This window comes from Panicum virgatum, chromosome 5N, assembly GCF_016808335.1.
Source record: "Panicum virgatum strain AP13 chromosome 5N, P.virgatum_v5, whole genome shotgun sequence".
Lineage (NCBI taxonomy): Eukaryota > Viridiplantae > Streptophyta > Magnoliopsida > Poales > Poaceae > Panicum > Panicum virgatum.
Window position 1 is genome coordinate 35,780,342 of NC_053149.1, and position 288,358 is coordinate 36,068,699.

The 288,358-nt window shown below is 45.7% G+C and overlaps 10 protein-coding genes, 1 long non-coding RNA gene and 3 pseudogenes across 18 annotated transcripts; 9 read left to right on the forward strand and 5 right to left on the reverse strand.

The window, feature by feature from the left end:
- The first annotated feature begins 3,205 nt into the window (after window positions 1-3,205).
- On the forward strand, window positions 3,206-8,470 carry LOC120676445 (DNA (cytosine-5)-methyltransferase DRM2-like). Its single transcript, XM_039957705.1, has 8 exons — window positions 3,206-3,377; window positions 3,664-3,810; window positions 3,898-4,009; window positions 4,103-4,149; window positions 4,250-4,405; window positions 6,466-6,565; window positions 6,660-6,751; window positions 6,836-8,470. Exons 1-8 carry the CDS (start codon window positions 3,372-3,374, stop codon window positions 8,015-8,017), a joined length of 1,842 nt encoding a protein of 613 aa, XP_039813639.1. The 5' UTR covers window positions 3,206-3,371; the 3' UTR covers window positions 8,018-8,470.
- An 18,406-nt stretch (window positions 8,471-26,876) lies between these two features.
- Window positions 26,877-35,693, forward strand: LOC120673463 (condensin complex subunit 2-like). Of its 4 annotated transcripts, none has more exons than XM_039954303.1 (13): window positions 26,877-27,345; window positions 27,436-27,537; window positions 27,661-27,778; window positions 28,733-28,803; window positions 28,881-28,941; window positions 29,022-29,222; window positions 29,307-29,593; window positions 30,320-30,470; window positions 30,546-30,802; window positions 30,908-30,935; window positions 31,334-31,473; window positions 31,725-31,835; window positions 35,312-35,662. In XM_039954303.1, the coding sequence occupies exons 1-13, from the start codon at window positions 27,049-27,051 to the stop codon at window positions 35,522-35,524; spliced, it is 2,037 nt and encodes a 678-aa protein (XP_039810237.1). In that variant the 5' UTR covers window positions 26,877-27,048; the 3' UTR covers window positions 35,525-35,662. The 4 variants fall into 4 exon arrangements, with proteins under 4 accessions (XP_039810237.1, XP_039810234.1, XP_039810235.1 ...); XM_039954300.1 differs by having other exon boundaries at window positions 26,904-27,345; window positions 30,908-30,953; window positions 35,309-35,693; XM_039954301.1 differs by having other exon boundaries at window positions 26,907-27,345; window positions 30,908-30,953; window positions 35,312-35,693.
- A 469-nt stretch (window positions 35,694-36,162) lies between these two features.
- On the reverse strand, window positions 36,163-58,405 carry LOC120673462 (callose synthase 7-like). 2 transcript variants are annotated; one of them, XM_039954299.1, is made up of 42 exons: window positions 57,883-58,405; window positions 57,556-57,656; window positions 57,045-57,157; window positions 56,872-56,956; window positions 56,667-56,777; window positions 56,428-56,586; window positions 55,207-55,311; window positions 55,025-55,116; window positions 54,822-54,945; window positions 53,904-54,035; window positions 53,491-53,567; window positions 47,816-47,906; window positions 45,960-46,082; window positions 45,760-45,877; window positions 45,311-45,642; window positions 45,166-45,218; window positions 45,025-45,085; window positions 44,675-44,756; window positions 44,534-44,583; window positions 44,374-44,460; window positions 44,185-44,286; window positions 44,002-44,087; window positions 43,840-43,921; window positions 43,595-43,755; window positions 43,375-43,498; window positions 43,158-43,264; window positions 42,961-43,048; window positions 42,710-42,861; window positions 42,376-42,485; window positions 42,168-42,290; window positions 42,033-42,098; window positions 41,765-41,951; window positions 41,579-41,693; window positions 41,147-41,269; window positions 40,959-41,077; window positions 40,779-40,862; window positions 39,214-39,326; window positions 38,910-39,139; window positions 37,631-38,437; window positions 37,490-37,540; window positions 37,225-37,410; window positions 36,174-36,797 (listed from the first exon to the last, which is right to left on the reverse strand). In XM_039954299.1, the coding sequence occupies exons 1-42, from the start codon at window positions 58,112-58,114 to the stop codon at window positions 36,558-36,560; spliced, it is 5,784 nt and encodes a 1,927-aa protein (XP_039810233.1). In that variant the 5' UTR covers window positions 58,115-58,405; the 3' UTR covers window positions 36,174-36,557. The 2 variants fall into 2 exon arrangements, with proteins under 2 accessions (XP_039810232.1, XP_039810233.1); XM_039954298.1 differs by having other exon boundaries at window positions 36,163-36,797; window positions 41,765-42,098; window positions 57,883-58,223.
- A 5,982-nt stretch (window positions 58,406-64,387) lies between these two features.
- LOC120674767 (protein FAR1-RELATED SEQUENCE 5-like) lies at window positions 64,388-65,930 on the forward strand. Its single transcript, XM_039955895.1, has 2 exons — window positions 64,388-65,668; window positions 65,760-65,930. The coding sequence occupies exons 1-2, from the start codon at window positions 64,388-64,390 to the stop codon at window positions 65,928-65,930; spliced, it is 1,452 nt and encodes a 483-aa protein (XP_039811829.1).
- Window positions 65,931-70,032: 4,102 nt separating this feature from the next.
- LOC120674768 (nuA4 complex subunit EAF3 homolog) lies at window positions 70,033-70,952 on the reverse strand. The gene is made up of 5 exons (XM_039955896.1): window positions 70,926-70,952; window positions 70,701-70,785; window positions 70,532-70,624; window positions 70,295-70,435; window positions 70,033-70,193 (listed from the first exon to the last, which is right to left on the reverse strand). Exons 1-5 carry the CDS (start codon window positions 70,950-70,952, stop codon window positions 70,033-70,035), a joined length of 507 nt encoding a protein of 168 aa, XP_039811830.1.
- Window positions 70,707-72,388, reverse strand: LOC120672315. Its single transcript, XM_039952647.1, has 4 exons — window positions 71,769-72,388; window positions 71,507-71,647; window positions 71,194-71,275; window positions 70,707-71,061 (listed from the first exon to the last, which is right to left on the reverse strand). Coding segments are annotated over exons 1-4 (423 nt in total). The 5' UTR covers window positions 71,967-72,388; the 3' UTR covers window positions 70,707-71,059.
- A 2,134-nt stretch (window positions 72,389-74,522) lies between these two features.
- Window positions 74,523-106,859, reverse strand: LOC120672477 (annotated as a pseudogene).
- An 8,564-nt stretch (window positions 106,860-115,423) lies between these two features.
- LOC120675184 lies at window positions 115,424-133,362 on the forward strand. 3 transcript variants are annotated; one of them, XM_039956289.1, is made up of 8 exons: window positions 115,424-116,099; window positions 129,266-129,724; window positions 130,273-131,103; window positions 131,211-131,283; window positions 131,351-131,473; window positions 131,557-131,748; window positions 131,911-133,048; window positions 133,160-133,362. In XM_039956289.1, the coding sequence occupies exons 1-8, from the start codon at window positions 115,437-115,439 to the stop codon at window positions 133,254-133,256; spliced, it is 3,576 nt and encodes a 1,191-aa protein (XP_039812223.1). In that variant the 5' UTR covers window positions 115,424-115,436; the 3' UTR covers window positions 133,257-133,362. The 3 variants fall into 3 exon arrangements, with proteins under 3 accessions (XP_039812223.1, XP_039812224.1, XP_039812222.1); XM_039956290.1 differs by having other exon boundaries at window positions 131,914-133,048; XM_039956288.1 differs by having other exon boundaries at window positions 115,425-116,099; window positions 131,557-133,048.
- A 5,217-nt stretch (window positions 133,363-138,579) lies between these two features.
- LOC120674769 lies at window positions 138,580-177,827 on the forward strand (annotated as a pseudogene).
- LOC120674244 (ABC transporter B family member 11-like) lies at window positions 177,742-181,020 on the forward strand. Its single transcript, XM_039955389.1, has 3 exons — window positions 177,742-178,071; window positions 178,159-178,427; window positions 180,714-181,020. The coding sequence occupies exons 1-3, from the start codon at window positions 177,898-177,900 to the stop codon at window positions 180,883-180,885; spliced, it is 615 nt and encodes a 204-aa protein (XP_039811323.1). The 5' UTR covers window positions 177,742-177,897; the 3' UTR covers window positions 180,886-181,020.
- Window positions 181,021-186,898: 5,878 nt separating this feature from the next.
- On the forward strand, window positions 186,899-188,403 carry LOC120674346. The gene is made up of 2 exons (XR_005675058.1): window positions 186,899-187,146; window positions 187,712-188,403. It is a non-coding gene; the product is annotated as an uncharacterized LOC120674346 (long non-coding RNA).
- A 7,973-nt stretch (window positions 188,404-196,376) lies between these two features.
- Window positions 196,377-198,405, forward strand: LOC120672296. 2 transcript variants are annotated; one of them, XR_005674050.1, is made up of 5 exons: window positions 196,377-196,929; window positions 197,007-197,137; window positions 197,209-197,626; window positions 197,703-197,946; window positions 198,019-198,405. XR_005674050.1 is itself a non-coding variant. In XM_039952619.1 (4 exons), the coding sequence occupies exons 1-3, from the start codon at window positions 196,819-196,821 to the stop codon at window positions 197,516-197,518; spliced, it is 552 nt and encodes a 183-aa protein (XP_039808553.1). In that variant the 5' UTR covers window positions 196,377-196,818; the 3' UTR covers window positions 197,519-197,946; window positions 198,019-198,405. The 2 variants fall into 2 exon arrangements, 1 of the variants encoding a protein (XP_039808553.1); XM_039952619.1 differs by having other exon boundaries at window positions 197,209-197,946.
- A 1,357-nt stretch (window positions 198,406-199,762) lies between these two features.
- Window positions 199,763-200,629, reverse strand: LOC120674770. Its single transcript, XM_039955897.1, has 2 exons — window positions 200,159-200,629; window positions 199,763-199,798 (listed from the first exon to the last, which is right to left on the reverse strand). The coding sequence occupies exons 1-2, from the start codon at window positions 200,627-200,629 to the stop codon at window positions 199,763-199,765; spliced, it is 507 nt and encodes a 168-aa protein (XP_039811831.1).
- Window positions 200,630-267,702: 67,073 nt separating this feature from the next.
- On the forward strand, window positions 267,703-273,059 carry LOC120674771 (annotated as a pseudogene).
- The last annotated feature ends 15,299 nt before the right edge of the window (window positions 273,060-288,358 follow it).

Genomic DNA, 288,358 nt, shown 5'->3' on the forward strand with positions numbered 1-288,358 from the left:
GGTAACAACTCTAGATAATTTAGCAAGATCAAGACATGTTATTTTTAGTATGAAATGGATTATACACATGGATAGCATACCAGGGGGTAGGGGATAACCAGCGCCCCTCCCGAAACAGGATGCGGGTAGTACTACAAGGCATATGTGGTGAATACTAGCACGGTGGTGACTGGTAGCAAAGCGTGCAGGGGCATATAGAGCAGAGAGCCCAGAGGAGTACCTGAAGGTTTTGCCCAGGTCGGAGGCCATGGCTAAGTAGTTGAGCGCTTCCTGAAGATCACTATGGATGACTTAGAGCAAGGGGGTAGACTGAGGTCGAAGTTTGTCTTCTCCCTCTACCAAAAAAACCAGGAAAATAAGCAACTAAAGTCAAATTGATTCCAAGCGCGAAAACAACAACTCTTGTACAAACAATTTATTGGCCGGAGATGGTGCAGTTTATCTGCGCGTTGAAAAAATCTCTCGCTTGTCTCATGTCCAAAGCATAGTTGGGGTCCGACTTTTCTCACGGGTAACAGACCAGTATGTACGGACCGGCGGGTGGGGCAGGAATTTTCTAGACTTGCGTGAGAAGATCTTCTTCTTAGTGTAAGTGTAATGATGTGGGGGCGGTCTCCCCGCAGGTCTAGTTCTTTTACAAACAATTTCTCACGTAGGTTAACTCCTAAAGAAGCGTTTTACAAAGCTTCTCGTAATTTGATTGATTTATTTCTTTGTTTTCTGCACGTGGAGGAAGAAGCCATTAGTAGCCTTATCACGTCAAGTAGCTTGCTATCCGAACAACTACGATATATACCACTTCACACTACAACTACTACACACGTCTATGTGCAAAAATCACTTGAAGATAGACTCATGGGCATCTATCAAGTACTGGAGGTAAGCTCGTCAACATAGCCATAGCATAGCTACGATGAGTTCAAGGTTTACGCATCCTATTTTCGCCAGCATATCTCAATCAGCTTCCGAACAAGACGATCGACCCAGCGCAACACTACGAGTATGCTCTAGTGGGTCTAGGATGGTGGTTCGCTTGGGCGGTGAGTGCAAAACTATTTACTTCCGTGCTTGCTGGGTGGTGGATGGACAGATTCCAGTAGCCGTGCAGATGCTTGTATGAAGTCATTACCTTAAATTAATAACCAATTTTTGCAAACCAATCTTCCCACGGACTTGACATGTCGATCCATCATTGGCAAGCCAAATTTTGGCTCACCAATGCCTTGGTTAGAATTTGGTAATTTCTTCATGAAAAATTCGGATAAACTAAATTGAGCCACAATATCTACCCATGGCCTTGGAGCCACAATATATATATCGTACTCCCTCTGTCTTGAAATGTAAGTGTCGGGTACCACGATTAGGGACACCCCAATCAGAGTACTAAGATCACTCTGGAAAACGCAAAACACATGTTGAACAACTGAGCCCACTAAGGCCCACGGCCTGCCTCCCATCCGGAAGAAAGGAAAGGACTCAAAGAAGCCCAGCGTGCGGCCCATTCACATCCCCCTTGAACCCGCGGAACGATCTCCGCCTCGCTCGAGGGTCTCCCTCGAGCCCGCTGGACAATCTCCGCCTCGCTCGAGGGTAGCGGATCTACCCTCGAGCGGGTGACTCATCTCCGCCTCGCTCGAGGGTCCCCGTCGAGACCCCTCGACTGCGCTCCGCATCTCCGCCTCGCTCGAGGGTAGCGAATCTACCCTCGAACGGGTAAGCCATCTCCGCCTCGCTCGAGGCCACCCCTCGGCACAAAGGACAAACAGCCCCGCCGCCCAACCGCTCGTCGTACGAAGGCATTAAAGGCCAGCCATTCCGCCACGGCGCCCAGGGCAGGCGGCGTCAGGCCGCCACTCCCACAGTGGATGTGACCGGGGTCCCATCCGCCGACTTCGGTCACCGCTCCGCCATCCCGGAGGCTGTAGCAGCACTGTGGGACATGCGGCGCGGGACAAGACAGGCTCGGCACTGCTCCTGTTACTATTCTGCCGACATCGACCCTCCGGACTCGCCTCCCACTGGGGAAGGGGTCCGGCGACGTCACGTGTCCTTCCGAGAGGGGCGCTCAGCACGCACGGACGGAGCCCCGGACCTCCCCCCTTTAGGAGTCCAGGACCTCCTAGTGTGCACGCCCGCACTCCGACCAGGGGGTCCGGGGCCGCCGTGCGCCCCACTGCCGCTGGTGCATGCAGGACCCTAGTCCGCAGGGCCCACCGAACGCCACCGCGCCGTATATAGAAGACCATACATCAGCGACGACCACGCCGTCTGCAGGGACACTGCAGGACGACCGGCGCGATCTTCGCAGGACCAAGGACGATATCCGGGACGACTGCGACGCACGCCGCCTTCCCACAGTGTACTTCCTACAGTGTCCGACCACTGTACCCCCGCGATTCAGGGAAAAACGACGACTTCCACGCCCTCATTCATGTGCACCGCCTCTCCTTGTAACTATAAAAGGAGGAGGCGGGCTTCCTTTACTGGGTTCTGGTTTTTCTCTCGCTCTAAGGACGCTTAGACTCTCTCTCTCTCGGAGGACGCTCAGAGGTTCCTAGACGAGATCCACCATCACCCACGCTCCGGCATCCCTTTTCGCCACGTTCAACCCCGCTTCTAGCAGAGATCTGGGAGTTTCTCTCCCTCTCTCGCCTCGCTTGTACCCCTACTACAAGCACATCGGGTGCAAGATAATACAGTGCCCTCGCACACCCCCTTTGCTGGACGTACGGCCCCGCGGCCGGAACCAGGATAAACCGTGCGTTACTGTGTTGCCTCTTGCATCATCATCTGGGACGAGAAAACACGCAGTATTTACTAGTTGGAATCCAGGCCCCCGGGTCGGGACACCGACAGTAAGTCATTCTGGTATTTTACTAAATTCATTGAATATTCTCTGAATCTAGACAAACTATATGTCCAAATTCATTGAACATTTTATGAATCTAGACACTGTAAAACACTCACATGATGACTTATATTTCAGGACGGAGAGATAATCTTGCAATCTGCAAATCATTCCCCACACTATTGACCACGGATCCATCATCCCGCATAATATCCTTGTTGGCTACACCCACGGCCACAGAGTCTCACTGAGACACTTACATTTGTGCCCGAGCACAGGCCGGACCCACAGGTCAGCGAAGTCTTCCGGGCGACGTCTCCACAACGCCTCTACTTCGGCGTTTCGGCCAGACGACGCACCACTCACTCCAGCAGCCTCTTCGTCTGCCCAGCGCCGTCGCGGGCGGCGCCTCTTTCTCCGTCCGTCCGTCCGCCCGCCGCGTCCCCGCCCCGGTGAGCCCAACGACGACGAGGGGGATCGGCGAGGAAAGATCGCCCGAGCACCTCGCAACGAAGGCTCCAGAATGGTGGTGAGCGCTGTACTGCTGTTCCCCTCCCGTCCCCTGGTCTCCTCCCTCTACCCTGCAAGATGATCTTTCATTTTCTTTCCCCTCTTCTATTTGATGAACCCTGTATCCGGAATTTGGCCTTCAACTGCTGTGATTTCGAGCCTTCGCACTCCGCGTTGCGGGGTTTCTGTGCGGGAATTGAGTTAGGGTTTTTATTACATTCTGAGTGCGACGCTGGCATTGCGGGTGGTTTGGTTCCGCTGTTAATTTAGGGTATCTGAGGAGTGGTACCTCACTCGTGTCACAGGACTTGATCAGCGACAGCGACGACGGAGATGAGTTTGATTGGGACAGCGACGGCGATAGGGAGGCAATGAGCTTAAATGCTGCTGGTTCATCAGCTCAGGCATCGAGGAACCTCGATGCTCCTGGTCCGTCCACGCTGGTGAGGCTGGTAAGTGAGGGAAGGTGCGTGGATTGAGCTCGTCATCTACTTAATTATATGTCTTAATGTGGTGTTTTCTTGTGGAACTGTGAAAAGGATTCTGATGGGAAGGAAGACAGCGGGGCAGGGCCGTCTGCCTATATGCTTGATTACTTTGTGGGGATGGGTTTCTCCAAAGATCTGGTCATGAAGGCCATGGTGGAAGCTGGTACGGCTATAATACTAATTGATTTCTTCAGGTTTATGGAGTTGCATATTTTTCCCTTTGCATATTTTGTTTGCCTGCTGCTTTTGCTTTCAGGTGATCGTGGGGAGGATTCAATACTTGATCTGCTTCTGAAATATAAGGTGTTTGCCAGTGCACGTTCTTTTGCTAAATTTTCACTGAAGCTCTTGTTTTCCGGTAGGAAAAGGATTTGCATTTCACAAGTGATGTTGCGAAATGCAGGAGGGAGGCTGCGCCCCATTGGTGGATGATCACTCTTCTGGGTATCTTCCTCATATTGTTGATGACGATGATGATATTCTTGAAAACTGGGATGATGATGATGATGCTGGTAATAACCTCAACAAGGACCCTGACGCTGATGACTCTGTTGTTGAGGTATTTCGATTTGTTTCCCTTTGGTCCTCGTTACACAATGTAGTTGTCGTGCTTTATCAATTCGACTGATCATTTGTAAACATTTTTTCCCCCTGATCTGTCTAAAGCTAGCTGTTTCCTTCATTCATGCTACGAACTTGAACCTGCCCTACCGTAGTTAAACAGATGTTAGCTACATGGCTTTATTGGAAACAGGAATGATGTTTGTATTTTTTTTCATTTGTTTCATTTCCTCGAGTTTCTTATGGGTTTCATATCCATTAGAGTGGCTGTTTTTTACGCTGGTTTGCCAAACCTAACACAATCCTCCTTTACCCGGGCTTGGGACCGGCTATGTTGAGGTGACTCAAGAAAGTCTTCCTGTCAACATAGGCTATGTTGGGACCGGCTATGTTGTTGTTGTTTTCATTTCCTCGAGCTCGAGGGAAGTTTGTTTTCAGCAAAACCGCCTATAACCTATTGGACATGATTGTTAAAAGAGGTTGCTAATTCAAGTGTTAGTTTCATCTTTCTTAGCTGTGTGTCCTTTTCCATGACTCTAGTCTTGTTGACCTTATCTCTATAGAGTTTTCCTTTTTAACTTTATATTATCTATTAGCATCCTCTGCTATGGTTTTGATTCAAAAAATGGTTCTGTAAATACTAGGGTATTAGCATATATATGTGTTTAGTATGCCTTTTCCATTGTAAGTGTAAACTGACTATATATCCAGAAAATTTGTGGGTTTTATATTCGCATGCTAGTCCCCTTTTGATTTAATAGGGATGTGGCTTCAGGTTTTTCTTTTCTTTGTCTGCTGTTGGGAGATTGCTTTTGGAACAATTGCATTCCTATAATCCTATATGCCTGTTAGAGGAGCTGGTCAATACAATTATTTGGTTCTATGTCCTCCCCTCGTGATCTTTAGTTAGCTTCTTTTTCTATGGTGACTGAATAGTGCAACATCATTCATGTTTTAATCTAACAGTGAATTAGCCTTGTAATTTAAGTGTTGCTGAGAATTGGTTGAATTAGATTTCACTAGGCTTCCTAATTTGTTTGTTGAACCTACCTATGAACTGCAAAAGAATAGCAAGCCAGTATGTTTTGACCAGTGCATTTTTTTCTAATTGGGCCTCTGGCCCAAGCTCCCAAGTGAGGGAGGCAGCCAGTGGGGGTTTGAACCCCCACACCTCACCTGGCCTCCATGAAGGCCGCACCAAGGGTGGCGCCGTTAACAAAAATGTGTTAGTAATCGTGGCCATACATGTCAGCATTCTAGTTTGAGCTCCCTATGAGGTTTCAACATATGGCAGCATTCTAGTGTGAACATAAGATAGCAGCAGTCATAGTGTAAATATACAAGTGTCAATGGCCTTGTAGGCCATTGTGTTATACAATTCTGCCTTCTAGTTTTAGCATATGTTTAGCAGCATCCTCTCATGCTGGGTTGATTCCATTAAAGTTATGGTTCCATTCTTATGAATGAACCGTCAATGTACTTGCTAGGTGATCCTCACAATTAGGGGTGGAAACGATATTGTCCGTCTGTCCGACCGACAGAAGGGGTTCAGAGACTAAATGGAATAAGTCCATATCTGTAACCGGGTATTCAATATCCGCTGTATCCGTATCCAAATACTCAAGTGGGATGTATGATATGCGAATAAGATGGGTATCAATATTCGGTGCATTGCTTGCTTACTATTTTTGTCCGAATCCTATCCTATTTGAAATAAATATATGTATTCATATTTGTATATATCCGTTGTATCTGATCTGCTTTCATCCCTACTCTCTATGTTGAGACGACTCAAGACAGAGATGCAGTTAACTTTAGCAACTTTGCATGACATTCTTGCAATAAGAAGTTTAAAACTGAAGGATAATTATACATTTGACTTGCTTCAAGTTATTAGTTTTTCAAATGTTATAGGTCTTTATACTCAGTAAATTTGGTACCAAGGTATGATTTTTGCGACACTAGTTGATTGTTTCTTTAGGAGGTTGTTGCAGACTGCTAGAAATGTATATGGCACTTTTTATAATGTATAAGCATTTTCTATATGCTTTCATGCAGGAATTTATGCAAGAGATGTCACAGATGGACGAAAAGGTCAAGTCCTTAGTGAGCTTTGGTTTTCCAGAAAGTAAAGCCAAAATGGCTATTACTAGATGTGGTATGTGCCAGCATTGATGTTGCTGCAAATGTAGACGGTGTTTGATGTTCATGCAACTAACTTATTCTTTCTGTTTTATTTTGATATTACTCAGGGCAGGATGCAGATATATTTGTTTTACTTGATGCGATCTGCGCTTCAGAGGTTGCTGGAGCTGGTCACTATGAGAGTTATGCAAACAATGAGGTACATTGTGGTTAAACTGTTCGACTAACTCGAAAAATTGGTCTTTTGACCTAATGGAATGACACTTTCTTTGTAACTCTGCAGGACACAGGTTTGAATTCCTACAGTTCCTTTGGAAGAAGAAAGCGGATCAAGTTCATGGAAGAGAAGAAGAGAAAGGGGCAGCGATTTGGGGGTGGGGCACAAGGAAGTGGAGGGCCCATAGATGATAGAAATGATGAGGTGATGCCTCTCCCAAACCCAATGATTGGATTTAACTTGCCAGGTGACAGGTCACGGTCAGTGGACAGACCCCTTCCCAAACAAGCTATTGGACCACCTTTTTTCTATTATGAAAATGTGGCCCTTGCTCCAAAAGGTGTCTGGCAAACTATCTCAACTTTCTTGTATGACATCCAGCCTGAGTTTGTGGATTCAAAATTCTTTTGTGCTGCTGCAAGGAAAAGGGGTTACATACATAACCTGCCAATTGAGAACAGGTCGCCTCTCATTCCCTTACCCCCAAAGATAATACATGATGCCTTTCCTCGTACCAAGCAGTGGTGGCCCTCATGGGACACAAGGAGGCAATTTAACTGCCTCCAGACGGTTGTATCTAGTGCAAAACTGACAGAACGGATTCGTTGTGAACTTGCAAACAGTGAAGATCCTCCATGCCCAAGAGTTCAGAAAAATGTCCTGGAACAGTGTAGGAAGTGGAACCTCGTTTGGGTTGGTCGGAACAAGGTCGCTCCTCTTGAGCCTGATGAGGTAGAATTCCTACTTGGTTTTCCCAAGGACCACACCAGGGGAATCAGCAGGACCGATAGATATAGATCCCTAGGTAATTCATTTCAAGTGGACACGGTTGCTTACCATCTCTCAGTACTAAAGCCCATATTTCCAAATGGCATGAACGTGCTCTCATTGTTCTCTGGCATTGGAGGAGCAGAGGTAGCTCTGCACAGGCTTGGGATCCGCATGAAGACGGTGGTCTCTGTTGAGAAATCTGAAGTAAACAGGACTGTCTTGAAGACCTGGTGGGAGCAAACCCAATCAGGAACTTTGATTGAGGTTACTGATGTCCAGAATCTAACTTCTGATTGGCTTGAGTCAACTATGAGAAGAATAGGTGGGTTTGACTTGGTAATTGGTGGTAGCCCATGCAACAATCTTGCTGGGAGCAATCGCCACCACCGCAATGGCTTAGAGGGTGAGCACTCTTGCTTGTTCTACCATTATGTCAGAATCTTGGATTGTGTGAAGTCAGTCATGAAGAGGATGTAGTTCAAAAAAAAAAAGTCATGAAGAGGATGTGGTCTTAAGTTACTGTTGTACAGAAACAGAAGTGCATGCAGCAGCACAGCACCATTTTGGATATGGGAGACTAAATTTGCTCAACCCGAGAAAGTTGAGTTCTATATATTGTAGAATACTGCATTGCTGTGGATCAAGTTTCCTCCCAGCAACAGGTTACGTTGTAGTGCATTTCTGGGAGTACTCAAGGCCATGGAAGATTTTACTTTTTTGTCTTTTGCTTTCTATTGGTACATGGCCGCTTGTTAGCAACCAGAGTCCATAATGCTTTGTAGTGGCTTTAAAGCTCTATTTACCTGCTACATGTACAAAGGCGACCTGCATTGCTGTGGTTTCAGGAAACAGAATAGTTTTCTGTGCAGATCGCTGACAAAGATTCAGATTTTCTGACAGCTACTCCAATATGCATGCATGTGGAGGTGAGCTTTCCGGCAGCTGACTGTTTGCTTCATGAGCAGACTGCCTTATGATCTCGAGGTGAAGTTTGTGTCGTTCTCATGATACTTGAAAAAGGGTGCTTTGTTAGCCCTTTCAAAGTAAAACAAATGTGAACTTTAACTAGGAACGGATAAGAAAATGCAGGAACGCAGTGCTCTTAAATTCTTGATCTGCTTTCCGCTAACCTTCAATATACTAAGATGTTCAGTAAAAGTTGAATTTCATACCTGTATATATTTGTGTGTCTGCCTGAACTGTTCTGCGTTTCTCACATATTCCCGTAGAGCTATTTGGAGCCCAGTGTTGCTGCTGCGTTTCTTTTTCGGTGCTAGTGGCATAAGCTTGAACATTGATCATCCATTGTGTCTCCCAGATGGGCTTGAAGAGGTCGGAACGTATGACAAATAAGGTTCCCCTAAGAAAGACAATGCGACTGACATGATTTGCCCAGCCACAGGTGACCTCCCATCCCGGCCGGAAGAGTCTAGAAAGTCCTAGAAAAGACTTTGTCGTCTAGATCAAACTAAGCAAATAGAGTTTCTGTAAACGCGATACCTATTCTCGATCTCCTACTAAGATCTGAGTATTTGCTTTCCAAGCCATATTAAGTATGGCGTGCGTATATATAATTATGAGTAAAATGCGCCACTGGCTCTTAAACTTTCTTGGGTGTGTCATCCCGGTCCACAAACTTTTATGGGTGTGTCATCCCGGTCCACGAACTCCTAACGGGTTTCTAATCAGTCCATAACGGATCCAGGTGGTCTAATCTTTACTCAAAAACCACCCTACAACTTTGTTTCTTGATAGAAATGTCCCTCCACCGAAAATCAATCTAATCTACCGATCGTTCCTTCTGTTCGCTCGCCGCCGCCGCCGCCGCTTCTTCTGCCGCCCGTGACTGTTCGCGTGCGGGCACGCGACGCGCGCGAGAGGCGAGCGCGCCTGGCGGGAAGGAGAGTGCGGCGAGCGCGGCGGGCAAGAAGGCGAGGTGGGTAGTGTGGCGGTTGACCATGGCGGCGCGATTGCGCGGCAAAAGGCATCCTGCGCCGGTGTACAGTAAGTACCTTCATCCCTACGTTGGTGATTGTGATCTGAGTTCAAGTTGAAAGCAAAGGATCGGAGAAGACAGCATGCATGCGAGTAAACTAGAGAGGAGCGGCGCCAAGGCGCGAGGCCTCTGTCCCCGGGCGTGGTGTCAGTGCACCTTCAGCGCCGCTGCTCCCGATGGCTGCGTGCGTGCATGGTCTAGTCGATCGTCTAGTCGATCGCAGGAGAATGGATTCTTGCCTCCGTTCTCTGTTAATTTTCCTAACTCTGCAACCGCATCGGCACATGATTCCCTGCCGGACCCTCCGTTTTGCATTTACAAGTTATAGTGATTACTTGCGCCGCCATGCTCGGACCGCAGGGATCACCTGCCTCGCCGCCTTGGGGTCGCTGCCTGAAGACACAATCTTCACCACCTCCGTGTTCGACAGCACGTCCCAAATCTGCACCACATTTATTTTCGCAAGCATTTTTTTCATCACTCTGTTCTACTAGTATAGTCTAATATTTTCTGTACTATTCTGTAGACGAATCAGATCTATAGAATAATGCATGGTTAAATAGGTGACAGTGATGGATGTATCGGTTTCAAAAGTTCAGTTAGCAGTCGTTTTTCTTTTATCATAAAGGCTTTATCCTACTGAAAATGAGAAACAATAAAGATTTTCCAGCTAGCGTAAAAGCACAAATCCTTATCAGCTAAACCTTCTGATAGGTTGCATTTGTAATCACTTAAATTTTTGCTTTATATGTAACTGCATGCCATCCAATTTTTTTCATTATATGTAATCACTTAAATTTGTGTTGGTCAGGTAGGTGACATCGGGGATCAGTCACTGAAAATGAGATTCCAGATCCACTTAACATTTCATCCACTCAACCACCACCATTTGAAGACTTGACACAAGCTAGTACCACAGTGCTTTCTCAAATGCTTGGAGAGGTCAGTTATTTAACTCATACATTCATTGTTGTCTTATTTCTAACATGAAATCTTCATTGGCTCTATTTTCTATCACAGGAAACTTTAGAGAGTTCACTGTCACAACCTCAAGGGCCTCTACCAGATCCAACCTTTATCCTATCTAACCAGCTAGTCGAACGACCAATTCCGCTTACTACAAGCACAGTTGCAGGCCGGGTTGCATTAGCCAAAAAGAGGAAAGCATCCACAAGTGCGAAGACAGCTGCCAAGAAGACAAGTGGAAGAGGAAGAGGAAGGCCATCATGATAATATATGTATTTAATGAAATGCTAGAACGTATCAGTATCTATGCACTATGTTAAGATTTTACCTCTATGAACTATGTTAAGATCATCAGCATGTTTATTATATTGGTTGGTTGAACAAAGATGGTTAAAAGTGAGATCCAATTCTGTTAACTTAACTTACCTGAATGTGAAAGAATCAAGCATTACCTCATCGGTGTTTCTTTAAACTGGTTTTTAAATTCCTTTTTAGATGTTGACAGCCTTGCAAGTATGGCAAAAAGGTGCGTGGCCAAGTGCAGTACTCCACTCCTGTGAGTTTTAATTTGTAGCTGTCTCGGTGTCTGCATGCACAACAAATATTCCACGTACGTTCCTTAGCAGCTGGGATGGCCTTCGGTATGGCCTTGACCAACGACAGCAGCACGGACGTGATGGCCAATGAATGGAGAGACATACCTGATTTGCATGCTCTGAGTTGTGACTGCAGCGAGCGAACGTGCGCAGAGGGAAGCAAAACGCAAGCGAGCGTGCGAGCGAACGTACGCAGAGGGAGACAAACCTGCACGCGATGGGAGAGGAAACGATCGGTAGATTAGATTGATTTTTGGTGGAGGGACATTTCTATCGAGAAACAAAGTTGTAGGGGGTTTTTGAGTAAAGATTAGACCACCTAGATCCGTTATAGACTGATTAGAGACCCGTTAGGAGTTCGTGGACCGGGATGACATACTTTAAAAGTCTATGGACCGGGACGACACACCCAAAAAAAGTTTAAGGGCCGGTGGCGCATTTTACTCTATAATTATATATTGCGCTTTGTTAATTGTGTGTACGGGCTCTCCTGCTCATGGTTCTTCCATTTGTTGGAAACGCCAGACGATGGCATAGTTTGCTCCGTCATGGCCCCAAATTGCTTTCAGTTGTTGGATTTATTTCCACGTCAGCTAGTCAAAATCCCACTAAGCGTTGGTATTCACGTCTACTTATTTTGACGCCTTCTACTGCTCCTACTCATCATAGAGTTTAGATAGCCTTTCCAGCCTCTTAACGATAATTGTATCTTGTTTCCTCAGTACTTTTTTTATGAATCTTTGTTTACTGATGAAAGGAACTACTGAGGCTAACAGTGACAACAAAACATTTTTGTAATCGAAGTGCCGTCGAGTAGTATATATGAATACCGATGCCCGGCGCTCTTCTTGTGTGAAGGTGTAGCCACAATAAGAAGCCCTGCCGTCGTCACTAGCTGCACGATGGAAGGCATGGAGGATGTCGACTTGGAGGAGCAGCCGCTGCCACATTCACCGCCGCCGCCGCCCCGCAAACCGCCTAGGAAGCCCGGCGACGGCACCGGCCGCGCGCTCGCCACGCCCGCGCGCGCGCTCTCGCTGGTGATAATCGTGGTCGGCGTCCTGTTCTCCGTGCACCTGCTCGTCCACGACCTGAGGACGCTCGTCCTCCTGGCGGCCGAGTGGCTCTGCATCTTCTTCGTCATGTCGTGCGTGGCGGCCTGCGAGAGAGGGGCGCCGGACCCGGACGGCGCCGCCGCCGGTGGCTCGCGCGGGCTGGGCGCCGTCGCGGAGGTGGCGCTGTGGTCATTCGCTATGGCGCTCACGGTGACCATGACGTTCTGGGTCGCGGCCGGCCTGCCTCTGCCGGCAGTGGCGGTTCTCTACCTCCTGTCGCTCCTAGCTGTATCGGCATGTTTTGCAGTTCTTCTTGATGCTTGATTAGATCATTAGAAAGAAAACCGACAGATAGAGTTCATGGTCAGTAAGCGATTTCTCGTGTCCTCGATCATGATGTACATTTTTAATATAACAGTATTTTGGGAGAGTTCTTTTGTTTAGAAAGACACAAACGGAAACATGGTCTTGTATCTCATATTTATATTAATATCAAGGAAAACAAAATTAGTATAAAAGGAGGACAACTTTAACACAAAACAACCTTAAAAATTTTAATTTATAGGTCTTCATGGTCACCTTCTTGCCTTCGAATGTTTGCAACCTACTATCGGAACTTGACAAATACAATGAACAAGCAGTAAAGCTTTAAAGACAGCAAAACCCCTCGTTGCTAGCAACAAGATCTAGAATCCACCGGAAAAACATCGGCTATGGCATTGGTATCACCTCAAGTAACCCAGGCATACAATCTTTCACTATCATATATAACAAATGGTTAAAGAAGCAAACTATGTTGTAGAACAAAACCCAAAGTAGAGATCGAACTCACCAAGTCAATTAATTGTATCCCTTGATTGACACATCAATTACTAGGATCTTAAAGAAATCTACAAATTCGGCAAGAGTTATAACGAAGAATGCCTGATCCGATGTCCTCGAGGTAAAGGATGAGGGACCGGACATCCTTGTGCATTATTACAATTATTTACTTGAGTGATAATTGGGAACATGGTTCATAAAATTATCGATTAATCTAAAAAATTTTATTTACTATATTTTTTCTAAAAAACATCGTGCGTGAAGCACGCACATATATCTCCACTAGTCATAGGTAATAAGAATGCCTGACAATACAAATAAAGTAAAACCAAAACCGTGTCACAAGCTAATTTGAAAGACCCACTCGCTGCTAGCAACAAAATCTAAAATCCATTGAAAAAACATCAGCTATGGTATTGGTATCACCTCAAGTAACGCATGCATGCATCTTTCACCATCGTAACAGAGCAAACTGTGTTGTAGAACAAAACCAAAAGAAGAGATCGAAGCCGCATCAAATGTCAATTAACTATATCCCTTCACATCAATTACTAGGATCTCAAAGAAACCTACAAATCTGGCAAAAGTTATCCTCACTGGACCAAGGATGCGGATCCGATGTCCTCGAGGTAAGGACGAGGGAGAGAGCATTCTTGTGCATTATTACAATTATTTCCTTGAGTGATAATTGGAAACATGGTGACCGCAACACATGATTCTTGTTTACTATATTTTCTTAAAAATCGTGCATGAGGCACATATATCTCCACTATAAGAATGCCTGACAAGTAGCAACAGATCATGGTATGATGCGATTTCAGCTTGAATCAGACTCCAAGATTTTGGTTAAGGGCCTCAATTCAACCGATTATGACCAATCTCCGGGAGGTGTTTTTTTAGAGAAGCAAAATTTCTTATCTCCACACAATTTGCCTGTGTCGATGTGAATTTTATGTTCCGTGTTCTTGTAATGGTTGTGCGCATGTTTTAGCTCGCTTGGATATGTCTTGGGACCCGGATCAATCCTGCATATGGGTAGATCCCCTCCCAGAGTTTGTAACAACTTTGTTGGTTCATGATTTCGGAGAATCATTCATGATATAATACAGATGCCAGTTTGTTTCGAAAAAAAAAGAATGCTTGACAATACAAATCTTTTTTTAGATAAAGCATAGTATTCTATCCGGCTTCATCTACCCAGGATAGAATCAGACCAGAGGATTACAAAATTCTCGAGAGTAATTCCCGGCACACAATCAGCAATCCAAACAAAGCACACCAAGATTCAATTTAACTAATGAAAACATAAACGACTTGACGATGACCATCCAAAGGAAGCGAAGAATTGGAGAGCTGCCCCTTCAAGTAATTGGCAAATTTGCCGCAGCTCCTCCTGGTCTTCCTCAAAGCGATGTAGTGACGCCCACTGCCGGAGCCAGAACCTTCCCCTGAAAAGTACCTGCAAGAAAGTTTTTGGTTTGCATTTGTCAAACACCACTTCGTTTCGAGATAGCCAAATAGTCCAACAAAGGGTTGCAGCTGCTGTTAACAAAAATGTCTTGTATTTAGATCCCCCACCCGGCACCATTGGTCAAATAACTCGGCAATGGTAGTAGGCTTAGTAAGATTAAAAAAAAAACACACTGAACAAGTCGCCACCAAAATTTGGCATAAGCGCAATCTAAAAAAAAAATGTTGTATATACTCATTGACATGACAAAGAGAACATGCTCTATCCACATGCCAATTTCTTTTGGCTAAGTTATCTAGTAAAATCAAAACCGTGTCACAAGGATTAATGGAGTGATAGTTTGTCAAAGACAACCCTAACGAAACATTTCTTTTAATTTCATATACGGAGGCAGTAGATCACAATGATTTTTTTAGGTGGATCTTTTCAAACCTTTTGGGTGCAATTAATCTTGAGAGGCTTAATAGAAAAGAAAAAACAGAAAAAGGCACGTGTCACCTAAGAAGGGCCGGCGCCTATATATTTGCCGTCTTGCGCTGCGCCATTCCATTCGACGACCCAAAGGTAGCGTAAGCCCAGCTCACAGGACGCCTCAGAAATCCGTCCGTTACCACCACCCCGTCCCCTCACCCAAAAATGAAAAGAAAAAAAACAGAAAAAGGCACGTGTCACCCTAAGAAGGGCCGGCGCCTATATATTTGCCGTCTTGGGCTATGCTATTCCATTCCATTCGACGACCCAAAGGTAGCGTAAGCCCAGCTCATAGGACGCCTCAGAAATCTGTCCGTTACCACCACCCCGTCCCCCCCCCACCCCCCCCCCCCAAAAATGAAAAGAAAAAAATAGAAAAAGCACGTGTCACCTAAAAAGGCCCGGCGCCTATATATTTGGAAAAAGCTATATGACGACCGGTCGCGCTGCTGTGCGAGCGCGCGACCGTCCAGCCCAGCAGACTGCGCCCAAACTGGCCCACTACGCGCACCCCCACCCCCCCTCATCCGGACACACCTCCCCCTCCCCTCCCCTCCCCTCCCGCACCTTCCAAAAGTGAATCTCGGTGGTTTCCGTTTCCAAAACCTTCCACGGCAGTTCTACTCAGTGGTGGGTGGGTGCAGGCCGGCGGCGAGGTGAGGCTGCCCTGCTGGAACATCGGCGAGGCGTGGGCGGTGTGGTTGGATCGGAGCTGTGGCGGAGGCGCCATGGCAGGAACATCCGCTAGCGGCGCTGGAGAGGAGCCCCCCCCCTGGTTGGTGCTGGCCGCGGCGGCATCGGCGGCTTGCGTCGAGGGATGAAGGCATTAGCGATGCGGGGCCCCAGGCCGACTACTTCCTCTACCTCCGCGGGCGCAGGTTCCGACGACAACGACGCCAAGGATGAAGTTGTGGGTCCCCGGCAAACGAGGGCATAGAGCCGCGGGGGAGGCGCCGCCTCCCCTATGAGGGCAGCATCAGCGAGCACTGCTGCTACTTTCGGCAAGGCACCACTCCCTCCCGTCGGCAAATCATGGTGGCGCTCTATTCCCTTCCTCCCCCCCACCCATCCTCTCTCCTTCCCCTATTTTGCGTTATGTTAGGCAGTTTTGTGGTGCGTTTGATAGGGTGCCTCCAATTGCTAAAGCTGCATACTATTTTCCAATGCCTTGTTAGGTAGTTTTTGTGGTGCCTTGTTTATGATTTCAATATTAAGAGCAATGAGTAGTTTTGTGATTTCAATATTTTGTCAGTGATGATTGATCAACCATTGGATTTGGGGAGAGGCAAATCGAACCGTCGCTGAATGAGGTCTCCGTGTTTCGCTGAAGTGTCGCTGAATTGATTTGTTCCATTTGAGCATTACTGAAATGAACATACAACCCCTGGTTAGAGTTGCTGGCGACGTTTCCATGATGGGCTCTTTGTAGTTTTGTGGAATTGATGTGAGAATTTGGGATTATGGGTTGATATGTTCATTTGATAACCATTTTATATTTCCTTTATCTGTTTTTTTGAGTATGAGATTATGATGGGTTTGCTATATCTTGATCATTTTGGCAGTCTTTTCATTTACACTGAGTCTGATACATTTTTTGCTTGCTTGTATTAACATTTTATTCTCGTTGAAAATTAGTCCAGGCTTATCAGATTTACTAATTGCCTTGTATCAGTTTACTGCACTTTTTTTCTCGAATCAGCTTACGTCCATCTGAAAATGCCAGTGTGCTACCTCTATGAGACTTCCAGTAAATATCTGATATCTAATAATCTGAACCTCTCTGTGTCCATTTAGCATGTCAGTGCACATTTGCTCATTGACACCATTTGTTTCAGCTATCTGTCGTGTTTGAATTGATATATCCATTATATAATTTTTTGTAAGACCAATCTGATACATTTTCAAGAGCATTCCTATTTTTGTACACACACCCCCGCCTCCATGTAGCAACTTGATTTCTGTTTTTTCCAGCAACTTATTCATCCCCTTTGTAGTAACTTATTCTGTTATCATGGGGGTTATTTTTTGTCTTACACATTTTCCTTTCGTACTTTTTTTATAGCATGCCCCGGAAGCGTAAAACCAAAGCTACTAACACAGCCCCGTCTCCAAAGAGAACAACTAGGGCTACTTCTTGAGCAGACAAAGGTACTTCTAGAGGCAGTGTTGATAATGATGAAACGATCGAAGCTGATGGAAAAAAGCACGCAGAGCAGGTATCATTGAGAGGAAAAAAACTATGCTGCATGAATCCTTTTTTTATGCGTAATTTGTATTTATGCCACTCTAGCAGTGTTTTAGTCAGAAAAAATATATTTCAGTTGAGCATTCTTTTAGAGTCATTTTAGTTTGCTTATTGCCCTTTTTCTATATCTCAATAAAGGATAGCAAGGAACTGGTTTTTGCATGGAACCTGAACTAATATAATTCAGTTCAGATCGACATGTCATTTATGATATTTTTGATATGATAGTAGTTATTTTAGAGGCTTGTCTGTTCCATTTCCCTCCACCGATATACAGCAATTGCATAGATGTTTTTTTTATGATTTTTCCTTTTTTCAACAACTTGATTTTCCTTTCCAGCAACTTTTTCTTTTCCTTAGTAGCAACTTATTCTGTTATCATGGGGGAACTTGATTGTCTGAATTCATAAATTGTGCGGGAACTCATTGAATGCATCTTTTTTTCTTTTAGGATATAAGGAAAAAAGGATCAGCAAAAAAACTGAGCAAGATCAATGGGGATCTCGAGGATAATCAGAAGGGGCGAATTGCAAGTGTTGGGTTTGAGGGACTCCTTGAAATCAAGTGCAACACTATACCCGAGAAGCTGTCAACTTGGCTAGTTAACATTTTCAACATCAACACGTCCGAGTTGGTGATTCCGTACAGGGGGAGAATAAAGGTTGATGATCAAGCCGTTAAACGAGTACTTGGGTTACCAATGGGCTCTAACCCGGTTGTTTACGAGAAGAAGAGTTATGCTGATACATTCAGCGAGTTCTACCAAGTGTTTGGCCACGATAATGATCATAAGGCACCAACATTTGTAGAAGTTGACAAATGGTTGTCTGGCGAGGGAAAGAAGTCAACAGATGACAAATGGTTGAAGGTCTGGTTAATGTTCGCAATCAGCACCTTCCTGTGCCCAACATCAAGCCCAAAGTTGTGTGTGTGCGGGCTTTCCATTCTATTGCAATCACAAAAGATATCAAAGGATATAACTGGTGCAAACTTGTAGTGGACAGGCTAATCAAAGGAATTGCAAAATTTAAGACTGGGAAGCGAAAGTTTGTGTCCGGATGCCTCTTCTTCCTCACTGTATGGACACTAGACTTGTAGTGCCCTAATTTTTTTTCCACATTTTCAGCACCTTTCTTTGTGATTAATATGCTCTTTTTTTGTGCTGCAGATACTGTACCTAGATTCATTTGATGTCGGTGATATTGTCAACAAAGATTTGGAAGTAAGAGCCACTGCGTGGACGAGGCAGCTTGTCTCCAAAGTCTGTGTCATGGATAGGTTATCAGAGACTCAGTTCGGCAAACTGCAAGTAAGACTGATCTAGGAATTCAGCGACTTGTTAATATCTCATATTTTTCAACTTATACATGCAAAGTAGCAAGTTATACATGTGAAGTAGCAAGTTATACACGCGAAGTAGCAAGTTATACAACTATTTTCTTTCACACATACATTGCCTATGCAAAACCAGTAACCCCTTTTTTTCACTCATGCATAGTTTTCTCCTTTTTTGTACAGCTAAAGCCAGAACACTTAAGCGCAACGATGATCCCACCAGAAAGGATTCATCAATTCAAACATGCCGGAACTTGTATTGAATGCCTGCAACAACTTGTATTGGTTCGGTAGCATATTCTCTTTTGGAGACTGTAGCAACTTATGTTTTATGTTTTTTTTAAGTATCTGCTGAACCATCATCATACAAAGATCAGTCTGGTGATAAATCTAAAGGTGCGCCATCCAAGGATGATGATAAAGGTGCAAAGGACGACGATAAAGCAGCAAAGGATGACAACAAAACATCAAAGGATGATGGCAGCATCAGTGATGATGGAAAGCAAGGTAAACATACATTTTTATCAGTCCAACAACAATTTTTGTATCAGCAATTTTTTGGTTGAACCAGCAACTTGAATTGAGTTATTTAGCAACTTATGATTTTGCTTAGCAGCAACTTATGTTTCGATCAGTAGCAACTTATATTTGACCACATCATCTTTTTTTTGGCAGATTTTGATGAAGCACCATCACCTAAAGATGAGGCTGGTCACAATTATCGAGGCACACCACGCAGTACGCAATCGGGCACACAATCCAGCTCTGAGTTTAGCGGATTGTCACCGATTACACCAGCAAATCGGTACGGACTTCCGGGAGGTATGACACTACTGGACTTAATGGCTACACCGCCCGATAGGAAGTCTTTGATCTTTGAACCACCTGAGTTCCTCGATGTGCCGCTCGTGCCCAATGAGAAGGAAATCTTCAATGATATTGTCGAAAAAGAATTTAAAGGGGCGAAGGACACGGTCACAATGTCCGATGAGATGGATTCTGAACCGAAAGAGCAAGCAAAAAGTTTGAGGCCAAGCTTCTGGAAGATTTGTTGCAACCCCTGCCTGTGGGCAATCTTCTGGAAGAAGTGCCCAAACCCAAGAGAACAAAGAGAAAGACGAAGCGGTCAGATGTAGTGTCAAGGAAAAAGCTTGCTAGCACAAGAGGGAGAGGCTTACCACCGGTGGTGCCCAAATCCAATACTGCAAAGGAGCAAGATGAGGGAAAGGTAGAGCCGCTTCCTGGTGCAGCAGCGACCAAAGTGTATGCGAGGAAGTTTCCAGAAAAATCAGATACCATCCCAAAACAAGCTGAGGTAGCAACTCACGCATGCAAATGTGCCCCCATCACATTTTTTTTTGCAAACCAGCAACTTATGCTAATCCTTTTTTTTTGTCTTCATTACATAGACTGTAACCCAAACACTTGGTGATAGGCGCACGGAAGCTATGCATAAAGCAGCAGTAGAAAAGGTAATAGCAACCCATGTTTCTTTTCTTCTCGTTTTTTTCCATCTGTTATACAGCATGCAAGTGTTAATTTTTTGTGCACGTGTATGTGTTCCGATAGCAGCGTGTCGACAACTTGAAGGACAGCAAAGGTTTCAAGGATGCACCCGATGCTCCAAGCTTCTCACTGGGATTTACAGACGATGAGGATTCTCAAGAAATGAACAAGGGACAACTTGCAACAGAAGATGAACTGTACAACATCATATGCAGACACACCAGGCATGAAGGGGGGTATGACAATATACCTTGATCTTATCCCCCCCCCATCTTTTTTTTTCCTCCCATCAGTCATGGAGAAAACCTTTTCTTGTTTGGCAGCACAATATTCTTTGAATCCAAAGAGATAACACTTACAGCACATGAGGTAGCAGCGGGCATGGTTATGGGGAGATCGCTAGGCACCAACGCCATGCATTTCGGGACTTACGTGCTGTCACAGGACCCTAAAAAGAAGAGGACAAAGATAATGTCCCCATGGGTGTCGGTAATATTATTTTTCCCCCTTTGACCCCTCTGACATCTTTGTGTATCTTATTGTTTTGAAAGTATGCCCCCATGTGCATATCTGAGCATTTTTTGCCATATACTTTTTTTTTCTACAGATCCAAATGATGACAGGGCCCATGAACAGCAACATTGTCAAGAACGCTTTTGAGTTTCGCGATTCAAACTATGAAATGGTAAAACCACATTTTTCTTTTTCTTGAAAACTTTGTGCTGTCTACCTATTAACCTAGTTTGCAAATTTGTGTTGTATGATTCTAGCAAATTTTAGCCCACAGAACCCATTGGTGATTGCAATTTTACTAAGGAGTAGTTTTCCAATGCCTTTGTTTTCTGATTGCAAATATTAAGAGTAATGAGTAGTTTGTGATTTGCAACATTCAGAGTTAGGTAGCTTTCTGATAGCAATATTCAAAGTTAGATATTTGTCGAGGTCACAGACTCACAGCATACTGCTTCAATTGCTGAACATTGCATATCACTTCCCATTCACAGCGCCATTTTTGTTTCCCATTATGTTTTTAACCGAATGCAGAACAGAAATTGAATTGGATTAGCATGTTTGCGCAGTTCAGTAGTATTTTTTCTTTTTTATCAGCAACTTGATTTTCTTTTCCAGCAACTTATTCATCCCCTTAGCAGCAACTTATTTTCTGTTATCATGTGAGTTATTCAACTGATTTTTCTATGGATACTCTTTCCCGTGCACCAAGAGAATACAGCGCAGCCGGGCGGCAATGGCCACTGGTTCGCATTTGCTGTAAATATTCCAGATAAGAAGTTTCAAATCATAGACTCTATAAGGAACAACGACAATGCTGAATTGAGATGGAAAGCCAATCAGGTGCGTGCAAAAGTGATTACCTTATGGAACAAGTACACATCTAAGGTTCAGGGGTGCAAGATTCCTACCATTTACAACTTCTAGACGCAGTTCATTGAGGGGTACAAGCAATTCGGGATGTAAGCACAAGTCGTTCTTATCTTTTTATCCTAAACTGAATTCCAAACTATAGATATTGTAATATTTTGTAAGTTCTACATTATCTAACATTTGTCTCTCTTTTTTGTGTCCTCAATCTCAGTCATGACTGCGGTCTGTTCACCCTCAAGGCTATAGAACACTGGGATGGACACAACCTCCCAAATATGATGGAGTTTGATGAAATGAAGCTGAGGAAGCGAGTTCTTCATGAGTGGCTTCATAGCCCTGCCAACAAGCTAGAGAACAAGACTGAACTATTCTCAAAGGGAAAGGGAAAAATGGCAAATCAGTAGGCTAGGAGCGGAGTGGGGAAGGAGAGGAGATATGTGTGTATTTTTCACATGATGCATATACTCTGTATATAGATGCTCCCATTTTATTTTAATTGATGCTCAGATATGCTCAGATATTCTGTAATATACTGGCAACTTGTGACCAATTCAACGGACAACTTATATGCAATTTGTGGCTAGGAGTGGAGTGGGGAAGGGGAGGAGAGATGTGTGTATTTTTCACATGATGCATATACTCTGTATATAGATGCTTCCATTTTATTTTAATTGATGCTCAGATATGCTCAGATATTCTTAATATACTTGCGACCAGTTCAACGGACAACTTGTATGCAATTTGTGGCTAGTCCAACAGCAACTTGTGATTTTTTTCATGATGCATGCACTCTGTATATAGATGTTCTCTGTTGTTTTAAATAATGCTCGGATATGCTGATCATTTTTTTACCCCCCCACTTTCCTGTGTGAGAAGCAACTTATGTAATATATGGATGTATCCTTTGTGATCAGCAACTTATGTAATATATGGAGGTATTTACACTGGCAACTTGTGACCAGCCCAACAGACAACTTGTCTGAAGTCAAAACAACAAATTGTGCACCGATCTTTTTTTTTGAAATATCAGCTTCTGTACATTAGATCTGCACTTTTTTGTGTTTCTATTAACTTAATTCAACATACATGCTGCAATTTTCCAATCTTTTTTTCATACGCCACCATACATAAAGCTTTATTAAAAATATATTTATCCATATATATAGTAAGTTTGAAATATACAAAAGCATCAACTATTCATTATTACATCACCACACACCATGCTTTAATAAAATCATAAATCACTAATTGCAGTTTAATAGATTACAAGGAAGTGGAAAAAATGTTAGATACATCCCCCTGCAACACATCTTATTTTTTCACACAGCAGCAACCTCATTTAGTGATTTATCCGAGAGTTCTTTTGTTTGCTTCCTTGCCGGCTTGGCGGGGCAAGTTGATGTAGTATGTTTTGTTGAACCACAATAGCCACACTGTGGTTTTTTTGGGGGGAAGCAACCCAACCCTGTATTGTATCTCTTTAACCTTGGACGCCCTTATTTCTTTGTTATTGGTGGGTCCCCAATCTCAGCACCAGCAACATACGAGCCTGAAAAGTCAAAACAATTTCAAGTTGCTAGGAGTAATACACACAAGTTGCTAGAACAAGGAGTACAAGTTGCTAAGCTGAATGAGTAGAAGTTGCTAGAGGCAAGGAAGTATAAGTTGCTACGTTCAGTTAAGACAATACGCACCATTAGCCTGTTGTGACAGATTTGGATCCCCACCTCCTCCGGTTGATGAGCATGTTTTTTTGCGCAATTTATTCTGCGGACTTGGCGCAGCGGGTTGTTCAATATCAACTTGTTCACACTCCACCCCCGGAAGAACACTTGACACTCTCCTTTTCCTCAAAGCAACAAACTTAGATTGTAGGGCACTCACTTGTTTTGAGACTATGCCATACCCCTCGTCATCAGCCATAAAAGGTCTCACAATCTTATTAAAGTTTGTGCACATCCTGCTATAACGTATAACATACTTCCCGTGGTCTATAATCTGGGTTTCTTGAAGAGGCTCGTTAGCGGCAACTTCCACCCCACTATCAACCACTGGCTCAACTGACCATCGAGGGAGAATGTACCGATCAGGCACCTCGCGGACTGCAAGGGCGTCAAAAGCCTTCAATATGTGGCAGCAAAGCACTCCATCTCTCTCAAACTTGCAACAAATGCAGCTATACAAGCCCTCCACCCTGGACGACGTGACCCTGAATGTCCGTGTCCCATACAACAGATCGGGGCAACGCCTGTACAGAACAACATCTATCAAGTCATCCCCTTCAACACGAACAACATAGTAGCTCGAACTTAGCCGCAGCTCGTGTTGAAACACATTGAACAACCTCCTTGTATACGCTTTCTTCATCTGATGCTCCATAGGGTGCCCCGTCAAGTAGCGTGGGACCTTCGTGGCTGTGGCCGCCTCTTGCAAATCTTGCTTGCTGAAAATCATTTGTTGTATCTTCTTATATTGCTGCACAAAGTTGAGTATCGAGTTCTTTGGGTTGACATAGCGCTTCAGGACAGCATTGAAGCCTTCACTCCGTGCTGTTGTTTGGAGGAAGGGGAAGAAACAATGCATGAAATACGTAGGGATCCAACAATGTCTCATGTCATACAAATGTTGGAACCTCTCATCATTGTTTAGCTCATATTTATCTAGAAAAGCCTGCCACTTCTGCTCAAACTCTGCCGGCGTGAAGCTATTGTCAATACAATCCTTGAAGTCATCCGCCAACTCTTGCTTATCACCCCCCTTGCCATCCAAGAAAGCACCCGTGGTCTTTCTAGCATTTTCCATAATGTGCCAACGGCAATTCCTATGAATTGAACTGACAAATACCTCTGCGACAGCAGCCTTCATCGCAATATATTGATCAGTTATTATATTTGCAGGATCCTTGCCGCCTATTGCTTTCTTGAATTCAGTAAACAGCTAGACAAAACCCTCAGTCTTCTCATTCCTCAAAAAGCCGCAACCCAGCTGGATTGTTACGCCATTCATGTCAATCCCTGTTAACACAATATAAATCATTAGTATTTTTTTCATAGCTGAAGACTATCAACTGGTGCAGAATAAAGATGGCAACTTATGTGCAACTAGTGTGTCAACTTGTGCTTTCTCAAAGTAGCAAATTATTCAAAGAGTATACAGCATTATAGTCAGTGTGATAATCAGTATTTTTTCTGGACTCCAATAAATAACAATCAATGAAAACCATCAATGGGCAAACTAGCATTTTTTTTGCTGGACATACATACCTATGAAAAGGAGCACATGGCATATTGTAGGCATTGGTCAAATAAGTAGTGTCAAAGGACAAACAATCACTATACAGCTCATAAGTTCTCCTTGCTGCACCATCCACCCAAAACAGATTCTCAACCCTGTCAAACTCATCAAGAGTGTAACTATAATAGAATTCCGGATCTTCCTTCTTCAATTCCTCAAAGTACTCAAGTGTCGCCTTCACATCTTTACCTCTATATTCAGCGCGGTACTCAACACGCAAATTTTTAGCATCACCTTCTGTGTATGGACAGTTTTCAATACCTCCATACAACTCAGTCATTATCTGGTAAGCACGAGTTATCGTGATGCAGCATCCATGGAGCAACTTGATGATCTCTTTCTCTTCAGCTGGTATGTCTCTGCAAGTATTTTGTGAGCGAGAATTTTCTTAAACGCTCATGGTTGTGCTCCCTTTCAAAGTTCACAACCTCCCAGTGTCCAGGGGATGTCTTCCTCACAATCATACGAGCTGGGCAGTGCGTCCTATCTACATAATCTCTGCGCCTTTGCCTCACAATCTTTTTCTCAGTTATTGGCCCATCATCAGCAACCTTCTCTTTTTTGTTGACCCCAGCCTTCTGGCAAACATAGATATACTTTGTCTTTTCATTGGCCTTCTTCGACTCACGGGATATGTCGATCCTTATAGAGAAACTTGTATGACGGGCATATGAATTGTAATAGTCTTTAGCAGCATCAAAAGTATTGAAAGACATGCCTACAAAAGATTCCTGCAGAGTGGATAAAACCTCAACACCATCCTCAACATCAACTCCATCTGCGGTTGTCTCAGTCGTGCGAACTATCACACCACCAGATTCAGCCGGGAGAACCTTTGATGCTGAGTTGCTAAATTGCTGAGTTGCCAGTTCAGAAGGAGCTGAGTTGCTTGGCAGATGAAGAGCTTCATTGGATATTACCGGGAGAGTCAAGTTGCTGCTGGACACATGTGCACCTGCACCACCTGCAACACACATCGGTGGGAAAACTGCACCAGAAACTTGCTACAACTCAAGATCCGAAGGGGCTGCAAGGAAATCATGCTCTTGCACTGGTGCAGAATTCAGATAAAAAATCCCACTAAAAGACATATTGAACCTACAAAACACAAATATTAAGTATAAATTGTCATGCAAGAAAACCCATAATGTATATATGTTACAATAAAATATTGCTTCAATAATGAACACAACTAAATAGCACAATACAAGTTGTCATCCAAGAAAACTTAAATTGAGGATAAGTTGCAGTCCTGAGGAAACCTATAACGTATATAAGTTGCCACAATAATGAACACAAGACGCCACAATAATAAACACAAGATGCTACAATAATGAACATAAGTTGCCACCTCAGAGCAACAATCTATACACAGATGCAAATTTTTCTTAGAACTTCATACAAGGTTTATAGTAGATTTTTTTAATGCAAATTCACCAGCGAATTCAAATCCCCAACACCCACGAGTCATCATGCAACATCAATAACACACAAATCTCTTTTGCAATCCACAAGTTGCTAGCAGTTTTTTAGGGATGAAGAAGATAAATTACATCCAATTCGAATAGCATAGAGAAGGTTTTGCGCAGAATTGGGGAGATTAGATCGAGCATATGGGAAGGGAAGAGAACTAAAAGGAGTTACAAACCCGCAACGAAGGAGTTGCAGATCGGTGGAAGGAGGAGGTTGCAGGTCTCGGCCAGTTCAGGGGGATGTGGCGGTCAGGGGGGGCTCCGCCAGGTCTCGGCTAGGTCTACGCGCGCCTCCGCGCCTCCCGTGCACGACGGCGGGGCCTGGTAGGATGCGGTGGTCAGGGGGGCTCCGCCCTCTCGTGCGCTTGTCTTGGAGGGCCTGGAGCGCGCGTCCCCTCTTCCAGCACGCGGGGCCAGGGGCTGCGGCGGCGCTGCGGGGGTAGGTCCCTCCCGTGCGCGCCGGCGGGGCCTGGTGGGATGCGGCGGTCAGGGGGGCTCCGCCCTATCGTGCGCCTGTCGTGGAGGGCCTGGAGCGCGCCTCCCCTCCTCCAGCACGCGGGGCCCGGGGCTGCGGCAGCGCCGCGGGTAGGTCGGGTTGAAAACCAGAAAAGGAAATGTCACTATCACATCCTAATAGAAAAGGGTGTCGCGCAATCTCCCAGCGCGCGATAGGTCGCGCAATAACACGCTCCTATATATTTGCCGCCTTGGCCTGTTGGGCTGTGCGCCATTCACACCTCCGAAATCCGTCCGTTACCAACACCCGCCGCCGCCGCCCCCCCGCAACCCAAAAATTTGAAAATCACAACCGGGAGTGAGGAAGCCCGACCGACGCCCAAACATTTTCCCCACCCAAACCCCCGCTCCGCTCCGCCGCCGCCGTGGACCGCCCGACGATGCCGCCCTCCGAGGACGCCCCCGCGCCAGCGCCGGCGAGGACCCCTCCTCCCTCGCGCGGGGCGGCGGCCGGCTCGCGGGTGCTGCTGCAGTCGCCGCCGCCGGCGTTCCCGCTCGGCTCCAACGACGACCAGCTCGAGCGCGCCCGCGCCCGCGCCGCGGCGCGGGCCGCCTCCGTCCGCCGCCGCTCCCTCGCCGCCAGCATCGCGCCCTCCAAGGACCCGCGCCAGGACCTCCTCGACCGCGAGCAGGTCATGGACCTCTTCCACAACTGCATCAAGCTCGCATCCGAGAACGTACGCGACGTACCCACCTCCCAACCCTAGGCCGCTATTTTCCCCTCGCTAAGGCTGTTCGTTTTGTTCATTCCCGGGAGAATCTGGCAGAAAATTAACCAGAAGAACACGTGGGAGCTGGGGCTCATCGACCATCTCCACGAGCTCATCCACGTGGGGGAGGAGGACGATGACGAGACCAACTTCCAGAAGGTACAGACCTGCAAAGATCTTCCGTTTCCAACTTTTATTCTTCTTACCAATCTTTTCTGGAGAGGAAATTCGTCGGCTGCGAATTGAGTTTGATTGGGAATATGTGGTGCTTTTACGGACCAGGCAAGCTGCACTCTGGAGGCTGGGGTCAAGATCTACTCAACCCGTGTTGATTCGGTTCACTCTGAGGCATACAAGGTGCTGGGCGGGATCAACCGCGCCGGAAGGGGTGAAGAGGCTGGTGAGGATCCACAGGAGTTTGGAATGGACTCTGATCTCATACCAGTTTGAGCCCAATTTTACTTCTTTATTGGAGTCCCATCATATCTGTTGCAAATTACTAGCTTTTATGCTGAGTATCACTGAATTTCTTGAGTTAACAATTCTAAAGGAAGGTTGCATACATGATGGATTCATTGGTTTACTGAAACTACCATCTTCTCGATAATGTTTCATCTTAAAAAGATATGCTGCTTCATTACCATCATCTTCTAATTTCGTAATTGTTGAAAAAAGATTTTAACACAGGAAAAAAAATACAGAACCTGCATATTTTTGCTTCTTTAATTTAGTCTGTATCCAGTGCAAATTAGTCGCATTATGGTGAGTATCTGAAGTTGGCATGCACAGGGTTGATGAGTTACTCAAAAGGTCATTGCTCTAAATTGATTGGAGAATGTACAGATTTTAAAGACCTCTATACTGTTGTCCTTATTGGAACAGTTCTGCTTGTCTATTTTTCCTTGGGAGAAATTGCTCAACATCACAATAATATGCTACATAGCTTTACACAACTTGAGCCACTCATGGATGAGTTTGAGACCTCTACAGAAGGCCATTAGTGGAATTGGGAACATTTGCTCTGTTCTTACAGTTTTGTGCTTAAAACTTCAGAGCATTGTATGTTTATAAGATTTTTTTTTATATATATTGATCCTGTTTGAAGGGCGGGCCTGGTGCAGCGGTAGAGCCTACCGTCTGTAACCGGAAGGTCCCGGGTTCGAGCCCCAGCCTCTGCACATTTGTGTGAGTAAGGTTTGGGGCTTAAAAACAACCCTTCCCCAGACCCCGCACAGTGCGGGAAGCCTACGGCACTGGGTACGCCCTTTTTATATTGATCCTGTTTACTGTGTTATCCTTGGATAACATACTGCTGCTTCACTATGATTTTCTGATTTGGTTGTTGCTGTTAAAGATGTGGAAGATGGAAGCAATGTTGAATCTGCACAAGATGAGGGCATCAGCAAAAAGGATGCGGATAGGAGGGTACATCTTTTTGAGCAGTACTGATTTCTTCACTTCAATTTTGCTTCATTATTGCTAATGCCTTTTCGTTCAAGCAGATTTCACCAGCTTCAACATTGGAGTCCTCATTTGAGGCTCTTAATGTAAAGAAGTTTGATGGTAAGTTTAAAGCTTATTCTCACTATGCTTCTGTTGAAAATTATTCTGCCATGGGGCTAAAATGCCATGCTTACTACTAGTTGCTTTCACGGTGGATCCTCTGTACCATCAAACTACTGCTCAGTTTGATGAAGGTGGGTCGAAGGGTCTTTTGTTGTATAACCTTGGAGTCTATGGCAGCTGTCGTGTGTTGTTTGATTCATTTGAAGCTCCAGACAAATGCATCCTAAGTGATATGCAAACTGACAGTGCTGAGATGATTGACCTTTCATTTGCTAAAGGTAATATCAGTTTATGCTTGCTTCTCTTTATGTTCGTTGCATCTTTTTCCAATGGAGTATCAATACATTTCTAATTTTGGACAGAGGAAATTGAGGAAATGGTTGCTCAAATGCCTCTATGTAATGATATTTCTCCAACCCTGAGGGACATTATTGCTCTGTTTGATGAAGAAAACCAAAGGCCATCACACGGGTTATCTTCTGGGCAAGTGCCAGTAATGGAAGATGGGATTGTTGACGGTAATGAAGCAGACAATAATGATAGCATGTTACCTGATTCTGAATCATGGGATTTTGGTGGTTGTGGTGACCATGAAGACGCATATGATGAAAACAACCCATTGGGTTCCAACACAACAAACTATCAAGAGGTATTTTCCTGCAGACTTGGCAAAATTGAGAAATGGTCCTTGGCAAAAATAATGGCAGAAACACAACTTAATTTTTTCTCGAATGCGCAGGAGAGCTGCAAATCAATATATTAAGAAGAAAGAAAAGGGGGATAAAGATCCCCCTAAACAATATGTTACAGGGTTGAAGAGTCTATAACACACCCTAAGGACTCATCCTAGTCTGTCTCTCTTAAGAAACTAAGTAGGACCAGACCACCTGACCAGAGCAGCTAGGAAGTAGGAGCCAGGGCAAGGTGATAGGAAACTCCTTGAGCCCCAGCTACAGACCACTGTTGATCTTCTTCTCTAAAAACCGAGAGGACCCGGGATAAGTCAGAGGTCCCTCCATCAAAGACAGAGTAGTTGCGATGTTTTCAAGCTAGCCATGCTCCTAGGATAATGATGGAGTTAAATCCCTTGTTTACTTGACCACAAACCTGCTGCTTGCCCTGGCCCACCAATCTACAAAAACCTGGTCGTCCAACTGCGGAGCAACAGCTTATAAACGAAACAGTTGCAGAATGCTGAACCATATTTAACAGATTCATATATTTTTGAAGATACATATGTGGCCACTAAATCTGTTGCTACAGTTTGAGGCTAACTACAGATTATTTCAGTTTGCCTGTCATCTAAATTTCTTGAGAGTGAGTTGTTTAAACTTTAAAGATCAAAATCTTATTGCACAATTACATTGGTATGCAGGAATTTGGTGAATACACTGTTGAAATTCCTCAGCATACTGTTGCGGATGAAAAGCTTGACAAAATTGCAGATCTCTTGTTGCTCAGCATGGGCACCTCAAAGACAAATGCTTGGGCAGGACCTGAGCACTGGAAATATCAGAAAGCTAAAGGTACTTTATGATACAAACTTCTCCTGGGTTCCATCAAGATAGCATTCTATAATGTTTGAGCTCACATTTGTTTAGATTTGGAGGCTGCCCCAACTTCATCTGGTGAATCAGAAGTCCCAGTTAAGATGAAGAAGAAAAGAGCCAAGGATGATCCTGACATTGACTTCACAAAAGCGTTGGACAATGAGTCTCTAACCATCTTCGCACCTCCTAAAAATCCAAAGTCATTGCTGCTACCTGCAAATAGGGCTGTATGCAGCAATAAACTTCCAGAAGATTGCCATTACCGGCCTGAAAGCCTTATTAAATTATCTCATCTTCCAGATGTTTTGGTAATGTTTACTTCTCTTGAAATTTTTTCTAAAAAGTGACCTGTAATTAAATTCTGAGACAATGACCTATTATTTGTAATGACTGTGGAACCTTTTTCTTTGTAGTGTTGTGCCAAGAGAAGAAAATCACATGGTAAGTTTGCCAAATTAGGTAAAGTGAAGAAATTTGCTTGTTAGTTTTGTCAGTATACATGCTTTTCAAAAACTTTGCCCACATAATCAAGAAGTTGTGAAGTAATCTTGAAATATCAAAATCATTGTACAAAGGATACTAATGAAGTATTGTTCTACTCAGCCACTTTTTTGTTTGCCTTTTTATTTGTATGGGGTGGTGGTAGGTTGTATCGGTGGATTGGGGGGGGGGGGGGGTTACATATTAGGTGGCATCCTGTTGAGCTGTTACTTTAAAAGTCAGTGTATTCTTATAAGACTTTTCTTTAATGTACTGTAAAATCTTCTTTAGCAATTTCAGCATTACCCGATTTTCCTGATAAATATGGTTTGCATGGATATATATATTTTTCTTTGTAGACACTGAAGTGGAGAACAATCATGACTTCATCCCATCTGAACCTTGGGATGATGATAATTTTTGCACTGATCACATTGATGAAGGACATGCCTGTAGCGATGTGGAGGAGTCAGTAAATCTTGTCGATAAACCGAGACAGGTATGTTCCTTGTTCTTCTTTTTTCCTTTAAGCTATCCATTTCCCTTAAGGAACTTGTTTATTCAACTTTCAACAGTTATGTGGTGTCTAGTTGTCCATTTTTTTCCTAACGTGTTCAAAACATTAACTTAATGTAGCGTTTTTGTGGTAGACCTATAAATTTTGGTATTACTATGACTCCAAGATTGAGCTGATGTCCCTCTCTCTCTAAAAAAAGGTTGAGCTGATGTCTACTTTTTTTTGAATGAAAGGTCAACAAGATTGATATACAATATGACAAGGTATCAAAACAAGTGGACGTTCATGCTTTAAAAGAAGTTCTCTGGAAACACATCCATACATCTGCTGAGACTGATGATAAGGTAAGGCAAATGCTCTTGTAGTCTTGCGTTGAACACTGTCATCAAATGATTTGCCCCATCCAAGTCAACTCTGTACTGTTGGTAGTGGTAGGCTGGGAGAACAGAAAACTTATTTTTTGAAAAAACCCTGCAGAACTATGCTGAAAGCAGTATGTTGCAAATATATAAGCTTTCCGAGTGCTGATTCTTGCCCTATATCATTATCATTTTTGACCTAGTTCGCAAATCTGTTGAAACTAGAATTAGTGTATGTGTACCGTGAAGATGGCGGCATGCTAGCTTGGAACAAAAGCAAGCGGATAATATTATTAGTGGAACGAATTATGCGCTCAGCTTTACTGTTCTAGGAAGAGGTGTAGGGGCACGACATCCTGAGATGAGTGCCATGGGTGAGGAAGAACGTGCGGGCGCTGGAGTTATCAAACTCGCGGCCATTGTCGCACTGAATTGCCTTTATGGTGGCGCCATATTGGGTGGTCACATGAGCAAAGAAGTTAGCAAGAGTGGAAAACGTGTCAGACTTCAACCGTAAAGGAAAAGTCCACAAGTGGTGCGAACAATCATCAAGAATGACCAAATAATATTTGTAACCCAAGACACTAACGACTGGCGATGTCCATAGATCACAATGAATAAGGTCGAAATTGTTTGACGCACGAGAAGTGGAAGAAGTAAACGGTGACCGAATGTGGCGACCGAGCTGACATGCATGACACAAAGAGTTGCTAGTTTCTTTAGTACATGAAGGTATGACAGAAGCTAACTTGGTCATGACTTCATGACCGGAGTGACCAAGACGGCGGTGCCAGGGCGGAGAGGCTCCAACGACGAGGGCGGCAGCAGGAGGAAGGCGCAGTGGGTATAGGGGGCCAGCACTATTGCACCTGACGAGAACTCTCCGAGACTCCAGATCCTTCACAGAACAACCAGCGGGGTCAAACTCGACAGAACAATTGTTGTCAGAGGTAAACTAGCGAACAGAGATCAAATTCTTAATAAGGCTAGGTGAAACTAGAACATTATTAAGAGAAAAAGGACCTGGTAGGGAGACTGTGCCAGTGGAGGTGACGGGGAGTAAAGAACTGTTACCGACAACAATGGACGAGGGATACCGCGAGGTAAAATTATGAGTAAGAGTGGAGGAATCAGAGGTCATATGAGAGGTAGCACCTGAGTCGAAGAACCAGTCAATTGTAGCAGGCTGGTTTAGGGAGACGGTGCTGAGGGTAGAGGCCAGGGACTGTTGATCCTAGCCTGCCAGTGAGACGACCTGCTGCTGCTGGATGCCAGGTGCCCACGGGGAGTAGGCCATCTGCCCCCATGCCGCCTGGGCCTGGGCGGCCTGCGCTTGCTGGGCCAGCAAGGCTTGCGCCTGGGCCTGCTGAGCCAGCAGTGCCTGCTGCTGCTGCGTCGGGGCTGGCGGGAGGGGCATCGAAGGCTGCGGGCCGGGCCACATTTGAATGGCCCCAGCCCACGGGTGCATGAAGGAGGGCTAGGGGGCTCCGCCAGCGCCGCCTGCGCTGGGTGTGGAGGCGCCCCCGGGCTGGCCGCTGTTGGAGGGAGATGGCCCCCCTCCGGAGCGAGGCTTGCCGCCCCGCTTGCTACGGCGGTCCCTGGACTTGCCGCTGGGAGTCCCGCCCTCGGAGTTGGAGCCGCCAGTGCGTGAGGGCTGCTGGGGAGGGCGGGATCCTGTCGCCAGTGGTGCCCTGGAAGGAGCAGACTTGGCGGTGGCGAGGAGGGCTGTCGAGGAGGCCGAGGGTTGGTGCCACCATGGTGAGCTCTTCCAGGATCAGCTCGTTGACGGCGTTCTTGAACTTGGGGAAGGGGTTGCCGCGACGGATGTGGCGGCCGGCATCACGGAAGCGCTTGTTGAGCCCTCGGATGAGGTTGAGGGTCAGCGTGTGGTCGGTGACGGGTTCCCCAAGATCCGCAAGCTGTTGCGCCATGCTCGTTAGGCGCCTGCAGAAATCGGTGATGGTGAGATCAGCTTGGACGAGGTTGCGGAACTGGACGTCGAGGTGGAGGGTGCGCATCTCCTTGTTGCCGAGGAACTGGTCCTCGAGGGCGCACCAGACGACGCGTGCTGTGGCGGCGCGATCGATGACCGTCTCAGCGAGGTCGGTGGAGATGGTCCCTGTGATCCAGGACTTGACCACGTAGTCCATGTGGGTCCAGTCCGGGAATCCGGGCGCAGGGAGGTCGGCAAGGACGTGGGACTCCAGGGAGTACTTGCCGATGACGAGGAGGATCTGATCGCGCCAATGGGTGTAGTTCCCGGCGGTGAGGTTGAGGACGACGTGGACGAGGCTTCGGATATTCTGCACGCCGATGGCCTGGGCGTGCAGATTGACGAGGGCAGCAGCTTCATGTGCCAGAATGGCATGATGAAGGTCGTGGTCGTCGGTGTTGACGGAGACGGTGTCCTCGCGCTGGGCGTCGGGATCACCCTCGGCGGCGATGGCGCGCTCGTGCGCGGCCTTGGCGTGAGCGTCGCAGACGCGCTGGGCGGCAGCGGTGGCCTCCTGCTCTGCAGCGGCGGCCCTAGCGAGGGCAGCGTCGCGCTTTGCCTGGAGGGCTTTGGCGCGCTCCTCGCGCTAGGCGTCGGTGAGGGCAGAGGCGTCGGCGGTCTTGGGATCGCCGTGCTTTGGGGGAGGCGGGTGGGGTGCCGACCATGGCGGCCAGCAGGGGGTGCGCAGCCTGATGGGGCGCGCGGCGCAGCCTAGGGATGGCGCGCGATGGCAACGGAAGGAGCAAGGATCGAAACCCTAACTCGTGATACCATGTAAGCAACAGAGATTGCTGGGAAATAATAGATTGATTGATAGAGGTGCACAATGGGTGTACATATAAAGGCAGGGAACCCTAGATTGGCTTATGGAAACAGCACCAACAGAGGGATCCCTGCCGCCATCTACCAATACAGGAGGGGGCGGCGCACAGAGCCGAGGAGGCTGGGCGCCGGCCACCCAAGGCCGATTGGGCCTGCTAATAATCTCCCTAATCACCTTGCTAACAGTGTACTTGGTGGTGAAGCTAGATGCAAGAGCACTCTGATGCACCTCTTTATCATGTCTCTACCAATCCAAAGCTCTTAAGTAATTGCTCCACTACATAGCTTTAGATTTTTGTTTGCACCCTTGTGCACGTGCACCGGGAAAAGTGAATGTGGCTTCGCCCCTGAGTGTACTTGGTTGCTTGACAGAAAATAAATCAAAGATATTCAGGAAAAGGAACTTGTAAATCTTTTGGGGTAGCAAGTTAGCAACATGAGGCCATGATGGAAAAGTACCATTCTAAGTGACCAAGATAATCATAACTTTGCATCAATAGATGTGTATTACTGATTCTTGACTCAGTTTTTTGTTTGAGGTAATGGGCCAGAAACAGACTAAACAGGTGTCATCGTTGATTCTTCTTTGTGATAATACTATTTACGCTGTAACAATATAATATTTAATTTACGCTTTGCCCAGCAGGAAAATAAGGAAGCTGAAACAACGCTGCACCTATCACAGGTGCTGCATGATCTTCCAAGCAGAAACCCGGATGCTGCAGCAGCTGATATTTCACCGCATCTGTATTTCATCTGCCTCTTGCATTTGGCAAACGAGCATGGCTTGATGCTGCGTGACCGCCCCACGATGGATGAAATTGACATATACATGCCAACTTCACCTTGTCATGGTTGAAAGCTGCTGTAAATTATTTGATACCTTTGCATTGTATCATGTAATATATATCCTCTGACGATTGTATTTTATTTGATGCCAGAACTATTGTACCAGTGATGCCAACTAATATTTAACCCCTTTTATTAATTTTGCTCATTGAAGTGAATGCAATTGGGCTGCGACAGGATATCTGAGAGCCTAAATGAACAGATGATGAGAAATTTCTGCTGGCAGGATAATTTCTGGCTGTTGGGTAGCACCGTGATTTGAATATATTGACTTTGACATGATTGCACCATATCTTCACAGGTGCCGCTAACTTGACTTGATCTTACCACCGCCAACATGGTCCTGATGAAAGCCTCTAAAGTCCGAACACAACAAACTATCTGCTTTTCCAAACAATAATGTTCTGGCACATTCTCAATGAATTTGAATAGATTGGTTTGAATTTTGCAATATTCCCTTGTATGGTAATTTCACCTTGTATGGTAATTAGAAAAATTTGAGATGTGCCATTCCTACTAGCTGTGGTAACTTCACCAGTCAAAACTCACGCATATGTAGGTGTGGCTTTCAACAAACAGCAAATGTCAACCATGCCAAATATTGCATAGTAGAACAAGCCAAAACATGTTTGACCTTACAATAATCAATTTTGAAAAGGTGATCAATGATCTAGGGCATGATGTCGATAAAAATTTAAAAGTTATCAAATGTAAATATTCTACAAGAATCCTGAGTAGCTTTGATCCGACTATTTCATTAGTGTGTTCAGAAGTCCTCGTGCCCATTTACCACTAGGTGTTCCATTCCTATTTTCAATTCTAATTACAACTATATGTCACTATACAAAGGCAAAATATATAGTGATAATTCTAATATATAAACTAGTAGCTCCAAGTATTTCTAATGTAGTAATGTAGTAAACCTGATGAAAGTACACTAAACACGTCGAAAATTGATCACTGCAAGGAAATCCATGGAAACGAACTTGGAACAGGTGCCTTGCTTTGCTGTCCAAGCTAGTTCGTGAGAGGAACGGAACTGATCATTCGAACTCGCCGATATCCTTCTGACCGGCAAGGATCCTTGATATCTGGAGGCCCCGGCTGAAGGCCTGGTTGAACAGCAGCCGCGTCTGGAACTCAGATACGAAGGGAAACCACGACAGGAAGCCTATGGGTAGAAAGAGGATGAGACCCATTATGTTTTCGTATGACCTCCCGAGCTCCATGATGGAGTCCCACAGCACGGTCCTCCTAAGCAATGGTGAACATGCTTGCCCAATCTGCGAGTGAGAAATCATAAAAATAATTTGGTGAGAGTGAGAAAGATGACATGAGCCTATCAGGGCGAAATTTGCTGTTACAAGAAATCTTGGTACTTTTAGAATGACACAACTGCCTAACTTGTTGCGGATCAATGTGCATTCTGATAAGCTGCATCTTTTATGATTCTCTCAACTCATTGTGCCATCAATTTATTTTGCATAGCCTTGCCTGTATCCTCAATGCACTCATCACGTTTGGGAATAGTTTTATTCTAATTATAATTCCCTAACAGATAGTTCAAGCATGGCCAGTTTGTTTTTTTCTTTTTCTTTTATTTTGATCCATTCGTGCGCAGGTCAGAATGTTAGATTAAGCTTTTGAATAGTTTCATACATGAAAAGCTTGAAGTATCAATCTATTTGATAAATGAAGGGTTTCACTCACCAGAAGAATGCACCATCCAGTAGGCAAGAACCCAAGGATACTAGCAAAGACATCAGAAATAGTAAGGCTTAAGACAACAAACAGGACCGCCATCACAGATACAAAGCCAAGGAAGAGAAGACCCTTGAGAATTCGGAACATAAGCTGCAAATCTGTTCCAAATTTCTGCCGTCCAATTGAAACCATCTATGAAAGGAAGAACATATGGTCAGTAAAACTGTTAAGCGTAGAAGGTAGCTAGGAAAATGAAGGGCCACGGTCTTACCTTCAGGACTACTAGAACAAGGAGCATAACCACCCATGACACTGCATATACCTATAAAGGAAAAATGACATGATGTTAGAATACCTGGGGAATCTACAGATTATAAAAAAGAAAGAAAGCAGATTGTGTTAGACAAGTTACCATAATGCTTCTGTTGTGACGTGCTACTGCTATGTTCAGATGGTAGACAATGCCATACTGGTAGATCAAAAAGCGAAGTGAAAGGATAATTTCCAACAAAAGGGCTCGGATGCTAGTCTTCCTGAGGTGATCCTGCTCACTTATCCACCAAGCTTCCCAGCTTTGTTCCACAGACATGCCGATACCCCCTCGGTTGCCCATCCACTTCCTCCAATCAGTCCAGTCATCAACCGTCTTCTGCCACTCAAAGCATGATGGATTGAAGATAAACGGCGCAAAGAGCCATGAAGCAACGAGGAACCATATTGAGCAAGTAACAAATAGATATAGGTTCGAGCTGCGATAGGATGTTCCATAGACTAGATATACAACCAAAAGTATCAACAGTTCCAATCCTTTAACAAAGTGGCTACGGGAGTACATGCGGTAATTTTCAGCAAACTTAGCATGATACACAACAAATCCACGGCCTGTAGGTATGTATTTTGCACCACCATGGAGTATTGTTCTCCCATAGTAGTGGGTTTTGGTGCCAAGCTGGAATGTGAAGAACACAGAGGCCAGTTGAAGCTGCATGATTACAAACTCTCCTAATGCTGTGCGGAACCCTTTCTCCAAGCCAACTTCCATGACCATAGGGAGGACAAGCAGCAAACCTAGCTGGAAAATAGACTGTGAAGCCAGTGCATTTTCAAGAGCCTTGACATTCTGCTGATTTCGTGGATCCATTAGGATGGATTTTTCCAGACCACTCATAACAAGATAGAGCCTCCCATACAAAAATATATAGACAGTAAGAACAGTAACCTGAAACAAGGAACAATGGATCAGTTTCATAAAACATGCAGGGTGGAACACAACATTTAGATACCAAGCTTACACTATCTCAGTCACAGAACTTCGATTTTGAGTATAAGGACACCAAAACACACTCTACGTTTGTTGGTAATAGAAGAAATACTCAAAGGAACCAATTTGAACAATTGTTAGAATGAAAGACTATCCAAATAGGTCTGCTTGACAAATTGAGCATACTAGTGATGAGGAAACAAATGATATAAGGTCAGATTATCTCCACTTGTAACTCTGGATACATATTCAAGTGGCTAAAGTAACTCAAAATAATATTTCCTTTTCTCCATTAAGTTTTGCAAAGAAATTCTGTAGTTTAAAGATCCAGTAAAGCTCTTGCTACCTTTTGCGCACGAGGAAGATATTTATAGTGTAATCATTGACCATAAGTTTCTAGAGATCTTCAGTTATTGTTGTAGTTTCTTACCATGCTACTGAAATAAAACCCAACTGTAGTGAAATAGAAAGACAGCATTCTGTAGAAGTCAAATCTGCGTCCCAGCCGATAGATGTCACGGCTCAATGTTTGTTCACCATTGCCATTGGCCACCTTAGCTTCGAAGCTAGAAATCTGATTCATCCCCACATCACGCCCCTTACCAACTTGCATGTATTCATGATGTGTAACATTTCCTCCTCTCATTGTTGAATTAAAACCTAAAAATATCAAGTTATGTTAGTGCTGACAAGTTAAGGGACAAGTGCAAGTTGTTTATGGAGGATGCAGGTACCTGAAAAGATATCTTCACTCAGATTTATAGTCTTTGAAGCTTTACTTATCCCTCCTCTGGTGATATGGAAGAGTCTATCAAAAATATCTGGGTGGCCATAATGAAACCGAACCCTATTTTCAAGCAACAATGAACAACAAAGACACAAAGCCTTGTAACATAAGAGAGCAATAACATGACGGGAAGAAAACACGCACTTTGCACACACATCGGCAAACATCAAAAATATCAAACCAGTTATTATACAAAAGCACAGAAAGAAATATTAACTCTTAGTGATTTCCAGTTTCATCTTGAAACTCTGTCAATTATGTTTGTACTATCATCTTCCAGCAAGTTTCTCCACTGCTGCAAACACACAATCCCCTCTTCTTATCTCTAGAAACTAGATCCAACTCTCTCTGCAATTTTAGTAGACTGGAACCCCAAAACAGTTCCATGCTATCCTGTACCCTCCTTTGTTTCGCACCCACCAAATCAACAGATTGAAAGAACGATCCTAAATTTTTTTTAAAAAAAAACAGGTTGAAATAGCAAGACAACGGTTCTAAGTAGGGATGCAAGTTTGATAATTTTTGGGTCAATGGGTCGACCCAAAAAACTTGATAACATGAAATAGAATGGCATTATACGTAAATAATTTGGGAGAAGAAATGAACTAGAGTGGCATGCCATCGTAATTAATTAGCTGACCCAAATAACACCATTGGGTACCCACTTGCATCCTTAGTTCTAAGGGCTGAGCTGACATCAGTACAGCAGCTTACTTCTATCCAACTTCCTCCCTCCAGACTGGACTGGCAATAGCCTTTTAGGCCAATGGCTATTGGCCACATTGACAAATGTTAAAGACAGTATGGGAATTCAGGATGTGTTGCAGCTTAAATTTTGAGCAAATATTTTTATTAAATTGGACCCTACACCATTATTTATAGTGCTACAGTCATATCTGATCCGAATTTGGGACTCTTAACTCTTAAGACTTCATCTTTATTTACTCCCATCTCCAACTTGTAATAAAACTAGTATCCTATCTCCAACAACAGTACCTATTCTTGGGCCTCTTTTAAATTGTATTTAGGCGTTTAATTTATCCTTCCAAATGTCAAACCTCATGAGATACAAATGGTCTAATCAACATCTAAATGTGAGTTCTCACTTAAGGGAAAAATGGGACAGGTCTTCATAAATTTGTGGTATACCTCATACAAAACCGGAAATACAAATAATGGCTCCTCATCAACATGGTTTGGCCAAGATACAAATTGACCATGGGAAAAATGACCATGGTCAATTTGAATAAATTTTCATTCAAAGAAAACAATTATGCAATATATATTGTTAATGATATTTGTGTACTGCTATGGCTATCTGGCCCATTTGACCCATATGACCTATACCGCTTGCATATCCTCTGAAACACAAGAGGCATGGGCCATATGGGTCAAATAGGTCAGATTTGTGTGTCCTGTATACTCCAGATAGTTATAGCTATACAGTTCACACATACCCATACCCATACACTTAACATATATCAACATGAAATTAGAGATAGATTTTCATACTTGAGAGGATTTGCCAGAACTCTTTGCCCAATAGTGACAAAACTGGTCTCTTGATTGGACATAAACCAAGCCAATGATGAAACACTATTACAGAAACACATCAATGTTATTAGCAATACATAATTTGGGTACATATGGCATGAACAAGGCATAATTAAGCAAATATTTAGGTAAGCATACCTTCCAGTAAATATGTGCTCACGTAAGCCTAATATGGTGGGTTTCCTCTTCCCATACTTTCTACTCTCAAACTCCGCCAGCACATTTCTGATTTTAAATGCCTCTTCAATATAATTATCCTATGAGTAAAGTAAAATGAGTAATGCACACTTCAAAACAATGTGTAGAATTGGAGTTCAAAACTAAACCTGATTCATATCAATGGCCTGTAGTGCTTCTCCCCTAGTGAAGATTATGGCGTGATTTTGGTTTTCAGGTTTACCCTCTCCAATATCTGTTGGTTTACCGGGAAGCTTTATGCGGTAAATTTCCTAAAGCAAAATTTACAGCACCAGCATGAGAACGGAATAAGATTTAATCATATGTACACAAAAAATAACAGGATGTTGCTAAACCTGAGCATTTAGTTGCATAAATCAGTGCACAATAAATTACTTATTACAAATATGACACAATATAAACTTCAGATAGAAGTGCAGATTTAGTAAAAGATGCTTTTGTAGGAGTGTAACCTTAAGAAAGCATTATTGATATGACAGAGTCAACTTTTCTATATCACTGTATAACTTCATGTGCTATGCAGAGGTAAGTGAAATCTCCCAATTCTACTCGACAAGTACCTCATCATACTTTTCACCACCTTTGACAAGAACAGAATAATATGTCTTCTCAGTTGTCCCATTTCCAGTTGGAGCTTCTACCTCATCAATGTAAGCAACACGTAGTGATGGGTTCCTGTGTAATTTACAAGTCAGATCGGTTGGAGCACGCTTACTATGTAATTATAGGGCATTTAACTTCTGTACGTTATCATGAGATCGAGGATATTCAGATAGCAGCTTTTGTCCTTTTGATCCTTGGACGTCTTTTGCATGCCATAGACTTGACATGAGACAACATAGGTGAATTTGATATCAGCAATAGCTTGTGCCATTTTACTATCAGACTGCAACTCTTGATAGGATTCTATTGATCTGTCTCGGCCAAATTTAGCTGCAAAAACCAACGTGGAATGAAAACATATAAAGGTAGACAAAGATTGGAAAAAAATAAAGATAGACACATTAGTTTTACCAGGATCTTTTGTATCTTGAAGGCATTGAATTTCAAGTGCCTTCCTGTAGTACATCATTCCTCTAACTAGCAAAGGCAAACAGTTAGAGAAAATGTTATAAGTTGAGAAGCCACAGGATCGCACAATGATTTTACCTGTTCTGGTGAGCGTTTGACCCCTATAAGATGCCCAATGACAGATGTCCTCCATCCTTTCTTTAAGTTCTTCTTCATCCTTCGGTTTAAAATCTATCCGCTGAAGGAAGTTCCTAAATTCATCTATGGAGATACAAGAGTCATAGTGAGTCATTTTCTGACAGCAGAAATAGTTATATCAGTTTCAGGTCTAGAATCTGCAAAATACCTGGATATATTTTCCGTAGATAGAACAGTATTGATATACCATCCTCATTCTTTTTATGAAGATCTTCCGGGGAAAAGAGCACCTCCTCTTTGAAGTATGGAGTTAAAACACTGATGCAAAATCAGAAAGTCAACTAAAAACTATCATAAATAAAAACTTATAATCAAATGCTCATGTCAAGGCATTGTTTGACAAAAATATGCTAATGTGAAAGCCATTCTTGACTTCAGAAAACAGTTTCAAACTGAGTGCCAAGAAGGTGAAGAGCCGTGAAATGGTGCCAACACAAATTGATGCAGCAAAAGAGATAGGGTGAGCGAGCTAGGTTGACCACCTGAAGGACATCATGCTACGAACAGGTGGTGCCCTTGGCATTTTCATAAAAAGTGAGTTTGCAAAAAAGGTGATCCTACGCCGAGCTTCCAAGTTTGTTGGTACATATATAGCAGATTCCTTTGTTGTCAACAACAATTGAAGCCTAATACACTGTTAACACAAAATGTCACCACATAATATACTGCTCCAAAATATGTAAACAATATTGCTAAAAAGTGTAACAACAGAAACAGATTTCTTGAAAGGAACCTTCTCTCTCCAAGCAACATGCTTCAATGAGTCCAGATTTAAATTTGCAAATAGTTGTTTCTCTTTCTGGCCTTCATCCTTCAAGATACTGCAAGATTCACGAGAGAGAGAGAGAGAGAGAGAGAGAGAGAGAGAGAGAGAGAAAGCAATCAGATATTATCTATGAATGAATCTGCCCATTTCAACATACATCTTACCCTTGTCCATTTTTCATAATATCCTGCGTGATAATTTCCATTATATCTTGCAACAGATTGGCAATCTGCGTATTTTTCTTTACAGGATCATTCTCATCATAATCCTTCTGCAAATGGAACAAACCAATTTTTTGGAAATGTAAAAAGAGCATGTGGTGCAGAAAAGATATTTATTTTTAAAAAAAGAAAAAGGTAGGGGTTACTAGTATAGTGGTACCATTAGATTTAGCAGCTTATCAAACTTAGCACTTAGCTGAGGAAGCTCATCCAATCGGAATTCTCTCACGAGTGATTTATGTTCCATACTATCTTTAATGCTTTCACGTATTCTATCAACAACTCTGTAGCCACAGTGCAATGCAATATCAACTAAACTAGTTGGCCACAAATTATACAGCAAAACATCAGCTCAGGGGAACAAAGAAAAGATGGCTTACTTCTTATCACTTGGTTCTACTATAATGCTGTAAAGGATATCCAATAATGTCTCATAGCATTCTATTACAGCATATTCAGTATAAGGATCCTGCTTTATCCTCTTCATCAATTCTTCATCCTTTTTCTTGACACTCTTTGCCATGTCAAGTGCAATTGGAATCTAAATAAAAAAATACCTTAGTAATGAGCAGAATAGGATTGCCACACGGTTATATAGCATTTCAGTAGTGCATAATATGTTTACCTTACTTGCGAGAAGGAAAGGAGGCCACTGGAAAACACTTGTATCACCACCAGATGATGGAACAATCAATAGATTTTTCTCCCTGTGAAACAAAGGAGACATCATTTTATGGTGTGGCACAAGTCTATATAAAATAAAGAAAAGTTTAACACCAATCATGACCTATTGCTTAGTAAGTCCTCTTCCCGCAAAGAATTAATAAATGCATTCCATATGTCAGCAAATTTATCAGGTGGGGTCTTGTCCTCCTGGTGGAAAAAGTTCATTAAATCCACTATTAAATTATTAAAAGTTTAAAACAATGGTGTAAAAAAGATGGGTACAAAAAATTTAGCACAACCAGACCTCTTCTCGTTTGAAGTGACTGCCATGATAGGGTACAAGTTTTTTGCCAAATGCTCGTGGAATCGCCTCGAATCTTGATCTTAACATCCCAAGGGTTCGGATCTTAATGGTAAATAATTTGCAAATACTAAAATCAGTAATTATAGAATGCCAGCACTCAAAGGGTACACGTAATCTCCAGCTACCAACCTCACCCAAGCGGCTGAAGGCACCATTTACTCCACCACATATTGTGGAGAAAATGGCATACCATATTTGTGTGTCCATGAAGTATACCTGTATGAAAATTTAATGTAGGGCGATTTTTTTTTAAAAAAAAAGCTACCACAAAACCTCATAATGTACATACCATGACAATTGGAGCCCATACAGTAGTCACAACTCCTAAATTATGCTGCACTGTGAAAATTAAGCATCTTGTCAATGTTATAAACATTATGCATAGGAATTACATATAATTATACTACAATATCAAAAACGAATATCTTACAATTTGGGAAGAACTCATGCCATTCATAAGGCGGCCTTTCCAGTGACATGATTATCCTGGTAGGCTCAACTAGAGGAGAAATCTGCCAATGGTGAATGGGCATTGAAATTTTCAGTAATACTTGCATGCTCTAGGGTAAACATAATTAATAAGTCTCTTAAGTAAAAAAGAGAATAAAGAATTAAGATTTTGTAGAAAACTGTCGAAGTGTAGCAAACTAGCAATGTAGTCTAATGGCAAAGGACATTTAATACGACAAAGTTAAAGTTACTATCTTTGTGATTTTAATGCCAAGATATTGTAAGCAACATGCTACCAAGAGTACTAAAAGATAACATTTTCATACCAACCTCAACATAAAAACTGAAGGCGAGCTTGCATATAAGCAATAGAATCCAGAAGGTCGTGTACCTGGTTTTATACACAATAATTAGTATCTGATAGAGATGATAAGATGGAAAGAATAAGTGACAAGAAAATGCAACTCTTACTTAAGAAGTGAGCAAGTGTCTTCATACATGCCGCGGGCAACATATAACTTTGGCTGATTAGAAAAGAAAATATGTGAGAAGTTATTTACAAACAATTCTGCTAATAACTTAATGTACATAAATCTAGTTAAATATAAAACCTTACCTGAGTCCACCACAAAAGAAACCTAATTACACGAGAATTTGAGCGCTCTAAGATTCCTCGAATTGGTAGAAATATGAAAAACAGAGCACTGAAGATGTTTGGTAGCATGTAAAGGGCAACAGCATAATTATAAATGGATTCACTCTGCACATTTCGGATCCAGCTGCTGAAGAACTTCACAAGGCCTGTGGGATTTTGAACGGAGCTTGTGTATGTTATTGGAAGAATTATCAACCAGGCAATGGCTACAACAAATTTCAGGAGACATCGTATCCTTTGCGAGCACTCCAGGCTCTTCCAAGCCTTCCAGTTGAGAATTATCTCTAGCATGGCTGAAAAGGTTTAGAAGACCAAATTCAGAAATTTTGTTGTTTTTGAAACAAGGGCTGGAGCAGCACCAGAAGTAATGCAAATGTAGAACGCCGATGAGTCCCAAAGTAATTTTTTACCCTGAAGGAAGTTCAGGAACGCTGCCGTTATGAAGATTGTTGATACATTTCTGAAAACATCTGCTTCAAATATAGAAGAAAGTAATCCAGAAGGGCTCCAGGCAATAATTACCATTGCCTGAAACAAAAGAAACACATTATGTGGCACACACTAGAAAATGTACAATCTTTTGTGCTGGGACAAAGGCCACCATTTATACCTGGAAAGACAATATAAAGAAGGCCCACATACGATCAAAACTTCTGAATAGGTGCAAAAATGTACGCACTTCAACAAAATTTGTTTTTGACGCCCTTCGTCTGCGGATCGCATGATCATGTTGCTGCACAAACATCTAAGTTAGTTCCATCGTAATACAAGGTATACTTAACCTGGTCAAATTTCCTTCAGCAACATGCATATGAACTCATGAACAATTAATTTCAAACTAATCTAAGAAAGCCAGCACTTCGTGCCGAAATGTGCCACTAATCAAGCTAAAAGACTACCTGATTAGCTTGACTTATTTGCAAAGGCAAAGTTAATGCAACCCACCCTTATCTAGTTCCTTCCAATGCTTGCCAGCAGGAGAAAGATCACTAGGTTCAGTCTCTGATCTGATCAATAGGGTTCCCTAGGTACATTCCATTTCTGAGCGGTCTAATAATGTCTTTGTTGGTTTCTCATAAGCGTATCTTCTCCCACCCAGCTCGATTCAGCTATGTTTCTCTTTGCCCCCATCTAAGTTACACATACTTTGAGGAGTTTATACCACCAGTAAGAAGCATTGCTATATGACATCAGACAGCGTGAAGCTACAACAACGCCAAAGAAGGGACTTATTATTACAAAGTGTGCTGTTTTGCATGGCATTTGATTCGTTTGAAATACAAGGAATCAAATAATCAAAACTAGGCATATAAATCACTTGATATGGTATCCTTTCAAAAATATTTGTGATTCATAATCAAATACTAATATTGTGATGATTTTGTCAGGTGGTCCATATCACTAGGAAACAAGTGAGCTGATCAGTCTGTCCTAGAAAAGAAAGTAGGATGTTCAGGGCCAAACTGGCATACACAATTGCATCAACGTGAAGTTGCAAAATCCACAGAACTCGCAGGTAGCCAACTAGCCATGAGGCTAGCCAGGGCTCATGCGAGGTGCCTGAATGGACACATCATTACTTGAAGCATAACTCAAGGGTGAGCTGTCTTGTGAGGGGAGAAATGCAATGGCTGCGAGCCCTAGAGGACTATACCCAGCAAATTTTTAGTTTTAATTAATTACTGTTATTATATTTATTGTCTTTCCAGGCCTTAAGTCAATTATTTGAGATAAGGCTAGATATGATTAGATTTGCATCCATTATTTAGTTAAGGTTGCTAGGCCCTATCTCTATGGAAACCATTGTGATCAATTAAGCAAAGGTTAAATCACAGAGGCCCCTTATGTTTCCCTTCCCATCTGTATCCATCTATGCTTCCTATACTGCAGGCTGCTTGTCTTCATGTTGCTAACCAATCAAATCCATCTCTCTATTCATTCCGCACTTACCCTCTGCAAGAAGTTGGTCCATAACAAGACAAGTGAGGGGATCCATACTACCGGTATTCATATGATGCAACTAGTCCATAGTGAAATTTTCTGTTTAGAAACTTCTGTATTATTGATCCAATACTTCGAGTGAATATTAGATATAATCCATAGAGATGCTTACTTGCTACCGTTCATAAGCTAAACCAAACAATGCATTTAACTACTAGCATAACTCATGTAAAAATATTTTGGACCAGATTATTATGAACACATGAATTTCAGCTTTGTGGAATGAATCAATACAGAGTCAAAAATTTAGAAGCCACTAGCCTTCCCTAAACTCAACATGGGACCAACCATTTAATGGTTAGAGAGTTGACGATGTGTGGAATGTAGATTATATTTCTTGAACCCAATGTTAAATTTAAATCATGTGTTGAAAACAGAATTCACCAATCATTTCCATGCCAAACTACTACCAGTGAATATTAAACAAAAATCTGAATAAATGCAATGAATGAATGAATGAATAACCTCTGTTTCATTCTTAGTTCTGGTAGGCTCTGCGAAAAAGTCAGCTGTTGTATCCATTGGCCATCCAAGTTTTTTGAAGCATTTTCTCGACCTGAAAATGTGGAGGCTCATCACAAAAGGGAAAGAACCAAAGTTTGTTTGCTTTTTTTTTTCCAAAACTTTACAAAAGGGAAAGCAACATATCCAGCAATTGAGTGTAACAGAGATGCGTATGTTGCACTGGTTTTGTGGGTACACAAGAAGGAATAGAGTCCGGAACGAAGATATTCGAGATAGGGTTGGGGTGCCACCAATTGAGGAGAAATTGATTCAATATCGGCTGAGATGGTTTGGACATGTCCAAGGGAGACCTCCTGAGGTGCCGGTGCGTAGTGGGGTTCTAAAGTGGGTCGATAATGTAAAGAGAGGTAGAGGTCAACCTAAACTGATGTGGCGAGTCGGTTAAGAGAGACCTTAAGGAGTGGAATATCTCCAAGGAATTAGCTATGGATAGGAGCGCTTGGAGACTAGCAATCAACATGCCTGAACCATGACCTTTGTTTCCATTTCTGTTTACCCCTATCTCTACATTTTGTCTTTCTTTTTTGCGTTTCTCTTATCCCGGTTTCTTTTGGGTTTCATCTCTAGCCTACACCAACTTTTTTGGGACAAAAGGCTATCTTGTTGTTGTTCTATAATGAGCCCTCCTTTCCATATTATATGTCCCAATTTCTTTGATGTGTTTCAATAAAACACAAGGCTCTTATGAAAATGGAGCATCTAGTCCAGTATTTTCGTATATATGCCTTATCAATGATAGGGTGGAAGAACGTACTTTTCTCCGTATTTTCAACTTCCCCCACTTGAGTATCTGTTAATGGTGAACTAGGTGAAGAGATTAATAATAGAAGAGGTATTTGGCACGGTGACCTGCTCTCGCCAATGCTTTTTATTCAGGTGAAGAATGTTCTAAACCTGCTAGAAAACCGGGCAGACAAAGCTGGTAACTTACCAGTATTATCAGCATGAGACTGAAACACTGGGTCTCAATTTATGCAGATGACATGATTCTCTTCCTTTGTCCATTGGCCACAGATCTGGTCATCACCAAGGAACTACTGCATCTCATTGGGATTGCCTCCATCGTAAAAACTAACTTTCTATAAATGCCAATCATTCACTCCTATTAGATGTCAAAAAGATCTTGTAAACGCCTAAGAACATGACCCGCGAGAGAAAGGGTTTGCTTGTATTTATCTCAAACTTCATTATGGGGGATAGAACAACAAAGGCGTAGTCACAAAAATTGGGGTCGAAGGTACCGTTCCTCGACCCGGAAACGTTGATCCCGTCCCGGAAATGCGGGGTCATTTTCGTCCCCACCTTGTAAAACCCTCTCACAAGGACCATACCCCGTTTCTCAACCCTGTTCTTCGACCCCATTGACCCGGAAACTCTCACAAGCAAGCCGTGGGAGTCCTTATTGATGAAATAGCTGATTATCTACCGGGATGGAAGGCTTCTCATGAACAGGTCTGCGGGGGTTGATTATGGTCATAGCAGTAGTATCTGCTGCACCTATCTAGCTCATGATTGCAATGAAACTTTCAAAATGAGCTTCACCAAACCCAAATGAGATCAGTAAATGCAGAATGAATGATCTGTGTGGCCAGTAAATGCAGAATGAATGATCTGTGTGGCCATGCACTTTTAGCTGGATACGATCCTTCTCTTTTGGTAGTTTGGGCCCAATTGATATATGAGTAATGTAGGTGGTTAGGATGCCTGAAACCTAACATTTCTTTTTCTTCTTCTATTAATGAAATGACACACAGCTATCATGTATGTTACAGAAAAATAAATTATAGGGCATACCAATGGTTTGGGAAAGGAAATTTCTAGGCAGCCAACTCTTGCTTATTTTGCAAGGAGGCTTATTCAAACCCAGGACCTCCTGGAAATAAGTGGAGAGACTCAACCATTTGCGCCATTTTCTACCATACCAATGGTGGCTCTGAATAATTAATTGCTGTTTCTGATGAGTAGATATTTATGAAGGGGCCGGGGCAGGGGGCTTCTCGATGAGGGCGGACGCCGGCATCGAGGAGCTGTGAGACAGGGTCAGTTCCTCCAAGAGAAGGTCACGACGAACCTCCTGATAGGTGGGGAATGGCCGGGCGTGCTGGAGGTGACGACGAATGGAGGAGTACTTCTCGTTGAGGCCGCGGAGAAGGTTCATGACGAGGGTGTGGTTGGTGATGACCTCACCCATGTCACCGAGCTGCTCGGCGAGTTTCTTGTACTGATGGCAATAATCTGCCACGGACATTGCCTTGACAGAAGTTCCGGAATTCAGCGTCGCGGTAGATGGCGCGGGATTCCCGATGGCCGAGGAACTGCTCCTCGATGGCGAGCTAGGCGTCGCGGGCGGAGGCGTCACAGGAGACGGCGGCGTCGGCGATGTCGGCGGAGACGGTCCCGATGATCCAAGGCTTGACGACGCAGTTCATGCGCAGCCAATCGGGATGCTCTGGGAAGGCGTCATACATGATCCTGCGGCAAATACTTGCCGACGACGAGCAGAAAGTTGTCGCGCCACCAGGTGCAGCTGTCGGAGTTGGGAGTCAAGGACGGAGGGGATGAGGCTCCGTAGTTGGTGACGGCGACAGCCTGAGCGTACAGATTGAGAACTGCAGCGGCATCATGAAGAAGCATGGCTTGGCGGACGTCGGCGGCGGAGACTCCAGCGGCATCGGTGGCGGCGGAAGGCGCAAGGAGGGCTTTGCGCTCCTTGCGCGCGCGCTCCAGGGCAGCGCGTGCACGGGCATCAGCGTCGTCTCCCTTGGAAGCGAGGGCTGCCTCGGCCTCAGCTTCCTGGGCGCGCCAGAAGGCAGCAGCGCGGGAGGCGGCGAGGGCTTCATCTTCAGCGCGCTTTGCAGCGACGCGTGTGGCATCGGCGATGGCGGCGATCTCCGTGACGGAGGGCGTCGAGGCAGCCGTGGCGTCGACCATGGGATTGCAGCCTAGGGCAGGCGCACAGGGTGTGCAGCCTGGCGATGGCGCAGAGGGGGTGCGACCTGGCGGCGCACCTAGGGCAGCGGAAGGAGAGTCGGGCGGATCACCCAGACTCGTGATATGATACCATGAAGGAAGGTATGTGGCACTAGAAAGAATGAATTGATTACAGGAGAAAGATTGAGTACAGGAGAGGTCCACAGGTCACAGTGAACAAGATCAAAGGCATGCGTCGCATGCGAAGAAGAAGAAGAAGAAAAAGGGAGCCGAACATGACGACCGAGCTGGCACACATGGCAGAGGGGCACAGCAAGAGCCCTAGCACCAGGGACATCGGTACTACGACTGAGCTAAGCCAGAACGTCGCGGCCAGGGTGACCAAGACGGCGGTGCCAGGTGGTGGAAGACGGCGTCACAGCAAAAGCGGCAGACCAAGATGGCTAGGGGAAAGAAGAAGGCGAGAGTGATGCAGCGGAAGAAGAAAGGCGAAGGGTGTAAAGGGGCCTCGTGCTGTCACACCGGAGTAGCGGACGCCGGGAGGCCGAATCCTTTACAGTGAGGCCAGAAGAATCAAACTCGATGGAACAAGAATTGTCAGCTGTAAACTGACGAATGAAAAGAAGGTTATGAACCATCTGAGGAACCACAAAGATATTGGGAAGACGAAAAGAGTCAGGAGCAGAACCCACGGCGGTGACAGGAAGCAAGACCCGTCACCAACCATGATGGAAGAAGGACAAGAGGGATGTAGGGGTCGGACAGAAGAGAAGATACCGGCATGTGGGGTGGTGTGGAAGGAGGCACCCGAGTCGGCGATCCACTCGGTGCTGACCGGCAGCGTCCGCCCCGTGGCGCTGAAGGACTGCGCCAGTGCGGCCTGGTCCCACCCCCCAGACCAGGTCGGTTGCTGGCTGGGTGGAGCGGGCGGGGTCCAAAACAGTGCGAACAGGGGAGCAGCAGCGGCCAGCATGGCCGCCGGCTGGGGCTGAGGACGAGGGCCCCCCTGACCCTGAATCGGCCACATCGGGATGCGCCCTGGCCATGGGGCGCTGAAGGATGGCCAGGGCATACCTCCAGTACCAGTAGCAGGAGTGGGATCCGGAGTGCCCCGAGCACCACCACCACGTCCCCTCCGCCGCCGACGCCCTCGGCCTCCCCCACCCCCGGTCTGGCCGGTGAGAAAAGCACCAAGGAGGGGGTCGGGCGCGTGCAGGGGTGCGGGCACCGCGGCCGTCGCGAGCGCGGGCTCGTACACGGGAAGTCTGGCAGTAAGGGCGGCGCCAGGGGCCCCGGGGAAGATGGATCCAGTGGCCGGGGCGGCGGCGGCGCCCTAGGGCAGCCACGCGCCAGGGGCGGCGGCCTGCGCGTCACGTGCGGCGGCGAGGGAGGCCCGCGCGGGGTCCCTGGGCGCGACGGCCTGCGAGGGGTCCCTGGGCGCGACGGCCTGTGAGGGAGGCAGCGGCCCGCGCGGCCTGCGCGGCGTGCGCAGCAGGCGCGACGGCCTGCGCGGCCCGCGCGGCGGCGAGGGAGGCGGCGGCCCGCGCGGCCTGCGCGGCGGGCGCGGCGGGCGTGACGGCGGCCTGCGCGTCGTTCACGGCGTGCGCGACGGCGCCGCGAGGGACGCCGGTTCCCAGAGCAGGGGAGGTCGCGGGCGGGCGCTCGACCGCCACCGGACGCGGGGGCAGCCACGGTACCCCCAGAGCAGGGGAGGTCGCGGGCGGGGCAGCCGCGGCATCCGTAAACTCTGGACTCGTGCAGCAAACCGCAGCGGTTTGCTCGATAGCAGCAAGCGCGTCGAGCTCGCGTCGCAGGGCACGCCAGGCCGCAGCGGCAGGGTCCGCGGCAGCGGCGCCGGCCGTGCCCGCGCTAGGCGCAGGGGCCACGGGGCGTCCGCGGGAGTTGCAGGGGTGGGGGCCTTGAAGATCGCGGGAGGCGCAGGGACCACGAGGGTCGAGGGACGGAAGGATAGCGCGGCCACGTCTTGGGCGCTCGCGCCCGCGCTAGGACCAACCGGGGCGACGGCGCCCCAGGGTTGGCGGCCAGCGCAGCGCCAGGGGCAGGGACAGGGCCCGCGCCCTGGGCCTGGGCAGCGGCGGCGCACCCCCCCAGGGGGCGAGAGATCCAGGGTCGGCGGCGACTGCATCTGGGGCGACTGCCTTGAAGCAGGGAAGGTGGCGGCGCGCCCTGGAGCAGAGGCCATGGAGCAGCAGGAGCAGGGCCCCAAGGTCCCGCGCCCGCAGCACCAGGGGCCGGCCCGGCGGTGCCAGAGGCGCGCCAGGGCAGGGCGGCGGCGGCGGCTGGGGCAGCAAGGGCGGCCGGGGTGGCCGGAGGAGAGTCGCCAAGGGCCAGCCCGGCGGCGCCAGAAGCTGCGACGCCAGATCCAGAAGCAGGGGAGAAAGGAGGGAAGGAGGAGAGGGAAGGGAAGGCCGGCGGCGCCGGCGGCCGGCCAGCCATGGAGGCGGCGGCGGCGGCTGGAGAAGGAGGATAGGATCTAGGCAAATGATACCATGTAGGAGAGAATAATTGTCTCTATTCCTCCAAACCCTAGAAGGGTGGGATATATAGTTCCTATACATGGGCCTCTAGATGGGTCTCTATACATGGGCTCAATATACACCAACAATAAATGCACTATGGAAAAGGAATTACCAACATTTCAAAAAAAGAAGTGAAGGAAATACCAAAAGTATTCGTTCAAGTCATCATAGTTTCTCCACTTTGAGTGGCTCACTGTACCACGTTTGCTCCTTGCAGCTTCCTTTTACATCAGTTGAAAATTCAAAAAATCAAACAACATTATAAAAGGTAAGTGAATTTAGCTTTACAGAAATAATACTGAAAGGTATTTATCACTTTAGTAGCATCAGAATCCTGCACGGAATGCTATAAAACTGAACTGTGCCAACCTTTGATGCTATCAAAGTGAACCGAAATTTTTGGTTATTTTTTCAAAACTGTGTTATTTTGACGCTATAAAACCAAATTTCTCCTGATAAGTAATAGACAGGATTATTAACAACTGCAACTCATTCCATTAGGATGTACGATGTAGGCATGTGCACATACACATTAACAAAAACCAATAAGCAAATACCTTCTGCATAACACTGTAGATGGGTTGAATTACTAGTTGCAGAAACGCATCATCACTCCCCTCTCGCTGGAATGGTGGGTCAAATAATCCTTCTCTTCTATCAGATATTATGTCATGTAAATCTCTTGCCATCTACCTCATGAATTCAGGGCAAACAAATTATTAATGAATTAGTATGTGTTAAGACATGAACAATGGCATTGGCCCCTAGGCCATTTATGAGGACAAGAACATTGTTGTGCTGTTTCATTTTTACAATTTGAAGACGAGTGCTTGATGAAAAAAAGGTAAAAAAATTGCTCTTTCATTATTTTCAAGGTACTAGACACAGCTGACTGAAACTTGTTCTGTATACTTCATTCTTACACATTTTTCTTGAAGTTTAAGCTAATCTTTATTCAGTTCAAGTGTTGCATACACAAACAGATCCACATAATGCCTTGTTATATTGATAGACCTGATGTTCCCTAGATGCTTACATGGTTCCTAAATAACAAAAGCCATAGCATCAATGTCAGTTTTACATAAGGTGACAAATTACTGCCTGGAACAATATCTTATTAACATGTCTCTGCCTTAGGGGACAGGACGAACTATTATGCTCTGTCTCAACACTCTGTTTCCCTTTTCGCATGGATATTGCAAAAATCCATACGTGTAACAGAGAAGATGACTGATAGAAACAACTTCAGACACTAGCACTGCATGTCAGTATTTTTTGAAATTTATGTACATCCAAGAAGAAAAGGCTAATGAAATATATCAAAGAAGATTTTTGCATTAACTTGACACATAAAAAGGATTTGGACAAGCTAAATTTCCAATGGTATTATCAAAGAAGAAACAGCTAGTGAAGTAAGATCACAACTCTAATATGAAGAATGGCCAAAAAAAAATTAGAATTATGTTGCCACTTACGTGGTGGAAGATATAGCAAAGGCATTCAGGCATAAAGCGAACATTTGAAGCTTCACCCCAGATCAGTAAATACAGCCCTATGTAAAGAAGCTCTGGCTGTTGTGTGGAGGCATCCCTTGGGATTCTGGGATTTATAAGATCTCTCTTAGTTAGAGGTATGGGATTTCAAGAAAAAGAAGCACATAAAACTGATACATACTGACCTAATGTTTGACTCCAAATGCAAATATCGACACCAAGAGTTGTAATTCTGAAAAATCTTGTCCATCAAGTCTATCACTGTGCTATTACGTATCTGCAAGGGATCAAGTATATGCAAAAGAGCCCCTAAGAAGTTGGATTGATTCAATATAACTGAAATAAGAAGATTGAAACAATTTTTTACCATATGAACGTGACTTTCACTCTGGTGGGCATTACCCCGTTGTCTCATGTCAATGTTTGCAAGCAGCAAAATCAAATGCTCCTTTTGATTCTCAACATTGCCTTTCTACAACCATGAAACAGAACATAACATAACATTAAAAAGACATGTTTATCAACACGAAGCACATAATGTAGGATGCATTCAAAGTAAATCTTAGTTCCTAGGAGGCTAGACCAAAATCAAATGACACTATATTACTTCATAACTAGTGCAACATACAAAACAAAATATCCATGAATATACATGATAGAAGTCTATACTTTGGCCTCATGGGATGATAAACTACAGGTAAAGGTCAAATAAATGGAATCGAGTCACATTCCTTTTATTTATATTATTATGCATACCAAGTTTCAGGAATTGGTGCAGGCAAGTTGTATTTATTGCCAAAGTCAGTTGCATTAATATGCAGATATTGATACACCAGACAATGTCTAAAATACTGTGGCCTAGCCATGAAATTTTCCTAGTCCCAGGATTTACCAAATCACAAGATAGCAGGGGTATGTCAACTAACAATAGCTACTTTGCACTTTATATGCCCAACTTTAGCGAATCTGCAATATGCAACACTTCAATCAAAGTGCTAGGTGTAAATGCACCTAAATATTGGAATGGCAAAGGCTGGGCACGGGTTGGAGGACTAAGGTAGGCACTTGCCATTTAATCTGCAGGGGAATGCTGCTGTCAAGGTTTGCCTTGTTCAGATAAAGCGAGAGAGAGTAATTTCTTTGCTTCTTGTTTCATAATTCACAAGAACTACATTCTCATCCATACATATATATTGATGATTTACCTCCAAAAAGAATATATCTCCCTAAATAAGAAATCCTAAAAATATGTAACTAGCATGATTGACTTGACAAATTATGAGATTTAGATGCAGCTAACAAACATAAAGTCAAACTTTCAACTAGCTTCATGTGTGATACAGTAATAACAATGACTGAACGCCAATTAAAAACCCATATTTACACAAAAAAGACATCTCGCATAAACAAATAGATCACAGATCAAAACCAATAATATTTACAAGTTTATGTCTGTAACTTCATCCTTAACATTTTAAAAATATAGAAAGTCTGGAATTTCCAAATCAGAAGTGCACAATTTGAATTCGATAAAGCAAGAAAGTACAGTCAAGAAATGGAAATGCATTTGGTATTCATTTTGTGGCACCTGAAATCCAAATGTTTGCCAAAGCCAATCAAGCAAATCATGGACCATAGGTCTGTCCATTTCGTCAGGCACTGTTTTTCCATCAGAGCTTTGTGGTACTTCAATCCTTGGCATTGGAAGACCATCCATGTGACGAAGAAGTCGCACTGCTGCTTTGATCTGCATTTTGCACAGTGCGTGAAATTCATACTAGATGTGGTAGTTTCAAAGCAAACTAAATAAAATTTAAGGTATGTGACCTCGGGAATTTCCATTATTGGTTGTCTTGGAACAGAAATATTAAGGGGTAAAATGTTGTACTGTGAGAAAGAAGCTTTCTCTTTTTCAACCCCTTTAGCATACTTATCATACTGAAAAGAAAAAGGTTATAGTAATGTTATTACATGAAATGTGACGGAGATGAAGTAACAAGTTGTAAGGTAAAGTAATGATTGGATACAGAACCTCGGCGTGTTGTTTGCCAGGTGTCACGGTTTTTAAAACATCATATAGGACAGACGCAATCTGATAGTACCTAGCCATCTCCTCCCTGAACCACTCAACAAAAAAAAAGTTAATGTAGTGAAGTATGATAATTTGAAAGGTTGCTAATACAGCTCAACAATGGTCACCCTTACGGTTTCCTCTTTTCATGATCGTCCTCCAGATATTTTTTACAGTAATGCTCATAGAACTTTTGTATCTCCCTTGCATCAGTTCCAGCAAGCCTGCGCTTTGTCTCGTGTTCATCCTGCCAAACATGAACACACCACATGTATTGCTATTTTTGGTTTGCATGGCAGGGAGAGTAGTTGACATAATGAGGCATTTTACTGTTGAGGGATGGACAATTCACACTGATTGTTGAATCCAATACCCCTTATTTCAGAGTATTCTGTTACATTAGGAGAATTACGAACCCTTGACACAAAGTTATCTAACAAACTGACAGAAATTAATTTGTTCCTGCCTGAACCAGTAAGCGGCTGTCTTAAAAAAATAGAACAAGAATATATAAACATGTGTTTGGCTGTTTGGTGTCCGCACTAGGGTCCAGAAACTGAGCAGTGTACAAAAAGCTAATGCAACATTCTGTTAATCGTAGCTGGCATGGACTGATTAAGCGACAAGCATCAAGCATAAGGATACCTTTTCAAGCCTATGCAAAAGGTACGTTTTGAATTGCCGAACTCCGCGTCCACTTGAGTTTGGATCCATAGTGTGAGCCTTCTCGAATGCAGTAAAACGACCTTCGTTCAGAGAGCAAGGACGAACAAGAAAACTACATTATATTCAGGTTCCCGTAACTGAAGACGGTGCACTAAAAGAATAATATGGGGATGAATGTCTTTTCCGTTGTTCAGTTGAAATAAGCGTCAGGATAACGCGCATATGTGCGGGCTACCCTTAACAACCAATACGCATCGCAGCAACTGAGTGGTTCAAATTTGAAAGGAGCTGCGTGCGAGCACGTACATAGGTAGGCGACGCGCGGGTTCTCCTCCTCGATCTCGTTGGCGGCGCGGAGGATGGGCACGATTGGCGCGAGCGACGAGGGCACGAGCTCGCTCTCCTCCCCTATATCGACGCCGTCCTCCCCGGAGAAGCCGTCGAGGCGCATGGTGAAGGCGCGCGTGGGCGCGCGCCCCATCGTCCGCTGCCGCCCCGACCCGGACCGCACCGGCCCCGACGGGCCGGCGCCCGCCATCCCCTGCTGCTGGTGGTGGTGGTGGTGGTGGCGCGGGGTGGCGGAGGTGCTTGTGCTGGCGCGGCTGAGTGACCGCCGCGGAGCAAGGGAGGAAGAAGCGTGGTGGGGAAGGGAGGGGAGCGGGGCAAGGCATCTCCGTCTTAAGAGGAGGAGGAGGAGGGCTAGAGGCGGGCGGCAGTGGTGGTGGTGGTGCTGCTGCTGAGTGTGGAGCGCGCTTTTTCGCTTTGTGGCTTTGGCCGCCGCTTTGGCTTTCGGGAGATGGGATGGCGATGCTTTTTGGCGGGGAGGGAGGGATGGAGGGTTTGCTGGGAATTCGGATGGCCGGCAACGGAAGCAAGGAATTTGCAACGCCGGCACCGGCACGGGAGTTTCGGATTCGTGTCGGAGGACCGACGGAACGAGGTGGAGCGGCGAACACTGACGGGTGGGCCCCGGGCAGTGGAAATGGCGGTTTTGGGAGGTTTATGCTTAGAGCGAGTATCTCCAGCAATAGTCCCAAATCACAGCTCTCATATAGCTTCTGGAGGCTAGTTCTCATCTCGTACCATCTAAATAATACATCCAACTCCAGCAGAAGCCCTCATATTTGAGCCCTCATCTAAGTCTAGTGGGGCTGGTGAGTGGGGCACACGGATGGAGGGCTCCCTAGAGACCCCCTAAGCCTAGGGGTGGAGGGGGAGATTTGGAGGCCTACCTAGTTTAGGGACTCAAGTAGAGGGCCTGCTGGAGTTATTTTTTTTATTTCACCCTTCAAAGTTGGGGTAGGGGGTTTGATAGAGGGTCTGATGGAGTTGCTCTAAGGATGGACGAGAGAAATGAAGTGAGAGAATATCACGAGTTCTTCGGTAAAAGACGTTTCAGCACGAGAAACAAAGCACAAGAGTTGATTTTAGAGCCTAACCTATCTCTTGCGCACGCATCTTTTGAGCTTTTGTTTATTTTTTATGTAAAAATATAATATTCCTACACCTATCTTTTAGATTGTCTCTTGTGGGGTAGGAACATTAAAATTTTACATACAAAAATAAATAAAAACTCATGAGATGCGTGCGCAAAAGATGGGTTAGGCTCCAAAATCGACTATTGTGTCTTGTTTCTCTTGCTGGAGGTGTCTCTTACATAAGAGCTTGTGGCACTCTCTCACCTCATTTCTCTCTATCCATGTAGGATTGTTGCTGACATGGATGGGCTAATAAACTCTTTATTATACATACTCTTAGGCCAATCTTAATGCAAAGTTTCATCACATAATAACCGAGAGTGTCATATCAATGCATAACTTCATTGCACAATTTTATAGATAAGCTATCGCATCTAATCGTTGATTGATATTAATAATGTATTAACAGAGGCGGGCCGCCGCCCTACCCGCCTCTGAGCACTTTTTTAAGTGCCTCGCTTAATCCTGAATTACATAGTAGTGTCATGTGACCAACAGAAGTTGTTCAATGGAGTTTTATTGTAGTTTCATGTATCTTTGGTAACTGTGTACATCAAGTTTCATCATCATGAAAACTCTATTTTTTTCTTTCTTCTTAAATTACGTGTCATTTATTATTTTTGACTATGTGGCATGTTATTTAATGAGAATGAAACTCACATGACATCTACATTGAGAATGGCCTTAGGCTAGTTTCGTTCGGTTTTATGAAGAGTTTTTATGTTAATAAATTTCATATTATATCATTAATTTTTTTTGATATAGCGAGAAGAAATTTAATAGGATGAAAGATGAGCTTTTATCCTATGAAATTCAGCTGGTAAAATTATCTAGTTTTCAGTTTTAATAACTATATCATTGAAGATTTATGTGTTATTGTTATTATTACTATCAAAAGAGATCTCTCCGGGCCTCTTCACAGCGGACGGACAGGATCCCTACTTTTGTCTCCATATTGATGTGGAGTACCTATGGTTGGCCAGTCCGTTCTATTGTAAACTTCTAATACGCTGGGAAGGATAAGTAGCTGGCTTAAGTGATCCGATCCAGCTTAAATTATCAAAACATTCTCAAAGCAGGGAAGGATTAGTAGCTGAACTAGGTTCCAGGCAGGCGGTCTCTTCCTTCTTTTTCCCAAAGGGTGCAGGGTGTTCATTCGGTCCAACACACAAACCGCTTTCCGAAAGGAGGAGAAGGGGACAATGTTGCAGACCGCTCAAGAATCCACCAATTCATTGGACGATCCGTTGTTCTCTGCTTCAGAAAAGTCCCATGGGGCCCCGCTAGTAAAGCTGCTACGATCATGTTAGAAAACTCAACACAGGTGCCCATGCCGACGCCACCACCAACTTAAGCGTTAAGCTTTCTATTCCAAAGCTAACTCGCAGTGGCCTTGCGCTTAATAATTACATGGTCAACCTTAAAATTTAGGGCGTCCACGGTGGTCGACGATTTCACTAGCTATTTGGTGATGTGGAGGTAAGAGAATGTAAAAATCAATCTCGCTAGCGACTCCGTCGTCGCATATCTCGCTCAAAGACCGAGGTGAAGAAAGGCCGGGCAGTGGTGGAGAGGGAATCTCGTAGGTTCAGTTGGGCAGATGGAGAAAATAAAAACCACCACATGTGGGGCCTAGGACTGACGTGGCTACTCAAATCGCTAGGTGCCAGCGATTTTTGTTGGGGACGCCCTTAGGGCCCGTCGTATCTGGCCCATAAGATTGCTCTTTACTCTCCTTTTTAAAATCACTACTATATTTAAATACCTTTATTTCATATGCGTGTTTATGCAAATAAGTTTTTTTTTATTTTTATGAATAAATATATGTTCATGATATTTAAAAGTATTTATTCCTTTTCATTGGAGTTACTTCGCACTGTACTATATGTATTGTCAAAACATATATTTAAATTACAAATATATCCTTGGTTTCGCCATTATTTGAGATTACACCATCATAATCTTTCTTCTCCTCATTGGTAAGAGTCATGGTGATTAATAGAAAATATTACCTTTCATGGTGGTTCATGGTGAATTTAATTCATTTTTTGCTAGTTACTAGGATTACTTTTTATTTTAACTACATGTGTTGCAACAAAGATCTTTGAATTAGAGGTACACTCACACATTTCAAGATCGTATATGAACTTGCGCAAAAAATATCAAATGTTTGTGTACTCTAGAATCTAAATTTCATAGTTACTTGATAGTTTTTTATGTTTACTAGTGTTACTGCTATTTTCAAATATATGTTATTTGATAGTTTTTTATGTTTAACAATGCAAAAGTTACTCACACATTAGATATTTGACCACTTTCATCTATTCATGAGATTTATCAAACAAGTCCTGAGATTTGCGGGCATCAAGTGAGAAGTAAAAAGCTGATGGATATATAATGCGATGGGTGATAAAAGGGTTAACATGGTGGATGATTATGGTTATGGACCATTGGCACAACTTTCTTCCATCTCAGAATCACCTTTTATTATCCATCCATTGCAATTCAGATGGATGGATATGGATGGACTCATTGGCAATACATTCCATCAAACACACTTCGGGAGACTAGCAGAGTCCAAACCAAGCACAGCATAAACTCTTTAATTAACTAACACCTACTCGTAAGGATCGCGTTAACGCGCGACCTATCGCGCGCTGGGGGACCGCGCGACCCCCCTTCCACCAAGGCGTGATAGCGACATTTCCTTTTCTAGTTTCCATCCCGACCTACCCGCGGCTTCGCCGCAACACCTGGCCCCGCGTGCTGGAGGAGGGAGGCGCGTCGGCGTCTGGTCCGGTCCAGGCGCGCGAGAGGCGCGGAGCCCCCCTGACCCGCGCGCTGGAAGGAGGGAGGCGCCCGCAGCAGCCGCGGTGCGCCACATCCCCCCATCGCCCCATCCACCGCGACTCGCCGCATCTCGCATCCATCCATCCAGCCCACATCCCCCCTCGCGACTTGTGTCCTCCCTCCCCGATCTGCAACTCCTTCCTTGCAGGTTTGCAACTTTTTTCGTGCTCTTTCCTTCCCATCTGCTCGATCTAATCCTCCTAAATCTGAACAAATCTTCCCTATGATCTTCGAATTGTAGATAATTTTTTATGTCTATCTATATATTAGTGCAAATTTGTTGCAATCCACACAAGTTGCTAGCAGTTTTGGATGGTGCCTCTTGACTAATGATCAGTAAATAAACTATTAGGACTTAATTTCGTCTAATAGATCAATAGGATGGGTGCCCCCTTACAAGACTCTTCTGAAAATATAGGTTTATGTATTGCAGTCGTGAGATGGCAACTTGTATTCAATTTTTTGTGGCAACTTGTGTTTCCTCAGACTGCAGCTTATCTACATTTCGAGATTTTTTGTATGGCAATTTGTGTTCATTTTTTTGTGGCTACAAAAAGAAACTTGTATTGTGCTAATTAGTATTTGTGTGCCTTCCTATATACATTATGAGTTTCCTTGCATGACAACTTATACTTAATATTTGTGTTTTTTAGGTGCAATATGACTTGTAGTGGGGTTTTTTATCTAAATTCTGCGCCACTACAAGAGCATGATTTCCTTGCATCCCCTTCAGATCTTGAGTTGCAGCAAGTTTCTGGTGCAGCTTTCCCACCGATGTGTGTTGCAGGTGGTGCAGGTGCACATGTGTCCAGCAGCAACTTGACTCTCCCTGTAGTATCCAATGAAACCCTTCATCTGCCAAGCAACTCAGCTCCTCCTGAACTGGCAACTCAGCAACTTAGCAACTCAGCATCAAAGGTGCTCCCGGCTGAATCTGGTGGTGTGACAGTTCCCACGGCTGACACAACCGCAGATGGAGTTGATGTTGAGGATGGTGTTGAGGTTTTATCCACTCCGCAGGAACCTTTTGTAGGCATGTTGTAAGGATCACCGGGGTGTCCGACCCTAGAGGGGGAGGAGTGAATAGGGTCGCTAATCGCTTTTTAACCTAGGGCTCAATCTAATTGCATAAGATAAACCTAACACGTCCTACACATGCTAGTTATGACTAAGGTTTATCTATGCTACCCTCTACCTACCCCAAAAGACTTGCAACCTATAGCCAATCCTAATCAAACTAACTAGGAAAGTAAAGGTAAGCAAGAAAGAGTAAATGCGGAAACGTAATGCGGTAAGTAAAGCGGTAAGGGAGAGGATATGCAAACTCCCGTGAAGACACCAAGACACACGATTTAACGTGGTTCGGTTAGGACACCAAAGTCCCTCCCTACGTCCACGGCCACTTGTCCAACACGAACAAGTGTGATGCCGAGTCTCTTCGCTTGATCACCGTCTTGCCACGCCTCCAAGGCTCCCGACAAGCAAAGGCTAAGTGACGCCAAGTCACAAAGACGAGGTCACCGCCACCGTCTATCTCGAAGCGTCACCACGGCACCGTCTTCACTATCTTGGAGCTTTAACACCAAGTAGAGGCCTCCTTCCCCGCACAAAGTGTCGTTGCCACTCCACACCAAGTCGGAGGGTCACACGACGAGTACACAAGGTGCTTGCCGCAGCAAGGCTTTCTCTCAAGCTAGTTCTCTCAAGAACTAAGCCTAAACAAGCACTAAGCACTCTCACAAGTGTGCTTAAGCCTATATGATGTACAATGAAGCTCTATGGTGGTTGGAGATGATCTTTAGCTCTTGTATACTTCCTTGAACTCCAGCACCTTCAAATGACCCGGCCTTGGGGGTATATATAGGCAGCCCAAGCAAATGTAGCCGTTGGAGAAAAGCTGCCAGAAAACTGAGTAACGCCGGTTAAACCGACGTACCCCAAAAGCCATCATCGGTTTAACCGGTGTATGTAAACTGCTACTTGAAAAACTAGCCGTTAGCAATTAACCGGTGTATCGCCGGTTTAACCGATGCAATCAACCGGTGTATGTAAAATTAGCGTCGGTTTAACCGGTGATTGTAACTTCTTCACGTTCCTCCAAAAACCACCTCTCTGGACGACTGAACCGATGCAATTGACCGATGTATCGTCGGTTCAACCGGTGTATGTATTTTCATCGGTCTTCGTTTGGCAATGCACCGACGTATGCATTTTCTTCAACGTCGGTTAATCCGGTGAGTGTATCTTCAGTTTCCAGCTTCTGGACAATTACACCGGCGTGTGTCTTTTCCTTAACATCGGTTCAACCGGTGTATTGAATTTCTTCACGGGCCTAGCTACGCCTCTCTTCTCTTTGTCATCACTTGAACCTAAAAGCCTGAGAATAGTCATCTTAACAATCACATTAGTCCAAGTGTTGTGTGTGTCATCAATCGCCAAAACATTATATTGAAATATGGCATGAGAGGCCATTTTCGCTACACATGTCTTTTAATAGTTCTGATGCTGCCAAAGACTATTACAATTCATATGCCCGTCATACAGGTTTCTCTATAAGAATCGACACATCCCATGAGTCGAAAAAGGCCAATGAAAAGACAAAGTATATCTATGTTTGTCAGAAGGCTGGGGTCAACAAAAAAGAGAAGGTTGCTGATGATGGGCCAATAACTGAAAAAAAGATTGTGAGGCAAAGGCGCAGGGATTATGTAGATAGGACGCACTGCCCAGCTCGCATGATTGTGAGGAAGACATCCCCTGGACACTGGGAGGTTGTGAACTTTGAAAGGGAGCACAACCATGAGCGTTTAAGAAAATTCTCGCTCACAAAATACTTGAAGTCCCACAGAGACATACCAGCTGAAGAGAAAGAGTTCATCAAGTTGCTCCATGGATGCTGCATCACGACAACTCGTGCTTACCAGATAATGGCTGAGTTGTATGGAGGTATTGAAAACTGTCCATACACCGAAGGTGATGCTAAAAATTTGCGTGTTGAGTACCGCGCTAAATATAGAGGTAAAGATGTGAAGGCGATGAAAGCAATGGGCGGCAAGGATCCTGCAAATATAATAATTGATCAAGATATTGCGATGAAGGCTGCTATCGCAGAGGTATTTGTCAGTTCAGTTCATAGGAATTGCCGTTGGCACATTATGGAAAATGCTAGGAAGACAATGGGTCCTTTCTTGGATAGCAAGGGGGATGGTAAGCAAGAGTTGGCGGATGACTTCAAGGATTGTATTGACAATAGCTTCACGCCGGCAGAGTTTGAGCAGAAGTGGCAGGCTTTTCTGGATAAATATGAGCTCAACAATGATGAGAGGTTCCAACATTTGTATGACATGAGACATTGTTGGATCCCTGCGTATTTCATGCATTGTTTCTTCCCCTTCCTCCAAACAACAACACGGAGTGAAGGCTTCAATGCTGTCCTGAAGCGCTATGTCAACCCAAAGAACTCGATACTCAACTTTGTGCAGCAATATAAAAAGATACAACAAAGGATTTTCAGCAAGCAAGATTTTCAAGAGGCGGCCACAGCCACGAAGGTCCCACGCTACTTGATGGGGCACCCTATGGAGCATCAGATGAAGAAAGCGTATACAAGGAGGTTATTCAATGTGTTTCAACACGAGCTGCAGCTAAGTTCGAGCTACTATGATGTTCGTGTTGAAGAGGATGACTTGATAGATGTTGTTCCGTACAGGCGTTGCCCCGATCTGTTGTATGGGACACGGACATTCAGGGTCATGTCGTCCAGGGTGGAGGGCTTATATAGCTACACTTGTTGCAAGTTTGAGAGAGATGGAGTGCTTTGCTGCCACATATTGAAGGTTTTTGACGCCCTTGCAGTCCGCGAGGTGCCTGATCGGTACATTCTCCCTCGATGGTCAGTTGAGCCAGTGGTTGATAGTGGGGTGGAAGTTGACGCTAACGAGCCTCTTCAAGAAGCCCAGATTACAGACCATGGGAAGCATGTTATACGTTACAGCAGGATGTGCACAAACTTTAATAAGATTGTGAGACCTTTTATGGCTGATGACGAGGGGTATGCCATAGTATCAAAACAAGTGAGTGTCCTACAATCTATGCTTGTTGCTTTGGGGAAAAAGAGAGCGTCAAGTGTTCTTCCGGGGCTGGAGTGTGAACAAGTTGATATTGAACAACCCGCTGCGCCAAGGCCGCAGAACAAATCGCGCAAAAAAACAATCATCAACCGGACGAGGTGGGGATCCAAATCTGTCACAACAGCCTAATGGTGCGTATTGTCTTAACTGAACGTAGCAACTTATACTTCCTTGCCCCTAGCCACTTCTACTCATTCAGTCTAGCAACTTGTACTCCTTGTTCTAGCAACTTGTGTGTATTACTCCTAACAACTTGAAATTGTTTTGACATTTCAGGCTCGCATGTTGCTGGTGCTGAGATTGGGGACCCACCAATAACAAAGAAGCAAGGGCGTCCAAGGTCAAAGAGATACAAGACAGGGTTGGGGTTGATTCCCCCAAAAAAACCACCGTGTGGATATTGTGGTTCAACAGAACATACCACATCGACTTGCCCCACCAAACCGGCAAGAAAGCAAACAAAAGAACTCTCGGATAAAGCACTAAATGAGGTTGCTGCTGTGTGAAAAAACAAGATGTGTTGCAGGGGGATGCATCTAACATTTTTTCCACTTCCTTATAATTTATTAAACTGCAATTAGTGATTTATGATTTTATTAAAGCATTGTGTGTGGTGATGTAATATTGAATAGTTGATGCTTTTGTATATTTCAGACTTGCTATATATATGGATAAATATACTTTTAATAAAACTTTGTGTATGGTGGCGTTATGAAAAAAAAGATTGGAAAATTGCAGCTTGCATGTTGAATTAAGTTAACAGAAAACACAAAAAAGTACAGATCTGATGTACATAAGTTGATATTTCAAAAAAAAAGATTTGTGCACAATTTGCTATTTTGACTTCAGACAAGTTGCCTGTTGGTCTGGTCACAAGTTTCCACTGTAAATACCTCCATATATTACATAAGTTGCTGATCACAAAGAATACCTCCATATATTAAATAAGTTGCTTCTCACACAGGAAAATGGGGGGTAAAAAAACGATCAGCATATCCGAGCATTGTTTAAAACCACAGAGAACATCTATATATAGAGTACATGCATCAAGAAAAAAATCACAAGTTGTTGTTGGACTAGCCACAAATTGCATACAAGTTTTCCGTTGAACTGGTCGCAAGTATATTACAGAATATCTGAGCATATCTGAGCATCAATTAAAAATAAAATAGGAGCATCTATATACAGAGTATATGCATCATGTGAAAAATACAGACATCTCTCCTCCCCTTCCCTACTCCGCTCCTAGCCTACTGATTTGGCATCTTTCCCTTTCCCTTTGAGAATAGTTCAGTCTTGTTCTCTAGCTTGTTGGCCGGGCTATGAAACCACACATGAAGAACTCACTTCCTCAGCTTCATTTCATCAAACTCCATCATATTTGGGAGGTTGTGTCCATCCCAGTGCTCTATAGCCTTGAGGGTGAACAGATCGCAGTCATGACTGAGATTGAGGGCACAAAAAAAATAGAGACAAATGTTAGATAATGTAGAACTTACAAAATATTACAATATCTACAGTTTGGAATTCAGTTTAGGATAAAAAGATAAGAGCGACTTGTGCTTACATCCCGAATTGCTTGTACCCCTCAATGAACTGCGTCTCGAAGTTGTAAATGGTGGGAATCTTGCACCCCTGAACCTTAGATGTGTAAACTAGAATCTTGCATTGTCGCTGTTCCTTAGAGAGTCTATGATTTGAAACTTCTTATCTGGAATATTTACAGCAAATGCGAACCAGTGGCCATCGCCGCCCGGCTGCACTATATTCTCTTGGTGCACGGGAAAGAGTATCTGTAGAAAAATCAGTTGGATAACTCACATGATAACAGAAAATAAGTTGCTACTAAGGGGATGAATAAGTTACTGGAAAAGAAAATCGAGTTGCTGATAAAAAAAGAAAAAATGCTACTGAACTGCGCAAACATGCTAATCCAATTCAATTTCTGTTCTGCATTCGGTTAAAAATATAATGGGAAACAAAAATGGCGCTGTGAATGGGAAGTGATATGCAATGTTCAGCAATTGAAGCAGTATGTTGTGGGTCTGTGACCTCGACAAATATCTAACTTTGAATATTGCTATCAGAAAGCTACCTAACTCTGAATGTTGAAATCACAAACTACTCATTATTCTTAATATTTGCAAATCAGAAAACAAAAACATTGGAAAACTAATCCTTAGTAATATTGCAATTACCAATGGGTTCCGTGGGCTAAAATTTGCTATAATCATACAACACAAGTTTGCAAACTAGGTTACTAGGCAGACAACACAAAGTTTTCAAGAAAAAGAAAAATGTGGTTTTACCATTTCATAGTTTGAATCGCGAAACTCAAAAGCGTTCTTGACAATGTTGCTGTTCATGGGCCTTGTCATCATTTGGATCTGTAGCAAAAAAAATATATATGGCAAAAAAATGCTCAGATATGCACATGGGGGGATACTTTCAAAACGATAAGATACACAAAGATGTCAGAGGGGTCAAAAGGGGGGAAAATGATATTACCGACACCCATGGGGACATTATCTTTGTCCTCTTCTTTCTAGGGTCCTGTGACAGCACGTAAGTCCCGAGATGCATGGCGTTGGTGCCTAGCGATCTCCCCATAACCATGCCCGCTGCTACCTCATGTGCTGTAAGTGTTATCTCTTTGGATTCAAAGAATATTGTGCTGCCAAACAAGAAAAAGGTTTTCTCCATGACTGATGGGCGGAAAAAAAGATGGGGGGATAAGATCAAGGTATATTGCCATACCCCTCTTCGTGCCTGGTGTGTCTGCATATGATGCTGTACAGTTCATCTTCTGTTGCAAGTTGACCCTTGTCCATTTCTTGAGAATCCTCATCATCTGTAAATCCCAGTGAGAAGCTTGGAGCATCGAGTGCATCCTTGAAACCTTTGCTGTCCTTCTAGTTGTCGACACGCTGCTATCGGAACACATACACGTGCACAAAAAATTAGCACTTGCATGCTGTATATCGGATTGAAAAAAATGAGAAGAAAAGAAAACATGGGTTGCTTTTACCTTTTCTACTGCTACTTTATGCATAGCTTCCGTGCGCCCATCACCAAGTGTTTGGGTTGCGGTCTATGTAATGAAGACAAAAAAACGGATTAGCATAAGTTGCTGGTTTGCAAAAAAAAAAATGTGATGGGGCACATTTGCATGCGTGAGTTGCTACCTCAGCTTGTTTTGGGATGGTATCTGATTTTTCTGTAAACTTCCTCGCATACACTTTGGTCGCTGCTGCACCAGGAAGCGGCTCTACCTTTCCCTCATCTTGCTCCTTTGCAGTATTGGATTTGGGCACCACCGGTGGCAAGCCTCTCCCTCTTGTGCTAGCAAGCTTTTTCCTTGACACTACATCTGACCGCTCCGCCTTTCTCTTTGTTCTCTTGGGTTTGGGCACTTCTTCCGGAAGATTGTCCACAGGTAGGGGTTGCAACAAATCTTCCAGAAGCTTGGCCCCAAACTTTTTTGCTTGCTCATTCGGTTCAGAATCCATCTCATCGGACATTGTGACCGTGTCCTTCGCCCCTTTAAATTCCTTTTCGACAATATCATTGAAGACTTCCTTCTCATTGGGCACGAGCGGCACATCGAGGAACTCAGGTGGTTCAAAGATCAAAGGCTTCCTATCGGGCGGTGTAGCCATTAAGTCTAGTAGTGTCATACCTCCCGGAAGCCTGTACCGATTTGCTGGTGTAATCAGTGACAATCCGCTAAACTCAGAGCTGGATTGTGTGCCCGATTGCGTACTGCGTGGTGTGCCTTGATAATTGTCACCAGCCTCATCTTTAGGTGATGGTGCTTCATCAAAATCTGTGAAAAAAAATAGATGCTGTGGTCAAATATAAGTTGCTACAGATCGAAACATAAGTTGCTGCTAAGCAAAATCATAAGTTGCTAAATAACTCAATCCAAGTTGCTGGTTCAACCAAAAAATTACTGATACAAAAATTGCTGCTGGACTGATAAAAAATGTATGTTTACCTTACTTTCCATCATCTCTGATGCTAACATCATCCTTTGATGTTTTGTCGTCATCCTTTGCTACTTTATCGTCGTCCTTTGCACCTTTATCATCATCCTTGGATGACGCACCTTTAGATTTATCACCAGACTGATCTTTGTGTGATGATGGTTCAGCAGATACTTTAAAAAAACATAAAACATAAGTTACTGTTGTCTCCAAAAAGAGAATATGCTAGTGAACCAATACAAGTTGTTGGAGGCCTTCAATACAAGTTGCATACCTGATTGTTTGCTGGCTGGTTTGGCTTTGTTGGTCTTCTTTCGGTTGTTGGCCCCATCATTTGAACCGCCATCATTGTGGTCGTCATTATTCCTTTGTTTATTAGCAGCCTCATCTTTACATGAGGCTCCAGAGACAGATCCTGCGAAGATAAAATAATAAAGAACCCTTGAGATTTCCATTGATCTTGCTACCAATATACAAGTTTTGATCCAACATATCATGTCAACATATTTACCTTGATTGCCTTTCATCGATTTGTACTCTATGTCATCATCTTGCTTGTTTGCGTTATCTACATCTTCAAATCTAACTTTCTTCTTGCTTTGCACTATCAAAGAAAAAGAAAATGTTTCTGTTAGAAAAACAAAACTATAAGAAGCATATGCGATGCTGTTAGTCAATACCTTCGTTCTCAGTAGTTCTTGGGTCAATTTGTGATGAATTGATATCATCTCCAAATCCATCATTGTTCTCATCATCTTCGTCCCCCTCTGTATCGCAAGAGTCAAAGTTGGCATAATCTTCATCGCTGCTGGAGTCTTCTTCATCACTCCTAATCTCACCGAGTGATTTTTCCTGAATGTCGTTCTTCCTTTTACTCCTAATCTCCCGGGTACCTTTAGAGGTACCGGGGCCTGCTTGACCTCCTTCTGCATGTGCTTCTTGCTGTTGTACCCCTTGGCACAACTTTTGTGTAAGGTTGACAAAAGCTTGATTGATTGCAATGCTGAACTCGCTTAATGCACTTTTGAGGACCTCCCGATTCTGCAAAAAAGAAAAAAATTGCAAAAACATAAGGCAGCATGAAAAACATAAGATGGTTGGATTATATGAGAGAAATGCGGGAGAAAAATGATGCGTGATGATAGAAAAAAAGGATGGAGGGCAGAAACATACAACAATGATCGATTCCGGCATGTTTGAATCGATGAATTGTTGGATCCTTTCTGGTGGGATCATCGTTGTGATCTGGCTTTAGCTGTAAAAAAAGGAGAAAAGGTGTGCATGAGTGAATAAAAAAAGGTTACTGGTTTACAAAAGGCACTATATAACTTTGCATGTATAACTCTGTGACTCTGTACATGTGTTGGACATGTGTATCCAACACATGTATAACTTGCTACTTACACATACAAGATATTTACAAAGTTACTAATTCCCACACATGCAGAAAGTTGGAGGGAAAAAGATATTCGTGCATGAATCTTACTTGTAGTTTGCCGAACTGAGTCTCGGAGAGCTTATCCATGAGGCAGACTTTGGAGACGAGTTGTCCCGTCCACGCAGCGGCTCTTATTTCCAAGTCGTTGTTAACGATATCACCAACATCGAGTGAATCTAGATACAATATCTGCATGCACAAAAAAGAGCATATTGAACACCCAAAAAAAAGGTAGTCAGGTCTTGAGAAAAAAGAAAAAGAGAGACTGAAAAATGAAAAAGACAAGGTGCTACAAGTCTAGTGTCCATACGGTAAGGAAGAAGAGGCACCCGGACACAAACTTTCGCTTCCCAGACTTAAACTTTGCAATTCCTTTAATGAGTCTGTCCACTACTAGTTTGCACCAGTTGTATCCTTTAATCTCTTCGGTGATTGAAATGGAATGGAAATCCCTCACACACAACTTTGGGCTTGATGTTGGGCACAAGAAGGTGCTAATTGCAAACATTAGCCAAACCTTCAACCATTTGTCATCTATTGAATTCTTTTCCTCACCAGACAACCATTTTTCAACTTCTACAAATTATGGTGCCTTATGATCATTCTCATGGCCGAAAACTTTATAGAACTCAGTGAATGTATCAGAATAACTCTTCTTTTCATAAACAACAGAGTTCGGGCCCATTGGTAACCCGAGCACTCGTTTAACAACTTTATCGTCCACCTTTATTGTCCCCTTGTAAGGGATCACCAACTCGGACTTGTTGATGTCGAAATTGTTAACTAGCCAAGTTGACAACTTCTCAGGAACAATGTTGCACTTTATTTCAAGGAGTCCCTCAAACCCAACACTTGCAATTCGCTGTTTCTGATTACCCTTGAGATTTTCATTGATCTTGCTCAGTCTTTTCGCTGATCCTTTTTTTCTTATATCCTAAAAGAAGAAACGAAGCATTTAATGAGTTTGCACACAATTCATGAATTCAAACTGCTTAAAAAAAGATTCATACAAGCTACCACATAATTCATGTATAAAGCTACTAGAGCAGACATACTACAAGTTAACCATAAAAAAAATTCATGCAGCATAGTTTTTCTGCTCTGAATGATACCTGCTCTGCGTGCTTTCTTCCTTCATCAACTTTTGTCGTTTCATCATTCACTACACTGTCTCTAGAAGTACCCTTGTCTGCTCTAGAAGTAGCCCTAGTTGTTCGCTTTGGAGACGGGGCTGTATTAGTAGCTTCAATATTCAGACAAAATAATAACCCCCATGATAAACAAAATAAGTTGCTGCGAAAGGGATGAATAAGTTGCTGGAAAAGAAATCAAGTTGCTACGTGGGTTCAGAGAAAAAAACAGAGTTCAGTGGGTCCTAGTATCAACAAATCATCCTCTGAAAATAATAATCCCTAGTTGAATAATAACCCCTCATGATAAACAGAATAAGTTGCTGCATAGGGAATGAATAAGTTGCTGGAAACACAGAGGGCATATGTCGAGGCCATGCATGCTAAAATTCTAGCTGAAAATACTAGGAGGCAGTGGAGGTGGGAGCGTCTAGTGGTTTTTTGGTGTCTAGTGTCTAGTGCTTCTTTAGTTGTGTTGCTCCCTGCAGATTTTTGCAGATTATGCAGTTTCTGTAATCACTCATTCATGCATGACCTGTAGTAGTTGATAACCTGATATTCAGTTTAGATTATGCAATTTTTGGAATGCCACCTGAAACTCTTGTGAACAATGGCTATGGCAATGTATTCTTGACATTTCAGATGATTCTGATGGCTGCTGTTCAGCCATGTGCTTATGAGCTTTTGTGCGAGCAGGAACACAATCAGGAATGTGTTCAGCCAGAGAGTGCTTCCTTCAGATTTTTCAGTTATGCACAGACATATCTAATGCACAGAGAGTGCTTTTTCAGTTGACTGAATGTACTTCTAATATTTGGTTTGATACTGTAACTTTATTTGGTATCCATATTTGGAATATCTGATGTACTTCTAATATTCTTATTCCTTAAAAGCCCAGCTAAATTAAGTTGTGAAACCTCTGTGGCTAGGTTAATGTACATGACTGAATTATTTAAGTCACTTTGATCTGTCCATACCTGATTTGTGACGAAGGTTTACACCAAGAGCTACAGCACTCTTTATGCCCATAATATTTTCGTTTCTTTTTCAGCCAGTGAAAATGGTGAACAAAGCTGCATTTCTATCTCGTTTCTTTTTTCCTTTTTCAGGTTAAAATGTTCATGGTCCGAATAGGCAGAAAAAAATGATACAAAGTTACCACGCAATTTGATACAAAATTGCCTTAAACAAAACAACTAGGCAGAAAAAAAATTGGAGAATAGAGAGTAGTCACCGTGATTTCCCAGCAGGGGGATGTGGTGCCGTGCCGGGCGCTGCCCTCATCGAGGAGTTGGCGCCTCCCCCACGACTCGACGCCCTTGTTCGCGGGCGACCCGCGACTTCATTCGCTGCGTCGTCATCGGATCCTAGGTCCGCGGAGGTGGAGGAGGTAGTCGGCCTGGGACCCCGCATCACAAGCGCCTTCCTCCCTTGACGCAAGCCGCCAGTGCCGCCGCGGCCAGCACCTCCCAGCGGGGCCTCCCGGCGGGGCCTCCTCTCCAGCGCCGCTGGCGGAAGTTCCCGCCATGCCGCCTCTGCCGCTACTCCTCGCAGCCGCCTCCGCCGCTGCTCCCCGCTCGAGATCCACCCGAGCAGGGGCCTCTGCAAACCCCCGTCAGGTCCTCCCGCTGGTCCGCCAACCTCCGCCGGCAGCACCTACGCGCGGAGCGGCGGCGGTTTGCCCGTAGGACCAGGGCGATGCGGGATGAGGAAACAACCCTGGATCCGGATTTGGAATGGGGGGAGGGGATGTCGGGGCGAGTTGATGGACCGGTTTGGACGCGGCCTGCTGGGCTGGGCGGTCGCGCGCTCGCCGCGGGGCGCGACCAGTCGTTCCTTAGCTTTTACCTACTCGTAATTAGGCTAAGCTTCACCTTATTCATTAAAGGCGAGCTGCTGCTAATAAACTAGTACTACTCTTGTGACTGCCCAGGCCCAGTAGTTGTTCGCTATGAGCAGGTGCCCTGCACGGTGAGCGCGCCTGACTCGCACCCGGCCCCGGCGAACGCGCCCGTGTGCTTCACCGTGCACGACTCCTTGCCGACGCACGCCGCCGTGAACGCCTTGAGCGCCGCCTAGGACTCGCACCCGCCCTCGTAGCCGCCGCAGCTGCCCCTGGTCACGCCGAAGCTGGCCACGTCCACGCTGGCGACCACGCGCCCGTGCCCGCCGCACGCCAGCGTCACGTCGTCCCCGACCTCGGCGGCCGCCACGCAGACGGCGCCCACGGCGACCGTGTGGAACGCGGCGCGCGTCGGGTCGCCGCCGGCCTCCTCGAAGAGGACCAGCGTGTTGGGCTCGCCGGCGCGGAGGAAGGCGCGGGGCACGTGGTAGAACCGCTGCGACGGCTCGCCGGACCCCCGTCAGGCACCGGATGCCGCCGCCCTCCGCCTTGAACTCGCCGCGGTAGTCGCACACGTGGCACCCGTCCATCTCCGCCGCCGTGTATGACGGCCAGTAGCGGCCCAGGCTGTTGCTGTTCACCCACGCCGCGCCCTTGTTGAGGCCGAGCAGGTCCACCACCACGGCCTCCTCGCCGGCCGGAGCGGCGAAGGTGGTCTTGTACCACGTGAACGGCCTGTTCACCGGGATGCCGCTGCTGTTGTGGCTCCGCCATTTGTAGCCGGCCTTGTCGAGATGGATTTGCCTCTGCTCACCGGCCAAGCCAGACTGAAAGGAAATGAATGTTTGGATCCGGTTTTGCTAAAAAAAAAAGAAAGGCCAATGAGCTAGGGATTTGATGTACTAGCTACCTTGTAAAACCAGGAGCTGTTGGTGAGATCAATATCGGTGCCATTTGTGCCGACAAGCTTAACCGGTCCGCCTGCGATGCCCGCCGGCATGAGCTCGAACAAAGGTCCATAGTTCTGTTTCACAGAGAAAAACCGTGTGAACCCTCATCATACTGGACTCAGCAATGGGATGGATCAGTGCTGTTTCGCTTGACAAGTTTAGTACCTTGAGGTCGACGGTGCCGCTGAGAAGGGAAATATAGTTCTTTCCGGATTGAAGCTTCACCGGAGTCTCGAGCTGGAAGACGAATGCTCCATTAGTCGAGTGGTTTTGCCCTGTCAAACACATTGTTTCGTAGGATAAAGATTAGCACACCGTCAGACTATCGATGGCAACAAACCAAGGATTATTACAGTCGAGTTACGCAGGAGCAGAGTACTGACCGACAAGCTTCCCGTTCACAAAAGCGTAGATCGCATGGCCCGTTGTGTTCACATACAGCTTGTAAGCTCCCTCTCCCTTGTGCTCGAGGCTGTAATGTGTCAGATATTTTACAGAATCCCATTGATCCGTTGAGTGGAATAATTGACTAGGATGAGGTTTAGATTAGAAAAAAAGATCGAATTGTCGAGTACCTTGTCCTGTACCACAAGTAGTCGCTCTGATCAGTGGCTGCAGCAATTTGATCCAGGAGCTGGGTCTTCCTGAAGCTGCCACGGTCGTCAGTCATGAAGGGCCTCAGGTTCTCCGGCATCCACGACCATCTCAAGGCTCCGGGCTCCTCCTCGGCTCCTCCACCGTGTTGGCCTTCTTCACCATCACCGACGTCTGCGTCTTGATCTAACAACGGTACAATCATTTGGCAAATGGAGGCTGAAATCAGCACTCAGCAGCAGCAACACACCCACGGCCATTTGCAGTTAAAATTGCAAGACCTGAAAATGAGAACAGGGCATCGATAGACAACCGATCAGAGCAAACACACCTTGGCGGTGTTGTAGGCTGTCTTGCAGTCCGGCAAGATGCTGACGGGCCATGCCGGCACCAGGTGAGTTGCGCCAAGGGTCACATTGACATCCCTGTCGGCCGACTCGTTGCTGATGAAGCAAACCGAGGAACCACCATAGGTGTACTTGGTGACCTGCATTTATTGTTCGTGCAGATCAATAAGAACCTGAATAAGATCGAACTTTTTTTCTCTCTTATACAAGAAAAATATATACTAGTTGGCATGAGATGTGAAACGCACAGTGACATTCCTGGCGTAGGTAGTGTCATTGTGCTCCCCATGGACAAGGATTTTCTCCATGGACTTGAGCAAGTTGTGGAGGTCCTTCAAGTGACCATATTTTGGCTGCCTAATGTTACCTGATGGGATATACATTGAAAGCACACATTCCCAAAAAAAAATTAAATTTCGAAATTGCAATCAAACATATTAATTACAAAGAAAGAATCCTCTGTACTACTATTGAATAAACTCACCGTACTCATCCAAAGGCGCATCGTAGTCATAGCTGGTTGTGATGTAGGGACCACCAGAAGTTCGCCCGAAGTTGGTCCCACTGTGGTACTGATAATCAAGAACAACATGAATGGAGGTGATAACATTATATTAATGGCGCTATTAGAAGATAATCGTATATACAGTTCATGTTTAAAAACCCGAGAATTGTATACCATGTAGTAGTTCACTTCTGGACAGATCCACGCTTCTGGAAGAACCTGGCAACCGCGTAGCTAGGCAATGTCTTCAGCAGACCGATGGAAATCCGGCTTGTCCCAGGCTTTAAACCTAACGGCACAATTTTCAATCACCACATGTGTCAAACTAACCGAAATTACAAAAATTCAGAAACAAAAGCAAGACCAGATCGTAAATAAAAGAGCAAAACAAAAAAAAGACTAATTACCAGCCAGTCCAGTTCTCTGTCCAAATCTTGGGAATGCCTGTCCTATTCGGGAGCCAGTCGTGGCAATAGAATCCATTGCATGTGTTGATCTGCATGCAGATAAGAACGAGAATAAGCTTGACACATTATAGTTAGCTGAAGGTATATATATACGAAGCTTCATTACGATGGCTTGAACCATTTTATCACAAACTAACTAGAAGAATGCATGGTGAAAATCAAACTTACCACATTGTGTGGCACATGGTGATTCTGCTGGCACATGATCCACGGGACGCCGACCTTCTGCTTGTTGGCCATGTCGGCGCACCAGTGGATGTATTGCGACGCAGACTGGTTGTTGTTCAGCTCGCCCATGATGTTTCCGTACTCGTTCTCAATCTAGGCAGGCAGCATTAACATTAATTGGAAGATACTAATATTTTCCACAGCGCAAGTGAAAGGGAGAACAGTAATGCTGCACGTATATATATGCACCTGAGCGAGGATGATGGGGCCTCCCTGCCCGGCAAACATTTTGGCGTCTCCATCTCACGCTGCGATGGGGCCGGATCGGAGGAAACAAAATGCATGAATACTTGGGAATACAATTCAACTTATGCCAGCAAGCGGATCTGTCTAAATAGCAAACTGGTGTTGCACTCCAGGCTCCAAGGTTATGCATCCTAGCTAGTTTACCTCAAAGGGGTCATTGTGGAGCCTGAACTGCATGCCGGGGATGTTACGCAGCCAGGCGGGAAGGCCTCTGCGCGCGCGCAACAACAGGTAGACACAGTCAGAACAGAAGGATATCATCAGTATGCATATGAAAATTAGAGATGAGAGAGTTGGTAGTACCCATAGTTCCATTCCCCACAGATGTAGGGACCAATGCGAAGAATGGCGTACATCCCGGCATGCTGGATCTCCTTGAAGAACCTGACGATGTCGTAGTTCCCCTCGAAGTTGTACTGCAAAACAGACAAGAAGATGCAGGATTATTTATTGGAGTTGGGATGACTGGGGCATGTAGTAGATGATTTGCCTGGCGCCGGCGCGGCTCGTGGCCGTTCCAGAAGACATAGGTCTCGATGGTGTTGAGGCCGCCTTCCTTGGCCTTCCTGATCAGACCGGGCCACATCTGCAGCAAAGATAGATCCATGGGTCAGATTCAGATGGCTGCGTGCACCAGTCGTCGTAGAAGAACCATGCATGATCGGAGCAGGAGCGAGCGAGCGAGGAGCACTACTACAAAAACTGATTAACACCGCATCAGCAAAGATTTGTGTACTAGTGGAGGCCGGCCGTCGCATTAAGCTAGACAAGAGAAAGAAGGATCCATCTCACCTGCGGCGTGCTCCTGGGGTAATGGATGGACCCGGACAAGATGATGCGGCGCTGGCCGTCGATGACCACGGCACGGTCGTTGTAGGCGACGGTGGTGGTTGTAGGCGAGCATGAGGATTGATGAGGAGGAGGGGCAGCGCGAGCGGCACGGCGGCCATGGTGCAACGACCGACGGAGGCGCGTGGGAAGAGCATCATGTGCAAGTAGTAGACTACAGCTGGTGTGTGTAAATGTAAGCGAGTGATCGAAAAGGCGATGCGTGTGGGCGAGGTATTTCTAGGCGGCGGAGGCGGAGGTCCATCATCATCGTCAGGTGTGCTTGCGTCAGCTCCCGCAGGATAATGCACGCGCCAAGCACGGGATAAGCAGCTATGGGATCGAGGTGGGCCCCATATTTTTCTCCACGTGAAGATAGATAGCACTGGACGGTCCATGCCGATCGAAGTGCCGATTTGTTCGTGTCGGCCCGTGCGCCCGGGAAGATCGATGGTTGCTGGCATATGCATGCATGCATTGCGGTGTTGCGGAATGACGACGATGGCTCTTGGATCTTATCTCTGCCGCGCAGCAACGTGCATGTAGGTCTCGTACGTCTTTGATTGGACAAGATATGATTTATTTTCATGTACTCCGTACATGGAGAGTATTAAACTAAACATGCATGTTGGTTTTCCTTATACGTGGAACTACTGCCGCCAAAAAAATCAAAGCGTCTTCGCACGTACGTATCAGGGTAATTTGATTATGAGGACTACTCTTGAAAACAAAGAAAAAAGAATCATACGGTTCCTTCAACAATTTATTGGAAATCAGTTGTGCAAATTTACCTGATCTGATATTGTAGTAAGTCGGATTCAAAGAAAGGTCCCTTGATATGACATCTCGAACACGCATATCTACCATGCATCACCCGTACTAGTATCTTAATTTAATTTTATTACCCTTAGCTCGCTGCTCCTTATCTTTGAGGGCTCTTTATTTCCGCTGCCGGCCCAAGAAGTATAAGAGTCCAAATCATCGCAGACTAGATTGCGCATGGATTGGAGGCGCTTAAATGCGGCCGGGGGGAGTGGTTGCAACGACCTCGATCATCGATATGAAATTTACGATATGACATGACGGATTCAAAGACGGGTCCCATTCATAACATCTCGAATCACACATACCCCAGCTTGCACGGAAGCACGGAAGGGAGTTTGTGACCGTCGCCACTCTTCCTCTGTCGGTCCAAGAAGCAGAAAGGCCAAATGGTCGCCCGTCTACTTGTTCCAGAAACTAGCTAGATGTTGCATGGAGGAGGCGCTTAAATGCTTTCTAAACTAGCTAGATTTGAGAAAGATAGCAAGAAACTACAGGGGCAAGTTCTTGGACAGAGGAAGAAGATGACCGGTTGATTCTGTTCATCGATGCCCCTTTCAGATGCCGTTTGGACCATTTATCCTCAGCTCTGCTGTCTTGACAAGGTAACTTGGAAGTCCATCCAATGGCTCAGCTTGGAAGCCCATCTTGCGGCCCAGTTCCTGACAGTAACCAAGCGTTACGTCATTTGCAACCACCTGTACCTGGCTTATATTAACTATTCATTGCTCGCAGTCTTACTGCTGGAGCCAGGACGGCGTGGATGCACGTCGAATCTATACATGAGACGTATACTTCCTCCGCCTTCCAATATAAAATATTTTAATTTATTTTAAGTGAAACTATTCTAAAATTGATCATCAAACTATAGAAAAGAATAATAATATTTAAATGTTAAGTAAAAATAACTAGAGTCATTAAAATAGATTTTCATAATCTACTTATTTAATATATTAGATATTAATATTTTTTCTCTAAAACATTGGTCAAACTTAAACTACTTTAATTTGAGATAAATTAAAATACCTTACATTTCAAAATGGAGTACATGGTGCGGATAGAAAATGCATTTAAGCTTGTATCATTATTAGTAATCTTTGCCTATTTTTAAAACACAATATTTTCATCAGAAACTTTGGTTTGATCCAACAACATTATCGACGGGTATATGCTAAACTATATTAGAAATATTGTGATGTTTCGTCCAACAGCGCTCTAATTTTACGGTGTACCCAACAGCATAGAAAAATAAAACTATATTATATGCTAAGCGAACTCGAACACAATTAGAGCGTGAATACACAGTAAAATCCATGTTGAAAGAAACCATGGCAGGAATAAAATTAACCGCGACGCGTACGATGCCTTCGACTGTGGCAACTATCAAACATATTGCTCTTTGCTGAAGATGTGGTGCTAATTAATGAGAGTTGGACATGGGTCAATAGGAAGTTAGAGCTGTGAAAACGCACATTAGAGTCGAAAGGTTTTATGCTTAGTAGGACAAAGACCGAGTACATGGTGTGATTTCAGTGAGAGTAAGCATAAGGATGGAGATGTTAGCCTCGATGGGCAAGTGCTGGCTCAGAAAGATATTTTGTTGGTATTTAGGATCGATGCTACAAAAGGATGACGATATTGATAAAGATGTTAGGCATAAATCGCAGCAAGCGCTGAAATGGCGTCAAGCTTCTGGCATCCTTTGTGATAGGATGGTGCCTCAAAAACTAAAAGGTAAGTTCTATAGGCATCCTCTGTGATAGGATGGTGCCTCAAAAACTAAAAGGTAAGTTCTATAGGCATCCTCTGTGATAGGATGGTGCCTCAAAAACTAAAAGGTAAGTTCTATATGACAATGATTCGCCCGGCGATGTTATTTTATAGGTTGAATGTTGCCTGCTGAAAGACGACATATCCAACAACTGAGTGTAGCAGAGATGCGGATGTTACGATGGTTTTGCAGGCACACAAAAAGGGATAGAGTTCGAAACGAAGTTATTCAGGGTCGGGATGCCGCCAATTGAGGAGAAACTTATCCAATATCGGTTGATGGTTTAGACATGTCCTACGAAGGCCTCCTGAGATGTCGGTGCGTAGTGGGGTTCTAAAACAGATCAATAATATAAAGAGGGGTAGATGTAGACCTAAACTAACTTGAGATGAGTCAGCGAGACCTTCGGGAGTGGAATATCTCTGGAGTAGTTTTGGATAGAAGCGTTTGAAGACTAGCTATCAACGTGCATGGACTATGATCTTTGTTTCTTTTTGGGTTTCATCTCTAACTTCCTCCAACTTGCTTGAGATAAAAGACTATGTTATTGTTGTTATAATGCAATAAGACATGCTAAAAAAGAGTGCTGTTATGAATCACAGTACAGCACATCTCTTGTTACTTTTTTTTTAAAGCACCCAAGAGCACTAGAGAGAGAGTCATGTAAGAATTTTGAGCGCCCACACTGATCGAATTCAGCGCAGACAAGACTGCCTGAGAAGTCTCAAAACGCGTCATACCGAGGCTTACGCACACCACCTCACACACGCACACACCAGCACACATGCACACCACCTCAGTACCCGGTGAGGCACGCGGGTTGCGATTCCCCGGAATCGAACCCGCACCCGGCCGCACGCTCACCTGGCGAGCGAACTTTTGACACCGGGAAAACCAAATCACGTTCCAACGTACACATGCAAATCAAATTGGAACCACCAATGAATATGAGTCAAATTACGAGGTGAAAACCCATTATAATATGCAATTGAACTGTCCGATTATTCCACTTCTCAAACTGCACGCCATGAACCTACTGCTTGATGCTGCACATGGAGTGAACATAGTAGCGACGGGGATGGCACTCGCGCAACGAAATGTGATCATTACGCAGGCGCATCAGTCGTGCTTCGTGCCGCTCCCATTCTGCCCTGCAAGGATCCTCGAGATCTGCAGCCCCCGGCTGAAGGCCTGGTTGAAGAGCAGCCGCGTCTGGAACTCGGAGACAAAGGGGAACCACGACAACACGGCGATGGGCACGAAGATGAGGAACCCCATGGTGTACTCGTACATCCTTGCCATCTCCTGGATGGAGTCCCATGGCCCCATCTTACGGAGCGTGGCTCCAGTCCTCTGCCTGAACTTGGCACAGCAGGGGCCTCTGCATGCTGCGCCAGTGCCAAATGAGCAACATAGCGTGTGAAGTGGCTCTATAATCAACCTCCGGAACAGCGGTCCACATAGTTGCGCAATCTAAAAGGAGCAACAGAAGGTGATATTAGCATGAACGACCGTACCAGAGAATAAATGAATACACATACAGTACATGAGCAAGGTAACATGTAAGTATAATTGATAAGAAGAATCACTCACCAGAAGAATAAACCAGCCAGTGGGGATGAAGGCCAAGATACTGGCACCAACATCTGCAATAGCTAGATCAAATCCAACAAATAGAAGGACAAGCAAACCGATGAGAACAAGGAAGACAATGCCCTTGAGGATGCGAAACACGAGTTGAAACCTTGTAACAAACTTCTCTCTCCCCATTGAAACAACCTGAAATAAAGGGTCCCTCTCCAGGTGTAAAAGCCAATGAGATAAAATAGGATGCAGTGCAAACACTAAACTACTGTTACCTTTAGCGACACAAGAGCGACTGCTATAACGAACCATGACAGTGCATATACCTGGGGAAAAGAACAGAGCATTAGCTGATTGACTTCCTTCCTAAATGGGAATTACACTGACAAGGGCCATTCTAAGCAGGTTTCTTACCAAGAAGCTTTTGTTACCGTGAACTATGTGCAAGTGGTAAACAATACCATATTGATAGATCAAGAACCGGAGGGAGAGGATGAACTCCAAGAGCAAGCTACGTATTGTTGCATTCTTCAGGTGGTCATGTTCACTCATCCACCAAGCCTCCCAACTCTGCTCCGGTGCTAGGCCAATACCACCTCTATTGCCCATCCACTTCCACCAGTCCATCCAGTCATCAACAGTCTTGTGCCACTCAAAGCAGGATGGGTTGAAGATAAAAGGCGCAAATAGCCAACAGAAAACAAGGAACCATATGGAAACTGTGACATACAGATACAAACTGGAGCTTCTGTACGAACTACCATATGCGAGATAAACAACCAAAAGAATAAGCAGCTCCAATGCTTTCACAAAGTGGCTCCGGGAGTACATCCGATAATTCTCAGCATACTTTGCATGGCGCACAACGAAACCTCTCCCTGTACCTCTATACTTTGCTCCACCATGAAGTATTGCCCTGCCATAGTAGTGAGTCTTTGTTCCAAGATGAAAAGTGAAGAAAACAGGAGCTAACTGAAGTTGCATAATTACAAACTCTGCCAGTGCTCTACCAAATCCTTTCTCCAGGCCAACCTCCATAATCATTGGGAGAACGAGCAACATCCCAAGTTGGAATACAGATTGAGTGGCAAGTACATTTTCAAATGGTTTGATATTTTGAATATTTGGATCTTGGAGTATTGACTTTTCTAAGCCACTCAAAACAAGGTATAACCTCCCATATAAAAATACATACACTGTAAGAACAGCCACCTGAAAGTAATAAATACAACTCAAGGTCAAGTCATAGAAAAATTATAGAATTAGTACACACGATTTACGTAGTATGTGCTCAAGACAATATATTTTTCACTTTCTATTAGACTATTAGTCCTTGATTAAAAACATTAAAGGACACATTAGTCACATTACCAAATATGCAAGCTTTGCACAAATTCTTTGGTAAATGAAATAAGGGAGCATACATCGCGTCCCAGATTATGCTTGTGAAAAATATTGATATTTCAAAAACCAAACATTTCTAATGGTTCCAGCGATGAGAGCTTTTGCATGTTTTGTTGCTCAAAAGTTGAAACTCCAGATCCCAGATATGATTCTTTTTGTTTGTTAGGTTCGGTTTGTCTTAGGCTGGGTTTGTTAGGAGAGATTGAGTTGGTTAGCAGGGATTGGGAAATTGTTTTGGTAGATGTCACTGCTGATTATATAAACCAGGGAACAGTATACTCATCCGTTTAATCAATAGATCAATCTCAGTTATCATGCCTCGTACGCGCGGCTAAGGCATGACGGCTTCGGTGTGTCGCATCGACGAGGTCCAGGGCTGTGTGTCCAACAACTTCTCACAACTATTCCCTCAAATTCCCACCTCCAGTGAATATCACTCCGTCCCGGTTATGGAATCAATCAATCTGCTTTCCTACTTCCTGGAAGTCATATTTATAAGTTACTAAGTTGATATGTTGAAGTGTCAGACCCATACCATGCTATTGAAGTAGAAGCCAACTGTGGTGAAGTACAGAGATAGCATCCTGTAGAAATCAAATCTCTGTCCTAGTCGATATATATCACGACATAGTGTCTGTTCACCATTTCCATTTGCCACCTTGGCCTCAAAATTGGATATTTGGTTCATTCCAACATCACGTCCTTTACCCAACTGTATGTATTCATGATGTGTGACATTTCCTTGACGCAGAGTTGAATTGAACCCTTTGATGTCAACAAGACCATTGTGAGCATAGTGGGCAGAACTAAGCAACTATGCTCACTGCATAGTCTCAGGAAAACATACCTGCAAATATATCCTCGCTAAGGTTGATAACCTTTGATGCTTTGCTTATGCCACCCCTTGTGAGGTGAAAGAGTCTATCGAAAACATCAGGGTGGCCATAATGGAATCGTACCCTGCATCAGAAATTTCTTAGAACTAACACTCCAAATATTCATAAAGATCTCCAAAACAAGTTGTAACAAGATCATTACCATCCTACTAACGTTTGAATTCTACCACTCCCACAAATTAATTAAATTACCAGCTAAATTATCACTCTATGTGTAATTTCTACACTATTTTCATGTATAAATTCTACCTGGAATACAGGTAGCAATCAGTGACAATTACAAAATCTGTGTACCCATGTCCATTCCTATTAGATTTAACACTTCAATACCATGTGGTAAATTACCAGTTCAACAAGTCACAATAATTACAGAATTTGTGTAGCCCCAGTGTCCACTCTAAGGTTTATAGGTGAAGACAACAATAATCAAAATATTAGGCATTAAACAAGCAACAACTTATCAAACTAAGGCTGTGGGCAATGTAAAAGACATGTATTAAGAGGTTCCTTTTGGCTTAGAATAAATGCCCTATCCTCATGATATTTCATTGATAGTTAACACCAATATTTTAAAACTCTTAAATGACGAAGTACTTTTATATATGGTACTGTATAGATTCAGGAGTGATGCTCAGCTATATTTGCAAATATAAACCAATCAGTTCCAAAAATAGAACATCCAGGATATAAAGCCAATATGAAAACATTGTCAAAAGAAGACAGCAACCAAACACTAATTTCAGACGCAAGCTCCAACTGTATGTTTCCTCCATTAATAACATCACTTTCTCAATTAGGATTTTAATTATTTGTTAGTGTACATGCTAGAAATTTTTGAATAAGTAGCCAAATGGAAGATAGCTAGAAATACATAAATGGATCATGTGGAAGCCTAAATTGTTTTTTGCGGTTTTCTACAAACAACGAACTACATGATAGAAGCTATAACACTGTAGCACGCAGAAGGTGAAGTGGACTGCTACAGAGGCACATCAGGCTCTATTTAAAACCATGCGTGACATAAATATCGTTAATGTAGTAACTTTGGTACACTCACAGTAACAGATTAGGATATTTGTGTAACTTCGGTGCACTCACAGTACAAGTCCTGATTGAATATATTCATTTGTGGGAGCTACTATCAAATGTTGAGCTGCAGCCAGATGTTGAAGACACACATATTTGGCAATTCTCACAAAATCAGCATATGAAGCTCTTCTTTATTGGAGCTGTTCAGTTTAGACTATGGGAGAGAATTTGGCAGAGTTGGCCCCTAGCAAGTGCAAGTTTTTCATGTGGACAGCTGCACACAAAAGATGCTGGACAGTAGACCGGCTGGCAAGAAAAGGGTTACAACATCCTTCTGCCTACCCACGTGCTGGCTGACTGACTCCAAACCTTGAGGATGTAAATTTTTATGACTGGTGGGCCAATACAAGTGGAAGGGTGTCTGGTCAGGTCCTAAATGGGTTGAACTCCATCATAATTCTGGGAGCCTGGAATTTGTGGAATCAACACAATTGTTGTGTTTGATGGCGCTTCACCTAGTATCTCTAACATCATCTCGACCAACTTTGAAGATCTGCAGCAGTGGTCTATGGCTGCGGCTAGAGAAGTTTCTTATATCCTCGCCCTGGCACCTAGGGACAGTTGGTCTAGTCCTGGTCCTGTCTTTGTTTGGAAAGAGAGTTAGTGTGTTTGTAACTTAGGAGGTGTTATATCCCCTTTATATCTGTAATGTTAGGGGATAAAACCCCGTCCCTTTTCTTCTTAATATAATGAAGCGCAGTTCTCCTGCGCGTTCGAGGAAAAAAAACACAGAAAAGGCATTCCTTTCAGTTCTTGTATAATACTTACACAGGAATTGGTAATGATACCATACATATAAATGTGTTACCAGAAAGGAAGTATGGCTTAAAAACTACAGCATACAACTTAATCTATATTTTCCAACTTTCAAATACATTTTCTGAAATGCAACTATGTATACAACAACAACAACAACAACAACAACAACAACAACAACAACAACAACAACTATGTATTCAACTATGTATGCCCCTCAGAATCATTTAATTTGCTTTCTAGAGAAGTACTAAATGTGAAATAATAGACTAGCCAAATTCTTTTTCATGAATAGAGTTTCTTTAAGCCTTAACAAGTACATGTCAACAAATAATAAACCTTTACGAGCAGCCTGGGGAGTTTTACTAGTACTGACTAATGAGTTCCATGTCGAGCAAAATTATCACAATTTTTTTCTTGAATACGCAGGAGCTGCGTATCATTGTATTGATAGTAGAAGAATTAAAAGAAAAAACAGATCACAATCCACCACTCTAACAACTAAGAGTTGCAAAAGATCCGAGTTTGTCGAATGTTGAAAGAGAGAGGGGACATACTTAAGCGGGTTAGCAAGAACACGTTGCCCAATAGTGACGAAGCTGGTCTCTTGGTTGGACATAAACCAGGCGAGGGATGAAACACTACATGTGAAGTAACAATACAATTACATTAGCATAAGACCACAAAGGAAGTCAATGAAACATAGTGTAAGAAAAACTGAAGACTTCTAAATATGTTGGTAGCAAACAGAAAAATCAACCTTCCTGTAAATATATGCTCCCGAACACCCAATATGGTGGGCTTTGACTTTCCATGTGTAATAAGGAACTCTTCCAAGAGATTTCTCATTTTAAATGCTTCCTCAAGGTAGTTATCCTATATAAGTAGAAAAGTGTAAGATGTCTGCATACTTGAAACTCATTACATAATACATATGGATTAGTATACCTGGTTCATGTCAATTGCTTGAAGTGCTTCTCCTCTTGTGAAGATTATGGCATGATTTTGATTATTAGGCTTGCCCTCTCCAATATCTGTTGGTTTACCAGGAAGCTTTATCCGGTAAATTTCCTGAAAACAAAAAAAAATGATAATGCACCAGCACCCTAGAATGTTTTAACATGGTCATGTTTCTCAAGATTTCCATAAGTTAATTGGCTACAATAAAAGCAAGATTAAGCTATAGTTATTCATGGCCTACATTCTGTTACATGCATTTTTAAAGTTGAAGGACACCTAGTACACTGAGCAATGAATGGATGTTAAATCAGTTATTATTTCATTGTAATATTGATATTCAGATTATTTCATTGCCTATTGTTCCATACTTAATTTATAGATAATAATAGTAACATGTACCCCCATAGACAAGTGAAAGGTAAACGTAGTTGGTGATGAGAACCAAACAGTCGGTCGGGTCGTAGTGCCTCCAGTTGAGAGGATGGCCACCTGGGCTCGAACTCAGGCTCACAAGTTTTGTGGGTCTCCTGAGAAACTAGTTTCTGCGAGTCTCCTGACCAGACAGTGTTATGCATGTCCCACTAAAAAAAAAGAGTCGGTTCATACTCCGGTGTCGATGTGTAAAATGTATGCATCAAACAATTCCCAGGAGAGTTTCAACCTTGCCATGGCTAGATAGGCCAAGAAAAATCTGTTCGCACAAAAGGAAAAGAGCTCTAGTATTGGAAGAAGTGTAAAGCAGGACGAGCCAAACAGATAAGGGGTGGGGGCAAGATAGATGAGTGATGAGCTTTATCCTTCTCTGCACTGCTACTGTGTCTGTGTGGCACTGCTGTTAGAGACTTAGTGTTGGAGTATATTGAGCCCATGTGTATAGAGGCTCATCTAGAGGCCCATGTATAGGATCTATATATACCCACCCTTCTAGGGTTGGAGGAATACATCAATTATTCCCTCCTACAGTATCCAATATTTTTTTTTAGCTTTAAACATTTCATAGCTGCGGGATCTGCGGTGGCGGCGGCATCATCCGGCGGCGGCAGGGAGGTGGTGGTGGCACCGGTGCCCCTGCCTCTGGGGGTACCGGTACCAGTGGGGGCCGTCGGGGTGCGCCGACTCCAGCTCCGGCTTCCGCTCCTGCCCCTGCCCCTGGAGGTACACCCTGTCCATCTTTCAGCAATCCATGGTCAGGGCGCATCTCGATGTGGCCGTTCCATGGTCCGGGAGAGGGGCCTTGTCCTCAGCTCCAGCCGGCGGCCATGTTCACTGGCGCTGCTCCACTCTTCGCGCCGTCCTGGACCCCGCCCGCTCAGCCCAGCCAGCAGCCGACCTGGCCTGGGGGGTGGGACCAGGCCGCTCTGGCGCAGTCCTTCAGCACCATGGGACTGACGCCACCGGCCAGCACCGAGTGGATCGCTGACTCGGGTGCCTCGTTCCACACCACTCCTGATGCTGGTATCCTCTCTTCTGTCCGACCCCCACACCCCTCTTGTCCTTCTTCTATCATGGTTGGTGATGGGTCTTGCCTTCCTGTCACCGCCGTGGGTTCTGCTCCTCGTCTTCCTAATGTTCTTGTTGCTCCTCAAATGGTTCACAACCTTCTTCAGTTTACTGCTGACAACTCCTGTTCTATCGAATTTGACTCCTCTGGTCTTACTGTGAAGGATTCGGCTTCCCGGCGTCCGCTCCTCCAATGTGACAGCCCGGGGCCCCTTTACACTCTTCGGCTTCCTGCTTCCCCTGCCTCGCCTTCGGCTTCTTCGTCTACTGCTTTTGCCGTGACGCCTTCTTCCACCACCTGGCACCGCCGGCTTGGTCACCCCGGCCGCAACGTTTTGGCTCAGCTCAGCCGTAGTACCGATGTTCCATGTACTAGGGGCTCCTGCTGAGCACCTCTGTCATGCGTGCCAGTTAGGTCGTCATGTTAGACTTCCGTTTTCTTCTTCTTCGCATGCTGCGCATGCTTTTGATCTGATTCACTGTGACCTGTGGACATCTCCTGTACCCAGCATGTCTGGCTATAAATATTATCTGGTCATTGTTGATGATTTTTCTCATTACTCTTGGACTTTCCCTTTGCGCGCCAAGTCTGAGACCTTCCCCACCCTCCTCCACTTCTTTGCCTGGGTGTCCACTCAGTCCGGCCTCACCGTTAAGGCCGTCCAGTGTGACAACGGGCGGGAGTTCGATAACTCCACCTCCCGGTCCTTCTTCTTGTCTCGAGGTGTTCAGCTGCGTATGTCTTGTCCGTATACCTCTCCTCAGAACGGCAAGGCTGAGCGGATGATTCGCACGACGAACGACGTCGTGCGAACCCTTCTGATCCAGGCTTCTCTACCCCCGCGCTTCTGGGCTGAGAGCCTCCACACCGCCACCTACCTGCTCAACCGTCTTCCGTCCACTGCTTCTCCTGCTCCCACTCCACACCACGCTCTCTTCGGTACCCCTCCTCGCTACGACCACCTTCGGGTCTTTGGGTGTGCGTGTTACCCTATCACCTCCGCCACCGCTTCTCACAAGCTGGCGCCCCGCTCGACTCGTTGTGTCTTCCTCGGGTACTCCCCTGACCACAAGGGGTACCGATGCTTTGACCTCACCTCTCGCCGCGTTCTGATCTCTCGACACGTTGTCTTTGACGAGTCGGATTTCCCCTACTCCACCTCCTCCACACCTTCTCCTGACCCCGAGCTGGAGTCTCTGTTTCTGACTGACCCGGTGGTTCAGCCACCGTTACCTGTCTGTCCTTTTCCTGCAGGTTTTTCCGGCACACCGGCACCGCTTCCGGTGATCCCTGCTGCGCCGAGCGCGGCCCCGGTGCCAGCGGACGCGCCACGCGCGGCCCCCGGACCTCCGGTCGTGCCGCGCACGGACCCGGTGTCTCCCGCTGCGCCACGCGCGGCCCCGGTGCCTTCCCCTGCACCTGCGCGGTACGCTCAGCCGGTGCAGGTGTACCGACGTCGCTCGGCGCCGAACCCGACGCAGCAGCGGTACGCTGAACCGGTGCAGGTGTACCGGCGTCGACACCGGTGCCGCCTCCTGCTCCGGAGGCTCCTGCGACGCCGACACCAGAGCCGTCGCCGCCGCCGGCTCCTTCGGCTCCCTCTCGAGCCGAGCCGGAGGTGTACAACCCGCCGGTCATCCATCGGGTCCATCCCATGGTGACTCGGCGGATGGCGTCTTAGGCCGCGACTCTCTCCGCCACCGAGGGAGAGCCGCGGTTCTCTCCAGTACCCTCCTCTGTCCGCGACGCCTTGGCGGATCCTCACTGGCGTCGCGCGATGGAAGAGGAGTACGCGGCTCTTCTTGCCAACCAGACGTGGGACCTCGTCCCGTGTCCGTCTGGTTGCAATGTGGTGACTGGCAAGTGGATCTGGACGCATAAGTATCGGGCTGATGGCACACTGGAGCGCTACAAGGCTCGCTGGGTTCTCCGGGGTTCACTCAGCGGCCTGGTATGGACTATGATGAGACCTTCCGCCCAGTCGTGAAGCCCGCTACGGTGCGCACGGTCCTCTCACTTGCGCTCTCGCGCTCCTGGCCTGTGCACCAGCTGGATGTGAAGAATGTGTTTCATCACGGCACTCTTTCGGAGACTGTCTACTGCTCTCAGCCAGCGGGTTTTGTGGACTCGAGTCATCCGGATATGGTCTGCCGGCTTAACAAGTCTCTCTATGGACTGAAGCAGGCTCCTCGGGCTTGGTACTCTCGGTTCGCCACGTTCATACTGACATTGGGGTCACCGAGGCCAAGTCCGACACGTTTCTCTTCATCTACCGCCGTGGGAATGAGGCTGCATATCTGCTGCTCTATGTCGATGATATTGTGCTTACAGCCTCCAGTCAGCAGTTGCTTCAGAGTGTCATCTCCTCTCTGCAGCAGGAGTTCGCTATGAAGGATCTCGGTCAGCTCCACCACTTCTTGGGCGTCATTGTTGAGCCTCGCCCATCTGGTCTTCTCCTTCACCAGCGGCAGTACGCACTCGATATTCTGGAGCTGGCTGGGATGACTAATTGCAAGCCCTGCTCCACTCCTGTCGACACTCAGGCGAAGCTGTCTGCTGATCTGGGTGATCCGGTGGCTGATCCTACTGCCTACCGGAGTCTGGCCGGCGCTTTGCAGCACCTTACCTTCACCAGGCCGGACCTCACCTACGCTGTTCAGCAGGTCTGTCTCCATATGCATGATCCCCGGGAGTCACACGTTGCTGCACTGAAGCGTCTCCTCCGGTACGTCCGTGGCACTGTGGACCTCGGCCTGGTGCTTCACCGCTCGTCCTCTGCTGAGCTGGTGGTCTACACCGACGCTGACTGGGCTGGCTGCCCGGACACTCGTCGCTCCACTTCCGGCTACGCCGTATTCCTGGGCGGCAACCTGGTCTTCTCGTCGTCCAAGCAGCAGCCGGTTGTCTCCCGCTCCAGTGCCGAGGCGGAGTACCGGGCTGTCGCTAATGGCGTGGCGGAGGCGTCCTGGCTACGACAGCTCTTGGCGGAGCTCCACAGCCCGCTCGCCAAGAGCACGCTCGTCTACTGCGACAACGTCAGCGCCGTGTATCTCTCCACCAACCCCGTTCAGCATCAGCGGACGAAGCACGTGGAGATCGACCTACACTTCGTGCGCGACAGGGTCGCAATCGGCGATGTTCGGGTACTCCATGTCCCGATTACCTCCCAGTTTGCTGACATCTTCACCAAGGGGCTGCCCTCCTCGACCTTCTCGGAGTTTCGATCCAGCCTCAACATAGCCGGTGGCTAGTTGTGGCTGCGCGGGGGGGGGGGGTATTTGCCCTGTGTACTCTCTTCTTGTCCAGTCTTGAACACCGCTGCGCCGGTAGTTCAGACTGCGGGGGGGTGTTGGAGTATATTGAGCCCATGTGTATAGAGACTCATCTAGAGGCTCATGTATATGATCTATATATACCCACCCTTCTAGGGTTGGAGGAATACATCAATTATTCCCTCCTACAGTATCCAATACTTAGGACTGTTGCTTGGGATCTTCTGTGCCACTAGTGCAACATGTTGTTTGAATGTTTGTATTGAGTTGCATGCTCCAACCAATTCAACCCAAAAGGTTAAGCTTATGGGAAGAAGTGGGCAATTCACTTATACTTCAACAGTTTGAAGATTCCACATCTATATTCCATTTAGTGATCAGAATATACAAATATAATTAAAAAACAAATATATAAATGTGTATTAGAAGAATCCTAGTTTTTTTTAGTTTTACCAAATGGACACCAACCCCCATGTCGTGGTAACACTGCTTCCTATATTAACATTGCAGTCGAGAGAAAATTATAGTTGATGATAACATGACATCTACGGAACAAAAGTAAAGGTTCAAGTTGAATGTAAAGTCAGTACCTCATCATCTCCTTTCACAAGAACAGAGTAATACTGTTTCTCTATTTTACCATTTGGTAATTGTACTTCCTTCTCATCAATGTAAGCGATGCGCAAGGCTGGATACCTGCATGTTGTGCACATGAAACTGAGGGAAAACACCGAAAAATTGTTCAAAACAAAAAAGAGAAAAGGGTCAAGAACTTACGTCAGCATGAGATTTAAGATATTCTCATAGAGACCTTTCTCTCGGGAATCCTTGGATGCCTTATGCACGCCATAGAGTTGACAGGAGACAACATAAGTGAACTTGATATCAGCAATAGCCTTGGACCTTGCACCTTCCTCTCTGCCCAAATCAGCTTTGCCATAACAAGATAATTCAATATATCACAGCATAACTAAGGGATACAATTTTCAATTGCATCCACATAAAGTAAAAAATGGAGGACCCATGTTCAGAGGACTCAGTGGCTAACCTTCATCATTTATCATATCCTCATAGCACTGCAATTCAAGAGCTCGTCTACAGTACATCATTCCCCTCACTATACATAACAAGATAGAAAGAATAAGATAAGCAGAGAAGACACATATTTTATAGCTCAATGAAGGATAGGAAATCATAATACCAGTTCTGGCAAGAGTTTGACCACGGTAAGATGCCCATAAACGAATATCATCCATGCGGCCTTTTACTGCTGCTTCATCATCTGGGTCAACTCCAATACGTTCTAGAAAGTTGTTCCATTCATCTAATGAAGTGGCAAGACTAGTTATTAGAATTTAGCCTATGATTCATTAATATTTTTACATGTCTATAACAATCTGATGAAATTTGTTTGAGAAACATAGTACAAGGTGTTTGCAGTTTACCTGGATAGATCTTTTGTAGATAAAACAAAATCGAGATACCGTCTTCATTCTTTCTATTTAATTCATAAGAAGAATAGAGTACTTCTTCATTGTAGTATGGAGTCAGAACACTGAATGTTGAGGCTTGTTAGAGTGTAAAACGTTTCAAAATAAATGTATTAGAAAAAATATAACAGAAACTCAAAACATTTCTGCACAGAAATACAAATATGTGATTTTGGTTTCTCTATGAAACATGTTAGGTTTCATGCAGCAACCAGATGAACCCAAAAGCTTAAGCTCTTGGGAAGAGGTGGGCAATCCACTAATACTTCACAACACTCCCACTCACATGCAACCGGAACAAGGTACAAATGTGGAAATAAAGAAGGGAGCGGAGGACTTAAAAGATGCCTCTACCATGACTCGAACTCGAGACCTCTGGCTTTGATACCATGTTTGGTTTCATGCACCAACCAGATGAACCCAAAAGCTTAAGCTCTTGGGAAGAGGTGGGCAATCCACTAATACTTCACAACAAAACACAGATATTCCAATATTTTCATTTCTGAAAAAAAATATTTTTTGCAAAAGCCTGAAAAGTTGGGTCGTACTATACTACTGAAATAAAAGCTCATGGATGATATATATACACACCTAAAGGAAATCATATCATGCACACGAGGTGCTCTTGGCATTTTCATAAAAAGCGAGTTTGCGAAGAAGGTGATCCTCCGTCGAGCATCCAAGTTTGTTGGTACATCCATTGCAGAATCCTTCATAGTCAACAATAAATGCAGCCGGACAAACTGAAACCATAATAATTTATTCAGTACAACGAAAACATTATCATCAAATTTTAAATAAATCATAGTGGTAATTGCAGACCTTCTCCCTCCAAAAGTCATCCTTTATCATATCCATATTCAGATTCGTGAAACTTTGCTTTCTCTCATTCTCATCTTTCAAAATGCTGCCACAATTTCCCATACAGGTAAAATCATATTTCATAAGGAATTTTCTTACTACAATGTTAGAACCAGATCAGATCGTCATAGTTCTTACCTCTGTCCATCTTTCATGAAGTCACGTGTTGTAATTTCCATAAAATCTTGCAACGCATTAACAATTTTCCTCTCTTCAGCGCCATTAATAGGTTCACTCTTCTGCAAATGTTAGATGGTGAGTAAAGACAAAAAAATAAATAAAAATAAAGGACATGCAAAGAAGCAAATAAAAAGTTTTCTCGAATAAGCAAGCACAGGGAAAAATCATAAAAAGAATTCTAGCACTTACCAGAAGCTGTAATAATCTTGCCAATGTAGCACTTACTTTCCCGATTTCTGTCATTTCAAAATCCTCCAGGAATGTTTTATTTGTCATGCTATGAGTCACTTTTCTATCAATTTCATTGACAATACTGCAAGTATATGCCAAAATGCCCAAGTCAGCACTTTCTAGGTGATTCAATACAAAAAATAAGTAACTTTCAAATCAAAATGGCAAGGATGGTTCTTTACTTCCGATCATTAGAGTCTAGTAGAAGACTATTGAGGATAATCATCAAGGATTCATAGCATTCTATAACTGCATTATATCTGTCCCTGTCTAGTTTGACTTTTTCAATTAGCTCATGTTCGTCGCCTTCTTTGGAATTCATCGCCATATGAAGAGCTGCGGGTACCTGGTACATTCAAAATTCAATGAATATTCCTTATTTTACAATATTTGATCATTTGCATCAGATACGGCAACTACTTACCTTGCTAGCAAGAAGGAATGGTGGCCACTGAATGACAGATAAGTTGCTTGAAAATGATGGAGCCATCAATATGTCCTTCTCTCTGATAACATACAAACAATCAGGTTTAAAGTGAATGACATATTATAGCCCGACATACTGTTCAGTGTTCCAACCTATCGCTGATGAAGTCTTCCTCTCGTAAGGAATTGATGAATGAATTCCAAACACAAAAGAAACTCCTCTGCTTAAGTGCTTGCTGCTAGTTACAAACAAAAAAAATTAGTCAAATACAAATAAACTGGTTGCAACTTTGTGATCTTTAAGGGAAAATAAGGCATCTGCATGTTCAGCCATTTGAGGCATTGGCAAACAAAAAACCATTTGTCAGTATGAAACCTCTCTCTGTTTTGCAGCGATGCATTTACTGAAAGCTTCTGGCATCGATTTGAATCTGGCCCTGAACATACCAAGGGTCCGTATCTACATTAAAAGCAAATGTAAGGTCTGTTAATTAAAAATTCTTATATATTGTAAACACCATATCACAAATAAGACCACTGACCTCACCCACGTGACTGAGGGCACCAGAAACACCTCCGAAGGCAGTAGAAAAAATGGCATACCAAATTTGTATATCCATAAAGTACACCTACAAGTACAGGGGTAGGTGAAATGGCAAAGAAAACCATAAGAATTCTTGTAATTTATTTACATACCAAGACAATTGGTGCCCATATGGTAATGACAACACCCAGGTTGCGTGGCACTGCAAGAAAAAATATTGTATGTCACTATAGATTTCCTCTTTGAGGAATCAAGTAAAAGTTAAGGTTAAGAAACTAATAACAAGACAAAAGGTTAAGGTAAGGAAAAGCATACTGGGGTTAACGAAATTGAGGGCAAGTTTAACAAAAATATATTCAGAAGTTTAAAGTCAGTAATATTTTAAACAACAAAACTAATGAATTACTTTATTCATTCTAGAATTGCAAAACATATTGAATCTGCAATGTTCTAAATTTAAGGGTTTTTTTAGTTCATCTATATTTTGGCTATCATTAATTACTTACATTTGGCATTTATGTATAGGTTTAATAAATTTCCTAATAAGTATTTCCTTACTCTAAAATTATAACTAGTAATGCTTCAAAAGAAACATTATAACCATTTCATATTACTCTGGTAGAGTACGTTTAGATAACCTAATTCACAATGATCATACGTTCATAACTGCATTGATGTAATCTACTATATACAATATACTTACAGAAAGGGAAGATCTGATGCCATTCATAGTTTCCAACTCGTTGATCGAGAATGAACTTTGTTGGATCAATCAACGGGGATATCTGTACAAATTGAACAATATGAATAAGTAAATAATCTATAAAAATGACAAGTTATCAGTTATCACCATGAGTCCCAAATATTCTTAGGGGGACAAATCCCCATATTATAAAAAAATGGTGCAGAATTCTTTTGTTAACAAAAGTTCAACAGAATTTTCAACTCCTCTTGCAAGTAACCATTTCCCTAAAGAGGGATCCAACTTGCTGATATCAGTTCAAGAATATAAATGTCAATGTGTCAAAATGATGTAAAAAGAAATGCTGCATTAAGTGTTAACTAGCATACCTCAACATAGAAACTGAATGCAAGCTTGGAGATGAGCAACACAGCCCAAAAGAAGACATACCTGTTGGTTCCAGTTGATATTATTTTCAATTGAAAGAGAAGCAATAGTTTGAGTATATGAAGCACCTACTTAACTATTGACAATATATCTTCATGCATCCCACGTCCAACATACAATCTTGGCTAAACATGGCAAAACATTATGTAAGAACTAATGATGCTCAATGTTTCAACTAATTGTCTAATAAGGAATATGAAAGACTGACCTGAATCCACCACATCAGAAGAACAAATACTCGTGAATTTGAGCGCTCCATGAAATTCTGAAGTTGCGGCAACAAGAAAAACAGGGCAGCAAGAATATTTGGGATCATATATATGACAATCGCAACATTGTAAATTGACTGGTTATACCAATTCCCAATCAAACTATTTAGGATTTTGCCAGCGCCGGAGGGGTATTTGATGGAACTAGAATAGGTCACTGGAAGAATGATCACCCAAGCAATAGCCACAATAAACTTTAGCAGATATCTGATTATCTTTGTCCACTCCATACTTCCCCATGCTTGTACAGTAAACAGTATATCCAGAGTTACTGCACAAGTAGAAATCAGGAACTTTAGCAAATAAGTTTAAGCATAACATATCACATATTTATCATGATGAATGCACTGAAAAAGTAACACACCTTTTATGAAGTTGAGAAGAGCTGCTGTGATGAAGATACTTAAGACATTTCTGAAAACAGATCCATCAGTAATTACAGAAAGAGATCCTGAAGAACTCCATGAAACTATGAGCATTGCCTGGAAAGCCGACTTATATGTTTTAATATTCACAAGTAAAACAAAAAAATAATTTTCATATACTTTGTAAGAGGAAATACCTGGAAAGCAAGTATGAAAAACATCCACATTCGGTCAAAACTTCTAAATATGTGCAGAAATGTGCGTACTTCTACAAAATTTGTTTTTGACTTTCTTGCTGTACCACGCTGTAGAAAAAGAAAAATAGTTTGAAAAGAGCAAAATGACGTCAACATTTGGTTCAAGTGAGCATGAAAACCTACTAATTTAAAATACTGTTAACCATGTTTAAATACCCGTCTGTCGGAAACAACACTATATCTAGAGAGAACACAATTTTAATGTTTCCATGCAATTACAGTCCATGATTCGATGTCTTCCCAGGAAACATTTTGACATGTCCTGTAGTAGAATCTATCCAGTTTGCATTTTCGAAGAAACAGTTGAACATAATAATATATATGCACCTATAGCTCAAAAGAGCTGTAATGAAGTATTTCAAAACAAGTAAGGAGCTACATTCTGATAATAGCTTGCACATGACAAGGAGTCTAGTTGACTAAAGTATGATGTATTGGGCAAATATATGTTTCTCCTTTGCATTCCTGATACCTTTTTGCCCATAAACAAGTAAAACATATTTATTATCATGTTCAGCATTGTAATCCTTGCAACGAGCACATTAATACAGGGTAGCAGTCCTACTAACAAGCATAATTGTTCCAGATCATATTGGGTGCCTTCAAAAATAATGCTCCGGACTATACTGAAGTCATGATGTTGTTTCATCAGACTATTGAAGGTGAGCTCCTAAATAACTCAAGAAATTTTTCAACGGAAGTTGCAATATACAGAAGGTAATGATATTAGTAACAACCATTACATACCCCTTGATAAAAGAAGTTAGATGTGAGATCCCATGGCCACTTCAACTTAGTAAAACAACTCTCTGACCTATAAGGAAAACAATTTCTTACAGACTGAAAAAAAATGATAAGACAGTTGCAAAACTACACTAACAATGCATAAACTGTCACAAAACTACAGTTTTAATCTTCTAATTTCGCAGAACACATTTTGTTTGACCTCTCGTTGAACAAAACCGTACTTCCATTCCATGAAGTTGGCCTCACAGCCCAGCCCACATAGAAGGTAGTGTCATGTGGAATTCTCTTGTACACATCAGCAGTTCAACACTAATCTTCATCCAATGCCATCTAACAGGTCCAATATTTACCAAGAGTATCATCATTAAACTACCGATGTGGCAAGTGTTTACACACCAGCAAATGAAGCAGTTTAACTTGTAAGTATGGAACATGGACCACTAGGCCAGGCTGATAGGTCTCTTTTGAATGACAGAAGTGTAGTTCCATGAAGCAAAAGGTCAAATAAAATGTCATTGTAAAAAAAATAAAAGCTTAATAGCATCTTTTTTCTATCAGTTGCAAAAGAAGTGCTAATTCAAAAAATTTACTCAACACAACAAAATGGGATTACCAAAACAGTTCATTCAGGTCGTCATAATTTCTCCAAGCTGAGTGACCCGCTGTACCTCCTCTACTTTTTTGCGCTTCCTTTGGGATGAAAGAAGAATAGCAACTTTGTAAACACGGGACTTCCACAAACATAATGTAGCTTACTGATTGAACTTTATGTACTCACTTTCTGCAGGACCTTAAAGATAGGTTCAATGACTTTTTTCAGAAATGATCCCTCTTCCTCAAACCCAGGTGGTGGTCGAAAATAATTTTCATCAAGCATGTCATGCAACTGCTTTGCCATCTGTCACATAAGTTAAAATTACACACATGTCAAAGCTTTATATTAGTATATGTGGGACATGAGAAAATTGCGATTACACATATTATGGTTCAACTATAGGGTACATGATGACAGGTTCGTCGAATGTGTTCTAGAGTTCATGACAGGCTATGAATGCATTAAATAGTTTACGGTGGAATTAGTTTATTGCCTCATAAAGTGAAACTACTAAGTGAGGCATGCTTAAAACCTAGACCAGTAGACCTTGAAGCAATTGTCATGTTTCTTATAACAAGCTTTCTAGGTTCTAAATTGACAACCTTGACGTCAGGAAACTGTGGTTTGGTGAAAATATAACTCATATTCAGTAGCAATGGGGTGTATTTCAACTGAGACCCATATCTCCATTGCTCTGTGTTACAAATGAAAGAGAGAGTGGACTGTGTATCTATTGATAGAGGCCCTTTGGGCTATATATACAAGAGACCCCCAAACCCTAGACACTAGGATATGACTATACTACCCTTAACACCCCCCCTCAAATGCAACGTGAATACAATGTCGTTGCATTTGAAGAGTGGTACTAAGTACATGAGTTGAAAGAAACACTAATACATGACTAATACATCCAAAGTCCTAAAACAACAAAGATGTCGTCGAAGCGTGCAGCTCTTGAACATGTCTTGTAGAACGATCTCCTCCACAAGTGGTGAACAACCAAGTCTTCACAAACCAGTACATCGACTCTTCGACAGGAAGCTTGCTTTGGAGACTTTCAACTTGACAATATGTGTCAAACCAGCCAAACGGAGAGGAGAGAGTTCACTGCTGCAAGACGGCAGGCAGCGAGATGACATGATGATGACGACAAATAAATGGCCATTGGTCATGATGTGGAGCAAAACGGCTCCGAAAGGGACCAAGAGGGCATTGTCGCACCAACGATGATGATGTGATTAGCCAAATCGACGGGACTTAGCTAACCAAAATAAAAACAAGATATGGGCTGATTTGACAAGGAAATGGTGGACACGCACGGCATTGACGAACTGGAGATGTATAACTGGACTTGGATTGACACTAATGCAATGTGACACGATTTGCTGCAGCAAAGAACACATTTAAGCATCAAGCAAGGACTGCTAGCAGCTGATATGGATGGACACATCACACATGTGGACTGAATATACTGCAGAAAAAGGACTCAAGGCAGCAGCAGATGACAGCAGCAGGCATAAGCAAAAGATGAGCAGGGCAGCACAGCCGCACACACAGACAGATAGCAGCAGTTTGCAATGACATGGTGGAAGATAAGATAACTTGCTACTTGAAGATGACAGCACAGCCCAAGCAAGAAATTGGAGCATATTGCAACTGCATAACCATGAGAGGCATGCCAAGGAAACAAGAAGCTTGAACCATAGCTACTGAAATTAGAGGCCACATGAGAGCAAAGCAGTAGCAAAGATGACAGATAATCCATTCCTCTGTTCTCTTCCAAATAAGCAGCACGAAGCTACAGCCAAGGATGTGATTGATTGGAAGAGAAGAGACGAGCAGAGGAGGAAAAATATCACCGCTAGGAAATGGCTCATGGCTGCAGCAGATCGAGGGCCAACAGCTCGGCCGAAGCTCGCACACGGGCGGACGGTCGATGCAGAGCAGGGGAGTGAGGCGCAGCAGCTGTAGAAGAGGCCGCGCAGGGGGTCCACGACGGGCGGGACGACGACGGGGCGGCGGACAGCCGGATGGGCGGCGACGGGACGGCGGACGGCCGGATGGGCGGCGACGGGCCGCCATGGCCGAGATCCAGCCCCCACAGGGCGGATCCGGCTCGGGGAGGCCCGTCGGCGGCGATGGAAGACGGCGACGGAGGACGACGAGCGCAGCGCGGACGGGCGGATCCGGCTCGGGGAGGGCCAACGACGACAGGCAGCCGACGCCCGCGCGGACGGCCGTGGTCGGGCAGACGCGCAGGCGGCCGCGGATGGAGGCGCGCAGACGCGCGCGGGCGGAAGGAGGCCACGACGGGCGGCGGAGGACGACGGCGCGGATCCGACGGCGGTGAAGATCTTGCTGCTGCTGCTGCTGAGCCGCGACGGGAGGACGGTCCGCGACAGGCGGCGCAGGAGGCCGGCGGCTCCGCAACTGGCGGATCCGCGACGGCGGAGTGGAGAGCCGGAACGGCGGCTAGACAGGCGGAGTGGACGGCGGCCGCGCGGATGGAGGCCCGCGGACGCGCGACGGGCGGCCGGGAAAAGCGGATCCGCCGGCGGGAAAGCGGATCCACCGACGGAGGCGCGCGACGAGAGGACGGGCTGCTGCTGCTGCTGCTGCTGCTGCTGTGATGACGCTACGGGAAGGGGTAAAAAATGGGTTTGGGGCTAGAGGATTGCCGCCCCCAGGAGCACGACGAGCTCCCAGGGGCAGCGCAGCGGCGATGAGAAGGGTGGTGGCCGGATCTCACCTAAGCTTTGATACCATGTTACAAATGAAAGAGAGAGTGGACTGTGTATCTATTGATAGAGGCCCTTTGGGCTATATATACAAGAGACCCCCAAACCCTAGACACTAGGATATGACTATACTACCCTTAACACTCTGAACTTGAATTCATATATAGCATAAGGAGCAACGGGATTGATGTTGAGCTGTTAGGTCTGGAAGAGTAGAGTAAGAAGTATTATCGAACATGTGTTTCTCTTCAGTGGGCTATGTTGCCTCTGGTGATAAAATCGTATGCCATTCTTTATAAAAAGAGGATCAATTTTGATGAAGCCTCAATCCCACAACAACAAACAACAACAACATAGCCTTTTGTCCCAAGCGAGTTGGGGTAGGCTAGAGATGAAGCCTCAATCCCACATTATTTATTATTTAAAAATCAGGAATTTTTCAATATAACTGTTCCAAGACACAGCGACACAGCATATGAAACCATTGCTTCAAATTATCATTGAAACAAATATGTAAATTGAATAGATCAACCATGACCTTTGTTTCGGAAAAGAGAACACAGAAGGTCAGCCATCCTCAATAAGTTACTTAAGTTAGAATGACCTTCTGGAGGAAGCCAAAAGGCTGGTTTTTGCATGAGAGATACTTACATGGTGGAATATGTAGCACAGGCACTCAGGCATAAACCGAACATTTGAAGCCTCACCCCAGATAAGAAGATACAATCCAATGTGAAGAAGCTTCAGCTGTTGCTTCTTATGTTCTGTAACATCATGACTGATCCTACAAGACAAAAGTGAATATGTAGGAGTTAATAAGGCACATGTTCTAAAAAAGGGTGGACGTATGAAGTGCTAATGGGCACACTGAGAATAGCTATCAGAAGAAAGTCGCAAACTGTAGGTTAGTCAAGCAACTACACCACATACATGATATTGTAACTAACATGCAAATAGCGACACCATGATTTGTAATTTCCAAATATCTTTTTCCACAATTCATTCACAGTGCCAACCTGAAAAATAACATGCCAGCTCAGTATCAGATTTCTTCAAAAGGGTTAGTTCAGCAGGACACACAAGAACTTGAAATATAAGATAAAATGCCTCAAACAGAATCTTTAAAATGGCATATATCTTACTAAAGGTTGCCCTTCCTGTGCAGCAGTTCTTGTACTAATATTTGCTAGAAGCAAAACCATGTTTTCTCTTTGATTTTCTACATTTGATTTCTGCGCAAAAAAAATGCACATCATTCAGTTCTCATAGAACGATGTTTGCCAAAGATAATACATGCGAACCAGTAAGACTGAAGCAGTGACACTTTGTCACCTTCTTTGAACGTTTCAGAAAACAAACGAATAAACAATGACATCACCTGAAATCCAAATGCTAGTGAAAGCCAGTCGAGTAAATCTCGGATAGATTTATCCCCCTGCCTATGCAAAGAAGACATGTGTGGCATTGGAAGACCATCTATGACACTTATTGCATCAATAGCACCTCTTATCTACATCATTTACAGGGTAACAAAATCAAACTTACTGCAGATTTTCATGAACAAGTAGAAATAGTGTTAAGTTATCAAAGTTGTGTAAGACCTCCGGAAGTTCAACAATTGCTTCAGAAGAACCAGGAAAATTGATGGGGATAATGTTGTACTTGTAGTTCTTGAAATGATGACCCTTTTCCTCGATCATTTCCGCAAACCTTATCACCTAAAGTTGAAAATTGTGTTTAAGAAGCTTACCAAGAACATAGGAAATAATATAAGAAACAAACAATTACAACGCGTCACCTGGGGATCAACTTTGTTATTTGTTACATCCCTTAACACTTCATAAAGAGAAGAGGCCACTTGGTAATATCTAGCCATCTCCTCACTGTTTCAATATATATAATGTTTATTAACAGTACAACAGATAAGAAGTACCTCACAAATGTATATATTCCTCCACCCATAAAAAAGTGTATATATTTCTTACAAGTTTCTCTTTTCTGAAATTTGACTCATACTAGCACAGTACTTCTTGTAAAACTCTTGGATCTCATTTGCATCATTGCCCAGAACTTGTATGTCATCCTGTCAGACAGAGATTAATCTCAGGTATTCACAAATGAAGATGGGTGACAAAATAAAGTTTGAAAGGATTAAAATGGAGCAAGATAAGTTGTTTCAAATGCCAATCTTCTCTCACAGTGGACAGGTTAGAGTATTGAACTTAAGGAGTTGTTGAAACTCCTGTCCGGGTTCAAAGCATGGTACCATCTTAGAACAAAGCCAGGGGAAGTCTGCCCCAATGTTCTTTTCTTGGTTGGTTAAACCGGGCATGGTCACAACATGATCGTGCCTGGTTCAGATGCTAGCACCACTGCAGGGAACAATCTCCTTTATCTGGTATCAAACTAAAGAATAATCTACTTTATCTGTTATGAAACTAAGCCAAGAATGCAAGGCTGTCATAATTCGTGACTAGGCTGTATGAATCACTAACACCGAGTGATTACTAATAATCATTGCTCCTCTGAGCAGCCAACTGAACAATGTATATGTTTGGTGCCCCCAGGGATAAACCACACCATTTGCGAGGTTGAGATACTACTGAAGTAGCGAGTAATATGAGTCTTAATTTTCCCCTCAATTTTGCATAGATGAAGGAAACTTAGCTAATGTGAGGGCAGGAAGATATCAAAAGAACAGATAACAAGCAGTAATTTAAATCTTAACCAGAATAAGAGTAAGCTCAGTACTACAAGATGTATGCTAAGGTTTCTTTCCCATAACCTGATGAAAAGTGGATTAGGGTTTTAGGTACAGTGAAGGGGAGGGGAAATAACGTCATGAACGATTCCATGTAGAAGCTTACTTGGTCCAGTTTAATTGACATGTATGTTTTGAACTGACGAACACCACGTTGAGTTGATGAAGGATCCATTCTTTGGACTTTCTTGAAGGCATATCTGCGACCTTGGTACAACATGAATGGTAGAACCATTTTCATATCAGAATAGATTTTACTACTTGACATATCAATGATTAGAACATAAATGACACATGTTCTTAAAAAAATGGAACTGTGATATTGCAAAGGTAGAGGAAAGTTGAACAAAAATCAGAATGGTCCATGATAGAACTAGTAAACCAATAACATAATAGCACTTATGTCGATGAATAAATTAAGAGTTATTTAGAAAGCTCTCGCAGGTGTTGTACAATACACTAGTTTTGCCTAGTAACCATCTATTAAAACACTTTTTGAAGACAGCGAAATGCAGTTGGTCGTTACACAAGCAGCAAATTCAAATGCAAGCATGAATGAATTCGCGCATTCCTATAGCCTGAAAAGTCTGAACTACAAGCCATTTGAATTTTTTTTTACCTATACACTAGTATGCATTGACATGAATGCCTCCTGTTCTCTATCAAGCATAGATCCTTCCTTGGTGTTTTCAAATGAAAATGGATCTTACAACAACACATCATGCTTATCAACATAACAGAACAATGAAGAAATCTTAATATCGAAGTTCAAAGAATGTTGTGGTCAAAACATGAGGAAATTCGTGCCACAGGTGAACATCCGGGGTCCACACTTCAAGCTCGATGTGAAAAAATAATCAAATATTGCTATGCACGTAAATCTTTTCTATGTTATATAGAATATAAAATGCAAATGATACTTTGCTGACATCGAGCATAGACTTAGTACATAACAAAGTGCACACCCAGCTCGATTTGATTTTGAACCGTCCCAGTGCCATTTTGTACAACACCTGTTTCCAACGGCATTAAATGCATGCAAGCTAATATCCCAAAATATCAACTCAATAATGTAAAGTCATGAGCAATATTTTGCCGTAACTAATGGAAGCATTAAGGTGACGACAGCAAAACTATGAGCGCCCGTGCTTTCTGGAGCAAGCAGTATTCTAGTTTCGTGAGGCAAATGTACATGTAGAACCACCTAACTCCACTAGCTACCGCATTGCACCCGGGGAAAAGAGAACAATCCAAGGGAAGGGAGGCAGGCAAGGCTACTCACAGAGGAACGCAACGCGCGGGTTGAGCGGCTCGACCTCGTCCGCGGCGCGCACGAAGGGCATGACCTCGGGCGCGACGGCGCCGGGCACCCGCTCCCCAACGTCCGCCTCTCCCCCCGGCAGCCTCCGCGACGCCAGCGTGAGGGCCAGCGCGTCCCGCCTCCGCCTCGGCAGCGCTCCCGCCGACGTCGACGCCTCCGCCGCCATTGCCGCCATCGCCCAATGCCTGCTCGACCAATGGGCGAGGCGCCGGCGTCGGCGGCGATTTATACGCCATCGGGGAAAGGCGGGGAGGCTCGCGCAGGGGATGGACGCGCGGTGCGGTTGCCGGGGCGGCGGGGCAAGCGCAGTATTCGAATTCGAGCACCCGCCGAGGAAGCAAGGAATTCTGCTCTCCGCTGGGGCTGGGCTAGCCGCGGGACGGGGCAAGCGACCAACAAGAGGAAAGGCTTTTTCTCTGTCGGCGGCGGCGCACCGCTTCGCTTTTCTCCGCTCGGTCTCCGAGTTGCGGCTGCCACGTTGGCCCGGTTGGTCCGGCCGTGCTGGAAAGCGGAAAAGCCATGAAGGGGCCGTTTAGTTCCCCGCATAAATTTGTTATACTAATTAGGAGTATTAAATATAAATTAATTATAAAACTAATTACACGGATGGACGGAAAATAGCGAGGCGAATCTATTAAGGCTAATTAATTTGTCATTAGAGGTTGGTTACTGTAGCACAACGTTGTCTAATTATTGCATAATTAGGTTCATTAGATTCGTCTCGCGATTTCACCCGGGAGTTATGGAATGAGTTTTGTCAGTTATCCACATTTAATATTTCAAATTAGTGGTCAAACGGTGCAAGTACTGTAGCATGTGAAATGTCTTGAGAACTAAACGGGCTCGAAATCTATCGCGCGGTATCGCACGGAGCACCCCCGCCGGCCCGGCCGCCGCCTCTGTCATCATCCCCCATTTTAGCCCCGTTGGTGGCTACTCCAACCGAGATCCTCTTCTTCCTCCCCGCCCAAGCCATTCAACTCGTTTGCTCTTGATCTTCTTAGCTTCAGTATCTCATTTTCTCCACGATTTATGAAGGATTTTGAATTTTCTGCTCATCCAATAGTTCCAAAAATTAGAAACTTTATTCACTCACACCTTACATTGCTAGTGTACCTCATTTCATAATTTATAAATAGAAAAACTTGAAGTTTTTTATCGGAAAATATTTATTTTTTTTTTGATTTATACATCATTTGAGCTCAAATTTACTTAAAGTTTGCATACATAGATGTGGTTTCTTGTATTAGTAGATCAAAATTAGTATATAGAGTAGAATATTATTTTTTAGAATCGGAGTATATCTATAGAGAGGAATACTATATTGAAAAATATGGATATGAAAAAGTATGTATATATGACCATATGTGGATTTGAATATATTTGAATTTTGTATGAGTTAGTGAATATGAATTCATTTGTATATATTTATAATTATTTAAATATTTAAATATGAATTTATCAAATAGTTAGTGAAAACCGGTGACAAGTTAGTGATATGGTTAGTTTTTTCTTGTAGTTATTTTCATTTCAATTCCATTTTCAATTCATTTGATAAGTGAGTGGGAGTATATTTTCATTCTAATGATAAAAAATATTTATTTATTACATTTGTTTGATAAGTGTAGTCAAATTACTATAAATATGATAATTTTACTAATGAAATAACTATGAATATGAGAATAACTATTCAATTATCCGTTTATGAGTAATTAATGTTTAATCTGTAGAAAGACTTTGCAACATGATGCATTGGACCGTCATGCGTCCGCTCAGACGTCGTTAGACAATTATTTGAAGCGCACCGGACATTCCCTTGAGTTACACTCTGAAGAGTGTTTTGGATTTGTTAGCGGTCGTATTCGTCATTGGATTAAGAAAGCATTTCATTGCCTTGCGCTTGGAAATGCAAGTTGCGAATTTGAACGTGAATTTGATGTCGAGTTGTATCATATGGATGATGATCGCGAGTTAATGGCTCGATGTCATGCAAGGAGCGACACATCATGTCGGTGTTTAGCCGCCAAGACTGTTCAGGGATACCCCAAGCAATAGGGTTGTAGGCAAGGGATCGACTAGTTCTGGAACCGATGCTGCAGGGAACACAAAGATTTAGACAGGTTCGGACCGCGAGGTGTGTAATATTCTATGTTCTATGTGGTTATTTGTATTGTCTTAGATGATGTATGTTTTGAGGGGATCCCTACTCGCCCTTATATATCCTGGGGAGACAAGGTTACATGGAAAGTTCTAGCCGAATACTACTCAAAGAGTCTTTCCCAACATCTATCGGGTAGTTTCCTTCTATTCGACTAGTCCTACTTTACAACAGGATAAGGTACATATCATGCTCTATCTCTTATTCTAGAACTTTCTATGCATGTGAGCAGACCCACAGCCCTGGATCTGACACATTAGGCATAGCAGAAATTGACCGTTCAGTGTCGAAAGTTCGCGAGCGATTTACGAGTCATTGGTCAATAGCTCTCGTGAGTAATTTATATTAGCATGTAGCTTATTCATAAACCTTTTAATTAATCATGTTGTGTACTGAATCATGTATTTCCTTTATTAATCATGGTGTATGATGAATATTAGGACCTTTTAATTACTCATGTTACTGTAATTATGAAAATTTAGTAATTTTTTACATTTAATTGATACATGTAACGAAATGTATCCATTTGAAATCTAAATATGAGAATTTTAGTAGTGAAATTAGTTTTATTTTAAAAAAACAATACATATGGACCGGTGATGAATGTACAATGTTAACCGATGTTCCAACTTCCAAGGAGTTCATGTGCTGCCCGTGCGGAGATTGCTAGAACATGAAGCATTACTTCTCTTCAAAGACCCTTCACAGCTACTTTTTCACTAATGGTTTCATGTCCAATTATATTTGCTGGACCAGCCGTGGAAAAAAGGGTGTTGGTGTAAAGTACTCTTCGAAACGAACGAGCACCACAACAGCCTCAAGAAACGCCAACACAGACAGTAAAGACATAAAGACAGCTTCGTACCTCCCAACAGTGCTCTTTTGATCTTGTATCATCAGTCCCATTAGTTACAGTAATTGGGTATTTATAGGGGGCGGTTCAACTACTCCTTTGACAATTACACCTTTGTGTCCTTTAACAATTATATTGTCTGAATATTCCAGAGGTGCACGGTAATTTCACATCTAGGTTCTCTTTATAGATCGGCTTCTGCCTAGGCCTACTCTTTGAAAGACGCGACGTCGCTGGCCTTCGGCTTGTCTTCATCAAATCCTTTGGCCAGAACATACGGAAGCGCGCATCTTCCTTCGCCTGGCCTTCAGTTCTCGAATGAAGTCGCGCCCTTCGTCTAGGCATCGAAGTGCCCTAACTTTGACTCTACCATTTCCAGACCTTTGGTCTTTAGTTGTCTTTGTCAGCACGGCACTTCCATCAGTTTCCGAAGGTGGTGCCCCAACAAGAGGTTATAATGGAAGACAATGAAGAAGAATCTTGCGCTGAGGTGCCATGGTGAATTCAGTATTTTTGACGATAATACTGCTATGGAAAAGCCTGAAGGAGAGGTGGCAGAAGATGATCTCACCAATGATCTTGGGCGGGCATTGTGCGGTGCGCGGGAAGATGTGAGAGTAAAAAGAAGAGGATGAAGTTGTAGCAGATATTAGAGGACCACCATAAGTTGTTGTACCCTGGCTGCGAAGGGGGATTGAACGAGCTGCAATGGAAAGTAACGCATGGTGTATTTGACAAGGGATTTGGTGAATTATTGAAATAGTTAAAAATATGCTTTCTCAAGATAACGAATTGCCTACCACAATATACGAAGCCAAACAACTTGTTTTCCCTCTAAGATTGGAGGTACAGAATACACATGCATGTCCCAATAGCTGCATCCCTTACTATGGAGATGAGTACGACAATTTCGATGCATGCCCCATATGTTGTGCATCGTATTACAAGATAAGAGAGATGACCTTAGGGATGTTGAGGGGAGCGTCCCATGAAAAGCGTTCCTACCAAGGTCATGTGGTACTCGCCTATAATACCACGTTTGAAGCGTCTGTTTAGAAATAAAGAGAATGGTTGATGCGATGACACAAAGAAGAACGTAAGCAAGATCTGATGTTGAGACACCCAAGTGATAGATCCTAGTGGAGAAAATAGATAGAATCTACAAAGACTTTGCAATGGATGCGAGAAACACAAGTTTCATTTTGAATATATATGGATGTCATGAATCCTTCGAGTGAGATGAGCAATATATCTACAATTTTCCACCACAACTCGGTATGAAGCAAAAAAATCATCATGATATCGGTGCTTATCCCAAGCCTAAAGCAACTTAGGAATGACAATATGTACCTAAGACCGTTGATCGAAGAACTCGTATTGCTATGGCATGAAAAAGATGGATATGGGATGAATACCAACAACCCGACTTCAATCTACGAGCATTGTTGTTCGTAACTATCAATAATTGGTCTGCTCTTAGTAAACCGTCAGGAAAAACGAACAAGTGATATAGATCTTGCACATACTGTTTAGATAAAACCGATAGTATGGTTTGACGCACTGCAGAAAGGTTGTATACATGGGTCATCTTCCCGTCAGACATCCAGTACGAAAGGAAGGCAAGCATTTCAAAGGGCAAGCAGACCACTGAACAATACATCGTAGCGGTAAGGACGTCTTTGATATTGTAAAGGATCTAGAAGCAATATTTGAAAAGGGATCTAGTAGCCAACCGGTTTCAAACGAAAAAGAAATAACACCCATGTGGAAGAAGTCTATTTTTTAGGAGCTACTATATTGGAAAGTCTTAAATATTCGCAATGCAATTGACGTGATGCACCTCACGAATAGTCTTCACGTCAACCTGCTAGGATTCTTGGTAGCGTACAGGAAGACAAAAGAACATTAAAAGCACGACAGAAATTGTAACACATATATGGAAGAATGAAATGGCCTACATCCAAAAAATGAGAGATAACAGAGAACACTAGTTAAGTCCTGCTAGTTATACTCTTAGCAAAGAAGAGAAGGAAAACAAGTTTGAATGATTGAGCAGTATCAAGATCACATTTGGATACTCCTCCAATATAAAATGAATCCTCAATTTCCCAGAGAAGAACTCGCAAACCTAAAATCTCATAACTGCCACGTGCTTATGACTCAACTTCTTTCGATTGCATTGCGGGCCGAGGGATTCTGCCTAAGAATGTCTGATTAACCATCGTAAAGCTATGTGTCTTTCCACATAATTTCTCATAAGGTAATCGATCTAGACAATCTAATAAAGCTGCAGAACAATATGGTACAATATCTTGTTAGATTGGAGTTGATATTTCAACCATGATTCTTCAACATTATGACACAACATGATTGATATACTCAGACTTGTATTTCTATACAACATGTACCCTTTCGAGAGTTTCATAGCGGCACTAAAGAAATATATTCGTAACCGTGCTTGTCCAGAAGGAAGCATCACCAGTTCCTATGAAACAGAGGAGGTCATTGAGTTTTGTGTTGCATTTATTGACAACCTTAAACCGACCTGGGTTCATGAATCACGGTTTGAGGGTCGACTACATGAAAAGGGCACACTAGTAAAGAAATCATATATCAGATGATGTCTCGTTCAAAAAATTTTGTGCGCGGTCAACAATCCTCCTTGATGGATCCATATTTCTAGGGATATAAGAACATTATGTAATTCGAATTCCCAGAAAAGTTTGAAAACTATATTACACGTCCGCACATGGATACTTGCACTAGTTGGTTGTGGAAGCATCTAATGCATAACGTGAATATAAGTGGACAACTGATCTTATTAGCTATGGGACCATCTTAGAATATGTTAACATTCCAAGGAGTGTCTGTATGGATGCCACAGAAAACAATGAAAAAAAGAAAACATATTATTATGATTATATTGAGGATATGTGTTAACCGGGATCATGGCCACCTTTTTGAGGTGCCTCTATTCCAGTGCCAATAGGTGAAGATGTGGACCAGGGTAATAAAAGATCAACATGGAATGATAATAGTGAACATCAACAAGTCATTAGTTTTACGTGAAGGATATGTCCAGCAAATCAAAGAAGTGGATAAGCGGGCAAACGGAGGAGCCAAAGCGGCACATAGTTTTTGAGAAAAGGATTTTGTTAGTGTCCGGAACAATACAGACGTATTAGAAGATTATAGTAAATTTGTTAGATTCCATGTTGGGTAATGCTTAGAGCCTGACGTCCGATGAAATTGAAAAAAAGTGGACGCTCGCTCCTCCAAGTGAATTGAACCAGCATGCTGTACTTTTGGATGGCCCCGTAGCGTATATTTTGGATGCTGCTCTCGCCATCCATGCCACACGTCCAGATACTTGTCAGGTTTAACCTCTCACTCTCGCTGCCCCTGCTTTTCCCCCGCACGGCACCCAGCAGGCCTCCATGCTACCACCACTGCTGCAGCTCTCTCTGCCTCTCTCAACCGCTGCGGAGGAGGCGGAGGAGCTGCTGAGGCGGCGCACGAGCGGGAGCGGCGCGGCGCTCGGCTGCGCGGTGGGGTGCGGCTGGAGCAGGGAGCTGCGACGGCAGGGGCTCGAGACGGCGCGCGAGCGGGAGTGGCGTGGCCTGCCGCAGGAGGAGACAGCACGCGCGAGCGGGGGCTAGACGTGACGGCGGCGCGCCGAACCAGCTACTCGGTGGCGTTTCGCAAAAAAAAAAGCTACTCGGTGGCGAGCTCCCTGGCTCACCATTCTTCCTCTTCCTTTACCACATGCAGTGCTACTCTTTTTTGTTTGGTTTGGTATATGTTTCAAGTGTTTCAGATGTGTCAAAAAATATTGCAAGTGTTTCATGTAAATGTTGCAAAAGTAAATTTAGATGTTACCATATTGCATATATTTTACACAGATGTTGTAAGTATTTTATCTAGATGTTTAGAGATTTAAATATTCCATGTAACATGAACTAGATGTTGTGGTGATTTTTTTCTCATTATGAATGAATGGTTAATAATTTTTAAAATATATTTTTAATGTTACAAAAAGTAATTTCCAACATTGCATATGTTTCTTTTCTATATTGCGGATACTATTTTTTGATATTGGGATGGTGGTAAATATCGCGATTTTTTTACAAAGAAATCTTACCTGCATAGCATATTAAACAAAATCTATTTGCAAATTTTTTTCGCAGATAGGTGCAAATTTGCGAGTCGAATCTAATGAGCCTAATTTAACCATGATTAGATACAGTAATGCTATAGTAACTGTGCTCTAATCATCCTCTAATCGTACGGTCAGACCTCATTAGATACAACTGCTGCTACCATACCATAGTTGCAGAGGTGATTTTATAATTAGATTTTATTTAATACCTCTAATTAGTGGTTAAAGTTGTGAAAAGTTTCACGATTTTTTTTTGCGTCCAAACCAGGCCCATTGAAGAGGGTGTGCGAGGTGGGCACTCGCACAGGGCCCCCAAATAGGTGGGGCCTCCAAGGTCAGGAATAAGCATAGTTTGTATGTCTGTTCGTGACACTCAGCATGTCCGTCAGTCAGGTACTCAAGTATTTTAAAGATCAGCTGTCCAACTAATTGGTGTTTTGGTAAAAATCGATTGATAATAAGTTAATAATAAAATACTTGAACCAAGATGTAAGTAATTAATCACTTATCATTGCTCCTTTACAAAGATTAAAAATGAAACATCTCAGATGTAGGTTTAAATAGTGGTTAGATTAATCAACAATGGCTTAAATGTTTTATTTGTTCTATAATCCGATAATTATACCCGCCCCTAGTTTTTCAATTAGTGGTTAGATTAATACGAAAGCTTTTAGGGATATGTGTAGGCGTCACCCACCCCTAAAAATCAATTTATACGGGCGGGTGACACTATCATCCGCCTCTAAAAATAAGCCTTATTTTTAGAAGCAGATAATAGCGTCACACTCTTAAAATTATTTTTCTAGGAGCGGGTCAGATGTTACAGTAACCCTGCTCCTTTTGTAAGCGAGGGTTACATTTTGACCGTCTCTAGAAAAAAATAGAAAGTTCCTATAAATCGTTTTGCAGTAGTAAAAGTTGTTCTAAAATTGTATAAAAAGAGATAAAGAATACAAGCACCCGTCAATATTAATTAGTTGTATTAGAAGTATTTTTTTATTAAAAAAATTAGAGCCCAATTTGAATTTCGCATTGGAGCCCAAATGGCTCGAGACGGCCCTGGTCCAAACCAAACACGGAACGTGGGAAATCGGACGGGATCTTTCCGTCAATACCGTGCATCCTGTACGTCTACGCCGCTCGTGGCATTACCGTCCTCCGCCACGTAGGTACTACGCTCAGCTCGTCGCATCAGTCTCACTGGGCTTGTTTGGTTGATGCTATTATAGAGAATAGTGATATTTTAACTATTAATTACGGTATCAAACAAAATCAATTTATAAAATTAATTTCAGAACCCCGCGTTAGGGACCCTAAAGATTCTAATGAAGTCTTTGATCGTGTAAATTAAGAATGGTTACTGTAGCATTATTGTAGTTAATCGTCGATTAATTATCATTAGATTCGTCGCGAAAAATTATACCCATTTTTAACAAAAATTTATAAATAAACTTCGTTTAGTCAGTAATGCAAAAGAGATTATCTCCTAAAATAATTTAGAATAGGCAAACCAAACAAGGCCACTCTATACACCACTCTCTGCCTTGCCCCACTCTCCTGCCTGCATCGCAGGGCGAGCCCGCGATCAGCGCCCCGCCCTCCGCCGCGTGCGCCCCCCGGCCTCCATCCTGGCCGTCGATTCCCACCGCCAGCCTCGGGAGTCGAGCCCTCCCACCACCAAAACGCCACAGCCCCTCCTTGATGCCTCCGCCTAGCCCACCCCCTCGCTCCCGACTCCCACGCCCCTGGCTCTCCCTCACACCGCCGGGTCGGAGCACCCGAGAAGGGAGAAGCCACCCACGAGCTCCAGATCGCCAGAGGCTCGCCATGGTGCGCGGCCGCCCGCGGAGGCGGGGCCGTGCCCGCGCGGAGCTCGGCGGCGAGGCGGCGCGGGCGGACGGGGAGGAGGACCCGGTCCCGTTCCGGCTCGGCACCCCGGTGGAGGTGCGCAGCGACGACTCCGGCTTCGCCGGCTCCTTCTACGAGGCCACCGTCGTCGGTTACCAGACCAGCGGGCCTGGCTACGTAGTGGCCTACTCCACGCTCACCCGGAGCGGGGACGGGGGCTCGCCGCTGCGGGAGAAGGCCGCGGCGGCGGACGTGCGCCCCCGGCCGCCCCCCGCGCTGCCGCGGGGGTTCGCGGTGCACGAGATGGTCGAGGCGTTCCACAACGACGGCTGGTGGGCCGGCGTCGTCAGCGCCTTCTCGCCGGCGGTGCCGGAGGACGAGACCTCAGAGCGGCCCTGGCGGCGGGTGTACAGGGTGTGCTTCCCGACGACGCGGGAGCTGCTGGAGTTCGAGGAGACGGCGCTGCGGCCGAACCGCGTGTTCCAGGGCGAGCGCTGGGTTCCGGCTGCAGAGGCGGTAAGAGGAATCTGGCTCCTTACTTGGGAGATCAAATTATTACTAGTATTTCCAGCTTGCATTGTATGGTTTTCTAATTATTTTCTTTTTACCGACTTCTTATTCTAAACTTATAGAATGGGTCATGTTTGCTCTAAACATTCTATCTATCTCATTGTACGCCACTGGATTTCATTATCAAAGTCTCAGAGTAATTACTTACTTCAATAGCTCAATGTAGAAACCTATCTTCCAAAATATATTTTGTCCAAACTGTTATTATCGTGTCTTGTGACAGGACTTAATTCGACGTATGTTACTTAATAATAACTTTTATGTTTCTAGTTTAGACCGGTGATCCCATGCCTTGACGCAATGTGCAAATTACCATAGCATGAATTTGATCTCATTCCTTTTGAAAGAAAAAATGATTGTGGTTTCATAACCTCCTCCCACACACACACATTTTTAGTCAAACCTGCCTTGTCCTTTATGAGATGTTTTTATAAGCTAGAGATGCGTTAGAGAATGACATATTTGTCCATCTAGCATCCCACTATCACCAACCAACCAATCACCATGCACAGATTTCACCCATGTGGGCCTAGTCAAGAATCAGCTAGCCATGCCAGGTCATAAATGGACGCGTAGTCTTTCTCTAAGATTAAATGTTCACACAATTGAAGTGTGGGCATGGAGTTCCTTAAGTAAAAAGTGTTTGAATTAAAATTTCAGATATTGGTAGTGGACAAATAATTTTCAGCCTTATGATCATGGGTTGAGAGCAACTGTACTTAATAAAGGGTCTTGGCTATAGTGTAACATTTTTTTCTTCATTTTCCAATTAGGTGACACCTATACGAAGTTATGAAATTGTGAATTCTATCCACCTGTAAATGTTATAGATTAGAGAAATTTTACAATAATTGGAAAAAAAACAAGAACCATCCATTGAGAGGGATCTAACGGTGGAAAAGTAGGAGGTACCTAAAGAAAAGTAATAAAGGTACTAAATAGGTGGGGCCAGTACCAAAATAGGTGGACCTAATACTGAAATTAGTTTATTTTTTATAGTTCATTAGTATCTATTATTTTACAATGCACCTTAATCAGTCCACAAGGGTGGGGCATGACCGGCCTTGCGCCCCTGTCCAATTAGAATTCCATCTTGCCATTTGGCCCTCGGAGAATTAATGTCCTGCAGCGACACATTGAGCTCTAGGCCCTTGACAGAATGGAGTCTTGCAGCCATTCTGTAGCGACAGAGATTGATTTCCACTTGTTCTCAATCCTCCTGACTGAACCAAGCAGAACTCTGCCAGCATTTTCTGCTTATCTGAATTCTCCCCTGTTTTTGTGTATGCATATAACGGTATGGGGTACTGTAGTTGGTAGTTTCTATTGGTGATCAGTGATCACTGCTTGAACTCCGGAAGGCAATCAGAAGCTTAATCCACGTCAAGCATTGGGACCGGGTCTGCGGCTCGTCTCCATCAGTCACACGACTGACGGAGGCGGCATCACCTGGCCTAACGTGCAGCATGGTGGCGTCCGGATCCTAGCCATGTTGCAGCGGTGGTTGCCCTTGATGAGCGGCGTGGCGGCGCCAACATCCGATAGGGCCAAACCGAAATGATTGGTTACACATATATACTAACTTGAGAGGATTACTATTATACCCTTACATCTATGTAGTTAATTTTCTTATAAATTTTACAGTGGTTGGAAAAAATAAGAACCGTTCATTGAGAAGAATCTAGTGGTGGAAAAGTATGTAACTGCACTTATGTTCGTAACTGCTAATAGCTGCGAATTTGGTAAAAAATGTACTTTAGACAAAAAAAGTGCCAGCTCTATACTGTCATGTGGGGACTCGGCTATAGTAGACGCAACAGGAGGCAACAGGCGGCCTGAGATTTGATTCCTAGTTGAGTTAGTTGGAGTTTGTTTAGGAGTCGGTTTGTATGGCATTATATAAGCCAAGGTTTAGGGAGGGAGAATTAGGCTTTAGATTGCATCTATCTGTAAGCCGTCGCCCTGCCTCCCTGGTGCGACGTCGAGCCACCACGGCTCCGCCGCGCCGGCGAGGTCCAGGACCGCGTCCTGCTACTTCATTCAAATACAATCTCCGTCGTAATCCTTCCTCTAACACCGTCATCCGTGACAACTTGGTATCAGTCGAGCCTTGTTTCGTGCCCATGGGTGACAATCTGAAGAAGGAGCTCGAGACGATCTCTAACCGCGATCTGGGCGCCAAGTTCGACGACCTCGCCGTGAAGGTCGATCGCCTAGCGCCGCTCGCTCCGGTGGCAACCAAACTCGCCGCGCTCCCGGAGAAGGTCGTCACGCTCCAGTCCGCCACCTTTGAGAACACGGAGCAAGTCCGTGCCCTCAACCTCGCCCTCATCCGCGTGGAGTCGGCCCAACGCGACGGCAAGGCGCCCGCCCCGGAGGACGTTGACGCCACGGAAGACTCCATCAACAACCAGCGGGACCATGGTCCCAAGCCGCCACCGCGCCCCGAACCCCCGTTCCGGCCACCGCCACAACCGGAGCCCCCGTTCCGACCGCCGCCGCGGGATCGCTTCCGCGAGGCGGAGGATGACTACGTCGACTCCCACTTCCACCCGCGCGTCCGCCTCGAGTTCCCCATGTTCGACGGCAAGGAGGACCCGCTTCCGTGGCTGAACCGGTGCGAGACCTTCCGCGGCCAGAACACGCCGGAATGCCGCCGGGTCTGGTACGCCGCCATGCATCTCACCGGCACGGCGCAACTCTAGTATTGCCATCTGGAGCTCACGGGCGGGACACCGTCGTGGCGCCGTTTCACCCAGCTCGTCCAACAGCTGTTTGGGCCGCCGATGACGGACAGTCCGGTGGGCGAACTGATGCTGCTCCGCCGCACGGACTCCGTCGAGGACTACACCGACAAGTTCCTATCCTACGCTTGCCGCGACGCCGACCTATCTGAACAACAGCTGGTTCAGATCTATACGGCGGGTCTGGTGAACCCATTGAAGACCGACGTCGCCCTGCGCAGGCCGGAGAGCCTCGACGACGCCATCATGTTGGCCCGCGCCTACGAGCAACGCCTGCACCTTTCCTCGACAGACCCGTCAACAGGCCGCGGCGCCCGTTCAACGTCCCACGCGTCCTCGAGCTCTACGACACCAAAGCCGCTGCACCGGCCACAGCGTCGGTTTCTTCTGCAGCACCGGGGTCGGGCAAGTCCTCAGCCTTGTCCGCGACACTCCCTCGCCGTCGTCTCTCGCCCGCGGAGATGGCTCAACGGCGCGCCGACGGGCTATGCTACAATTGCAACGAGAAGTTCGTCTTGGGCCACCGCTGCAAGAAGTTGTTCGTCATCGAGGTGATCGGGTTCGACGTCGACGACGTGGTGGACGAGGAGATCGAGTGCCTGGCTCTCACGGGCGCCCACGACCAGCCGGGCATCTCACTGCACGCCGCCACGGGCGTTCGCGCGTGGGGGTGTCAAAACCATGAAGGTCCACGTGCGCGTCGGCGATGCTGTGGCAGTCGCCCTTCTAGACTCCGGCTCGTCGCACAACTACATCGACATCCAGATGGCGCAGCGGGCGGGCGTCCACCTGACGGCACACACTGGCCTCTCGGTGGCCGTGGCAAATGGTGACCGCATCGTGTCCCCGGGGCGTGCTCTGGCCCAGAACGTGCGCATCGGCGGGGAGGCGTTCGACATCGACCTCTACGCCCTCCCCCTCGGCGAGTACGACATGGTGCTCGGGGTTCAGTGGCTGGGCACCCTAGGGCCCATCCTGTGGGACTTCGCAAAACATACCATGGCGTTCAAACGGAGCGACAAGCGCGTGTTGTGGCGCGGCATCGACACCACTCCGGGGTTCTCCGCAGCGGCGCTCTCGGGACCGGGCGACAACCTCATGGACGCCCTCCTGGAGGAGTTCGCAGGATTGTTCGTGGAGCCACAGGGACTTCCACTGCGCCGTCACCTCAGCCACCGCATTCGTCTCAAGCAAGGCGTCGGTGCCGTAGCTGTCCGGCCCTACCGCTACGCGCACACGCAGAAGGACGAGTTGGAGCGGCAGTGCGACGAGATGCTGCGCCAGGGGGTCATCCGCCCCAGTTCGTTGGCTTTCTCGCCGGCGCTCCTCATTCGTAAGCCGGACGACATGTGGAGGTTTTGCGTCGACTACCGCGCCCTCAACGACGCCACGATCAAGGACAAGTTTCCCATCCCGGTGGTGGAGGAACTCCTGGATGAGCTGCGCGGCGCCGTGTTCTTCACCAAGCTCGACATGCGATCCGGCTACCATCAAGTGCTGATGTTCCCGGCGGATGTGGAGAAGACGGCGTTCCGGACTCATCAGGGGCTATTTGAGTTCTTGGTGATGCCGTTCGGGCTCACCAACGCTCCGGCGACGTTCCAAGCACTGATGAATGACGTGCTCCATCCTTTCCTACGCCGGTTCGTTCTTGTGTTCTTCGACGACATATTAATCTACAGCTCGTGGACGGAGCATCTCCGCCACGTTCACACGGTTTTGCGTACCCTGCAGGATAACCAGCTCTTCCTCAAGAAGAACAAGTGCGAGTTTGGGCGGTCGTCGGTGGCGTACCTTGGCCATGTCATCTCCGCCGAAGGTGTGGCCATGGATAAGCAGAAGGTGCAGGCGGTGCTGGATTGGCCGCCTCCCAAATCCCCGCATGCCGTGCACGGCTTCCTTGGGCTGGCGGGGTACTACCGCCGCTTCATCCGCGACTTCGGCACTATAGCAGCGCCGTTAACCGCGCTGCTCAAGGAGGGCTTCAGGTGGAACGAGGAGGCCGCGCGCGCGTTCCAGACACTCCAGCGCACACTCACGACGGCGCCCGTGCTCCAGCTGCCGGAGTTCGACTGGGATTTCATCGTCGAGTGCGATGCGTCGGGGTCAGGCTTTGGCGCAGTGCTTCACCACGACGCTGGGCCGATCGCGTTCTTTAGCAAGCCCATCGCCCCGCGTCACGCCAAGCTCGCTGCCTACGAGCGAGAATTGATCGGGCTCGTCCAGGCGATTCGGCATTGGCGCCCGTACCTGTGGGGGCGCTGCTTCGTGGTGCGCACGGACCACCGGAGTCTTCGCTTCCTCCTCGACCAGCGCCTCACAACGATTCCACAGCACCAGTAGGCAAGCAAGCTGCTGGGGTTCGACTTCGTTGTGGAGTATAAGCCGGGCGCCATGAATGTCGTGGCCGACGCGTTGTCTCGCCGCGACGAAGGGCAAGGAGAGCTGCTGGCCCTGTCGGCTCCCCAATTTTCCCTCTTCGACGACATCCGGCAAGAAATCAATGGGGACAATGTCTTGTCCCAGCTACGGGATGCCATTCGGGGGGGGGGGGGGTGCCAAGCCGGAGCCTTGGTCTGTGGTGGACGGCCTTATTCTGTTCAAGGGGAGAGATTATGTGGCCGCAACGTCGGCCGCACGCCAAGCCATCCTGGAGCTCGTCCATGGCGCGGGGCAGGAGGGCGTGCACAAGACACTACACCGGCTGCGGGCTGATTTTCATCTTCCCAATGATCGTGTGGCTGTTCAGGACTTTGTTCGGGCGTGCTCCGTTTGCCAGCGCAACAAGGGTGAGCATCTTCACCCTGGTGGTCTTCTTCAGCCGCTCGGGGTTCCTACAGCGGTCTGGTCTGATGTGGCCATGGACTTCGTTGAGGCTCTTCCCAAGTTGAACGGCAAGACGGTGATCTTGACAGTGGTGGATCGGTTCTCTAAAGCGGCTCATTTCATTCCGCTGGGCCATCCTTACACGGCGACGACGGTGGCCCGTGCGTTCTTTGCAGAGGTTGTTCGACTGCACGGGATTCCAGCGTCCATAGTCAGTGATCGCGATCCGGTGTTTACAAGTGCGTTCTGGCGCGAACTCTTTCGCTTGGCGGGCGTAAAGCTGAAGATGACATCTGCTTTCCATCCACAGTCAGATGGTCAGTCGGAGGTGACCAACAAGATAATAGCAATGTACTTGAGGTGCTTGACTGGTGATCGCCCCCGTCAGTGGTTGGAGTGGCTGCCGTGGGCGGAATTCTGTTACAATTCGTCATACCAGCAGTCCATTAAAACCTTGCCTTTTGAGTTGGTGTATGGGCATCCTCCTCCATCCGTTCGCTCTTATGTTCCTGGCGATGCGCGGCTGCCGGCGGTTGAGAAAGCTATGAAAGACAGAGATGAGTTCTTGTCGGAAGTTCGTGACCGTCTGGAACAAAGCAGCACAAGGTTGCCTATGATCGCCATCACCGGGAGTTGCAGTTTTCTCCAGGCGAGTGGGTGTGGCTCCGGCTTCTTCATCGGCCGGTGGCATCGCTGCAGGTGAAAGGAAGGGGCAAGTTGGGGCCGAAGTTCTTTGGTCCTTTCAAGGTTGTCGATGTTGGAGTATATTGAGCCCATGTGTATAGAGGCCCATCTAGAGGCCCATGTGTTGGATCTATATATACCCACCCATTTAGGGTTGGAGGAATAGAGCAATAATTCCCGTCATTATGGTATCACTAGCCTAGGTTAGGGTTCCTCCTCTGTTTCCAGCCTCCTCTGTTTTCCCCTGTGCCCGCCGCCGCCGGCCATGGCCGGCCGGCCACCGGCCATGGCCGGCCGGCCGCCGGCCCCCCTCTTTCCCCCCTCCTCCTTCCCTCCCCTCCCTCCCTCCCCCTCTGCTCCCACTCGCGCGGATCTGGGCGCCCCGCCTGGATTTCCTGCAGCCGCCGCCGCCTCTGGCCCGCGTCCTGGCCCATGGTCCCGTTCCGCCGCCGCCCTTCCAGGGCCGGGCGCGGGCGCGGCGGGACCTGCGGGATCCGCCTAGGGTGCGGCCGCCGTCGCCCCTGCGGTGGTCCTAACCGCCGATCTGGGGCGCGGTGGTCCGGACGCGGCAGAACCCGCCGCTGCAGGGGCCGTCGGGGCGGCGCACCCCCTTGCTCCAGCCGCGGGCCCCGGCGCGGGTCCTCTGCAGCAGGCCCAGGAGCCGCCTCCCGTGGTGGAGCAGCCCATGGAGGCCGCCATGGCCGCCGCAGGTGCCGATCTGGCTGCCCTGCGGGCCGCAGTACAACTGCTGCAGGCCGCGGGCGCCGATCCGGCGGTCCTACGGGCCGCAGCCCAGCTACTACACGCCGCGGGGGCTGCTCCTGAGGACGCGGCCGCCGATCCCGCCGTTGCTGCTGCCCACCGCGCCGCCATCGCCGCAGGCAAGCAGCCCGTCGTCGACGCCGCGTCCGACACTGCGTGGACCGGGCTCGGGATGCCGCCCGCGGATGCGCCGCTCTCCGCCATCGCCATCCGCGGGCAGCCGGCCGACGCCGCACTCGCCGCGGCCCTCCTCGCCGCCAAGTCGGAGGCTTCGGCGGCTCAGGAGCGGGTCCGTGCAGCTTCCCTCGCCTGGGAGCGTGAGCGCGCCACGGCCGACGCCCTCGCTCTCCGGGTCGCCGAGGCGGAGCGCTTCCTCCGCGTCTCTTCCGGCCGGCCCGTCGACCCCGAGCCCGGCGCCTCTTCCTCACGCCAGGCCCCGATCGCTGGAGCTGGAGCTCGGTACGACCCGACTGACCCCATGGTCGCCCAGCTCCACTTCCAGGCGGCCGGCGTCCAGAACATCAGGGCTCTGGTCTCCGTCCTCCTCGACCCCGCGTCCTCCTCCTACGGCCGCTGGCGGGACCAGGTCCTCCTCACCCTCCGCCACTACGCCCTCGACGACCACGTCCTCATCGACTCGCCGATCGAGGCGCGGGACATGACGTGGCTGCGCCTCGACAGCGTCGCCCTGTCCTGGATCTTCGGGACCATCTCCCTGGATCTTCAGGACCTCGTCAGGACACACGGTGGCACTGCGCGGCAGGCCTGGGTGGCGCTCGAGGGGCAGTTCCTCGGCAACGCCGAGTACCGCGCCCTCCAGCTCGACGCCACCTTCCGCACCTTCGTGCAGGGGGACCTCTCCGTCGGTGAGTACTGCCGGCGGATGAAGAGTATGGCCGATGCTCTTCACGACCTCGGGGATCCAGTGTCCGATCGGGTCTTGGTGCTCAATGTCCTACGGGGACTGAGCAGCACCTACGACCACCTGAAGGGCTGGATCGCCCGCCAGAGGCCCTTCCCCACCTTCCTGCAGGTCCGGGACGACCTCGCCCTCGAGGAGATCACTAGGGGTCTCGCGCCCGGATCGTCCTCGCCTACCCCCGCCGCGCTCGTTGCTACTCCACCGACCTCCTCCACTGTTCCTACTCCCGCTGGGCAGACCGGAGGAGGGGGGGGGGGGCGTGAACGTCGCCGGCGACGGGGTGGTGGTGGTGGCACTGGTGGCCCTGCTTCTGGGAACACCGGTACCGGTGGGGGCCGTCGGGGCGGCGCACCGACACCGGCTCGGGCTCCCGCTCCCGCCCCTGCCGCAGGAGGTACGCCCTGGCCATCCTTCAGCAACCCATGGTCAGGGCGCATCTCGATGTGGCCGTTCCAGGGTCCGGGAGGGGGGCCTCGTCCTCAGCTCCAGCCGGCGGCCATGTTCACTGGCGCTGCTCCACTCTTCGCGCCTTCCTGGACCCCGCCCGCTCAGCCCAGCCAGCAGCCGACCTGGCCTGGGGGGGTGGGACCAGGCCGCTCTGGCACAGTCCTTCATCACCATGGGACTGACGCCGCCGACCAGCACCGAGTGGATCGCCGATTCGGGCGCCTCGTTCCACACCACTCCTGATGCTGGTATCCTCTCTTCTGTCCGACCCCCACACCCCTCTTGTCCTTCTTCTATCATGGTTGGTGATGGGTCTTGCCTTCCTGTCACTGCCGTGGGTTCTGCTCCTCGACTTCCTACTGTTCTTGTTGCTCCTCAAATGGTTCACAACCTTCTTTCTATTCGCCAGTTTACTGCTGACAACTCCTGTTCTATCGAATTTGACTCCTCTGGTCTTACACTCTTACTGTGAAGGATTCGGCTTCCCGGCGTCCGCTCTCCGATGTGACAGCCCGGGGCCCCTTTACACTCTTCGGCTTCCTGCTTCCGCTGTCTCACCTTCGGCTTCTTCGTCTTCTGCTTTTGCCGTGACGCCTTCTTCCACCACCTGGCACCGCCGGCTTGGTCACCCCGGCCGCGACGTTTTGGCTCAGCTCCGCCGTAGTACCAATGTTCCATGTACTAGGGGCTCCTGCTGAGCACCTCTGTCATGCGTGCCAGTTAGGTCGTCATGTTAGACTTCCGTTTTCTGTTTCTTCTTTGCATGCTGCGCATGCATTTGATCTCATTCACTGTGACCTGTGGACATCTCCTGTACTCAGCATGTATGGCTATAGATATTATCTGGTCATTGTTGATGATTTCTCTCATTACTCTTGGACTTTCCCTTTGCGCGTCAAGTCTGAGACCTTCCCCACCCTCCTCCACTTCTTTGCCTGGGTGTCCACTCAGTTCGGCCTCACCGTTAAGGCCGTCCAGTGTGACAACGGGCGGGAGTTCGATAACTCCACCTCCCGGTCTTTCTTCCTGTCTCGGGGTGTTCAGCTGCGTATGTCTTGTCCGTATACCTCTCCTCAGAACGGCAAGGCTGAGCGGATGATTCGCACGACGAATGATGTCGTGCGCACCCTTCTGATCCAGGCTTCTCTTCCCCCGCGCTTCTAGGCTGAGAGCCTCCACACCGCCACCTACCTGCTCAACCGCCTTCCGTCCACTGCTTCTCCTGCTCCCACACCACACCATGCTCTTTTCGGTACCCCTCCTCGCTACGACCACCTTCGGGTCTTCGAGTGTGCGTGTTACCCTAACACTTCCGCCACCGCTTCTCACAAGCTGGCGCCCCGCTCGACTCGTTGTGTGTTCCTTGGGTACTCCCCTGACCACAAGGGGTACCGATGCTTTGACCTCACCTCTCGCCGCATTCTGATCTCCCGACACGTCGTCTTCGACGAGTCGGATTTCCCCTACTCCACTTCTTCCACACCTTCACCTGATCCTGAGCTGGCGTCCCTGTTTCCGACTGACCCGGTGGTCCAGCCACCGTTACCTGTCTGTCCTTTTCCTGCAGGTTTTCCCGGCGCACCAGCACCACTCCCAGTGATCCCTGCAGCGCCGAGCGCGGCCCCGGTGCCCGCGGTCGCGCCACGCGCGGCCCCCGGACCTCCGGTCGTGCCGCGCACGGACCCGGTGTCTTCCCCTGCACCTGAGCGGTACGCTCCGCCGGTGCAGGTGTACCGGCGTCGTCCGACGCCGAACCCGGCACCGCAGCGGTACGCTGAGCCGGTGCAGGTGTACCGGCGTCGTTCCGCGTCAACACCGGCGCCGCCTCCTGCTCCGGAGGCTCCTGCGACGCCGACACCGGAGCCGTCGCCGTCGCCGCCTCCTCCGGCTCCCTCTCGAGCAGAGTCGAAGGTGTACCACCCGCCGGTCATCCATCGGGATCCTCGACATATCCATCCCATGGTGACTCGGCGGATGGCGTCCCAGGCCGCGACTCTCTCCGCCACCGAGAGAGAGCCGCGGGTCTCTCCGGTACCCTCCTCTGTCCGCGACGCCTTGGCAGATCCTCACTGGCGTCGCGCGATGGAAGAGGAGTACGCGGCTCTTCTTGCCAACCAGACGTGGGACCTCGTGCCGCGTCCGTCTGGTTGCAATGTGGTGACTGGCAAGTGGATCTGGACGCATAAGCGTCGGGCTGACGGCACACTGGAGCGCTACAAGGCTCGCTGGGTTCTCCGGGGGTTCACTCAGCGGCCTGGTGTGGATTATGATGAGACTTTCAGCCCGGTCGTGAAGCCCGCTACGGTGCGCACGGTCCTCTCACTTGCGCTCTCGCGTACTTGGCCTGTGCACCAGCTGGACGTGAAGAATGCATTTCTTCACGGCACCTTGTCAGAGACAGTTTACTGCTCTCAGCCTACGGGATTTGTGGACTCGAGTCGTCCGGATATGGTCTGCCGGCTCAACAAGTCTCTCTATGGACTGAAGCAGGCTCCACGGGCTTGGTACTCTCGGTTCGCCACGTTCTTGCTGACACTGGGGTTCACCGAGGCTAAGTCTGATACGTCTCTCTTCATCTACCACCGTGGGGATGAGACGGCATATCTGCTGCTATATGTCGATGACATTGTGCTCACAGCTTCCAGTCAGCAGTTGCTTCAGAGTGTCATCTCCTCTCTGCACCAGGAGTTCGCTATGAAGGATCTTGGTCAGCTCCACCACTTCTTGGGCGTCACTGTTGAGCCATGCCAGTCTGGTCTCCTTCTGCACCAGCGGCAGTACGCCCTCGATATTCTGGAGCGGGCTGGGATGACTGATTGCAAGCCCTGCTCCACTCCAGTCGACACTCAGGCGAAACTGTCTGCTGATCTGGGTGATCCGGTGGCTGACCCTACAGCCTACCGGAGTCTGGCCGACGCTTTGCAGTATCTCACCTTCACCAGGCCGGACCTCACCTACGCTGTTCAGCAGGTCTGTCTCCACATGCATGATCCCCGGGAGTCACACCTTGCTGCGCTGAAGCGTCTCCTCCGGTACGTCCGTGGCACTGTGGACCTCGGCCTGGTACTTCACCGCTCGTCCTCTGCTGAGCTGGTGGTCTACACTGACGCTGACTGGGCTTGCTGCCCGGACACTCGTCGCTCCACCTCTGGCTATGCCGTCTTCCTGGGCGGCAACCTGGTCTCCTGGTCGTCCAAGCGGCAGCCGGTTGTCTCCCGCTCCAGTGCCGAGGCGGAGTACCGGGCTGTCGCTAACGGCGTGGCGGATGCGTCCTGGCTGCGACAGCTCTTGGCGGAGCTCCACAGCCCGCTCGCCAAGAGCACGCTCGTCTACTGCGACAACGTCAGCGCCGTGTATCTCTCCATCAACCCCGTCCAGCATCAGCGGACGAAGCACGTGGAGATCGACCTACACTTCGTGCGCGACAGAGTCGCCATCGGCGATGTTCGGGTACTCCATGTCCCGACTACCTCCCAGTTTGCTGACATCTTCACGAAGGGGCTGCCCTCGTCGACCTTTTCGGAGTTTCGATCCAGCCTCAACGTAGCCGGTGGCTAGTTGTGGCTGCGGGGGGGGGGGGGGGGTATTAGCTCTTTTTGTGCTCTACTTGTACTCTCATCTTGTCCAGTCTTGAACACCGCTGCGTCGGTTGTTCAGACTGCGGGGGGGGGTGTTAGCTTTCTTGTTGTCCAGTCTTGAACACCGCTGCGCCGGTAGTTCAGATTGCGGGGGGGGGGGGGGGGGGGGTGTTGGAGTATATTGAGCCCATGTGTATAGAGGCCCATGTGTTGGATCTATATATACCCACCCATCTAGGGTTGGAGGAATAGAGCAATAATTCCCGTCATTAGTCGAGCGTATAGGGGATGTGGCATACAGGCTTGAGTTGCCCGCTGGAGCACGCATACATGATGTCTTCCATGTGGGTTTACTCAAGAAGTTCTATGGGGAGCCGCCGTCTCAGACCCCTGAGTTACCTTTGATCCAGCATGGCCGTGTGGTAGTGGAGCCTGAGGAGGTGTTGCGCGGCCGGTTAGCTCGTGGACAGCGTGAAGTTCTTGCTCGGTGGAAGGGTGCTCCGGCTGCTGAGACCTCTTGGGTGGCGCTGGATGATTTTTGCGAGCAATTCCCTAGCTTCCAGCTCGAGGACGAGCTGCTTCTCCAGGGAGGGAGAGATGTCATGTGGGGACTCGGCTATAGTAGGCACAATAGGAGGCAATAGGCAGCCTGAGATTTGATTCCTAGTTGAGTTAGTTGGAGTTTGTTTAGGAGTCGGTTTGTATGGCATTATATAAGCCAAGGTTTAGGGAGGGAGAATTAGGCTCTAGATTGCATCTATCTGTAAGCGGGCCCTGCCTCCCTGGTGCGGCGTCGAGCCACCACGGCTCCGCCGCGCCGGCGAGGTCCAGGACCGCGTCCTGCTACTTCATTCAAATACAATCTCCATCGTAATCCTTCCTCTAACACCGTCATCCGTGACATATACAGTTGATAGCTGAAGCATTTGATTATTCCATGATATTTTTCCCTTTGATAATGGAGAGGTAATAAGTCCTTGGTAAGAACAATCCTTTAGTTCTGTACAATGTGCATGTTCTGAAGAATTGTTAATTGAAAGCTTGAGTTGGTATGTGGCAAAGAGATTAATTCTAGATAAAGAAGAGTGTGTTGTAATCATAGAAAGGAAGCTGAAGTATGTACGTTCTAATGCTTTTATTCTCATACAGGAAAATGGAATACCTCTATTCAGAGATGGAAGCGAAGTTGAAGTGAGTCGGTCTGTAGAAACCTTTGGCAAATACTGGAGTCCAGCTATTATTCTGAAAGTAATTGGTGCTACAAGTTTCTTAGTACAATACAAAGATGTAAGAGAGGATGGAGAACAGGTTACTGAGATTCTAGATTCTCAATATATTCGGCCATCACGAAAGATCATTCATATGGACTCTAAGTATAGGTTTCCTCCATCTTCGCATGTGGAGGTCTTTCATGAAGGTAGCTGGTGGACTGGCGCTATTTTAGAGATTTTGGACAATGAATCTCCCAAAAAGTATGTTGTTAAAATCAAGAGTGAAGATGCAGACATGGATGATTTGGAATGTGTGGATTTGTTGACTGTTGACCATACACAGCTAAGACCAAAATACAACTGGTATCGTGGAAAGTGGGTGCGCTTTTTGACAGAGGTACATATAATTTTCATTGCATGTGTTTATGTGCTCTGCTTTGCCTTCTTTTAGGCATGTATGATGTTCTTTTACTTACTGAATGGTTGAATGTGGCTAAGTTTTGCAAGAGTCTGTACTATTACTATATGACAATCTCAATATTAACTTCTTAGAGCATTGTCCATTTGCTCAAACGTACCTTTGTGCATTGTTTGTGTTATGATCAGTGACACCTTCCATCTATTGCTTGATCTTATTAATTGGCTCATTTCAGCTTGGGCTTGATTTTAAGTTTTCACTATTACAAAAACCAATTATCTAAATACAAAGTGGGAACATTTAATACTTCTTTGACATGGTTAGAATATTGTATTCTGTAAATCACATTAAAATTACTTTATTCCTTCACTCATTTCAATTATAATGACCTCATAATTAGTTCCTAGCTGTAACCAAAGCAAATTATGGGCTTCCAGATTCCTGAGCTATGGTATATTGATGAGTTATTTTTCACTATATTAGTTTTTTGATCTAGAATATCTCATGTGATGTCTGTTCCGTTTCAGAAACCTGCTAATAGAGGGCCACAATTAACACCCTGGAAAAGGCCACTTTCTGCTGCGTTGGCCGCATGTAGTGACAGTGTTGAACTTACTCTGTCGGCACCATGTAACGACAGTGAAGAGATCAGAGATGAACCTGGTTCTTATCTTAAGGAGATCAACAGTGAAGATGTAGTATTGAAAAAGTTTTGTCCTGACTTAGTGGTGTGTAATGAACATGATCAAATCAAGCATATGCTAAGCTCTTCTCCTGAAAAAGTGGTGAAGCAACAAAACACGTTATTACCATTCGAGTCCCACTTGACAGTTCCTTCACAGTCATCGTTGATAGGATTCTGCAGTTTGAAATATGATCCTAAGCTTTGTCTAAGTGGTCAAGTTGAATTATCCTCTTCTCGGATGATTACCATGCATTCTGTGTCACAGACTGGACAGTTGCAAGCTTCGTTATTTGGAGCATTTGGACAACTAAGGCCTCTCCCGCAGGGCCCAATTTTCAGAATGCAATCACATACCATAGATTTTGGCAGCATTGTAGGATCAGCAAAGTCTTTTACTGATCAGGGAAAGCAAGCAAATGAGAAATGTGGTAATCTGATGGCTGGTTCTAAGCAGAACACCAATTTTGGATCATTTTCTGGAACTGGTCTGTCCAGGAAAAGACTATTTACTGGTCAGGGAAAGCAAGCAAATGATAAAGATTGTTATCTGATGACTGGCTCTAACTGGAACATCAATTATGGATCATCTTCTGGAACTGATCTGTCCACGAAAAGACTGATGGAGAGTGTTTCTCCTCAAACAGCACTGCTATTAGGACGGAGACCTAAAATTGTGAGTTTTAAGTTTCTGGTACCGTCTCTTGATTCTTTCAACCGTAGCACTGAGGATGATTCTGTTTTTTTTTTATTTATCATTCCGTCATTGCCTAACATTTGTAGATGCAAAAAAGGAAAAGGATGGCTGATAAAAAAGTTAAGGAAGCCAGCAAACTTGCAGCTATCTCTGAAGAGCGTAAGTTGTACTACCTGTTTTCTTGCTGCATAAATCTCTGCAATTACCTAACTACAAAAATTTTCAGCCACTGTACCGAACAACGATGATGGCAAAGATCTGCCTGAGAATTTAGATCCAGGTCCTGTATTACTTTCGGAAGTAAATACAGTGACTCACACTGACTCAAGGCCCCGAAAGGATGATAAAGGTATATGTACTACTGTTACTGAGAAATCAATAACATCTTCATTTACTAGAAATTCTTAGATCACATGCATTCCATTATTCCAGGTTCACAGGGAGTTAGTGTTTTTCTGAGGGAGAGTAGTGTTGCAGATGAGATCATACCAAGTGGAGTACCAATTGGACTCAACAAATTTCACCAAGAGGATTATATTGGATTAGCACAACAAGGTGCAACTGAAGTTAGTGTTCTGATTGAAAAGTCAATGCTATCTATCACTCCAGCATTTGACAATCCTGGTGAGGCACATGTGTTCACTTCATATTCTTCAACTCAATGTGGAAACGAGGCAGCCAGTGCTAACAAGTCTTTAATAATCATGGATCAAGGCACTAGTGAAGAATTTTGTCAGCAGTCTTCTGTTATGGATGATGATGCTAATGTTAGTTTGCTGCCTTCAGCAGATAGTTGTGAAGATACTGGGGATAAAGATAACATGGAGGCCATGGTGAAGTATGTCGGAAGCTATGCTGTTCCAACTGAAAATGTCTCTAGTATGGGCATCGTGGCTCCGAATCGGTTACTGTCCAGTGAGAATCCTGAGGATGCGGATCATCAAGAATACACCTGTAATATGCCTGAAACTAAGCATGCAGGTGCTGATGGTCTGTCCTCAGTTATATCCTTCCCTGCATTCAAGAAATTTGCAGCTCATAAGCAACAGGGAATATCACAACAGGATCATAGTTCAGCCATGATAGAGTTTGCAGCTGAAGGTATCCAATCGATCGAGAATTCAGAAATAACACAGCTGTCTTCTATCAGTATGAGCAGCTTTACTGAAGCAGAACAAGGTGGCACATCGATTGATCCAAAATATTCTGAGCATACGGTAATGTCCAAGTTTGTTCCAAGCAAAACACAAGGTTCTCGCATGTCCTTGTTGCAGAGATCTCTTGATGTCCGCGAAAGCATTATGGCTGATCGAACTACAGAATCATTGGCTATCGAGAATCTTCCATTCATGAAGACATCTCCGATGTGGGAACAGATTGAGGCAATGGAAGTTTTCCGTAATGTGCCGCAACGACCAAATTTTCATAATTTCCAGCAGCATGTTCCGGAGCTCCGTGAAGGAATGGCTTTGGGTTTGATGCTCTCTTTTGCCAATTTGGCAGAAAGCATAAGAAGGCTGAGTATTCATGATGAGGTTGCGCTTTTTGAAGAGAAGATGAAGGGCCTTTCTTTGTTGGAGGCAGATGGTTTTGACGTTAGGCACCTGCGATCACGGTTGGAAACACTGCTGCACATAAGGAATGTCTGCTCCGAACTGCAGGCTGCTATTAAAGAATTGAAGAATAGGAGTTCTCACAATGAAACTGATAATAGACACCTGAGTGCACAAATTGATTTGCTAAATATGACTGTCCGTCATCTTGAACTGCAGGCTTATCTCTTCCGCTGCATAACACAGTCTGCTATCTCACAGAAGATGAACAATGCTTCAGAGGACTTAAGGCTCAAAACAGAAGCCGGCATGCTTGAGCGGTCATATTTGTCTGCCGAGCAGCAGTTCAACAGTGCTGCCACAGCATCATGGTAAGGCTCCAACGAACCATCACATGTATGATGCAAATACTTAAGGTACTAGCAAGTGGCGAACTCCCAAGCCTTTTGTGAATATCTACCTTTTGTGTGAATATTTGGTAGGGCTGCCCTGCTACTGTCTAAACTGATGAGCTTATGCCTGTTATGTTGCTGGGATGTCGTTGCACATGAGCGTTTATTGAAATATCCTACGGTCTAGGCTCGGTATGGTTTCCATGTTCTTAAGTTTGTTTCAAACCACCAGTTTGTAATAACTCGTACCTTTTAAGTATTTATGTAAAAATGTAATGGTCGTTGATGCTTTCTCTTCCTGGAAGCGATCCCGATGAACGGTTGAGAGTCGTTGTACGTGGATGATTCGGGTCGTTCCGAGGACACTCGACGGATTACTAGGTTTAAACTGTTTTAAGTGCATTTACAAGAAATTATTGTTTCGACAGAGATTCAACAAACTTAAGCCTGTTTAAGTTGGGTGGTTCCGCCACATTACCACTATGACTTTGATATGAAACTACTCTACATTTGTGCTGTGGTTGTTTGAAAAAAAATCAGAACTTGTAGATTTTGAAACTAGAGAACTTATAATATTTTCTTGGACTATTAAATGACCAACTACAAAATTTTAGATCTAGAGAACTTATAATATTTTCTTGGACTATTAAATGACCAACTACAAAATTTTAGATCTCGGCACTCTCCAATTTTAGTATAAATTTGTCCTCATCGAGATGATATGAAAAAAATATAGTTTTTTTTGAGTGAGACCATTTGTAGGGGTGGGTCATGCCATCATCCACTTTCTGAAAATTATTTTTAAGTGCGGGTGATGCCATTACTAACCCTATGAAAATTATTTTTAGTGGCGGGTGATGTCATCATCCGCCTCTAGAAATGTATTTTTAGATATAGGCAGACCCGGGCCCATGGGGAGTGCGGCCCGTGCGACCGCACAGGCCCCATTTCCCAAGGGGCCCCCAAATTTATCCTCCATGGCCCATAGTACTTAGGCCCAACATTGTTTCTTTCAGGCCTACCAAGCTTCACCTCTCCTCTACCGGTCCAGCAGCCGCTTCAGATTAGTTTCTTTTCGTCTCCCTCGCCCTCGCGGCCTCACGATGCGATCGTTTCTTCTCCCTCTCGGTGGCCGAGTTCCGATCCTCTGCCTCCACTGTCGGCGGCGCTGCGCCACTGCCCTCACCCTACAGGTAGCGCTGGCGCCTGCCGCCTGGCTGCCTATGCCTGATCCACATCCGAATATCCGATCGAGTTTCTCTGTTTGATTTATTCAGTTTGGTCTGACGCACACGCAAAGACGCAAAGACGTGTATGGAGTCCGGTGGCCGCTGGGTGTGGAGGGCAAGGGCGCAAGGCGCTAGGCAGCAACCGCAAGGTCCAATTCAAGCCCAACCGTCCAACAACGGTAGCTATTTTTTAAAGCTTTTATATACTACTCGTGTGGATGAAGTTGTAATTTATTTATATATTTCTTTTGAATACATGTGCAGGTGTTCCAAGATCGAAGCCATGTCTTCTAAAAAATATGAGCCCAGGTACCATTGAATATGAGTTCATTGAAGATTTATTTCAAAGAATTATCCAAGAATGAAGCTGTTCAAGATTTGAGTATGTATGAATTTCGAGATATCTCAATGCTATGTAATACATTTCAATCTATATATTATTATTTAATTTTTCTTCTAGATGGGTAGGGTCCTCTTAGAATTTGCGCACAGGGCCCCGGATTTCGCCGGCCCGGCCCTGGATATAGGTCAACTACTACAATAGCTCTGCTCTCTTTAGAATACAATAGCTCTGCTCTCCTTAGAAGTGGGATAACTTTTGATCCGTCCCTCGAGAAAACGTATCGTTTTTTTTAGTAACGTGTATGAGCAGAAAAATTATGTGTAGTGGTGTGGTGATAGCAACTTATGCATATACTTGTCATCATGCAACTCGAGGCCTTTATATATATATACTGCGAGTACGTCAAACTTAACCACTGCGCCCTCTCCCAGTCACTAAGCAGCGAATTAACAAAATTAGCTCCCTCCCGCCGAGGCCGGGGTAGTCGAAGTCTCGAGGATAATTAAAAGGTAGCCGTGGCCGAGGCCCCATAGGAAGGGATCGGATCCGAGGCTTACAGCTCTCGGCCACGCCCATGAGAGGGAGCGGCGAGACAGCGGCTGGCGGCCGTGAGAGGCCGCCGCCGGCGGGCAAGGCGGCCGCCGTCGGGACCGTGCCGGTGCACCGGCTGTTCGTGTTCGCGGACAGGACGGACGCCGCGCTCATGGCCGTGGCGCGCGGTCGTGGCGATGGCCAACGGGATGGCGCGGCCGCTCATGACCCTATATATATTATGAATCAAATATTTCTTGAGTTTTTATTGACCAAGATGATTTATTTTGGAATATTTTTATTTTTTGTATAATCTTCTAGTGAAATTGCGCTCACACAGTGGGCACATTTTTTTTTGTTTTCTACGGAAAAGCACATAGTTTTTTTTTATGATAGGGTAGGAACGGCAATTAGCATATTCAACCTCGGTTCTGGCCTTCTAGGTGCGCGTAGAAGAAAACTAACAGACTCGCAAACAAATGTATACTTCCTCCGTTCTCGTTTGATTTTTCTGACCTCAAGTTTGACCACTTGTCTTATTCAAAAATTTGTACAAACTACCAGTTCTTTTGTTGTGGCTTGCTTTATTTTTTTAATAAAAATACTTTAAGAAAAATTCCTACAGATTAATTAGGTGCGGCATCCTGACTAGTGGTCTTTTCTACAGCACTGTGAGCCCCTTCACTTGTGGCTTGCTTTATCAATAAAAGATCTTCAAGAATGTCTTAATTTTGACAATGTTTGAACAAATTTTTTAAATAAGATGAGTGGTCAAATTTTGAGTAAAAAAAATCAAAGGAACTATAATTTGGAACGAAGGGAATAGGTTGGATAAGGACCTACAGAATACAATTAGCAGATTCCGTGGATTGCATCAGGCATCAGGGCGCACCTTCTCTGGGATGGACCTGGTGTCCATCCTGGCGCCCATTTAGTTCCCAAAAAATTTTGGGCAAAATCTTTTGGGGACATTTACAACTCTAATTAGGAGTATTAAACATAGACTAATTATATAATTAATTACATAGATGGACAGAAAATCACGAGACAAATCTATTAAACCTAATTAATTCATCATTAGATATTATTTACTATAGAACGACATTGTCTAATCATTGCATAATTAGGTTCATTAGATTTGTCTCACAATTTTGCCCGGGGGTTATGGAGTGGATTTTGTCAGTTATCTATATTTAATACTTCTAGTTAGTAGTCAAACGTTCGAAATTACTGTAGCGCGTAAAAATATTGGAAACTAAACAGGGCTTGAGAAAGTAAAAATCATAACTTAAAATGGTAGAAACTATAACATGCTCTAACTGCGTGATGTGGACAGCTGCGTCACCCCGACAGTCCGTGCGACGAGGCAAACAGCTGCTCCGGCGGCCACGAGTCGAGCGGCAGCCTCCGCACAACGGCACAAGGCGAACAGCAGCTCCGGCGATCCGCATAGGGAGACAAGCAGCACTTCTGCGGTACGGCCACATCGTCGCGCATCATTCGATGCCCAACTCTCGTTTTTCCCATCCTAAGACCGTGTTTAGTTGGCGCCCCTATAAACACAAAATTTTTTTTCGAGAGAATTTTGCCAATTTGAAGTACTAAATAAAGTCTATTTACAAAACTTTTTGCACAGATGGGTTGTAAATCGCGAGACGAATCTAATGATGCTAATTAATCCATGATTAATCAATAATTAGCGGATGGTTATTGTAGCATCACTGTTGCAAATCATAGATTAAGTAGACTCATTAGATTCGTTTCGCGATTTACAACCCAACCATGTAAAAATTTTTGTAAATAGACTTCATTTAGTACTTCGAATTAGTAAGATTCCTTTTCACTTTAATACGTTTACAGCTTTTTTGCGTTTACGAGGTGGGAACTAAACAGGGCCTAAGTTCCTAACCCACTCTCATCGCAACCTCCCGTTGGGAAGATCGCTGGGAAAAGGCAAGCTTATTTTCCAATTTCAATCCAAATTTATTTTCCTGTTCCACTATCCAAATCTATAATATAATACCTATAAAGTTAGTTCCCACTAAAAGTCATTAACTCTATTTCTCTCAACATGCAAGCTATCTACGTCATCATCCACTAAAACCAAGAGTCATTAATTCTATTTTTCTCAACATGCAAGCTATCCACATCATCATCCACTAGGACCTTCTATTTATGCCTTCTACCGATTTTCTGTACACAACCACAAGTCACTATTATAAGACATCAATTCTAGCGCAAATAATTCCTCCACCACAACAAACACATCTGAAAGGAGCTGAAGAAAACCAAACAAACCCAAAGATCGTCCCTGCAAACTCCACTCCACCTCCAGCATGCCCTGCCCTACTCGGCACGGCTGTAGCTAAGGGCACCGTCGACTTCATCTTCCATAATGCCTCCGCCGTGCTATAGGGCTGCAAACTCCATGCCCGCCGTCCGCTCCCCAACTAGAGCAACATCTAAGAAAAAGGAGATGAAAGATCTTTGGTGGTGTTTACGCTCATCTTCAAGGTGTTTGGTTTTCAATCTCCTTTTTTTGTTTTCTGATGGGAGGAAAAGAGGTGGTCAAATAATAATATAATAATAAGAATACAAGGATAAGGATTAAAAGGAGAAAAAGAAAAAGAAGAAGAAAAGAAAGGAGAAAAGAAAAAGGTAGAGAAAATAAATAGGAAAAAATAAAATGAGAGAGAAAGAAAAAATATAAAGAAATAAAAAGAAAAAATTGTCTCATACTTTACGAGTGCTATTTTGTCGTTAATTTTTTATTTACCTAAAATAATCTTCTTTCTATGTTTCAAGTCCCGCAGCAATACACGAGGAATCACCTAATATTTGATACAATTTGTCCCACCCCCTCATTTCCATATGCCAACCTCCATTTCCAATCAACCAAACGCCGCCTTTAGGCTAACCGACTCGGCAGGCGAGACCCCTGGCCTTTTCGTCGCATCTCTGTAGATAGATGTTGCACGCTTGCAGCATGTTGCTATGGCTTCAACTCTATAATGTACTATACTAGTATTAAATTTATGATACTTTGTTAATGATGCTTTGAGAAAAATAATAAATTGTTAAGAATGTGACATTTTATGCCTGATTATTCAAAACTTTTGGATATGCTTTCTGGATTATCTTTCCACAGAGAATCTAGCATATAGATGGGGGTGGTTCGGGTTGACCCGTCGGTTCATCGAACCGATCCACACAAGCGACCCTAATGGGCTCCTAATCCAATTCACAACACGATGGAGGGACAGCGGATCAGAATCACCCAACCCGAAGAATCATGTGGATTGACCCTTCTCCTTCGATCCGACGCTAGCCACACTCTCCATGCCAGCTCCCGCCGCCCCATCCCCTCCATGCTGCGCTGCTGCTCGATCCTACAGCCCATCCCAGCCATGGCCACCGCCGTGCCCCACAGTCTCCGCCGACGCAACAGTCTCAGCCAGGTGCTCGGCAAGCTCATCCCGCGTGCCTCGGCTGCCTACTACGCCACGGCTGCCGCCGGCAGCGGCAACGACACCTCCGCTATCACGGGCATCGCGCAGTGCCATGCGACATCCCGGCCTCCAACTGCGCGCTCTCGTTAAAAAAAAAATCAATTGATCCATGATGATTAAATTTCGTCACAAATCACTAAAAAATTATTATAAAATAGTATCTATGACGATCTCAAATAACGTTATGTATTGAACGTCACAGATCACATCTCGTGACGTTTTTTAAATTTTCGTCATAAATTACTTGATCCATGACGTTTTAAAACGGTCATAGAATATCTCCGGGTCCCTTGAAGCCCAACACAAGCCCGTTTTTTATGACGAAAATTAACGTCACAAACAATATAATTTTCGTCACAGATTCAATTGTCATGTTACACATTGATGACATGGAGGATGATGTGGGTGCTGATATGGTGATGACATGGATGGCAATGATGACTTGTAAATTGACGTGGACGACGACATGACTGCTGGCATGGAAAGTGAAGCTGACATGGCAGGTGACGTGGCAATCGACGTGGCAGGTGACGTGGCTGCTGACATCAGCAACACAGCCCATGAGTTGATGGGCCAAATTCAAAGTGGGCCACCAAGTTGGGCTGATTTCAGACCTAGATTAATTATCATCTCACAAAATTTCAGCCCAATATTAATAATCAACTAACAGGATTTCAACCCAAAATTATTAATCAAAACAAGATTAATCCAGAATTCACATCACAGCCATAATAACAAGATTTATCCAGAATTCACATGTCAGCAAAACAGTAACATTCTAGAATCCACATGCTCAGCAAAAGATAGTTTCCATTTGTCCAGAATCTAGAATTCAAGCCATACAGTTTTCCAAGGCAACAAAATTAACCAGAAACAACAAAATATAGTTTTCATCAAGATAACTCAGCAAAAGATGAAGGCCACCCAAAAGCTACCAGACCAGACCACCATATGCTCAGCTTTGTCCATTTTAGCTTAGCAGCAACTCAATTTTCTTCTGCAACTCAGCTTGCTTCTTACGATTCTCCTCTTGGTCTTTGATCCTTGCTTGTTCTATTCCCTGGACTTGATTTTTCAAACCATCCATTTCTTCACGCTAGTTGTTGACGATAGATTGAAGCTCAGAATTGGTTCTTTTCTCCACCTCCAATTCTGCACGAACATTTTGTAGTGTAGTCCTCCGCTTTGCAACCTGGATGCCCACATTCTGAAGGAAGTGATTGGTTTATGATAACAAGATATTAGAAAATAAGCATCTCTGAAAAGCACAATTAGATGTTGTCTTACAATAGCAGACTGTACAGTGGGCGTGTGTAACACCCTAGTGTTAATTTAGTGCTTAATTTGCTAATCATGATCCTAATTTGGTCATTAGAGTTAATTAAGCATGCATAGTGTTAATCAACTTAGCTATGTTCGATCTTGTTTTTCTCCCTAATCCGAGCTCCAAATCAACAAAAAATGTAGATTTTCTCTTCCTCTACAACTTTTATTTTGGTAAAATTTCAAGTGCCCATATGAAATTTCATGTTTTGGACGGTCAAAAGCAGCTCAAATATATTTGAAATGGTCGCTGTGTCTCACTGTCGCTTGAGCGGCGGCGACTGTGCCGGCGCCGCCACGCGTCGCTGCACCCGCGACCACCCCGCCGCTTAAGCCTCCAGCTGCGTTTGCGATGGCCAAAGCCATTTTCCCTTCGTCGCCCCCTCCCTCGCGCAGCACGCGAGCGGAGCAGAGCAACCGCGCGCCGTCGTTCGCCGCGCCGGTCGATTCCGGCCATCCCTCGCCGCCGTGCCTTGCTTCCCCACGGCCCAAGCCGCCCCACATCACCCCGCGTCTCCTCCGTCCCTTCCCTGAGCCCGACCGACCCTCTTCCCGGCCGATTCGGCCTCCCGACCGCCGCGTCCGCCATTGTTGCCGCCCGAGCTCCGCCCCCTCCTGTCGAGCTCCACCTTCCAGCCTCCGTCCGCTCAAACCGGGCCCCCGGTGAGCTTCCTTGCGACCCACTCCTGCTCCCCGAGCCTTTTCCCCTCCGATTCCGGCCTTGCCGCCGCCGGTTCGCCGCCGCGCCAACGCGGGCGCTCTGCGCGCCGTGCGCGCACGCCCGGGGCCGCCCTACACGGGGCCCCATGCCCCCGCCGCGCGCCCCGGGCCCGCCTGCCGTCCTGGCCGTGGGCCAGCGCCGCCGGGCCGGCCCCGCCGGCGGGGAACACCCGCGCCGCCGCCGCGCCAGCCATGGCCGCCGCGCGCGCGTGCGCGGGCTGAAGCAGGGTAGAGCCCGGCTGTCAGCCCCCCTTTTTCTTTTATTTTTGTTTCCAGAAATTATTATTTCGGCTGAAAGCTATGAAAATTTGTAGAAAAATTTATAAAAATGCGAAAAATGCAAACGAAATTTTGTTGAGTTGCTTAGATCGAGATCTTCAGAGGAAAAATACTTATGCTTGTGAAATATCACTTTTGCCCCTGCTAAAATTATGGTTTGTGTTTAAGCTAGTTTATTTTGTATCGGTTGTTCTGTTTGTCTAAAAATCCTGAAAATTTTATGGTAACCTACTCTTTGCATGTGTAGTTCACTGAAAAATTTTTAGGTGCATAGCCTATGTGTATGTTTGTGGATCTAGTATTGTTTGATTTCTTTTCTAGGGTTAAAATAAATACTTTCGATCGTCAATAAATGTTGGAAAATTTATGTGGCATGCTTTATCAAAATCATGTTGTTCTCATAAATTCTTGTTGCTAGATCATATTTGCAAGTTAGGTACTTGCTTTTAATTTGTTCCTAGCTAGGCTCTTTTCTTTCATAATTGTTGTAATTAATTCTTTCATGCATGTGTTTTTGCAACAAAACAAGCCCTGGTTAATTTGATCCTTGTTGTTCTAGGGTTGTATTTAATCTTTCAAAGCGAGTTTAGTAACTTTTGCTTGATGGGAAACACTTCAGGCTAAAAGGCATCAGAATCAAAGCCTGTACGTCAGTTCTAAACCATTTCTGTCGTAACCCTAGTGGTGAAGTTGCTCCGTAGACGCTTTTGGAGTTTGGTCCATACCCTTCATTGTGTGTAGTGCATTGCATCATTTAATGAGTCTCATGCATGGCATATTTTATTCGTATAGATGCTGAAATCGAAGTCGCCTACGAGCTGATTGCCGGGCCGGTCCAGGAGACTTCCGCAGGAGAACCGCAGCCAGGAGAAGTCGTTGATCAAGTTCCCGAAGAAGCCACTAACCCTGCTGACTTGCAAGGCAAGCCTCGGAGCATAACCCTTAATTTCAGTATTCAATATTATTATTTAAGTATTGTGCATTTACGTTGTTAGGAGTTGTATGGAATCCTAGTATGCATGTTTCTCCCTAGGTACCTATGAGTTTTGACTAGTATGCAGGTGTCGTTAGAAATGCTTTGCTAAGTAGGAACTCGGTAAAAGTCGAGTGATTTTCTGTCACTCGCGAGATATAGGTCTTGTTACTTATGGAAATGTTACTAGAGAATGAATTAATGAGGAAAGAAAATGGAGACCGGGCGGAGGAAAGTTGGACATGATTATGGGTTAAAGGAAAGTTGAGTCTCCGCCTGTGTCGATTGAGGACCATTCCGTTGTTGGCCCTTTGACTGAGGATTGAATAGTACTAACCACATGCCGGAAGGAGGAGGTAGTCGAAACCGGTAAGCTAATTACCTAAATTGCGTCGGAATCTAAGTCTAGACCTGCGGTGCTGGGTAGGGATGACGGATGGTGAAGTTGTCCACGGGTTCACCGGGTGTTCGCACGTGCGGGGCTCATCATCCGGGTGTTTGCGGGCTTGATTCAGACTTCGGGGTAATCATGGGAACAGTTGCGTGGTGTGACTCGACGGGGTCGCACTGGGCGTGTGAGTTAGATCCACCTTGCAAGGTTAAATCGGATCGATTCGCCGTGACTCGCGGATATGAGAGCCTTGGTCAATGCGTCACATCGTAGTAAGGATTGAAAGGACAGAAAAATGAAAGGTGGATGTTTGGTTATGTTCTTAAAAAGATAATATGATCATCCATGTGTGTATTAGCTGTTCAGGCAAATCTAGTGTTATTTATCAAACTAATTGGAGCTAAAATATTGAAAGTAAGGCTCCAGTACTAGTGGCTTTTCAGCAAAAGAACTCCAGAGCCAAAAGCCTTGCATATTTAGGAGTCGGGTAAGTATATACCATAGTCGGGTAAGCCTTGCTGAGTATTAGTATACTCATGGTTTGTTGTTACCCTATTTTCAGGTAGCTGCTGCTGGTTGGAGCTAACCAGGGTTCACATCGGTGGGCTTGATGTGACGTCCTCACGTCAACGTAGTTATCGTTGTTCTTCTAAACTAAACTTCTCTTTAATTTTTGCTGCATTTTGAACTCTAATATTTTACGTAAACTTATTGTAAGTTCTGCTTGTAAATTAACTTGAGAACTTTTGTCTGCTTGTAATCATCTGTGCTCGTCCTCGTGCGAGACTTCCAGTGTTTTTCGATCCTTAAACCGACAGACGTCCGGATTACACCGTTTTAAGTGCACAGTAACTTGATTAACCATTAAGATGATAGTTAGCGAACTTAAACAGGTTTAATTTGGGCGGTTCTGTTACAGCGTGTATCCTTTCTTTTTGTTGCTGTAGTGGCACATCTTAAATAAATCAACGGCATCAGGTTCTTTATTCTTGTCTCATCTTCTCTCTGGAAACAACATTTACATGGTGGTTCACTTGGTCACACCTAGAACATTATTTTGGAGCAATATAGCAACAAATTGAAGAACAACAAGTAGACATTTATATTGGTGCAGCAAGAACTAATGGTCTTAGCATCTTATGGAACTAGAAATCTTTAAGCTTAGACAGTACTAGCTTTCCAGTACAGCAGCTATATATGAGACAACAGCATAATAAATAAAGTGCATATTAACATATCTAACTTACCAATTTTTTTCTACATAAACTGGGTAGCTACAGGAGCCAGTTGTTTGGTGGAACTTTACATCACCTCGATTCTCTCTGTTCTTTCGACTTGCCTCCTACATCAAAAGACAATACATGTAAGAAACATGAAAAATTAGCATGTACAAGCAGAGTCCTGTTTTCTAGAAAATACCATTTTTTGGGGGGTCATCCATGAGTCCACAAGGTCAATCCATTGTTCATTACTCATCACTTTTACATGAGAAGTTTTCCTAACCAGATGTAGAGGAACAGAATCAAAGAAATCTTTTTTCAGCTTGTATCGCTATTGGCGAACTGCAGATTGCATCATCTCCAAGCAACCCTTTCTGACTACTTCATTACTTGTGTCGATGTCAAACTTTGCCTATCCATATATTGAAACATGTATAAGAAATTTTGCAACTAACACAAGGAAAGAACAACTTGCAATAAGAAATTACAGTAACTAAAAATTTATCTAAAATCCAACAGCTAAAAATGTACAGTCACATTTACATTTGCCCAGATTCTAGTGAAAAATAATTGTATAAGGTGCAAGTACCATTTGCCCATATCTAGGAGTATAATGCCAATATAATTGTAGTACAGAAAGGCAATTGCAATTAAATTAGGGCAAGGTACTTACACGTAGTCTTCCCAAAAACAGCTCAAACAGCGCTGGGTGCTTCTTGTATTCCTTGCAGTGCTTGAACACAGGAATATGATTTCTGACTGCAATGTTGTATTCAGTGTCTTACATTGCAGCAATCTTAGGTTCCACGGGACTTATATTCCCTTCAGTTATGACAACTGGCAGTTTGGCACCATGAGCTCGGGTCAACCTCTGGAGACCTTGTCCCATATTAACTCCTCGGTCCCATGGCTCTTCTCCGTGATGTAAATGCACATAGAAGTTGCAATTAGTGAGATGGTCATTCAATCAAACAAACCAGTTGCAATCAGCAACCAAAGTAACAAGAAAATATGCTATACGGCAAATAAATGAACAAACGCTCACCTTCGGTGGTCATCTGGTCGTGTCCATCTAGGTGGGTAATGCAATCAACTCCATCACCAACAATGGTGTTGTCATCATGCTGGGTAGATCCATCTAAAAATTGCAGGCAGTAAGAATGCATTCAATTTGTGGATCAAATTTAACAGAATGATAGTAAAAAAACATCACCTTCATTGGCCCGGTTGGGGCCTCCATCATGGCGTGGAATCGCATCGCCTCCATCGGTGATGTTGGTACTGTCAGCTTGCTGACCAGGCCCGTCATCTTAAAAATATTGACAAGTCAGACTGCATTCATGTAATTAAAGCAAGAACAGTAATAAGAAACATGGTAACAGAACTTGCCTTCCAAAGCAGCTTGGGTGCCATCATTAGGATCGGATGGAGGTGGCACATGGATATTACTTGGTGTCAGATTTGTATCAGGGTGGGTGATACTTGACTTTGACCTTGTAACTCTAGTAGGTGCTTGATCTGCAAAAACCCTCTTACGAGACCGAAACCTCACTCCAGGAAATACATTTGATCTTTCTTTGGTAGTTTGCTTGCGAGCCTTCTCCTTAGTTCCCTAGTACAATGTAATCATTGATTAGTGAACAGACTGGGGAGAGTGATATATTGCATTAGGAAGCAAACAAGTTAAGGCTTAATGTCGGTGTCCCGACCCGGGGGGCCGGATCCCAACTAGTAAATGCTGCATGTTTCCTCGTCCCAGATGATGATGCAAGAGGCAATCACAGTAACGCACGATTTATCCTGGTTCCGGCCGCGGGGCCGTACGTCCAGCAAAGGGGGTGTGCGAGGGCACTGTATTATCTTGCACCCGAAGTGCTCGTAGTAGAGGATAAAAGCAAGGGGAGAGAGGGAGGAAGGCTCCCAAGTCTCTGCTAGAAGAGGGGTTGAAGGTGACGAATAGGGATGCCGGAGCATAAGGGATGATGGATTACGTTCGGAAGCGTCTGAGCGTCCTGAGAGCCTCAGAGAGAGAGAGGCCAGCCCCCGCCAAAGGAAGCCCGCCTCCTCCTTTTATAGTTACAAGGAGGGGCGGTGCACATGAGTGGGGGCGTAGAAGTCGTCGTTTTCCCCTAAATCGCGGGGGGTATAGTGGTCGGACACTGTAGAAAGTACACTGTGGGAAGGCGGCATGCGTCGCAGTCGTCCTGAATATCGTCCTGGTCCCACAAAGATCACGCCGGTCGTCCTGCCAGCCCCTGCAGGCGGCGTGGTTGTCGCTGATGTATGGTCTTCTATATACGGCGCGGTGGCGTTCGGTGGGCCCTGCGGACTAGGGTTCTGCACGCACCAGTGGCAGTGGGGCGCGCGGCGGCCCCGGACCCCCTGGTCGGAGTGCGGGCGTGCACACTAGGAGGTCCGGGGGATGCGTGGAGGTCCCGGACTACTCAAGGGGGAGGTCCGGGGCTCCGTCCGTGCGTGCTGAGCGCCCCTCTCGGAAGGACACGTGACGTCGCCGGACCCCTTCCCCAGTGGGAGGCGAGTCCGGATGGTCGGTGTCAGCAGAACAGTAATGAGAGCAGTGCCGAGCCTGTCTTGTCCTGCGTCGCAGGTCCCACAGTGCTGCTACAGCCTCTGGGATGGCGGAGCGGTGACCGGAGTCAGCGGATGGGACCCCGGTCACATCCACTGTGGGAGTGGCGGCCTGACGCCGCCTGTCCTGGGCGCCGTGGCGGAGTGGCTGGCTTTTAATGCCTTTGCACGACGAGTGGTTGGGCGGCGGGGCTATTTGCCCCTTGTGCCGAGGGGTGGCCTCGAGCGAGGCGGAGATGGCTTGCCCGCTCGAGGGTAGATCCGCTACCCTCGAGCAAGGCGGAGATTGTCCAGCGGGCCCGAGAGGGACCCTCGAGCGAGGCGGAGATCGTTCCGTGGGTTCGAGGGGGATGTGAATGGGCCGCACACTGGGCTTCTTTGAGTCCTTTCCTTTCTTCCGAATGGGAAGCGGGCCGTGGGCCTTTGTGGGCCCAGTTGCTTTAACAGGTGCTTGTGTTTTTAAAGCGATCTCAGCACCCCGATTAGGGTGTCCCTAATCGTGGTACCCGACAGTAGCCCCCGAGGCTTTGGTCGAGTCAATGGATTCGGCCAAAGGGTAATTCGGCGATTTCCCCTTTGACGTGATCGGTCAATGCCGCGCACCTGCCAGACGCGCCTGAGCGCCAGCCCGGCGGATGTGACAACTCACCGGTCGGGGTAGTACGCCCGCGGGAGGAGTACTTCGAGGCGCGCGCCTCTTTGTTTGTTTGTTTGAAGGACAAGATGTGTCCGCGCGCTGAGGGGGGCCAGGGCGACTATGGAGCCCGCTGCCTGGCAGCTGGTGCTTTCATCGTGCTGTCCCACATGTAGGGCCTTGGCCCCGACATTCCTGGTTGCTTTGCGGCGCGCCGTTCGAGGGCAGCCGGCCAGAGCCGATGCTGCACCGCTTAGCGTCCAGGGGCTCAGCTCCGCTTTATTTCGTTCGGTCGTGTCTCGGCGCGGTGACCGAGGACATCCTTTGCTCGTGGGGTGCCACATCGTCACGGGCGATACAAGCCTCCGCTCTTCGACAAGCTTTGAAGCTTTGTGCCCGGCGCAGCTATAAATAGGGGTCGTGGGATTCTCCTTCTTCTCCAACCTCCCAGCTCTTTCTTCCAGCATCGCCTAAATCTCGTAATGTTTACTTTGCCTTTTTGTGACCGGCCCCCGGATGGGGCGGCCTAGCTTTTTTAGGCTTTTGGCGCTAGAAGAATGCTTGCGAGCGGTGTGGGAAGACCGGAGTGGGCGTGCGCTCCATCCCTCAGCTTAAGTGGGATCAGCAGGAGAGCATTGGGCCCATGCTCCTGCGATGTCCCCTAGCCTGAAGGGGGATGGAGATGCCTAACCATGGCGTTAGTGCCAGGTTGGGTGGCTGTTCTTTGCATCGTCCCCCCAGGCGACAAGGTTGCTCTCGGGGAGACGTGCGGAGGGCGCTGTCCACCAGCTTGACCCCCCGCGTGGTCTTCGGTGGAGGAGATGCTAGAAGAAGACTTGCGAGGAAAGCATCCTGCTGGACCCGTACGGTCTGGGGGGCTATTCCTCGCATCCCTAGCAGCCTGGCCGTTGCATCAGCCAGGGGCTCGGTGCCTTTCTTTGTCACTCGTTCCTCCCCAAGACAGGGAAAATTGCCATATAGGTGGCAATGTGTTTGTATCTTACGATGGCTTCGCGCCGGTAACTCTTTCTAATCTTTATTTGTGTTTGAGCAATAAAGTCCCCTTTCTCCTCGACGGGGAGGATTACCGAGGGTATAGGGGTGTACAGAGAGTTACGACCCTCGAATATGTGTGAAGTCTCCTCCGCGGGGGCGCGTCAGCACACCCGCAGGTGTAGCCCCCGAGGCCTTTGAGGAGAGTTTGTGCTCGTCCAAGGGCTATAAACGTTGTCCCACTGGGTAGCTTTACTGGGGTGGCCGTCCAGCGTCTTTTTCAGCCGGCATCAGCACTCTTTCAGCCGGCCTCGGCGTTCTCAGTGCTGGTACAGCGGCCCGGCATTCTGCTTAATCATCAGGAGAGCGTACGTCAACAGCGGAGGGTTTGGTTAGACACGTGGAGTTTCACAATTTGACGGTCGTCGACTTCATTCGAGGGTGCGGTTTGAACCGCGGTGTGCGAGGAGCCCCCGAGCCTAGGCCCGTATGAAGGCGTTCAGGGGAATCCTCGACTTTGATTACGACCCTCGTCGCCCTTCCTCAGGGAGGAGGGGTGAAGCGCACCATGCTACCCATGCCCGGGCCGCGAGCAATGGCTACTTCGGTGAGCTATTAGCGGGTAGTTCAAGCGGACGTCCGTGCCCCGTTCGATAGGGGTCGGCTCGTGGTCCATGGACACATCTCATAGAGCGCTTGCGAGGGTTCGCTAGGCGGGGCTTGGGCCCATTCGATAGGGTCCAAGGGCTCGATGCTCTCCCACGATGGGATCCCCCTTCTAGGCACCCTCGACTGGCCTTGAACACTGCGCAGGATGTCTCGAACTCCGTGTTCGAGGGTAGCTTGTACGGCACATCCCTGCAGTCCCAGACTCTGGTGATCTGGGGCGCCTGTCGAACCTCTGAAAGGCCAGGCTTCGAACCCCTGATCAGTAAGGCCTCAAAATGCGATTCCTTCGAGGGTAAAGGGGCCCCTGAAGGAATATTCCATCTTGATTCGAAAACGACACGGAGTTGCGAGTCACGCGCGCGGGTCTCCCGCTGGTGGTGGGCGATGTGGCCCGATTCGTGTGGTGAGGTGTGGGCGCGCCTTTTCAGGCGACAGCCTCGGGCAGACGAAGCGGCGTGGGCGGCGGCTGATGGATGCGATAGCGCAACAGTCGCGCCGCGCCCGCCGGTTACCGTGCCGCAGTTATTGCTGCGTGCGCACGTGGGAGACCCCGCGGTCGTGGGGCCCAGCCGTCAGCGATAGCAAACTCTACCGCATTCAATGCGGTAGATTTTGGTCGTGGCGGAAAGTCCGCCCATCGTGGTGAATAAAAACGAAGAGAAGGGGGATGTTTGGGCTCACCTGGCTGTTTGCTTCCGCCTCACTTTGCCTTCTCCGCCTCCCCTGCATCCTGAGCCCGTAGCCAAGAGCGAAAGGAGGAAGAGGAAGGAGAGGGAGAGAGAGCGCACCTTAGCCATCCCAGAGCCTTCACTCCCGCATTCCCCCTCGAATCGAAGAAAATGTCGGACATCCAGGAGCCTTTGCCGTGGGGGAAGTCCTCCACCACCGTGGCGGTCCTGGAGCAGTTGGTCGCCGATCGGCTGCTGCCGCGGATCACTGACTCGGGGGCGCCGGCGTGGATTTCCCCGCATCTGGATGAGACCGAGCCGAAGCCCCCGCAAGGCTACGTCGTGAGCTTCGTGCGCCTTCACGAGCGAGGCTTCGGCGTCCCCGTCAGCAGATTTAGGAGGGCGTTGTGTGACTATTACGGAGCGGAGCTGCACAACTTCAGCCCCAACGCCGTCTCGCAGGCGGCGGTCTTCGTTGCCATCTGTGAGGGGTACCTTGGGATAGAGGTGCACTGGGATCTCTGGATCCACCTATTCCGCGGCGAACTCTTCGTCGAGAGCGGGCGGGGCCAACCGAGGCAGTTCGCGCGCGCCGGCGGCCTGACGTTCCATGTGCGTCACTCCCAGAGGAACCTCTACATCCACAGCAAGATGACGACGAACAATGCCGGGTGGAGCCGAGGGTGGTTCTACCTTCGAAACTACAGTGGCGCGCTCCCGGCCTTCGCCAACAGGGTGCTCCGGGAGCGGCCACCGAAGTGGGATTGGGGGGTGTCGCCCCCAACACAACAAGACAAGCTCGAAGTCCTCACCGACACGCTGGCGCATCTGGCGAGGAAGGGGTTGATGGCGGCGGCCATCATCATGAACTTCCACCGGCAGAGGGTGATCCCTCTCGTGAAGAGGGCCCTACCGATTTTCCAGCTCACCCCCGGGAGCCAGGTGGAGGGCTCGAGGACGTCGTTCAAGCTGCTCTCCCGCACCGCCGCCGCCCGGAGGGCAAAGTACGCGGTGGCGGATTTCCCCCGGGACCCCGAGGATCTCTGGAGGATCAAGATGCGCCCCGAGACGGGGTACATTTCTCTGGTAAGTTTTAATTTCGAGCCCGTTGTGTGTTGTGTAGCCCCCTTTTCCTGACTCCATCTCGGACATGCTTTGCAGGGGTTGAGGTGCGGCACCTCGAAGCCCCCGGTCCCGGAACAACGCCTGATCAACCGTCTCCACGCGGAGAAGATGAAAAGGCGGAAGGACGCGGCGAAGGCAAAGGTCGAGAGGAAGAGGAAGAGGAAGGCAAAGCACGACAAGGCGTGCAAGCTTGCTCGCACGGAGGGGAAGCCACGGCCCGCCACGCCCGTGTCCTCGGAAGAGGACGAGGAGGAGGAGGCCTCGGATGCCGAGGATCACGCCTTGAGCGGCGACGGGGAAGCTGCGGGCGCGAGCCCCCCACCGTTCTACCTGTGGGACGATGACGAGGGGGCACCCGTGGTGCCAGAAGAGACGAGGGCCGTGGCAGAGTCCTCGGCGCACCATCCCTCGAGGGGGCTGAGCGGGGGTCATCGCCTCTGGCAGCCGGTGAGGAGACGCCCGCGCCCCAGGTGCTGGTCCGTGGCAACGAGGCTGCGGCGGGCGAGGAGTCGTCCGTGCTGGCAGCCTCGAGTCACCAAGCCGACACGAGGGGGGCGCCCTCGGGGCAGTCTTTGAGGGGTGGCACGGTGACTCGGGCCCGAAGAAGCGCCACGAGGAAGCGGAGCATGAGTGCTCGATCCGGGTAAGCAAACCTCGGTTTCGTTTTTGTTGCGTGTTTGGTTTATTTCTCGATCCTGTTGTCCTCAACCCGTGTTCTTTGATTTCTAGCCCCGGGGCCGTCGCCAAGGATGCGGTGCGGCTTGCCCCGGCTAAAGCCCTCAAGACCGGGGTACGCAGCACGCCGCACACGGCGCCGCAGCCCCTGCCTACTGTGGACCTCGAGGCGGCGGCCGTGAAGCTACGGGAAGCCAAGGCTCGAGGGGCCCAGGCGGCGCAGCAAGCTCGGGCACAGGAGGAGGAGGGCGACGCCGGCCAGAGTGGTGCCGAAGCAGCCGTTCAGGCTGCCGATGCCGAGGAGACCGGCCATGGCGGCGTGGACGGTGCCACCCTGGCAGTCACTGAAGTTGAGGCTGGTCGGGGCGACGCGGACAGCGCCGCCCGACCGGATACGGAAGGAGAATCTGGCGGGGGCGCGCAGGAGCGCCCTGCCGGCCAAGCAGAGGAGGACACCCTCGTCCCCGAGCCCCCGAGGGCCGAGGGCGGGCGCGTCGCAGAGGAAGAGACGGTGCAAGGGGCGCCAGTGGTGGAGGGAGCCCCCGTCTCGGAGCCCAACGAGGCCCGGGACGAAGGTATTGTCGCGGTAGTGCCCGTGCCAACAGCGCAAGGGAGCGTGGCGGCGGTGGTGGAGCTGCCGGACAGCAGCGAGGAGTACGGGGGCTCGATGGACATCGACCCCGCTGCTGCGGCAAGCGCCGCCGCGCACATCGCCGAGTTCGCGTCCTGCCAGCGCGGGCACACTCGAGGCGGGGACTTCTGAGGTGGGCCATCTCGGGGCGATCGTCCCGTCCGGGGTCCCCTCGGAGTTCCTCCGCAAGGAGCAAGAGGAGGAGGAAGCCTAGAACACGCAGATGCGCGTCGGTCGCGAGATCTTGCAAGCCCTCGACCGCGCCTTCCAGCTCCACCAGAATGCGGATTACCAGGTCAGCCAGGTAAATATTTCCCCCCGAAAATTGCTCGGATTCGGTTTAACTTTAACGTGTCTTTACCCACGTCCTTCCTTTTGCAGCAGCTGAGGGACATCTCGCGCGAAAAGAGCGCCGAGATGACCCGGATGTACTCCCAGATGAGCCAGCTTGGGCAGCACAATGCCGAGCTAGTGCTCAAGAATATCGATGCCAACACCAAAATGGCGGATCTGGGGGCGCGTCAGCAGGCGCTGGTGGAGGAACTGGCGCGGGTTGCTGATGAGCGGGACGTCCAAAGGGCGATAGCGGAGCAGAAGGCCCGGGAAGCCGAGGCACAAGCTGCCGAGCTGCAACGCCTCCGGACGGCGCTCGAAGAGAGGGCTCGGGAAGCCGAGGCGCAGAGCGCCGAGCTACAGCGCCTCGGGACATCGCTTGAGTGGCAAAAGACCGAGCTCCTCCACAAGGAGGTGGCCATAGCTGCGCTCACCTGGACCCTCCGGGAAATGGGCGAGGCCCTCGAGGGGAAGGAGGTGGCCCTCCAGAACGTGGGGGGCACCCTTAGGGAGAAGGAAGCCTCCCTGTCCTCTCTCGAAGAGGCCGCCCGAGCCCAGAGGGAGGAGGCACAGAAAAGTATCACAGGTGAGTACCTTCGAGTTTACATTGGTTGGTTTCTTTTCGTGGCTTAAGCTGATTTCCTTTGCTCAGAGCTGGAGCAGAAGGTGGCGGACGAGTCCGCGGCGAAGGAAGCAGTCCACACCACGCTCACGGCGGCACAGATGGAGTTTGCTGAGCTAGAGCAGACCGCCGTGAGCGTGTGTCAAGAGCTCGAGGGGGAGGGTGCCGTCTCGGGCAGTTCGGTGATCAGCCGCCTGCGCGCGCTAGGCGGCCGGATTGCCGAACACGCCAAGAGCACCTTCCGCCTCGGTGTCTTGCTGGCTCTCAGCGTGGCCTCGACGCATTACCTCATAGATCTCCAGAGGGTGTCGTCGGGGTACGTCATTCCCGTTGATGCTGATGCGGACACCGCGTCGGCCATTATGGACGAAGCCGACGCAGCCGCGGAGGAGTTTGCCACCGTTCTCGCCGAGAAACTCGAAGCAGACATCCCTCCCATCGCCGAATTCGATGCCCCTGAGGGCTCGCAAGGGGGGGATGGTAGCCTGTAGGAAAACTGGGCCTCGAAGCCCATGTAATAGATTAGTGAATATATCATAGTCGCGCTTTGTAATCGCATCCTATGAAAAAGAGATTTATTTTCGTAATTCAAATGTGTGGCCCGTCGAGGCCTTGTGCGTTCGAGCATATATTTCTTTACTTTATTTCCGTGTTCTTCGTATGCGACTTAGATAAACATTTGCGAGGAAGTTCGCATTCATAAGCAACGTAGGCGTAGGGTGGTGAGGGGGTGCCATATCCCGAAGGCGTAGGCGGCCCCACGACTCGGCCGGCCCCGTACCGTAGTTGCTTACGCCTCGCGTCCATTTTTTTTCAAGGATACGAGAAGCTTGGGGTCGAGACGTAAATATTTCGAAAAACATTGGTGACTTTTTGGGGACGTTCGGGGGTTCCCCCCGTAGTAGCCCCCGAGGGAGGCTCGGCTTTGCCGAGGGTAAAGCCGAGCGTACATCAGTGTTAGCGCGCATCCTAGCCTTCGAGGGCCCGGATGGTTCCCAAAAATAAACAAGTAAAGCGTACTTTACTATTTCGAGAAATTGAAAATGTGAGTACAAGCGATGTACAAATAGCTTGAAATTTTAAGGATAGAAGCGACGTAGCTGTTGTATGTTCCAAGCGTTGGTGAGGACTTCGCCTTTTTCGTTTGCCAGCTTATACGTGCCGGGTTTGAGCACCTCGGCGATTATGTACGGTCCTTCCCATGGTGGTGGGAGCTTGTGGCGGCCCCTGTTGTTCTGTCGAAGCCTCAGCACCAAGTCTCCTTCGTTGAGGTCTCGGCGCCGGACCCTTTGCGCTTGATACCTTCGCAAGGATTGCTGGTAGCGCGCAGAGTGTAGGAGTGCCACGTCTCGAGCCTCTTCCACTTGGTCCAGCGAGTCTTCGCGAGCTCGCTGGTTTTGTGACTCTTTGTATGCCTTGAGCCTTGGCGACCCGTACTCCAAGTCAGTGGGGAGAATGGCCTCGGCGCCATAGACAAGGAAGAACGGGGAAAAGCCCGTGGCTCTGCTTGGGGTCGTCCTCAGGCTCCAAATGACCGAGGGTAGCTCCGTGAGCCATCTCCGGCCAAACTTGTTCAGCTTGTTGAAGATCCTTGGCTTCAGTCCTTGGAGAATCATGCCATTGGCACGCTCCACTTGCCCATTCGTCTATGGGTGTGCCACAGCCGACCAGTCCACACGTATGTGGAAACTGTCGCAGAACGCCAAGAACTTCTTCCCTATGAACTGGGTGCCGTTGTCGGTGATGATCGAGTTCGGGACCCCGAACCTGAAGATGATGTCGGTGAAGAATTGGACTGCTTGCTCGGATTTGATCTTGCCGATGGGTCGAGCCTCGATCCACTTGGAGAATTTGTCGACCGCCACCAGCAAGTGGGTGAAGCCCCCGGGCGCCTTCTGCAGCAGACCGACGAGGTCCAGTCCCCACACGGCAAACGACCACGTGATGGGGATGGTCTGCAGAGCATGGGCCGGGAGGTGTATCTTTCGAGCATAGAACTGGCAACCCTCGCAGGTCCGCACGACGTCAGTGGCGTCGGTGACCGCGGTGGGCCAATAGAAACCTTGCCGAAATGCGTTACCCATGAGGGTGCGCGGCGCAGCGTGATGGCCGCAGATGCCGGCGTGGATGTCGCGGATCAGCTCCTTGCCCTCGGGGACGGGGATGCATCGCTGCATGACGCCCGAGGGATTGCGCTTCTATAGCACGTTGTCGATTAGGATGAAGGACTTGGCCCGCCTGGCAAGGCACCACGCCTGAGCACGGTTCGAGGGTAAGACCCCTCGAATCATCCAGTCGAGATACTGGACGCGCCAATCATGCGAAGTGGGGGCCTCGTCAACTTCCATTGCCTCGGCCTCGTCCGCGGAGGTAGTCCCGAAGTCAATGTCCATGGCCTCGACCTCGTCCGCCGGGGGGTTCCCGCCGGAGGGCCCAGCGGACGAGGGGCCTGGCTCCGTCGGATCCTTGAACTCGACGGAGGGCTTGGTGATGTCGCGAGCGAAGATGTTCGGGGGGACAGTGGTTCGCCCCGACGCGATCTTGGCTAATTCGTCGGCGTCCTCGTTGTACTTGCGCAGGACATGATTGAGCTCTAGGCTGTCGAACTTGTCTTCGAGGCGGCGCACTGCATTGCAGTACGCCTCCATCTTTGGGTCGTGGCAGCTAGATTCCTTCATCACTTGGTCGATGACGAGTTGAGAGTCGCCGCGCGCGTCGAGGCATTTGACGCCGAGCGCGATGGCGATGCGGAGGCCACTGAGGAGGGCCTCGTACTCCGCCATGTTGTTCGAAGTAGGGAAATGCAAGCGTATCACGTACCGCATGTGTTCTCCGAGGGGTGAGATGAAGAGGAGGCCGGCACCGGCGCCGGTTTTCATCACCGACCCGTCGAAAAACATAGTCCAGCATTTGCCCTGGATTTGTGGTGGGGGTAGCTGAATGTCCGTCCATTCAGCCACGAAGTCAGCCAAAATTTGGGACTTGATCGCTTTGCGGGGGACGTAGGTGAGAGTTTCTCCCATCAGCTCCACAGACCACTTGGCAATTCTACCCTCGGCTTCCCGGTTGCGGGCTATCTCTCCCAAAGGAAAAGACGACACCACGGTGACGGGATGGGCCACGAAGTAGTGGCGCAGCTTGCGCCGAGTCAGAACCACTGCGTAGAGCAGCTTCTGAATCTGCGGATAGCGTGTCTTAGTTTCAGACAACACTTTGCTGATGTAGTACACCGGCCGTTGGACGGGTAGAGCATGGCCCTCCTCTTGTCTTTCGACCACGATCACCGCGCTGACCACTTGGGTCGTCGTAGCTACGTACAAATAGAGGGGCCCACCGTCCGTGGGTGGCGTGAGAATGGGGGCATGAGCGAGTGATGCCTTCAGCCTTTCGAGGGCTTCTTGAGCTTCGGGGGTCCACGTGAAGTGCTCGGTTTTCCTCAAGAGTCGATACAGGGGTAAGCCTTTTTCGCTGAGACGCGAGATGAACCGGCTAAGGGATGCTAGGCATCCCATGACCCTCTGTACCCCCTTTAGGTCTCGGATCGGTCCCATCCGAGTGATGGCCGAGACTTTGTCAGGGTTGGGTTCGATGCCCCGCTGGGAGACAATGAAGCCCAAGAGCATGCCTCGAGGCACCCCGAACACGCACTTCTCGGGGTTAAGTTTTACCCCTTTGGCCCGTAGGCAATCGAATGCGATCCTAAGATCAGCAACCAGGTTGTCCGCCTTCCTAGATTTTACAATGATGTCATCGACATATGCCTCTATGCTGCGCCCGAGATGGTCTCCGAAAACGTGGAGCATACACCGCTGGTATGTGGCTCCGGCGTTTCTGAGGCCAAAGGGCATCGTAACGTAACAGTACATGCCGAAAGGTGTGATAAAAGAAGTCACGAGCTGGTCGGACTCTTTCATCTTGATTTGGTGGTAACCGAAATAAGCATCAAGAAAGGATAGGAGTTCACATCCCGCAGTAGTATCTACGATCTAATCAATTCGTGGCAAAGGAAAGGGAACCTTCGGACATGTTTTATTTAAACTAGTGTAATCTACACACATCCTCCAGTTTCCACTCTTTTTCTTCACTAATACTGGATTAGCTAGCCACTCGGGATGGAATACCTCTTTGATGAATCCGGCCGCCAGAACTTTCTGCAACTCCTCGCCGATCGCCCGGCGCTTGAGCCCGTCGAAGCGTCGTAGGCGCTGCTTCACCGGCTTGGAGTTGGGTCGGACATCAAGGGAGTGCTCGGCGACCTCCCTCGGTATGCCAGGCATGTCCGAGGGGCTCCACGCAAAGATGTCTGTGTTGGCGCGGAGGAAATCGACGAGCACCACTTCCTATTTGCCGTCGAGGGTGGTGCTGATCTGCAACGCCTTGTCGTTGGAGTGGCTCGGGTCGAGGGCCACCTTCTTGATACCCTCGGCGGGTTCGAAGCTCCCAGTGTGTCGGTGCGTGGAGTCCAAGGCCTCGCTTGCCATTTTGTTGAGGGTGGCTGCGAGGGCCTCGTCCTCCGCTTGAGCCTCATCGCGCTCAACGCACTCAACGTCGCACTCGTAGGCGTGCTCGAACGAAGAGCCGATGGTGATGACGCCCTTTGGACCTGGAATTTTGAGCTTGAGGTAGGTGTAGTTGGGGACGGCCATGAACATGGCGTAGTAAGGACGACCAAGGATGGCATGGTAGGATCCTCGAAACCCCACCACCTCAAAAGTGAGTTTCTCCTTGCGGAAGTTGGCTGCCGTACCGAAGCATACAGGCAGATCGATCTGGCCGAGGGGTTGGACGCGCTTCCCCGGCGCAACGTCATGGAATGGCGTCTTGCTAGGGCGAAGCTTGTCCAGTCCGATCCCCATGAGCTCCAAGGTGTGGGCGTACATGATGTTGAGGCTGCTGCCTCCGTCCATGAGCACCTTGGAGAAGCGGGTGTTGCCGATGATGGGGTCGACAATGAGCGGGTACCATCTCGGATGTGGGACGTAGTCGGGGTGGTCCTCACGGCCAAAGGAAATAGTATCCTTCGACCAATCGAGGTAGGATGGCGTGGCCTTGGTGATCGAGAATACTTCCCGGCGCTCGCGCTTGCGCTGCCGAGAAGTCATGTTCGTTGTTGCTCCTCCAAAGATGAAGAAGGAGTTTTCCACTGGGGGGAACTCGTCATCTCCACCTTTGTCGCCCGCATCCTTCTTCTTGTCTTCGTCGCGATGCGCAACGCGGTTGTAATACTTCTTGAGCATTTCATACTGCTTGAGGGTATGATTGACCGGGCCCTTGTGGTAAGGGCACGACTTCTTAAGCATGTCGTCGAATTGGCCACCACCGCCTTGAGGGGGGCCTCGAGGTCCTTTGCGGTCCGGGGCGGCAGCGAAGGCCTCCTTGGAGTCCTCTGCCCGCCCCGAGCCACACTGGTTCGGTGGGACCGGCTTTTTTCCCTTCCTCCCCCGCTTCTGTTTCTTGGCGGGGGCGTTGGGCTTGACGTTGCTGCCCTCCGCGGGCGCATCGTCCTTGCGCTTGCTCGACTTGTCGTCAAAGATGGCACCAACAGCCTCCTCGCCGGCGGCATAGTTGGTGGCAGCGTCGAACAACTCATTGGTGTTGACGGGTCGGCTTCTCGCGAGCTCGTGCACCAGGTTCCTGCACGTCGTACCCTCGAGGAAAGCGTTGATGACCTCGACGTGGGTGATGCTGGGGAGCTCGGTGCACTGCTTGGAGAAGCATCACACGTAGTCACGTAGGGACTCGCGGGGCTTCTGGCGACACCCTTTGAGGTCCCAGGAGTTCCCAGGGTGCACGTACGTGCCCTGGAAATTGCCCACGAAGATATGGACCAAGTCAGCCCAGTTGTGGATCTGATCCGCAGGCAGATGCTCGAGCCACGTTCGTGTGGCGTCAGCAAGATGAAGAGGGAGGTTGCGGATGATGACCGCGTCCTCCGTCGTGCCGCCTACCTGACACGCTAGGCGGTAATCGTTGAGCCAGACTACAGGATCAGTCTCGCCCGAGTACTTGATGAGGGTGTTGGGTTGTCGAAAGCGCGGCGGAAAAGATGCAGTTCCGATCTCCCGGCTGAACACCCGGGTGCCCGGAGGCTCCGGGGGCTCACCCCTGTCGTGCTCGGGGTCGAAGCGTCCACCCCGTCGAGGGGTGTACCTCCTGCCGTCGATGACGTTGCGGGCGTCGCCGTCGCCAGCGTGCCCGCGAGTGTCACGGATTCGCTCCCTTACGGGAACTCTCCCGATGCGCTCGTGCACCGAGGGCGCCTTCGCGCCGGGCGCTACGGCTGCCTTGCCCTTCCCTGCTGGTGGTGTGTGCACAGAAACCTCGCGGTCCTGGTGCGCAGCCCCACCAGGCTGCTCCGGGCCCTCGAGCGCATACGAGATGCAGAACTCTCGGCCTGCTGCACGGCAGTTTGCTCGATGAGCTCCTGTGCCTCGCGGCGCAGGTTGCGGCCCGAAGGCGTCGATGGCTCGGGCATAGCTTGAAGTAGATAGGCCGCAGCGACGAGTTTTTCACCAGCCATTTGCAGTTCCGGAGATTTGTCGACATTGTCGTCGGCCAGGATGCGCTCCCAGGCAACACGTCCCGCCGCCTGGGAGTGTGCACCACGTGCGGTACGCTGCTGCTCGAGTGCGGCGCGCAGCTCCTGGGTTTGTTGACGCTGCTCGTTGAGCTTGGCTTGAAGCTCATTGAGCTGCGCGAGCTGAGCTTGTCACGCCGCCCAGCATGACGAGGAAGGGGTTGCAGGCGGGACCACCGGTTGGTTTGCCTACGCGTCCGCCCCGCCGTCCCCGTCATTGCTCGGGGCTTTGTCGTCTTGCCCGTCCGCGAGCTGGACCATGAAGCTCTCCTAGGTGGGATCGTAATCCCCCTCGCTGGAGTCTTCAGAGCAGGTGAGGCAGTAAGCCGTCGCTAGCTGGAACGAGCGAAGAGCGTCGGGGTCGCGAACCCCGGAGTAGTCCTCGGCCTCCTCGGCCGTGAAGTTGTTCATGAAGAAGTTGACGTCGTCGGCGATCGAGCTCGCCGTCTCGGGGTAGGATTCGTCAGGATACGACGCGATGAGGCTGCGGATCGATAGAAGATGATGACCCGGCAGATCCTCATGCTTGATGAAGTTAGCGCTGGTAGACGAGGCGTAGGTGCGAGCGGCAGTGTTGTGGATCCCGAAGGGGAAAGGCGAAGGCGAGGTCGAGCCCCCCCTGGGAGACACTGGTGCTGCAGCAGGCGATGGTGCCGGCGCAGATGACGCCGAGGCACGTGATGATGAAACGGTGGCTCCGTTGGCCGTGATGCTGAGTTGCGACATGCCAGTCTCGACCCACGTGGGGGAGCTGTGGCGTGCCGCGCGACGCTGCTCCGCGCGTGCTTGTCGCGAATGTTGGCCCGAGCGCCTGTTGCGCCGGGCTGGTGAAGTCGGAATGACGGGGTTGCGTCCGGGCGAGAGGAGTTGCATGAAGTAACCATTGCCGGTTGCTCTAAACTCGAGACTCCCGAACCGGATCATGTGTCCCGCTGGGAGCGGATCCGAAACACCCATAGGGTATGGGTTGGATCTGCCCGCCATCCCTGGAGATCAATTGGGAAAAAGAGAGAAAAATGTCACGCAGCTCCCCTACCTGGCGCGCCAACTGTCGGTGTCCCGACCCGGGGGCCGGATCCCAACTAGTAAATGCTGCGTGTTTCCTCGTCCCAGATGATGATGCAAGAGGCAATCACAGTAACGCACGATTTATCCTGGTTCCGGCCACGGGGCCGTACGTCCAGCAAATGGGGTGTGCGAGGGCACTGTATTATCTTGCACCCGGAGTGCTCGTAGTAGGGGATACAAGCGAGGCGAGAGAGGGAGGAAGGCTCCCAAGTCTCTGCTAGAAGAGGGGATGAAGGTGACGAATAGGGATGCCGGAGCGTAAGGGATGATGGATTACGTCCGGAAGCGTCTGAGCATCCTGAGAGCCTCAGAGAGAGAGAGAGAGGCCAGCCCCCGCCAAAGGAAGCCCGCCTCCTCCTTTTATAGTTACATGGAGGGGCGGTGCACATGAGTGGGGGCGTAGAAGTCGTCGTTTTCCCCTGAATCGTGGGGGTACAGTGGTCAGACACTGTAGGAAGTACACTGTGGGAAGGCGGCTTGCATTGTAGTCGTCCTGGATATCGTCCTGGTCCCACGAAGATCGCGCCGGTCGTCCTGCCAGCCCCTGCAGGCAGTGTGGTTGTCGCTGATGTATGGTCTTCTATATACGGCACGGTGGCGTTCGGTGGGCCCTGCGGACTAGGGTTCTGCACGCACCAGTGGTAGTGGGGCGCGCGGCGGCCCCGGACCCCCTGGTCGGAGTGCGGGCATGCATACTAGGAAGTCCGGGGGACGCGTTGAGGTCCCGGACTCCTCAAGGGGGGAGGTCCGGGGCTCCGTCCGTGCATGCTGAGCGCCCCTCTCGGAAGGACTCGTGACGTCGCCGGACCCCTTCCACAGTGGGAGGCGAGTCCGGATGGTCGGTGTCGGCAGAACAGTAACGTGAGCAGTGCCGAGCCTGTCTTGTCCTGCGTCGCAGGTCCCACAGTGCTGCTACAGCCTCTGGGATGGCGGAGCGGTGACCGGAGTCAGCGGATGGGACCCCGGTCACATCCACTATGGGAGTGGCGGCCTGACGCCGCCTGTCCTGGGCGCCGTGGCGAAGTGGCTGGCTTTTAATGCCTTCGTATGGCGAGTGGTTGGGCGGCGGGGCTGTTTGTCCCTTGTGCCGAGAGGTGGCCTCGAGCGAGGCGGAGATAGCTTGCCCGCTCGAGGGTAGATCCGCTACCCTCGAGCGAGGCGGAGATTGTCCAGAGGGCCCGAGAGGGACCCTCGAGCGAGGTGGAGATCGTTCCGTGGGTTCGAGGGGGATGTGAATGGGCCGCACGCTGGGTTTCTTTGAGTCCTTTCCTTTCTTCCGAATGGGAAGCGGTCCGTGGGCCTTTGTGGGCCCAGTTGCTTTAACAGGTGCTTGCGTTTTTAAAGCGATCTCATCACCCCGATTAGGGTGTCCCTAATCGTGGTACCCGACACTTAACAAGATGGAGGAATGAGCACCTTAGCATTGTCATCACCAATCAAATCTCCTTGATCAGTATCATCCTGTGAAGGATCATACTCAGATCCAGAGTCTTCATTATCTCTATGCTTTGCATTTTTCTTGTTTACAACAGTGCCACTATTGTTTGGAAATATGCTAGAAAAACCAGAAACTCCAAGTTCCCAAAGTCTAGCACTGTTGGCCATACATTGTCGGAGGCGCTCCTGTTCATATGGATGTAGTGCATGTCCTTGGATAAAAGAAAACATGGACAACAGATTAATATTTTTGTAGCAGCAATACATGTGGAGACAAGAATTCAATTGGAATTCAAAAGTAAACAAGGACATGATTGTTATCTGACCTCCATGTGGTCTCCTCTGTCCCTCCGTCGTCATCGGGCTAGGGTCCTTGAACATTTAATCCTTGTTGACATGATAAGAACATTTATAAACAAAGTATCAGTACACCAGTAAATTTAATTCAAAATTGAAATGCTTCAGAGAAGTCGAAAATAAATATTTATGTAAAACAACAATCTGAATCTAATTGAAATGAGCCATGTGTAAACCTTCTAAACCTGTGTAAACCTACAATAAAAAATTGGCTTCTGAACACTAATTTCTGGCTTCCTAACCTTAGTTGTTCATGTTACTAAAGAACCTGTGTAAACCAACAATAAAAAATTGGCACAGCATGAACCATGACAATGGTACTGCTGATGAACCTGATATGATGCAGCAGGAAGGAAATGACAAACAGTGTGCCTAAAGTTTTGAACTAATTTGAAATCATGTTCAATTTCAGTGCAGATTGTTCACAAATTCAAAACACACATATGTGAAAGACCAAACTAGCCATGAACTGGTTTATACTAGGAAATAGGAACAACCAAATTAGCATACAGAACTGCACGAACTGAACATGGGCTCAGATTAACAAGTATCAGTAAAGCAAACCCTAGAATAATCAAGAACATATGCATCTAATCTTTTTGTACTGCACGAACATATGCATCTGATTGAGAAAATACCATACGGCAAGAACATATGCATCTAATCTTTTTGTACTGCACGAACTGAACATGGCCTCAGATTAACAAGTATAAGTAAAGCAAACCCTAGAATAATCAAGACCATAAGGCAAAAACATGGGCCTATTTTGTTTACCTCTCAGAGATCGCTGCGTCTGCTAGCACTTGAAGCCCTTGAAGCCTACGGCGTGGTGGTGGAGAAGCCCTTGAAGCGGTGGTGACGAGGAGGCACACGTACACGGCTGCAGCTCCCTGGACGACCTCCCTCCGCGAGCACGGCGCCGCCGGGGTTCACCCTCGGCCACGTCTCCCTCCGCGAGCAGGATGTCCTCCCTGGACGACGGAGCTCCCTTGCATTTTGCTTTTTCATGAAGTCCAGCATACTCATTGTTTCTCCGCAAACGATGTCCCTTTGGAAGGAAACGAAAGTGCCCAACATACCCAATTTTGCTCCTAAGGCCATATGACAGAGGGTGCTTGTCATAGTGAATACATGCAAAATATCCTTTTGTGGTACGGCCAGAAAAAGTGCTCAAAGTTGGATAATCATGGATGCACCACAAAACTACAGCACGAAGGTTAAATGTTTTCCGAGTAAGAGCATCATATGTACGGACCCCATTCCAATGCTCAAGTAAATCATCTATAAGAGGCTCCAGAAATAAATCAAAATCCTTCCCGGGGCATGTAGGGCCTGGAATAAGCAGAGCCATCATGAAATTTGACTCCTGCATGCATGCCCAAGGAGGAAGGTTGTATGGCACAACAAATACAGGCCACATGCTGTATTTTGTGTTCTTCTCTGAAAAGGAATTGAAACCATCAGTAGTAAGGCCAAGTCTAAGGTTTCTTGCATCATTTGCAAAATCTGGATATTCTCGGTCAAAATCCTGCCATGCCTCACCATCAGCTGGGTGGCTCATTTCCTTCTCACTGGGTTGCCGCTTTAACTTGTGCCATTGAGCTTCTTCTGATGCTTCTTTGGTTGCAAACATCTTTTTCAGCCTCGGTACTAATGGAAAATGACGCATCACTTTCACTGGAATCTTCTTCCTTTCTAGGTCTTTCCACCTAAAGAGACTACAAATGGGGCAATTGTCAAACTTGGCAAATTCCTTCCTGAATAGCACACAATTGTTCTGGCACACATGTATGGATTCATACCCAAGACCTAATTCCTTTAAAATGCTCTTTGCTTCATTATATGATTTTGGAAGGGTATTGTATTCTGGGAATACTTCAGCCAATAACTTCAATATTGCAGTAAAAGCAGAATTACTTATCCTGTATAATGACTTCATATGAAGCAACTTTACCACAAACGAGAACCTAGAAAATTTGGTACAACCGGGATAGAGCATATGCTTTGCCTCTTTCATGGCAATTCTAAAAAATGTGTCTTGCTCACAAGGTTCTGTATCACCATCCTCATTTTCTCCAACCTCTCTTTCTTCCTGTGCTGCAGCAGTATGTAGGTCTCCTAAAAATGCTTCCAAAGGATCAATATCATTGCTGTCCTCCTCTGTCACACCTATTCCATCTGTGGACCAATTATGACTATCATGCACATCACCAGCAGGAACATGCACAATAACTTCCACATTTAAATCCTCTCCGTGATGAATCCATCGAGTATAGCTATTGTCCATGCCATTCATTAGTATGTGTTTTTTCACAAGAGCCTGAGCCAGGTACTTCTAATTAAGACATCTACTGCAGGGGCATAGAATTTCAACATTGTCACTGAATTTCCCTTTAACAAAGCTCATAAATTTTTTGACACCATCCATATATTCTGGAGAAAATAATTTTCCACGCACCCAACTTCGATCCATCTAGACAAGCATTGCATAAAAAACCCCAATTAACAAATCTGCTTGAATCCATAAGCTACTGTCAACACAGCCAAGAAAAAAAATGATATACCTTTGGATGCCGACCGGTGCTCACGTGAGGAAGAAGGGGAAAGACGAGCAGGGTGCCCACGAATCGATGATTACAGCGTGTCCAAGCCATATATGGCCGTCGTGCCGGAGGGGACGAGCCGTGGCGGCGGGCCGCCCCGGAGGGGAGGGCGCGCCGGAGGGAAGAGCCGCGGAGAGGAGGGCGCGCCGGAGGGGAGGAGCCTTGGCGGCGGCGCCGGTCACGCGGGATGCAGCGCTGCGCCTGTGGCCCGTGACTCACGCGGGATGTCACTTTCTAATTTGGCCTGTGTTATGCAACAACACTACAAAAGAAATAATGTTCGCAATATAATCATAAGCAAGTGGCGTGGTGGTAAGGGTCTTCACTACCTGCCCTCAGGTCGTGGGATCGATTCCCAGGCCCTGCGCAAGGCCGATTTTTTTGATTTTACAGTTCTCCTGGTGCTGCACATGTGGGCCCCGCTCGACTGCTGAATAGGCTGCTGACCTGGCTCGCAAGTGGGCTCTGCTCGGTAGACCACGTGTGCGCTGACTAGGCTGCCACGTAAGCATCAAATAAGAGAAGAAAAAACTTGAATTAAAAATGAAAATGTCAAAACATATAGTTAAAATAACTATGACGATTTTTATCATATTAATGTTAAAACATCATGTTTTGTGGGCTCAATTATGACGAATTCAATAAAACGTCATCTTTTGTGGACTCAATTATGACGAATTCAATAAAATGTCACAAAATTCTGAGCCTAGGGTCTATACCTTCAAATTCGTCATAGATTGAGTACAATTATGATGCTCCATTAAAATATCATAAAATTTTCGTAATAGATCACATATTTGTTATATTTGTTGTAGTGGTCTGTCGCCACGGCCACCGGCCACCTCGCCTTTGCGCGCCTGGGCTAGGCGGACGCGCGGGTCTGGTACGACTACTGCTTTTCCTGTGCTACCACAGAGCCGACTTCATCGGCCTGCCAGACACCGGGTGCACGCTCGTCCTCATCAGCATCATGAACGCCAGAAGCGACCACTACGAGTTCGATCGCGCGGAGAGCAAGCTCATGGCGTGGGTGGCGGCCGAGGTCGGATCATAGCAGTTGACTTGTGACTGCTATGATCTGACCGGATAAGTGAATCCTGGCATTCACTGCTCCCTTTTCTTATAGGTCTTCTCCAAAGGTTGAGCCAACGGATGGAGCAACCACAATGTATATAGACTACATGAGTAATTTTTGCGTCAGTGGACTATAGCTATTGCTAACTCTATAATGTTTCAGCCAACAAGTAGTCTATAAAATAGGCCCCATATCAGAAAACAATTATCTTTACAAGCCTGTGCAAACTATGAAAGAGAGAGGAGGGAGTAAGAAAAAGTAATTTTTAATTTCTATGGGTAGTCCATAAGTTTATGGATATTTTTTTTATGGATACTTTTTGTTATGGACTACCTTATAGACTAGCCTCATAATGTTTCAGCTATCTGATAGTATATATTTTAAACATGTGGACTAACTTATGGCAAACATTGTGGTTTAAATGTTGAGCTAGCTTATAGCTACAGTAAAAAATCGGCATAGTATTTCAACACAGTAGTACATTGTAACCAGTGTGTATGAGAGGGGATTGTCTCGGGATCTGAGCGACAAGTGCCTCGCAGTCGCAGTGCTAACCTCCTCAAATCGGTAGTGTTGGCCGAATAAAAAAAATTTATGAGTCGGTCTCCACGCTAGCAATTGGAGGAGGCCTTAGCGCCAGCAACAAACGATTCCGGAATCCGGACAGACAACGACGTCGCTCTAGGGAAACGATGTTGTAGCCGCGGTGAAACGCTCACCTGCACTGAAGAGCCAACTCTATTTAAGAAACCAGAATGCTCCCTCACTGCATTCTTGCCCTTCTATGTGAAAGTCGAACCATGTAAATCTCTTCTTACTTTCAAATCTCATTTACTTTCCAAATTCTTCTTAAACAAATTAATAAACACTACTACGAAAATAATATTTAGGAGCAGGTAAAAACCTATTTATAAAGGCGGGTGTGGTACCCGCTCATGCTTCTTGTAGCTATAAATACTATTCATAGGGCCGGGTAACGCGCCTGCCATTGGAAATTCATTTCTAGGGACAGGTGAGATGGTGACCCGCCCCTATAAATTGGTTTTTAGGGCCGATTCATGCCACAACCCACCCCTACAGTTCAAATTAAAAAAATCACCGGTAGCTGGCAACCGGCGCTCCCCCGCGCTGATAACCACCACTGCTCCCCATGTCGGCTACTGCCACCGCTCCCTGCGAACGCGCCGCCCCAACTCCTACCCATGCGCCGCCCCAACTCCTACCCATGCCCTGGGAGCGCTGCCACCATAGCTCTAGCGTAGACTCAGGGTGTGCCGCCGAGGACAGAGTGGATCGCTGCCACGTCTCGTGCCGGCAGGGGAGGGAGAGGAGGGGAAGGGAGGCAAGGGAGGGAGCGGTGAAAGAGAAGGGAGGGGCGACGCGGTGAGAGAGGAGGTGAGGGGATCAGAGGGAGAGAGAAGGAACCAGCGGGTTGTGTAGAGACCGCGATGGCACGCGATTGGAGGAGGGCGAGAGGGCACATATCGATGACGTGGGATCGGGGAGTGAGCTGGTGGGGCTCAATTTTTTGGGGCGGGTGATGGTGTTTTGCCCCTACAAATGCAATTTCTAATAGAGGATGACGCCATTTCCTGCACTCTGAAAATGAGCCCATTTTTAGGGGCGGGTAATGGCGTCATTCGCCCCCTAAAAATGCTTTTCCAGGTGTGACTCGGTCGCTACAGTAGCCCCGCTCCGTTTGTAAGAGGGGGTTACTTTTTGATCCATCCTTTGAAAAAAATGGGGTGTTCCTACAAATTATTTTTGTTGTTGTGAAACTCTCAATTTGATCTCAATCTTTCGATTGAAAAATTGTGTGCAAAGCTTGGATGCAAGGAAACAATGGAGGTGTGTGCATTGAGCCATGAGGTGAGGAAATGATAGTGGCAGGCCATGGCATGGTAGTGGAGACTGGAGAGGACCTCAAGGTTATTAATTCAGGTGTAAGTAGTAAAAAAATAACTTCATGGTTTAGGGTGTGTGTAAATAGTTGACAAAATACATAAATTGACCTACCGGGGTGCTGTCATCTATCGTCCATTGCTGCCACTATACAGATTGTGGTCACCATTAGCCATTGGTGTTTATTTGTGGTTAGCTGACCCATGGAGATACAACAGCTTGTTGTCATCTCCACCAAGGATCACCTCCCTCCCAACCTTGATATCGTGCGCCTCTACTGTCACTATCACATTCAATCCATTGTAGGCGTGTGGATGGAAAATGTGATTTCCGTGTTTGGAATATTTTGACTGTTATGTTTGGAATATTTTGTCTCCACATGGAAATATACTGGCATTGCTACCATTTCATAGCTTCTTCCTGGCACTAGGAGGGATGTGCATCAGTAGAGATTAGGGGTGATGGTGACAATGACAGTCGACAATCAGCTTGCATCAGAGCAAAACATCGCTTTTAATTTGCACATCGCTTTTAATTTGCACACAAGGACAGAGCTTTGGGTAGCCCGCTATCTCCAATGCATGTAATGCTCATTCGCTGTCCCTACTTGACTATGAGGTTACTATGTGTCACTATTTTAGCTCCCCTGCCCTTTATGCTCTTGTCTAATGTCCTGCTGGTGTTCCCCTCCCAATACTACATGTTGCTCCCTGCCATGCTGATTGTAAAATTCGTACCCTTCTGCCTTACATGCCTAAGAATGGCAGGGGGGTTGTTACCAATGCGGTTTTCCTACTTCAGAGAGCAATTTATTTATATTTTTAAATGGAACCGTTTGGGTTTTTGGGGAAAATTTGAGTTTTAGGGTTTGCAGAATTAATTCAGTTTTAGAGCAATCTTTTTTTTTGTTGTTGTTGTTGTGCAGAACTAGTTCTATTGTCGTGGGTGTGGGTCTCGCATGAGGCTAAATTTGGTAACAATGTAGCTAGTCGACTGAGTGTCGTGGCTTTGGTAAGAACAAAAGGATCCTTGTTTGAATTTGGCAGAGACGAAGTTTCTGACTTGGGCTTAGCAAATTTTGTGGTTTTTACCCTAGGGGTAGGGGAGAGTTATGAAGAGCTGATAGAACTTTTGCACCACTCAAGCAACACACAAATAGCACCCTTGCATTGGGGAGGAGAGGATAGGATTTGGGCCATTGTGTGTGTGTTGTCGGTCAAAACCCACCGGCGCTGGCTGGCACCGGTCCCTCGGTCAATGGTCCAGATCCTGGCACACGCCGTCGCTTCCGGAGATGCAGGGCGTGCCACCTGATCTATACCCGATCAGGAGGGTGCGAACGTGCCTTCGACGATTTGCCTACAAACACAGACACGTGTAAACATTAGTCCGAGCCGTGGTCAGCTCCCCGGGACGACTCTTGCATCGGCTTTAAAGAGCCGATCGAGTCCCGGTGTCAGATTGGATCTGCATATCCAGATGGTAATGGATAAAGCAAATAACTGCAAAAACTGCTTCAATTAAATCTAGCTAATCTAATCCATGACGGTAAAAGCTTCACTGCTAGATCGGAACATACTACACGTAGTTAGGCCTAACGAGCGTAAAAGATAACCAAACCTTGACCAGAAAAGAGGCCTAAGAACAAGCGAAAGCCGATTCCCGGATCAATCCCTATTAAGATCAAGGCAAAGCATCTAATACATCGCCGGATCGTCCAACCCGTTTGCAAGGCCTAAACTAGCAGATATTACGCCAATTCTTAAGTATAAGAAATAACCATAACAGATTAGATCTACTAGATAAAAAAGAAACAGAGTGTCATCTCTACGCGACTAATTCCATGCAAAGAGAATCAGTATAAGATTAAAATATGATTGCGCAGAGATGACATGATGTTCGTAGATGATAAGCAACAAAAGCACGATAAATTTACTAAAATCATGCTACGAAAATCAGGATAACTAGCACTACTCGCCATAAAAAACGCTTCAGTACGAGTAATACCAAGGTAAAAGCAAGAACAACGCTGCCCTGATCGCAAGAAGCGATCAGGGCAGCATGGCGCTTACTTGAACGAAACCCTAGAATTAGGGGTGGCGGTGCGCCGAGAGTTGTTGTTTACAAAACGTGATGACGTTCTCCTCCTGACAAATGTCATAGAGCACATATTTATAGTCTGGAGACTTAGACAACAATCTAAACTAACGTGTCCATATCGGACTCTATCTCTAACTCAAACTAAACTAAATCTAAAGATACATGGCCCACATGGCCCAAACGCTCACGCAGGAGCCGATTCGTAAGTCCCCTTTACTTTCTTCATTAAGCCCAACTCACTCGCGGCCCATTAATTAACCTGTTAATTTATGGTGATAACAGTGTGTTTTTGTGAAACAAGTCTGGTTCTAAGCTTTTTGACTTTAGGATCCCCTTAAGATCTCTTGCTGTTGTGTATGAGGTCGGCTCTGACATCTTAAGACCCTGTTTATTTCCTACACTACGGGTGCCCTTAAAAGAGAGACTAGCTAATCAGAGATTCTTGGGAAGTATCTTCTTTTTGCCATATGATGGAGCAGTAGAGCAAACTCATGTTTGAAGTTGGCCTAGCAGTTCTGTAGTGAATGGACTTTTTGCTTGATGATGACTCTATTTCTTTCAACCCAGATGCTCCAGGTCATCAAGATCATAATTTCTATGAAGAAGGGGCAAGATAACTGCCTTCTGAAGTTATGAAAAAGTTCATTCAGTTGTAGTTGTTCATTTACATGGAAATCAATTGCAACCTAACACAATTTAGCGAAGAGGCATTGTATGAAGAGATGAAATAGAGATTCCTCTATAGGGGAGGAGCATATAACATAGGAACAATTCTGAAAGATCATGTTTTCCTCTTTCCTCGAGTAAGAGAAAAAGAACATTTTATGTTTCATTTGGCAGGAGCTTTCCAAGAGCCATGAGAAAGTGTGTGCTTGGGTGCCATGCGAAGGGGTTCACGACGCAGTGGCAAAGGCCACTTGTTGGAGTGCTCCCACCCAGGGTTCAAATCCTGGGTGCCGCACCTTTATGCTCTGAGGGCTTCCCTTAGAGTTATCCTATCAAAAAAAAAGAAGAAAGCGTGTGCCTACATCAATGTTTTAAATCGCCAACTAAGATGTTTAGCGGCAGGGCTACTGTTACAGCGTCTAGCAGGCTATAGCCGGTTTTAGCGGGCTAAATTCCACAGCGGCTGTCCTTCCTAAACAGCTATAGCCATCTATAGCGGAAGTTATATAGCCGGCTATTTAAAACTTTAGCCTACATTAAGCTATAGCCAATAGCCCAATAGATATTATTCCTCCAAATATATGTCCATGTTTCTTCCAAATTGCTGAACTGCATATCTAGACATGATCATTTAAAGTGTGCTACCTTTGAAAGGCTTCCAGTGGAAGAGGAAACCGAAAAAGTTGATGTAGATGATCTACTGAAATAACCTGGTTGAGTAAGATATTCTTTTTTTCTGCAAAAGAATATAGTTCTCGGAATTGAAGCATAGGAACTAATCCAGTCCAGACATTATTCTGAAAAGAGTCAGTTCTTCGATCTATTGTCGGGTTCTGGTGCTGCAAGGCCTTTGTAAGTATCTAACAACTTGATTATACCTCTCCACCAAAAAAAAAGTCTTTGTGATTCCTAGTAATATCGCATTGGAACAATAATTATCCCATATTAGTTTGACGCATGGGAGATTCTCATGATTGAAGAATTTGTGTAGATGCTTCATAAGAAAATCCTCATTTGAACTTTAAGATCCAATACCCAACACGCCTTCATCTTTTGACATGCAGGCCATCTGCCAGTCTGCTCTTGGTGGCTTTTTATCAGCTAATAAATCTGCACAGCTAAAATACGGCCAGCCATAAATTTAGTTGTTGGTACGGCCGCACCGTTTTAGGAATACAATGATTAGGAATCAACGTGCGGGCAGTGACACGTGCAAACGACCTCAAAACTTAAAAAGTGTGTAGTTCTTAAACCATCCATCAAATACAAATTCCGATTGCACAACTGTATCTCTTTCGAGGAGAGCTTCAAAACAAGACCCCACTTGAATATATTCCGACAATACTTTTGAAAACACATAAATTGCTTTATGTACAATGAAAAAATACCGAAGTAAATTGGTTAAAATGCTCAATTGATCTGCTAAATTTGCCTATTATTGATCCATGCAATCAACATTCACCTACCTAACAAAGTTGTTTACCCTTACCCACTAATGACACCAAACAATCTATCTTCAAAATATTAATACCAATATCCACTTGACTAAACTCAAGCATGCGAAGCAATATTATGTAAATCCATAAGCAATTTTCACAAATACTATAAGCAAATTAGAATACACGGAAAAGCATTTTCTCTCAAAGAAAATATATCATTAAAATATAGTGTTGTGAGATCTTGATTTGAAGCTTTTATTGAAACAAACACAACTGTGCAATCGGATTTTGATTTCGATGCTCGATTTTGAAACTATAGTATTTTTTATCTTCGAAATTATGTGCATGCATGCACTTTTTGGTTCTGTCATTGTCCCTCACATGCATGCAACACCCACTGTCCGAACAGTCGTACGGCCAGTCTGATTTACGGCCGATAAGTCTTTACCTTACAAGATTCCATGATTGACAACTAATCCTAGAGAGTAAAAGTACTTTTAAGGTTTGAAATAAGTAAAGAAATAATAATAATGATTATGATGATAATACAAGGTTTTCTTTTCTAGGCAGAAATGTGAGAGAAGCCCTACACAAAATGGTATATAGTGATAGGAACCGTTGGGAGTGTTCATAAATCATTGGCACTATATAAGAATCAAAGTGCACCGGTCGTTTAACTTTTGGGGAATGTGCAAGTAGAGTAGTGCATCACCCACAGGTGAAACTGCTCTTGTTTTGGCAGGTTGATTTGCTCATCATTATTATCTTTTGACCGAACTCCCATTTCTTGTTTTCAGGTGATCGTGAACTTTGTCTATCTTGCCATTGGGGCAGGACTTGCTTCAACACTTCGTAAGTGGATTTCTTATTCAGAATCATATCATATCAGTAAAGAAGTACTGTTCCATTGTTCTTTTTATCTAAAGAATCTTCCTAGAAACAATTTTTTTTACAAAAAGTTAGAAACAAACCTTTCTCAATTTAGTAGTTCGATATTTTGAAAGAGGTAACATGTTGGACAATTGCTGGAGAAAGACAAGCAGCCCGAATCAGAGCCTTGTATCTCAAGGCTATTCTAAGACAAGACATTGCATATTTTGACATGGAAATGAGCACTGGGCAAGTGATTGAAAGGATGGCGGGTGACACATTTCTCATTCAAGATGCCATAGGAGAGAAGGTATATTATTTTGAGACATTGAAAAGCTATATGGACTGTGATAACATAAATTACATTCACCTATTACATAAACTCACCACCATTTCGTAAGGGCCCATCACCAATGGTTCGAGGGGATGCTGGATTTAAGTCGGCAGTAATAATATAATATTGCGTATCACTGACATTTTGGAACATGCAGTGAAGATGATTATCACCGCCAGTTAGAGCCATGAACCTCGAATGGGCGGTGATCACGTTCTAAAAAAAATTAAAATGAATACACTATTACATAAAGCTTGTCACCACTATTTGGTAGGGGACCATCACCGCTAGTTTGAGAAGTTGGATTTAAGTCGGTAGTGATAATAAGCATATATATATCACTTCCATTTTGGAACATGCCGTGGAAGTTTATCACTGCCAGTTTGAACCATTAACCTTGAATAGGCAGTGATCACCTTTTAAAAACAATAAAAATAAATAGATAATAGTGAAAAAATTACCCAAGCATCTACCACATCATCACCCATTACAAGGTTGTACTCATGGCATTTTTCACGCAAAATACACAAGGATGCATTCATAAGGATTTGAACTCACACTCTGAAGCCTCAGGGTTACAATTCATACCACCACACCATAATGTCTTTTTTGACTAATATAGGAATGCTATAGCTTTAGCTTAACTTTTTTGGAATCTTATAATGTAATACTTGGTCATGAAAATTGTAGACAATAAAGTTGTAGATCTCGTTGACTACTACGACTTTGATGTTGACCTTGTTTACATATCAAATAGTTGGACATCTAAACAATCTCAAATGAAAACAAAGTTGTCAAGTTTAAAATTGAGCTTTGTAGTTTGAATCGGTGGGTTTTCACCTCCGGATCTAGCCAAGATTCAGCAATGAAAATAGCCATTTTTATCATCACCGCTTTGTGGTTTGACCTGGTAGTAAAAATGACACTGTTCACATACATAGCCATTTATCTCATTTGCACGATGTGTAAACACTATATAGTGGCTAGCCGTGTCCGTTTAATCATCCATTTAGCCTATGCGATGACCATTTAACCCATTTAATTGACTATTTAGGTGACAGACTATTTAGCATTTATTGTTTAGTGGTAGATGACCGATTGTTTAGCATTTAATGTTTAGGCTAAGACTGAAGAATGGTTATCACCACCGGTTGGAGTAACAAACTCGTGGTGAAGATTGATTTTATTTTTATGTTGGTTCCATACAAAACTGATGATGATAAGGTGTGTAGAATTTTCTGGATAATTGTTTGATCCCACATATCTCTTAGCTTCCATTGGATCATTGTCCACCAATCCTTTGGTTATACATGAGCCTATTTATCTTCCATGGATAAAAGTTGCTATCTATCATGACTTGAGGCTAGAATTGTAAGGGATCTCTCCCACAGGCATGATTCCTCTTCATATTCCAACTGCACTAAATTGCTAATAGCAATTAGAATTTCATTTTGTTTACCCTTGTAGTTTGAAACTTAGGATGATTATTTGGCTATAAATAACTTTAAATGCTAAAAGTTATCTACTACAAAGATGGACATCACATTGAGATCTACAATTTTTGTACAAAAATATTCTTACCAACTAAGTATAAATATTGATAGTTGTAATGTCCCACTAGAAACTTATGATATCCCCTTTATTTCAGGGCTTCCTCATAACCTAAGTAAATTATTGCATATATTATCATTTCATCATGTAATTACTACTTTATAGCAGATTTCTTATCCAACATACATTCATCATCTCACTTTATTGTTACAACTATTAGTGATGATACTACTAAACCACTCCATACACAACCTTATATGATTCTTAATAACTTAAATCATTAGAGATGGCACAATCTCTAACGATGGTCCATAAAATATATGTGAGATGCTGAATATGAGACATTTTAGGTAGTGCATATAACGACATGACACATCAATATCTTGACTTAAAATTTATTGATGCAGCATGCACCATTATTCCACATGCACTTATATGTCGACCTTACAATTGAACACAAACTAAACACTATATATGACAGATGATCATAAGTGAATAACTAAATAAATATAGTGCTCTTCTTGTAGGGGAAAGGGTTTAATGTAGTTAGTTTTATGTTATCAACATAGTTTGGGTTATCGATTCTAGATGAACAGTACCACTAGACAATAATGAGTTTGAGTTCAACCCAACTACAGTTAATAGTATATCTAAGGGAATTTGGCATTCTTGCCCCCTCTCAAATGGTGATTTTGCCCTCATTTTTTCACTTGTGCGATTTGACCCCCTTTTTTAAAAATGAATGCTCCGTTTACCACTACTTTTGACACTGTTGGTTGGATGCTAACTAAAACAATAAAAATAATTGCAGAAAAACTAATAGCTATAGGAAAAGACCATGTTCCCTTAAACCTATCCGCATGCTCTCTCATTTCTCATCCTCAAAACACGTTCCCATTCCCCTCAGTTGAACCCTAGCGCAGACTGCTGCTGGAGCCAGCAGACGACAGCGGCCGCAATGACACCAGGTTAGGAGACGACATCAGCTGCAGCGGGCGCAAGCTTGGGGGAGTGTGCAGGATGGCGGCTCAGGCGCCCACGGGGATCGGAGTTGGCGCGGGTGCGCGGCGACCCAGTGGGGCGGGCGCAGGGAGCTGGCGCCGCGGATCATGCTGCTCCACAGGCCCATCGCACCTAGCAAGCTGATGGCGCTCTTCGGCGCACGATGCGCCTTGCCGTACCAGTCAAGCAATAGCAGCCTCTCCACCGCCACCGGCTTCAGCTCCACGGTGTCGTGCTCGGCGCACGCCCCGAACGGCACCTCAGAGCTGGTGCCATCCAACATGCCAGTCGCGCCAGAGGATCCTATGAGGATGGGGTTTTTCTTGCAGTCCAGAAGGCCGAGGCTGCACAGTGGGTCCGTTGCCGCGGGCTGAGGCGGCAGCTGCTGCATGCTGGTGAAGGACAGGTGGAGGCTGGTCTCCGCCGCCTGCCGCGTTGGGCTGCAGCATCGGCGGTGCGACAGGCTTCTTGGTGCTAGCGCACTTGTTCTTGCAGCAGCTCCGCCACCTCACGAGGGATGATCCTGCAGCGCTAAGCCTCATAATGTTCCCACCGCAGCTCAAGATGAATTGCTGTTTCTATGTAATTATATTTGATTTTTTTAAATAGGAAAATACGTTTTAGATCTATCAAAATGTTGTCCAATTCTTCTATTCAAAACAAGGGTAAAATCACCAAATTCACATAATAGTAGGGGTCAATGCGCAAGGGTAAATTGGTCTTTTCATAGCAATTTTAACACTATTAACTGTAATAGGGGCAAATGATTCCTTTGTTTTCAAAAAGCAGGGCTAAATTCACACAGTGCAAAAAGTAGGGGCAAAATCACCATTTAACTTTAAAATAGGGGCAAGAACGCCAAAGCCCTTATATCTTGTTGTTGTGCAATCACCCACATTGGTAATAAAAATACAAAAGTTGTGACTATCTGCAAGTTCATGAATTGTGAGTTCGTACTATCTTTGTTCTTGTTATTAATGATGCGAGTTCACCTTATTTAGCATTGTCTAATTTTTTTGTTAGAGATGTTGAAGCCTAAGTAGGGATTGGTTCATCCAATGTTGATATACATGAATTTCTTACAGTATGTATCGAATTTTGTAATTATATTTTTTAACTAAGTAAGAAATAGTTGCTCATATTATGTATGAAGATCTGATAAAATATAAGCAATACTCCATTTTCTATAAACTGTATATATAAGTTAGTGTACATGTTTCTGGTTAGGTTGGAAGGTCTATACAACTCCTTTCTACTTTTGTTGGTGGCTTCATTATAGCATTTGTGAGAGGATGGCTCTTGGCTCTTGTTATGATCTCAAGCATTCCTCCAATTGCTATTTCCTTTGCAATCATAACTAAGTTGAGGGTAAGACTCTCCACCCACATGCAAGCAAAATATAGTGATGCTGGAAATGTTGTTGGACAAACTCTCGGGGCCATCAGAACGGTTAGTGCAACTAGGCATATGTTTATTGTTATTCATCTTACATATCACTAGTAACTACGATGTTCTGTTAACTTTTGTTTAATTTACCTACTTATGCTTTGAAGGTAGTTTCATTCAGTGGCTAGAAACATGCTATAACTATGTATAACAAGTTAATAAGAAAAGCGTATGAATCCGCACTATTGGAAGGTATTGTAACGGGACTTGGACTGGGTTCCATGGAGCTATCCTTGTTTTGCAGTTATGGATTAGCAATCTGGTATGGATCAAGATTGATAGTTGAGCGTGGATATAATGGAGGCTCGGTTATTTCTATTATAATGGCTGTCACGATCGGTGCGATGTAAGTTTCTCAAGCATCACATTATAAATAAAATATTCTTAAAATATGAAATAGTAGTGATGATAATGAGCTATGTTTTTAGATGGACATGCTCCTGCCCTCATGTAATTGTATCTATCCTATATTTCTTATAAAATTTGAAGTATATTAGTTGCACTTCCCAAGATGAAATTGTCATAAGTCATTGTTAATTAAACTTCTCGAGAAGGTTTAAATCATAATATTTAAATAGGCATTCTCATATCTTATTTATATCCTTTGCTGATTTCAGTTACATACTTATCTTCCACAGGTGCTTAGGTCTGGCAGCACCATCAGAGACATCTTTCGCAGAAGGTCAAGGAGCAGCATATAGAATGTTCAAGACAATTGAACGGCAGCCAGATATTGACATATATGATAACACAGGCATCGTTTTGGAGGACACCAGATTTGAACATTTGGTATTTGACGGATTTTCATTGCGAGTACCAAGTGGCACTACCATGACCCTAGTTGGAGAGAGTGGCTGTGGGAAGTCAACCGTGATCAATTTAGTGGAGAGATTCTACATCCACAGGCTGGACAAGTCTTGGTTGATGGAGTTGACATTAGAAGAATGAATCTTGGGTGGATAAGAGGAAAAATTGGTCTTGTTAGCCAAGAACCAGTGTTGTTCTCAACTACGATCAGGGAGAACATTGCATACGGGGTGGAAAATCTAACTCTTGAAGACATCAAGGAAGCTACCGAGCTTGCAAATGCAGCCAAATTCATTGATAACTCTCCAAGTGTATTATAGACCTATATATCCATTATTGTAAGTTAGTTGCTAACTTTATGCTATACAAATAATAATATGTTGCTTGTAACTTGACAGGGTCTTGACACAATGGTTGGTGAACGTGGAATTCAACTGTCTGGAGGCCAAAAACAAAGAATAGCAATTGCTAGAGCAATTGTAAAGAACCCTAAGATCTTACTACTTGATGAAGCAACTAGTGCATTGGATATGCAATCAGAGAGGGTAGTACAAGAAGCTTTGAATAGGGTAATGTTACAAAGGACTACTATTATTGTTGCTCATCGTCTCAGCACAGTGAAGAATGCTGATGTGATATCCGTCCTTTCAAAAGATGGTGGAACAAGGTATACCATTTGGCAATGTTTTCATAACTACATATCTAGAAATATATATCTCTATCTACAACCTCTCAAAAAATTGTTTCCTAAATTGTCCCCCTGTTTCTGTAAAATTTTAGGTTTTGACAATATATATTCGTATTAATGTTTATGCCATAGATTACTCATTCAATCTTGGGTTAATTTGATCCGTGCCACTACAATTCTTCTATTTGGAACCATACTATCACAATTTTAATTTTACATCTCTTCGAAACATACCACTACTTACCCCTTCTATATGTTTCTTAAAATTTATAGACCAAAATACCTCCATCTTCTTCTTCCTCTCATCATCTCTCTGTGTGTGTGGGGTCCCCTCTCTCCTTCCTTCCCGGCGATGGACAGGCCATCCAGTGAGTGGGCACTGTTAGCAAATAATGGGAAAACAAGATCAAATATGAGACATGATTTTTACGTGGAAAACCCTTGCGGAAAAACCACGGGCGCCAACCGGCAATCTTCACTATAATGAGAGAGTTACAACACAAAGAATACAATGAGTCGTTAACTCTTCCCGTGTGGTTTACAAGAGGTATATATAGGGTGGACTGAACTGACTGCACTCAAACACAGAAACAAATCCTCTAATCACATGACCCGAGCCATGGGCCCCTCCAGTCGTCCCCACAAGACACATTATAATTTGGATCATATCCAACAGGCGTCGCATCTCCCCTGCCTCCTCCTCCCCGCATCTCCCCTGCCTCCTCTCCCAAGCCTCTCCCACCCCCTCCTCCATGGACTGAACTGACTGCAGTCAAATTTGACCGATGTAATTAAAAAGAGTGAAAGATTGATTTTTTGAACGACAACTGGGATAGTCGATCGGGCACCATGGACGCGTAGAGCTCGTCGAATTGAATCCATTTGACTACTCATGTTATATTTGGAGATCGGATGAATTTATGGCAAGCAAATCATTCTAGACCGTCGGATGGCAGTAGGTTTATTTTTCTCCGTACAACTTCTACGCCAGTTTGTTTCCAGCGCCGCCACTCCTATTCTTGAGCCGCTCCTTCCCTTTTCCCCTGTTCCAGCAGCAGCGCCGCCACCCTTCCTGCATCGCTGCTCAGATCATCTCCGCTGTTCGCCCTTCCTGCTCGCTTGTTCCTAGCGACCGTGCCATCGCAGGTCAGTCCTCCCCTTCCAAGTGTTGGTCTGCCTGGTCAAGCAAGGGAGGGGAACAGGAGGTATTAGAGAAGAAGCAAGGGTTCCATCAGGTCTGTACCCAAATTCATGCCTTTCCCATCAACTAATAACATTACTGGTTCATGCAGTTCAATCAGTCACCGGAACCCATAATCAATAGTCTGAATTTGTGGTCAACAAGATTAATTTGAATTCTGGTATTAATCTGTACATAATTTCAATATCCTGTCAATACGATAGTTGTAGTTCTTCTTGCTACTTTCAGATGGCGCTGGTTTCACTCAATTCCGTTCAGTGAATTAGGAGAAATCGTCAAATTAGTACTGCTACATTTGCTTTGTCGTCAAATTCCGTTCAGTGTTGGTCTGCCTGACTAGGTTAAAATCTGTGCAGATATCTGTTGATCCATTTTTGACCAAGTTAGAGTCCAAATTAGCTTTGTCGCCTGTAACAAAAGATGTTGGAAATTTTCTTTAGATGTTCGAAATGTATTTATTTGCTACATTTGCTTAAGTGAATCAAAAGTTATGGTCAGATCAGTGAGCCAGTACCTTGTAATCGAATTTCTGGATAAACCCAAATTAGATTAGGTGGGGAAATTAACCCCGGCTATCATAATAAAAATTTCTAAGTCGTGTATCTTGTGCTAGTTCCCAAACATGGATTAATGCACAGGTTTGCAGAGTTCTAGTAGCAAACTCGTGGCGCCGGGTTCTCACCAAGGTTAAGGCAAGTGCATGACAAACTTGTTTGTTGGCAAGTTGCTTTGTCCGACGTTTATGATATTCTAGTCCATGATTTGTTCATATTTCATGATTCAAGTTTCGAGTTATTCCTTTAAATTCCATTCATGTTCCGGTGAATCCGGATGTGCAATTTGGTTCTTTTATTCATGTTCTTGTTAGTAAGTGCTGGCCCCACTTGCTCGGCTTTACCGGTAAATGCTAAGGATGTTTCAAGTTGTGTCCGTTTTAGACGGAAACTACTTTTTCACTAGTTTCATTCATTCGTGTCTCCTGGAATGTTGTTGCTATGTTCTTTCCAGTTCTAATTGTGCTTGCTGAGTATTATTACTCACTCTTGTGCTTATTTGGTTTTTAGGTACCAAATGAGTGCGGCCTGCATGGGAAGTGGGAGTAGCATATTCTGCAAGAACACACATTTTCTTTTATACCTGCTTAGTCTATCTTCATTAATTCTAAGAGCACAAATGGTTAAACTGGGTTGTTTTATTCCTTTCATGGTTGAGACGTCTTATGGTTGGTTGGGATAACTTATTTTGTTGTTGGGATGGGCTGTGATGCTTATTCTTCATTTGTATGCTAATTTGATATCTTGTATTATAAACTGCTTGTCCAGTACATCCTATTTATAGGGGAAACTCTGTCGAAATTTTGTATTATCTTTATATTTGTGTTTTAATTTGTTTTTTTTGTGGCCTCCGGATTGTGGAAACATCCGGGGTGCTACAGTTGGTAATCAGAGCCAGGTTAAAGTCCTTTTATGTGTTTATATGTTGCTAAATAACTAAAACTTGACACACTTGTGCACAATAGGATGGGTTCATGGGTTGCATTGCATTTATATTCTTGTCTTTTATTCCTTTGTTCATTTTTTTGGGATATGATAACATGTTGTTGATCATTCCCTTTTTCTTGTTTGTTGGGTTATAGTTATGCTACCGAGAAGGAGTGCTCGTGTAGCTCGTGGTCGTGCTAGAGGCCGCGGAGGTGGTCGAGGTCATGGCCGCAACAACGAAGAAGTGAATCAAAACGTTGGTGCTGAAAATAACGTAGATGGAGAGGTTGCAGAACAATCGGCCGCTAGAGTTGTTGCTGCCGCCAATGTTGCTCCTGTTGTTCCAGCGATGATTTTCACCAAATGGACATCCCTGCAATCGAAGAACTAGCAAGAACATGTATGGAACAAGTACTGAATTTACTAGATGGGAATGAAGTGTTTCAATCTCAAACTCAATCACGAACGAAGTGGGGTTCCGAAGACTCGAAGACGGGCGGCTGGACCAGCACGCGCGCTTACAAGCAAGTAGCAAAGGCTAAACTTGATCTAAACAAAACCCAATCTGTTTATGGCGGCTATGGAAGTATATGAGGAGGTAGGGGATGACCAGGACGAGGTGGGGGTCGTCCCAAAACCCTAGGACGTGCCCCTACTGGGGCCCACTTGATACACGACCCATTGGGTCAAAATCAGGTGATGCAGCACCGTGGACAGAAAAGGTCTCAGTAGTAAATCGATGACTGCGGCCGACTCTGAGCAGATATGGATATGAGGACGGATCCATATGAAAGTAGACCTGATAAGCTTTCCATGAAGTCCTAGAACGCCCCAATCCGAGTCCATATGAAGTCGTGGCAGCCATCACAAGTTGACGCTTTCCACCAGTCCGAATCCAGCCCTTCCAAAACGTGTTGGATTCAATCTCTATCTTTCATTGGGCCAAAGTGTCATAGTTGCCTGGTGGAGGACGATGGGAATACATGGAACCGGTCCCCAATCAACTTCCTTGGTCCTCCACGCCTTCCATGTGTGTTCAATAATCTTTTTGATCCATGTATGTGTTTCTAAAAATGACAATGAATGCACATCAAGGCGCAGCATCAATTCATCAAATGTATCAAATACAATCATGATAAAGAATGGTTTCACCTTTGAATCTAATGTTTCTAATGTGGTTGTATCCGAGAAGGTGATGTCCTCATCAAAGTTCACTAAACATTGCCCGCTTCGTGCCCAGTGTTGCTAGAGATGAGCGTGAGAAGGCCATGAAGTTCTTTAGAGGACTTAATGCTCGATACAGAGAAGTGATGGGTAGGAACCCACCGACTACTTATCTTGCTGTAGTGGAGGAAGCAAGAGGGATCGAGTTAGAAATTCAGCTTACTGCAATCCAGCAGAACTGTTCTGGGAATGTTGGCAGCACAAGTGGTGATAAGAAAAGAGCTCCTCAGGAGGAAGGGGAGAGAGAGTCTTCTCAGCGACCCCCTTTCAAGAAGTTCAAGCCAAACCAGAACTCCCAACCATCTCAGCCATTCAAGCCTAGACAATTAGGGGGACATTCCTCTTCATCATCGCGTCCTGCGGGATCTCAGTTCTTGCGCCAGTTCCAGGACAGGGATTGATTTGCTTCAAGTGTGGGAAGCCTCACCATTCTTCAGAGTGTACTTTCTCTGGAGCATGTCGCACCTGCGACAAGGAGGGACACATGGCTGTTGTTTGCAAGAGAAACCCACATTCTATTATCAAGTGGCAGAAGTCTAATTTAGGATCATCTGTGGCTAGCTCTCGGGGTTCAGCTCCTTCAGTTGGTGCTCCACATGGTGTAGTTCATATGATGGCAAGTGCTCCTCCAGCCCCCCTATCAACAGTTACCACAGCAGTATGTGCCAGGTTACTACTGGACTCCGCCCCAGTTACCTGCACCACATGTACCTCTTTAGTTAACCACGCCACCTGCACCACCTCAGTTGTCTGCGCCATCCTTTGTTCCACCACCTCATCAGATGGGGGCAGCTAATTCACACCCCACAGGAGTTTACACCATGCCTACTTCTGCCTCACTGGGTCGTCCAGACATAGTTTCAGGTATTCTCACAGTTGATTCACATGATGCCCTAGTATTATTCGATTCCGGTGCCACTTTCTCGTTTGTTTCACTTGATTTTGCAAAGAAGGCTAGTCTATCTAGTCAAAATATTTCTCGGATGGTTCATGTTAGCTCTCCTGGAGGTTTGATTTCTAGTTCAGTGGTGTGTCCGGGTTGCATGATATCTATTGACGGGGATGATTTTGTGGCAAACCTAATGGTAATTCCATTACCCGTCTTTGATGTGATTCTTGGCATGGATTGGTTGCATCGCTATTGTGCAGCAATATCTTGTTTCTGGAAGACTGTTTCCTTAGAAGCTCCTTCTGGCCAAATTATAACTTTTCAAGCAAGTGCTCCTCCTTATTCTTTAAATGTAATGGCGAGTTTATTTTCTACACGTCATTCTGTGAAATCTGGATTTCTTTGGACACTAACTGAGAAGCCAACCAAATCCTTGTTGATTGAGGAGATTCATGTGATTCGGGATTATCCTGATGTATTTCCTGGGGAGTTGCCAGGAATGCCTCCCAAGCGTGAGGTAGAATTCCATATTGATCTTATCCCTGGTACTCGACCGGTTTCCTTGGCACCATACCATTTGTCTCGACCTTTTCAAGAAGAGTTGAAGAAGCAGTTTGATGACTCATTGTCTAAGAAGTTGATTCGATGTAGTGTGTCGCCTTGGAGGGCTCCTGTCCTCTTTACTAAGAAGAAGGATGGGAGTTGGCGCATGTGCGTGGATTATCGCGGGATGAATGTTGTGACTATCAAGAATAAGTATCCTTTACCTCGTATTGATGAGTTATTTGATCGTCTGAGAGGTGCTAGGGTGTTTTCCAAGATTGACCTGCAGTTTGGATATAATCAAATCCCTGTTAGAGAAGAAGACATTGAGAAAACAGCGTTCGCCACCATGTATGGGCACTATGAGTTTAGAGTTATGTCGTTTGGCTTGACAAATGCACCTCCTTACTTCATGGAGACAATGAACAACATGCTGCATCAGTTTGATGATTTTGTAGTTGTATTCATTGATGACATACTAATTTTCTCCAAGACTAAGGAAGAGCATGAACAACATTTGAGGCTAGTACTTCAGACATTGCGGGATAATAAGTTTTATGCCAAGTTGAAGAAGTGTGAGTTCTGGTTATCAGAGGTTAGTTTCTTGGGGCATGTAATAAATCAGGAAGGTATCTCTATTGATCCAAGTAAAGTTTCCACAGTTGTGGAGTGGCAAAGACCGGCTAATGTCAAGGAGGTGAGGAGTTTCCTGGGCATGGCTGGTTATTACCGGAGATTTGTTAAGAATTTTTCTACAATTGCTAAGCCATTATCTATGCTCACACATAAGAATGTGAAGTTTGAGTGGACTAATGTGTGTGAGTGTAGTTTCCAAGTATTGAAGGAGAAGTTAGTGACTGCTCCTATTCTCACCCTTCCTGAGCTTGGTAAGCGTTTTACAGTTTATTCTGATGCTTCTAGAATTGGACTTTTGTGTGTCCTTATGCAGGAAGGGAAGGTAATTGCCTATGCGTCGAGGCAGTTATGGAAGCATGAGGAGAATTACCCCACACATGACTTAGAGCTTGCCGCGGTTGTATTTGCATTGAAGATATGGAGACATTACCTGTATGGAGAACCTTGTGATATTTTCACTGATCATAAGAGTTTGAAGTATATTTTCATGCTGAAGGATTTGAATTAAGACAACGGAGATGGTTAGAGTTGATCAAGGATTACGATATTAATATCCAGTATACTCCAGGCAAAGCAAATGTTGTGGCTGATGCTTTGAGTTGCAAGTCAGTACCCCCTACATTGAATTGTTTCATATCAGAGTTTGAGCGGATGGACATTTCTTATTGTTTTGTTGGAGTATTAGAAATAGAGACACGTGTTATCCTTGAGTCTGCCATACCCGAGCGGGTGTTGGAAGCACAACAGCATGATCGATTATTGCGAGAGGTGAAGAAGCATATTAGCGAAGGTAGAGTGGGTGATTTCACTTTAGATGCTTCTGGGGCTATCCGGTTTTGTGGTCGTCTTCGCGTCCCACAAAAGGCTAAGTTGAAGGATGATATTCTACGAGAAGCACATCGCTCACCTTACACGGTACATCCAGGTGAAAACAAGATGTATCAGGATCTAAAGAAGAGTTATTGGTGGAAGAGAATGAAAGTTGATGTGGCAAGATTTGTGGCTTCATGTGGCATATGCCAACGAGTTAAGGCTGAGCGTAAGCATCCTGCAGGAAAATTGCAATCATTGGAAGTTCCCTTGTGGCCATGGGATGATGTTACCATGGATTTTGTGATTGGTTTACCACGTACGCCGAAGGGGAAAGATTCCATTTGGGACCGTCGTAGTATGGTTGCACATTTCATTCTTATTCGCTCCACGAATTCAGCAAGTGATTTGGCTCCTATTTATATGAAAGAAATTGTGAGGTTGCATGGAGTAACTCATACCATTGTTTCCGATAGAGATGCTAAGTTTGTCTTCAAGTTTTGGGAGAGCTTACAGAGTGCCTTGGGCACGAAGGTGATACTTAGCACTGCTTTTCACCCTCAAACAGATGGTCAATCTGAGCGTACAATACAAACTTTGGAAGATATGCTGAGGACATGTGTCCTATCTTGGAAGGGCAGCTGGGAAGATCATTTGCCACTAGTTCAGTTTGCTTACAACAATAGTTATCATGCTAGTATTCAGTGCGCACCATTTGAAGCACTTTATGGAAGGAAGTGTAGATCACCCCTTTGTTGGGATGCAGTGGGTGAGAAGGCAGTTTTAGGACCAGATTGGGTCCAGCAAACAACTGATCAAGTGGTTGAGATTCGACAACATATGCTAGCTGCTCAGAGCAGGCAGAAAAGAGCTATGCTGATGTTCGAAGGCGTGGCTTGGAGTTTCATGTTGGGGATCAGGTACTTCTCAAGGTATCCCCCACCAAGGGTGTTGTTAGGTTTGGTACTCATGGAAAGCTTAGCTCGAGATATATTGGTCCTTTTCCTATAGTGGCTCGAATTGGAAGGTTGGCATATCGTTTAGACTTACCAGACTCGATGAAAGGCGTGCACAATGCGTTCCATGTTTCCATGTTGCGAAAGTATTTGAGGGATCCAGAACACCATGTGATTTTGGAGCCAGTGACCATTGAGCAAGACTTAACCATTGAGGCCCGTCCTGTGAGGATTCTGGAGGAGTCTGAGCGAGTGTTAAGGCGACGGACACTTAAGTATGTCAGGGTTCTCTGAACAAATCAAACGGAGCGTGAAGCGACTTGGGAGCTTGAGTCGCAAATGCAGGAGAAGTATCCGGAGTTGTTCACGACTGGTGAGTATCCTAGTTTTTTTTCCTATGCAAAGTTGAATCCTTATTCCGGACAATCCAATAATGAATTCGAGGGCGAATTCTTTTAATCGGGGGAGAGTGTAATATGCCAAATAAAATAAAAAAATAGTGGGTTGACCAATCTAATTAGAAAGAGTGAAAGATTGACTTTTTGAATGACAGCTGGGATAGTCGGACACCGTGGACGCGTAGAGCTCGTTGAATTGATTCCGTTTGACCACTCATATGTTACATTTGGAGATCGGATGAATTTATGGCAAGCAAATCAATCTAGACCGTCGGTTGGCATTAGGTTTATTTTTCTCCCTACAACTTCTACGCCAGTTTGTTTCCAGCGCCGCCACTCCTATTCTTGAGCCGCTCCTTCCATTTTCCCCTGTTCCAGCAGCAGCGCCGCCACCCTTCCTGCATCGCTGCTCAGATCATCTCCGCTGGCCGCCCTTCCTGCTCGCTTGTTCCTAGCGACCGTGCCATCGCCGGTCAGTCCTCCCCTTCCAAGTGTTGGTCTGCTGGTCAAGCAAGGGAGGGGAACGGGAGGAATTAGAGAAGAAGCAAGGGTTCCATCAGGTGTGTACCCAAATTCATGCCTTTCCCATCAACGAATAACATTACTGGTTCATGCAGTTCAATCAGTCACCGGAACCCATAATCAATAGTCTGAATTTGTGGACAGCAAGATTAATTTGAATTTTGGTATTAATCTGTACATAATTTCAATATCCCTTCAATACGATAGTTGTAGTTCTTCTCGTGACTTTCCGATGGTGCTGGTTTCACTCAATTCCGTTCAGCTAATTAGGAGTAATCGTCAAATTAGTATTGCTGCCTGACTAGGTTAAAATCTGTGCAGATATCTGTTTACCTGTTTTTGACCAAGTTAGAGTTCAAATTAACTTTGTTTCCTGTAACAAAAGCTGTTGAAAATTTTCTGTAGATGTTTGAAATGTATTTATTTGCTATATTTGCTTAAGTGAATCAAAAGTTATGGTCAGATTAGTGAGCCAGTACCTTGTAATCGAATTTCTAGATAAACCCAAATTAGATTAGGTGGGGAAATTAACCGCAGCTATCATAATAAAAATTTCTAAGTCGCGTATCTTGTGCTAGTTCCTAAACGTGGATTAATGCACAGGTTTGCAGAGTTCTAGTAGCGAGCGCGTGGCGTCGGGTTATCACCATGGTTAAGGCAAGTGCATGATGAACTTGTTTGTTGGCAAGTTGCTTTGTCCGATGTTTATGATATTCAAGTCCATGATTTGTTCATATTTCATGATTCAAGTTTCGAGTTATTCCTTTAAATTCCATTCATGTTTCGGTGGATTCGGATGTGCAATTTGGTTCTTTTATTCATGTTCCTGTGAGTAAGTGCTGGCCCCACTTGCTCGGCTTTACCGGTAAATGCTAAGGATGTTTCAAGTTGTGTCCGTTTTAGACGGAAACTACTTTTTCACTAGTTTCATTCATTCGTGTCTCCTGGAATGTTGTTGCTATGTTCTTTCCAGTTCTAATTGTGCTTGCTGAGTATTATTACTCACACTTGTGTTTATTTGGTTTTTTAGGAACCAAATGCGTGTGGCATGCATGGGAAGTGGGAGTAGCATATTCTGCAAGAACACACATTTTCTTTTAGACATGCTTAGTCTATCTTCATTAATTCTTAGAGCTGTTGGGACGTCTTATGGTTGGTTGGGATAACTTATTTTGCTGTTGGGATTGGATGTGATGTTTATTCTTCATTCGTATGTTAATTCGATATCTTGTGTTATAAACTGCTTGTCCGGTACGTCCTATTTATAGGGGAAACTTTGCCGAAATTTTGTATTATCTTTATATTTGTTTTTTAATTTGTTTTTTTGTGGGCTTCGGATTGTGGAAACATTCGGGGTGCTACAGCAAATGAGATCTGCAACGATAGCATCATCAACGTCACTGAGGAACATATTAACGATGTTCAGAAGCAGCAAGTGGCCCAAGCTGTCGATGGCTTTAAGGCCGCTTGCCTTCTATCGTTCAGCTTCGTGGGGAGACAAGGAAAGGTCATCCAGAAGGGTGCTCTTCCTTCACCGCATCACATCACCATCACCCAAGACCCCATGAAGTTCCAGGAGTTGTTTGACCAAGCCATGCATCACGCCTTAATCAATCAATCCAAAGTCATGACAAACTCCGTCCAGAATGCCATTTATCAGATGATCAATAGCCAATTAACCCCTAGATACAAAGGGTCGGCGTACTCTCAACTAGAGTCATCAGCCGCTGCAGCCACCAGGGCAACAACATCTCCAGCAGCATGCATCGGCTTTGAGCCGATGGCAGATGGTGCTGCACATGTTGACATGGGATTCAATCCTATGCCGCCTACTCTCTTCCAGCCACCGGTGTTTCCATCCATGGAGACTCCGGTACAGACGGCGCCGATCTACACTACCAGTTCGCCGTCAATGGCTACACCGGCTCAGTGGAACCTCTGCAACACTCCACATAGCTACGCTCCTCCAACGTCTCTCGGGATGCCTCCTGAAATGGTGGTTTCTACTGAACCGAGTGCTTCCGACTCTGGGGGGCACCATTAATTTCGCAACAATCGCCCCAGATCACCAGGCCAATGGTCATGTCCCAGCAACCATCGTCGCCACATGTTTCGCAGCAGGGGGGCACCCCAACGCCACGTTGACTGCCCAGCCGATGGCACTGTACCAACAAGATCCTGCTGCCTATGCTCAGCTTGACAACTACATGGCGCACATGATGGGTTTCCAGCCACAGGTGGTGGCTAACCAACCCATCCAGGAGCCATCAACAGTGCAGCAGAAGATGCCTGTCCCGTGATCAACAAAGATAGGGATTCGTTCCACAACAGCAATAACCATTCACTCAACCTGTTGCAGTTCCTGCCCTGCAGCCAGTTCAGTCAATTCAAGCCCAGACACAATAGCCACCTCCACCTTAGTAGGCCGCTGTACCTAAAGTTATTGACTAGTCTTCATAGATAGCGGATGTGATTCGTAATCAATTCGGCTTGAAGCTCAAAGAGCCGACATTCATGTACCATAAGCCTTGCCCTAACGCTTATGATCAAATTGCTCTACCTAACAGATACAGGGTGACGGATTTCACCAAGTTCTCTGGACAAGACTCAATGTCTACTGTCGAGCACATCAGTCGATTCCCGATCCAATGTGGAGAAGCTGCAGGAATTGATGCTTTGAGGATTCGTCTATTCCCACTCTCGCTATCTGGATTGGCCTTTGCATGGTTCTCCTCCTTACCTGCATATTCCATCATTACATGGGCTGATATGGATAACCCGTTCCTCAAGTACATCTTCGTAGGAGTACATGAGATGAGGCTCATAGACCTGATGATAGTCAGGCAGAGGAACGATGAGCCTGTTACGGATATGTTCAAATGTTCAGGGACATCAGGAGCAGGTGTTTTAGCCTATCCCTTAGTGATAGCTAGTTAGCTGAATTGGCTTTTCAAGAGTTTCTGCCTCACATTAAGGAAAGGTTCTCTTCTCAAGAGAGTAATCTTGCTTTGAGGCTAGCATTTGTGGATGTTCGAGCCCCGGTTCTAGGAACGACTCTAAGCTAGAAAAGGATAAATTTTGAAGGAGATACTTCTAACTCCGATGAGGAGGCAGAGATTGGCTTCGCTGAGTGGACCAAGAAAAGAGAGCCATTTTCCTGCCCATTTGCTAAAAAGGAAGAGGAGAAGTATGAGTTCGACATTACAAAGGCAAACAAAATTTTTGATCTGTTGCTTGAAGAGGGGCAGATCAAACTGTCTTCGAATCATATGATTCTGTTGGCTATGGAGTTGAAGAATCGTAGGTATTGCATGTGGCATAACGCTGTTTCTCATAATTCTTACGATTGCAGGGTATTCTACAAGGAGATTCAATGGGTTATCGAAGCGGGAAGAATCAAATTTGACGCATCAGAGAAGTCGATGAAGATCGACGGTCATCCTTTCCCTGCCAACATGGTGGATGCGAAGGATCAAGATGCCAAGACAAGGCCCAAGATGTTGACTTCTAAACGAACCTAGCTTTCGGGAGCTGTTGACCCCAAAGCAACAGTATCAACTAACCAACTCGGTGGGCAAGGCCGATACGAGCGAGGAGACAATTCCAAAAGACCCAGCAGACATGTGATGTCCCATATGCTGATCAACAAGTACCAGGATCAGTAGGAGAAGGAGCAACACCGGCAAGACGAACGTGCTAGGCGAGAAGAAAAACATTGGGGGTGTCCATTTTTCACGGACTACTGGAATGCAGGCTTGCGCGTACCATCGGTGGATGACTGCCCAGAGTGCAACAAGATACATGGGAATCAATTCTCATACAAGAGGCAGTGTGTTGATGGTCGAAGCCAATAGTCGATTTATAGGGACGAGCCCCAGAGAAGGCGCACTCCTGTCCATGATCAGCTGGAAGAAGAGTTTCCTCTCGAGATCGGTTGGAAGAGGAAGTTGTTGGTATTTTGTAACATCTTCTCTAGATACAAGGTTACTAGACCTATCCCCGGTAATGGCACCAGAAATGCTTGTGACATTTCTTGAGGCAATCACTAGGAACAGGGTTAGTCATGAACCATAGATCATTCCGCAAGTGCATAGAATTACCGAAGTAGCATTTTATCCGAGGGTATTCTGGGGTGTCATTTATATTTTTGAAGGGAAGGCGCCAGCTAAGATGTGTAGGCAGGTTAATGAACTGATTCCAATGGAATATTCAAGTGCACAAACAGCGGTAAGATTAATATTGGATAAAGGTAGTGTGACACACAAGTTAATACTCAACTCAAAATAAAATATAAAGGCATGGAGATAGAAAGAAGTAGCAACTCGGGTTTTAATGTACTTAAGTTATTTATACAGATTACTAAGCACATTATACTTATGATTATCATAACTTTAGTCAACCGAGTACTACTGGGAGACCGCTCATGACTAGCAGATAAATCTTCCCATGCCATCACGGTACTTTATGGACCTCCTACCCCTCCTAACCAAACGTGGAGGATTACAATGACATAGAACAGGGCTGTCACCATCTGCATGCTACATCTACAAACCGTGGAAAAAGATGACATCCAGCAACACTTAACTAACCCAGACACCGTGTCTACATTATTAAGCGATACTCTAGTATCCCGCGCGAAGCCCCCACCCTTCGGATGGACAAACATCATACTAGGGCAAACTTTCGAATACTAGAGCGGGTACCAGTGTACTAAAGCTAATTATCTAACCATGCAAAGGATACAGTAACAAAGCAAACTAATCATGAAATCTATATCTGACACCGCAGGAGATAGATCATGCAAACATAAATAACTATAAGATAAGTCTATTACAAACGATCGAGTATTACAAAGGAGAACTACATATGAACTCATACCTATACTCCAAAGCAACCTCAGGGACCCGAAGACTACTACTTAACTGTTGACGCTTGTTAGCGACCAATTTCAAGCGTCAGTTTGATCAAAAAATATTTAGAGTTCAAATATTTCGTATACATTTTTGTCCCAAAAAAAGTAGAAATCCACTATGTCCCTAGAAACTATACAAAGTAGAAAAAAGGACTAAAGTGCAGGTTCTGAGGACCTTATGATCCATGGGAAAAATCGTCGACCAATCAAAGCGCAGAATTCAGGCTCACGTAGACATGGTGCCTGGGTTAGTTAAGTGTGTTTGGATGTCACCCTTTCCCATGGTTTGTAGAGGTGGCCTGTAGGTGGTGACAGCCCTGTTTAGTGTCATCGTAATCCTCCACGTTCGGTTAGGGTGGTCGGAGTGTATAAATGTCTATGATGGCATGACAGTCATATATGTCAGCCATTTGCACAGTTCTCCCTTGTATTAGGAATAACTAGATAGAGATTAATCACATTAAGTGCAAAGTATAAAGTGCTAGTAAACCGTATAAATAACAAAAGAACATTAGATAGACCTTGACTAACTAACTTCTACCTAGCTCCCTGCCACTTTTTACTTTTGTTAGAACTAAGTTTTTCTTGTGTTTCACACTACCTTCATCCATATTTATTTTACCCTTGTTTTTGCATTTAAATATTTCATTGAGATAGTTCATATTGCCTACCTACACAACTTAGTCGCCGCCTTCCCTGCAGAAATACTCATCTAGATAAAATGTTGCATCTGCTTGTGGAATGATTCATGGTTCATTATAATTTGGTTATCAGTGATTGCTATATGAAATGTCGAGGCATTTGTTGGCACCGATGCCGAACATTTCTGAAGCTTTTACCGGAACCAAACTGAACGACCCTGTTTCTGAAGTAGACGTTAGGAAATACCAACATTCACCTAAACTCCACTAGGCTAAGAGCTAAACAAGAGAAGGAGCTTGAGCTTGCAACTTGTGGTGTGTTCTAATTCTACAGACCCCCTTCTCATATTTATAGAGAATGCATGGGGAGGCTTCTTGGCCGAGTTGCAGCAGTCCAGGAACCAGGCTGAATGACCCTGTTTCTGAAGTAGATGTTATGAAATACGAACAAGCATTTTTGGCGCCACTATCGGGGAAGACATAGGTTAATTGTGTAGGCAAGGTCATGAAAAAAGGAAATGGAATATTCATTTGCTAAACAGGCTAGCATGGCTTGTTTTCTCCTTTGTTGTGATGAATACAGGGTAGTGTATGACCGGTTTTGATCTGCCGCAAAACTTCACGCAGAATCTTGATTCGCTCTTAACAAGAGTTCGGCCTCGTGTCGTACCTCCTCAACGTACACAATCGGCATCAGAACCAGTCATTAGTGCGCCATCCCCTTCTAACTCTATGCCTCAAAAGACTCTTCGGGATTTCTCTGCTCCTTCTGCAACAACGTCCCTGTCGGGCCTGATGTAGTAATTGGGGAGAGAATTTCGAGATCAAGACGGGCTTAATTACGATGGTGCAGGCCAGACCTTCCTGTGGCAAGACCAAGGAGGATGCTAGCGCTCACCTTCAGCAATTCCTGGAGGTTTGCAGCACTTTTGTTATCAAGGGAGTTTCGCAAGATGCTATCCGGCTCTGGCTGTTTCCGTTTTCTGTTCAAGGGAGAGCGAAGCAGTGGTTCTATGCTAACAGAAGTTCAGTGAACACCTGGAATAATTGCACCAAGGCATTCCTCGCGAAGTTCTTTCCAATGGGCAAAACCAATGCCCAACGAGGGATAATTTTGAGTTTTTAGCATGCATCCAGTGAGACCATTCCTGAAGCTTAGCAGCGACTTTAGGAGTACATCCTAGCGTGTCCGCACCACGTGATGGATAATTGGCTCATACTATATAGAGTTTCTACAAATGGCTAACTCAGACAGCCCGTGATCATGTTGACGCTGCTGCTGGTGGAGCTTTCTTCTCTCTGACCCCTGAAAGAGCTACATGCTTAATAGAGAAGATGGTTTCCAACCAAGGTTAGAGTGATGATTGACTCCAATCTTGTTAGCGAGGCATGCATTCCATCAAGGAAGCCGACATGCTAGCTGCCAAGATTGATCTCCTCCTCAAGAAATTTGAGGGATATCCACAAGATAAGGCTCCGATGCAGACACTTCAAGCCTTGGATGCTCGCATGAAATGCAAGGTCTGTGGAAATACTGGACATTCGGACAATGACTGTCCGAAAACCCAAGAAGAAGCCATGTTCATCAGCAATATTGGGTTTCGTCCACAAGGAGGTCAGGGGTGGAATCAACCACGCCCATTTTATCAAGGAGGCAATGGAAATTCAAATTTCAATCCCAATCAGCCTACCTTGAGGGATTTAATCTATGGTCAGGCAAAGATCAATGACCCAATTCAGAAGAAGCTGATCGCCAATGACAAGTCCCTGGAGACCATTCAAGCCAAATTGGATGGATTGTCCACAACTATTAAGAATGAGCTAAGTTTCAATAAAATGCTTGAAACTCAACTAGCTCAGCTGGCTGCTGCTATTCCTGCCGTTGACACATGAAAGATTTTAGGATAACCAGAATCCACTCTAGAAAGTGTCAATGTAGTAACTGTGAGATGGGGGAAGCCACCATGGAAGGCACCTTGCTCCAGCTATATAGAGAAGCTCACACGACCCAAGAGAGGATCGTGGGTGTGAATTAGCAGCATCAATCGGAGGGGACACCAGGCACCGATGATCAGCTGCTCGATCCACGACTGCTACTTCGAGCAAGCTCTCTGTGACCTTGGAGCAAGTGTCAACATTATGCCCAAGGCCACATTCGAGAAGCTAAGTTATCCTGTTCTTTCCCCTACCATGATGTGCGTTCAACTGGCTGACTCTACCATATGATCCCCGGAGGGTATTGTTCATAATCTTCTGGTATAAGTCAAGGATACTTTCATCGTTGCGGGCTTTGTGGTTCTCGACATGGAATGAGATCTGGGGATATCTCTCATTCTTTGGTGACTGTCGGTGTTTACTGCCAAGCCTGCTCAGGGATACCCTTAGCAGTAAGGTTTGTAGGTAGGGATTGACTGCTCTGGAACTCGATGGTGCAAGGAACACAAAGATTTAAACAGATTTGGGCCGCGAGTTGCGTAATACCCTACGTCCTGTGTGGTTGTTTGTATTGCCTTAGGTGTTGATGTGTTTCGAGGGGTCCCTGCCCGCCCTTATATATTCGGGGGAACATGGTTACATGGAAAGTCCTAGCCGAGTACAGTTGGAGTCTTACTACAACACGATCGGGTAGTTTCCTTGTACTGCAGCTAGTTCTACACCTATTCGGGTAGTTACAAGAGAGGTAAAGTACATCCATGAGCTATCCCTTACTCTAGAACATTCTATGCCTATAAGCATTCCCGCTGCCCCGGGTCTGACAAGCCCCCAAGCTCTTCGTAGCCGAGTCCTGCAGGCGTCGAGTACTTGGTTGAGCATCTTCGAGTACTTCAAGTAGTCAGAACGTCCTTCTGGTTGCTTCTTCAGATACGTCGAGTAGTCCTCCAAGTACTCCCGGTTGCTCCGAGGCTGTGAGGTGCTCAAGCCCCGAAATCTTGATCATATATGGCGTGCGAAGTACTCGCGCTCCATATGGAGTAGCCCCCGAGCCATAGGTTGAATCGCAGAATCAGGCTGAGGGTCACTTCAGTCTTTTCCTTCATTATTTTCCAAAAAAATTGAAAAATAAATCTCTGATGCACATATCCCGCAGCCCCCGAGTCTTGAATTTAAATCTCTTAATTTAGATTTAAGAATCAAAAAACTCGTGACAAAATATGTGATGAAAGTTCCCTAAAAAGTAAACAATCCGTTGATCTTCCAGGTATTCACAAAATTGCCATCAGAGACCATATAAGCCCGTTTGGTAACTTCTAGTGTTTTTATCCTCTTGACTCATGGCCGCCGTCAATTTTAGATTTACACTTCCCAACTACCTGTGGTATCCATTAACCTCTCTCATAGCCCCCAAGCCTAAACTCGTGACACTGAGATGGCTCCCAAGAAGAACAAGTCCAAGATTGAAGATGAAGCAGTTGCAAATCTTTCGATGGGCTGGCGCAAAAGTAAAATGTTTCAAGCAGCTGTGCAAAAATTGGAGAATATGGGTCTTCTCCAGAGTCAAGCCGTAATCCAATGGCATGCAGGCGAAGGAGAAGATTATCCCTTCGAAGGTACACTTGAAACCGTTGTATTTCGTGATTTCATGTAACATGGTCTTGCCGTTCCTGTATCTGAATTCTTCCATGCTCTTCTACAATTTTGGGAAATCCAATTGCATCATCTGACCCCCAATCCATCTTGCATCTTTCTATATTTACTCATTTCTGTGAGGCATTCCTTGGTATTCTTCCTCACTTCCATCTTTTCCAACATTTCTTTACCCTCACACCCATTCCAAATGCTGCCAAGCCCAGTGTCGTCGGCGGATGTGAATTAGTACTTCATCCTGAGACCCGAGATGAGTACTTAGCTTATGATCCGGCGGGTAAAGGAACCGCGTGGAAAAGTTTTTGGTTTCATGTCGGGAACTTCGAATCTCCACTTCCAGAGAGAGTTGCTGGCGCCCCCAAGTCCAAGCAAACTGGTCGAGTACAGGACCTGGTGGCAAACAAGTCGAATGCATTCTTCGCGCCATTGCCAATTTCAAAAACAAAGGAGTTACTGGTGATCATGTGGTCTTTTCCTTTGTGAGTCATCGGATTCAACCTCTCCAGCGTCGGAAACATCCTGCCTTCAGATATGAAGGCACAAAAGATCCCACCAGACTCTCTCCAGAAGCAATGGCTCATTCTAAAGTAATCAAAAGATGTTGTAAAGTACTCGATAATTTCGACAGGTCTTTGGTACTGCCACCACTCTTCTGTGCAGTCAATCCTCCGGAAAAGACCTGGGTAAGTGTTGAGAAACACTATCGAGTACTTGTAAATATGCATTTTAACCTTCCGATGAATCCTTGCTTTCTTTGCAGAAGAATTATAAGATATGGTATTGCATGCCTTCATCTTCGGAAGATGCTGCTCCTTCTGATGATAGTAAGAAGCGGAAAGCAGTTCCCGGATCTTTGTTGCAGAGAAAAATACCCCGTCTTGATAGTGGCCAGTAAGAATCTGACATTCTTTAATTTGATCCTGTTTGCCTCAGCTTTCTTATGTTGAATGTCTCTTGGCTAGGATCCAATATCTTCTAGTGCATGAGAAGGATCAGATCCAGGATTTTCGTAATTGGATGCAGAATGATCTAGAAACAACTACTCGATCAGCCCCCGAGTCACCAGTAATTGGGTTAATTGAGAATTCAACTGCCATCTCGCCGGATGCAGACACATCTGGGACATCAAATGAGCCGAATCCTTTAGTGCCCAAGCTTGCTCCTTCTGCAACTACTGAAGGTACCTCAAGTGCTGCTGGGATTGGCAGTGGTGGAGCTGAAGGATCAAGAAATCCTGCTGTTCGAGTAGTACCCTTTCAGTCTCTGCCATAGTCTACCCAAGAGGAATTGGGTAAGGAGCTCTTTGATGATCCATTGTTGTCTATAGTCAATGTAAAGAAGCTTGCAGATTGTATGCAGTGGAGCTTTAAATATACCAAGGTAATCCTTCTTCTGCTGCTGTTTGCTTATGTCAAGTAGTTGGTGACATCTGGCCCATCTTGCTTTGTACTTATAGGAAGTTGCCAATCGGTCCTTCTTGAAATCACATGCTTTGTATAAGACTGTTGATAATCAGAATACCTTGGCCTAGCAAAATGCATTAATTGCCAAACACCTTGATGAATCCCTTGCTGCACGGAACAAGCTTTATGAAGCGAACTGAAAGCATCATCTAGAACTTTGTGACATGAAGCAGCAGATCAAGCATCTGGAGGAGGAGAAAGCCAAACTCCAGGAAAAACTGCAATCTGCTCAAGCTTGTAAGTACTTGATCCTTATCTTGACAATACTTAGTCAATGATTAGATACTCATTGAGATGTCCTTTTATCAGGTTCTTCAAATGACCATACTCGACTAGTTGCAGCAGCTCACGTCATTGTAGATATGGTTGATTCTGAAGATGGGTCATCGAGTAGTAATTCTTTGGTAGAACATTTGGAAGAGGCTCCCAAGAAATTCTTCGACGTCATGACAGCCACCTCCAAAAATTATCTAACCCATATGATTGGAGTTGTCAAGTCTTACTGGCCTCAGCATAACTTAGCTCCCATAGCCAAAGGAATAGCTGCAGATTGTTCTGATGAGAAATTCCAGAGCTATTGTAAAGAGTCAGAAGTAATCGCTAAGGAGATTTTGAAGAACTTGGCAGAATAATCTGCTTGTAACAACTCTTGTCATCAACTGTAAGATCTTGTCTTTGTATGTATTGCTTTTATCCTGTTGGTGTGACTTCAGAAGCATGATCTGATACCGTAGGATAAATACAAACCACTCAAGTAGTCGAGTAGAATGCTCACATGGAGTAATCTCCATAGTTGATCAATTAGGATGAATCCCGTCAGACTACCCAGATAGAAAAAACTTTGTAGAGATATCCATAAACTACTCGAGCAAGCGAGTAGTGTATCCTGACCAAGGACTGGAGTAATTTCTAAGATAGATCTGTTAGGATGAACCCCGTCGAGTTATCCAAGAAGAAATTATCTTAAAAATATCCAATACCTACTCGAGCCAGCGAGTAGGGTGTCTATCATATAGACTGGAGTATCTACTAAGACTGACCAGTTAGGGTGAACCACGTCGAGTTACCCCTGTAGGACTAATTTTAGTAGTATCCAAAACATACTCGAGCGAGCGAGTAGTTTTGCCTTTAGCGCAAGGCTGGAGTTCCTTATAGTTGACCTGTTAGGATGAACTCCGTCGAGTTACCCAAGTTGGACAAACTAGTAAAGGTATCCATATACCTTCTCGAGCTAGCGATTAGGTTTTGTCCTTATACTGAGAACGAGGATGTGGCTTGTATAGTTATCCCCATGGAAAAATGTGTAAGCTATCCTGATCAGGTTATCTAGGTCGGTATGAATATGTGGAGATTACCCTGGTTGGAAAAATCTATTAGAGGATAGTCCAATATGATGCCGCCAGGTTGAAAACTACCTCTAATGTAGTCGATCGAATGATGGGAATCCTTGATTTATTAAAAAGATCACCTGAGATCACCATGTTACTTGGATCAAGGGTCAAATCTACGCAAGTGCTCGATGTTCCAGGAATTAGGTACCTCATTACCAGCTGCATCAGTAATTCTGTATGATCCAGGTCTTGTAACCTTAGATACAATGAAAGGTCCCTCCCATCTGGAATTTAACTTGTGCAGTCCCGTTTCATCTTGAATCCTTCGTAGGACTAGATCTCCTAGATTGAAAGATCTTTGCTGGACATTGCGATCATGATAGCGTCTGACTCCTTGAAGGTATCTAGCCGATTGGGTCAAAGCATTGATCCTGGCTTCTTCGACTGATTCAATTCAAGCTGTTGAGCTTCATCTACTTCTCCTTCTTGATAGGCTTCTACTCTTGGATATTTCCACATGATATCTGCAGGTAGTATAGCCTTTGACCCATAGGTGATGAAGAAGGGAGACTGTCCAGTTGCTTTTCTAGGCTGCGTTCGCAGCCCCCAGACCACATGGGGTAGTTCTTGAATCCACTAGCCACCTTTCTTGGAGTTGGCGCCGTAGAGTCTTTTCTTCAAGCCATCGAGTACCAAGCCATTGATACGCTCTACTTGACCATTTACTCGAGGATGAGCCACTGAAGCATACTTGACCTCTATGCAAGAATTATCACAGAAATCTCAGAAAGACAGAAATCTCAGAAAGACTGCGATGTAAAGTTCGAGCCAAGATCTGTGATGATGGTATGAGGAAATCCAAACCGATGTATGATGTCGGAGATGAAATCCACTGCTCTATCTGATGAGATCTTGACAATGGGGTTGTACTCGATCCACATGGTAAACTTGTCGACTGCTACCAGCACATGATTAAATCCTCCTGGGGCTATGGTTAGAGGTCCGATCATTTCCAGACTCCAACAAGCAAACGTCCACGATGGAGGGATTGTTATTAAATTATGTGCTGGGACGTGAGTCCTCTTGCCGAAGAATTGGCAGCCAGGGCATCGTCTGACAAGGTCTTTTGCATCCGATACAACTGTTGTCCAGAAGAACCCTGATCTGTAAGCCTTGCCGACTAGTGTCCTTGACGCGGCGTGGTTGCCACATACTCCTTCATGTATCTCTCTGAGGATGTCTTTGCCTTCTTCAAGGGTAACACATTTCATAAGGATGCCTGAAGAAGAGTGCTTATACAGATTGTCACTGACGAGAACGAAACCCTTGCTTCGCCTGATAATGCGAGCAGCTTCGGCGCTCTTGGCATCAACATGTGGTGGAAGCTTGAACTCCTTTATGAAGTCGATGAACTGAATCCACCAGTCTTCTTCGATCATTAGTACTTCTCTGACTGTGGCTGGGGCCTCCTCATCAGTAGCTTGTTGACTTTGTATCTTGACTGATGGATGGTGTAGTTCATGAACAAAGACTCCAGGTGGAATAGCTGCCCGAGTAGATCCAAGTTTGGAAAGGACATCGGCTCCCATGTTATTGTCACGGTCTATGTGGTGGATTTCCAATCCTGAGAACTTGTTCTCGAGCTTTCTGATTTCTTCAATGTATGCATCCATTGTGTTCTTGTTGATGTACCATTCTTTATTTACTTGTTGGACGATGAGTAGAGAATCGTCGTAGACAAGTAGTCGCTTGATACCGAGAGAAACTGCTAAGCGAAGCCCATGTAGCAGTGCCTCGTATTCAGCTTCATTGTTGGAGACTTTAAACAGGATTTGGAACACATACATCAACTGTTCTCCCTTGGGGGATATGAACAGAACTCCCACGCCGCCTCCGTCGAGCTTGAGCGAGCCATCAAAGTACATTACCCAATTTTCAGGTATGTTGTGAGGTGCTGGGATTTGATTCTCTCGCCATTCAACTAATAAGTCGACTAGTGCTTGTGAATTGATTGCTGTCCTTGGCTTGAAGTTGATTTCCAAGGCTCCCAGTTCAACTACCCACTTTGAAATTCGTCCGGTGGCATCCCGATTGTGGAGTATATCCGCCAATGGGAAGTCAGTTATTACTGAGATCTTGTACTAGTCGAAATAGTGTCGAAGCTTCCTGGAGGTGATTAGTTTTCCATATAGAACTTTCTGGATTGATGGATATCTAACCTTTGATTCAGAGAGTACTTCGCTGATGAAGTAGACTGGTCTCTGAACACCGTAAGCGTGGCCTTGCTCCGGACATTCGATTACTATCGCCGTACTGACCACATGAGTAGTCGCAGTGATGTAGAGGAGTAGTTCCTCTCCTGGTAGTGGTGCTGTAAGAATTGGCGGTGACTGGAGATGATGCTTAAGGTTCTCGAGTGCTTCCCCGGCTTCTGTAGTCCACTCAAATATGTCTTGTGGCTTGAGGAGCTTAAAGAAGGGTAGGCCTCGTTCGCCAAGCCTGGACAAGAACCGGTTCAAGGCTGCCATGCAACCTGTATGCTTCTAAACGTCCTTGATGGTAGCTGGGGTGTCCATGGCCATAATAGCATTGATCTTCTTTGGATTAGCCTCGATTCCTCGGTTGCTGACGATGAATCCGAGTAGTTTTCCAGAGGGTACGCCGAAGACACACTTAGTTGGATTGAGTTTCCAGCGGAAATTTCGAAGGCTGTTGAAGGTTTCTTCTAGGTCAGTGATGAATTGATCCTGGGTCTTGGTTTTGACGACCACGTCATGGACGTAGGCTTCAATATTGCGATGTAGCTGATCAGCAAAGCACAGCTGTGTCGCGTGCTGGTAAGTGGCACCAGCATTCTTCAGCCCAAAGGACATTGTCTGGTAGGCGTATGGCCCGTAAGGAGTGATGAATGCCGTCTTGATTTGGTCTTCTTATTTCAGGGCGATCTGATGATAGCCTGAATAGCAGTTGAGGAAGGATAATAGGACACATCCTGCCATGGAGTCGATTACTTGATCAATGCGGGGTAGCCCGAAAGGATCCTTTGGGCAATGCTTGTTTAGATCGGTGTAGTCGACGCACATCCTCCACTCGTTGTTGTTCTTCTTCTGGACAAGTACAGGGTTGGCTAACCATTCGGGATGGTAGACCTCTTTGATGAACCCTGCTGCGAGTAGTTTTGCCAGCTCCTTCTTGATTGCTTCTCATTTGTCCGGGGAGAAACGCCGTAGCCGTTGCTTCTTTGGTATGGCTTTGGTGTCAACCTTAAGGGCATGCTCGATCAACTCCTTGGACACCCCTGGCATATTCGCTGGTTTCCACGCGAATATGTCTCGGTTGGCCCTAAGAAAGTTGACGAGCTCGAGTTCCTATTTATCACCCAAGCCAGCTCCGATGATGGCGGTTTTGGAGTCATCTCCCTCTTGTAGTTGAATAGTCTTGGTGCCCACGTCGCCAGTTGGTTTGACCGAGGACTGGCTTGGTTTCTTGGATGGCGTTGAGTCCTTGTTGAGTGAGAGTTCCTTAGCGGCAGCAAGTATTTCGCTGACAGAGCTAGGAACTCGAATTGTGGCAGCATGATCTATTGCTTCCTTGTCACACTCGAAGGACTTAAGGAGGTCTCCCCGCAGGGAAAGTACTCCTGTGTTGCCTGGCATCTTGAGGAGCAGGTATACATAGTGTGGTACTGCCATGAACTTACCCAGTGCGGGTCTTCCCAGTATGGCGTGGTAGTAAGATTCGAAGTCGGCTAATTCGAACTTGATGTATTCCGTCCGGAAGTTCTGTTCTGTACCAAATGTGACCGGAAGGGTGACCGAGCCGATTGGTGTAGAAGAGTTTCCGGGAACAATGCCATAGAAAGGGGCCTTGCTTGGAGTGAGCAGACTCATGTAGTTGAGGCCCATCTTGGCCAGAGTACTTGCGAAGATGAAGTTGAGCCCGCTTCCGCCATCGATGAGTACTCGAGTAAGCTAGGATCCTTGGACAACTGGATCGAGTACTAGCGGGAACTTTCCTGGTTCGGAGAAGCTGGTCCATTGACCCTCCCTGAAGAAAGTGATGGGAACCTCGCTGTATTTGAGTGGTCTTTGAATTGCTAGCTCAACCGAAAGAATTTCTTTGAGTAGTAGCTTCTGGGCCCGCTTGGAGAAGCTAGGATCTCCTCCAAATATGACGTTGACGATGTTTTGTTGTTGTTGGAACCCATCGGGGTCTTTCTTGTCGTCTTCGTCATCCTTGTTCTGCTTTTTCTTAGGAGCATTTGGCGGTGTTGACTGGAAGGATTTGCGCAGGATCGTGCACTCCCACATCGAGTGGTTGCTCTTGGGGTGGATTAGGCACCTCTTGTTGTGAAGGGTCTTGTCAAATTGATCCTGCGGTTTTTCATTCTTCTTACCACGCGGGGTGCGATCCATAGTCCTGACAGTATCGTCAGGCTTGCGCTTGCGTGCAGGATCCCGCTAGTTGCTAGGCCCTCCACGGTCGTTGTGACGTTTCCCATTGTTATCGTTGTTACGGCGTGGGAAGCGACTGCACTCTTGCTCCTCTTTGTTAGCCCATCGTTGCATCATGTCGCTAGCTCTACTACCATTTTGGGGCGATTGTGCCCGAAATCACGGTATAGAGACTGGACAGTAATGCCGCTCTGGAAGTAGTCTATGACATCGTCGTCCGCGACATTGGGGATGGTGGCTCTTGTATTGAAGAAGCGCTTGATGTAGGATCTGATGGATTCGCCTTGCTCCTGCTTGCACATGGACAGGGCGTGTCGAGTAGCTACTCGATGTAGAGACCCCTGGAAGTTGTTGTTGGCGTTTCTTATGCCCGATTAGAATAGATATTCTGCAAGCGCACAGAATCACCATTGTAGCACTTCACCTTGGAGTATTCCAGGGTATCGTATTTTTCCTCAGGGAAGCACTATGGTAAAGAGTATCATAAATCGATTGATAACCGTACTAGCTTAATTGACCGACTGACTAGACGGGGGTAAGCCAGATAGGTAGGTAAGATAAGTGGCCAGGCAGTGACCGAGTGACACACGGAGATTCTAAACCTTAGAGAGGTAGAGCTGGGAGGACAACGAGCGAGATAAGACACCTGATACACTTCTAAACTATCGAGTTAGCCTCTCAAGATCAGACTAAGCACCTAACTAGTCCTCAGGAAAGCAGAGCTTACTTCAGCAGCTGGAAGAGGAAGGACTTCAGAAAGGGATGAGAGGGGAGTCCAACGACAACCTGCACTACTGCTATGAAAACACCTGAACGTGGTGGACTACAAAGGACGGATAGGGCTGTCACCACCTAACGACTACCACAACGGTTCCGTGGGGTGGAACACACTTTGTAGCTAATACTAAGGTCAGACACCACGTCTACACTCAGTGTAAGGATTTCTCTCAAGGCCTTCGAGAGAAATCCCCCTCAACCTAGAGCACTAACTTGAGATACTCTAGTCCGGGCGAGAAAACCCGGAAGATAAGTTCCCGATTACTAAGAGAGATAACTTAGCCTAAGCTAAAGGTTAGTGCAGTATGAAAAACATTTATGCAAATCATCTATCAAGAGCTTTTATTAGCAAATTTCTTAAACAGGTTAAAGAATTTGAGAAGATATGCTCATGTTTAGAAACACTAAAGGGCGGAAACAAGTGAGGTGATGCAAACTCATGAGTCAGAGCGGGAGGTGCACGTGACGTGTGAATGTGATCGTGAATGTGTAGCGTCATTGGATCTCCCCACCACAATTGTTTTCGACCTGCTCTTCGATCATAGACAAAACAAACCAAATATGAAAGATAATGGGGCTCTGCCGGCATTAACACCGGGGAGCCAATGTTCACACTTCTGAAATAAAAACCGGGGCGCGACTACACTAACCTAAACCTAAACGAAACGATTAAAACTAGCGCCCAACTAATCCTAAGATAACAACCTTTCTTAGGAGGTGACTCCTAATAGAGGTCCTTATGACCCGTAGCCTCAAACAAGTGCTTCATCTTAGCGCTCAACCCTCTCCGTAAGAGACGGAGGTCATCCCGAAGCTCCTCCACCTCGATCTTCCTCTCCGCAAGCTAGTCCTCGAGACGCCTATTCTCCAGGCGTAGCTGCTGGACCATTGCGGTGAGGTCGGCAATGGTGGGTCCATCTGAAGTCATGTCGTCCTTAGGCATTGCCGGCGACGACTAGGATATGGTCTTCTTTGGCGATGGACTGGCGGCTTTGCTCCTCTTTTGAGTGTCCGGAGTCCGTGTCGGGGTCGCCCTCTGTGCAGATCTCGGAGCGCTCTTCTGTGTCACAGGAGCAGCCCGCGAAATCTGAGGGGACGCGGGTGGTCCTGTTGTCGCTCCATCCTTGAAGAGCTGCTGAACGATCAGCCTCGATGGGGCCGGAGCTTCCTTCGACGGCCTTCCATAGGGACTATGCGCACGGGCCCTAGATCTTGTAATCTTGAGAGGCGAGGGGGATCGTGGGCGAGGGGGATCGTGCAGCGGGGCGGGGGCACTGGATGTCACGCCCCTTGGTCGGCCGACCAGGCAGGTCGGCCGACCGGAGGGTGGCACCCACCGGTCCTTTGCTATTCCCCTCGGCTGGGATCATGGCCAGGGGCTGCACAAAGGTCGCCACTTCTTCCATCGATGCTTCAGTTGCAGGAGTTGGGGTGTTGATTGCTGGAAAAGTCGCTGGAGGAGTCATGGCCGGTGTGGTGGCTATGGTTTTGGGTTCTCCTTTGCCGGCCATGGGTTGATTGTGATGGGATGCTGTTGGAATCAATGGAGGTTTTGGGGAATAGATGGAAACAAGGTGTGGAGTTTAAGGTTTCTTAAGAAAGGAAGAAGGGTACGAGACTCCTTTTCTCGTCGTGAAACGCCGTCATGCCTCGCGGAGTTGGACTCTAGGTGGGTCAAGGAGGCCGTGCCCCGAAACTGGGCCTAACTGGGGCTGGCCCGGTTCGGCCGACCTAGTGATCGGCCAACCCAGGCTGGGCCCCAGCTTGCGCGGGTCAGCAAGTGGGGTCAGGTGTTTTAGACGTAGGATGGGCCCACCTGCCCTTTTGGCCTATATGGCTCTTTTTGAATGTCAGTACGGGATCAACTAAGTCAATCACGTCTATCTCCTCATCAAGAGCTTTATTATGGTGTAGGAAAAGCTTGAGTCGTTGACCGTTTACCTTATAGGCGTTACCATCATCATCTTGTATCGTGATGGCTCCATGTGGTGATGTGTCGATGACGTGATACGGTCCTTTCCATTTGCTTCGTAGTTTCCTATGACCAAATAACTTGACCCTAGAATTAAAGAGCAATACCTTGTCTCCGGGATTGAAGTTCTTAGGCTTCAACCGCTTATCGTGCCATCTCTTGGTTCTTTCTTTGTAGATCGAGGCACTATGATAAGCTTTATCTCTCCATTCCTCCAATTCTGAGATCTGGCGTTTCCAGTACTCTCTGGCTATTTTAAGATCCATGTTCCACCTCCGGATAGCCCAGTGTGGTCTGTGCTCCAGCTCTACGGGTAAGTGGCAAGTTTTCCCATAGACAGGCTAATAGGGTGACATTCCAATGGGTGTCTTGTATGCTGTCCGGTATGCCTAAAGTGCATCCGGTAATTTCAGCTTCCATCCCCTTCCCATCTCATTCACGGTCTTCTGCAGAATATTCTTGATTTGCTTGTTAGATGTTTCTGCTTGACCGCTGGTCTGAGGGTGGTATGGAGTCGCGATGTTGTGCCTTGTCCCTAGTTCCTTGAGGAAGTTCCGGAAGGCCGAGTCAATGAAGTGTGACCCTCCATCACTGATTACCATCCGTGGTGTGCCAAACCTTGGAAAGATAATCTCATGGAACATCTTACGGGCATGCTTTGCATCAGCGGCTCTGCATGGCATGGCTTCAACCCATTTGGAGACGTAATCTACGGCGACTAAGATATACTCGCATCCTTGGGATTTCACAAAGGGTCCCATATAGTCAATACCCCAGACGTCAAAAAGTTCAACTTGAAGATTGTAGTTTAGGGGCATTGAATCGCGAGCTGTGATCCCTCCATACCTTGCTCTTGCTTGTGAAACTGCTCTGCCAAATTTTCGCTTCAGTGCGAAATACACCATAGTGACCTCCATATGGTGCTGCATGGCATTTCTCTATGATCTTTTGTCCTTCTGCCGTAGGTACACAAAGTCTAAGTAACCCATCTGCACAGACTCGGTACAGATATGGTGCATCCCATAAGTGGCGTCTGCTCTTTTGAACTAACTTCTTTTTGCTCTCCCCTGGGGTACATACCCCGAGACCATGAAGTTCACGATATTCACGTACCAGGGGTGCTAAGCTGTTACTTTGAGAAGCATATCATCCCGCAGGAAGTCATTTATCGGCAGGTCTTGGGTATTCGTATTGGTCATGCGCGATAAATGATCCGCCACTGAATTCTCTACTCCTTTCTTATCTTTAATTTCCAAATCAAACTCTTGGAGTAGAAGAATCCATCTGATCAACCTTGGTTTAGCATCCTTCTAAGTGAAGAGGTACTTGAGTGCGGCATGGTCTGTATAGACGATGACCTTGGTACCCACTAGATAGTATCTAAACTTGTCGATGGCAAATACAACTGCTAGGAGCTCTTTTTCTGTGGTGGCATAATTGAGCTAAGCTCCAGTTAGTGTCTTGCTTACGTACGCGATCGCGTGATGTTTCTTATCCTTGGTTTGACCAAATACGGCCCCCACCGCGTAATCACTAGCATCACACATGATCTCGAACGGGAGCTTCCAATCTGGGGGTTGAATGATTGGAGCTGAGATGAGTGCCTTTTTGAGAGTAACAAAGGCTTTATGGCACTCATTTGTGAATTGGAAAGGAACATCCTTGGCTAAGAGACTTGTGAGGGGTCTAGCGATCTGGGAGAAGTTCGCCATGAACCTTCGATAGAATCCGGCATGGCCAAGGAAGCTTCTGATTCCTTTCACATTGATGGGAGGCGGAAGTTGTTCAATGACTTCAATCTTCGCCTTATCCATCTCTATCCCTCTTTCGGACACTAAGTGTCCTAAAACGATGCCTTCACGGACCATGAATTGACATTTCTCCCAGTTGAGGATCAGGTCCTTCTCATGGCATCTCTACAAGACTCTGTCCAAATTTTCTAGACAATGATCGAAGGTCGTTCCATAGACTGAGAAGTCATCCATGAAAACTTCCATATTTTCTTCGATCATGTCGGAGAAGATGGACATCATGCACCTTTGGAATGACGCGGGTGCATTGCATAACCCAAATGACATTCGTCGGTAGGCATATGTTCCATAGGGGCACGTGAATGTAGTCTTGTTCTGATCTTCGGGATGGATGGGTATTTGATGGTAACCGGAATAACCATCAAGGAAACAGAAGTAGGAGTGCTTCGCCAATCACTCTAACATCTCATCGATGAAAGGTAGTGGGAAGTGATCCTTCTTAGTGGCCTTGTTGAGTTTTCTGTAATCTATACACATTCTCCATCCCATGACGGTTCATTGGGGAATTAGCTCGTTCTTGCTATTTTCCACCACCGTCATGCCTTTCTTGGGCACGACTTGAACTGGGCTTACCCACTCACTATGCGGAAATAGGATAGATAATTCTAGCATATAAGAGTTTGAGGACCTCTTTCTTTACCACCTTCCTCATAGCATTGTTCAACCTTCTTTGGGGTTCCCTAGAAGGTGCTATTGCGGGATCCAATGGGATTCGGTGGGTGCAAAGAGTAGGACTGATGCCATTGAGGTCTTGTAGGGTATAGCCTAGGACTGATCGATGCTTCTCTAGAACAATGATGAGTTTATTCGTCTCCTCTTCTGAGAGTTTGTCGCTAATGATCACGGGAGACTCTACATCGCTATTCAGAAAGGCGTATCTAAGCCCGGACGGTAAAGGCTCTAGCTCAATTGGAGGTCGTGATGGCGTCTTAGTCGCGGGCAGTGCAGAAGGTTCACCGGGATCTTCTTCCGCATCGCTGACTTCTTCCGACATTTCCTCGATGTCCTCCTCGAGGTCTGAGTCAAAAGACTCGAAAGTGGAAGTGGCCATTATTTCCTCGATTGGCTCTGGAATAGGGAAATCTTCCACTGAGCATGTCAATGCTCGATCCACGGGGATGTGGAACGTGTCCTTCCCTAACTTGATGTTTAAACATCCGTCTTTAGGAACATCCGTAAAGAGAGCTTTAAGGGGATATCCGATCAAGAAATCCAAGTTGAGATCTTCGAAGATATGAAAGTTCAGACGGATTTTAACATCATTGTGCCAAAATGGCACATCGGTGATTATCCCGTAGCTGCTCGTAAGAGAACCTGAAGGTCTCTTGAGCTGTCTGTCTGTCGAAGTGAGTTTGTAATTGCCCAGAAAGGCTATGGCAAACTCATCTGACATTAGATTGGCTCCAACAGTGGGACTATAGAGAGCGTCCACATTTTGTTCTTGGAGACGGCAACGGAATGATGAGGAGGGAGAGTTGAGAGAGATTGGAGATAAGGATAATTCTCCTTCCTGCAGCCATTCGTTGCTGATCAATGTTGTCAATTCTTGAATCATCTCCCGAAGAAAATTCTCTTCTACGGGATCCGTAGGAGTGACAGGACTTGGTGGTCGCTTCTGGCAGAAGTATCTTGAGGTGTTGCCGAAGTCTTCAAAGACATCTAGCGCGATACTTCGGAGAAACTCCGGAGGTGAAGGGTCTTCCTCCTCCGATGTTTCGGATTTATGTTCAGGGGCGGTTTCATAGATCGAATCTACTGATGGGTTTTCAGAGGGTTCCGATTCGATTTCTAAAGACTCCGCTTGACGCATCTCGGGCTCTGTGGGAACTGGCTCGTGGATACAAACGAAAGAGGTTCTGTCCAAGATTTTGTCGAGGACTTTCCAACTTTCGGTTGAGGTAAGATGAGCGAAAGATCCTCCAAAGGTAAGATCGAGATGGTGTGCAGACTCTTTGTCAAGACCAACATAAAAATGCTGGAGCAATAAATGCTCGGGTAATGACATATCTGGGCCTGATTTTTCCAATAAGGTAAATCTAGCCCAAGCTACACCGATTGATTCCTTATCATTCTGACGGAAAGTTAAAAATTTCCGTTCGTAAGGCACATATTCGTGAAAGCGGGAAGAATGCAGAACAGAATCTGTCCTGAAGTTCAATCCAACTTCCATTCACACTGTGACACCCTAGGTGTCTGCACAGTAGAATTGCATTTATTTTATGCATCATGTGCTTATTTTGCTTGAAAAAGCATCTTATTGTAAAAATCTAAGGGTAGCTGTGTAAATATGATTTAATGCAGGGTCCTTTCTATAACTTAATTTGAATAGGGAGAGCAAATATTGCTTTTGTAGAGGGTTTATTTGTAAAATTCAGTGTAATCATTGCTTGGCAGAAAATTTTGATTTTTAGTTTGAAATTAAACTGAATTTGCATTGGAAAAGACAAAAGTCCATTAAATTCAAAATCCTTCCTATGTTTTCAAAATAACACTTTAACCTTTGGTCAAATCAATTTTTGCACAACATCAAAGTTGTAGATCTTGAAAAGTTGAACAACTTTCATGTTGGGCACGTTTTCATTTGAGCCCTAGCTTAGGAGATATTTTTGTGCTACAGTAGGGCCCCTAAACTTTTTGGAAATTGCAAATCAGTCCAGACTTCATCTCCCACCTCTCTGCTTCTCTGTTTCTCTCTGCCGCCGGAGCTGAGCGGCGCCGCCCGCCGCCGTGGAGGGCCGCAGGCCACCTCCTACTTGCCGTGGTCTCCCACGCGTCGCGCCCAGACTCCACGCCGCCCTCCTTCCCTCGCGCTGGATCTCCCCTCCCTTCGCCACGCCACCCCGGCCATTAGCTCAGGGGAAAGCCCGGTTCCCTTCTCTGGCGCGCGCACGAGCACTACCTCATCCTCCTAATTCTATTCCACCTCTCACACTCCCCGGTTTCGCGCCCCAGGCACCAGAGCACCACCGCCCCTCCTCCGCAACTCCGGCGAGCTTGACGCCGCCGCGGGACCGCCCCTCCAGACCTCATCCGCCCGCTTCGACCCTGCCTTGAGCTCCGCCCTAGCCTCGCGCAGCTTCTAGGCCCCTCCACACCCCCAATCCGCCGCCGCAGCACGGTCGCCGGCGAGCTGCCAGAGCAGCCGCCGCACCTCGCCATGGGGAATATCCCAATCAACCACCCCAACCCTCACCGAAGCCATCAATCAATGCGCCCTGACCTCCTCGAGCTCCCTAGCCACCTCTAGTTCGCCGCCGGTGAGTCCCCTGGCGGGAACTTCGGCCGATTCCCCTCCTGCTCTTCTTCTCCGACTAGCCAGGGGCATATCTGCTAGGATTCAAAAAGTTCTAAGGGCCTAGCTGCAAGATTGTAGTTCTTTTCCTTTTGTTTTTAGGCTGAACTTTGAAAATGCCTAGAAATTCATAGAAAAATCAGAAAAATGCAAATCCAAATGTTTTCGAATCCTTGTTACAAGAAGTACAAGTTTTGTTAGGTGCACATGTTCAGTTTTGGTCTGCATTTTAATCCAAGAAAAAGAATAGCATAAATAGGCTTTATTTATTCTAGGAGTTGTACTCAGTAACTGCATGTGATTTTTGGTTTGATTGTGTCTTGCAATATTACTAGTGTCTGGTAAAAATTTGAATCCTATTTGACATCATTAGCTAGGTCAAAGTTTTAAGATTCCTGAATCTAACAGTTATACTAATATATTTGTGCTGGAACAAATACAAAAGTTCTGGGTGTGAAACATTTTCCATGCTTAAATGTTACTAATACCTTGTTGTTGCCCAAGTTTGGAAAATTTTAGAACTGTCTAACTATATCTTTGATTTAATGCTTGTTTAGTAGGCTTTAATTGTGATAAATAGTTTCCTTTCTTAGAAAACTCTAATACTATTTGTGAAACCATGTTTTGGTCATATATGCTTGTCTGTAAAATTTGAGCATCAGTTCATGTATACAACAGAAACTAAAACTGAATCTTGTTATATTGCTGTCTGTTTTATTTATTTTCTCAGGATAAATTCTATACATATAAAATCATTCAAAAATTATAGTTGCTAAGTTAGATCGGTTATGATCTTCTGTAAAAGTTCTAGATTCTGATTTGCTTTGGTTTAGTCTGAAAAATTCAATCTTGTTCTAGGTGTTGTCTGAGTAAATGAATTGTTCTGAATAATTGGCTGCTTGAATTGATTTGAAATTTTCAGGATTAATTACTCAGTATACCTTCTGTCTAGAGTAATTTTTTATAAATTTTTGATGTTTGAGTATTGAGTTGTTGATTTATTAGCAAACCATGTTTTATTTGCTATAGGAAACAACTACCACTTGCTTTATGAAGATAGTGTAGTTCTTTTGTGAATTTGATCATGTTGTTTTGTGGAGTAAGAGATGTTAATTAACTACTCCATAAATGACTGCCCATGTGTTAAGTTTGTTTGCTAATTGTTAGACTACAGTTTCATCGCCTCGTGTGTGTGTTTATAATACTATTCTTGCATCACATATAGATACGACTGTTTTAGCGGACGGGACGTACGAGTTGATCCCGGAGTCCGAAGGAGGTGATCCAGAAGTCCAGGTGAACGCTGCTGTATTAACTGAAGATCCGGACCAAAGTCCGGAAGAGCCCAAGGCTGTTTTAGCTAGCAACTACCGAGAAGGCAAGCCCCGGTCATAACCCAGTATTTCAAATTATTACAATTTATCGTTATTACTTACTTGTGCATTTACAGTTCTTAGGATTTGAATTGAAACCCTAGATGCATGATCCTAGGAACCTAAACACTAGACCTGAGTTCGAATAATTGCTAAGTTTATAGGACCGGTAAAAGTCGAGTGATTGCTAGTTTACATTCTGCTATCAATATAAGGATGACAGACGGGGTCGTGTTCGATATCATGACCTTGTGTGAGACCCCGTTTGTGTTGATGAACTTGCTAAGGTCGCGGTGTGTGGTAGCGGTGGTTAAGTTTTTGAACGTACTAGCCACATGCCGTAAATATGGTACGCGGTAAGCCTAGTAGCCGATCGGACCGGTGAGTGGATATACCTTTCACTCTCTCTTAGAGACAGGTTTTTATTTATGTTTATGTTGCGCAACACCGCGGCTACAGGGAGGAAGATGGTGCCCTGTAGTCGGGGAGAGTGACCCTATCCACAGGTCGGAATGAAAGGTAAACGGTTGTTTGGGAACGACCCGACCATGTTCCAAACGTGTGTGTGAGGTCTGCCTGGCCTGGTTAACAAATTTGATTCGAATCGTCCGCTTCTCATGGTTTGGGACTGCTTGATCCCTTTGCCACACAGAGTAATAAGAGCAACATTATTATGATCAATCTTGATGTTTGACTAAAGTTCTACCATGGTTGGATAGGATTAGTTGCTTACATAGAATGGTTAATCAACTAGAATATGGAAAGCTAAAATGTGAAGTAAGGACCTACTCTTTATTGCTTTTCAGCAAAAGGAAACCAGAGCCTTACAAAACACTGCATAGTCTAGCTAGGTGGGCTATGTATACCCGTTGACGGTTAAGTCTTGCGGAGTATTAGTATACTCAGCCTTGCTGTTGAAACCTTTTTCAGGTATGAGTTTTGAGGACCAGATCGCTAGTCTGACTTGGCACTGCTCTTTGCCTCCTGGCTGGTCTGTAGAATGTGATCCGTCTTCGGCCAGCAATGACCCCGATGAGTGATACCTTGCTTGGGCTAGCTTGGTATGCTTTTGCGACGTGTTGTAGCCGTCGTGTTTTCTTTCCGCTGCTTTAAACTCTGAACTTTAAACTTATGGCTTGTATAACGTTTACTGAGTTTGGATCTGTAATAATGCTTTGAACTGGTTTGTAATAAATACTATGCCTGTGTTGTAAAATATGTATGGTTGTAATATCTCTGGGCTCGCCATCATGCGGGGTATGCTTGTTCGATCCGAGAACCGGTGGTTGTATCGGGACGTTACCTGACAGACCAAGAATTGTTCCGTTTGAAGTGCGTTTGAGCCGGTGTTGCCTTTAGGGTGATGGCCAGCGCACTTGAGCCGGGATAATTCAGGTGGTTCTGCCACAGCTGGTATCAGAGCTGCAAGTGTACACCAGGGGTCTTGGAACCTTAAAAATTGATTTCGGTATAAAAATTGGACCAACAAAGTGTTTATAAAACTACGTTGGTTTCGTTAAGGATTGTGTATAGAGCGTAAAGCCCTAGGGAAATTATGGGATTTATCAGGTGGCTATCTATGTATGGTTTATTATATCTGACTTCCCGCACTTTACATTTCTGTCAAACCATACTCACAAGCAACCCTTAAATTTCTATAACGACGCACCTACGCAAAGGTAAGAAGGTAAGGATCCTCAGTCAGCTGAGGGAGTCTGACCTTCCCGTCGGTGATGCGAGCCGAACGCTGCCCTCAAGCAGTGGCTTACTTGAGATACCCCCAATATACCAACTATTAGTTGACTATATTGGAAGTAAAGTGTACTCAGTTAGCTGAGGGAGTCTGACCTTCCCGTCGGCGATGCGAACCGAACGCTGCGCTCAAGCAGTGGCCTACTTCAGCTGCTGCCAATATACCAACCATCGGTCGATTATATTGGGAGTAAAGGAACTTGTTAATACGCTATCTCAGTGGCGTATGTTAACGTTGGCCATACGGCGGAAATTGTATGGCTGTCGTTTCTATAGTGAGCGGTAATGTATGGGAATGCTATCATGAGTTCTGGCATGAAAGGTTCAATGCATATATATATATATATGTTCTGTCAATCTTCTGCAGGTACACTAACCGCGATTCGATAAGTTAAGAACGGTTAGAATTTATCGACTAGATGTAATAGGGAGAGGCGTATTGATGTTATGCCACCGTACTAACCGCGTAAGCCCAACAATAGTTGGCAATTGTTTATCTTGAGAGGGCGAATAGGCCGTGCATGCATGGATTGATGATGTTTGGTTTAAAATTGTTACATGAGTCTTTTTAAGGGATTTCTAGTGTGGATCTTCATGGATATGTATTAGTATGCTTAAATCATAAGTTGAGTTTAAACTTGATATTAGGAGCATGTTTGTTGAAACATTTAGATTTCCTTGGATAAATAGATGGATTTAAGTCATGCCTTTATCCTTAGCCCCATCTTGATGTTCTAATGATCTTTTCGTTCCAAAGAATCTCAAATGATGAACTAGTACCAATTGTGGTTGTTTACCTCCTGAGTTTGTGAAATCATATAATCTTTTGAATCAGAATCACATTTTTCTACAGTCTTCTTAAAAGCTTTATTTGAGAAGTCTTGAGATAATTATATAACTCACATTTGAATCTTTTTGATTCAGATGGCGGACTGTCACAATGTCTTTTGGGATGAGGATGGATGTGCTCATACTGATTGCCTGTACTGGGAGGGCTTTCCGAGGATTTTGTGGGATACGCTCCGTATTTTCCTCTACCCAGACCCACCTCGGTATAAGGGATGACAGTTTTCTGAGGATGGAGTTCAGAAGAGCAGAGTCACCATGACCATTCCTCATCACCCCACCTTGGCTTGGCTGCCTATTGAGATTGAGGTGGTTGGATATCGTCTTGTGGACGCTTTTGAGATAGCATCTCTCAAAGCTATCACTACCTTCTGTGAGCATCATCCCGATGAAGTAGCCGCTTATCCAATTGGCTTGTTTCCGGCAGTCAGTGCTGGCAACGCAAGTGGCTCTTCAGGACCACCCACTTTGGACACTTAGTTGGAGATGTAGCTGAGGAGACTATCTAGGTGGTGATCAGGTATATGAATGCCTAGACCCACTATCAGATCCTTCAGCAGAGGCACATGGATCAGGTGATGGACTTGGCCCAGACTTTTCAGTGAGGTCTTAGTTTGAGAGACACTCAGATTCAGGGGCTTAATGAGGCTGTTGCGGGGAGAGATCACGCCATTGCATAGTTTGAGCTTCAGGTTCTAGAGCATGGTGCTGAGATAGTGCAGCGCAACACGGTGATTGGTTTTCTTCAGGAGCAGGTTCATGAGCTCCAAGTGGATCTGGATGATGCTATGGCCCATATTGGTATGCTCCATGAGCAGTCAATACCCCCAGTTGTTCCAGCCGAGCCTGCAGTAGCAGAAGAAGACCCAGAGGAGATTGAGGGAGTTTCTGAGAAAGATTCAGAGCATGCGCTTGCTGAGCCTAACCCTCAGCCGGACGACTCTTCCTCCGGCAGTGCTTCCTCTGTGGGCAACCTCGACGACTTCTAGGCACCTTAAGCTTGTCCTAGATAGCATGTGATTTTCCTATTGTAGTATATGTAAATAGGGAAGGAAATATTGTAAAATAGCCCTAGGAAGGAGTACCACTTGTTGTAGCATATGTGGTAAGGAAGCGTGATGCTAGGTTTGTACTATAAAGACTACCTTGGATGTAATATAAATAATGGCTACCAGTTTGGAAATCTTGATCTTTCTGCTTGCCAAATTTTTATCTCTTCATCGGTGCATTTCTAGGCTGTTTGATGCATATCGAAATGAAAGAGTATGAAGTCATCTAACAGCTGACCAATTCTGAGTTATATTAGTTGAACAAATATGTGTTATGCATATTGTGTTACACCACATTTTGTTAATTCTGCTGATTTGATTTGATTTTTGCTGTCCAATGTATGATCATTGCACATACCATTAATTTTGGGGAGCAAGAATGATGTATCTAATGGATGTCTTCCATAAATACAGATGGTTGGTCATACTCGTGGATCGCCAGAAGGCTTCGGCCGTGAAACTGGCAGTGGATCTCAGCAGCCACCACCACCACCGCCGAATCTGGCCGAGCTAATGGCCATGCAAACCGAATTGCTTCGTCATCTAGTGCAAGGGCAGCAGAATCCGCCACGCCAGCAGCATGGAGGACGTGATGCACAACCAGCGGGTTACCAGGAATTCTTTGGTACCCAACCTCCGCTGTTCAGCCGGACTGATGAACCCTTGGACGCCGATGCTTGGCTCCGTACTATTGAGTCCATGTTTGCTTTGCTAGCAGTACCTTGTGCTGATGCAAACAAGGCTCAATTCGCCGTCCAACAGCTTCGTGGCACCGCTCGCATTTGGTGGGATCACTATTGTGCTATGCAGCCTGCTGGACATGTTATATCTTGGGAGGAATTTCGGAATGCTTTTCGGACACATCATATTCCCGAGGGACTAATTGAGAGAAAGCTGAATGAATTATTGGCTTTGAATCAAGGAACTCGCACTGTTCTTCAGTATGCGCAGGCCTTCAATCATCTGTGCCAGTACGCGGGGCATCATGCGGATACTGACGCCAAGAAGCGCGATCGTTTTCGTCGTGGCCTCAACACCAAGCTCAAGGAATGCCTGAACCTTGTTCAGCCAAATACTTATAATGAGCTGGTCAATATGGCCATTACTCAAGAAGATTGTATCACAGCACACCGCGCCGAGAAGAAGCGAAAGGCACCAACAGGACCCTCGAGTGCTCAGCCACCGAGGTATCGTCTGGTGTAGAATACTCCACCAAGACCTCCACAGAGAAATGCCCCAACGGGCAGATTTGTTTTTAGGCCGCCTTAGCAACATGGAGGATTCAGACCTCCAGTCTTTCAGCAGCCGCAGCAGTTTGGCCCAAGGCCAAATACCCCACAATTCAATCGTGGGAATGGCAACAATCGATGCTTTAATTGCGGCAGTACTAACCATTTTGCCAAGAATTGCCCGCAACCCAAGAAGTCTTATCTAGGGCAGAACTCCAATCAGAACAACAAGGGCAAGGGCAAGAAGCAAATGGTGCAAGTCCGACTGGGGCGAGTTAGTTTCACTACTCTTGCAGAGCTTCCCGAAGGAGCACCAGTCATGTCGGGTACTTTCTCTATTCACAATAAACCTGCAGTCATATTATTTGATTCTGGTGCAACTCATAGTTTTATAAGTGCCAAATTTGGAGCAAGAATAGGATTGGATTTTTGTCATACTAAGGGATCTTTCATGATAGCAACCCCTGGTGGGAAGATAGCTTCCAATCAAATCATTAGACATGTGCCAATTAAGTTGGGTAGCAATTTGATAAAGACAGATTTGATCTTGTTGAATTTAGAAGGCATGGATGTTATTTTGGGCATGGATTGGATGACTAGACATAAAGTACTGTTAGATATCTCTTCCCGAGCTATCGAGATAGATTCACCATATGAAGGAGCCACCATACTCTATCTACCACAACGAGAGTGCTTCAACTCTTGTGCCTATGCCATAAAAGAAGTTAAGATTGAAGATATTCCTGTTGTGTGTGAGTATGCGGATGTATTTCCAGAAGATTTACCTGGAATGCCCCCTGATAGAGATATCGAATTCGTTATCGAGCTTCAACCCGGTACCGCCCCTATTTCTAAGAGGTCGTACCATATGCCTCCAAATGAGTTAGCAGAATTGAAAATCCAACTTCAAGACCTTCTTGACAAGGGTTTTATACATCCAAGTGCTTCACCATGGGGATGTCCAGCCATGTTTGTGAAGAAGAAGGACAACAGTTTGAGGCTATGTGTTGATTATCGACCACTCAATGCGGTTACTATTAAAAATAAGTATCCTCTTCCCCGCATTGATATCCTGTTTGATCAGTTAGCTGGAGCCAAGGTTTTCTCTAAGATCGATCTTCGTTCTGGCTACCATCAAATAAAAATCAAGCCCTGTGATATTCCGAAAATAGCTTTCTCGACCAGATATGGACTTTATGAGTATCTGGTTATGTCTTTTGGTCTTACCAATGCCCCGGCATATTTTATGTACCTAATGAATTCAGTCTTCATGCCAGAGCTTGATAAATTCGTTGTGGTGTTCATCGATGACATTTTGATCTACTCCAAGAATGAAGAAGATCATGCTCAGCATTTACGCATCGTTCTTCAGCGATTACGAGATCATCACCTTTATGCCAAATTCTCCAAATGCGAATTTTGGCTGGATAGTGTGAAATTTTTAGGTCATACTATCTCCAGTGAAGTGATGGATTGGGAACCTCCTACTTCAGTCCATCAGATTCACAGTTTTCTCGGTTTAGCTGGATACTATCGTCGATTCATTCCTGATTTCTCCAGAATAGCCAAACCTATGACGGAGTTATTAAAGAAAGGAGTGAAATTTGTTTGGGATGATAAATGTGAAGAAGCTTTTCAAACCCTCAAAGCACGACTAACTACTGCTCCAGTGCTGGCTACACCAGACAGTACCAAACCTTTTGATGTCTATTGTGATGCTTCTGGTACGGGACTTGGTTGTGTACTTATGCAAGACAACCGGGTGATCGCGTATGCATCAAGAGCTCTCGAGAATCATGAGAAGAACTATCCAACACACGATCTGGAGTTAGAAGCTGTCATACATGCTCTCAAGCTCTGGAGACATCATCTTATGGGAACTCACTGTAACATTTACACTGACCATAAGAGCCTCAAGTATATCTTCACCCAAACCGATCTCAACTTGAGACAGAGACGCTGGCTAGAATTGATAAAGGACTATGATCTAGAAGTACACTATCATCCAGGAAAAGCTAATGTGGTTGCGGATGCACTCAGCCGCAAGTCACAATGCCATTGTCTATTTGTAGAGCCATTCAACGAAACTCTATGCCAGGAAATGATGAAAATGAATCTAGAAATGGTACCTCAAGGAAGTCTGAACCATATAGCTGTCGAGCCTACACTTCATGATAGCATCATCATGGCACAATTACATGATGAAGGTATAAAAATCATCAAGGAAAAGCTATCCCAATGAGAAGCAAAGTACAAGTGTTTCCGAGTGGATCATAAAGGAGTTCTATGGTTTGAATTTCGTCTTGTTGTACCCAAGAATCACCAGCTTAGAAAACAAATCCTTGATGAAGCACATCTATCGAAGTTTTCTATTCATCCCGGTAGTACCAAGATGTACCAGGATCTTAAACAGAATTTCTGGTGGACTCGGATGAAAAGAGAGATCGCCAAATATGTTTCTGAGTGTGATGTCTGTCAAAAAAGTTAAAGCTAGCCACTTGAAAGTAGCTGGTACTCTCCAACCTTTACTCATTCCATCCTGGAAATGGGAGGACATCATATGGATTTTATCGTTGGCTTACCCAACACTTCGCAGAAGCATGATTCTATTTGGGTAATCATTGATAGACTCACCAAAACCGCTCATTTTATTCCTGTGAATACCACTTATTCTGCCAAGAGGTATGCAGAGATTTATCTCGACCAGATTGTCCGTCTACATGGAATTCCAAAGATGATCATTTCTGATCATGGGGCGCAGTTCATTGCACGTTTCTGGGAGCAATTGCAAGAATCCCTTGGAACCAAATTAATTCGTAGTTCAGCCTATCGTCCACAAACAGATGGGTAAACCGAATGAATCAATCAAATCCTTGAAGATATGTTGAGGGCATGTGCTATTCAATATGGCAAGAACTGGGATAAGTGCCTAGCACTGGAAGAGTTCTCATATAATAACAGTTATCAATCCAGCTTGCAAATGGCACCATTTGAAGCATTATACGGTCGAAGGTGTCGAACTCCTTTGAGTTGGTCAGAAGCTGGAGAACGCAAAGTATTTGGGCCAGATCTAGTTATTGAGGCAGAAGAGAAAGTCAAAGTTATCCAGGCTAATCTTAAAGTATCCCAATCAAGACAGAAAAATTATGCAGACAAAAGAAGAGATCCTTTACAGTTCAAGGTAGGTGATTTCGTATATTTGCGAGTATCTCCTACAAAAGTGTTCAACGCTTCGGCATAAAAGGGAAATTGGCACCCCGATACATCGGACCATTTGAAATCATTGAAACTTGTGGACCAATTGCTTACCGGATTCGTCTTCCTTCTCAGTTGGCCGCCATTCATGATGTCATTCATGTATCTCAACTTAAGAAGTGCATCAAAGTGCCCACTAAGATTCTTGAACCACAAGATATCGAGGTTGAACCCGATTTATCTTACGCTGATTACCCAATCAAAATTCTTGACACCAAAGAAAGAAGTACTAGAAGAGAGAAAGTTAAAATGTACAAAATACAGTGGAATCATCATACTGAGGAAGAAGCCACTTGGGAGACTGAAAATTTTCTCCAAAGAAACTTTCCCGACTTTCTTAGAACAAATTCAGGTATCAAACCTTTCCATTCCTTTTCTTCCTGTAATCTCGGGGCGCGATTCCTTTTAGGGGGGAAGGCTGTGACACCCTAGGTGTCTGCACAGTAGAATTGCATTTATTTTATGCATCATGTGCTTATTTTTCTTGAAAAAGGATCTTATTGTAAAAATCTAAGGGTAGTTGTGTAAATATGATTTAATGCAGGGTCCTTTCTATAACTTAATTTGAATAGGGAGAGTAAATATTACTTTTGTGGAGGGTTTATTTGTAAAATTCAGTGTAATTATTGCTTGGCAGAAAATTTTGCTTTTTAGTTTGAAATTAAACTGAATTTGCATTGGAAAAGACAAAAGTCCATTAAATTCAAAATTCTTCCTATGTTTTCAAAATAACTCTTTAACCTTTGGTCAAATCAATTTTTGCACAACATCAAAGTTGTTGATCTTGAAAAGTTGAACAACTTTCTTGGTGGGCACTTTTTCATTTGAGCCCTAGTTTAGGAGATATTTTTGTTTTACAGTAGGGCCCCTAAACTTTTTGGAAATTGCAAATCAGTCCAGACTTCATCTCCCACCTCTCTGCTTCTCAGTTTCTCTCTACCGCAGGCGCTGAGCGGCGCCGCCCGCCGCCGTGGAGGGCTGCAGGCCACCTCCTGCTTGCCGTGGTCTCCCACGCGTCGCGCCCAGACTCCACGCCGCCCTCCTTCCCTCGCGCTGGATCTCCCCTTCCTTCGCCACGCCACCCCGGCCATCAGCGCGGCCGCTACCTCGTCACCGCCGTGGCAAGCTCAGGGGAAAGCCCGGTTCCCTTCTCTGTCGCGCGCACGAGCACTGCCTTGTCCTCCTCATTCTATTCCACCTCTCACACTCCCCGGTTTCGCGCCCCAGGCACCAGAGCACCACCGCCCCTCCTCCGAAACTCCGGCGAGCTTGACGCCGCCGCGGGACCGCCCCTCCAGACCTCCTCCGCCCGCTCCGACCCCGCCTTGAGCTCCGCCGTAGCCTCGCGCAGCTTCCAGGCCCCTCCACACCCCAATCCGCCGCCGCAGCACGGTCGCCGGCGAGCTGCCAGAGCCGCCGCCGCACCTCGCCGTGGGGAATACCCCAATCAACCACCCCAACCCTCACTGAAGCCATCAATCAATGCGCCCTGACCTCCTCGAGCTCCCTAGCCACCTCTGCTTCGTCGCAGGTGAGTCCCCTGGCCGGAACATCGGCCGATTCCCCTCCTGGTCTTCTTCTCCGACAAGCCAGGGGCATATTTGCTAGGATTCAAAAAGTTCTAAGGGCCGAGCTGCAAGATTCCAGTTCTTTTCCTTTTGTTTTTAGGCTGAACTTTGAAAATGCCTAGAAATTCGTAGAAAAATCAGAAAAATGCAAATCTAAATGTTTTGGAATCCTTGTTAGAATAACTACAAGTTTTATTACATGCAACATGTTCATTTTTTGTATGCATTTTAATCCAAGAAAAAGAATAGCATAAATAGGCTTTATTTATTCTAGGAGTTGTACTCAGTAACTGCATGTTTTTTTTGGCTTGATTGTGTCTTGCAATATTAATATTGTCTGGTAAAAATTTGAATCCTATTTGACATCATTAGCAAGGTCAAAGTTTTAAGATTCCTTAATCTAATAGTTATGCTAATATATTTGTGCTGGTATAAATACTAAAGTTCTGGGTGTGAAACATTTTCCATGCTTACATTTTACTAAGACCTTGTTGTTGCCCAAGTTTGGGAAATTTTAGAACTGTCTAACTATATCTTTGATTTAATGCTTGTTTAGTGGGATTTAATTGTGATAAATAGTCTCCTTCCTTAGAAAACTCTAATACTATTTGTGAAATCGTATTTTGGTCATATATTCTTGTCTATAAAATTTGAGAATCATTTGATGTCCATAACAGAAACTAAAAATGAATCTTGTTATATTGCTGTCTGTTTTGTTTATTTTCTCAGGATAAATTCTTTGCAGATAAAAACATGAAAAATTACAGTAGCTAAGTTAGCTCTCTTTTGATCTTCTGTAAAAGTTCTAGCTTCTGATTTGATTTGGTTCAATCGGAAAAATTCAATCTTGTTCTAGGTGTTGTCTGAGTAAATGAATTGTTCTGAATAATTGGCTACCTGAATTGATATGAAAATTTCAGGATTAATTAATATATATACCTTCTGTTTAGAGTAATTTTTTCTGAATTTATTGCTGTTTGAGTATTGAGTTGTTGATTTATTAGCAAACCATGTTTTATTTGCTATATGAAACAACTACCACTTGCTTTATGAAGATAGTGTAGTTCTTTTGTGAAGTTGATCATGTTGTTTTGTGGAGTAAGAGATGTTAATTAACTACTCTATAAATGACTGCCCATGTGTTAAGTTTGTTTGCTAATTGTTAGACTGCAGTTTCATCGCCTCGTGAGTGTGTTTATAATACTGTTCTTGCATCACATATAGATACGACTGTTTTAGCGGACGGGACGTACGAGTTGATCCCGGAGTCCGAAGGAGGTGATCCAGAAGTCCAGGTGAACGCTGCTGTATTAACTGAAGACCCGAACCAAATTCCGGAAGAGCCCAAGGCTGTTTTAGCTAGCAACTACCGAGAAGGCAAGCCCCGGACATAACCCAGTATTTCAAATTATTACAATTTATCGTTATTACTTACTTGTGCATTTACAGTTCTTAGGATTTGAATTGAAACCCTAGATGCATGATCCTAGGAACCTATGTACTAAACACTAGACCTGAGTTCGAATAATTGCTAAGTTTATAGGACCGGTAAAAGTCGAGTGATTGCCTGTCACTCGCGACCTCTATAGGAATTGCTTGTTTAATTGCTGATCCATGAAGTTTGAGCCCCAGTTCGTGACTAGAACAGAAGTTAAAAATGAATCTTGTTAGATCGATGTCTGTTTTGTTTATTTTCTCAGAATTAATTCTGTTTAGATAAAATTATGAAAAATTTACAGTAGCTAATTCATCCCTGTGTCGACCTTCTGTTAAATTTTGAGCTTCTGTTTTGCTATGGTTTAACCTGTATAATTCAATCTTGTCCTAGGTGTTGTCTGAATGAATGAATTGTTCTGAATAAATGGCTACATGTTTTGGCATGACATTTACAGGATAGCTTACTCTGTTCATATTCTGTTTAGTGTAATTTTTTCTAAATTTATTACTATTTGTGCTCTGAGTTGTTGATTTGTTAACAAACCATGATTTAATTGCTATAGGAAACTACTCCCACTTGTTTAGGAAGTTAGTATAGCTTTCTTGTGTTGTTGATCATGATGCCTTGTGTAGTTAGAAGTGTTAGTTAACTACTCTATAAACGATTGCCCATGTGTGTATTAATTTTGTTTGCTTAGCTTCACCACATCGTGAGTTTGTTGATAATACTATTCTTGCATTACATATAGATACGACTGCCTTATCGGACGGGATGTACGAGCTGATCCCGGATTCCGAAGGAGGTGATCTTGAAGCTCAAGTGAACACTGCTGTACTAACTGAAGCCCCGGACCAAAGTTCGGAAGAGCCCAGGGCTGAAATAGTTAGTGACTACCGAGAAGGCAAGCCCCGGACATAACCTTATATTTCAAATTATTACCATTTACTGTTATTACTTACTTGTGCATTTACAGTTCTTAGGATTTGAATTGAAACCCTAGATGCATGATCCTAGGAACCTATGTACTGAACACTAGACCTGAGTTCGAATAATTGCTAAGCTTATAGGATCGGTAAAAGTCGAGTGATTGCCTGTCACTCGCGAGCTCTATAGGAATTGCTTGTTTACTTTCTGTTATCAATATAAGGACGACGGACGGGGTTGTGTTCGATATCATGACCTTGTGTGAGACCCCGTCTGTGTTGATGAACTTGCTAAGGTCGCGGTGTGTGGTAGCGGTGGTTAAGTTTTTGAATGTACTTGCCACATGCCGTAAATATGGTACGCGGTAAGCCTAGTAGCCGATCGGACCGGTGAGTGGATATACCTTTCACTCTCTCTTAGAGATAGGTTTTTCTTTATGTTTATGTTGCACAACACCGTGGCTACAGGGAGGAAGATGGTGCCCTGTAGTCGGGGAGAGTGACCCTATCCACATGTCGGAATGAAAGGTAAACAGTTGTTTGGGAACGATCCGACGGTGTTACAAACGTGTGTGTTAGGTCTGCCTGGCCAGGTTAACAAATTCGATTCTAATCGTCCGCTTCTCACGGTTTGGGACTGCTTGATCCCTTTGCCACACAGAGTAATAAGAGCAACATTATTATGATCAATCTTGATGTTTGACTAAAGTTCTACCATGGTTGGATAGGATTAGTTGCTTACATAGAATGGTTAATCAACTAGAATATGGAAAGCTAAAATGTGAAGTAAGGACCTACTCTTTATTGCTTTTCAGCAAAAGGAAACCAGAGCCTTACAAAACCCTGCATAGTCTAGCTAGGTGGGCTAAGTATACCCGTTGAGGGTTAAGTCTTGCTGAGTATTAGTATACTCAGCCTTGCTGTTGAAACCTTTTTCATGTATGAGTTTTGAGGACCAGATCGCTAGTCTGACTTGGCCCTGCTCTTTGCCTCATGGCTGGTCCGTAGAATGGGATCCGTCTTCGGCCAGCAATGACCCCGATGAGTGATACCTTGCTTGGGCTAGCTTGGTATGCTTTTGAGACGTGTTGTAGCCGTCCTGTTTTCTTTCCACTGCTTTAAACTATGAACTTTAAACTTATGGCTTGTATAACATTTACTGAGTTTGGATCTGTAATAATGCTTTGAACTGGTTTGTAATAAATACTATGCATATGTTGTAAAATATGTATGGTTGTAATATCTCTGGACTCGCCATCGTGCGGGGTATGCTTGTTCGATCCGAGAACCGGTGGTTGTATCGGGACGTTACCCGACAGACCAAGAATTGTTCTGTTTGAAGTGCATTTGATCCGGTGTTGCCTTTAGGGTGATGGCCAGCGCACTTGAGCCGGGATAATTCAGGTGGTTCTGCCACAGCTGGTATCAGAGCTGCAAGTGTACACCATGGGTGTTGGAACCTTAAAAATTGATTTCGGTATAAAAATTGGACCAACAAAGTGTTTATAAAACTACGTTGGTTTCGTTAAGGATTGTGCATAGAGCGTAAAGCCCTAGGGAAATTATGGGATTTATCAGGTGGCTATCTATGTATGGTTTATTATATCTGACTTCCAGCACTTTACATTTTTGTCAAACCATACTCACAAGAAACCCTTAAATTTCTGTAACGACGCACCTATGCGAAGGTAAGAAGGTAAGGATCTTCAGTCAGCTGAGGGAGTTGGACCTTCCCGTCGGTGATGCGAGCCGAACACTGCCCTCAAGCAGTGGCTTACTTGAGGTACTCCTAATATACCAACTATTAGTTGACTATATTGGAAGTAAAGTGTACTCAGTCAGCTGAGGGAGTCTGACCTTCCCGTCGGCGATGCGAACCGAACGCTGCGCTCAAGCAGTGGCCTACTTGAGCTGCTGCCAATATACCGACCATCGGTCGATTATATTGAGAGTAAAGGAACTTGTTAATATGCTATCTCAGTCGCATATGTTAACGTTGGCCATATGGCGGAAATTGTATGGCTGCCGTTTCTATAGTGAGCGGTAATGTATGGGAATGCTTTCATGAGTGCTGGCATGAAAGGTTCAATGCATATATATATATATATATATATATATATATATATATATGTATATATATGTATATATATGTATATATATATATGTGAGTATATATATATGTTCTGTCAATCTTCTGTAGGTACACTAACCGCGATTCGATAAGTTAAGAACGGTTAGAATTTATCGACTAGATGTAATAGGGAGAGACGTATTGATGTTATGCCACCGTACTAACCGCGTAAGCCCAACAATAGTTGGCAATTGTTTATCTTGAGCGGGCGAATAGGCCGTGCATGCATGGTTTGATGATGTTTGGTTTAAAATTGTTACATGAGTCTTTTTAAGGGATTTCTAGTGTGGATCTTCATGGATATGTATTAGTATGCTTAAATCATAAGTTGAGTTTAAACTTGATATTAGGAGCATGTTTGTTGAAACATTTAGATTTCCTTGGATAAAAAGATGGATTTGAGTCATGCCTTCATCCTTAGCCCCATCTTGATGTTCTAATGATCTTTTCGTTCCAAAGAATCTCAAATGATGAACCAGTACCAATTGTGGTTGTTTACCTCCTGAGTTTGTGAAATCATATAATCTTTTGAATCAGAATCACATTTTTCTGCAGTCTTCTTAAAAGCTTTATTTGAGAAGTCTTGAGATAATTATATAACTCACATTTGAATCTTTTTGATTCAGATGGCGGACTGTCACAATGTCTTTTGGGATGAGGATGGATGTGCTCATACTGATTGCCTGTACTGGGAGGGCTTTCCGAGGATTTTGTGGGATACGCTCCATATTTTCCACTACCCAGACCCACCCCGGTACAAGGGACGACAGTTTTCTGAGGATGAAGTTCAGAAGAGCAGAGTCACCATGACCATTCCTTAGCACCCCACCTTGGCTTGGCCGCCTATTGAGATTGAGGAGGTTGGATATCGTCTTGTGGACGCTTTTGAGACAACAGCTCTCAAAGCTATCACTACCTTCTGTGAATCATCCCGATGAAGTAGCCGCTTATCCAATTGCCTTGTTTCCGGCAGTCAGTGCTGGCAACGCAGAGTGGCTCTTCAGGACCACCTCCCTCTGGCCCATCTCGGCCTCTGACTTGGCCGAGGCCTTGCTCTGCTCTTGAACATTCTCCAGGGAAGTGGGTTCCTGCAATCTTTGTGCTCTGGGGCTACCTTGTGAATCTTTGGATGAGTGTTGAGGCCTTTCAGTGTTTCCAGTTGAACCAAGGCCTAACCCTCGAATTAGAGCCTCTTGATTGTGTCACGTTGTCACTGGTTCGAAGCCGGGGCCTTGCCTGCGGAGGTGCCAGGCCGGCCGGCCTAGGAGAGGCCGGTTGGCCTGGGATTTTCCCCTTTTCTGCTCAATTTTGGTACACTTATTCCTGAAATCAAAACTCATCCAAAACTCATGCAACTCTTTAGAATTAAACAAAATATGAATGGAACATAGTGCAAAGCTCGTATTATTTCTGAGAAGTTGACGGCTTAGAATGTGAAATTATGGCCGTCAACAGTTGTCGATGAAGGCCTTCTTGAGATCCTCCCACGAGTGTATGGACTCAAGAGCTAAGCTTTCGAGCCACGTGAGGGGTGCGGGTTCCAAGGCCATCGGGAAGTAGAGGACCTTGGTGTTGGTGTCTCCTCCTGCAACACTAACAGCGGTCGAGTATAAACGTAACCGTTGAGCAGGGTCTTGCTTACCGTCATACTTCTGGATGTTCGTTGGCTTGAAATCCTTCGGGTACTCGATGTTGTCAAAAACTCTGTTGAGGGCTTGGAAGAGATCGGAATTGTCTGCAAGCTAATATCTGTGTCTTGCGTTGATGATGTCCCGTGCGTCCACTATGGAATCGGCTACTTCCTCCCCGTTGTGGCCACGGTTGTTGCTGCGATTCAGTTGAGGCCCAGGAGCTTGGTTTGCTAGTGGTTGGACGCCCTGGGACGATGGATGCTTGAGACTTCCTGATCCTCTTGGTTTCTTTGATTTTGTTGCTCCAGCTGTTGTTGACGGTGACGGCCTCCGGGGGTACGGCTTGCCTGAGGTATGACTGTTGCGGTGGCCCTCGATCGGGTGCCATGAAGCGAAGACAATGGGTTTTGTCTCTCGAGTTGTTCAACAACATTTTTGGCGAGGTGTATGACATGTTCCATCTCCGGGTTTTGAGGCATCTGCATGAGTCGCAGGGTTGCTTCTGTCATCGCGGCGATTGGAGTAGTGAAGACTGGATCTACGACATTGTTGAATTCGTTGTTGAGGTTGCGCGGGGGAAGGCGAGCACGCTCAGCAGCTCGAGCCCTGCGTTCTCCTTTACGATGATTTCTTGCCCTGCGAGCTGTGTGAGTAGCTTCATCCTCATCTCTTGGAGCGTCTCAGGTCAAATTGTCTTCAGAAATCTGATCCAAGGCTTTGTTAGGATCATGGTGACTAGGAGCACCTCCACCTTGTTGGTTGATCACCGAAACCAGACGTTCGGGGGAGAAGCTTTCCAGATCTGATTCATAATCAGCTAGGAAAGTTTCTCCGGACCCGGTTTCCCTCTCAGTTGCGAGGGGAGTACCGTGTTGAAACAGGAGATCATCAATGCTGGCAACCTCTCGAAGGTTGTCGTGTAGTTCTGTGAGTTTATGATCCTGGCAGGACTTGAGTTGAATTTTTGCCAGCGCATTGGTGATGAAGTCCAGGCTGTCATGAGATGACTCAACTGGATCCGGGTATACGTCGAAAACGGGCGCCTCCCGGCCAGCGGTGACTGAGTGGTTTTCGACGTGTAGAAGATGACCCAAGCTATTTTCATAGATGGATCCGATCATCTGTTTGTAAGTAGATGATGTGTTGCGCAACCCAAAGATGGGTTGGGCAAGAGGAATCTCAATCCGAGTAGAATTCGGTTCGAGATTGATCTGAATCCGAGTGGAACTCAAGTTGTCTTCGAGTTTCATCTCGATCTCCTTGGCGAGGTCGGCAATCAGTATGATGCCATGGCCATCTGATCTAGTGAACTTGTTGGAGCTTTCCGACTTGGTTGCCCTCAGCATGGGGGGGATTGGTTAGGTGGCTGTCAAAGCCACCCAAACCATTAGAGACGCAGACCCCACGAGCCGAAGACGAAGGTGGCCATCGAACTCACCGAGTCCCCTACCTGGCGCGCCAGCTGTCGATGTTTACTGCCAAGCCTGCTTAGGGATACCCTTAGTAGTAAGGTTTGTATGTAGGGATCGACTGCTCTGGAACTCGATGGTGCATGGAACACAAAGATTTATATAGGTTCGGGCTGCGAGTTGCGTAATACCCTACGTCTTGTGTGGTTGTTTGTATTGCCTTAGGTGTTGATGTGTTTCGAGGGGGTCCCTGCCCGCCCTTATATATTCAGGGGAACAGGGTTACATGGAAAGTCCTAGCCGGGTACAGTTGGAGTCTTACTACAACACGGTCGGGTAGTTTCCTTGTATTGTAGCTAGTTCTACACCTATTCGGGTAGTTATAAGAGAGGTAAGGTACATCCATGAGCTATCCCTTACTCTAGAACATTCTATGCCTGTAAGTAGTCCCGCTGCCCCGGGTCTGACAGTAACCATGTTTGGGAGACGCCAGAGCCATCATTGATGTTGGAACAGGAAAGATCAGCCTCCTCATCATGGGAAAGAACATGGAATTTAGGTTCCAAAATAAGAAACAAGAATTGTTCCTGATGCATGAGGATGACAAGAGAGAAGGGCTGCATGTTGAACCCGGCTGGGAAGACTGGAAGGTCCATGAGCCTCCAACAGAACCAACTTGGGAAGATTGGGAAATTCATGAGCCTCCAACCGAACCAGAATGGGAGAAAGGGGAAATCCGTGAATCTCCGACAGAACCAGACTAGGAGGAAGGGGAGATTCGCGAGTCACCAACAGAATCAGCTTGGGAAACCTATAGCCAACCGTCCCAGGATCTCTCTCCCACGCCACCTACAACACCAAAGAAGATCAAGAAGGCATGGTGCAAGAAGAAGACATCGTCGTCCACCACCAGTCCTCCAGGTATGGACGAGCCGACCTCAACCTTATGGAGAAAGGTCCTGGTCATCGGACCCTAAACCAAGAGCTAGCTTGGGGGAGGTTCCCTCCTCCAAGTAGATTATCCTTTACTATTTTCTCTTAGTTATAATAAAATAAAAACAAAATAAAAATTTATTTCCCTTATCATATTTCCCTTTTTTATCATATGCTTATGATCTGTTTAATCTCTTAAGAGTTGAAAGGATGAAAATTTGTTCTGATCTGCTTGTTTTATCTGTCTAGTTTATAACGATGAAGCTTTCTTAGATTTGAGTTTGTTGGCTTGATAAAATTTTTGCTAAAAACCTAAAAATCCTATGGGTAGCATATGCTTAATCCAAATCTAGGTTGTTGAGAGTTTAGATATGGTAATTAGAGCAATATGATCTTTTTTCTAAGAGATGCTTGAAATTTGGAGTTTTAATTTTGCAAAATAAAATAAAATAATAAAGGGAAGTTCCTCAATGATGATAAATCCCTACCAGAGCCATATGATTAGTATTGCAACACCTTATCCATATACTGCTTGCTACTTTATTGAGTTTTGTCAAATTGTGTGACTTTAGTAAGAGTCTTTTCATACTTTATGATCAAGCTCACGTACACTCCCATTTCATGCTTGAAATTCCTATATTGGGGATTAGCATTATCCATCATCCATCCATGAAATAAAAATTCCTTGTGTTGTTCCATGACCACTCTATCCATGTTATAAATGGTATGTGCTATATATATAGAAAACAAAAAGATGCATACCCAAAGAAGGTATGCCACATGCCCAAAAGGCATGTCAAAAATAGAAAAGATGCATATCCAAAGAAGGTATGCCACATGCCCCAAAAGGCATGTAAAAAAATAGAAAAGATGCATTCCCAAAGAAGGTATGCCACATTCTCACAAGGCATGTCAAAAAAAAGTATAGCCCATGACCTTGAAAAATAAAGGAGAGGGGATGATCTATGGCAAGGAATTAGTCATATCATTCCATTCCGCACACATGCACATCTTGATCACACTTGTATGATTTGATTTTTTTCATGGATCTGCTTTTTGACTTTACAATCTATGAAGTGCAAGTAATGCCCATTCTTTTATCCTATCTTTGACCTCCACAAAAACCCCTTTAGTAGGAAAGGAAAAAGGTTTTATTGCCTTGGTAAGAAAATATTCATTGAGTGATTCGAGAGAGTCATTTGAGGAACTTTGTCTTGTTTTCATAACCTTTTAAGAAAAAACTCCAGATGGATTGCTGATCTATGAATAAGAAAATATAGCTCTACGCACTATTCTAACTCTCAAACAACACAAGACGAGGAGAAGTGTAACATCCCGAAAATTTACCAAATCAAATCACGCGCTAAATAATTTCAAAATCTCTTTTCAATCGTTGAGCTCAGTCCATTCAAAATCGTTCCCCGCCCGATCTCCCGAAAATTTGGTCCTGACATCCGAATCCATCGCCATCCCGTCTCCCTGTTCGGCCTTGTTCCACGCGTCACGCCCGACCGGCGCGCGTGTGCGTCCGGCCATGGTCGCCGCAGCGAATCTCTCTCTTTCTCTCTCTCTCTCTCTTTCTCCTTTTCTTTTTCCATTTTCTTTTTCCTTTTTTCTCTTTTCTTTTTCCTACTTCTCCCTCTCTCTCCTTCCTCCCTCTCCCCTGCCGCGTGCCCCCGAGCGCCGCTCGGCTCACCGCCTGCCCGCGCGCGCGCCTCCCCCTGGCTGTGCACCCCGCCGCGCCGAGCACGCCCTCGGGCCGTGCGCACGCGCGCGCGTACCGCCGCTGCACCCCCCCCTCCGCTCATGCCGCGCCAACCCTGCTCCCCACACGTGTGCGCGCACCCCCTCCCAACTGCCTCCACGTGCTCCACGCGCGCGCCCACGTGCACCACGTGGACACGCCGCTCGCCGAGCCGCTCGCCGACTCGTCTCGTCGCCTGGTCGCCTCGCCGCGCCGTCCGCCGAGCCGCACAGCACGCACAGCACCTCGCCTCGATGCTCGCGCCCGCAAAGCTCGACGCCGAGCTCCACAGCCTGCCACCCCACGTGCCCGTTGCCCGAGACATCGCGTCGCCGCCGCGAATCGCGCCGCCGACACCCGCAAGCGGCCGAGCGCCATTAATGGCACCCCGCCGAGCTCGCCGACCGCGACCACCGCCTCGCTCCTCCTCCACCTCCTCTCCCAAACTATAAGTAGCACCTCCGCGCTGCTCATTCCCCCCACAACCGCACTCGCCGCCCATAGCCTTCCTTCCAAACTCCCAGCGCCGCCGCCGCACACAACCTTGCCCGCCGCTCGCCGGCCACCGTGGATGCACCTCCTCGCTCCACCCCAGCCCAAGGTGAGAAGAGGAGCAGGCTGCCCTCGCTCCCCCTCACCATTTTCCCCTACCCCTAGCCGCCGCCGGGGCCCTACAGAGCCGCCGCCGCACCGGCCAGGGCCGGCCGCCGCCCGCCGCCATGACGCCGCCTCTACGGGCCGCCACCCCTCAAATCGAGGAGGGGAATCAATCCCCCACGCCGCCCTCCTCCTTTCCCCCTCGTTCCCGGCCGCCGGCGCCCTGCGCCCATTCCACCTCTATTTCCCGCGGAGGGAGGAGGAAGAAGAGGGCATTTTGCCCAAAAACCCCCTGGCCTTCCCTCTATTTCCTAAAGAACCCTTCCACTATCTAGTTCTTTTACAAAAGAAACCCCGCCTACTTTCCTATTCACAAATAAACCCTCCACCATATAAACATATTTATAAATAAAACCCTACTCTTTTTCCAGAATGACCCAAACATTCCCCAGAATTCTAATCAGGTCGTTTCACTAATTACAAACAAGTCCCTGGACCCTTGTTTAGACCCTAAACACCCCGTTAACTTATCATTTCGTGTGCCAAACAATCTCCGATTGACCTGAAACTTTACCACGCCAATCCTAACATAGTTTTGGCCATGCCATTAGGAAACCGCCCAAAAATATTACTTTTATCTCCATATCTTAATTGTTTCCGAATCGAGCTCAGTGATAAAACTTTTATTTCTTTTTCTTGATTGTGTGTTTGTTTGTATGCGTCGTAGATCACGGTGTGAACGAGGGAGAACCTGTCGATAAGCAGTACTGCGAGCAAGCGAACGAGGAGCAGTTCTGTGACCCCGAACCCGAAGGACAGTACCTTGATCAGGACTTCCCGGAAGGCTTTGAAGACGGCAAGTTCAATCCCGCCCTTTGATGCATATTTTGTCCTAGTTTTTATAAACACAACCTATTGGCCTATTTTATAAAATTGCATATGTTTTACCTGCTGAAAACATGGCTGACACCCCTTGATTTGTTATAACCATTCCTTGACCACCTAGATTAATGTCTAAATGTGATTTGTTTGGACGTTAATCGCTGCTAGAGCGCTTAGGACCTTAAATGAAATACAACTTGTTTTATAAAAGGAAAATGTGTGAGTGTGTGGGAAGAGAAAAATGTGAAATTTTCGAAAGATAAGTTTAGACAGGATGGATGGCACGTCTGTGTGATTTGCCAAATGGTATGCTCGTGCCTGTGTGGTAGGGCAAGGAAGGGAGATATCCATCTTGTCACAACTAAGGACCGAGTTGGTGTGTCATCTCACCTAACTCCATTATCGTGCAAACCACTCGACCGTTGTATGGGCAACGGCTTAGCATAAACCCCACTAGTTAGTCTGATAGCCATCAGGAGAGCTGAGAGCAACGGGTGATCAAGGAGAAGGGATTAGCTCTGTGTGACTTATGCCCCGGTTACAACCTCTGTGATAGGTCAATGACCCCTTGGTGGATCCCGTGATGGCTAGTCAGGTCTAGCTAAGGTGGGTAATGGCCTTGTTGGGATCTGCACCGACACTACGGTGATCGAGCTGTGGTACCCCGCTTGCGGGTAAAGTTGCACACCTCTGTAGAGTGAAAATCTATTCGAATAGATGTGCCCACGGTACTGGGCGAGTTACGGTGTGGTCACATAACTAGTGTTTCTTCTGGGATTGGACGGATTGGCGTGAGTTGTTTTGGAAAAGTGTCTGGCAGTTGTGCCGTGTGCTACGGCGGATGAGGAGTCTGGTAGCAACTTAAAACTTGAATCCTGTGTTACTCGAAAAACTTGCTTTGAAAACCCTTTCTTTCAAATAAACCCTTGCATAAAAATCAGCTTTCCGCAAATTAAACCCTAGCTTTTTCCTTGATTTATCATGTGCATTATATTCTGTTTATACCCCCTCCATGGGTGTGGTTGGACTTGCTGAGTACGTTTGTACTCACCCCATTCTTAATTTTTACAGAGGAAGACCCAGACTTCGTTCCCGAAGACGTTGAGTAGAGGTTCCGTCCTGCACCCAACCTTGCCTGTGGATAGGGTCACCCGCATGAAGTTCCGTATGGCGCAAGACTCTGATGACCCCCTCTTCGTAGTTAATATCGTTGTGTGGGTGTTGGTTGTTATCCTCGCGATAGTGGCGCTTCACTGCCCACTTCCACGTAGAGTTGTACGGTGATGTACCATTTGATGTAATAAAAGTGTTATCAGCCTCCTAGGACTGATATTGTATCACTTTTAAGTTTTCTCTTATGAGGGGACGCTTCAAGAAGGCTAAATGTCCCATGGATGAGTATGAGATAAAGCAGAGGTATGTGAGACAACTTATTCAAATTCATAGATAGGCTATTTTGTTATAAACTCTGACATGATAAGTAAGTATGACAGCTTGGGGGATCTTGTTGATGCTTGTTAGCGACCAATTTCAAGCATCAATTTGATCAGAAAATCTTTAGAGTTTAAATATTTCGTACACATTTTTATCCCAAACAAAGTAGAAATCCACTATGTCCCTAGAAATTATACAAAGTTGGAAAAAGACTAAAGTGCAGGATATGAGGACCTTATGATCCACGGGAAAAAAATGTCGACCAATTAGAGCACAGAATTCAGGCTCACATGGATTAAAGGGTCCACATGCAGCACCAAACCGACTTACCAGAGGCTAGACACGTGGAAAAGGAACAAGGGGACACGCGGGAGGCCACCAGAGCATAGGGGGGCCGGTGGGGCTCACTTGCCAGTCGGCCGACCATAGTGGTCGGCCGAGTGGGCCCGGGCACCAACCACCGTCTCTCCCACTCTGCAGGAAGCTTCCTACAGCCTCCCTTAAGGCGGTTTGAGGTGCCAGGTGTCCTGCAACTAGGCCGTGAGACCCCCTTGGGCTCTCCCTATAAATATGAGGGGGGGGGTAAGAATGAGGACAAGCACAAGCAAGCACTCTTCTCCATTTTCTCACTTGAGTAGTTCTAGGCTAGTGGAGCTTAGGTGAAGTAGTTGTCGGGTCACTGGACGTGCTTCGAAGAATAGGTATGGGTTCGCTACTAGTTCTCTTTTGTAATGTTCGGTCGTGTATACTTTACTTATCTTATAGTTATTTATATTTGCATGATTCAAGCCCTGCGGTGTCAGGCATAAATTTCATGATTAGTTTACTTTGTTACTATATGCTTTGCCTGTTGAGAGACTTAGTTCTAGTTAACTTTTACATGCTCCAGTATTTGTATGTTTGCTCTAGTATGATGTCTGTCCATCCGAAGGGTGGGGACTCCGCGCGGGATACTAGAGTATCGCTTGCTAGTGTAGACATGGTGCCTGGGTTAGTTAAGTGTGTTTGGATGTCGCCCTTTCCCATGGTTTGTAGAGGTAGCCTGTAGGTCGTGACAGCCCTGTTTAGTGTCATCGTAATCCTCCACGTTCGGTTAGGGTGGTCGGAGTGTATAAATGTCTGTGATGGCTTGACAGTCATATATATCAGCCATTTGCACAGTTCTCCCTCGTATTAGGAATAACTAGATAGAGACTAATTGCATTAAGTGCAAAGTATAAAGTGCTAGTAAACCGTATAAATAACAAAAGAACATTAGATAGACCTTGACTAACTAACTTCTACCTAGCTCCCTGCCACTTTTTACTTTTGTTAGAACTAAGTTTTGCTTGTGTTTCACACTACCTTCATCCATATTTATCTTACCCCTATTTATGCATTTAAATATTTCATTGAGATAGTTCATATTGCCTAGCTACACAACTAAGTCATCGCCTTCCCTGCGGAAATACTCATCTGGGTAAAATGCTGCACCGGTAATTCCATCTGCTTGCGGAATTATTCATGGTTCATTATAGTTTGGTTATTAGTAATTGCTATATGAAATGTCGAGGCATTTGTTGGCACCGATGCCGAACATTTCTGAAGCCTTTACCGGAACCAGACTGAATGACCCTATTTCTAAAGTAGACGTTAAGAAATATCAACATTCACCTAAACTCCATTAGGCTAAGAGCTAAACAAGAGAAGGAACTTGAGCTTACAACTTGTGGTGTGTTCAAATTCTACGCCCCCCTTCTCATATTTATAGAGGATGCAAGGGGAGGCTTCTCGGCCGAGTTGCAGTAGTCCATGCACTTGGAACCGACTTAAGGAAGGTGCAAGGAAGCTTCTGGCCAAAGGAGAAGGTTGGTGGCCAGCAGGGCTAGTCGGCGGACCCCCCTGGTCGGCCGACGGCCCAATGGGCCCACCGACTTCAGGTTTGGCTGGTGGGTTGCTGTTGGTAGTTCGTAACGTCTACTTCAGATACAAGGTCGTTCAACCTGGTTTTGGGAATGGCATCAGAAATGCCTGCCATCAGCGCCAATAATGCCTCGACATTTAATATAGCAATTACTGGAAACCAAACTATCATGAACCATGAATCATCCTGCAAGCGGACGGAATCACCGGTGCAGCATTTTACCTAGAGAGTATTCCGGGGTGTCATGTATATTTCCGCAGGGAAGGCGTCGACTAAATTGTGTAGGTAGGCAGGATGAACTAATCTCAATGGAATATTTAGATGTGTAAACATGGGTAAGATAAATATGGATGAAGGTAGTGTGAAACACAAGCAAACTCAGCTCTGATAAAAGTAAAAAGATGCAGGTGTTGACACTCCTTAGAGCCCCAATTTACGTACCGCAAGCGCATGGATCGTGGTAGCTTTTCCCTTAGAGTACTCCCCCAAGGTTTATCAATCCGTGGATCACAAGCGGACCGACTAGAGTTTACCATCTAATCTATCGAACCTATCCTAAACATGAAGCGAAGATTGCATATAAACTGAACACTTGATAGATATGAATGAAGCATAAGTGTTCATCACACCCACACCCATAGATGAGATAACTCAACCAAGGAGCTAGGGCCTATCGTCTCTAGGTACAGTTCTAGTCAAAAAGGTGATCAAAACATAGATTTCATCTTAACTAAAGGTACACGAAATCATCTCTCAGAAAGGCGGCTCGCAAGCGGCCTACTTTCCCAAGGTCACCGGTGCGAGGTGCGTGTCGATGCCCAAGGTTTCACAAAGCTTTACCCCAAATGCCCACCAAGTGCTCTTACTCGAAGCTCCTCTTCTTGGTGGCCGCGCAACGACTCCCATGGTACTCGCCATCGATCCTATTCCACATCATGTCGTCGCTAGAATTTTTGCCTCCGCCATGCTGTCACCACACCGGGGTAATCAACCAACTAGCTAAAACACGCTACCTCAACGTATCCGCAAGATATAGACTAATCACCACAAATAGATCTAATCTTACTATGAACATATGGATGCATCACATATGAGAAAGAAAGCATGCATGGAAGGAGACCAAAGTCGAGACAACTAGAATAAAGAGTAGATTGATATCACCATCGTGTGTGTACATACCCTGACGAATGTTGGGGATGACTCCCGAACTCCACTATGGCACAACCTCGCAGGGAGGCCATGGCGGCTAGGGGTGGCCTAAGCCATCTCCTAGGTACCTTCGAAGACTTGCGGTGGCCGTCGTCTCCCTCCGGCCTTGACCCTAGGTTTTCGTCGAGTTCTGGGTGGATTGATCCTGCGAGTTGAATAAGGTGCGAGCTATTTATAAGACGAGGAAGCCACCGGTCGAAGGAGAGGCCGAACCGCCTCGGAAATGGGCTAGGTCGGCCGGCCTCATGGGCCTAGGCCGGCCGGCCTACCCTCTTTCGGGTCCGCCTCGGTCTCATCTTTCGCGTGTAGACTCCTCGCATCTTCTAGAGTTTATGTCCTTCACGATTGCACCCCTTTGGACGTCGTTATCTTGGAGATATTTTCGAGGAAAGGATAGGATAGAGAATCCTTCCTTAAATCTTCATTTGCTTTGCTTAATCCCGAAGTATCTTGATCTCATCTTCGTGGGCTTGGTCCTTTGGGCTCTCTTGGAGGATGGATGTGCATGAATGGGCTTCGAATCAACATGGGCTTTGGTCCTTCCTTTGGGCTTTGGCCTTCGTCTTTCTCCGTGTTAGCACTCGATCACGGGCCTCGTCATTTCATGCTCCAAAATAGGCCAAAAACTTGCAAAAACGAAGTTTCTCCAAAATATATGTGCAAATGTGAAAATGACCAATAATTAGGCCGGGGTTAGGACGGTTAGTGATTTTGATATTAAAAGCATGCCATTATCAAGGATAAACAAGGGATAAAATGGGTACTTAAGGAGCGCCAACATTCCCCCCATGCTTAAACCTTGCTCGTCCTCGAGTAAGTCCAGGAGCTTTGCTTATAAAGAAATCAGCGTTGCCCCTCAATGTCCTCTCTGCACTTAGTCATACATAACAAGACATATTGCTCTCTCAAGTATTTAGCATTTAAGTTCATGTTGTGACCGGCTACTTTTTCATTATGGAAGATAGACTAGCAATTAAAGAACAAGCCACAATAATAAATAAAAGCAATGCTCTCAAACTTAACCGAACTTCAAACCTTTACCTTGTTTCATCGTGAAGAGTTTTCAAAAGAATGCATATCAAACATAAGTGAGGTTCTCTTGCAAAAGATCATGGAAATACTCATCTCATCAAGTCTATCAAGCCTACATTAGATTGTCTTCAACCTATTCTACTCATATATAGAAGTGGAAGGCTTATGTGGAGCTTGGTAGGTAAAAACAATCCTAGCAAAACATTATATCTGAAATATTGTCAAACTAAGTGAGAGATCTATTGGATTTACTGAGACTTGTCAAAAAGGCCATTGGAAAATAATATTGGAGAGGGAGAAAGATGAAACACACACATTTAGATAGGTGGACATGTGCAAGTGGCAAATGGATGATCCCGAGACACAAATGAAGTTCTCGTTATCGGATTGCACATGGTTGGAAGATTTGAGTATGGAATAGTTCTTCAAAGTAACTTGGAAAATTAATAAAGCCAAAAAGAACTAAGGAGCATTTTATTCTTCTCTTTTTTTCTTTCATTTTTCTTTTCTCCTCTTTTTTTCATTTTTCTATTTTTCTCTTTTTCTTTCTTTTTGCTCCTTAGAATTTTTGATAACATAGAATACTTACCCAGCCATCCCCCCATGCTTGAACGAATACTCGTCCTCGAGTATGAATAGTGGGAGAACCAACTAGGTAGGGTAAGTATCTCAAATTCACCTTCTTCTTCGTAGAACCTCTTGAATCTCCGGGGCGCCTTGTCTCCCAAAACATTTCTTTATATGGTGCCCTTGATTCTTTTGATTCCGTCGAAATAATAATCCATACTCAAATTGGGTTGTGGTCAAGGAGGTAATCACAAAAAGATATTTTTGGTTTAGGGTGGATATCCAGCGAGGTTTGCAAAATTCCCGAAGTAGAAACTCACAATGCATGGATAAATAGGCTAGCAAAAAGAACGTTACACAAAAAAAACAGAATGACCAGCTTCTTAGTCTCATACCAAAGAAATCAATCTTAATCCAACTCATCAAAATATAAGTTTGCAATCTAAAGGTTTCATCATGAAAGAATATGTATGTATAGGCTTTGGTAGGTAGAACTTTGCAAGAGATTCACAAATGTAGATAGCATAGGAATTAAGTTTTCAAATTAAACAACACAAGGTGTAAGGTCATTGGTAGACTTAAATCAAATAGCAACATAGAATATGTGGGTCTAGAATTTAGTCATTTAACCTCAACAAATAAAAGAGCCGGTATTTAATCATTTGAATTCCATTTAATTGAGAGCAAATGGTCAAGTCATATACAACATAGCGTAGGTAAAACAAAGCAGCAACTTTCATCACTTTTCCATAAGCAAGAGCATATAAGAATATCATCGTGGGGAGCTCAAGGTGATGGTGGTTATCATTCATTGAAAACAAAAACAAATCTAGGTTGTACTCCTAGTAGCCATGTTATTATAGGGAGAGATATACAAAGGTTGCATCTATGGTTTAAGGCATATATGACAAGCATTTAGAAAAAGAGAGAGTTGAGGAAGAATTACCGTTCTTCTCGATGCTCGTAATGAAGTGTAGCGCGGCCTCCCCCATACTTAAGCATTGTGCTAAGTATGGAAAAAGAATCATGAGCACCTTGTGGCAACCATGATTATCTTACTCCATGAGATCTTTCTTCTTTTTCCACGAAATCCTCCCCCATGCTTAGCATGATGCTAGGCGTGGAAGGAGAAGATGGAACATCTTGCAATTCTTGAAGTCCTTCCCTCATATGTATGAATATCATCTTCAATGTGTCTTCACTTTTGTTACCTCAACTTTCTTCAACTTCTCCTTATACTACGTCATGGTCCCAATCATTGCTTCACATCGTCGTCGCCTCCTTTAATTCCTAGTTGTCCCATTGCTACCTCATCTTCACGAATTTTTTCTTTCAATTTCCAGAATAGAACATGTACTGAAACATTGCTCCATTGCGAAGTGCATGAATTTTCGTTTTCAACGAGTCCTCATTCACCCAAAATTGATTCCGAACAAGAGAGTTATGTCCATTTCATCCCAGCGCTGCAATCTGTCCCGACGAATTTCAGAACGCGCAATGTCAAATGTTCTTGCTATATCTCCTTGTATGGGTCATCAAATTCATTGATCTTGGATGCATTGGAACGGGAATTTCATGGAGCTTCTGAATATCAACTTTTTCTTCATTGTACGTCTCTGTCCATGTGCAAAATTTGATGAAAACAAAGGGGCTTGCTCTCGAACTTTGGAGGTGTTGACGAATTTGATTTCTTCTTTGATCACGAATTCATGGGAACGCTTTGTCATGCCTGCAAAATAATTGAAGTGCACAATCTACCCCCAAGGTGATAGTTGGGAGTAGAAACAATCGCCAACAAACCAAAAACATCCCCTAAGATACTTAACTTGTGGCATAATTAGTCTAGTGAAAATGAAACCTAATGGGTGTATGTGAATGCAAGTGGGAGGTGTGTGTATGCGAATGAGAGGAAAATGAATTGCTATCTTGGTCAAAAGAGCTTAAAGATGGAGGTCCGCAAACAAGTTTAAACACCACGTTTACACAAGATTGCAAAAGGTGAATGCTATCATGATAAGCATTACATGAATAGGAAAGCATACATCAATAAGATTGAGACCAAGCTAGCAAAATAAGGGCATGAACAATGGAATGGATGCAAAGTTAGCAAAAAGAAGTGTTAGCAGGGTTGAAAGGACCTTTCGATGTTGTTCCGCAACTAGCTTATTCAAAAACAATTGCTAAGAGTGACAAAAAGCCTTCGCGACACTTCATAAGAAGTGAGGCTTTTAGCAATGAAAAGGTTATTTATCGAAAAGGACCAAGCAACCGAGCTAACAAGGTTTTAGAAGTAGGTTTATGGGTTTCCTATATTTTTGGCTTAAAACAAAAATTTTGAAGAGAGAGTGTTGGGTATAGAAATTCTATCTAGGGTGGTTTATAAAAAAACTAGAGAGAAACAAAAGTTAGATTTTTTTTGAAAGAAAAACATAACCTATGGTTTTAGGATTGCTCTATGAGTGGTTTTCCTAAGGGTTTTAGGATCTCAAAAGTGAGGCTAGTCAATGTTTTTTTAAAAAAAGAGTTTTTTTTTAAAATACAACATGCAATGCAATGCAAGGGTGAGACGAACAACATGGTATGCAATGCAATACGAGGTGGGTGAACAAAATGATATGACATGATGAGGTGGTCTAAAACAAAACAAAAAGTTAGCCTATGTTAACTAGCCACAAGTTTAGAATCAAAGAGTGGTGCAACACTTCATATTTCCCTCTAAAAGGACACAAATAAAAAGACTCTAAACACTAATAGGCACACAAAAAGGTCTACACGTTTCCCAAGATCAAATAACAAAGTGCTCCCTTAATAATATTTAGAATGAACAACATGAAGTTGTGGTTTTTGTTAGAGCAATGGTACAATGTTACTTGATATTCCGATTAAAGAGTGCAATGTAGACGGTCATATTAATATATATAAATAGATAAATAAAATAAATAGGTTGCCTCCCGCAAAGTGCTTCATTTAAAGTCATAGAGCTTGACTTTCTCACATATCTTCTCATTGATGTGAAGCCATGGTCCTTCGTGCGAGAATTCGAATTGTCCATGCAGCTTGTATTGATAACGCCTTTAGTAATCCATCGTGGTTCGCTCTTAACATCTTCATGCGTTGAATGTTGTCACTCGTGCCTTCCTTTGCCAACGTCCTTGGGGCTCTTATTTTGTCCTGAGCTTCTGAATTCGATCATGTATGCTTGATGAAACCACAGCCCAAGCTCCTCTTCATTGTTGTCATCCTTATCTTCTTCACCTTGTTCTCATCACGTTGCTCTTCGCCTCTCCTTCGTGGATTTTACCTGCATCCAGAATAGAACATATACCAAAATATAGCTCTATTGAAAAGTTTATGAAATTACCTTTCCAACAAGTGGTCATTCGCTTTAAACGGAGTCCAAACGAGAGAGTTATGACCGTTTTACTTTAGCGCGGCGTGCTGTCCAGAAAATTTCAGAGTGCACGACCTTCGATGTTTTGGCCATAACTTCTTGTGGGAAACTTCGATTGACTTCATTCTTGATTCGTTGGAACCGGAACTTCATGGGGCTTTTGAATATCCAAAAATATACCGTAATTTTCTTCTGAGGTCGAGCAGAATATTGATGATAACAATGACTTCTTACGAATCGATCCGAAGATGTTGATGATCTTGATCTTGTGGTCTTCGGAGCGTCTTGTTGTGCATCCTCGGCTTCAAGGTCATCACCATTGATTCACCAACGAGTAGCATGGCTCCAATGGTCTGTCTCCATGGTTCTTGCTTTGCCTAATATGTCAGGATCGAAGGAGGCTCTCGTGCTTTGTGTTGATGATCAGAGTGGTCTCTTTCTTTGATTGTACTCGACTAGAAGCTTTTTGAGCATCCCATGGAGAAGATGGGTGGCATCATGGTTCCTCTAATCTTGTTGCCTCCAGCGTTGGTCAACTTAAAATCATCAACTTATGTGCACAAGGTCCTCCAAACATCTTGCGACATCGTCATCACTTTCTCCATTGTTTGTTGCTACCTCTTCTTCGTTGAATTCCTCAATCATCCTGCACAGAACATGTACCAAAATTCTTCTCCATGAAAAGCCTTATGAAATTACCTTTTCAAAGAGTGGTCATTGATCCCAAACGGACTCCGGATGAAGAAGTTATGGTCGTTTTACTCCGGCACTGCGCTCTGTCCCGAGACATTTCAGAACGCGTAGCGTTGTAAGATTTTACCATAACTCTTCACACCGATCTCCAAAATTCACGATTCTTGATGCGTTGGAAAGAAGGATTAATGGAGCTTTATAATATACAATTTTCTCTCATGGTACTTCTCTGATCATGGACGAAAATCTCATCACAACAGCAGTACTTTGGAGATGATGATGATCCGATCGCACGATTTTCTTTTTGGGCATGCTTCATCACCTATGGCTTGGACAAAGAAATCTCCAAGAGACATTAGCCAAAGTTGACATGGTGACATACCTTTTTCATCTTTACTTGTTTTGAGTGTGGGCTCGATAGAGGATGCTGGGCCACTAACAAAAGTTACCACCTACTACTAAAGAGCGGGTCTTCACGTAGCCATCAACTTGCTTGAGTGAGATTGGACTTGTCAAAGTACGGACGTTGAGAACTTCTCAATCGCTTTGTGTCTAGGGTTCTACCTGCATTCATGGACACAAACAAGAAACACAGGATATATGCAATAATGAAATAAGGGTTAGTCCAAAAAGATAGATAGATCTCCCTAGGGTTCGAGTTGCCGATCCCCGGCAACGGCGCCAGAAAAGCTTGTTGACACTCCTTAGAGCCCCAATTTACGTACCGCAAGCGCACGGATCGTGGTATCTTTTCCCTTAGAGTACTGCCCCAAGGTTTATCAATCCGTGGATCGGAAGCGAACCGACTAGAGTTTACCATCTAATCTATCGAACCTATCCTAAACATGAAGCGAAGATTGCATATAAACTGAACACTTGATAGATATAAATGAAGCATAAGTGTTCATCACACCCACACCCGTAGATGAGATAACTCAACCAAGGAGCTAGGGCCTATCATCTCTAGGTACAGTTCTAGTCAAAAAGGTGATCAAAACATAGATTGCATCTTAAATAAAGGTACACGAAATCATCTCTCAGAAAGGCGGCTCGCAAGCGGCCTACTTTCCCAAGGTCACCGGTGCGAGGTGCGTGTCGACGCCTAAGGTTTCCTAAAGCTTTACCCCAAACGCCCACCAAGTTCTCTTACTCGAAGCTCCTCCTCTTGGTGGCCGCGCAACGACTCCCATGGTACTCGCCATCGATCTTATTCCACATCATGTCGTCGCTAGAATTTTTCCCTCCGCCATGCTGTCACCACACCGGGGTAATCAACCAACTAGCTAAAACACGCTACCTCAACGTATTCGCAAGATATAGACTAATAACCACAAATAGATCTAATCTTACTATGAACATATGGATGCATCACATATGAGAAAGAAAGCATGCATTGAAGTAGACCAAAGTCGAGACAACTAGAATAAAGAGTAGATTGATATCACCATCGTGTGTGTACATACCCCCAACGAATGTTGGGGATGACTCCCGAACTCCACCATGGCACAACCTCACAGGGAGGCCATGGCGGCTATGGGTGGCCTAAGCCATCTCCTAGGTACCTTCGAAGACTTGCGGCGGCCGTCATCTCCCTCCGGCCTTGGCCCTAGGTTTTTGTCGAGTTCTGGGTGGATTGATCCCGCGAGTTGAATAAGGTGCGAGCTATTTATAAGCTGAGGAAGCCACCGGTCGAAGGGGAGGCCGAACCCCCTCGGAAACGGGCTATGCTGGCCGGCCTCATGGGCCTAGGCCGGCCGACCTACCCTCTTTCGGGCCCGCCTCGATCTCATGTTTCGCGTGTAGACTCCTCGCATCTTCTAGAGTTTATGTCCTTCACGATTGCACCCCTTTGGATGTCGTTATCTTGGCGATATCTTCGAGGAAAGGATAGGATAGAGAATCCTTCCTTCAATCTTCATTTACTTTGCTTAATCCCGAAGTATCTTGATCTCATCTTCGTGGGCTTGGTCCTTTGGGCTCTCTTGGAGGATGGATGTGCATGAATGGGCTTCGAATCAACATGGGCTTTGGTCCTTCCTTTGGGCTTTGGCCTTCGTCTTTCTCCGTGTTAGCGCTCGATCACGGGCCTCGTCATTTCATGCTCCAAAATAGGCCAAAAACCTGCAAAAACGAAGTTTCTCCAAAATATATGTGCAAATGTGAAAATGACCAATAATTAGGCCGGGGTTAGGAAGGTTAGTGATTTTGATATTAAATTCATGCCATTATCAAGGATAAACAAGGGATAAAATGGGTACTTAAGGAGCGCCATCAGTAGGGAGCTAGGCAGAAGTTAGTTAGTCAGGTCTCTCTAATGTTCTTAGGGCATTTATACAGTCTACTAGCATTTTATACTTTGCAAAGAATATGGTTAGCCTCTATCTAGTTATTCCTAATACAAGGGAGAACTGTGCAAATGGCTGACAGATATGACTATCAAGCCATCACAGTATTTTATAACCCTCCTACCCCCCTAACCGAACGTGGAGGATTACGATGGCACTAATCAGGGCTGTCACCACCTGCAGGCTACCTCTACAAACAATGGGAAATAGCGACATCCAGCAACACTTATATAACCCAGACACCATGTCTACACTAGTAAGCGATATTCTAATATCCCGCGCGGAGCCCCTACCCTTCGTATGGACAGGGACCATACTAGAACAAACATAAGAATACTAGAGCATGTAAGAGTTAACTAGAACTAAGTCTCTAACCAGGCAAAGCATATAGTAACAAAGCAAACTAAAATCATGGATCCTATGTCTGACACCGCATGGCATAAATATAAATAACTGTAGGATAAGTCAATTATGCACGATCAAACATTACAAAAGAGAACTAGTAGCAAACCCATACCAATTCTCCGAAGCACGTCCGGCGACCCGACAACTACTTCGCCTAAACTCCACTAGCCTAGAACTACTCAAGAGAGAAATGGAGCTAGAGCTTCAACTTGTGCTTGTCCTCATTCTTACCCCCCTCTCTCATATTTATAGAGGGTGAAAATGGGGGGTCTTGCACCAATTTGCAGCAGTCCTGGCACCTTGACTCGACTTAAGGAAGAAGGCAGGAAGCTTCCTACAGAGGTTGGAGGTCGGAGGCACCTGGGCTCACTCGGCCAACCATGGTGGTCGGCTGACTGCCAGGTGGCCCCAACCGTCTTTAGGTGCGGGAAACAAATTTGGTGAAAATTGGCGGGAACTAGAAATTTAAATAAAGTGGGAAACATATTTAGTAAATTTTAAAAAAGGGAAGGCGGGAAACCAATTTCCAGGGGCGTGTGATACCATGAACCGCCCCTGGAAATACATTTTCAAGGGCGGGTCAAGGCATCAACTGTCTCTGGTACTAGATTTTCCAGGGCGGGTCACGCCGTTACCCGCCCCTGATAATCTGTTTTCAGGTGAGGTTAATGCCTTGACCCGCCCCTACAAATGCTATTTTACCCGCCCCTTGAAAAGGCGATTTCTAGCTGCGAAAGACATGGGCGGGTATCGCGCCCGCCCCTACAAATCCTGTTTTACCCGCCCCTACAAAAGTTTTATGTAGTAGTATAAAGAGCATCGAACAGACTTCTACCCAACCGAGCTCATCAGAGGCAGCCAACAAGCAAATGGTGTAGGACGTGGCTTGGTCCTTCTCATAGGAGTAATCCCTCATGATGCTCATCGGCGCCTTGGACGCTGACGGTGGCGGGGGCTACGGCGCTGACCGCTTCAACTGCAGCAACGGCCGGCGGTCACTACGTGAAATGTGGACAATGGTAACGGACAAAGACATCCATTGGTAATGGTCACAGACATCGTTACCCTTAATGTGTTACTAATGACCTTCATTAGTATCGGGTAAAAGCCCATTACAAATTACCTAAAATTGTTATGTTTTTTGTACAACATCCATTACTAAAGTCTGTTACCAATCACCCCTAGCGCCTGCTCCAGCTGGGCCCACAAAAATTCATGGTAATGGACATCATTAGAAGACCGTTACCGTTCATAATTTATCAGTAACAAAGAAGGAAGCTAAAATAAATCTATCATCACATATAATCTCAAAATTACAGGGCAGCCCCTACCTCAATTTTACAATGCATCACATATCATCTCATGTTCACAAAAATCTATCCTGTAATAACCTAATATGCATAAACACATGTTCATGTACATGTAAATCAAGTTCAAATTGGTAACCACATGTCATAATCACAAGTTATCACAGTTTTTAAACAGGAGCGTAGTGGAACCTGCTGTCCGGTGGGATGACATCTTTGACCATGAATTCACATAGCAGCTCCCGGATCATCGCATAAGATTATTTTCCAATTGGTCCGGGTTCAGCTTTATAATCCTACAGTACACCATGTTTAGTAAAAAGTATATCGAAAAATAGTAAATAAATAAAATAGGTGAAAGATGATTAAACGCTCTGTGAAGAGTACATACAACATGTTTATTGTAGTTTTTTTACATCACGCAGCAGGTTCAACAAGTTAATTGCAACATAAAAACCACATAGCATGCTCACTGATGGTTGGTGACAGCACTACAACACACAAAAATATTATGGTAGATTAAATGGCATAAAGCAGGGCAAAACTGTATTGATAATGGTATGAATCAATTTCTTTCTAGAATTACCGGAAATTGATCTTATGCGTCAGTTTCGGTGCTCTGGACTTTGCTTTTATCCCTTTTACTCGAAGTGAAGGCACTGCATGGAGCGGTAGCAACAAGCAACATTAAAGAGTTAGGAAATTTGCATATATAGAACAAAAACTACACAAAACTTACTAGTTAATAATACGTTGGACATCTAGGAACTTAAGGCCAGTTTTTGCGGAGCCTAGATAGAATACATGATTCCACTTCACGGCAATGACTACCAGCAACCAGTGGCACACGTGTTGTATGCTCCTACCACATATTCATGTTTCAAAAGTTAAGCAATCTGATCTACTACAAAATTGGCTTTGGTAGCGATCATGGTGACCGAGAATGTTTGTGGGTCCAAAAATCAGACATTGACCTGCCTCGCTTTTGCGGTTTCATATATTTTCCTGCATAAAAATTCCAATTTTTGTTGATGAAGTGGAGGTACGGTACTATAACGAAACTCTAGTGGAGGTACTTACATTGAGAAGCACCTCAACAAGCTCATGTCCAACGCGTCAAGGTGGAGTAGGTCATACATGTCATTAAATCCAACATAAAAAAGTATCTACCATAGATTGAAAGTGGCAATCCTGATACTCTACAACAATGTGTTCCTGACCATCTGCACTCAGTACCATGTAATGATTATCCAAGGCCACACATTCGGTCCAGCAGCTTTTAGTTCCTCCTCTGATAGGATAGGCTGACCATGCTTGTATCCAGGATTGGCCTGAGTCCACATAGAGACAGAATTTGTAGCTTTTTCCGTCTGACTAGAGTACTTGTTCTGAGAACGGTGATCCTTATCATCCAATGCTGGTTCCACTATATTTCCTTTCCATTAGTACAACAAGACGGTTTGGGTCTTGCAGTTTACCAGGAGAGGAATGCTGCGAGCCTGACTTGCCAGGTGGATTGTTAGTATGTACACCTGCAGCTGATGTGGTAATTATGGTGGGAGTATGCCTTGTCCTTGGTGGTATTTTGATAAATCTCCTTTGCCACTGTATCCGCTGAAAAAGAGCATCACAAATTGTTGAACTAAGGAAAAGAAATATGAGCACTCTATGATGCCATTTTGACTCTCAACACCCAAAGATGAGGTGAAGCTATAAGCCCCACAGAAGTAAAGTAAGAGGTAAGAATAAGGCCAAGTTATTGAAAATCATGGTAAGAGCACTCGGTTGTGCCTAAGGTATAAGTTGGGAATTCAACATTGTAGCAACTCCTGATCAACATAAACATGAGCAGAACTTTGCTCGGGACGAGCAAAAGGCTAGCTTGGGGGTATTGTTGATTCTCTTTAAGTGCGAAATCCGACCGTCAACTATACTCACAAAAGAAGGAAAACTATACCTCTTACTCGCATATTTATATCACTAACCTAGCTCCATAGTCGTTTTGGAGATTTTACCATTTCAGGAGTACAAGTCTGGAATAAGAAGAAAACACGAAGAAAACATAGCAGAAACCACAGAAGATCATGTGTTGCATCACACATCCAAGAAAAGACCCAAATGTCAGAGCAAACCGACGTACAAAAATATATCCTACAGGGCAGAGGACCCATCTGCCAGTGCCTCGGGCAAAGGCGGTGACCAGAGGCGTAACAGGGGGTCGGCCGAACCTGCCCTACAATGCATCCTGGTGCATTTTTGCGGGAGATTCGATCTTATCCTCCCAATGTTGGTTGCAAACGTTTCCATGTGGGGAGATGGCGGGTACCGACCTCAAGAGCTATAAAAGGGGCCCTCCCCTTCTCACTCAACAAACAACACTTGAAGCCTCTCTCCCTCACACTCTTGTGACTTGTACTCCTTAGGGTAGTGGAGCTAGGCTAGTACTTCAGCTCCTTAGCGAATCAAGTCGTCTTGGAGGTCGTTGAGCATTCCTCGACCTCCGGTGTGGCTATGTATTCTGACTGTCGTTACGCTTTTCATACAGAGTTAGTTCATGGTTGCTTAGCTATCTGGATAGCTTGTCTTTCCATGTTCTGTTTATTCATAAGTTACCTTGGTTGCTTGCTTAGACCAGATGATCTGGGTAAGGATGTCGGTTTGTTGTGCTTTCGGGCTTGCCTTAGCGTCTTACTTGTCCATCCGAAGGGTGGGAGACCCGGGGGCTCTAGGGTAGTGACCTCATCCACGGGCGTGTTGCTCGGGTATGCGGGATCCTTCGGATATGATGGTGCTCCATGGCTTGACTGGGGTAGACTGCGGGTGGCGACAACACCGTTTGGTCCGCCACGAAGCTGCTTCATGGTTAGTGTAGTCCCCGACGTTTAGGTACCGTGTAGGAGTTCATGCCAAGATGTAACGGGACTAGATGTACACCAGTGCGGGACATTCTCCCCGATATCCCTAATTTCCCGGCACCTGCAGCTCTAAGCATGTGATTAACATAATCCTAGCTTATGTATGAATAGTTGTACTAGGACTCTTGTTGTATGCCTATGCTTCCACTAACCTTAGGTGTATTCGCTTATTCTTTATCTTGAGAGATGGCTGATATGCGTGTGTCACATTACCCTCATTATCCATTTATCATGACTTACCCCTGTATGACCAGTAGTCTACAACTTATTTCATACTATCTTACTTTTGTATCTAGTAAACACCTTTACACACTACGCCATCCCTTGGGAAAATATAAAAAACGATACCCTGAATATTTCTGGGTGAAATGGTACAATTGTATATCCATGCGCTTGCGGATCCTTTCTGTAAATGTTAAGACTTACCACCATCGGCATTTCTTGGCGGTGTTGCTGTGGACTTAAACCGTTCCTAGTGACGACATTAAGAGATGCCAACAACCCCCCTTAAATTCATGAAGCAGAAACAGTACACTAGTTTCAGTAGCAACTAGCTAATTCACTCTGAATTTTATCGAGCAAAAGCAAACGAAAAGCAAAAGTAACACTACTAACTCACTACTAAAATTTACTCAAAGAACATCTTGATTTCTCCACGAATCTGGCAGTCTTCGTTGCAAAACCACCTTGTCCCCCATTCAGGTGGATGAAGGTAGGTGGCGCAATTCTCGCTTGCGCATGGAAGATCGGCTCGCGTCGGTACCATGCCCTTCAGGGGCGGCAAGGAAAACCTCTTATTCCAGAGCACCCTCGCGGCCGTCCGACAACACTTCCAACACTCCATCCACCTTGTCCCCCCCCCCACCGGCGCCGCTGATATCTCTGTTGACGCTCATTACTGACCAATTCTAAGCATCAATAATGTGCAAATATCGGGATGAGCTTGCATTTCTTACACTCATGTTGATAATAAATCACGGAATTCCTCTTGTCCTTATGAGTGCAGGATTTTGGCTGAAAATAAAGGAGAATCATATCCTTTGATCCAAGGAGCAAACATGCCATCCAATAACGTGTCGCCACGTAGACATCACATGGATTGGAGAGCCTACCAGAGCACCAAACCGACATTCCAATAGGGGTGGCACGTGGCAGCACAACATGAAACTTCTAGGAAGGACCCACGCCAAAGGCGGTGACCAGGGGTTGGGCCCACTGGTCGGCCGACCCCACTGGTCGGCTGGCTAGTAGGTGCCTCCACCGGCTCTCCCCTTTGGAGGGAAGCTTCCTGGAGACTTCCTAATGATGGTTCCAAGTGCCACATGTCAAGCTTTGGGCGTGAAGGTGCTTGTTTCACCCCTCTATAAATATGAGAGGGGGGCTCCTAAATGGGTAGAGAGAATGGCAGAGGAGAGCAAGAGAGAAACAATGTAGCCATCCTCACTTGTAAAGCTTTAGGGGTAGAATTCAAGTGTGGAGTTGTAATTCAAGGAGTTAGAGTCTTCATGGAGAGTTGGTATGTCTTATATCTTCTCTTTATGTAATATCTTGACTTTGTTCTAGTTATCTATTCTGTTCATCTTGGTATGTTTGGTTCATAGGCTTGTGTGTGATCCTTTCATGATAATATGTTATGTAATTTATCTTGCATGTTAACTTGAGTTAGTTAGATAACAACACATCTTGGTTTCATCTCTCTTAATTGGGTGCTCTAGAACTAAGGCTCCTGATAGAGACGGATGTCCTTGCGCAAGGCTAGAGTAGTAATCATTAATGCAAACGTGGTGTCTGGGTTAAAGTTTACGTTTGAATGTTGTCCTTTCCAACAGTTTGTAGAGGTAGCCTACGGGTGGTGACAGCCCCGTTAGTGCCATTGTAATCCTCCACGTTAGGATAGGAGGGTAGGAGGTGCATAAATGACCTTGATGTCTAGACAGTCATATCTGTCTGACATGCTTGGCTCTCCCCGGTGTGCTTGGAATCTTTAGTCCTTGTTGGCAGTTGATCTGGATAAATAACTTGATATGTTTCATGCTGGCTTATGATGGTGAAATGCCTCTAGTTCCCTTGTCTTGCTTCCCTTGTCCTGCTACCCATAAATATTTATCTTTTATGCTCGTTCTCTCTCACACTACCTTGCTATCATTATTATCATTTAGCCCTGATCAGGCTTGGCTATAACTCTATAGTAATTCTCTATAATTTAATAATATCTTTACACCGCCGCCTTCCCTGCGGAAATATAAATAAAACCCCGATATACTCACTGGGTAAAATGCTACATTGGGGTATTTTGTGCGCTTGCGGGATAGTTTCATGATTCAAAATACTCTTGTTCCTTAGTAATTGTGCTAAGATATGTTTAGCATTTCTTGGTGCCGTTACTAGGACAGGTATTTTAATTATGCTTCTATAGTTGACGTTAAAAAATACCAACAATCTCTTTCATGCCCATGGCCACCTGTCTCATATACTGCCTAGCAGTATCATCGACGTCGACGCCGCCATTGGCCATGTACAGGAGGATGGCGGCCACATTGGCAGCTACTTTGTGGCTGCCCGTGATAGCGCGCTTGAGATTCTCATCGAGGACTGGCCCTGGTGCTGTGAACATAGGTCCACGGAAGACTAGATGCATACCACTAATGAAGCAGGCTTCCAGATTGCCAACTTTGGCCACGCGATGAAGGAGGGTTTGGTACTCGTTAGTGTTGTGCCATGCGATGTCATTGGACACCCACTCTACGGCGATACGCGGACAGACTTGTGTGGTGCGGCACACATGGAGAATGAAGCGGTAGGTCACTCGAAGCGTGCGGAGGTCCTCCATTGGCCACACCGAGGTCTCAGCAAGATGCCCCGGGATCGAAACGACCACATCAGCAGGGAGATCCCCCAGCCATGACTAGCACCACCTTGCAACCATTCGTGCCGGCGTCGACGATGTCGCGAAACCAAAAGCACGAGATGAGGCCATCATCACCCGTGGGCGTGGATGGAGCTAGCTGCGGAACGCGGACGGTGGCGAGCCGGTGCACTGGGAAAACCCCCGTTTGGAGCTCGTGAATGCATTACCAGCAAAGTTCAAGCGAAGTTTAGGAGCTTCGGAAGTTCAGGCGGCGCCGCGTGTCCATCCCCTGTCCCGGTAAGATGCGCACCATGATGGCAGCCATCACGGGAGGATGCGGGCGAAAATGTCCCGCACAAACCGTATCGGTCCATAAGAGTTGACTGTTACAGATGTAAAATGCCCTTGCAGAATGCCAACCGTAACGAGCACTAATATTAGGCCGTTACCAATACTTTTTATTGGTAACGATCGGAGTTTAAGCCTGTTACCAGTGATATTTGCCCCGCGTTCCTTCTAATAATTGACGCCTCTTCCAGTGCTTAGAAGTTGAAGCGCCCGCCGCCCAGTATTAACTTCCAATTCAGCTTCCACTGCAAGCCATCCGATCTTCCAGTAGAAGCCTCCGCGGTTATCCGACTATAAATTAGACTCCACAGAGCACCGTCAGATCTTCCACTCGCCGTCCAGTCAACTGCCGCCCCCTTCTTCTAGTAGCAGCAGTTGTTCTTTCTCTCTTCCCCCCTAATCTCCATTGCTTGGATCGCATAACCGCAAAAGGTTTTATATTTCTTGAAACCTAATTCCTTGTCCTATCTTATCATTAGCTTTGATTCTATTATTGTTATAATTAGTCTACATCCAGTTCTTCTTTGTGCAGCAGAACGCACATGGCCTTCGCCGGACCGCCTCCGCCGCCCGTTGAGGTGAACATCTCCAACAGGATCCTCCAGCAGCTGTGGGTCTGGAACGGAGAGTAGGACAGCGTTGTCGCTGCCTACGTGACAAAGTCACTTCATGAGCCATACATCACCACCAGCATCGTCATCAAGCACGTCATCGGCGACTATGCCCAGATGACACAAGACGACGATTCCGCCTTGGTCTTCTACGTGCGGCTTCCGTCCCCATCGGATTTGGACAAGTTTAATGGCCACGGATGCGCTGGTGGGATGAGTTCTTCGCCTTCGTTCGCGTCAGTCGACTCCAAGAACTTGGTGCGCGTAACATTTTCAATAGGAGAGCCCCTGTCCAGATCTATTAGTTTGTTCATGTTTTTATGTGGATCGTCTGTATTCCGAACTATCTAAGTAGTATGCTTTTATGTGCATCGTTTCTGCTAGTTTGTTCTTATTCTCCTTTAACTCTTGCTACCATCTTTTCAATTGCTTTTGCTTGACTGTAAAAACCTGAACGAATGGAAAAGTCGCCCCAAATTAGCACGTGGCAATGATCTTTCCTAAAGCAGGACAAATGATAAATGTACAAAAAAAACCTGAGGTCAAATGAATTATCATTGGTAACGGCATACATTGCCACCCATTACCAACATACTGTAATCTATAACGGCCGTACATCGCTGACCATTACCAATGACTTTCTGCAGCAGGGTTTGATAGGGGTTCAATGATGACTGAACTATCATCATTTCTAAGCTATCAATGATCTTACTTGATGACATATGCTAGCCAAGTTAAGTTTTAACAACCCAGGCATCTTAACAAGCTCAGTGTGCCAAGCATCATAAAAAGATTCGCAACCCAAGGATTTAACATGTTTCCACACACGGTCATCTTAACAAGTTCACAAAACATTGCCCAGGAAGGGCAATAGATTGTCCACGAAGGGCCATAGACTGGGCAGGTAGGTCAAACTAATCATCTAGCTACCACATGCCTCACATTAAGCTACCATCTAGTACCAATGATGCAACTGCCACCTTCTAACGACACGAACCACCTTCAGCATCATCTCCATCGAACGACGAATCTCCTCGCGTGTCGCCATGACTGGGCCCAGCAGAGCTCTATCTACAACACAGCCATTGTGCCACACATCTACTTCAAATTGATGATGCTTCCATTGCTTCTGCCAGCGTCTCCGGACCAGACAACTACGAAGCACTGCCTGATCCCGCAATGATGAATCTACGGGTGACCAGACGTTGGGAAACTCGTGGTCGATTCGACTTGTTCGAGGGTGCTGAACCGATTCACGTGTGTGGGGCCCACAACATCATTATCATTTCCCGTCCAGACCCAGCTTCTTCTCCTTTCGCTCCCCTTCCCCTTTCTTCCTCTTCCGTTTTTCTCCCCAGATCCAGCAGGTTCCACCGCTCTACGGCCTCTTGGAGCCCCCCCCCCCCCCGCACCCTCCTCCTTCCGGCCTCCCCCTTCCCTTTCCCTTCCTTTCCACAGGCCAGATCCATGGCGCGGCGGGGCGGAGGCAGGCCGGTGGTTGGCCGGCGGCGGTGCGCCCGCGGAGGGGCGGCGCGGCGGGCCGGAGGCAGGCCGGTGGTGGGGAGGCGGCAGGGCGGAGCAGCGGCAAGGAGGCGAGGCGGGGCGGAGCGGCAGCGGGGCGGCATGGCGGCGGGCCTGCAGCGGGGCGGAGGCAGGCCGGTGGTGGGCCGACAGTGGGGAGGCATGGCGGTGGGGAGGCGGCAGGGCGGAGCGGTGGCGGGGAGGTGCGGTGGCGGGCCAGTGGCGGGGCATCGCGGCGGCTGGGAGCGGCGGCAGCGCCCAGTTAGCCTTTTTTTCCTTTTTTATTTTTTTTGGATGCAAAAATTTTTTTGTCAAAATTTTCTATTGTTTTTTAGTTTAGGTTGTAAAAGTTTTTTCCCCAAACTTTTTTTGTTTAGATGCAAATATTTTTTCAATTTTTTCTCGTCAATTTTTTCTATCTCGCCAATTTTTTTCTTAGAAAAATTTTTATGTCTCTCGCCAAAATTTTCCTTGAAATTTTTTTCTCTAAAATTTTTCTCGTCAAAATTTTCTGTCTTTTTTTCTCAAAAATTTTTTCTTTGAAAAATTTTCTTGAAATCAGAAAACGACAAAAAACTTACTAAAATAGGGAAAAACCGAACGGTCGGAAAATCGACCGTACGGAACCCCTCCGTACAGTTGACCGTAAATTAGCGGCACCCGCCTGATCCACCATTGTACAGGCAACGACACTCCAACCATCCAATTGAGAACCCTGCGATTGGCTCCGGATGGGGACCAAATAATTGTTCGACGCCCCGCAATAAATTGGCAAACTCTGCTATGGCCCCTGGCGCACTACAACAAAACATGTAAGTAGAGACATTATTTTCAGCTTGTAGAGACATTTTAGGTTGTCTCTACATAATCTTAGACATTTTTGACTATGTCGTAGAGGTGCCACTACATCCAGTGTCTCTTTAATAGATGAGACACTTATGTCGTAGAGGTGCCACTACATCCAGTGTCTCTTTGATAGATGAGACACTTTGTTAATTGTCTCTATATACGATAAGACAACTTGTAATGACATACTAATATGTCTCTGCCCTCTAGGTGCACTAAAAAATATTGAAAAACATGTGAATGATGTAGCTTTGAAGCTTCGAACTCAAGACCTCATGTCATATTGCACAATCCTCAGCCTACTAGCCATCTCAAACTTACAACAATTGTTACTCATTTACTTAGTATAATTCTTATGAGTATTATATAACACGCCTCAATCACCTAAATAGTGTCTCAAGATATTAAACGGAATGACTCAAACTATGCCTCTATGGGGCTAAGGTTAAAACTTAAAGTGTCTCAAACTTGCGTCTAATAATCTATATTGACATTTTACGAAATGACTTGAAAAAGTGTCTCTATGATCTAAAATGCCTCGAATATTGTCTCAATACATGTGACACTTTCAAAAGTATCACAAAAAATGTCTCTACAATACATTATGATATATTTGTAAAGAAAAATTGTGAAATGTCTATACAGAAGTGTCTCTACATTAGTTTTGTTTTGTAGCGACGCTCCAATGCTTTGGGCCAATCCATTGCTGCACGTAATTAATGTCATATCATTGGTAACAGATGTGAATAGTGAGAGTTACCAATGATATTAGTAACAGACTTTGACAAAGTCTGATACTTATATATTGTCATTGGTAACGGATCACATTGATGTCCAGATCTGGCTCGGCCCTGGGGTCCTATTGGTAACGTCCTCTATTGAAGACCTTACGGTTATTGATATTGTAATGGACAACTTATGTCTGTTACTGTTGGTATTTCTTAACGTCTACTTCAGATAAAGGGTTGTTCAGGCTAGTTCCGGTAAAGACATCAGAAATGCCCAGCATTAGCGCCAACAAATACCTCAACATTTCATATAGCAATAACTGAAAACCAAACTATAATGAACAATAAATCATTCTACAAGCGGACAGAATCACCGGTGTAGCATTTTACTCAGAGTATTCCCGGGCGTCATTTATATTTCCGCACGGAAGGCGGCGACTAAATTGTGTAGGTAGGCAGGATGAACTAATCTCAATGAAATATTTAAATGCATAAATAGGGGTAAAATAAATATTGATGAAGGTAGTATGAAACACAAGCAATACTATGCTCTGATAAAAGTAAAAAGAGGCAGAGAGCTAGGTAGAAGTTAGTTAGTCAAAGTCTATCTAATATTCTTGAGGCATTTATACAACTTACTAGTACTTTATACTTTGCACAAAATATGATTAGTCTCTATCTAGTTATTCCTAATACAAGGGAGAACTGTGCAAATGGCTAACAAATATGACTGTCAAGCCATTACATCATTTTATAACCCTCCTACCCCCTAACCGAATGTGGAGGATTACGATGGCACTAAACAGGACTGTCACCAACTGCAGGTTACCTCTCAAACCGTGGGAAAGGGTGATATCCAGCAATACTTATCTAACCCAGACACCATGTCTACACTAGTAAGAGATACTCTAGAATCCCGCGCGGAGCCCCCCGCCCTTCGGATGGACAGACATCATACTAGAGCAAACATATGAATACTGGAGCATGTAAAAGTTCACTAGAACTAAGTCTCTAACTAGGCGAAGCATATAGTAATACAGTAAACTAATTATGAAATCTATGTTTGACACCGCAGGACATAAATCATGCAAATATAAATAACTGTAAGATAAGTCAATATTATACAACCGAACATTACAAAGATAACTAGTAGCGAACCCATACCTATTCTCCGAAGCATGCCCGGCGACCCGACAAGTACTTCATCTAAACTCCACTAGTCTAGAACTATTCAAGAGAGAAATGGAGCTTGTGCTTCAACTTGTGCTTGCCTCATTCTTACCCCCCTCATATTTATAGGGAAAGCCAACAGGGGGTCTTACATTGAATTGCAGCAGTCCTAGCACCTGGAACCGATCTTGGGAAGGTGTAAGGTAGCTTCCTGCAGAGGGGGTAAGTTGGTTGTGCTAGGGCCCACTCGGCCGGCCAACTGGCAGGTGGGCCTCACAACCTGCATTTTAGTCCTTTTTTCAACATTGTGTAGTTTCTAAGAGCATAGTGGGTTTTGACTTTATTTGAGATAAATATGCATATGAAATATTTAAACTCTAAAAATTTTCTGATCAAATTGACACTTGAAATTGGTCGCTAACAAGCATCAACAATTACTAATGCACGTTACCTAAGTTCATTTTTCACGTAGTGGGTCAGTGATCAGGCGCTTCACGAGCGTGAGTGAGCGGTGCCTGAGCTCAGCAGCCGGTGACGGCATCCATCTGAACCATGGTCGTAAGTGCATGCAGTTTGGTCTTAGTTCGGTCTCTGAAGCAAGCAGGTCAGTTTGGTTTGGTGGTTCGACCGATGCCAATACTAATAATTGGTACAGTGTGATACGGTCTGGATCTTAAACTATTAACAGCTTGAGTTGGGCAAGGTGGCGGCCTCTCGCACCGTCTGGAAGAAGTGCCAGCATAGTCTCCTCCATGACAAAGATGATGCCAATCGTGAATCATCTGTGCCGCTAGCAGAGTAGCCATGCAGGACTATAGTACCACCACGCACTGCCGCGGTAGTCCATCGGGAGCGCTGGTGCAGTAAGTGTTTGGAAATATGCGCCAGAGGCAATCGTATTTTCTTGTATTCATAATTAATAAAGTGCTCCTTGAATATTCATAGATGACAACTTGTATTGATTAATGCTTATATGAAGTATTTATGAAACTCTATACTTGTATGAATATTCTAAAATGTTCCTAGTCGGAGTTCATGTGAGGACACACATGAATATTAGACTAGCACATGTATTAGTTGATTGACTACGTTTCACAAGTCATGGACATGGGGATGTCAAACTAATAATGTGGGTTCATGTGAGACATGAGATAGAACTGACTCAACACGAGATGATGACTTCTCATTACACAATATGTACGCTGTGTCCTAAGACCTGAGATCGTTGTATGTACTCAAGATGTGAACCGACTCAGGCCAGGACTGAAAGGTTCAATGTGTCCAAGGCCTTTGTTGAAACTAAGCTAGCAGAAAGAGCACCAGTAGGGCCGCATATAATCAAGATGGTTGGTTACACATAGAGGTTGGAGAAGCTGGGCTTCCCACTTGGCCAAGAGTTAGCCGCTGACTTCATTCTTGCCTCTTTCCCACCGAGCTATGGAAACTTCATCTCGAACTACCACATGCACGGGGCTGAGAAGGGCTTGAATGAGCTGTGTGGCATGCTCAAAACGGCAGAGAGTGACATCAAGAAAAGCACAGGTGGCGGCCATGTGATGGCTGTCCAGAATAAGCCTACTTTCAAGAAGAAATGTTCTTGGAAGAAGAAAAAAAGGGCAAGGCTAAGGTTGCGAACCCCAAGCCAAACCCTACACCCAAGGTTAAACCTGGACTAGCTGCAGACAAGGAGTGCTTTCATTATCACCAGCCAGGACACTGGAAGAGGAATTGCAAGCTGTACCTAGCCTCGTTGAAGAATCGTTCTTCCACTTCGGGTACGCTTGTTGTTCATATTACAGAAATATTTCTCGCTGACCCTTATGTTAATTCTTGGGTATTTGATACCGGATCGGTTGCTCATATATGCAATTCGATGCAGGGAATGACAAAGAGTAGAAGCGTTGAAAGAGGAGAAGTTGACTTCCGCGTCGGCAATAATGCAAGAGTTGCTACTTTGGCCGTCGGGATGATGCAACTACACCTACCGTCAGGATTTGTCTTGGAGCTTAATAATTGTTATTTTGTTCCTAGTTTGAGTCGAAATATTGTGTCTCCTTCATGTTTGATGAAGGATGGTTATTCTTTTGCGAGTGAAAACAATGGTTGTGTGATCTCTAAGAATAATATATTTGTGGCTTTGGCGTCCATTAAGAATGGGCTATTTAATTTAAATCTTGATGATTCTCCTGTCTGTAATATAAGTGCTAAAAGGCCTCGGCTAAATGATTTGAACCCTACCTACATGTGGCATTGTCGTCTTGGTCATATAAGCGAGAAACGCACGAAGAAGCTCCATGAGGATGGACTTCTCAGTTTGTTTGATTTTGAATCATACGAGACATGCGAAGCTTGTTTGCTGGGCAAGATGACCAAGACGCCATTCACAGGTTTTCCAGAGAGAACATCGAATTTGCTGGAACTCATACATACGGATGTGTGTGGACCAATGAGCTCGACTGCTAGAGGAGGATTCCAATACTTCATTACTTTTACTGATGACTTAAGTAGATATGGCTATGTCTACTTGATGAGGTATAAGTCTGAAACCTTTGAAAAGTTCAAGGAATTTCATAATAAAGTTGAAAATCAGCGTGGCAAGAAGATTAAAGCCCTGCGATCAGATCGTGGAGGTGAATATCTGAGCCATGAATTTAGCGATCATTTGAAGAGTTGCGGAATTATTCCACAACTTACGCTGCCTGGAACGCCTCAAAGGAATGGGATTTCTGAGTGACGTAATCGAACTCTATTGGACATGCACTACTAGAAAACAAGCCTTAGGTCCACCCCAAAATTACCGGTATGGAGATGAACCGGTACCTACTTTTGGGGTGGATGAAATCTTTGAATGAGCCTTAGGTACCGGTTGGTATTATTAACCGGTACCTAAGGCTCTCCATAGGTACCGGGTGGTAACTTTTATATTAGTACCGGATGGTACCACCAACCGGTACCTTTAGACGAGCCTTAGGTACCGGTTGGTATTACCAACCGGTACCTTAGACTCATCCATGGGTTACTTCAAAAGGAAAGCATCTCCTTCTCAATTAGAAGAACTGTGTAGCTGAGATGGTAAAGGAGCAACGCGCAAGGCTAGAGGTCGCGAGTTCAAATCCCAGCCAAAGAGAATATTTTTCGTGAATTTTGGAGGCCTTAGGTACCGGTTAATTTACCCGGTACCAAAGGTTCGAGCCTTTGGTACCACTTTCGGGGTACCGGTTAAAAAAACCAGTACCAAAGGGCACCTGCAACCGGTGCCTTAAAGCATTTTTCTAGTAGTGATGGTTCGATCAATGATGAGCCAATTGGACTTACCATTGTCATTTTGTGGTTACACACTAGAAACAGCAGCTTTCACACTAAACAGGGTGCCGTCAAAATCCATAAACAAGACACCATATGAGATATGGACTGGCAAGACTCCCAGTTTGTCTTTTCTAAAAATTTGGGGTTGTGAAGCATTTGTCAAACGACTCCAGTCTGACAAGCTTGCACCCAAATCGGATAAGTGCATATTCGTGGGATACCCAAAGGAGACCTTAGGGTATTACTTCTACAATCGATCTGAGGGCAAAGTGTTTGTCGCTCGGAATAGAGTTTTCCTAGAGAAAAAAATTTCTCAAAGGAGAGAAAAGTGGAAGAACGGTGCAACTCGAAGAAGTTCGAGATGAGTCAATAGGACAAGACTCTACAAGTGACGCTAATGTAGCTGAACAAGTTGAGATGCCTGTGGCAACAGAAGCACCTCCGCAACCACGAAAGTCAGCAAGGCTCATCTCGAACTTCTTCGATGAGACAATGATAATTATTATTGTTAGACAATGATGAGCCTGCGACATATGCAGAGGCGATGGCAGACCCTGACTCCGAGAGATGGCAAGATGCCATGAAATCCGAAATAGAATCCATGAAGGAAAATCAAGTTTCAAACTTGGTAGACCTGCCTGATGGTGTGAGAACCATAGAGTGCAAATGGATCTATAAGAAGAAGAAAGATATGGATGGAAATGTTCACATCTATAAAGCTCGACTTGTCGCAAAAGGTTTTCGACAAGTTCAAGGAGTTGACTACGACGAGATTTTCTCGCCCGTAGCAATGCTTAAATTTGTTCGGATTATTCTAGCTATTGCTACATATTTCGATTTTGAAATATGGCAGATGGATGTCAAAACAGCTTTCCTTAATGGAAACCTGACCGAGGATGTGTATATGATGCAGCCCGAGGGTTTTGTCGATCCGACCAATGCTGGAAAGATATGCAAGCATCCATTTATGGATTAAAGCAAGCATCTCGGAGTTGGAATATTCATTTTGATGAAGTAGTCAAAGGGTTTGGCTTCATTAAAAACAAAGAAGAAGCTTGTGTTTACAAGAAGGAAAGTGGGAGCTCTGTTGCATTTCTAATCCTATATGTAGATGACATACTGCTGATTGGAAATAATATTCCTATGATTGAGTCCGTAAAGACTTCACTGAAAAATAGTTTTTCGATGAAGGATTTAGGAGAAGCAGCATACATACTGGGCATCAAGATCTATAGAGATAGATCAAAGAGGCTTATAGGATTAAGCCAATATACTTACATTGACAAAGTGTTGAAGCGGTTCAATATGGAAAAGGCAAAGAAAGTGTTCTTGTCTATGTCACATGGCATACATCTTAGCAAGACTCAGTGTCCTACGACGACTGATGAGCAAGAGTGCATGAGCAAAGTTCCATATGCCTCACCAATTGGATCTATCATGTATGCAATGATAAGTACACGCCCAGATGTTTCTTATGCTCTAAGTGTTACGAGCAGATACCAGTCAGATCCGGGTGAGAGTCACTGGATAGTTGTGAAAAACATCCTCAAGTACTTGAGAAGAACTAAGGATGTGTTTCTAGTCTATGGAGGTGAGGAGGAGCTCATTGTAATTGGTTACACTGATGCGAGCTTCCAAACCAATAAAGACGATTCAAAGTCTCAGTCCGGTTTCGTATTCAAAGTAAATGGTGATGCGGTTAGCTGGAAGAGTTCCAAGCAGGAGATGGTGGCCGATTTTACAACAGAAGCCGAGTACATCGCTGCTTCGGAAGCTGTGAAGGAAGGTGTTTGGATAAGGAAGTTCCTTATTGAGCTTGGTGTGTTCCCTAATGCCTCTAGCCCGCTGGATCTCTACTGTGACAATAGTGGAGCTATTGCGCAAGCCAAGGAGCCAAGGAATCACCAGAAGAGCAAACACGTTATGCGGCGATTTCATCTCATTCGAGAGTTCATCGATCGTGGTGAGATCAAGATATGCAAAATACATTCGGACCTGAACATTTCATATCCGTTGACAAAACCCCTTCCACAGCCCAAGCATGAGAGGCACACAAGAGCAATGGGTATTAGATACATTCTAGATTGACTCTAGTGCAAGTGGGAGACTGTTGGAAATATGTCCAAGAGGCAATCATATTTCCTTGTATTCATGATTAATAAAGTGCTCCGTGAATATTCTTAGATGACAACTTGTATTGATTAATACTTATGTGAAGTATTTGTGAAACTCTATACTTGTATGAATATTCTAAAATGTTCCTAGTCAGAGTTCATATGAGGACACACATGAATATTAGACTAGCACATGTATTAGTTGATTGACTACGTTTCACAAGTCATGGACATGGGGATGGCAAACTAATAATGTGGGTTCATGTGAGACATGAGACAGAACTGACCCAACACGAGATGATGACTTCTCATTACACAATATGTACGCTGTGTCCTAAGACCTGAGATCGTCGTATGTACTCAAGATGTGAACCGGTTTACTTAGGAGCCATCAAACGCTGCACCGTAATAGGGTAGTTATAAAGGTGGCTTTCGGGTCTGTCCAGAAGCATGCTGTGAGACATAGTCGGTCAAGATGGGATTTGCCCCTCTGTACAAGAGAGAGATATCTCTGGGCCACTCGAGTGATTCGGATTAGGAAATGCATGGCCATGCTAGGGTTAAGAGTTAACAAAGGATTCCGAATCACAGGGTCGAGAAAGATGTAACACCCGATTTATAAAAGGACATAAACCGAGCAATCATATATGTGCCAGGATCAAGTCACACGTATATACAACAGAATGAACAGTATATCACAGCACATATCACGTAAAAAGATATAATAAAGCGAGTACGAATGTTATTTATTACATTAATGACAAAATGTCTGATACAGCGGAAGCGTAAATACATATACGAAAACTCTCGGAATCTGGGCGCCACAGGGACGTCGACTGGGAGATGACCGCTTAGAAGTCCTCGTACTCCTGGTAGCTCCGAGTGAACTCCTCCGCGTCACCGAGAACTGAGCAGCAGTAGGGTGTCCCCAAAGAGAACAAGAGGAAAAGAGTAGAGTAGGCAAGAGTGAGTACACAACTTATACTCAACATGTATAACACAAACTATGAGGCTCTAAGGTTGGCTGACTCGACTGCATTAGCTTTTAAACTTGGCAAAATTTTATTTAATCTAATTACTACAAGTTGATGAAATTACCATAACCCAGATACATAGAAATTAATCAAATTAATTAAGAACTTCTGAGAACCAACCGAAACCACCAAGGTAACCCCACTAATCAAAAGGAGGATCCGGGCCGCTCATGACCGTGAGCACGGCTAGTATACCAGTTTTACACTCTGCAGAGGTTGCACATCTTTACCCACAAGTCGTGAGCTACGCTAGTTGTTCATCACACTTCCGTAGGTGAGATGACTAGCAAACTCACTACGAGGCCTTTACAAAGAATCTCGTTGGTAAGGAGTAACTGCGAGGGTTGGATCGGCGACTATGGAGCAGGTCTAGTGGGCGTCAAGACACAGAAGCACAGACGAGGCCACTCAGTACGAGGGCCATAGAAGCTTACCACCCTTGCCCCACAGGTAAGTTACTCCAAACCAAAAAGACCTAATTAGTAAGCCAAGACCGTCCCATTCCAGTCTTGTGGTTGCGCGGTTGTCCCAGGTTATCGCTCTAATGACGTACGGTCCTTATGGAGAGTAGCTGACACATAACACAGTGCGAGCCCCCTAAACCAAGTTTCTAGAAAAACATGTTTTAAGGAGACGTAAACCACTCAAGTACAGAGCACAGTGGGTAACGCTCAGAATTAAGTTGCATAAGACCATTAACAATTTAATTAAAAAGGACCATGTGTGAGAGCGCAGCACTTAGCACAACTAACCAAAAAGCAACCCAAGGGATATATATATAAGGTAATAAAGTGGCTAGGAAATCCTTATAGGCATACAATATTAAAATGCAGTATGAAATTGTATTCAAAGGTGATAGGTGGTGTTCATGTTATACTTGCCTTCCTCAAAGTTCTCCTGCTGCTCAAACTGCTGTGAAGACGGTGGCTGCTCCGGGTACTGGTACTCCTCCGAAGGATCAACGTCTACTCACGATCGCAACGCCAAAACAAGTCCAGCACATACACATACATGTAAACAAAGGCAAAAACTAAGAACAGTACAACAATACATAAAAACAGCAAACAAAACTAAGCTAGAACTGTTCTACACGTTACAACGATCGCGTGGACATAAAGAACACCTAAAACGGAGCTAGAAAGCGAAAACTACGCTAAAAACAAGATCCAGGGACCTATCTGCGAGAAAAACTGAGCTAAAGGGGGTTCTGGGCAAAATCTAGGGACTTATACGTAATTAAACTATAGATCTGGGGTCTGACATGCAAAACCGGCAGGTCTGGACTGCGGGTTCTAAACTGGGAAAGTCCAGGGGTCTAAGTGATAAAAACAGGACCTAGTTCTAATTGCTTTTGAACTACCAGAACTGCGGGTTGATTTCAAGGAAAGGCATGGGCTCTTTAGCAAAACAGCCAGCCGAAACGGTATCCTTGAATCAGGGCCGTTGGATCGCGATCTGAGGGCTCGGTTTTGACGCGATCTCAATCTAATCTGGACCGCTGGTCCGAGATCGGGCGGCCAGGGGGAAAGGGCGCGCGGGGCGGCGGTGATCAGTCGCCGGAGAGCCATCCCGTGGCGGTGCTTCACCGGCGACGGCCGATCTCGGCCATCCGGGCTCGATTCTGGGCCGGGTCTGGCCGGGGAGGTAGCCCGCAGCATGCGTAATCCACCTATGTGGGTCGTGCGGGTCTGCGGAGGGTGTAGCGGTGCGCGCAGCGAAGGGGGGGTCTCCGCGGCGGCGCCCGCCGGTGAGCTGGTGTTTCGGCCACTGGAACGGCCTACGGGCCCTAGGATCTAGGGCAAAAGGTAGAACGGGCGCTACTAGTGCTCACCGAGGATGCAGAGCGGGCTGGACGGCCGAACAGGGTCGATGGCGATGTTGACCGGCGGCGGAGCGGAGGCAGAGCTTGCGGACGGGGCGCTGCGGTGGTCCTCCGGGCGCCTGGATCCCACGGCTCGAGTCCTGGAGGTGCTGCGGAGCGGTACAGAGGGTCAGGGCGGGCTGTGGTCCACCGGCGGCAAGCAATCGCGGCGAAACCGAGCTCACCTGCGCGGCGGTTCTTAGCGAAATTCCCACGCGAGTGTGGGGCAGGGGGCTAGGAATGGGGCTGGTGACAATCTTGTTGACCGGGCGGAGCTCCGGCGAGGATCCTCGGTCGATGTGGTGCAGCGAAACGGCTGGTCCACGGCGGCGCAGGGGGTGCTGTGCGGCGGAGCAAGGCAGCGGGCGGCTAGGGTTTAGTGGCTGCGCTGGCGTGGGGGATGAGGAGCAGGGAAGGCTGGGGTGGCATTTAAAGGAGGGCGCCGGGGTCTCGACGTGCGGGCCGTTGGGCACGCGGGCGAGCGTCACGGCGAGGATCGCGGCTCCGTTAGCGCGCGGGAGAAGGAAGGGAGGTAGAAGATGGCGCTGACAGGTGGGGCCGGGACGTCAGCGAGACAGAGGGGAGAGCATCTGACGCGCGGGGCCCAGGTGGCAGAAAGGGCGACGCGCGCACTGCGCTGGGCGAGCGCGAGGTGCGACGGGCTGCGGGGCGCGGCTGAGTGAGCGTTGGGCCGGACGCGGGAGAGGGAGGGAGTTGGGCGCAGGGAAAAGGAAAGGAGGGAGTGGGCCAGCTGTGGTTGGGGTGCTGCTGGGCTGGGTTCTGGGTTTGGTTTCTCTTTTCCTTTTCTATCTCAACTCAAACTAACTCAAATTTATTTGAATTCAAACTCCTACGCACTCAAACAATTAGAGCTTATGCACCAGCATGAATGCAACAACAAGTTTAGACGTAGAAATTTTTTAATTATTTGTGAAAGAAAATTAATTTAAATGCAAGTCTAAGCATATTAAATCCTAGAAAATTAAATAAAGCCAATTAAATTTATTATTAAATAGGAAATTGAAATTAGGGTGTTACAAAAGAGTGGTCGGCTTTAAGCTAGATCAAATATCGTGAGGTAAAGGGAACATCATGTATAAGATTGTGACGGCTCGACACATATGAATCGCGCGTGCTTAGGAGTTGACACATCTTGCTAGAGACCGATATCAACTATTGGCCAGTAGGAGTACTGGGCCATGTCTACTCACGCGTGAGCCCATAGGGTCACACACTTAAGGGCCAGAAGCCTAATGAGGATGAGATTCAAATTAGACTGGGCTTTGATGCACTAATGGGCCTAGAGAGGCCCATAGGGTTAGACTTGCGGTGGGGGCTAAGAGCAGCCCACCTGAAGGGGGCACCCAAGGTGGGGCCCACTAGGGCCCATCTAGGGGCGCCCACTAGGGCTATAAAAGGAGGGAAAGGGGGAGGGGGCGCCCCCCATCTATGCAGCCCTAGCCGCCTCTTTGTTGGCGCCCTCCTCCCTCTCTCTGTTGCTCCTCCTCCCGCGCATCAAGCCCTAGTTCGTTTTTGCGGATCTAGCAATCCGGAGAGCGAAGCTTCTTCCCGTACGTGTGGACTTCGTGGAGGTTCTGCGCTTGCTGCACAAGGATGAGCCGTTCGTGAGGAGGTTCACGCAACTGCACTGCCGGCTTCCATCTGCACTACACCGACGCGCTACAGAAGTTCCGCAAACTGCGCGTCTAGTGGTAATCCCGTGATCTATAACTGCAGTAATCCTGGTTTATGCGGTAGAAAATTTTTGTTTGTGCTACCCCATATTACTACAGTAAGCCCACTGGATGACAATGTGCTGGCCTGCTGGGCATGGACAAGCTGATGCACAAGAATCATGCAGAGCCAATCTCCTCCACAACTTCCACCAGCGGCCACCACCATAACGTATGGTTCTCGATCAGCAACCCCCTATATCTGACACCAATAAATCAAGAAAAATTCATTTGACACTGCCATTTACCCGACAAAGCATGCAAGCTTTAGAACTCGAACCCAAGGTGAGGATGTGAAGTCACCCAAAGCAATCCTCTACGCCTGTTTTGCACCAATGAATCTTCGGAGCTTCTTTTCCATTCATTTTAGAAAGACATTCTTTTCCATACTTTATTGTAGAACAAACAAAACGATTTGAATTATCTTACAATCCATAATCTATATATGATTCTTCGGACGGGGTCGCTTTTCTGCCCCCGCGTAGCCCGCTCGGGCGGATCCTGCCACCGCTCCCCGCCGTCCCCTCCGCCACTTCCTCCTAACCTCGCCGCTGCTTGAGCGTGCCGGGGGGAGTCCGTGCGGACGCGAGGACAGCGGCGGCGAGGCCTTCTCTACCCTGCTGTGTGTGCCCTCCCCAACCCTTCCACCCCCAGATCTAGATCGAGTTTCGTGGAAGACGGTGACGGTAGCGTGGGCGGCGACTATGGCGCGTTGTGGCTCCCAGCGGCGGGGACATCGGCGGCCTGCTGCAACATGGCCGTGCCTCCCTGCCGGCGGCCCCTTTCCTGCGCCTGGCGAGGCCCTCCGTGGCGGGGGCCCGACGGCCGGCGGTCGGTGGCCTGCGACGCGGCACCTTGGGGTCGTAGAGTTCGTGGAGCTGCGGCATCTACGGCGGCGGCGACACTGGCATGCGTCCCCGTGGGGTGTCCCGGCGGCCTGCGGCGCAGCTTCCATAGGGGTGGCCGGTGGCGCAACATCTCGGGACTGTTCACCTCCGCTGGTTACTAACCGCGCCACCACTGTCAGAGCACCCTGGAGGGGTCTCGGCGGCACTGGGCCGTCGCCCCCCTCGGCGCGCGCGGATGTTGGTCGTGGTGCTTCTCCATTTTCGCAGTGCGGACGGCTGCCTGGGGTGATGTGCAGGGGTGAATTTGGTGGCGCTGGGTGAAAGCCTCGGCCAACATCTGTTGGAGCTGACGATGGCGACACTCCTGGGGTCGCAACCCTTGTTGGAAGCGTCGTTGAAGGTGCCACCTCCTCACCTTGTGAATTCTCTGGAAGAAACTCTGCATGGGTGACCTAGGTGGGCGACGGCGGCGTGAAGTGTCGTATCCTCCCTGGTGGCGACGCCTTAGAGTTCGCACATTATCCCGGTGGGGATCGGCTTAAGCGGAATGTTTCGGCACTCATGTGCAAAGTATATGCATTGAAAATGGCAAGCAACGGATAATCCGGACATCAAGCTTCTAAGCAGGCGAGTGATGTGATGGATTGATACCACATAAAAATATTGCAAGAACGAAGCGAGAACAAAGAAGAAGATTGAAGCTTAGTCTTCTAGATTTCTTTCTTTGTCTTATTGCTTTTTATTCTTGTATTTGTGAAATCCCTCATTTGAGGTCTAGAGTCTAAGAACTATTGTAACTCTTTTGGCTATAGTCGTTCGCTTGTGAGCGAATGATCAAGGCCGGAACTCTTTCCTTAATTTAAAAAAATATGATTCTCTCTTTCCTTAATTTAAAAAAATATGATTCTTCGGATCTACTTTACTGTCATAAGATTTTTTTTATGACATATTTGCTTGGTTAACCGAGCCCCTTAGCAAGAGGCAGATTATACGTTATGCTATCAATTTAATCTTTTTTTTTGCGGAAAGATATCAATGTTCCCGCAACAGTGGAGAACCTCCGTATACGATGTCGTTTTAGTTTTCAACAAGTTTCTGCCCAGCTTTGTTATGAAACTCCTATCTTTTGACGCAAGTGCATTATTGTTAATTTGTTAAGCGTCAACAACTAATAAGTTCCTATTTCGTTTAAAAAACCAAATCAGTTCCTGTTAAAAAAGTGAAAACCTCAAATTGATCATATATATGCTGGCCAGCTCGGAATGGCGCGGCAACACCGCGGTCAGAGTTCTAATCAGGTACGGATCATACAGCGGACGGCAGCGATCATCCCGTGCTTTCAGGAGCGGCGCAGGAAGGAATCTTTGGATCGCTACCCTTGTTCCTGGATCGCACGATGCAGAGGTAGCCTACAATCAGAAGCTTCCGCTGATAGCGTCCACGATCGGAAGCGCCGTGATTCGCCGGGCCCGCACCAGCTCCTTCCAAGGAGGGAAATGGCGAGCCGTCGGGCCCCACCTTAGCCGATAGAACAGGTGGGCAAGCAGTGGGCCCGCCTTCCTCCGCTCACGTCAGCATCCTCCCCCACCCAGGCCACCCTCCCCCCTCCGCTGTATAAAAGACCAGCCCCATCTCCTGCTCCCGGCAAACTCAATAATCGATCCACCACTAGCGAGCTCCTGTAGCAAGAAAGAAACCATGTCGGGTGTGTGGGTGTTCGAGGACGGGATTGTGCGGCGCGCGGACAGCGATCCTCCGAGTGGCGCCGGCGCCGGCGGGTCGCGGCCGAACAACAAGGTGCTGGTGCACGTTCCTAGCGGCGAGGTGGTGACCTCCTACGACGTGCTGGAGCGGCGGCTCCGCGAGCTCGGGTGGGAGCGCTACCTCTACGACCCCTGCCTGCTCCAGTTCCACCAGCGCTCTACTGTGCACCTTATCACCGTGCCCCGCGACTTCGCCCGCCTCAAGCTCGTCCACATGTACGACGTCGTCGTAAAAACCCGGAACGTCATCGAGGTCCGCGACGGCGCCCCACCAGCCTGATCGTCGCAGCGCGCGGCCGCCTTCTTCCTCCTCGCCGACTAAATCAACTGGCGCTGCCGGGCCTGATTGCCGCGCCGCATATCAGCGTACGTACCCATGTATTGACGTATTGTATGTCTGATTGCAGTCGAGATGGATCGAAGTAGAAGAGTCGCACGTGCGACATAGCGGCGCCTGCTCGCGTTGCTGCTTTGCAGGGACTACTCCCTGGTTGTTTTGGCGCCAATCACATATATAATATATAAAGAGAATATATCTGGTGTAAACCACAACTTTGTAAAAACTCGTGCAAACCACGGCAAAAAAGTTATCTAAATTCACCAAAAAATCACACATGTAGATGATATGATGATAGACAATCTTGTAAAATATTTTGGCGAAACTCGACTTCATTTGTGAGATATAAAAATAACAAATTTTAAGCCAGAAAGTTGTCCGGATGATTGGTTAAAAATTTGTTATTTTTATATCTCACAGACGAAATCGAGTTTGAATAAGATATTTTATAAAGTTATGTATCATCGTATTATCTACAGGTGTGATTTTTTGGTGAATTTAGACGACTTTTTTGCAATAATTTGCACAAGTTTTCACGAAAGTTGCGGTTTGCACTAGATACGTTCCCTATATAAAAAAGCGTGCCGCTGTATGCTTTGTTGAGGGCGTATTTCTTTCACAAAAGATTGTTGTATGATTTGTATGGTAATTAATGTATGGTTTGTGAAATCTGCTTCTTTTTTAGCTTCCGTTCAGGGTTGTCATCAGATATTTGATGATCGATATAGATTTCGTCTTTTTAATAAATTGTTTGTGCAATACATATGGGTTATGAATGTGAAATAAACGAGTTGTTGAATTTTACTGTGAGGATGATGCTTTGATTTCGATCCCTTGGTTGTTTTTTTCCAATATCATATGTTCAATTAATTTTAGTGTTCGAATATTGTTTACTTTATTGTTTACGAAAATAGTTGCCGAAAATAGTGATAGGCAGGTAAACCAAATCAAGTAAAATGTTATAGAATATATATATATTTAATGCATTCTTAGAATTATATACATTGAGAAGTCGATTGGGACACGGGTGACAACTACCCTCGTGTGCTGGATAGGTTTGCATCTAATAATAGAACAATTTCACACCTGCATGCTTTTCTACCAACAGCTTTTCATGACAGTGACATCTATATATATATATTCTCTGCCGGGATGTTAAAAAATATATTAAAATACTCAAAAACACATTGGATTTTTAGAATGTGTGCCACTACATGAAACAGTAATCCTTAATTTAAAATTACGCAAAAACGATAGATATATTCCGGCTCAGTCTTCGAAGATGGTCATAAAGGTAGAGTTTGCGTACGTGTATTGTTCATAGGGGTGGAAGTGTATGAGTTGTGAGTATTTGAGTTGTACCGTACAATTTCAAAAAGAATATGTATATTGTTGGTCGTCATAGTTTTATTAGATAGTTTGCTGCAAATAAACATGCAAAATGTTTAATAAATTACTTTTCTATTGGCTTTGTTATTGTCTATTTTATTTGTCTCCATTCGTTATCATTAGCTCAATTTATTGAATTGCTTAAGTATGCACCAGTAATGCTGTGCTTCCCACATTACATATGTAATGCAATCTAGTGTGTTCATAAATGTATACTAAATAAATGTCTAAATCAATATTTTTCAATAATATTGCAATGCTTCTTCCAAATAACAAAATGCATACTCCACCAGTATGAGAAACATCATAGTTACATTATTATATTTTTGTTTGAACTTTTTATATAAAATTAAAACAATTGAAGGGATCAACAGTAATGGATTTAATATTACTCTCACCAACTGTGTTATGGTGTCATTCTATTTAGATGTGGTTTCATTTTTAATTTGATGCAAGCTCTTGGCTCTCGCATACCAGCTATTGTTAATTGTTGGATGGAAATCCGTAACAAATATGTGGAAGATAGAGACATGTTGGGTGTGTTTGGTTGGGCTTTGGTTTTTGGAAAACCTGTTGTTAGTTGTGGGCTATGGAAAAGCTACTGTGAGCTGTGGGCTGCGAGAAATCTTAAAGCCGTTTGGTGAAGTAGATGTGGCTTTTTGGAAACGCTTACGAGTGGATATAATCCCACATGTCATTCATAGTTCACCCAACTCAATCATCTCCCTCTCCCACTCATGAGCGGACCCCACATGTCAGCATCTTCTTCCTCCTGCTGCTGCATTCACGGGAGGACGGGAGTGACACGTGCCTACAGTGGCAACCGGCGAGTCCGCCTTTGCCCGCTGAAGTCCACGAGCAGAGCCATAGGGGTCGCGCCGCCGCGCCTGCAGGGAGGCAGCGGGATTAGGTGCCACCACCTGTTCCTCGTGCTGCATAGGGAGAGGAGAGGGATGAGGAGGGGCGGATTGCGCGAGAGACGCTGGAACCGCCCCCGCGGGGGCCAAGACACACTACCTGAAATGCGGACAATGGTAACAGACAAAGACATGCATTGGTAACGGTCACATGCATCATTACCCTTTATGGGTTACTAATGACCTTTCATTGGTATCGGGTAAAAGCCCGGTACAAATTACATAAAATTGTAACGTCTATTGCACAATGTCTGTTACTAAAGTTTGTTACCAATCACCCCTAACGCCTGCTCCAGCTAGGCCCGCAAAAATTTATGGTAACAGTTTCATTAGAAGACCGTTACCATTCATAATTTATCAGTAACGGAGACCGTGTAGGACCGTTACCGATAATCATTACCAATGATCCCGGGGGCTGGTCCTTCCAGGCTCGATGTCAGTGTTGGTAACAAATGTTTATAGGTGTCCGTTACCAATGATTTGTGGATGGTAACGGCTCTTAATTAATACCCGTTACTATTAGAAGTTACCTATGACACCTCGCGGTCGGTCCTCTAGGCCCACTATTATAATTGGTAACAGTTGTATTTTTGAGTCTGCTACCAATGATCTATGGAAGGTAACAGTTGTCATTTGATGCTAGTTACCAGTATGTGGTCATCGGTAACGGCTGGCTCTACTACAACGTTACAATTGATGTTTGTGTGGTGACGGTCTGCAGTATACAAAATGTATTCATCCATATCATATCATGACAGAGAACATATATTCATCAATATCATGGATAGAAGTATATATACAAAATAAGTAATCAGGGATACAAAAATAAACTTGGTAGCTAAATACAGACACCTCCCCCCCCCCCACATAAAAGTAAGTAAACAGGGATTAATTAATTCTAACTACCACATGATATAAAAGGTAAAAGGTCTTGTGAAGAGAATAATCCTATTTCACTGCTATACATTGCTAGCATCAGGAAATAGAATAATCGTGAATTCCGCGTAACCGACCAAGCCGCTAAAGTAGTGATAAATCCTATCAATAAAATAGATCATAATTAATGTCCATCAATTCCCAATCTCCAGTGGAAATCCAAAACATCTATCCATTTAGAAGTCTTCCTTTAATTGGATTAAGGGATCCTCCAATTGGAAATAATAACAAGATGCATAAGACATTAGAAAGAATTCTAATAAACAAACAGATAAACCAACATGCATCTATAAAATCAATATGGCGGATGAGGAGGAGCTGCTGAAAGCTTGCAGCTGAGCGGCTCAGCCGAGGGCATAAAGAGGAGGACTCGCCTCGGAGGAGGATGCTGAGGCCCGGAAAGCGCGCCGGTGGAGGATGAGGAGGAGCGGCGGAGGAGGCGCGTCAATGGATCGACGAGGCCATCGGTGGAGGAGGACCGTTGAGGAGGAGTGGCGGTGGAGCAGGCCGAGCCAATCGAGGAGGAGCAGCGGAGACACCTGTGGTAGACGGGAGCGGCAGTGGAGGAGGAGTAGTGGAGGCCTTCGGTGGAGGAGGCGTAGCATCAACGGCCCCTCTATACGGGTGGCGTCGATAGGAAGCTTGGTGATTCCGAAATGAAGAAGCTCCTCCATATAACCTGGAGTGACCTCATTTGTAATGACTAAGTAACAATTGTTATCATTGTTTACAATATTGGTAACGTGTGTTAACAAGAAATGTTACTCATACAAAATTCAGTGTTACGGGCAAAACATGCACGTAACTAATGTCATATCATTGGTAACGAACGTGAATAGTTATAGTTACCAATGATATTAGTAACAAACTTTGACAAAGTCTGATCCTTATATATTGTCATTGGTAACGGACCATATTGACGTCCAGATCTGACTCAGCCCGGGGGGTCCTATTTGTAACGTCCTCTATTAAAGACCGATGATTGTTGTAACGGACAACGTATGTCCGTTACTAATGCCATGTTACCTAAGTTCGTTTTTCACGTATAGTGACACGCCACCGCCAGAGTCGGGAGGCACGTCCGCCGCTGCCTATTCCCTGGCACCGCACGAAGAGAGGAGAGGGTTGGTGTGGCAAGATTGAGGGGAAGAAGCCAGATCGGCCACCGCCAAAGCCAGCACACATGACCGCCCGCCGGCTCTGGGATGCGCGTCCGCCGCCACTGGTGGAGGAACCCTAGCGCCTGGCTGTTGCGGGAGTCGAGAGGCGCGTCCAAAAGAGGCGAGGAAGGGAGGAGGCGAAGGGAATGAAATGAAATGGTGCCCACATAATGGATGGCAGAGGGGTAATTTTGAGAGAAAGCTCCACTATGCTGCCGCTAAAAGCACCTCTGAGCTTGATGTGCAATTTGCATTGGGCAAAAAGCTGCTTCCAAAGAAAGCACTCCCAACCCTTGACTCCCTTTCGTTGGCTTTTTGGCTTTGCCTGGAAGCCGCCCCCAAAAGCCAAACCAAACAGACTCGTAAAATCTCTATGTGCTTGTAGCATCAGATTTCTTATATGGTTTCATCTCTGTGATAAACTTCATTATTATTGGCATACTACGCTCAACTTGCGCTTAATCGAGTAAATGAGTAAAAGCTAAAGCATAATATTAAATCTTTTTGTATGCTTCAAAAAAATTATTCAGATATTTATTGCCAAATTAATCTTGTCTGGAGGAATATAAATTGTACACAAATATATACACACACACACGAGCGAGAGAGAGAGAGAGAGAGAGAGTTCCCATGTAACAAAAGCTTCTACACTACTTTATTAGAAAATGGGCGTACCAATGAGCTCGGAAATTCTGATGCTATTGAAAAAGAAGAACCATTTAATTTCGATGATAATCCTTAGAATTAACTATCTATTAAAGTTAAGGAATCACGCTTTTTATCCCAAGGACTCAGATTGTGCAAAATTTTGATGCAAACCATGAGTTCGGATTGAGGTTAACAGAGAGTATTCTTAGTCATGGAATTTTGTACCCATAGTGAAAGGATTCAGTGCTCGTAGGCTAAGAGGTGGAGGGGACGAATTAGGTAAACTAAAAACTTTAACCTATGGCTTTCATCCAGTTTGCAGAAAATATAAACTAGAACATGTTGTCATGAAGTGCAACTAAGGTTCAAAAAGTGTTCCAACCCACTCAAAAGGAGTTTTGCAAACTATAGCCAATCCTAACAAGATACTACTCTATATAGGTAAAGTCACATAAATTGCAAGTATGAATGTGAAAATGTGAAGGAGTGGGTCAGGGAAATGCAAACTCAGCACATCTTTTCTTTCCTATGGTATTGGTGGGCAAAAGCCACCCCTAGTCCATGTTGGATCTCCACAAATATTTTGGCCACCTAGTATCTTTGAGTCAAGAGTTTGTTCTCGCCACTAAGGCTCACCCAAGTAGATAAGGATCTTGCCACAAAGGCAATGCTCACCACCTCTTGCACCGGTCACCTTGATGTCGTCTTCGCTATGGATCTTCCTAGGAAGAAGGGGTCTCCTCGTCCCCCTAATACGGTAGCCATCGCTTCTCCATACCAAACCAGAAGGTTGATGACTAGCCGGCGAGTCACCAGGACTCCAATGCGTCGGCACACCAAGATTATAGTAGTGGTTCACTCTAGAACCAAACACAAGCTAGCAACACCTTTCTCTCTCACTCTCCCTAGGCCTAAACTAGCACTAGCACTCTCGAAATTTGTGCTAAAACCATTGAATGTGATCACTAGGCACTAAGGTGGCTAAAATTCTTCAATGTGTATGTGCTTCCTCTTGACTCCAGCAACCTCAATTGGGTTAGGTAAGGTGTATAAATAGCCCAACAATTCCAAAGAGCCATTGCTCGAATGGCCACAAAAAGAACAACAGTGCCAGATGAACCAATAGACCGCATATGTGGGCGTCAGATCATTTGGTACCACCCTTTTGGCCATGTAGCGATTGGCCCCTTTCTGCCACATCTTATTTTGCTTGCATCTCCCAACACATTGCTTCATGCATCATCAGATGCCCGTAGGATCATCCGGTGCTAAAGGATTTGTCCCTTGAAATCTCCTATTGCTTGACATGCTCTCTGAGTAAACAAAACTGTAGCTTTCTTCAATTGTATCGGATCATCTGGTGCTTAATGAGTTTCTGTCTAAAGCCACTATTCATTGCACCGACGCTCATCTCCAGAGTACCAGATCATCTGGTGCTACGAAGTCCTTGACTTTCTACGCAGACCATTGATCCGGACCGTTGTAATCTGAGGCCGTCAGATCATCCGTTACTTTGTTCATGCTGAACTTGTCTAGAACATCTCGGCTGTCATTTTTCTATGACTTTGATGAGTACCATTGACTATTTTGTCACTCAATCATCAAAATCACATTAATGGCCCTAATGGTGCTATTTTCTATAAACCATGGTTTTGTTTTGTTAGGTATACCTACATCTAAAGGGTATATTTGTTGGCAGTCGATATCGATGATTTTCGCCGCCAACGCCCCGCCTGATTTCATGAAATATAGGCCATAACCATTATTACTAATGAGTTCCACATGTTTTGGTGCATATTTGATCTCAGGAACAACATATCCAAAATTGACCCAAAACGAACACTGTTTGGACCGGAAGGCCCGAATCCGGCCGACCGGCATACTTTCTGTAGAATCTTGGCATGAGATTTTACCAGTATCATCCAGAGGGAGAAATCAAGCCATTCCAATGGGTGGTTTCCCAGAATACACGAGATGGAATCGGAAGGCTTGAACCCTTAGGCAAAACAGAGGAATTCTATGCCATGATCAGAGCACAAGATAACTACCCATCCAGGAGTGATCTCCAGCCGTCGAAGATCGTGTTGGTGCAACGGAGGGCCAAAAAGCTTCCAGAGCCAGGCTGCCCGGCCCAAGAAATGTCGGTTGAGGAAACCGCCTTTTGCACCGACCTCCCGAGAGCATCAGGAGAGTCCACTCGAAGGCGGTGGACAAATGGCGGAGATCATAGGTCGGCCGGCCTAAGAGAGGCTGGCCGGCCTGACTTTTTCGCGCCACGTGTCCAGCCTTCGCGTGGAAGTTACGATGCCGACCTCCTTGCGTGAAGTGTAGGCGACCTCGTGATAACCGCCTTGGAAGCACTATAAATAGCAGCACCCTCCCTCACTTCAAGCCATGGTGAATTGGAGCAAGTCCAAGGTGAAGCGTAGTTCTCCACATATCGTAGAAAATAGGGAGAGAGGCGAGGTGAGAGTCCAGAGAGGAGCCGGAGTGTCGGCCCCTCTCCAACTTTGTGCCTCCGAGGAATGAAGCTTCGATTCGAGTAATTTCCTCTTCATCCATCATTATTACTTTCTCTCCTTTATTTTATTAGTACTTGAATACTTGATCTCTCCAGTTGCGGGATCCCTTGTCCGCGTGGGTAGCAAGTTCTATCCATTTGGGGTTTCTTCTTGCCTTAAGGTGAGGCGGAAGTCAGTGACTCGATAGTTTAGGTGTGGTACCTAGACTTGGTTAGTTACCTTGGGTTGTGTTCCACCCCACGGAACCACAGTGGTACGCGGCAGGTGGTGACAGCCCTGTCCGTCTCTCGTAGTCCACCACGTTCAGGTGTTTTCATAGCAGTAGGATTGCCGAAAGTATGTTGGCCCTTCTTCCCACTCCTGTGTGAGCCCTTCACTTAGGCCGCCGAAGTAACTAGAGTACAAGTCAAGTATTCTTGACAGGAGTAGTTAGTAACATGACGTTAGACTACCTCGACCTATCTTATCTGGACCTCTTTACTCCCGTCATACCCCCGGGATAAACAAGAATCACTACTCAGTACACTTCTCGTTCCTCGTGGATTCGATACCCTGGAATACTCCCGGTATCCGTACGCTTGCGGATTTATTCTGTTAGGCTAAGGACTGCCAACAATATTCTGGTCTCTCAAGACTGCTACATCGGTATCCGTACGCTTGTGGATTTATTCTGTTAGGCTAAGGACTGCCAACAATATTCTGGTCTCTCAAGACTGCTACATCTAAAGAGGCCTTTTAAAATAGAACTGCCTAAAATGGCTGTGCTAGTTTGCTGCAATTGCGTGCTTTGATCCTTGTCTATAATCTGTATGAATATTACAGAAGGGGTGGTGCATTAGTTTTCCATTAACGAAACAATCTGAAGAAATGCGTCAGGAACATGCAAATAAAATAATTAAGAGTGCTTCTAGAGTACTTAATAAAATCTTAGAGGAAGTTCTAATATTTTTCAATACTGGCCTGCCACAACGTCGGTAGCTAACCAAAGGTGCCCTAATTAAGACTTTTCCACTTACAGGAAGCATGGCTGAAGACAGAGATGATATACGTAACTTGTAACAACCTTTGTCCCTAATATAAGAGGCACAACCCGTACGTAGATGAGAGGGTGATGTCAATTCGCATTCTTCCTCTTCTACTAGTTGCATGTTTCTTGTTCATGTATGCATGTACCTGTTGTCTTGGGCCCTGCAATGGTACAAGATATCACGATGTGATTGAGTGAAGGATATTGTCCATACCTGATAGTACCAAATGTATCTTAGTTCTTTCCCAGCCACAAGGCTATAAAAACATTTCTAGGACGACGGATTCATTGGCACATGTGGCCACATAGTGCAGTATTATGTTTTTTATCTGGGACTTGTGCATTATACTGAAATTCGCAGAACGAATTCGCTTTGATATTGGCAAACAAAATGGTGCATGCACCTACCTCCCTCCTCCATCCATGCTGTTGAATGCATGCATGATCGCACATATATAAACCTCTCTATAGCTAGGTAGGAACACATAGGTGGATGGTCTCGCCATAACAAGACAACCAAAACATATGAGAACAGGGCTTCTCTAATCACTACAAGAAACTATTTAATCTGTGACGGATTTGTCATGACATTTTCAGAGAATGTCATGGATTCACTATTATGGGTATCAAGTCCAAAAACCATGACATTTTTTCAGTTTCGTCATAGTCCGGCCCAAAACACTGTGACGTTCAAACAAATTTGTCACGAACAGCAAACTAAAAGCCTTAAACCAAATTTCAACATTGTACTAAGTCATATTCCGCTCCCTATCCTCCCCTAACATGCATATGTGAATGGATGGAAAGTGATTGGGAAAAAATTGGCGTTAAACCCTATCCTCCCGTAGTATGCATATGTGATTGGAAAAAAATGGCGTGGAAAAAAGTTGGCGTTAAAAAATAGAAAGTGGCAAGGGAGATTCGAACAGTGCTCTAGCGAGAGAAAAAAGCAGCCTTACCACATCACTAACCGTTCAGTCGTTCTTGTGTTTCGTACTTTTCCGTTTTACATGGTCACATACTCATGTTTTGGCGACAAAAGAAAAGGTAGCAATGAGAGGTATCGAACCTGGGTCTCAAAGGCAAGAAACTAGGAGCACCACTGCGCTGATCAGTTCTCTGTGCTGGGGTCATGTACTATAATGGTTTTTACTTCATAACCTCGGAATGTGGTACAAAGACCAGATATGCAATCCATCCTTTTCTTTTTAATCTTAAACTTAAATTTGTAATTGGTATTTATCCCTCATAAAAACTCCAAATTTATATGTTAATTACTGTTTTTTTTATCTTTTCTCTATATGCCAAGATTTTAAATTTGTATACTCCAATATTTGAAAAACCTTATGAAACTTTTTGTGCAAGTTTATGGACCAAAACTATCTTTTCATGTTCATTTAGTTTTTGGACATCTTTGGTGAGTGTGGGAAGAATAATACCTGCTGCTATGTTGTTAATTTATTATTCCATGTTCTCTGAACTGATTTTGGAAACACTGCAAGAAATTTCGTCATTAGTACCGGTTGGCAACGCTAGTTTAGCACCGGGCGCCCGACCGGTACCAGTTGTCCGGTACTAAATGAGACGCCATTTAGTACCGATCAACACGCCCGGTACTAAAAGGGCCATTTAGTACCGGTCGGTAATACAGACCGGTACTAAATGGTTTTTCACCCAAAAAATAAAAGGAAAAAATTGACGAACACTCGGGACGTCACAAGTCACGCGATTTTTCAGGCGTAAATGCGTGTGCGCAGTCACGAGGATTCGAACCCATGACCTCCAGCATCGTGTGTTACTTCCCTACCATCTCACCTACACATCACATGTGAGTAGAGAGGAGATGCATTCCTTTTGAAGTAACCAGTGGAGGACCATTTAGTACCAGGCCAAGTCACCGGCCGGTACTAAATGTCGCATTTTAGTACCGGCCGGTGCCTTGGCCCGGTACTAAATGGTCGCGCCATTTTAGTACCGGGCCAAGGCACCGGCCGGTACTAAAATGTGACATTTAGTACCGGCCGGTGTCTTGGCCCGGTACTAAAATGGCTTCGGGGGCTTTCAAATTTGAGCCCGGTACTAAAATGGCTCCGTGCCAATGTTTGTACCGGACTAATTCATGCCCAGTACTAATGGGCATGGACGAATGAGCCTTTTTCTAGTAGTGAAAGTAGTGCTTGATGTTCTGTTTATTATGATAAACATGAAAAAACAATAACTTTAGCTTAAATAAAAGCTTATAAATGGTACCATGTTATCTTTATATTTTTGTATGTATCTTCTGTGTCCTGATGTCATTGTTCATTTCGCTACAAGGATCAGAGCTTGACCATTTCAAAGCAAATAGTTACTTAAAGATATACAGTCTCCTTTGATATGACTTAGCTAGCAAATACTGTACTTAAGCTAGTGTATTCTTGTGGCATGTGATTTGGAGATGCAACTAGCCGGCATTGTCCTTTTTCAAATAATCAAAACATGCTTTGTTTATTCCATGGCTAATTTCACCATTTGCTATACCACGTGCAGGTATGCAAATAATCAAACTGAGATGGATGTGAAACTGGAGGAACTTTTTGCTGCTACCAAAGTTTTGCTGCTGTAATGATGGTTTTTGTTGTTTCTAGTGCGTGGTCAAAGAATGCTTGAAAGAATGCTTGTATCTAACTATTGTTCTTTCTGGTGCTATCTGTATGCTGTGGTGAACTCTTTTGACCAGGGTTGATCTGTAATTATTTTGTTGCTGGAACAAGGCTGTATTATGGGATGATTTTCTGTGAAATTAGCTTATGAAATTCTATGTATTATGGGCTCAAATGTTTGTAATGATAAATGAGCTGAAAACTAGCCCAAAAACATAATTAGGTTATGGGCCGATTTTATAAATGGGCTATAATGAGGTCACCTTCCATGTCGTAGCAGCCCAGTTGCAAAATAGGCCCAATAACAAGTGGGCTAAATGCTCTTAAAAAAATACCACATCATTAGTCACGTTGGCTGCCACGTTAATGTCTATGTCATTGATGGTTGAATACATTGCATCATCTATAACGTTTATTTTTTTCATAGATACTAGATTTGGGTTGGACTAAGTAGGCTTCGAGTTATTTTGTGACGGTTTAGAAATGTCATAGATCATGCTAATCTATGGCGTTTACACAAAAAACGTCGATTGATTTAATATGTTACGCTCATTTCATGATGTTATCTAAAATCGTCACGAAACCATCATAAACACTATTTTGCGATATTTTTTCAACAATTTATGACGAATTTATTTTGTTCTAAATTAAATAATTTCTTGTAGTGAATTTACAGTCGCGCGTTACTTTCCATCCGTACCATCGATTTCAGACAAACGCCACCTTTCCACATTTGGCTACACATTTGGCTAATCCACGGTTCCCATACATTTCCCTTTTTTTGGAAACCAGCTATCAGCGCTAATCCAAGGACTCACGTCCGCGGAAGCCCTCCCCACCCCCGCTGCCACGATAGTTGCGTTCGCCCCGCCAGAAAAAATTAGAAAAAAACTTTTGTACTAAAAAAATAATATTGCAAAAGCAGCCAGAAAAAATTAGTATAAAATTTTTTGTACTAAAAAAATAATATTGCAAGACTATGCTTGAGGTATTGAAAAGCTTGTGCAGCAAAAGATCCACGGAAGAAAACTTTTACAGAAAACTTTTTTGATAGTAAATGTTACAGATTGTGGGGGAGATATGTTAAGTAAAATGCTGCAAAAAAAGTCCATAAAAACATTTTCTGGTACAAACTTTATTATGTAACAAAATTTTCAGAATTAAACTTGAGTTATTGAAAAAAAATTGTGCAAAAAAAAATCGACGTGTAAAAATTTGTGAGAAAAATTATAGCTACAAGAAATGTTACGGATTTGTTTGCTTGAAATGAAAGAAACGAAAAGAAAAAGAAAAGATGCAGCGCAGCCCACCACACCACCGAGCTGATGTGGCCAGGCTCGCCGGAACATGCAGCCGGGCGGAGGTCCGCCGCCGTTGCTAGCTGCAGTCGCCGCTGTTACCCGCACGGATCTCTGGCTGCTCCTGACCAGGCGGGGGCTCAAGCGCGCGGAGCTCTAGCTGCTCCTCACCGGAGACCCGATCTCCCGCCGTGCTCCCACGAGCTGCCTTGCGCCAGCTCCTGCGACCCAGCACTGGCACCTCCACTCGCACATGGCTGTGGATCTAGACCGAGTGAAAAAAAAGGGAGGAAAATGGAAGGGGAAAGGACCTCCGGGGAAAAAGAGGAGGAGGCTCTAGATAATTGCTGCGGGTCCACTCACGTGCGGGCTGCACATCGACCCTAGGGAGTAGGGACAGCAGCGTGCTGTCGACCGTAAAAGCAACTTCGGGGTAATTAACTAATTATACGGGGAGAAGAGCATGCGCCCTGCAACAACGGTACCCTAGCAAACGTCCAAGGGCACCAATAGTTAGTACTCAACAAAAAAGAAAGAACATAGAAGAAGAAAACCAGCACTAGTGAAAATAGTCAACGTATGGTAATTTGCCATATATCATAAAACATTAGCTAGGGGTTACCGTGATAAACTAGATAAAATAAATATTTATATATATGATCTCGCACACTTAAGTGCTTCGTTTTCTTGTAATATGCATGAACAATGTGAACCGAAGAAAATATATGTGTAAGTTTACAACTACATATTGCAACCAATGACACGGGAAATATAAATAACATATACAAACAAACTAAGACCATGTTTGTTTCCTGCTCACACTAGTAGAGAAAGGGTATTCGATCCAACACATTAGTCTCAGTCGTCATTGGGTCCGAGTCTAATGCAATCTTTAGTCCTGGGTCCAACGGCTAGCCCTAGCCGCGGGGTCCAGGGTTTTTTGTTTGTTCTGATTGGAACCACCAACTGGGACTAAAGTTCCATATTTATCTCGGTTGGTGGCTGCAACCGAGACAAAAGTCCCTGGGCACAAATGGTCCCGGTTAGAGCCACCAATTGGGATAAATGAGGAACCACCGGTCCCGGTTTGTGGCTCCAACCAGGAGAAAAGTTCCTTGGCCCCTTATTACCTTCTTCCTCCCTCTGCCCAGGCAATCAGCTTCTTTGTTCCTGCTATTTTTGGCTCGAGTGGGGGAGTGTCGGTGTTTTACCGTCACGTCCCCTTATGTAGAGAGATGATTGTGGGGGATCACCAAGATTAGGAACCGTCGAACCGAGGGTGGAAGCAACACAAGGGTTAGACAGGATCGGGCCGCGGATGTTGCAAAATACCCTACGTCCTATGAGGTTTGTATTGCCTTGGGTATAGCGATATGCTTGGAGCTGAATGGAGGGGGTCCCTACCCCCCTTATATAAGCCAAGGGAGCAGGGTTACATGGAAACCCTAGGTTACCGTCTAGAGTTTGTCCCGAGTACTTTCCAGGTAGTTTCTATCTAACCCGACTAGTACATAATACAACCCGGGTGTTAACATGGCGCATTGATACATGATATCTCCTACCCTATATGTCGCATAGGACCATGCCACGTGGGATATCCTGTGGCCCCGGGTCTGACAAGCCCCCCGAGCTCTTTGTAGCCGAGTAGTCGCAGATCTTCGACTACTTCTTGAGCCATTATCGACTAGTTCCTGAACTCCACGCACTACTTCAAGATATGCTCTTGCCCGAAAATACTTTGAAATCTTCAGAGATCTTCTTACATGGGTGCGACGAATAGTCGCACTCCATATGGAGTAGCCCCTGAGCCTTAAGTTGAATCTAAGAATCAGGCTGAGGGTCAAAGGTCTTTTAACCTTATTCAATTGTTTTTCAAAAATTCAAAAAATAATTTCTCTTTTCCCACGTACCCAGCAGCCCCCGAGCCTTTTAATCTAATTTTAGAATTTGGGTCCAAAAAAGGGTCCAAGACGACGTGGCATAACTAGTGTAGCAGTTCATTTTAAATTGTCCTTACCCGTTTCGAGATAGGGTCCCCGGAACAATTACCTAATCTGTGACGAATTAACATTTGGTATTCCATATACTTACGAAATAGACACTTGTGAGATTTATAAGTCCAGATCTGGTAACTCTTCCCCTTTTACCTTGGCCGCCGATGTAATCTTCCGCCGTCGCCTCCTTGCCTTCTTAGTCCAAGCCAGAGGTATGCGGGATCCTTCAGCATCTGGAGCCCCCGAGCATCAAAAGAGCCCAAGAGATTCGGGGTGGAGAAGCCCACATACTCCGATCGGGGGGAGAAGAGGAAGCGTGAAGAGAGGTCTGCAGAGGGTGGTGCACCATGGCCACGAAGTAAGTGCTCCTTTGAGGATTTGGAGTTGATGGAACAAAGGTTCTTCTTGCAATCAGAGGGGGAATTCAGCTGGTAGAATGCTGAGGGGGAGGATTTTCCGGTACCCCCGAAGATCGTTTTGTTCACTTCCTTCCTTGTGCACGGCCTTTCAATACCTGCAAGTCAATTTCTGGAGGGGCTTCTTTACTTTCATAAGATTCAGCTTCATCACCTCCCTCCATAATTGATCTTGCATATATCTGTATTTATGCATTTTTGCGAGCCTTTTATGGGGATCGAGCCCCACTTTGAGTTATCCGAAGCATGTACACCTTGACACCTTCGCCTTTTTCTGATATGATGGGTAGGATAGGATGTGTGTTATTGTTTAGCTGCCAAGCCTGTTCGGGATATCCTTAGCAGTAGGATTGTAGGCAAGGGATCGACTAGCTCTGGAATTCGATGGTGCAAGAAACACAAAGAGTTAGACAGGTTCGGGCCGCGAGGTGTGTAATACCCTACGTCCAATGTGGTTGCTTGTATTGACTTAAAGATTGTTATCGTTGTCTCTATTTTGAGGGGGTCCCTGTTCGCCCTTATATACTCTGGGGGGACATGGTTACATAAAAAGTACTAGCCAAATACTGTTGGAGTCCAACTACAAATTGATCGGGTAGTTTCCTTGTACTACAGCTAGTTCTACACCTATTCGGATAGTTACAAAAGTGGCAAGGTACATCCATGCGCTATCCCTTACTCTAGAACATTCTATGCCTATTACCAGTCCAGCTACCCCCAGGTCTGACAAGCCCCCGAGCTCTTCGTAGCCGAGTTCTACAGGCATCGAGTACTTGTAGAGGCGTCTTCGAGTACTTCAATCTGTCTAAACATCCGTCGGGTGCTTCTGGCCTTCCTTTGAATACTTCGAGTAGTTCTCCGAGTACTTCTGGTTGCTTCAAGGCTGTGAGGTGCTCAAGCCCCGAAAACTTGATCATATATAGTGCACGAAGTACTCGCGCTCCATATGGAGTAGCCCCCGAGCCTTAGGTTTGAATGGTAGAATCAGGCTGTGGATCACTTCAATCTTTTTCTTCCTTTATTTTCCAAAAAAA

Excerpts from the sequence above, each read along its gene's own strand:
- LOC120676445 (XM_039957705.1), top strand. Across the intron at positions 3,811-3,897 it reads CGTCCACGCTGGTGAGGCTG|GATTCTGATGGGAAGGAAGA; the intron begins GTAAGTGAGGGA and ends AACTGTGAAAAG. Across the intron at positions 6,752-6,835 it reads AGAGTTATGCAAACAATGAG|GACACAGGTTTGAATTCCTA; the intron begins GTACATTGTGGT and ends GTAACTCTGCAG.
- LOC120673463 (XM_039954300.1), top strand. The coding sequence starts at position 27,049 with ATGCCGCCCTCCGAGGACGCCCCCGCGCCAGCGCCGGCGAGGACCCCT. Across the intron at positions 28,942-29,021 it reads TAATGTAAAGAAGTTTGATG|TTGCTTTCACGGTGGATCCT; the intron begins GTAAGTTTAAAG and ends GCTTACTACTAG. Across the intron at positions 31,836-35,308 it reads CTGCTGAGACTGATGATAAG|CAGGAAAATAAGGAAGCTGA; the intron begins GTAAGGCAAATG and ends CGCTTTGCCCAG.
- LOC120673462 (XM_039954298.1), bottom strand. The coding sequence starts at position 58,114 with ATGGCGGGCGCCGGCCCGTCGGGGCCGGTGCGGTCCGGGTCGGGGCGG. Across the intron at positions 43,265-43,374 it reads ATAAGCTGCTAAATCTAATG|AAGGATTATGATGAGAATGA; the intron begins GTACCACTATAC and ends TTCCATTTGCAG. Across the intron at positions 42,099-42,167 it reads TCAAACGCTCACCAGAACAG|TTAGAGGAATGATGTACTAC; the intron begins GTAAAATCATTG and ends TGCCTTTGCTAG.
- LOC120674767 (XM_039955895.1), top strand. The coding sequence starts at position 64,388 with ATGTCTTTTAATAGTTCTGATGCTGCCAAAGACTATTACAATTCATAT. Across the intron at positions 65,669-65,759 it reads TCAGGGTCATGTCGTCCAGG|TCCGCGAGGTGCCTGATCGG; the intron begins GTGGAGGGCTTA and ends ACGCCCTTGCAG.
- LOC120674768 (XM_039955896.1), bottom strand. The coding sequence starts at position 70,952 with ATGCAGAAGGAGGTCAAGCAGGCCCCG. Across the intron at positions 70,786-70,925 it reads AGGAGGTCAAGCAGGCCCCG|GGGGACGAAGATGATGAGAA; the intron begins GTACCTCTAAAG and ends TGCGATACAGAG. Across the intron at positions 70,194-70,294 it reads ACCAGCCAGCAAACAATCAG|TATCTGCTGAACCATCATCA; the intron begins GTATGCAACTTG and ends GTTTTTTTAAAG.
- LOC120672315 (XM_039952647.1), bottom strand. The coding sequence starts at position 71,966 with ATGTTTGCAATTAGCACCTTCTTGTGCCCAACATCAAGCCCAAAGTTG. Across the intron at positions 71,648-71,768 it reads GGTGCCTCTTCTTCCTTACC|ATATTGTATCTAGATTCACT; the intron begins GTATGGACACTA and ends TTGTGCATGCAG. Across the intron at positions 71,276-71,506 it reads CTCAGTTCGGCAAACTACAA|CTAAAGCCAGATCACAACGA; the intron begins GTAAGATTCATG and ends CTTTTTTTACAG.
- LOC120675184 (XM_039956288.1), top strand. The coding sequence starts at position 115,437 with ATGCCTCCGCCTAGCCCACCCCCTCGCTCCCGACTCCCACGCCCCTGG. Across the intron at positions 131,104-131,210 it reads TAGGACGGAGACCTAAAATT|ATGCAAAAAAGGAAAAGGAT; the intron begins GTGAGTTTTAAG and ends TAACATTTGTAG. Across the intron at positions 133,049-133,159 it reads AGTGCTGCCACAGCATCATG|GGCTGCCCTGCTACTGTCTA; the intron begins GTAAGGCTCCAA and ends AATATTTGGTAG.
- LOC120674244 (XM_039955389.1), top strand. The coding sequence starts at position 177,898 with ATGAATCTTGGGTGGATAAGAGGAAAAATTGGTCTTGTTAGCCAAGAA. Across the intron at positions 178,072-178,158 it reads TCATTGATAACTCTCCAAGT|GGTCTTGACACAATGGTTGG; the intron begins GTATTATAGACC and ends GTAACTTGACAG. Across the intron at positions 178,428-180,713 it reads TCAAAAGATGGTGGAACAAG|GTACCAAATGAGTGCGGCCT; the intron begins GTATACCATTTG and ends TTTGGTTTTTAG.
- LOC120672296 (XM_039952619.1), top strand. The coding sequence starts at position 196,819 with ATGGCTCATTCTAAAGTAATCAAAAGATGTTGTAAAGTACTCGATAAT. Across the intron at positions 196,930-197,006 it reads ATCCTCCGGAAAAGACCTGG|AAGAATTATAAGATATGGTA; the intron begins GTAAGTGTTGAG and ends CTTTCTTTGCAG. Across the intron at positions 197,138-197,208 it reads CCCCGTCTTGATAGTGGCCA|GATCCAATATCTTCTAGTGC; the intron begins GTAAGAATCTGA and ends TCTCTTGGCTAG.
- LOC120674770 (XM_039955897.1), bottom strand. The coding sequence starts at position 200,629 with ATGGGAGCCGATGTCCTTTCCAAACTTGGATCTACTCGGGCAGCTATT. Across the intron at positions 199,799-200,158 it reads TATCGGATGCAAAAGACCTT|AGGTCAAGTATGCTTCAGTG; the intron begins GTCAGACGATGC and ends ATTCTTGCATAG.